Here is a 263275-nt window from a genome sequence, read left to right as displayed (position 1 = left end):
AGGTACCCTAATATCCTAAAACTATATCCTGCAGCCTACAAGTCTGATGTAGACAAGGTAAAGAAAGAGATGCCCAATACACAGTAGTCTTTAGCATGTAATATTAATCAAAATGAGGAAAGGGGATCTTCCACAAAGCTTAAGATTTGTAATAACCCATTTACAACTGTGGATAAACCAACTACACAGAGAATATGGAGATAACAGAACTTAAATGATAAACTAGAACAGGGGGACTTAACATTTCTAGAAAAAAAAAGATACTTCTAGATCTAACATTTCACCCCAAAACAGCTGAATTTACTTTTTTCAAATGTGCATGAAACTTTTTCAAGGAAAGACCATATGCTAGAACACAAAGTAAATATCAGTAAACCTCTGAAGACTAGAATCATACTAAGTATTTTTTCCTGGTCATAATACATTGGAAATCACCAATAGAAAACCTCATAAAGTGTGAAACATGCAAAGACTCAACAGCATGCTTTTCAGCAACTGCTAAATCAATAAAGAAATTAAAATTTCACAAGGGAATAACTAATTCCCAAAGGCAATGAAAGCAAATATAGAGGGTGTTGATAGAGGGGCAAGGACTGGGTGCTGAACAGAGGTAAAGAGACATGTACTAACAGTATGGTAAATAAACCACAGTCCCTGAAAGGAAGAAAAGAAAAGGAAAAAAAGAAAACAAAAATAGTGCCTGCCATAAGAGGCAAGCTGGGGAGCCAGAAGGAAACTGGGGGACATTGGAGAAGAGAAGTGGACCCTGGTGAAGGGATTGGTGGTGGAACATTGTATGCTTGAAACTCAATCATGGATAACTTTGTAACTCTGTAATTCACAGTGCTTTAATTAAAAAATGTTTTTTTAATTACCTGAAAACAAAAATGATAACACAAGTTATCAGAATCTGTAGGGTACAGCAAAAGCAATACTAAGAGGGAAGCTAATAGTGATGCAGGCCCTCATGGAAAAAAAGAAAACAAAAGAAAAAAGAAGGAAAGGAAAAAAGTAAAGTCACAAACAATTCAAATTTACAGCTTTGGAAAAACAACAAATAAAACCCAAAGCAAGCAGAAAGAAGAAAAATAATAAAAATCAGGACAGAGAGTCAGGGAGATAGATCAAGTGGTAATGAATATGCCTAATATGTGTGAGACCCTGAGTCCCACATCTGGCATTGCAACCCCTCCACTGACAATTCCAACAGGTGAGGCTCACAGCCCTGATGCACTTTTGGGGCAAGCAGCTCTGCATCACTGGACTGAGCCCTAACATCAGTCTCACACTGCAGGGTAAAGCAGCACTCAGTCTGGTCTAGACTCCTGAGGTCTGCTGGGGGCGGAGATTTTTTAAAAAATTAAAAAAAAACATAAATAAATGAAATGAATCAAAAAAGAGAAACATATCAATAAAACTAAGAGCTGGCTTTCTAAAAATATAAATAAAATTAATAAACCTTTAGCTCGGCTTATGGAGAAAAGACAGGCAGAGATAATTCAAGTGGCAGAGCATATATCCAACATATCCAAGGCCCTGAGCTCTATCCCTGGCACCATGTACTTTTCCTAGCACCACTGAGTTCAACCCTTTGGGGGCCACCAAGAATCACCAGGTCTAATCATTGGATAGCCCCTGAAATCCCTTCGCTCTGAGCACTGCGGTGGCACAAGGGGCAGGGGCTGAACTTAGCAAGTTCAAAGCAGCACTTAAACTTATTCTCCTCAGACTTAAAAAAAAAAAAAAAACAAGGGGGGTGGTGGTGAAGGGAATAGAGAGAAATGATTCAATGGACTGAGCTCAGCTTTATATGCAGGAGGTTGGGGTTTGAGTCCTGCACTGCAGAGTCTCTCAGGCACAGCCAGCAGTGACCTACCAACACCAGTCTGGGAGCAGCTACTGAATACTGCCAGATATGGAAAAAAAAAAAAGTTCAAGAAAAATTCAATAAGGAATACTTCCAAATATATTATATAAGATCAACATTACCCTAGAACAAAATTCAGACACAAATCAAAAAAAAAAAGTAACTACAAATACCTCTGAGGAATAGATATGCATTTTTTTCTCAACAAAATATTAGCAAATCAGATTCAATAACTAAAAGGACCATACATGAACCCAGTTTCGGGGATATAAGAATGGTACATTACATTAATAAAAAGAAAATAAAAATCATGAGATAGTAACAGATTTTAAGAAAGTATTTTATAAGATTTAGCACAAATTCATAATAAAGTTTTCAACAAACATAGATTGAAATAATATATCTCAGCATTAAAAAGTCCAAACCCATAGCGAATATCTTACTCAACAGTAAAAAGATAGTTTGTTTGTTTGTTTGTTTGTTTTTGAAAATGGGGCACAACCAGTGATATTTGGGACTATTCCTGGCTTTGCACTCAGCAATAACATCTGGCAGGGTTCAGGAGACCATACAGGGTACCAGGGATCAAACCCAGGTTATTCATGTGCAAGGCAAGTGCCCTATCTCTCTGGCCCTAAAGTTTACTCTTTAAACCCAGGAACAAGTCAAAGCTACCCACTGCTCACAACTCTATTTAATTTAGAGACATTAACTAGAGTCAGACTGCAAAATAATAATAATAATAATAAAGGAATCTAGATTGAAAAGTAAGTTAAATTATGATTATTAATGGACAGTGATCCATGTTTTTAAAAAATCCTAAGGATTCCACTAAAAACTAGCTAGCAATATGGCAGACTTGCCAGTTATAACAAAAGGTACATAAGGAAAGATGTAGGCAGAACTCTTCATGATATGGAAACTAAAGGTATCTTCAAGGATGAAATACTACTGACAAAGCAAATAGAAGCAGATAAACAAATAGGACTACATTAAGAAGGTTCTACACCTGAAAGGAAACAATAACCAGAAAACAAATTCAGTCCACAGAATGAAACAAACTATTTACCCAACACCCATCTGATAAGGGGTTAATATCCAAGATATAGAAGGTACAGGCAGAACTTCATAAGAAAAAATATCCAACCCCCTTTAAAGAAAAAAATTAAGAGAAGAGATGAACAGAAACTTCCTCAAGGGCCTAAAAAGATAGTACAGTGAATAGGGCACTTGCCTTGCATGAAGTGCAAGGTTTGATTCCCAGCATTCCACATGGTCCCAAGTACCACCAGGAGTAATTCCTGAGATCAGAGCCAGAAGTAACCCCTGAGCATCACCAGGTATGGTCCAAAAACAAAAACTTCCTCAAAGACATACAAATGGCCACAAAGCACATGAAGAAATACTTTGTATCACTAATAATAAAGGAGATGCAAATTGAAACAACAATAAGATATATTTTCATACCACAGAGACTGGCACACATCATAAAGAATAAGAGCAACCATTGCTGGTGTGGATGTAGGGAGGAAGGGATTCTCATTCACTGCTGGTAGAAATGTAAACTGGTCCAATCTTTTTGGAAAACAATAATGGTATTTCTAAAAAATCTAGGAATTAAGCTTCCACATGACCCAGCAACCCCACTTTTTGGAAAATATACCCCCAGTGTCCAGATACAAAAAGGGAAGAAATGCATTTGCGCCTTTATGCTCCTTGCAGCATTGTCCACAATAGCTAAAATTGGAAACAACTGAAATATAAAAAAACAGATAACTGAATAAAGAAACCATAGTACATATACACAATGGAATATTACATATACACAATGGAATATAAAAAAACAGATAATTGGATAAAGAAACTATAGTACATATACACAATGGAATATTACTCAGCCATAAGGAAAGATAAAGCCACAAGCATCACGCAGTTTGCTGATACTTGGAGGGACCTGATAAATATCATGCTGAGTGAAGTTAGTCAGAGGGAGAAAGTCTGACGCGGAATGATCTCTCTAATATGTGGGGTACAATGAAACATAATGGGGAAATCAAGAATGCCCCAAAACAGTGGAACAAAGAACCTGAGAATAGGTATTCAGTAAAAAACTTACCACCTAAGGCTCTGGGGAGATAGGACAGAGAGGGGAGAATGACTATGGTGGAGGGAAGTGTTCAACTAGAAGGAGGAGGCAGACTGGTGAAAGGTGGTAAAATGTTATGTATGAATCCCTATTGGCAACAATACTGTAAACCACAATGCAAAAATATTTTTAAAAGTGCCCCTCAGCGGGCTGGAGTGATAGCACAGCGGGTAGGGCATTTGCCTTGCACTCGGCCAACCCGGGTTCAATTTCCAGCATGCCATATGGTCCCCTGAGCACTGTCAGGGGTAGTTCCTGAGTGCAGAGCCAGGAGTAATACCCCTGTGCATCGCTGGGTGTGACCCAAAAAGTTAAAAAAAAAAAAGTGCCCCTCAGAGAGGCAGACTGGTGGGCTGGGAGGCAAATAGGGAAATTGGTGGAGGGAACTGGTAAAGGGATTGGTGGTGAAACAATGTATGCCTCAAATCCAACCATGAATAACTGTGCTCTCACAATGATTAAAAAAAATTAAAAATGAAGAAAAATAAAATCAATAAAAAATTTGCCACAGGGATTGGAGAGATAGTACAAGGGCTAGGAACTTGTCTTACATGCTGTGAACCCCGGTTTGACCCTGGCACCTGAGCATAGTTAGGAATTATAAGCTCTCAGCATCACCAAAACAAAACAGCAACAAAAATATGTTGCTCTCTATATGCAAGTAATGAATGAAAAAATAAAATTAAGAAAGCAAATTCATATTCACAATTACACCTAAAAGAATTCAGTACTTTGCAATAAATTTAACAAAGAAGGTGAAAAACCTTTAGACTGAAAACTAAAGAAGACTGAAAACTAAAAACTTTAGATCAAGACACGTAGAGATGGAAAGACATTCTATGTAGATGAACAGTGAGAGTAGAGTCGAAATGTTCATTTTATCAAAAGCAATAAATGGATTCAATGTAGTTGCAACCAAAATTCCAATGATATTTTCTAAGAAAATAGAACAAAAATACTGTTTATACGGGAATAATTAAAGACTTTGAATAGCTATGGAAATTCTGAGGAAGAAAGACATAGTTATCATGTATGTGACTTCAAACTACAGCAACAGTAAGTAAACTGTCTGATAAAGAAAAGAAAATTGACAGATCAACAATAACCCAGAAATAAAAGGAAAATTTCTTTAGCAAATGATGCTCGGAAAACTAGAGAGTCACATTCAAAAGAATGAAGATGGACTATTCTCAAATCTCATATATATAATAAAACACAATTCAAACCTCTGTAGAGCCATAATGTGCATCAAAGATACATGTGGTATGTGTGATGACTTCAGCTATCATAGATATGATCTACTTGTCAAAGTCTATGATATCAGCATTTAGAGATGTCTTTGGGTATTCAAACTCAATGGCTCCAGCTCAAGAAGTAGAAATAAGATTAACAATTGAGACAATCATAAATTTAAGTGTTTTTCTACAGCAAAAGAAAGCAGAAGCAAAACAAAATGGCTACTGAATAGAAGATACTTGTAATCATTTATCACAGAGTTAATATCAAATAGATATAAAGAACTCATAAAATTTAACAACAACAAAAATTAACAACTCAAAAACTGGACAGAAAATTTGAATAAACATTCTCCAAATACAAGTGGCTGATAGGTATGACAAAAATATTCATCACTGATTATCAGGGAAATGCAAATTAAGATCATAATGAGATATCATCTCATACCTGAGAATAACCTATACCACAAAAGCATCAATAACAAGGGAAGGAATGGAGAAAAAGGGAACTCTCACACACTGTTGGAAGGAATGCTAATTTGTATACCACTTTACAAAACTGATGAAAGTTAACTAAAGAAGCTAAAGGTTTGGGGCTGGAACCATATAATATAGCAGGTAGGGCATTTGCCTGGTACACAACTGATCCGTGTTCAATCCCTGGCACCCCACTGTTTTTCAGGAGTGATCCCTAAGGACCACTGGGGCTGGATGAGGAGGAAGAGGAGGAGAAGAATTATTTACTAGTTTATTTTTAAAAGATGATTTTTGCTATTTTCAGTAAAACAGAAGGGGCTCAGGGGTATTATGCAAAGAAAATGATTAAGAAAGAAAGCACGGGGGCCGGAGCGATAGCACAGCGGGTAGGGCGTTTGCCTTGCACGCGGCCGACCTGGGTTCGATCCCCGGCATCCCATATGGTCCCCCCAGCACCGCCAGGAGTAATTCCTGAGTGCAAAGCCAGGAGTAACCCCTGAGCATCGCTGGGTGTGACCCAAAAAAGCAAAAAAAAAAAAAGAAAGCACAAATATTAGATGATTTCACTCACATGTGCAACGTAAGAAAAAAGAACAGGCAAAATAGCAAAAAAGACAAATTAGTAAGCATGAACAACAAAACTAAGTTTACCTGAAAAGAGAATGGGTGGAGGGAAAAAATAAGGGGAGGGAGCAGTAAAAGAAAAATTAAAAGATGGTGGGTAGAAATAAAAACCCTTAAAGTATAAGTATAACCAAAAATGGTCTAAAGTTGAACCCATAAGAGGTAAAATTGCTTTCCATTTAAGCCTAGATATTTCTCTGTACTAGGCACTGGAAAGAGAAAACTGAGTATGGTTGCAAGGTCCAATTTGAGTACTATTTTGATGTAACTTAAGAATGTTACCTTAGAATAAAAGAGATATGACTAATTAAGGAGAAAGAGAATAATTCAGTGGGCAGGAAATATTAGGCTTGCCCATTTGTGTATCAGATGTATGGTCTATTAGACCTTCAATTCTAAGAGTGAAGACAAGTATAATCACATTATGGTAAGAGTATGGATCATAATACATAAAACACAGAAGTGATTAACTCTACCTGGGCTAAGTAGGATCAGAACAAATTTTACTGAAAAAGTACTTAAGTACTTTAGTGAAATTTACCTCTATGTTTGCTGATTTGCAAACATATAATTGCTCACTCTTCATCTCTAATGTGGAAGTCTACCATGGATCTCTAAGTTAACAACATTTCCTAAGTTCCACCCATTCAAACTTGCTCCATCATGTTCTCAAATATGGCTTTAATGACAATGACATCCATTCAGTTATTCAGGTCAATCTCAGAAAGAGAAATTTCTATTCCACACCCACTATACCATCAGTTATGCTGTGACAGCTTTCACAAACCACTTTCACTATTTCTAATGCTGCCACTCGGATTCAAGCTGCCATTTTCTCACCTGAACATCACTGCGAAAACTCTAAATCGTGTCCCTGCTTCCATCTTCTCTTACACTACCTAGTATCATTTTAAACTTTTTTTTTTTTTTTTTTTTTTTTTTTTTTTGCTTTTTGGGTCACACCCAGCGATGCTCCAGGGTTACTCCTGGCTCTGCATCTCAGGAATTACTCCTGATGGTGCTCAAGGGACCATATGGGATGCTGGGAATCGAACCCGGGTCGGCTGTGTGCAAGGCAAACGCCCTACCCGCTGTGCTATTGATCCAGCCCCTCATTTTAAACTTAAGTATATTCCTGATCACCCCTGCTAAAAACCTTACAGTGGTTTTCTACTTAAGAATAAAATAACTTTTGCACTCTGCAACTTGAAATTTCTCTCTTCCCCAATTCATCATAAGCATCTCTGACCTACACTTCTCTTCCTCTTACTAACCTCCAGTCCCACTGCCCTGTTGACTTGTGTCTGCTGCACAACTTCTATACTTCTATACTTCTTTCGCCTGGCTCAACTTTTCCTTCAACTACACATTTTTCCTCCTCAAGTCTTTGCTCAAATGACACTTTCTGAGAGAACATACCCATGTCAAACTATGTCAAAGTGCACACCTGGCTCCATGTTAGTCTGTATTCTTCATTGATTTGTCAGTGTCTATCATATAATCACATTATTTTCTTATATATTATCCGTTTCTCCCACTACGTAAAAGTTCCATGAGGGCATAAGATTTTGGTCGACTTATTTGCTCACTTATCCTTAATTCTAAAAATGTACCTGACCTTTCCACCTACTGGATAAGCACTTGTGAAGAAATAACTATGAATAAATAAAAGACATTTTCAAGTTAATAAATATTGCTTTATACAGAAGAGCTTTCCTTTTAAAATATTGAGCAGATGATGGGAGATATCAAGTAAATAATGGAATGACAATCTGAGAAATTTCTGCAATGGGGAAGAAGCTGAAGTAGGACTAAGATTCTAAACTTCTAAACATCAAAATAAGCTTTTTAAAAGTAAATCCAAGAAAATCACATGGATCCCATAGATTGCATACAGGTGCACACACAAATACTCCATACAAACAATTGCATCTTCCACACTTGGAAAAAAAAATTCAACCAGAGAAATGAACTAGAGAAACCTAGTTCCAAAAACATCTGTCCAGAAAATGGATTTTCATGTTTATTAGTTAAGAACCCATGAAATGAACTGCCCTCAGTAAATTGGTCCTAATTCCCTAAGGATAAATAGCACCACTTATCCACTATACATACTGCTGCAAGAAGCCAAAGCCAGACCCTTGGACACCTGGGTGATTTAAATGACTAGTGCTCTAGTGGCAGGAACTGTGTCCCAATTATTTCATAGTTCTTTGATCTTAACATCGTAACACCTCTAACTCTCAATTTCCAGATTTATAAAAGTATGGGAAAGTAAGGACATTTCACTGTAGGGAACGACCATATGTGCAATGCTAATATCAGGTCAGCACTCACTAATATTATTTACCAGCACCGATCTGGCCAGCATCTCTGCTATCCCCAAGACAAAAATACTCAGCCCCGCAGACAATTCACCAGAACTGGATTCCTCCTCTAGAAAAATCATGGTTCCAATCTCCTACCGAAATCCTACATGAACCTTAAGATACAGTTCAAGAAATGCTTCGCCTTCTTCCAACACCCCCAGTCGCCATCGTGTGTGTGGTGGTGGGGGGGAGGGAGGGAAGGAGAGAGAGAGAGAGAGAGAGAGAGAGAGAGAGAGAGAGAGAGAGAGAGAGAGAGAGAGAGAGAGAGAGAGAGAGAGAGAGAGAGAGAGAGAGAGAGAGAGAGAGAGAGAGAATCTCCCCCAAGAACATGGGTAAGCAGTCCCTCAAACTCACCCCACAGAAAATTCCGCAGATAATTAGCGATCCTCACGGAGGGCTAGCCACAATTCCAATGGTAAGCAATAGAATGGTTCACACAACAGAAAACTCCCCTCCAGGTGTTGACGTGTCGCCTCGCCCGTCTCACCCAAACGAGCGTCCAAGTCCCAAGCGACCACAGGCAGCAATTTAGACCCACACCAGGGACTCCTTTCAACGCCACAAGTGCACCGGTGCAGGTGCCACAGTTCGGGATGCTGGAAAGGGGAGAAGGCAGAGGGCAGAAGTAGGCGGAACCGCGGGCGCCGGGGCTCCACAGACAGGAAGACCCAGGAGGGCACAGCACCGGCAGGTCGGTGTCTGGAAAGGTACGGAACCTGCCAGACGAGGAGAGTCCATGCCAAGAGTCACGAGACACAGACTTACCGCGGTGTGCGGAGCGGGAGTCACCGCCCAGCTCTGGCAGCTCCAGCGTCGGCGGCGAACAATCACGTTTAAACTCCGCGGCCGTTAGCGGTTACCGCACCAGCCAATGAGGTCCCTGATAAAGCGGCGCAAAGGAGCGCGGTTACCAGGAAGTGCGAGGCGGAAGAGGCGGGACCTGATTGGAGACTTTCTAGTGGGCGTGGTTTGGGAGGCCGGAAAAACTCCGCCCGCTGTCCTGGGGATTCTTGAGAACCCCTGTGCCTTAGTAATCACAAATCGGCTCTTACTGATTTATTTTCTGATCATTGTATTTGTCTTTTCTTAAAGACTTTTTGGAATAAGTAATATAAAGTTGTTATGTGCCTACGTAGGCAGGTTGGGAGGGAAACGGGATATTGGTGAAAGGAAAGTCACACTGGTGGTGGGCGACACTAAATCTTTGAAACAATTGTACAGTGAACAACTTTGTAAATCACGGTGTTTTTAACAAAAATTTGTTTATAAATACCCTTAGTATATCTTGAGTTCTCTTTTCTCACTTGTAAAATGAAAGATAATAGCAACACCCAATATGTTTTGATGATGGTTTTAATCAACAGAACCTTTTGTTCAAATACATTAATATTGCTTCATTCGTGACTCATTTTGCAGCGGTAATTTTTTTTTTTTTCTTTTTGGGTCACACCTGGCTATGCACAGGGGTTACTCCTGGCTCTACACTCAGGAATTATTCCTGGCGGTGCTCAGGGGACCACATGGGATGCTGGGATTTGAACCCGGGTCGGCTGCGAGCAAGGCAAAAGCCCTACCCGCTGTGCTATTGCTCCAGCCCCTGCAGCGGTAATTTTAAAACTAAAACGAAAAAGAAATACAGGATGGTTAGAGGTAGGAGAGCACTCTTTATAAAATGTGCTGATTATTTTATCTTAGGTCAAAAATTTAATGGACCAAGTGCTTTATAAATTGTAAAAAGTTTTTGAAAATGTAAGTTATTGTGCACAACTATTGCAGTTTTCCAGATTTGTTAATGTGTTTTTTGGTTTTGTTTCTGTTTTTGTCAAAGGAAATGTGCCATTGAAACAGCTTCTTTTTCACCAGTTAGATGCCTGCAAGGCTTAACAGTCTCCTGAAGTCTGAGGGAATATTTTTTGTTGGTAACTTTACTGAGGGACTAGCCCCTGGCACATGTCTTAACATTTAGCATCTTTGCATTTCTTTACACCTTCGAATTAAGATGCCAGCAGCATTATTTAGTTTTTCACTAAAAGCTATACCCAATTTTCTTTTGAACTTGGAGGAAAAGGTGACAATGAAATTTCTTCCAAAGCTCTGTATCTCACTGATATGTAAATATTGTATCAATGGTCTATTTTAGCTTAATATATAAGAATAGCATTTCCCTTTATGTATAGTTATATAAAGATACTTATGTTTCAAGGCCATTAATTTAATTTTCTTTCACAAGATTCTTTCCTGGATTTATGCAAAGAATTTGGAAAGACTAAGCAGACAACAAAACTCCCATTAGGTATGTCATTCTGAAAATAAAAGTAGTTTGTTATATCTAAGTTTTGCTGATTGATTATTCAGTGAAATAGTCTATTTCATATTCTTATCAACTTCTTGATTCATTTGAATGCCTAACAACCCGAATCAGACGCTTATGTTTGAATAGACGTGGCTCATTGACGGCAGTTTCTATCTTAGTCATCTACGCAAAACATCCAACTATGATGAAGAAGAAATTGAGAAGTTCTACATGGAGCTGGAGAAGTTCTATAAAGAAGACCACACCTTCTACAAGGTCATTGTCGGTGATTAAAATGCTAAGATAGGACCTAGAAGGTCACCCTAAGAACTCCACATCAGGACCCTTGGCCTAGAATGGAATGAACAGAGTGAGAGACTGTCTGAGTTCACATGTTCACCAAGACCATCCATGGTAACTCACAATTCTAGAAGGCAAAATCTAAATGTTGAACATGGGAGTCTCCAAGTGGACAGTTCTACAATAAAATTGACCACATCATATTCAATGGACAGTTTTACCTGACCCATGTCGCTGTTGTCCCAAAATTCCAAAAGGGATCAGACCACTGTCTCCTTCATGCGAAATTCTACTTTACAGAGCAGGAAGAATGGGCTGCAAAGTTTAAGAAGAGAACTCCCAGAACAACCACCAACTGGGAACACTTTGGCACTATTGCAGCAATATGGGAAGATGCTGTTGTTGACAACTTCGACTAGGAATACAATCAACTGGTTCAGCACCTCTATGATTGTGCGAGGAATGCAGTGAGAGAAAGCCACAAAAAGTTGCCTGTCTTCGGAAAGTCTTGAGCTCATTTGCCAATGTGGTCTGGCGCAAGCCTCAGGCAATCACAAGCTAATGTCTGAGCTCACAAAGCTGTGCAGAGAAGTAACAAAGGAAGACCTCAAAGACAGAAGAGCAGCAGTGTTGGCCAATTTGGCAGAAGCCAGGAAAAGCATTCGCAACACCCGCCTGTCCTTTGCCAACTATAAGACCAAGATGACTGCCCTCTGACATCCTGATGGATCAATCACATCTTCCAGAAGGGCAATGGAAAAGGTTATCCAAGACTTCTACCCGGATCTCTTCAATAGCCACATCCACCTGCCCACATACCAAATTCTGCAGGATGGATATGTCGTTCCCAGCGTTCTCCCTTCTGAAATCTGACACGCCATTTTGTCGGTAAAGACATGTACAGCACCCAGTCCAGACAAGATCAGACCCGAACACCTGAAGAATCTGTCGCCAGTACTCATCAATACACTGGCTTGGCTCTTCACACACTACCTATCTGAAAGCAAGGTTCTGTCCCAATAGAAAACCAGCAGGACCATCCTGTTGTACAAGAGAGACATCCATGACATCAGCAACTATCGCCCAATCTGCTTGTTGTCCGTCATTCACAAGTTATTCACTTGAGTCATCCTGAATAGGATTAGCAGAACACTTGATGAAGGACAACCATGCAGGCAAGCTGGGTTCTGAAAAGGATTCAGCACGATCGACCATATCCACACGGTGACCAAGCTCATTTAGGTTTCATGAGAGTTCAAGATGCCACTCTGTCTAATGTTCATTCATTTAAAGAAGGCCTTTGATTCTGTTGAGACTGAAGTGGTCATCGAAGCCCTAGTCAAACAGGGCATTCGAACTCAATACATCAAGATCCTCTGTGAGCTGTATTACAGATTCACCACCAGGATCTCACCATTGTACAAAGAAGTGGTCATTGACGTAAAGAAAGGGGTTTGGCAGGGCGACACCATTTCACAGAAACTCTTCAGTGCCACCTTCAAGAACATCATGTGACAACTGGAATGGGAATGAATGGGAATGAAGATAGATGGTAGGCAACTATACCACCTCTGCTTCACTGATGACATCGTTCTAATAACACCAAATATCAGCCAAGTGGCACAAATGCTGGCTAACTTCGACCGTGAGTGTGGAAAGGTCAGACTGCAGCTGAATCTCACGAAGACATTGTTTATGAGAAATGGACTAGTCCCTGATGTTCCATTTGCCCTCAATGGAATGAACATCTCCGAATGCAGCAGTTATATGTACCTAGGTCGAGAACTCAGCATGACAAATGACCTGGTACCTGAACTGCGCAGAAGGAAGAGAGCTGCATGGAACACTTTCAAAAGCGTCGAAGAAGTGGTTAAGAGGACAAATAAACTCTAGCTCCGGGCTCATCTTTTCAACTCTACCATTCTTCCTGCACTAACATATGCCTCAGAGATCTGGGCCCTACGAAAACAGGATGAGAACGCTATCCAGGTATCCCAAAGAAGAACCGAAAAAGCTATGCTTGGAGTATCACATTTTCACTCAAGTGAGGGAAGGAATCCGGAGTTCCAACCTCAATCGACGATCAAGAATCAGGAATGCTGTCTCAATTGCCAAGGCATCGAATATCAGATGGGCCAGACACGTAATATGATTTAGAGATGACCATTGGACTAGAGCTGTTACCGATCAAATTCCACAGGACATCAAAAGAATGCATGGCTGTCCACCTACGAGATGGTCAGACTTTCGTCAAGACCCTGAATGAACGGTTTGAGGGTCTTCTCGTTCCTGGAGTGAGCAGATGCCATTGGGCTACACTACCATGCAACAGGGATGAATGGAGACGTTACTGGCACCCACTCGAACAAATTGATGAACAACGGGATGACAAGTGATACAAGTGATCAACTTCTTGTTCTTTTAGGGACATTCAATAAGTGTATCCCCATTTTACCTTACAGAATTTAGACAAATGATACAAAACTTGGTATTAGGTTAGACATTTGAGTGTACTATTTCAAAATAGGTGTCTGAAGAAATCTGACTATGTGAATCCTGTATAAATAGAAAAGAATTTGTTGATTAGTTAGCTGCTCAAATACAACAGAATACAGTAAAAGCATCAGAATTTTTAGAATGCAACATATTGATTACAGAAATTTCTGTTATCTAGGGCTAACTAGTCTACCCAGTCTAATACATTAAATGCTCAATACATATTGTATGTTTTTTCAAATGAGCCATGTCAGAACTCTACCATTTAGTAATTATTTAATCTTGGCAAAGTCACTTAATGTATCTGGACTTCTCTTTTCTTATTTGTAAAATGGAAGTTAATAGCAACACACGATATATCTTTATGATGGTTCCAATTAACAGACACTTTTGTTCAAATACATTAATATTGCTCCATTCCTGATTCATTTTGCTGCTGTCATTTTTAAAACAAAACAAATAGGAAAGGAATACAGAGTAGCTAGAGGTAGGAGAGCACTTCTTTTTATAAAATGTATTGGTTCTTTTATCTTAGATCAAAAAATTTAATGGACCAAGTGCTTTATAAATTGCAAAAAGCTTTTGAAAATCTAACTTACTGTGCACAACTATAAACCTAAGGAGTACTATTAATTGAGTCAAATTTAGCTTGATCTTACTTAACTTGCTTTCTGATCATTTGCTGGCTGGTACAATGAACAGAGACAGGAGTATGGACAAAGCACTTGCACATACAGTCAGATGTATCTGAGCACACTTCAGAAGCATGAACACTTCAGCACTGCCATTTTGGATCCCTGGCACACCACAAGTATGCTCTTAGCGCACCAGACTCAGGGTGTGAGTCCTGTGTATTATTTGTTGCAAGCTGCATTTCTATAACATAAGCCAGCTTAAATGAGTTCATGGTTCTTTTGTGCTACTGTCTTGTACGAGACACTGACTTTTGCTTTTTCCCCCTCCATTTTCCTTTATTCTTGTTTTTCTTGATTTTCTCTACCAAAGGATGGCTCAAGTTCATTAATATTTGATTAACCATGACCCACAATCTTCACAGTAAGAAAGAAGAGAGGGAGAGAGGGAGAAGGCTGTACAATAATGAAAACCCTCCTTAATACGTCAGTACTGACAGAGAGAAAAATCAACCAGGAAAATCAGCCCCTGAAGGTGGGAACCAAAAGACACACTGAAGATCAATGAGAGGGAGAGAGAGAGAGAAAGCGAGAGAGAGAGACAAAAAGACAGAGAGAGACAGAGACAGAGAGACAGAGAGAGATCTATAAGTACTTATTATTTATTAAACCATCTCATCTGATGATATATATCAGTCTGGTAGATTGAATTGCACCAAGGAAAACTAACGTAAGTTGATAAAAGTAAAAAAGCGTTTGAAGGGTTTTACTATATCTCGGAAAGTTTTACCTTATTAGCTTGGAACAGTCAGGGTTCAGGGACAATTGACAGCAGACAAGAACCCAGTCACAGTCATCCACAGCATAATCTATGATGTTGTTGATCCTACACAGGCAGTAGCAGCACTCTGTGTTGTTGTTTGTACCCCCTCACTCTACCACCACCACCACCACCACCACCACCACCACCACCACCACCACCACCACCAGTGTTCCTGCCAAGTCCAGGAAGTGGGCATTTTGTAAGTTCTCCTCTGCTCCTGCTTGGCATCATTAGGGCCTAGGGTTAGTACAACATGTGTGAGGAGTGAAACCTGGGTCATAGGTTGCAAACACTTCCCATTTAATACAAGTATATTATTGTATTTAAAACATTTGCTTCCTTAGGGACTGAGGGTAGCTCAGATGTAAAAGCACCTGCCTTACAAGCATGAGGCTTCAGGTTTAATTTCCGGCATCACTCATGTGTCCTGAGCATGATCCCTTCAGCATTGCCATTTTGGATCCCTGGAACACCACAAAGTATACTCCCAGGGTGTGAGTCCTGCAGCTCAAGTTCAAGCTCCTGACATCACAACAGCAACAACAAAAAAGGGAAGAGGAATAAATGAATTAGGAAAAAGGAAGAGGAGAAGAAATAAATGACCATTTTATAAAACAGACTTTACATTTTAAAAATGCTCATACTCCCTTAAATTTATTAAAACTAAGGCTAGAGACATGAGCCAAAACTTCCCTATTTCATAAACACTTTCTCCTAACATAATAAAAGGAAGGAATTGCTTTTGCCTAAAACTCTCAGTTGACACTACATTGACTACAACAGAAAGTTAAGGCCTTTTAAAGATGATGTTGATCATGAAAAGAACTAAAATTCAGACTGGTTACCTGATGACTTAAGTGTAGAATTTAAGAGGGAAAAGAGAAATATAAGGGATTTCAGACTTTTCTTAAAGGAAAAATTCCTGCAATGAATATGAATAAATGCAAATAATAGGCTCATCAAAGCAAACTTTGTCAGTCAAGGCAGGAATCTCTAAGTATCTGATAGATGATTCTAGAAAATTTGCTATATTTACCACTAAAACAAATATACATAGCTCAAAGATCAGTTCCAGTGCTGCCCCAAAGATCATACAAAGTCAGGAACTGAATCTAGGGGTCCCACATGCAAAGTATGCACTCCAGTCCTCTGAGTTATTTTCACATCCCTAAGTAATTTTCTTTTTGTTTTTGTTGCTATTATTGTTTATTTTGGGGGCAGAGGAGATTTCAGCTGTACTCAGAGCTTACTCCTGGCTTTGTGCTCAGAGAACCATATGTGGTGCCAGGAGTAAAGCAGGGGTTGTCTTAATGCAAAGCAAGCACTTTAACCCTGGTACTATCTTTTTGGACCCTCTCATTTTTTTTCCAAACTCTTTTCTATGGACTTGTACACTTGTCACACAGATTGAAACTGTAATTGTCAAGATCACCAAGAATTTATAGGTTGGTTACCAAATCTAATGGTCTCTTAATTTCTTAGCAACATTTGACACAAATAGGTCCTAATATTGTACTCCTTTCCTCTACCTCTTCCTTGTCTGACCTCTAAACACATCTTTATAAGTAATGGTATTGATAAAGGTAAAGTCAGTACTCCATTCTATTTTCTCTTATTTAACTGTCATTTGCATTAATGTCTCTGTATAGTTCAATGGCTTTAAATGTTTATGCTATCCTGGGGCTGGAGAGATAGTACAGAGGTTGTTCACTTGCCTTGAATGTGGCTGACTGGGGTTTGATCCCCTGCATCCAATATAGTCCCTTGAGAACCCCCAGTAGTGATCCCTGAGCACACAGCCGGGAATACCGCTGGGTGTGAGCTTAAAAAAACAATAACAACAAAATATTGATGTCATCCAAGTTTATTCCTTTAGCACAGAACTTCATTACTGTGTTCCAGATGAATTCCATTGCCATATGATCTCTTTACTTGGAATTCTGTTAAACAAATAGTCTTCATAATCCAAAATGCAGCTTCTGATTTTTGTCACAATTCCCATTTCACTAAATGACATCATTATCCAGTTGCCAACAATCTAGAAGCAATTCTGCATTTTCCCCTTTCTCTTATTTCCCATCCATAACAACCATTAAAATGCAGCTTCCAGATCTCTGATTACTGAAAGTATTGATTCATGGTCTCAGTTGCTGGACTATTTTTGTTTGTTTTGGGGCCATGCGCAGAGGCACTCAGGAATTACTCCTGGTTCTATGCTCAGGACTCACTACTGGGGGTAGGTCATGGAGACCATGCATGGTGCAGACCATGCATGATGCTGAGGATAAAACTCGAATATACAACAGGACAGGCAAGCACCCTACCCATTATATTATCAATCTGGCCCACCAGTTGCTCTGTTTTTATATCTATCACTTTCCTGGCTGCAGTTCTCACAGACTAGGTCCTTCCAGTGACTAAGGCCAGGATGCCAAGGCAGGCTCATTTCTGGAAAGCAGGACTCCACTCATGGGCAACATTGGTTTGAAGACTCCCTACTGACTTTCCAGAAACTTTCTTAGAATTGCAGTTTACTTTCAACTTTCCCTATCCTTCCTTTGCTATCCTCAACAGGAGTTTATCAATATCTAGTTTAAAGCTTTCCATTCCCCTCCAGATCCCTCATTTTTCATTTCCAAGTATCTTCCCCAATAGCTCTTTTGCATGTTTTAATATGACCACACTGTATACTTCTTGGAGAACCTGAAGTGATACATCAAAATTGATCCATAGCAAAATTTTTGTTGCTTCCATTCCCTAAATATATCTTCTTGCATCTACTTACTTCTCTCTTTCTAATCTCCAAGACAGGATACATAAGGTATGCCATTTCTCTTGGGTTACTGCAAGAGCAATCTACTTTCATTTTCTGTCTCTTCAATCTGTTCTCATTTACAGCAGTTAGAGTGACTAAAAAAAAAGTAAATTAATCATTCCACTTCTGCTTAAAACCTTCCAATAGCTTTCCATTACTCCTTTTTTTTTTTTTTTTTATTGAATCACCATGGTAGCTCCAAAAAGCTCCAATGCTTTCTAGTCTAAGTCTCGGTGATACAATGATCAAACACCCATCCCCTCACCAGTGCACACCCTCCACCACCAAGAAACCCAGTATACCCCCATTCCCACCCCGCCCCTTCCCCCGCCTATGTGGCAGATGATTTCCACCTTACTCTCTCTCCACTTTGATCACATTCAATATTTCAACAAAAGATTCACCATTATTATTTTGGAATTTTCTGCCCCAGGGACTCTCTACTTGGTCTTAAAATGTTCTTCATCTACCCCTTCAGCAGGGGACATTGTCTCATCTTGAGTGCTATGATGTCCCTTCCTCAGTGATGCCTTCCCTGCCTGGACCGTTTTCTTCCTATTATTATTATTCTCTGAAACAATTCTGCTTAGTGTCTGTTACTGCCACCTGAACAAGAGCAGGCAAATTATATGGATAATTGGTCAATGGCTGGTCAATTATGTTTGTACAGCCCATGATGGAAGTTGTTTTCCTTTAAAAAAAATTTAGGTTTGAAAAAAAAAGTTAAAGAATATTTTACAGTAAGCAAAGATTACTGTAAAATCTACCTTTCCCCACTCCCTCCACAAAAAGCAAAATTTGAGTTTTAGTGTGTCTAAAAGTAATTACAGTTAAGCATTGCTCAACAACTTATATAAAATATAATTAAGTTACTATATAACTTACATGTGAAGCTGTATGACCCTCATTTGCACAAGGACAACATTGTTCAAAAATTTATTTCTCTGATGTATATCCCATCAGTGGGAGGCATGTTACTATCAAGTTGAAACACTAGGCTAGACATGTACATGAGTGGTAGAAAATATTCCCCACATGTGTGAGACCCTAGGTTCAACCCTCATATTGTAAAAAGAAAAAAAAAAAAAGGAACACCAGCTCCCTCATTTGTTAGCTTTAACACTGAAGCAGCAGAGTTGAGAACTATAAATGGCCTAAAATATATATAGAAGAGGTTTCTGACTGTTCACTAGAATGTGTCATGGGTGAGGGATGGTGGTATCTTCCCATTGCTAATTCTCAAGAAATAAAGGTTGATGGAGCCATAGAGACAGTATGGTGGGAAATGTGCACCTTACTCTTAAATTTTTTAAAAAATTTGAATCACAGTGAAATATAGTTATAAAGTTGTTCATGATTGTGTTTCAGTTATACAATGTTCCAACACCCATCCCTTCACCAGTGCACATTTCCCACCACCAGTGTCCCGTTTTCCTTCTGCTCACCCTCCCCTGCCCAGGCACTTTTGAACACAGCAGTGTGGCCCCCTTTCCCTTCCCCATCTACCTTTCCCCACTCCCTCCACAAAAAGCAAAAGAATTGTAGGGTGAGAGGTGGGGAGACAGATCAATATGATCCAATTTGCTCCTACTCCCAGCCAGCGCCACCAGGGTGGCCCCCTGGGTGTGCCCTAGCAGCACGGAATCGCCTGACTTGGGCAATAGATTAAGATACTGAACCCTGTGACGGGGGAGTGAAAAGATCTATTAATGCTAATTCTTGCCAATTTATTAATTCTTGGTCCCTCCTTTTGTGTAAGAACTGCCTGGGAACTCTGAACTCAGCCCTGGATTGCCGAGTTTCCGCCCAGGTCTCTCTCCTGCGGCCAGAACGTGAGCAGCCCCGAGGGGAGGTGGGGCGGGGCGGGGCGGGGCGTGTCCGAGGCGGGGCCTCCCGCGCGGGCGCAGCCGCTGCCGGGCCGGGCCGCACGGGGGCGCCGCGGGGGCCGCGCCGCGGCACGAGTTGCCGAGCAGCCGAGCAGGCGCTCACTTCCGCGTTGGGCCCGGCGGCGTCCAGCGGCCGCGCCGACGGCCGGGCGGGCCGCAGGTCAGTCGGGGTGGCCGCCTCCCCGATCCCGCCCGTGCCCAGGAGCGGGGCGCGGGGTGCGCCGTGGGTCTGGGGGGCGGGGTCCGGGCCGCGCCGCCAACACCGGCGCCCCTCGGCTGAAGGCTCGGGCTTCCGGCCCTTTCGGCATCCCGGGCCTCGGAGAGACTCCGGGCGGGGCTTTCGGGTGTCTCCGCCCCTCCCCCCGTTTTGTGCTGTTTCCTGGGAGGCGTGTGACTGTCTTTGGCCGCGCCTCAGCCCGGTGGGGTCCCTCAGACGGTCTCCCCACGCCTCCGGGCTCGGTGGCGGGGCCCGGGAATCTGCATTCACAGCGGGCTTCTACCCCTTCCTTCCCCCCACCTCCCAACCTCCCGGATTAATGTGGACGTGGGTGGGTCCAGGCCCGCACCGTGGAGACACGTTCCCCGAGCCCGACCGCTCCCGACGCGGCAGGGAGGCTCAGTGGGTGCATTTGTTTGCGGGGGGAGGAGGGGGCCCAGGGGCCGGCCTGGACATGGTGGCCCTGGGGCCTCTCCTGTGGGGGAGTCCCTCAATCCTGGCTCTCTAGAGCGGGAGCCTTGAGCTTGCCGGGTGACTGCTGGGTGAGTGGCGGGGCTAGGAGCTTGGAGGTGAGGTGGTGTAGGGTGCAGCGGGCAGAACTTGAACTCGGTCCCGCTGGCCCGGTTTTGGTTTTGCGCGGACTCCACTTCCTAGCAGGACAGTGCTCTGGAGTCCTCACACCCCTCGCCTCTTCCCGGAGTCCTCTTGTCAGTAGGGACGGGGACGCCGCCCAGTCGGGCTGTGAGTGTGGCAGGCCTGGTTCCCAGGGCCGTCCACGTGAGAGCATCCCGTGGGTTCGACAGAGTGATGCCAGCCTTGCTTTCTCGGGCTTGAGAGCCCCCGGGATCGGGGATTCAACACGTGAGATGAGATGTGGTGAGCAGAGGTACAAACCGTAGAGACCTGTGTCACGGCTCTCGGAGGGAGTGTACCCGGGAAGGCCATGCAGGTCATGAAGTGTACCCCACCCTGTGAGGAATACATGGGATGCGGGAACCAGTTCCAGTCGGTGACTCAGAGGTGTGCTCTCAGGCTGGCATTGGGTGCTGTACCCAGGATATCTGGGCAGCTCCACAGGTGACATCCATAGATGATTTTTTGAAAGTTGGATCTTTGACTCAGTGAGTTTTGTCCCCTGCTCATATTTGACCCAGATGATCTTCCTAACGCCCCATTCCCTGTCACTGGGGCTGCCTTAAATGGAAGCCTTTCCAGACAGCTCCTGATCCAATGTGTATTTGGAGTGGTTTGCTGTGTGTGGATACTGTAGTTGAGCAGCTACAGCCATTTTGCAGTTGCTAGGAAGTGTGTAGACCCAGGGCTGTCCATTATTGGAGTGCCTTCTAAGTCATTGAGCTAGATTTGATTCAGAGAAAGGTCATGAATAATTGCTCCGTCTCCAGAGTGGATTAGGTATTAGAGCCAACTTTCCCTAAAGCTTTAGCCATCTTGAGAGTGAAGAAACCAGAGGGTGATTTCGAAATACTTGTTGTCTTTAGACCAGACCAGCTACAGTTATTTATGTGGGTTTGATCCAGCTGATAAATTATATAGCCCCTGGCTTCTTAAGAATCACATTTCCTGCTAATTTCAGCTCTTTTGTTTCCTTAAATCTCCAGATCAGAGCCTTCAGTTATAAACTTTATAGTAAAGTGTATATAATTTTGCATCATATTTGTCATTTATTAAATACTTAATCGGAGACAGACTGTGCCACATACATTGTATATTTGTTAATTATTCCTCTGGTAGTTTTTCGAGGCAGGCACAGTTACTACCTGCATTTTATAGTTACGGAAAACAGGCAGAGAAGCATTGATCGAAGCTTGTAAGTGCTAAAGCAAGGCAGACTCATTCCATGCTCCATCTGCAGTCTAGAGCCTCCTCAGACTTTAAAAAGCGAAGTCCCTATTACAGATCATAAATACACCTCACATCTGCTTTTTGTGTGTCAGACTACGCATTATCTTGTTTAATTCTTTCAACAGTGCAGCAGCAGCTATAATTTGGTTGTAATACTTAATTATCTTTTAAAAATCCCCTGAGCCAAAGTTTTTCCAGCTGCTCATTGTATCTCAGACTCCTTTTTAAGAAGTGTGTTTGTTTTACTATCTGTTTAGAGCAGTGTTGGAAAGAACCATCGTAGTGATTGTCTTTTGTTCTTACAGACGGAAACCGGACCGAAGTCATTTCGTAATTACAAAAATTTTCAAGGCGAAAAGTAAGATGTCTGGGGAAACAATGGAAGGTCAGAAGGCAGAAGAAGAAGTATTAGAAGTCCTTCGATTGAATGTGGGTGGCTGCATTTACACGGCGAGACGTGAGTCCTTGTGCCGCTTCAAGGACTCAATGTTAGCATCCATGTTTAGTGGTCGTTTTCCTCTGAAAACAGATGAATCAGGTAAATATCGACAGTTTCTAAGTATGAGTATGAATACTAATTCAAATCTGAGCCTAGTCTGTATTCCTTTTGATTTTCCTAATGACAGCAGAATGTATTAGTATATTAATTACTTAGATGGAGGTACAAGATTTATCATAAAGTACATAGGGAAATTAAATAGATGTTTTTAGAATCTGTAATAGTATCAGAGTTGACACAAGTGAGAGGTAAGTTGGCATAAAGGCAACAGTGACCTCATGATGGCATTTAATTATGTTTTGAAAGTTGTTAACATGCCCACAATGCCTTGGGCAAAGGGGGTGGGGCTGATTAAATATGTTTTTTATGTCTGTGATCTTGGAGAGAAATGAAGGTTGCTTTCTAGCCCCTCCTCTGGAGAAAGCAGTCATTCTCCTAATAGGGCAGTCACTGTCAGTGTGGACATCGTATTGAGCACCCCACCTTGTCTGGTCTTGTTGCCTTGCATGAACTGAGGTGGAGGGCTACCAAAATAGGATAAGACCATTTATCACCCCTGGCAGGAACTGAATGCTGGTGTTTCAGAAGAACTGCAGTTTGGGGTTTTGAGGATGAGCTCTCTTCTCTGAGGGCTCTGGGATTCACACCTATTACTGGTTGTAAAGAAACTTCAGTAATGCAAGTGAGGTTTTTTTCACATCTTAATTGATACTAGGACTTTGTGAACCCACTCTTGTTTTTGTATTAGAAGAAAGGGGGGGCTGGAGCAATAGCACAGCGGGTAAGGTGTTTGCCTTGCACGCGGCCAACCTGGGTTCGATTCCCAGCATCCCATATGGTCCCCTGAGCACCACCAGGAGTGATTCCTGAGCGCAGAGCCAGGAGTAACTCCTGTTCATTGCCAGGTGTGCCCCCCCCCCCAAAAAAAAAGAAGGGATTATGGAGTCTTGAGACATTGCTTTACCACCTGAGTGGCAGTTGGAAGAAAAAGTCAGCAATGGCTGGTTGTTTAGGCCTTTGATGCCTCTCTGGACAAAAAGGTTGCTGGTGAATACTCAGCCCTATGATAGGGACCTGCTTTATGCCAGCTGTTCTTGGCGGTAGGGATGGGGCATCATATGTACTGGGGATTAAAACTCAGGGCCTTACAAGAAACAAGGCATGCACTCCACTTCTTGTAGCTAACTCCATACCCCTAAGTTTTACCTTTTAAAAATCTCTTCTTTTTCTAAACAAGTCAAAGGAGAAAGGGCATTATCAAGAAACTTCACAAAGAAATATTTTACTGTAATTTTGTGAAATTGTCTTAAGAAAAAGCTTTTTATCAAAAAGATACCAGCACAACATTTTTCTTTTGAAATTGAGGATCTCTGAGGTGCAATGTAGTAAGTCCTAACATATGGCCTGGCTGGAGTTAGGAAGCCAGTGCCAGTGTTTGTATGTCGGTGACACAGCATTGTAACAAGCACCAGTATGCCCTCATTTGATTCTTTCCTGGCTCAGCTGGGTGATGACTAAGGGTAAGCTTCCTATTCTAACAGCAGTTAGTCCCAGAATTCCATTGTTTTGTAGTGGCGATAGTTGAAATATGGTCACTGTATTCAAAGTTCCAAATAGGGTACTGGAGAGATACTACAGAAGATAGGGCGCTTGCTTTGCACTCATCCTACCTAACTTTGATCCCTGGCACACCATATGATCCCAAGCCTAACCAAGAATGATCCCTGAACACAGAGCAAGTAGTAAGTTCTGAGCAATTCTGGGTTTGACCCCCCCACAAAACTGAAAATGCAAAACAAGCCCACAATGTTTCATGTTGCTCAGAATACATTTTCTCTGTGGTAGATGAGAATACAGGGGATTACCAGATTTCACTTAACCTATTTGAACAAAAGATGTTAACTGTTGTGTGAGAAAGAAGCATTCCTTGGTTTTTTTTTTTTTTTTTTTTTTTTTTTTTTTTTTTTTTGGGTTTTGGAGTCATACCCAGTGATGTTTAGGGGTTACTTCTGACTCTTCACTCAGGAATCACTCCTGGCAGTGCTCAGAGGACCGTATGGGATGCGAGGGATTGAACTCGGTTCGGTCACGTGCAAGGCAAACGCCCTACCCACTGTACAATCACTCTGGCCTCCAAAGAAGCATTTCTAATTACCAAGTCCCTTGGTCTGATTTTTATCCGACGTGTTGAAATTTTATTGAGTTTCATTAAGTGTGTGTGTGTGCAATCATTTTTGAACTTAATATTTTCTAGGGGCTTGTGTTATTGACCGTGATGGACAGCTATTTAAGTACCTTTTGGATTATCTTCATGGAGAAGTTCACATTCCCACAGATGAGCAGACTCGAGTTGCTTTACAGGAAGAGGCTGATTACTTTGGCATTCCTTATCCATACTGCCTGTCTGATCACTTGGCCAATGAAATGGAGACATATTCTTTAAGGTCAAATATAGAACTTAAAAAGGTCTTGGCATTTTCTTAAGTTTTAATATATGTATGTGTATATATCTATATACATTTATTTATTGCATTTATATGTACAAAGCAGTGTGTATTATTTTTCATAGCCTGTCTTTTTCACATAAACCTTCGATGAGCTAACCTTTTAAAATAAATTTTTAAGACACATTTCTTACTACTCATTTTTTTCAAGGCCAAAATGCTCTTCAAGAAAAGTATTTTATATTGCCACTCCAAGGCTTATGGGGTGTTTATTACTCACTTGAAGATTTTACACATTCTGATGGTATTTTTGTAGAATTATTTTGCTCTTCAAATTTTTTTAAAATTAAGAATGTGAGGGCATAATGTATTACTTTGTTAACTGTAATCAGTTTTCTAAAGAATGGTTATGATATCATTGGGTAAAATATCTTACAGTGACAGCTTATATCTTATTTAGTGAGTGGAACAGTTTGTTACTGTTAAAGTATCAGTCACGAGTAGTTCACTTTGAGATAAATCCATCTCTTTATGGAGTACTTTTCATATTTGTGTGGCCTTCTATGCAAGGAGCCAGGCTGAGTTTTCTGTATATCCAGTTTACCTATGTGTGCTGCTGAAGTAAAAAAAATTTTCTTTGATCAGTAGCGAGGCTTCATTGCTTTATCTATCAATACGATTATATTTTTAGTAATTACTCCTTTGAACAAGCAAGGTTTTTTTACTCCCAGATAACTGTTAATGGTGAAATCTGATTTGGATTGATTTCAATGCTTTGAATTAGATGTTGATGTTTAGTAGAGCAAGCTGGAGCCTGGTTATTAAGAGTGCAGCTTTGATGAGATTAGTGACTTGATTGCAGTCAGGCTGGAGTTTGCCTGACTCCGTGGGTTTTGCTGCTCAAGTTATAAATTGAGTTGTCTGTCAGACAATCTTACGGTGCTGTTTGCACATCTGCAGAAGCTGTCCCAAATGCCTGATCAGAACATGGCAGTGGATTGACATTCATCTTCTGAAGTCCCTGCGCTATTCCTGGTTTATATTCAAAAGGGACACTGCACATTCATTCTGTCAGCCAGTACACATTTATGTCAAGTGTTTGTGGTATAGAGCACTGTACTAGAGAGTGTGGGACATAAAAAAAAATACAACATACTTTGTCCTTGGACAGTGTAATATAGTTGGGCATTCTCAGAGATGTGCAAGTAAAGTTAATAGCCAGCACAGGAGTTCACTGAAATGAAGCGAAGATGCAGGACTGGTTAGGGCCCTGTTTTTGCTCACTGAGTCAGGAAATGTTAAGCTTCTCCTTAGTATCAGGCACTTCTTCAGTTACTGGGAATGCTGCAGTGAATAAAACAGACAAGTGTGCTTGTCCTTGGGATTGTGACATGCCAGTGCCATTTTCCTCAGGGAAGCCCCATCCTTGAGTATTCCCTTCCCCAGTGCCCAGGAACCCCTCCTGCTGTTTCCCTGATCACCTAGTCATTCCACCAGGTAGCACTTCATACCTTGTGCACTGATGGCTTGTCACTGTCTTCTTCATTAGCTATAAGCTTTAGAAGAATTCTTGTTCCTTTATATCTCCAGACCTAAGCGCACATTAGGTACTTAATATTCCAGTGAGCAAACAAATGCCTAATGAGTACAGACAGTGAGTTCATATGTCCTTATTTTTTAAAAAAATGTTAATCTAGTTAATCTGTAATTTGATTTGACGTTAGAACTATCAACCGTAGGGCTAGTTAGTAGAAGGTGAAAGGAAGAGTAAGTCAAATGAGAAATTGGGGCAAGGAGGAGGAAAAGCTCTAGTGTTTAATTACTCTTCTAGGAAGTTTTAAAAGTAAAAGTGTTGTTGGTGAGGCTGAGAGAAAGAAATAGACTGTAATTCAATGTGGAAAGGATTCTTTAGATTTTTCCATGTAGAAAAATTCTGGTATTATTCTTTGGGTGACATTCTCCCCTTAACTCCCAGTCCACTTCAACAATGTATGATGAGTTTTTAAGGGCATATAGACTTGTCTGAAATTTATAATCTTTTTATTTCCCTTTTGACCAAAATAAAAGTGAATCTTTTTTTAAAATAGTAGTGCAAATTCATTTTACTGTACTCCAGGCTTAAACTCTAATTTTATATATATTTTCTGCTTTAGGCTTTAACAGACTTCTGTGATTCATATGGTTTAGTTTGCAATAAACCAACAGTTTGGGTCCTCCACTATCTTAACACATCCGGTGCAAGCTGTGAGAGTAGAATTATTGGTGTCTATGCCACCAGAACGGATGGAACAGATGCTATTGATAAGCAGCTGGGAGGACGAATTCACAGTAAAAGCATTTTTAAAAGGTATGTCCATATTTAAATAAGAAAAAGAACAAAAAGTGTTGATCTCTTTAATGAGATGTTAGCAAATGGATTTTATGTTTGACTGGAAAAAAAAACATCAACATCTCTCAGCAGATGGAATGAGCCGTGATAGCTGGAGATAGGCCTGCTTCACAAAGAACTTAAAATTTATTTCTTATATATAAAACCTGAGGTCTGGAGCTATGGATATAGCTCAAAAGGTGAGGGCACATGCCTTACATACGTGGGGCTCAATCTCTAGCACCACTCCCCGCCTCCTGCTCATCCATCTCTCCCCACTGGATCCAGTCCAAGGAGGTGGCCCTAGTGGCTGCTAAGTAGCACCCCACTTCGGGGGTGTTAGTGCAGCAAGAGGTCCCTCCCCAAATACCCCAAGGTCTAGGGCAGTAGTTCTCCAGCAGGGGTGGACTTGAGGATCTACTGTTCGCAAAAAGGGAAGAGGATAAGACTGGCAAAATGCCACACCTCGGTTCCTTGCTAAGACTAGAGTCTGGGGTGTGTACCAGTGATCCAGGAGTATAGGAGTGTATTTGAGTGGCCCAGGACTCTCCTGCTGGCCTGTTGTGAGTAACCTGTCTCGTGAGAACCGAGGAAAGGCTTCCCTTTCCCAGCTTTCAAGTTCAATGACTTGAACATTAAAGAAAATTCTTATAATAGTGGGAGTTAATTCACTTTTCTTTTTCTTAATTTCCTGGGCTATTGAATTGGGCCACATCTCAGTGAGTTATGCGTAAACTTGCGCTTTCAGTAATTAAATGTGTCTTCTGCTTCTCAGTTCCTTGTCAATCAAAATGTTTCTAAGTGAGATATGTTAAGTCCTTGGCAAACCATTAGGAAAGTTTTAGAAATAATTAAGTGTTTTCTAATTTTACTAGAGTTAGTGGATTTTTTTGAAAATAAAATTTAATTTTAAGTACTTAGTGATTTGTCTGTATGGTCTATATTGTGGACTGGAGCGATAGCACAGCAGATAGGGTGTTTGCCTTGCACGTAGCCGACCCGGGTTCGATTCCTCTGCCCCTCTTGGAGAGCCCAGCAAGCTACCGAGAGTATCCCGCCTGCATGGCAGAACCTGACAAGCTCCTTGTGGCATATTCGATATGCCAAAAATAGTAACAAGTCTCCTAATGGAGACATTACTGGTGTCCACTCAGGCAAATCGATGAACAACGGGACGACAGTGCTGCAGTGCTACAGGTCTATATTGTGAAGTTAATAAATACTTTATTACATTTAAAATGCCAGTTGTGAGGCCAGAGCAGGTAGGGTGTTTGCCTGGCATACACTCACCTGGGTTTGATTCCTGGCATTCCATAATGGTCCTCCCAAGCTCCACCAGGAGAATTCTTGAGTGCAGAGCCAGGAGTAACCTCTGAGCATCACTGGGAGTGACCTACAAAATAAAACAAAACAAAAAATAAAGCTAGATTAGTATATAACTATAGTGTATTATTGATATACTTTTGTATCTACTCATATATTTATGCTTAAAAATCACAGAACTATTCTATGCCTATATATTTTTTGATTAACAAGCATTTGTTGTTTACGCATTATAACATATATACATTGTCTAGATGACATAATGATATAATGTGTATATTTACACTGTCACTGTCATCCCATTGCTCATCAATTTGTTCGAGCGGGCACCAGTAACGTCTCTCATTGAGAGACTTATTGTTACTGTTTTTGGCATATGCAATACGCATGAGTAGCTTACCAGGCTCTGGCGTGCGGGCTCAATACTCTCGGTAGCTAGCTGGGTTCTCTGAGAGAGGGGCAGAGGAATCGAACCCGGGTCAGCCGTGTGAAAGGCGAACGCCCAACCGCTGTGCTATATTCATACCTGGGTAGTACATTTTTTAAATTTTTTTGCACTATTTCTAGAGAGGCGGGAAATAATGTGCAGTACATTTGGAGCTATTATTCAGTAGCAGAGTTGAAGAAAATGATGGATGCTTTTGATGCCTGGGAAGGAAAAGGTACAGTACATTTCTTTTATTTCATGACAGCACATAGACTTTTCTTTAGTAAGATAAGGTAAACTTAAATACTGCATTTCTTTGTTTAACAGTGATTTTTTTGTGAGGGTCAAGGAATTTGTCAGCTCATACTAAGTTGAGATTCACTTAGAATTAAGTCTCAGGTGTTGTAATAGTTTATAATCAGTAACTTGTTTGTTTGCTTATTTTGCTTATTGGGTCAATTAAAGAGGTTTACTCATCATGTACAATGTCACTGTCACTGTCACTGTCATCTCGTTGCTCATCGATTTGCTCGAGTGGGCATCTGTACCGTCTCCATTGTGAGACTTATTGTTACTGTTTTTGGCATATCGAATACGCCACGGGTAGCTTGCCAGGGTCTGCCATGCAGGTGAGGAGATATGCTTTTAGACTAGGCATAAAACATATAATTTATAAAAAATAATGCTGAGAATTCTGGCTTAGTTTTTTTGGGTTTTTTTTTTTTGCCTTTTTTTGGGGGTCATACCCAGCGATGCACATGGGTTACTCTTGGCTCATGCACTCAGGAATTAACTCCTGGTAGTGCTGAGGGGATCATATGGGATGCTGGGAATTGAACCCGGGTCCGCCACGTGCAAGGGAAACGCCCTACTCGCTGTACTATCACTCCAGCCCTGAGAATTCTGTTTTAAGATCCCTTATACATTAGTTAAAATTGCCTTAAATGCAATTTGAAATTTGACTATCTTTTACCAAACTGCTATGTAAGCATTGATAATAATGGTTTAATATTCAGTGTGATAAGAGGTTTATATTCACATTTCTTGTTCATGAAACTTGTATGTATTTGCCGTTTTATTGATAAGGAAACTGAGCCTCAGAGAGGGCAAGCCCATTGCTTCAGGATCACGGAGGTTAGCTGTTAACAAGCATACTTTTGAGTATCTGTTAGTTTCAGGCACTATAGTAAGACCTAAATTTTGGACTGAAGGAAAGTATGACATCTCAGATCATTTTTAAACTTGGTAGAGGTGGATGCTACAAATCACATAGGATTATAATGTGATTCTTTGTTACGTTTCCCCCTCTCCGCTACAATATCTCTCAGGCAGATGGGATGACATATAATGAAAGAAATATTACTCTTTTTGAATTTCTTGTTTTAGATTTATTTGATGTGCACTTAGGTTGAAGTACAAAACGGGTGTTATTCTGTGTGTCTCATTTCATGCTCCTGGAATCGCAGGATGCCTGTAGGCTTGGAGCCAGGGAGATATGTTGGCTAGGTTGTTTGACCAAGTGACTCAGGAAGCTAGAGCAGAGAGCTGGCATCTGCTGGCATTGTTTAAAACATTGTAACTTTTTAAAAAAGTATGTGGTTGATCATCATTGTTACTTCACAAAGTTTTGGAGGGCCTGTGGAGAACTACAAGGTAGGAAATAGAAGTGAACAAAAGAACTCTTGGAAGGACCAACGATTTGCAGATTACCAATGATAAATTACTTACAAATTATAGGGGGAAATCCCATTCATGATAGCTATAAACAAAAGATAAACAGGACTGCCCTGCCAAGAAATGCTTTATTTTCTTAGAAGAATGCTGCTATCCATCCATTTTTCCATTCATCCATTAAGAAAAAGTAGGGGTAAAGATTATTATGGTGTAGCATACTAATATCCTGAGTGGGAAATTTGAATATTCTAGTATTGAGTTCTTAGATGAAATTACAGATTTAACACAGTACTTATCAAAATACCAATGGAATCCTGTGGGAATCTTGAAATTATCTTTAAAAAAAAAAATAAAAAACCTTTTGAGGATATATGAACACTCATGTTCATTGCAGTGCTTAATACAACAGCCAAGATATGGAAATGCAAATGCCCGCTATGGATGAATGGATCAAGAAGTTGTGATGAATACTATGCAGGTGTAAGAAAGGATAAAATCATGTTATTTGCTTTAACTTAGATGGTACTAGAGGGTATCATACTGAGTAAAGTCATTCGAAGGAAAGAGATAAATAATAATCTGCTATATGTGGTATTTAAAGTTACACAGTAAGGGAACAACAAAGGGCCAAAGGCAACGGAATTGGAGAGTTGAACCACAGATCTGAGTTTGCAGGGTAGAATGTGAGGAGTTGAAAGGGAGAGGCTTATGGAACCTTGGTGGAGGGAAGGGGGCACTCTGGTGATGGGTGTTTTTTGAAATAATGTTTTCATAAAACTAGTACTAACAGTGTTGTACCTCAATAAAGATTAAGTAAAACAAAAAGTGAAAAATCCGTGAAGGAATAATCAGTTAATAGTCAAGAACGTGTCAAGAGGAGAAGTCATTAGAACAGAAACTCTATCAACCTAAGAAATATAGTCTAATTCTATTTGACAATAAAAAAAGAAAAAAATGGTGGCTGAATATATATTGCAGGATAGAGGATGCTTGCTTTGCACATACCTGACAAGTCAGATCCCCAGCACCAAATAAGGTTCCCCATGTATAGTCAGTAGTGATCTTTGAGCACAGATCAAGGATTGATCCATGAACACTGTAGTGTGTATCCCAACCTGGGGTTCAATCCCTAGCATCCCATATGGTTCCCTAGCCCACTAAGAGTGATTACTGAGTGCAGATCCAGGAGTAATTTATGAGCACCATAGAGTGTGGCCCCTCCAAAAAAGAAATCCCCAAGTCTTAGATATATATGATATAATATTTAATACTTAGTTAATAATTTATCATTTCAGTTACTACTATTACTGAATTACGAATATTTAAACATTAATTTTTAAACAAAAAGTCAAGAGACTAAATATGTATGCTATATGTTGATTATCTGAAAAAATATTCTCAATAGATTTATTGCGTTTTTAGAAAACCAGTTCAGTCCTTAGTATCAATGAATGTGTACAACATGACTATAAAATTTCCACAAAAAGAGATAACATGTGGCATGAGACTCAAATTTCTCCGTGAAATATACATTACATGGAAACTTTTTTCTATATGCCAGTTAGTAAAGATTTCACATTCTTGGATTCTTGGAAAGAATAAAAGTATTAGATTTTTAAGAAATAACTTATCAAACATCAATATATGAAATTATTCACCTTCTTTGATTCAGTGATTCTATTTCTAGGATACTCCTTAAGGTATTACCAAAGATTTATGGACAATGATGTCCAATGTGGTATGATTCAAAATAGTTTGAAAGAAAATAAGTGTCTGTAATAGAAGGTTAAATACATTTTTGTACACCCATGGGATAATACAGTGATTAAAATGTTTTGAATTAGTTTTCATACAGGTGAATAAAAGGAAACAAAATTAATTGTAAAGATTTTTTTTAATTAGGTACACATAATAGGACTAGAAAAGACTGTGTAATGAAGTATACAAAAATGTGATTCCTAGTTTTAGAGATTTTGATGTTTCTGTATGTGCTTTTCTCTGTTCTCTAATATTGTACAATGTGAATTATTTATTTTTGGAGAAGATAAGCCTTACAAACAGTCTTCTGGTTACTCTCAGTGGTACTTGGAAATCCCAAGGTGCCAGAGGAGATTAAATCCGAGGTTTACATATATCAAACATGACCTCCATTTCTTTGAGCCATCTCCCCAGCTTCTGAATTAACTTTTATAGTAAGGAAAAGAAATTTTTTAAACAAATAGCATTGTATCTATACAATGGTATATTCACTGTATCACTGCCATCCCATTGCTATCAGTTTGCTTGAGCAGGTGCCAGTAACGTCTCATTTGTCCCTGTCGCATTCAGGGTCAGAGGAATGAGGCCCATTATTGTTTCTGTTTTTGGCATATTGAATACGCCATGGGTAGCTTGCCAGCCTCTGCCGTGCAAGATTCTGCATATTGGTATATGACTCAGCAATAAGTACATGGTCATTGATGTGGGTTAAACTTCAAAGCATCAGACTAAAGAAGCCAGGTACAAAAGGCTAGATCTTATTTGATTTCATTATAACGTAGGAAAGGCAAGACTTGGAAATGTCAGGAACTTTTAAGGGGATAGGAATGTTCTGTTATCTCCTTGATTATGATTTTGATCACAGGGCTATACTTATCAAAGTTCATGGAACTTATATATTTAAAATAGGTAAATACTTATTAGGTTTAAGTATTGAACTTAAATACTTAAAATAGGTGAATTTTAGGGTTGAGGTTTATAACTCAGTGATACAGCACTTGCTTTTCATGTGTGAGGCCCTGTATTCTCTCTTGAGCACCTATTTAATTACAAAATGGGTGGTAAAAGTATGGTAACTGTGTACATCAAATTGTAAATGTTAATAATATTGTAAACATAATGACTAAACTACAATTAAAAATTAATTTTAAAGGTTAAATTTTATTGTATGCAAGTTTGATCCCATAAACTTGATTTTAAACAAACCTAATAGATGAAATATGGTAATGCTTTTTAATACTACCAATAGGTTTGTGAGCATTATCTGGCAGTTCTGGAAGTTTTGTTAAATTAAATTCATAGCATTCTTTGATTACTAGCTGTGTATCTGTAATATTTATTATTTATATTTTTATGCTGGGGCTGGAACGATAGCACAGCGGGGAGGGTGTTTGCCTTTCACTCGGCTGACCCAAGTTTGATTCCTCCGCCCCTCTCAGAGAGCCTGGCAAGCTACCGAGGGTATCGAGCCCTAGAGGCAGAGCCTGGCAAGCTACCCGTGCGTATTGGATATGCCAAAAACAGTAACAATAAGTCTTTTATGCTGGCTTAGTGTTATTGTCAGAACTTTAATGATAAAAAAAGAAGATACATACTAAGTCCATTCTTGGAACTTAAAGATGACTAGTTTTTAATGTCAATTTATATTTATTCTTTTATTCAGTATTATAAGATGGATAAAATTTATAAGTTGAATGTAAGTCTCTTGGTGCCTATAATCTTGGGGCTTTTTAAAAAAATTGAAGTAAAACACAGAGTTTGTACAATCAAAGTACATATACACTGTCAAATTAAAAACATTTCTATTATCTACCAATAAAACCCAGTACTCATTAAGAAATTATCTCCCACTAGCTCCTGGCAGTCACTAATCTGCTTTCTGTTTCCTTGGATCTGCTGATTCCAGATATTTCATATAATTGGAATCATATGACCTTTTGTGTCTGACTTTCACTTAGCCTAACGTCGTCAAGATTCATAAAAATATGTTTTTAGGTTTCCTTCAGGAACCAGATATTAAAAATTAAGATAAACATGAGTGAACATCATTTGCCCTTTCATATTAATTCAGATGAAACCTAGTGAGAGATGGGAAGACATACTAACCCTCCTGTCAAATGCATACACCACCACAACATGACGACCTGTATGCAAGGCACTTAGCATCTCTTCAGCGTTTAGTCTCTGCCATGCCTTATAAATAAACATTTTGCTTTCATCACTTAGTTAAAGAACAACAATTCTGTGTTGTCATCGTTTTACAGTTGAGGAAATTTTGGCTTGGGTAAGTTTGGTAAATTTCTCTCCATCCCATGATTATGAGTGACCCAGATGCGAGTCAGACCAGGCAGGCCTGAGTATAGAGTCTGAGCCTCTCACCAGCTCACACATAGCTGCCCAGTTCCCAGGCAAGACCTGCCAAGTGTCCTCAACTGCTCAGTGGCAAGATTGGGTATGGCATCCAGCTCTTAGACAGGGTCACAAGCTGTGCCTCTGCTACCCTGGCTCTTCATGGGAGCACTTTGTGTTGGTGATGTGTGTACCACTCTGAGTCACAAGGGAAATATTAACCTTACATTGTTTCTGATTATTTCTTTTTTTTTTTTTTTTGGTTTTTGGGTCACACCCGGTGATGCACAGGGGTTACTCCTGGCTCTTCACTCAGGAATTACCCCTGGCGGTGCTCTGAGGACCATATGGGATGCTGGGATTAGAACCCAGGTCGGCCGTGTGCAAGGCAAACGCCCTACCCGCTGTGCTATCGCTGCAGCCCCAATTATTCTTTTTTTTTTGTGGGGGGGGGTCACACCTGGTGATGCACAGGGGTTACTCCTGGTTTTGCACTCAGGAATTGTTCCTGGCGGTGCTCAGGGGATCATATGGGATGCTGGGAATCGAACCCAGGTTGGCCGCATGCAAGGCTAATGCCCTACCCACTGTACTGTCATTCCAGCCCCTGTTTCTGATTATTCTTGTTGTACAGTGTAGTGGTGGACAGTGACTCTCTCCATTGTGTCTTTTTTCCTTCCAGGTATTAGTTACTGGCGGGTGCCTCATGAGTTGATAGAGTGTTGGACTTTGGAGGAGCGACCATTACTTGGAAGCCTGCGTCACATGGCCCCAGTTCGGAAGAGGTTATTTGTGCTGTTGATGAATTTTACTCCATTTTACTCCTTTCTAAAGGGAGAGTACATAATGGTTTCTGACTGTACTATACTTCTTACCTTCTAGATGAATGTTCTGTCTTACCATCAGATGTAAATCTTAAGTGAGAAGTATCAAAATGATGTAAAAATTCTTATTCTCTAAAGTTGATTATATAGCATATTCTTTTGGGAGAAGTGTGTGATTTTCAAAGTACTGGTGGAATCTGGGATGTAGCTTAGTGGTAGAGCATGACTTGTATTGTGTGAGGCCCAGGGTTCTGGCACTTCCAAAAAAAATTTTTTTTTTTTCTGGATGAGGGGCCAGAGAGCAGAGAGACAGTAGACAGTACAGGGGATAAGAAAGTGCAAACCCTGAATTGGTCTCTGACACCGCTTGGTCCCTCCAGCATAAATGGGTGCAGCACTCAACGTGTCCTAGCACTGCTGGGGTGGCCTGGGTATCCCAGACATTGCAGAGCCCAAGTAACACTGCATCATGGGGCTCTTGCGTTGAACTGCTGGCCTCCTTGGCAAGAACTGCTGGGAGGGAGCCTCAGACCTGAACACCACCCCAGGAACTTACCCCCAACTCACACAATACTGGCAAGCTCCCCGTGGTGTATTCATATTTCAAATACAAGTAACAGATATATACATACCCCTCAGAGAGCCTGGCAAGCTACCAAGAGTATCCCACCCGCACGGCAGAGCCTGGTAAGCTACCCGTGGTGAATTTGATATGCCAAAAACAGTAACGATAGGTCTCCTTTCCCTGACCCTGAAAGAGCCTCCAATCGTTGGGAAAGATTGTCTCCTTACTCCTCTGAGTAAGGAGAGGCTGCTAAAATCTCAGGACTGAGTGTAATAGATATGTTACTGGTGCTCACTCAAGTAAAGCAACGAACAACGTGAAGACAGTGATATAGTGATTTTGGTTTTGGACCACACCCAGGGGGCCTCAGTCTTTACTCCTGACTCTGCACTCAGGAATCACTCTAGCAGGGCTGTGGAACCATACTGGGTTCCAGGGATTGAACTTAGGTCAGCTGTGTGCAAGGCATGTGACTAACCCTCTGTGCTATTTCTCTAGTCCCCTTATTAATTCAACTTTTAAAACAATTTTTTAAATTGAATATCCATGAGATAGATCATTACAAGCTGTACATGACTGGGTTTCAGTCATACAATGATCCAACACATATTACTCCACCAGTTACATTTCCCACTACCAATGTCCCTCAATTCCCTCCTACAATTCCCTAATACCCCAGCTTGTCTCTCTCATTCCTTTTGTGCATAATGGTTTGCAGTACAGGTACTAAGAGGTCATTGTGTTTGTTCAGGGCGTTCACTATTTTTATTGGAAAGGTATGGCTGGAGTAACTTTTTTTAAGTGGGTGGAAGCTTGGGGTGTGGATACGACTGCTGAGGCTTCTGGAAGTACAGGGAGGTCAGGGGAGGTAGCCAATCTTAACCCTGAGAAAGCCTGGAGATTTCAGTCACAAAACCCACAAACCTGACTTTCCAGCATATTATATCTCTCTGAGGTCCGTCCCGAGATGGTGGAGTCTGGCTGGGAGCCTGGCAGCAATTTTGGATTGTGGGAGCAAGCAGCTGCCAGAGGCTCTGCTTGGGTAGGCACCAGGCTGATTTGTGCCCCTCTGACTTGTTCTTGTCTGTTCAGCCTTGCTCGGGTCCAAGATTAACTGTGGCTTTTGATCTCTTTTTAGATTTATTTATGGGTCACTGAAGCAAGGCTGATAAATGAGCTTGTATAGCTGAGCCAGAGGTGGTTTGTGGATGTGGCTCCCACATATCTAACTTTTGGCTGTTTAATTTCTCAGAAAGTTGGTCCCAAGTTGTTGGGGTCTGGCCAAAGTCACAGCGGCAATTTTAGGTATCAGGAATCCTGAAGGCACCATCAGGCTGCTTATGTGCTCGCCCCATAGGTGCAGGTTGATCTGCTGGCAGCACTGCACCCCCTTAATTAAACTTCAATGTTTTAAATTTCCTGTGATTTATTCTGAATTCTTTTTTTTACAGATTGCCACACACACTACTTTTATTATATGGTGCTTTCTAAATTATTCTCCACACCTGTGCCTTTTAGATTTAAATACATTTAAACTTGTATTTCTTCAAATTCATTTAAAAAAATACTTCTTAGTATTTGGGTACTATTTGTGGCTTACAGATGTTCTAATTTTTTTTTTTTTTTTTTTTTTTTTTTTTTTTTTTTGCTTTTTTGGGTCACACCTGGCGATGCACAGGGGTTACTCCTGGCTCTGCACTCAGGAATTACCCCTGGCTGTGCTCAGGGGACCATATGGGATGCTGGGATTTGAACCCGGGTCGGCCGCGTGCAAGGCAAACGCCCTACCCGCTGTGCTATCTCTCCAGCCCCAGATGTTCTAATTTTTTAATCACCCATTTTAGAGTTTGATTCATTGGTCCTCTGGAATTGCAGAATACTTTCTTACATTTGCTCTCAGGATTCTTCAGAGAGAAATAGAGAAATATGTTCCATTTTTAGTAGTTAATCATCCCTTATTAAAACCAATCTTTTATGCTTAAGGGCCCTTGTTTTATTATCATCATTTATTTTGCCTCTGGAACCCACAGTTAGAAAATATTATTTGGATCTAGAGCCATGGCTTTCAACTAGAGGCGGGTAAGTTTGTGCCCCCAGGGGATGGAATATTTGACAATATTAGGAGACAGTTTTGGTTGCAGCTCTGTGGAACTAGAGATGCTACTGCCAGGGATAGTTCTCAACATACAGGGCAGCTGAGAGAATAATCTGAGCCCCTATGGCAGTGGTGCCAAGGTCAGGACACTCTTGCCTACCATCTGGTGGATGAAGAGGCTAGAAAGCAAAGCAGACAGAAATGGTTTTATGGAGATTGTGCTCTTGTCATTGTTTTTCCTCTCGGATTTTATAAAACATCATTTTGATGCTCAATAGTTATCTTCATGATTTTGGACCACTTACATGGTCCTGCAAAGCCCTCTGACCGATCTGAGAAAACTGAATTGTGCTCAGGAGAGTGTTAGGGTGAGTGATAGTCACGTGCTTTTCTACATATGGTGGTATTCAAATCACCATGATATTATGAGTCCAAGATCAGAGTTCATTATGGGAAACTCACCCTCTGTTTTGTGGGAGGGAGAAGACATGGAGGAGATGGTCTTCATGAAGTGAAGCTCATGGAAGCTGGGGAAGGTACAAGCAAGCCTTTGATAGTGGTGGTTAATGGTTTCAAGATCATTTAAAACAATGGGCTCCCTTTAGACTTCTTGTGTTGAATAGTAGACTCAGTGAAGGAATCTTTGGAGATTTGTCCAGTACTTCTCAAATTCCATCTGGACCATGGATTTGACTGTCCCAGCAGTTCCCCTGGAAAACTAGTTTTATGAAGCTCTCATTGCAGAATGACTGGGAAATATGAATGTAACAAAATTAAACTTTTATCCTTATTGCAGGTCTTCTCAAAAGCATTCATTTTTTAATGCAGATTTTCAAATCTCAACAGGACAATAATATATGTAGCAGTATTTCTCTTGCAACTCACATGAGGATTCCTGGGGACAGAGTGGTGTCGTGAAATTCTCATGAAACACTCCAACATGTAACTTGTTGGTCATAAAATTACGATTTTAGAAGAGTTTATATTTTAGCCAAATTCACCTTCTGTAAACTTGCTTACTTATGCTTTTGCTTGGAGATGAGAGATGAGGTAGATTGATTCTTGTAAGCCCTGTATTCATGCTCTTGATGAAAGCTTTTTTGCTCATCCTGCAGCCAATCTTCAGAAAGTTTTCATTAGGGACTGGACCTGTAGTGCTGACAGTTATGTCCTTTTGTATTTACAGGCGCCTGGTTGCCCTCAATGAAGAGGAAGAAGATGTGAACTGTAAGATTGGTCCTAAGCCAGTCAGGTTTATGGGCCCTTCTACCAGCACCCAAATCAAAGTCAAGAACTCAGCTTCGGTCAAGGTGTGTCCAGTCATTGCAAGCCCATCTCCAAGTGCCAAGGCAGCTCAGAGTTCTGCCCTTTTGAAAGTGGGCACTGGGTCACCTAGGTCTGGTGGTGCTGAAAATGGAGCCGCACACCCACCTCCAGCCAAGGTCATGCTCTCAGACAAGGCCACCCCACACCGAGTCATTAAACTGAAGCGGACTCCACTGTGTGCTGCCGGGCCTTCCTTACCTTCCTGCACTGCCAGGAGGCCATTTGCCCCAGAGCCGACCCCTGAAGACCCCAGTGCTTTGGGCCTACAGACTGAGAATGGGCAGGGCCAGACTGATTGACAGAAATGGATTTCCAGATGGGTTTTTGCCTCTTGCTGCTTCCCATCGATGCGATGATAAGTGACAGTGTTTGTTGTTAGTGGTGGAAACAAGTTTCTGTGTAGGATGATTAGGTGGAGAACTAATTGTGTAAAGTAGGAGGGAGTTTTAAAAGTGGTTGGGTCACTATTTATTTCTTATTTCCCCAGCTTTTAAATGATTATCTATGGACAGTGAATTCAGGTTTAAAAAAAATTTTTTTTTAAATGGTTAATTGGCATTATGACAACAAAGCATTCCTGCAAAATCATCACTTAGAGAAGTGTTCTTTGTTGCTGAAATAATTTACAGACCCAAGGTACTTTAACTTTTACTGCAACCTAGGACAGGGGGAGTTTGGGCTTAGATATTATTGTCTGGTAATGTTACTGCTTCCTGGTGCTATCTCACAGCTGCTGGAAATTTGAGAGAAAATGTAGATCAAGGTGAAATGCCTACAGGATACACTCGGGCTGCAAAGGCATTATGAAAAGAAATGATGGGCAGGAGAAAAAGGAAGGCAATACTTTATTACACTTTGATGCTCACTTAATTGAACTGTTTTCTTAATTTTTTCCATTAGTCAGTTTATTTGTACATCATAAGATTTCTTGGAGTAAGCACTATATGACATGTTTTGGACTGAATTGTTCCAAGTATTTTATTCTAATGTCATTAGTGAAATTTGGGAAGTACTTTAAAAAAAGAAGTTAAAAGTTAACTTTTTAACTAAAGTTAGTATTTGATTTTCAGAAGTGACCATTGAAGAGTCATTCTAGTTATATATTATTTTTATGCATAAAATTCCATGTAACTAGAAATTAATATTTTTAAACAGAATATTTTGATTAATCCTCTATTTTTTCACAACTGTTTAGTTGTGCATGTTTACGCTTACATGTTATGTTTTATAATTCAATCACACATTTCTATCTTCAATGAGCAGTAGGCCTTCACTGTTTTAAAAATAAGTTCATAAAGCGGGGTATTTTTTACTCAGTGCTTCTCATTGTAGTTGCATTGTTCAAATATATACTCAAAATATTACTTTTTACAAAATAAAGTAAGACTTTGCCATAAGTAGTGCCTATACTTATTTTTAAACCAAAGCCTTTTAACAGTTTGAGAGAGTATTTGTTTAAGTTATTATACTTTTGCTTACAAAGTTGTACCCCTCTCTAGGTATCATATTAAGTAACCAAATCAATATTAGATAACCATTCATGTAGGTGGTTTATTTGACAAGACTTGCTCACTCCTAGGAGAGATGGGAGGAGGTTTCTTGCTCCACAAGCAGTAGAATCAACTAATAAACTCACGAACCTGGGCACTGAGGCTAAGGGTGAGTCTGAGGTATCCCCTGTCCCTCACTGACTTAACACAAACTGTTCACAAAGAGACAAAGGAGAGTCATGCATCAGTGGACAAAGGAATGAGAAGTACTTCGGGAAATGCACTGAAAGTGGGTTTTGTCATATTACCTGGATCCCCAGAGATGAGAGATAGGAGTAGTGTGCCAAATACAAATTTAGGTACTCTCCTACCCCGAAGTTTCAGCACATTCTTGATAGTGCTGTACTCTCCTGTGCCCTCTCCTCTACCTTACTGACACTGTAACTGAATACAAAATTCCAATTCTACAGAAGCTAGGAAAGACCAGGAAAAAAAAAAAATCCAAGTAAAATAAAACTTATGATATCACCATCTTTTGGAAAAGTTAAAAAAAAGTTAAATAAAAGTTAAGATTAATGAAATAAATAACAGTAATTTAGAGTATTAAAATGTGCTGACCAGAAACATACACATATCAACCAGAGACCTCAAGGATATTATAACATCACAAGGAGAAAACAATGGCATGAGATTATAGATAGAGGTAAGATTGATACAGTAAATTAAAAAAGATGTAGAAGAAAACTCAGAAGGGTAGTTCAGGGTGATAAAGAAAAGATAATCAGAGAATTACAGCAAAGCCACAATAAAATTAGTGAGTTTAGAAGTAAAATTGGCAAGAAGAGGGTAGAAATTAATGTTGTAAACAAGAAATAGTCTCTTCAGAATATGAAGAGCTCAATGACAGACCAAAAGTTTTAGAGCATGCTACAGAGATAGAATAGACCAAATGAGGAACCATATCAGTACCTTGAAGTACTATAGGCACGAATGATGCATTTTGAAGAAGAAATGATGTAAACAAATCTGAAAAAAATTCTATTAGGGAATTCTCTAACTGCTTGAGGAAAGGCAGCATAAGACTAATAGGTATCTTAGTAGGGGAAAAAGAGAGGGGCAGAGAGATACATAGTACAGCAGGTAGGGGCTCACTTTGCATACAGCCAGCTTGGGTTTGAGCCCCAGAGCACTGCCAGGAGTAATATTTGAGTGCAGAGCTGAAAACCCTGAGTAGACCCTCAGTGTAAGCCATGAGCATTGCTGTGTGTGGCCCCCAAACCAAAAAATGGGGGTGGAGAAGAGAATGGAAGAGAGAAGCTTGTTAAGAGTAATTATAGAACCCTCTCCGAATCTGTAGAGATGAAACTAGTCAAGCCCACGAAGGCAAAGGAGTAGTTGGCTACTTATTTGTTTCGCTTTTGGGTTATACTCAGCTATCTTCTGGGGCTACTTCCAGCTCTATGCTGGGTGTCCTAATAGTCCTTGGGGAGCCATGTGGTACAGAGGATTGAGCTTGGGCGGCTCCATGCAAAATATATGGTCTACTGAGCCACCTCCCCCTAAGTACTTGGTGTTTAAATGCAAAGAGACCTACACCAAGACACATACTAATAAAATTATCAAGATTTTAAGATAGGCCAGAGATAGCTTAAAGGGCTGGGGTACACGCTTTGCATGGAAGAGTCCTAATTTTGATCCCTGGCACCACCTGGTCCCTCAAGAACTTGGAGTGGTCCCCAAAATATAGAAACTTAGTCAATGGAAAACTTAGGAACTACTATACTTACATCAGACAAAAAAATTGACATCTAACCAAAAGAAATAGCAGCAAACAAAAAATGCATGTTATATAAGGACATTGTTTAATGAGAAAAGAACTAATATAACAGGAAAACAAAATTATTAATGCCCAACATAATAGATTTGTGGTCACTGTCACTGTTACCGTCATCCTGTTGCTCATCGATTCGCTCAAGCAGGTACCAGTAACATCTCCATTGTGAGACTTGTTTGTTACTGTTTTTGGCATGTTGAATACGCCATGGGTAGCTCGCCAGGCTCTGCCATGGGGACGACATACTCTCAGTAGCTTGCCAGGCTCTCTGAGAGGGCAGAGGAATCAACCCAGGTCGTCTGTGTGCAAGACAAACGTCCTACTGCAGTGCTATCACTCCAGCCAAGATTTGTGGTATATATTAACAGATCAAAAGGAGACACAAAGCACAATGAATAGGGGATTTTGACATTCCAACTTGCAGCAATTAATTTATAGACCAGACAGAAAGTTACCAAGGAAACAGGCAATCAACAATGACAAGCTAGATGGATAAAGAGCATTCCACAGTAAAACATCAGAATGCGCATTCTTTCCAAGTGCTCACAAATCATCATTACAGATAAGGCATATGTTGGGACACAAGACAAGACTGAGTACATTTATGAAGTTTGTAAAAGCAATCATCTTTACAGATTACAATGGCATTAAACTAGATCTCTTCAAAAAGAGGGGGTGGGGGAATGGAAAATTTGGAAAATAAATAATTTGATTCTGAATAACTATTGGCTCAGTGAAGGAATCAAAGATGATATTAACAAACCTGGAGATGAATGAAAATGAAAACATGATATATTAGAATTTATAGGATGCAACAAGAGCAGTACTGAGTCTGTACAGTTAACCCCTTGGAATAAACAATGCTATATATATATATATATATATATATATATACATTTTTTTTTGCTTTTGGGGACCATTTGGGATGCTGGGGATCGAACCCAGGTTGGTCACGTGCAAGGCAAATGCCCTACCCACTTTACCAACACTCCGGCCCCCAACTTGCTTATATATATTTTTTTATAATTTATTTATTTTTAATTAGAGAATCACTGTGAGGGTACAGTTACAGATTTATACACTTTTGTGCTTATACTTCCCTCATACAAAGTTCGGGAACCCATCCCTTCACCAGTGCCCATTCTCCACCACCCGTAAACCCAGCGTCCCTCCCACCCTCCCCAATCCCATCTCCCCCCCACCCCACCCTGCCACTGTGGCAGGGCATTCCCTTCTGTTCTCTCTCTCTAATTAGCTGTTGTGGTTTGCAATAAAGGTCCAACTTGCTTATATTTTAAAGAAAGTTTTTATTTCAATATTGCCTTACATTACAGTTAATAAAGTATTTTCATTTACTGTGTTCATTTGCTTTCATTTTCAGGATAATATGAAGAGAGTCTAAAAGAAAAATGAGAGAGGAAAGTGTCTGTCATTTTATGAAAGAAGTAGGCTGTGCAGGTGGGACAGGGGGAAGGAGGCAGGAAGGAAACAGGGAAACTGGACATTGGTGGTGGCAAATGTGCACTGGGAAAGGGATGGGTGTTGGAACATTGTATGACTGAAATTCAGTCATGAACAACTTTGTAACTGTATATCTCACTGATTCAATGAAACAAGAGTCTTTCTCAACTCTTAATCAAGAAACTCATGCTGTATGGTAATTACAACCACCAAACATTTCAGTTTTGTAGTTTGAATTTGCAGAATGACATAGCATCTCTATGATCCCAAGGGAAATGCTAGGAAAAGGAAATAGATTAAAAGCATGTATTTGCTTATTTAAATGACTTGAGCAACCAGATATTAATGTACAATTATTCTTCACTTTTCAAAAGTTCAACTCAACACTTTCTCTTTTTTCCTTAAAAAAAAATTATTATAACATGATTTGCCAAGTTGTTGACAATACAGTTGTTTCAGTCATTGAATGTTCCAATGCCAATCCCATCACCACTGTGACCTTCCATCACCCCATCCTGTCCCCTTAGTAGGCACAAATTTACTTCATATTGTTTGTTACAACACAAAGGCAAATGGAATTATCAAAACGTAGGGCAATAAAAGTCAATTTGTGATCATTGTTCTATCTCACAATTGTGTTACTGAAATTATTGAGGATTTACTGGGTTTGGTTGGTGCTAGTTAAGCCTTTTATATTACTGTTTTTGCTCAGTGATCTTGATGGGCTTCTATGCAACTGTCCTACCAAATTTGCTGTGATTCTAGTGTTGTTGCTGTGCCATCATAGAGCCAACACACTGTCCATCAGAGAGTGGCCCTACCATGCTTCTTCCCCAGAAAATTACACAGGCCATGCTTTCATCATATCATTCCTCCTTTACTCTACGCTAGAGCTAATTTAGGTCTTATCTGTTATTTAGTGTACTATGGTAGTTTATTTGACCGGGAGCTCAAAAATGTTCATGGTAATGATTATGACTTTCAATTTAGGCTATTTTGGCTGATAATTGATGGAAAATATTTACTTTTAGATAGCGGGGAAACATTGAGGTTACATGTCTATCTCTTATTCAAGAGGAATGCCCTTCACCCCTGAGTATATATTATGTAGAGACATTCAGTGTTTTTATAAACAGCTGGGGACAACCCCTGGCCTCTAATTCTTTTGGAAAATGTATCTGAGAGCTACATTCAGGCAGATGCAGAAATTAATTTTTACTCTTGCAGACTTTATTCTGTTAAGGGGGTTCTTGTTTGGATCTTTAGTGTGGTGTTATTGCCACAAACCACAGTTACTACCAGTATTGATCATAAGAGTCATACACTACCTTGAGTTGTTTCAAATATCTCAGAGACACAGCACAAGATCTTAGGTCGATGGTAGATCCATATTCACCAGAGAAAGACAAAAAAGCAATTTGGTTTCTTCCTGCTTTCCTGCTAGAATTGCTGATGCAATTTCTTTCTCTTTCATAGATGGAATCTGATTGCTTCCTTAGCAGATGCTAACGTGGGAAAATATATTGACTTAATTCTAGTTTAAGGTTAGGTACAGTGAAACTGTTATACAGCTGCACCTTGATTTTTTTTCCAGACAGAATTAACATACACGTATTTCTGACTTTACGTGAGAAATTGTTCAGAAAAAATTATTGATTTAATTAGCATTTTGAATGTACACAGAGACTTGTGACAGCTAAACTGTTTCATAAGGTGAAGAATGCTAACAATTATATGAATATGAGTTTGCCTTAGAAAGGATTACCTACAATTTCTCTGAATAGCTAAAAGAGACATTTTGGTAGGAGGTTGGTAAGACACTAAGTAGGAAGCATGAAATTGAAAAAGGAAGTGGAAGAGCTTCTATTTAGCAAATCAAATGTATTTTCAAATGATTTACCTATGTGAATTTCTTAGTTAACATTTTAATTATGGAAAATACTGTCAGTTTTCCCTAGGCTACAACTCTTCCATAAAAACTTTTGAACATTTCTCAGTGAGTGTAGGGTGGGTAAGTGACTCTTTTTCACAGGCTGCAGTTAGGAGGCAGGAGTGCAAGCATGCAGTACAGTCCCAAGGGAAACATCATGGATAGCTAACAGAAAGAAGTTTGAAGTTTGTTTCCAATAGTTTCAGAATTTCCTGTTTCCAGAATTCAGTTGTTGGTACACTTCCAAGGGACCTTTTCCACTTGTGGTTCCATCAGCCTCATGTCCCACTTGGCTGGCTTCCAGCCTTCCAGAAAAGTTCATTTTTTTTTGTCCACATGGTTGTCTGAGACAACCTCTACATTTCCCATTTGTTAGCTAGGTTGATTCCTGATGTAGACTGTGGTGAAGCTGAGCAGAATTTTACAATTCTGTAAAATGTTACAATTTTACAGAAATTGTCAGGATTTTGCCCTACTAGTTAAACAACTTACAATATTGCTTTTCATACTTTTCTTTTTTCTTGTTCCAAAGCCCTCATTACATTAGTAATATCCTCTTCAACTATAGGTGTGAATTTGGGGGCCTGAGGCTTAAATGTTGTCTTACACAGAGTATATATTATGTACAGGAAAAACATTGTCTATTTGCTGGAGTTGAGGGAAAATGGCAAATATTACTTTCTTTGCAAGGTTTCTTAAAATTTTGTAAGTTCTGATTCAGCTCTTTCAAGAACTTTCAAGAATATGTTCTTGAATTTTTGGTTTGGAAGACATGGGAGCTTAATTTCTGATTTATTTTTATATGAATCACTGTCTACTGCAAAAACCAAGCTCCCGCAAGACAGCAATGCAGAGTCTCTTGCCCCCACTCCTGGCTGTCTTCACTGGTGCCCCTCGGAGGGGACGGGTTGTATTTCCCTCCCCACCCCGAGCAGAGCCTTGACAGTTGAAGACCTCCGGAACCCAGCCACAGCCATGCTCAAGGCCACTCTCCACACTTTCATACGAGCCTCACGCATGAAGGAACTGGCAGAGGAACCTAATGCGGCTGCGGAATATCTAATAGCCTAGTTCTTCCTCTTGGAGAACCTGACAAGCTACCGAGAGTCTATTGCCTGCATAGGAGAGCCTGGCACGCTTCCTGTGGCGTATTCATATCTCAAATACAGTAAAAGATACATACATACCTCTTGGAGAGCCTGGCAAGCTACCAAGAGTATTCCACCCACACGGCAGAGCCTGGCAAGCTACCTGTGGCGTATTCGATATGCCAAAAATAGTAACGATAGGTCTCATTCCCCTTACCCTGAAAGAGCCTCCAATCGTTGGGAAAGATGAGTAAAGGAGGCTGCTAAGATCTCAGGGCTGAGTGTAATAGAGACGTTACTGGTGCCTGCTCGAGTAAATCGACGAACAATGAACAACGGGATGACAGTGATACAGTGATACAGTGATGAATAATTGTGAGGTACAGTTATAGACTTACAAACTTTCGTGCTTACGTTTTAGTCATACAATGATCGAGTACCTATCCCTCCACCAGTTCCCATTCTCCAGTATCCCTCCCACCATCCCCACCTCTTCCTCCTCACCCCACACTGCATCTATGGCAGGGCATTCCTTTTTGCTCTCCTTTGGAGTGTTGTTTTCAATATAGGTATTGAGTGGACATCATGTTCAGTCTATAGTCTACTTTCAGCTCACATCTCCCATCCTGAGCGGGCCCTCCAAGCACCCTTTACTTGGTGGTCCCTTTATCTGAGCTGCCTTTTCCCCCAGCATATAAGGCCGACTTCCAAGCCATGGAGCAATCCTCCTGGTACACATCTCTACTATTCTTGAGTGTAAGTCTCACATTCTGTTACTTTATATTCCACAAATAAGTGCAATCTTTCTATGTCTGTCACTCTCTTTCAGACTCATTTCACTTAACATGGTATTCTCCATGTTGATCCACTTATATGCAAATTTCATGACTTCATTCTTTCTAACAGCTGCATAGTATTCCATTGTGTAGATGTACCAAAGGTTTTTAACTAGTCGTCTGTTCTCGGGCACTTGGTTCTTTTCCAGATTCTGGCTATTATAAACAGTGGGGAGCTTAATTTCTATGTATATGTATAGACCATAAACAGCAGAAATCACATATTTAGAAACTGGCAGGGGCAAACAACCCAGATTTGGTAACCGAGATTGAGACAAGAACCCAGGATATCTGGGAAACAGAACCACCTGTACTTGCTTGTCACGGTTCCCTTTATCCAAATCCCTCACCTCCAGAGGATGGGCTGTGCTAAGATAGTAAGCACAAACCAGCCCAAATGTGCGCTGTTTGCATGTGGGTTTCACTGAGCTAACCTGAGTTGAGGCCCTACAGGTTTCAGCAGAAACTGTTTCCCACACCTTTGACTTCTAGAAGAATGAAAGCAGTGGCTGTTGTTCAGATTGAGGAACATCTCCAGAAATAACCCTTTTATGAGAAAAAAAACAAGCTATATGGTGGGGCAAACATCTAGTTACAGAGCATCTGATTATCGTCTCCCAGGTCACTGTCCTTTCTCCTTGTAGTGACAGGCACCCTCTGCCGTTTCTTAGTGTAAAACAAAAACACTTATTTGTCCTATTTACTTTAGAACTTGGAACTATGCACACTCAAATTGTGGTGTTCAGTATGCTCTTGTTCTCCTACTAATCTGATGTTTGTCTGATTTCTTGTTTGTTTTTGTTTTGGGGCCACACCAGGTTGTGCTGGGGGCTTCCTCCTGGCTCTGTACTCAGGGCTCAGTCTTTTTTTTTTTTTAATTTTTAAATTTATTTATTTTTAATTAGAGAATCACCGTGAGGGTACAGTTACAGATTTATACACTTTTGTGCTTATACTTCCCTCATACAAAGTTCGGGAACCCATCCCTTCACCGGTGCCCATTCTCCACCACCCGTAAACCCAGCGTCCCTCCCACCCTCCCCAATCCCATCTCCCCCCCACCCCACCCTGCCACTGTGGCAAGGCATTCCCTTCTGTTCTCTCTCTCTAATTAGCTGTTGTGGTTTGCAATAAAGGTGTTGAGTGGCCGCTGTGCTCAGTCTCTAGCCCTCATTCAGCCCGCAACTCCCTTCCCCCACATGGCCTTCGACTACAATGTAGTTGGTGATCGCTTCTCTGAGTTGACCTTTCCCCGGAACGTGAGGCCAGCCTCGAAGCCATGGAGTCAACCTCCTGGTACTTATTTCTACAGTTCTTGGGTGTTAGTCTCCCACTCTGTTATTCTATATGCCATAGATGAGAGCAATCTTTCTATGTCTGTCTCTCTCTTTCTGACTCATTTCACTCAGCATGAAACTTTTCATGCCCATCCACTTTACTACAAAATTCTTGACCTCCTTTTTTCTAACAGCTGCATAGTATTCCATTGTATAGATGTACCAAAGTTTCCTCAACCAGTCATCCGTTCTGGAGCATTCGGGTTTTTTCCAGATTCTGGCAATTGTAAACAGTGCTGCGATGAACATACATGTGCAGATGTTGTTTCGATTGTACTTTTTTGCCTCTCTGGGATATATTCCCAGCAGTGGTATTGCTGGGTCAAATGGGAGCTCAACCTCTAGTTTTCTGAGAATCGTCCATACTGTTTTCCAAAAGGGCTGAACTAGCCGGCATTCCCACCAGCAGTGTAGAAGGGTTCAGGGCTCACTCTTGGTGGGTTAGGGGCCACATATGGGGTGCCAGGAATTGAACCCAGGTAAACTGTATGCAATTCAAGTGCCTTACTCACTGTACTATCTCTCCAGCCCTTAGTCTGATTTCTTGACAGAGAGGAACTCAGATGGGGAGGAAAATTTCCTCTTCAGTAGGGAAGACTTTATCCGCAGTGAAAAATCTGTGGTGCTGATGTGAGTGTGTGTGTATGTGTGTGTGTGAGTGTGTGTGATGGTCCCATGTACTGTACAATGTTGAGGAGGAGCTCTGGCCTGTACCCCCTCCTCAAGTGCCATCAACATGTCTCTAGTCTTTGCCATATGTCCCCTTGGAGTGAGGGTTGGCACCAAATTTGTTGCCCCTGGTTAAGAACCACTGCTTTAGTTGGGAGTGGGAACCTCATTTCAACAAAGCCAGTTCCTCACTGAGATCTGTGGATGGGGGAGAGAATGTTGCAGCTGTGTCACAGGCAGGGGTGTGCTCTGGGAACTGAGGGGCCGCAAGCTGACAAAGGCAGGAGATCTGGGCATGTCAATGGAGGCATCTCTCCTCTGTGTTCACACTTACCTTTCTGGGCCAGATTTGGTACTGGGAACATTTGTGTTTGCTGTTCTGACCAAGCCACTTCCTCATTGCAACTAAGATGTGCTCTTTTAAGACCTTCAGGTCTGAGTCTGCATCTCTTGAGTACCCCAACCCTTTGATGCAGCTACCTCAGAAGCCTCATTTCACAAGCACGGGTGTTGGTAAGTCCCTCACCATTCCCAGTGACGGTCTTTGAAGTGCCATGTAAGGTTTCTCTGATGCCTTCCAGTGTCTTTGAAGGTGTGCAGTGATTGGCCGCCAAAGGCTGCTTTCTCATGGAAGCTTCTCAGCCCTATGCAGTCCTATAACTGGTTCTGTCAGCTTGTGGTGGGAGGGTTTTTTTCTGGGCTTTCTCTTGCTCACCGGGCCACCCCCTGGCTCTGCACCTGTGATGTTGCATTGGACTACGCACTATATCACCCCTTATCAAGTCTCCAGGCTGATCTAGGCTGATTTCTGTGGCAGCTTTCAGTTTAGGGAGTCTCCACATTGGTCCCTAAGCAATTCAATGGAAACCCTCTCTGCAGACTGCCTCCTGGGGAGCTTAGCTGATGCTCTGGAGAGCTCAATGGCACCCCTGGGGTAGGACCCCCTGGAGAGGGAGAGGGAGCCAGCTCCACTGAAGGAAGGAAGCTCCACACGTTCCCAGGGCCCCTGTGAGTGGGCACTTGCTTACCAGTATGTTTCTGTCCCTCCAATGAGTTACAGCCACACCCTCCCTAACAAGGGCTAGATCTCTCTTTTGGGAGTGAGGTATGAGAGTTTGTGTGATGGGATGGGGTGGTGGGACAAAGCTGTCCCTTCCTTGATTCCATTGCTTCTGTTCTAGAACTAACTGCTCCTTTCTTCTCTCTCTCTCCATGCTCTCTCTCTCTCTCTCTCTCTCTCTCTCTCTCTCTCTCTCTCTCCCCCCCTCCCCCGTGCACCCACGTCTACCTCTCCATTCATTATTCTGTGGTTAACTGCCTATGGAATCTGACTCATACAAAGTGCCAGAGGAATTTGTAAATATTAGCCTTGTTCCGTTCTTATCGTAAGCCTTGGTTAGAATTACTAGCCTCATTTACACACAAGTAATGACTATTTAGAAATAAATAGCTTACAACTACTCAAATGTGGGGCACTGGGGTTGGGAAGGCAAATCCAGACGGGTGCCACCTGGTGGGAATTTGAGCTCCTGAGATCTTCCTGTCTCCTCTAGAATTGACTTCCTGGGTTATTTTGCACAAACCATTTGGAGGCAACAATTTTATAGGCTTGGTCATTCACATCTGCTCTTAGTATTAAATGCCTACTGTGCATCAGGTCTTGGCAGATGATGATGTTTGATTTGGCCTGGTACATAAAAATGATCACTTACGGAAAGCGTGTGCTTCCACAGAAGGCTAGAATTAGATTAGTCTAGTTCAACAGAAGTATCTGGAGATGAAAAAATGGTCTCTTTCTTTTCTTTATAATAAGTGCTTTTTACACTTTTCTATGAAAGTTCTCAGTTGTTGTAATGTGTATATATGTATATATATGTGTATATGTACACACATATGTATATGTGTTTGTATATCATCATCATCCTATTGATCATCGAATTTCTTGAGTAGTCTCAGTAAGTATATATGGCACTTGGCTTTCTGACACTAAGAATAAACAGAAAAATTCCTTAGGATTTATAGAGTCTTGTTGGAAAAAACAAAAATATGAAAAAAAATTCCTAATAGCATGTAAGGGATTGCAGTGGTGCTTCATTCCAAGGTAATGGATTACCTGGGATTTAGATTTTTTTCTCAGCAACTTAGAGAAGTTAAGTTGTTCTAAGACTTTCAGAAAAATATTGGAGAAACATGTTAGACTATCAAGTTAATGTTGACTGTTGTCTTTTGCTATTTTACAGTTTGCTAAGAAATGTGGGAGCAAATGACTGGCATTCTTTTGTTTGTTTATTGGTACTTGGGGGTAATCTGGAGTCTTTGATCGCCTCTGCCTGAAGTTTTGGTATGATCTCTGAAGCAAGTGTGGTTAAATAAAACAGAAAAAGCACCATGCCTTATTTTATAGGAACTGTCACCATTTATCTGCGGAGCAAGGAAACACTCAGCTTCTTTGACCACAAGAGGGCGCCTTCAACAGGCAGTGTGAGATATAGGAGGCAGTTCTTGGTCAAAGGTGCTGAACAATTTTGGGACTGTGTAATCCCATCAACGGCCAACATCCATAGACTATAAAACCAAGCTCCCGGAAGCTCATGCGATCTCTTATAGCCTAGTTCTCCCTCTCGGAGAACCTGGCAAGCTACCAAGAGTTTCCTGCCCGCATGGCAGAGCCTGGCAAGCTCTCTGTGGCGTATTCATATGCCAAAAAACAGTAACAATGATGGGTCTCATTCCCCTGACCCTGAAAGAGCCTCCAATGCAGCACCATTGGGAAGGACGAGTAAAGAGAGGCTTCTAAAATCTTAGGGCTAGGATGAATGGAGATGTTATGAGACCGCTTGAGAAAATTGACGATCAACGGGATGATGATGATGATGATGATGATGATGATGATGATGATGATGATATCTCATGGTGATTCAATTTAAAAAATAAACTAATCAAAAAAAGAGGAAAAAATCAAAGTGTAGCAATATCACAATTATAGCAATATCACAATGTCAAAATAAATATGACAATGGATACAAAGCTATCCCTAAAGATAATAAATATAAACTAGAAAAATGGGGAAAATAAATCGGAACACATTTTCTTAAAAACAAAAACAAAAAGCTAAGTTGCTGTTTAATTCAGGCTTCTCCCTAACCATTTGCTGACTAGGCACACTGAACTCCACAAATAACAATATACCCCCTCCCCTCCAGAAGAACTGCTTCTGTCCTAAACACCCTCTTTACAAGGTTAAATGGCGATTGCAATTTAAAGATAGGTTTTCAGACAGTCAGAATCCCCAAATCTCTTACTTCGGCAAAATCCCTGCAGGTTGCTTTTAGGTCTGGCAACATTTTCCATTAAGCTCATTTAGTGTCCCTAAGAAAATTTAACTAGAATGTCTGAAGATAGCAGAATTGAACCTCTTGTGAGGTGAGTTTTAAATTGCATATGGTGTACTTCTAGGTATTCTTTCCCCCCAGACACAGGTAAGGCCTTATTAGGGGTAAATTTGAAACTGATTTGTGCTTAACTGTCTGAGCCCTGCTGTATTCAGCATCTGTAGGACAGGCTCAACAGGACAGAGATGGGTTTATAGAGATTCTCTCAAATGAAACAGAAATTTGGAATGTAACTGGGAGCCCAACAGGGAGGTTTGAATCTTGCACAGATGGAGTCTTCATAAAATGTAGGCGAATTTTAAAGTTTTTCAATTTTCATGGGCATTTAAATGTTTTAGACTTTACTAAAGAATTCCTTAAGGGAGAAAATCTATTCTTTAGCTATTGTGCATTAGACAACGATGATAAAGCTCTCAGAGTATGTGATTTTTTAAAAGGAGTTTAAAACATTTCAAAAGAACTGCATTCCACCCAGCTCTCAAGTTTCACACCAATGGTTCCACAAGAACAGAGGAATATATGTAATGTAGTGACTGAATGGTCTGACCCTGGCACCAAAATATTGAAATTCCAAAAATACAAGTTAGTAAATGCTCACATGCCTAGGATATACAAAAAGGGAAAAATCAAGGGAGAAAATGTAAGCAGTTCTAAATATTTTTTAGCATTAAAAAAACCCCAAACTTTCCAATGACCTGGAAACATTTGCTATGTGCTGAGGAATGCCTTTGAGCTTTCTTATCCCACAATGCAATGTGAGTGAGTCAAGGTTGAAGCTAGCACGGGCCAACCCCGACAAAAGGCAGCTGTGCTTCTGACCCAGCCAAGCTGCTGTTTTTTCTTTTTTTTTTTTTTGCTGCAAGAATTATTTGACTCATCTTTAAAACGGTCACATACCCAATGACATTTTTCAGTGATGAGCCAAATCTTGCTACATAAGATTTGTGCAAAGTCCTTCTGCCTAGTAGAATATAAAATTCTGGGTCTCAGATGGAGTACACGAGGATGATAGTCCTGAACATTTATCTTTCTTATTTGAACCAACAACTCTTCCTTCCTTCTCAGAATGTGACTTAACATTTAAAACTCCTATTAAATCTTTGGGTACACTGAGGGACCTCAGAAAGCTCTAGAGTGTGAGCAAACATCCTCTTGCCCTTGGCAAAAGAAATTTATGCTTAGGTGGCCAGCAGGCTCAGCTGCTCAGAGAACCAATGAACCTGGGTGGTCAAAAAAAGTCTTAATATTGAGCTGAATATAAGCACTTGTCTTTTAAGAGGCCCAACCACCTGTAGGACACACAGAAGTTCGATGGGAGCAAGTGCCCCCATTAGCTGCCTTGCAAAGGAGAATTGTTTGGGGGCTATTTGAGGTTTTGCCTCCTTAGTTTGCACAGAGGCAACAGCATTCTGTGTTCTGTGCTGCTGGCCACATCTTAACTCCCAGGTTGAACGCTGACTGGTCTGTGTACTTAACACATCTCAGCTGCTGCTCCTTTCCCACTTAGATGACTGGTTTAGTGACAAGCCTAGTGGAAACCAGAACTCGGGACCAATGACATGCAACAGCTTTGCTCGGATCCCCCAGGAAGCCCCTTTCTCCATGTGGTGCTGCCTAGAGAGATGCTTCTTCCAGACATGGTGGAGGATGGGCTTTAACCTTAAAGTGGCCATATGCCACCATTCTGAGTATAACATCATCCTTAAGGAGGGAAAACTAAGCGAATCTGGGGAAAAGAGCAATAGTCTTGATCAAATTGGACTGAAGGCATCTTTGGATGCTGGATTTTTCTATCACTGAACTATTCCATTCTCTTCATTGTTTTAAGCAAGGCTGAGCTGATGTGTATGTGAGTAGAACCCAAGCTTCTTAAAGATTACATGGAGTTTAGCAAGATTAGGGTGTGTATTCCTTTGTATGTGGGTAATGGTCTGGAACTTACTTTTTCTGAAAGAAAATTTGTCCCAGGAGAAGCAGTACTCTATGCAAATCTCTCGAGTCTAACAGTACCTGCAAAGACTGCAAGGACCACTCAAGAGTAAGTTGAACATCAATAAAAGAAACAAGCCAAGTGTCAAATGCAGCATATTTTAATTTGTTTCAAATAAAGCAATATATGTATATATATATTTTTCCAGAAAAACACCAGATGTTAAGTTCTACAAAAGCGCATGTGTCTTCGGCAGATCATGTTTGTCTGATCAATAAGAATTACTTTTTTTCAACATTAACTCTCTAAAGACAATCAATGGACTGACAGCACTGCTACAACATAGGCTACTACTGAGCCTCTGATCTTTAGCCACATCTTGATTTTACCTAACAAATGAGTAAATATTGCCTGGCTAAAATGCTGCAACATCTTGATGAGAAAAAGCATCAACAGATCAAGCAAAGCCATGGAAGTTATGAAGCAAGCTAGAGCTGATTATTAGAATTAGTAAAAATGATTAAGAGAGGATGACACAACCAGACAGGGTTTGGATATTCGGATTGACTCTCTTTTGGCAGCGAATTGGGTCAGCACCTTGGGCAGGGAACCAAAACCGAGTGAAAACTACTTTTTCTTCCTTTTCTCCCCTAGCTTAGGCCACCAACGTCACAGCTGGGACAGAGAGAACCGTGGCCTCTGTGGAAACTTCTATTCTTGTGGGGCAGAGATTGCACTGGGAAACCCTGGCCATGTTGCCCCGGAAAGGCCTTGCTTCTGAGTTGTCTGCAGCATGCTGTCTGCGCCGCTGTGGCTTCTCTGAATGGGCCAGTGCCTCAGGGGTCTTGGTTCCCAATGATGCCTCTTGATTTTTGGCACTGCCTTTGTTTTTGGGCCGGAAGCCGTTGTGGGGTGGTCTTCTATGTTCATGGCGGTTGTTGGTCTTTGCCATTGGATCAGCTTCATTACCACCACCTTGGGGCTTGGCGGACCCATTTATCCTGTTGTTGTGGTACTGTGAATTAAATCTTCTTCTTTGGCTGGAAGATCCATTCTATCAAAAAAAAAAAAGAAAGGACAGAGAGGTGTGAGAAAAGGCCAATATAACACTGATGAAGCCAAAAGACTTTAGGGAAGTTAGATCACTAAGCTGCTGGTATATTATTTTAACCCAGAAGAGTATGACGAGTGCTATGGAGGTGAAGCTGATAAAATCCTCAATCTCAAAAGAGAAGCAGACTGTCTTGTAAATGGAACACCAAGAAAATTATTGATGCTGAAAGAGAAGTGTAAGACAATTCAACAACCAGGCTAAATAAAACCCCAAAGTATGAGTAAAACATATCAGAATGAAAGGCAACATAGAGGCAGGTAATGATGATTCTCCATCATGAAAATTTTGGTGATATTCTGAGTAAACTATGCACATGAATTCTAATTACATACAGGAAGAAAAAAGTAGAATCCTGTAATTTTTCTTTCCTAAAGCAGTTTTACTATTTTATTTAAGAACAATTATCTTATGGTTCAGAAATATCTTAGGAAGATATTTCAAACACAGGGATGAGGTGTATCTGATAGATCTTGGTGAGACAGAATTGACCTTCATTTTCTTAGAGGTATTTCTTCCCCTGATTTTTGGCAGTTTTTTAGTCAATGCATTTTAAAGCATTATACTAGGAAACATTTCTTCAACAAATCTGCAACCAATAAATGGTGAGTAGGAAAAATGCTGAGGATTAGCTTGTCTGTCTCCACACAAAGCCAAGATTTTGGAGTGCCATACGGTCAACAGTGACCAATGTTTATTACTCAGTGACAGTGGTGAGCAGTGTATTTACCAGGTGTCATTTCACTGATCAGCATAGCCATCCTTTAACAGAGCTGCTACTAACTGTTCTCTCTTATGGATGAAGATAATGAGTTTAAGACACTTGCCCAAGATCTCTAATTAGAAAATGGTAGAGCCATACACACTTCACATGTTGTTTCAAGATTCCTAAGGAGGTTGCTATATGAACACGAACAACTTTTTGAATTTCTTAACTTGTGCACTGGTACCAGATGGTATAGGTTTACGGCAGACTTGTCCTAGTAATTCAGGGCATGGGTCAAGGGTACAATGCAGGCACACATTTGGGAACAGAATTCCAAAATTTTAAGTTTTTGGAGCATTTTCCAGAAAGAAAGAGTTTAGGCTCTGAGCAGTCCCATTTCCTTGGTCTTGCTTATAGGAAGCGTCATGTCTGGGAAAGGATTAGACTCTGACCAGTGCTTATCAAGCTTTTTCTGACCATGGCCTCCTTCCAACCTTGTTTCCTTCTGTGTCCCCCACCCCTGCTTGTTGCCTCCTGAGTCTTATGCTCTGGCCCCTCCATATACATGGTTATCAGCTGTGGCCTCCTTGGAATAACCCAGGTGGGAAACGCTGCTTTTTTTTTCCTGCTATTTGGGTCATACTTAGTAATGCACACGGGTTACTCCTGGCTCATGCACTCAGGAATTACTCCTGGAGGTGCTCAGGGGACCATATGGGATGCTGGGAATCGAACCTGAGTTGGCCGTGTGCAAGAGAAATGCCCTACCCGCTGTGCTATCGCTCCAGCCCTGCTGCTCTAAAACACGGAGTGCACACACATGTCCTTTTTGACTGGGTCTACAGTTTCTTAGATATATAAATCAACTTACACATGCTCTGCTCCATTGAGCTGCTAAAATATATAAAGTATATGAGGCCTGACATATTGGCCTTTTTTGTTTTTACGGAAATCAAAGGGGACACTCAGACTGAATTTCAGATACTATTATATAGTATTTAATAAAGAACAAAGGACAAAAGCTGTGAAGATATGTCCAGATATGATTATGACTTTATGACATGTTGCCCATGAATATATGAAATGTTCCTGGTTTAAGTACTTTTTAGAAGTTCATGAAGACATTCGGGATCAGGAAAATACCTGTCAGCATCATTCGTAATAAAACTTCTCATGGACCAACACCAAAATATCCAACAGAGAACTTGACAGAAAAATAATACTTTGGGATGCTTTCATTTTTATATTTGGGTCACATCCGTGCATGTGTAGGGCTTACTTCTGGCCTTGTGCACAGGGACCACTCCTGGCAGTACAAGGCAAGTGTCCACCATTGTACTATCTGTCCTGCCCTGTCCCTCTTCTCAGAGTCCCTTCACTCAAATTAGCTTGCTAAGAGATCACGGAAAGGTATTTTTACAGCCAATACTACTTCTGCATCATTGAATCCTGCTCTTGTTCATTCTCTAACTACGGAAGGGGAAATCCTTTCCTAAGGCTGCAGTGGAGAAGCAGTTGCAGAAGAGGTGACTTGGAAGCTCCTGTTATTAGGGGTCAGAATAGAGAGGAATTGGCAATATCATTAAAAGATGTCGTTTCCTTACTGAAAGATCAGGGAAAGAAGTTTAAATTTCTGGTCTCTAAGCTAAACATAAATGGGAATTAAATGACCTTAAAAAATAAATGCCAGGGCTGTGGAGATAGCTCCAAGGGAGAGAGCACATGCCTTGCATGTATGAGGCGATTCCTGGCACATGGCCTCCTCTCCCAGGACTACTAGGTGTGACCTTGGTGGTCCTGGCACAGCCCTACAAGACCCGGGTGGATTATCACGGGGAGTAGTTGGGGGGCCACTGAGAACCCCCACTTAGTGTTACATTTCCTCTCAATACCAGTATTAATTGTCAGGCTCTGAATCTTATTCTCAAGTCCACATGACAAGCAGGACTGAGGGTGGAGGTGGCCCTCAAGGGCATGAGAAGTGCAGGGTCTTTGCGTGGACTCAAGATGGTATACAAAGGTCACTTCCTCCACTGGAGGGGGCTGGAGGAGCCTCTGAGGTGTGGCTTCCCAGGGCTCCTGGGAGCAGCCGGGTGATGCGGCTGACAGTGAAAGGCTCTGTGGGACGCTCAGGAACTCTGGGCTAAGATGGTTGTTTTCATCCCCTGTAAACAAGTAGTTTCTCTTCTCTGGCACAGGCTCAGGTGCCTCCTGGACGGGCTTACCTGCTTGTTTGCCTGCCCGGCCTGGTGAGCCGTGTCGGTGCTGGTGGGTGGGCTGCTCACCATCTTGGGGTTGGTTGCTTTCCCCTCGGAGGCCTTGTTGTGGCTGGTTGATTTCCGGGTAAAGTTACTCTGCTTCCCAGAGGCTGCTGGGTGGGTGTTCAGCAGAGGCTGCAGGGAGCTGCAGGGAGTTCTTGAGGAATAGTTGTTCTTTGGGTGAGTAACTACAACCAGAGAGCAAAGGCATTAGGGGCAGTGCCATGCACACCAGTGCCTTGGTAATCCACTAGGAGAGGCAGAAACTGGCAGAAGCTTTATAAAAAAAAAATTAAGAAAAGTTACTTTCTCTTGAAAGATGTCATTTGAAAGGGCACTTTGGTGCTTAGAAGTCCCCTCAAATTTCCGCTGTGAGAATCACTGAACTGTGATTACGGGGTAATCATCCAACGGTGGGAGGCATTTGTACAAAGTAAGACATATAGAAGCAACTTTAATATCGCCCTTTAGGTCAAGAAGACATATAAAAGAATTCCCCATCTTTGTCCAAAATGCACAGTCTCCTGCATGCTCCATCGCCAAACCCTTTTTGAAGGTCCTGAAGACCCAGTCAATTTTTTTTTTTTTTGGTTGGGGGCCACACACAACAGTGCTCAGGGGTTACTCATATAGCACTGTCACTGTAGCATTGTCATCCCGTTAATCATTGATTTACTCGAGCAGGCGCCAGTAGTGTCTCCATTTGCCCCAGCCCTGAGATTTTAGTAAACTTATATATATATATATATCCTGTCACTGTCATCCCGTTGCTCATCAATTTGTTCGAGTGGGCACCAGTAACATCTCTCATTGAGAGACTTATTGTTACTGTTTTTGGCATATCCAATATTTAAATCATATATATATATATTTTAAATCAATCGCCGTGAGATATAGTACAGACTTACAAATTTTCATGATTATGTTTCAGTCATACAATATCAAGTACCATCCCTCCACTAGTGCCCATTCTCCATCTACAATGTTCCCAGTATCCCTCCCACCACCCTCACCCCACCCCCACTTGTCTCTATGGCAGGCATATTCCCTTTTACTCTCTCTCTCCCTTTGGGTGTTGTGATTTGCAATATAGGTAGTAATGGTCCATCATGTTTGGTCTACAGTCTACTTTCAGCATGCATCTCCCATCCCGAGTGAGCCCTCCAAGCATCATTTCACTTAGTGTTCCCTTCTCTGTCCCAGCTGCCATTTTCCCCAGCATGTGAGGCTGGCTTCCAAGCCATGGAGCAACCCTTCTGGCCCTTATCTCTATTATTCTTATGTGTTAATCTCCTATTCTTTTACGTTATATTCCACAAATGAGTGCAGTCATTCTATGTCTGTCTCAGGGGTAATACTCTTGGCTCTGCATTCATGAATCATTCCTGGTTGGTGCTCAGGGGACATGTGGGATGCCGGGGTTGAATCTGGATTGACCACATGCAAGGCAAACCCCCTACCCACTGTACTATCTCTCCAGCCCCAAACCAAGCTGGTTCTTACTGCAGAGTAGCAGGGAGACTGTGGGTGCAGGGACACTGGCCTGTCAGCACTGTGACGCTCTTCAAACCCAGGACTGGGGTTTTATCGCCCCAGGTCACGAACTGTCTCTGACCGAACCAGAGGCCTAGACCTACTAGCCTTGAAAGCATCTTTTCTATTCCTTTAGAGTTACATTATCTGCCCTTTTATCAACCTTATTTTTTCATGGTCGTGCTGCAGATCTACACCAATCCCAATGCTAAAGTCATCGCCAGCTAATCAGACTAGTCCCCAGTGGGCCCAGGCAGGCCTGTTCAATGTTTATTATCCCCAATTCCTGCTGGTTTTGAAAGGGGTGGGTTTTGATGGGATGATTTCTGTGTGATTGCACTGACTCGGAGCTGGTGAGAATCAATTCAAGGATAAAGTCCTCATTTCCCTCTCGCAGTTCATCAGAATTGCACTGCCAGGCTGGACAGCAAGACCCTTTGAATTTTAAAAGTGTCACCAATTTTTTAAAAGCAATTTTCTCTGCTACCTCTGTTGGATCAGACTTAATCCCAAAGTTCTCCTAGAGGATTAGGCGTGACTAGTCGGGATCACGGAACATTAGAAGGAAAGGACAGGGATGAAGCCCTGGCCCTTTACTTTCCTAGGTAAGGTATGACAGCATCTTGGGGGGTGTTCAAACACCATTGTGGGTGTTCCAGTTGGCTCCTGTGCTCACTAAATTCAGTTTCCTGAGTTTATAGCTTTGTATAGCCCAGAGACCACTATTTCTGTTCTGTAACTGCGGGCTGCCCAGGTGCTCTCAGCAAAGCTGAGCAGGAAGAGTCTTTGGAAAACTACTGTGGCAGACATGTTCAGCCGTGTGATGTGGGGAGGGGGGATTTGATGGCATGTGAAGAGCTTTGGAGGAAAGAGGTGCCAGCCAGTCCTAATCCCCAGCTCCTTCCTCTTCAGAATAGTCACTCTGCATTAGGGTCTCCTCATCTTCTGGCAGGCCAGGAAAGAGTTACATTCCCAAATGGGAGGAAGAGCCACCTGCCTTTTAATCGAAACTTTTTTTTTTGTACCACACCTGGTGGTGCTCAGAGCTTATTCCTGGCTCTGTGCCCGGGGACCCTGCCTGGTAGAGCTCGGGGGACCCTGTGGGTGCCGAGTCAGCCTTGCACAAGGCAAAATGCCCAAGCTGCTGTACTGTATCTCCAGCCTGAACTGCCTGCTTTTTTAAAAAAAGCTACGGGTGGGGGATGGCAAGTTGGTAGATACTTTCACACTAGAGGGAGCACAGAGTGGGGAAAAATAACTAGCAACCAATATAATCTGAAAATCAGATCACTAAGGAGGATCTGTAAACAAGGATGCTCACAGTGTTTTCACCTTCAGTGGTGAAAATGTGGAAGTCACTCAAAGTTTACCAGAAGTGGAGTGGTCATGTCAATTATTACTAAAGGGACACTCACTTAAAATATATCAATGTGGAAACGCATCTCGAAGATACTGTGAGGTGACAGGAGCAAAATGCTATCTATGATAGATGCATGCGAGTCATACTCTGCAGTTCTAATTTCACATGTGATATTTGTATAGCAGATACCATGTGCAGAGTATGTGAAGGCTTCACAAAAGCATGAAATGTGCTATTTAATATTGTTCTCTCAATATTAAATTGATTTAATATTGATTAAACTGATTAAATTGATCTCTGAGATCAAGTTTAGTGTTTTTATTCTCATAAAAACAAAAAGGAACCCAAACCCATGCAGCCAAATTTAGAATTTTTTCGGCAGATGAGGAGGCTGTTCATTCCACATCCTCCCTCTCCCCCAGTCCATTTTTCCTTGGGGAAACATGCTCTAGGCCCCTTCAGGGCTCATTCCCACCTGGTGGGTGGGCTGGAGGAGGGGGAAATATCCAGCAATTTGGTTGCACATTAGCTGCTCTAATTAAGGCTTAATAGGAAAGGAGCCGGAAGCTAATGGCTGGAGTGAAGTCTTTCATTATCTGCAGCCTTCACTCAGGCAGAGGCACACACGCAACAGCCGGGCCCTGCACAACAGCCTATTGTTCCCCATTTATTAAACTGACTTGCTCTCGGGGCAACCGGTCTCTGTCCAACCTGGCTGTCTGAAATCGGAGAGGCAGTTTATCCAGCAGTGCCTAAGAAAACTTTGTAAAAGGTCTACACTAGTTGATCTGTTCTGTTCCGTTTAATAAATCCTGGGGATTTACTGATGGGCAGTGGCATTTGAAGGCTCTAAGTTCAAACCTTGACATTTCAAGTGACTTGTGTCATGACCTTAGATCATTAAATCTCTTTACACCTCACTTTAGTCCCCAGTGGGGGACTGCGCACCTGACATTTCCGTTATCCATTCCAAATAGCATCAAGCTGACTCACACAGAATTATTTAGCAAGTATGCAAAACTCACTTTCTCCGCAGAGCATGATTTGGGCCTTTAGCTGTTCAATGTCACAGGAGAATCGGGCAGCTTTCCCGAGCTCTTCATCATATTTACGCTCGCTGACAAAGTGCTGGAGGGAAGAGAAGGAAAACAGGAATCACACAATTACAGAGCTGGTGGAGGCCCGAGCAGATTCATTCACACTGCCACCGATGCATGGTCCAGCTCCATCGGTGCACCAGGCCTGCTCTCACATGCCAGGAGCAGGGTCACCTTCATGTTCTGGAACGTGTGGAGGCCCTGTTTTCCCCTGGGCTTGCAAAACTGACAAATGTGTGTCTGCACGTCTGCCATGTGTTCTGCGCCCGGCAGCCTCTGTGAGCATTTCACACTCTCTCAGTGGTTTTCTGGGTTGTTACCTTGGACAGTGGTTGTCTAAGGTCATAATCCTTAAGAGAAAAACTTGTCACCCTCTCTAGGCACCTTGCTACCTCAGGGGCCAGCAAATCCAAAAGCTGTTGGGATTCAGAACTTTCTCATGGCTGGTGGAATTTCAAGTGCTGTTAAAGAATGATGAAAGAGAGGTTTTGAGAATTCATTTAAAATAAAGCTCATGTGCAGATGACAGAGCCAGAAATACAGAAATAACTATGACTTAGTTCCTCCATGAGGGGTTTACCATGTGGTGAGGGAAGCAGACACCACTTACCACAGTGCCAGGTAGAACAACATAGGTACAGGTGTAGGTTCAGGTGCACGTATAGGTGTTTTAGGAAAATCAAAGAGGAAGAATTAGTTTCCTACTTGAGGTATGGGGGAAATGTGGTGGGAGAGAAAGCATCTGCACTAGAAAATTAAAAGAAAATTATTAGATTCTTACCAGACAAGGACCCAATTCTTTACAGATAATTTCATCTTCATCTAATCACAGTATTATGAAATCAGTACTATTATTATCTCTATTTCAAAGGGAGAGAACTGAGTGCTGGAAATCTCAGAACTGGGCTGTTCCATCCCACAGCCTGTGCTGTTGACCATTTTATGATGAATCCAATTTTGATATATATAAGTGAAACTAGCAAGACGGGTTAATTTCAACAGACCTGGAAGCTGGTCCCTTCGTATTTCTTACTGGTTGTTCTAAGGAGGACATTATGGGAGCTGGAAAATACATTTACTGGAGTCCAGTGTGAATTTGGTACTGATAGGAAGGATATTCCATGTTGAGGGAAACTAGATCTGCTCTGGGCATTTAATTCCTGTCTCAAGGGAATGACCAAGTTGAAGGAATATGGTGAGAGCAGAAAGAATAGTTAGGAGACTATTGCATTTGACTACATGGAAGGCAACAAAGACTAGGGAAGTGAGAAGGGAAAGACTTCTTGGGACCTTTGAGGAGGGGCTTATCCTGGGGGACCTCCCACTTTTGCCTCATCAGAATGGAGGCAGCTAAAAGTTCACTTGTTTTCTCCAACCTGTTTTATGTCTAGCGAAGTGATGGCCCTACTTATAAAGCTAACAGCAACCGAGACTTCTGCTCAAAGGACAGCTGCTCCACCAGTGTCTGGTAATCAGAGTCACCTACAGTTCCTGGTTTTTTACCTAACTGTAGCCTGGACTTTTGAGATCACTCTCTGCTTTGGGGAGCTCCATGCATACCCTTTTCATTCCAGTCCTTCTTGATATCAACAAAGTCAATTTCTGTTGCTTGCAATGGAATAAGTCAGAAAAATACACATTTGTGTGTGGTATGTACCCCTGAGAACAGAGCAACTGAGCTAGAAAAAGTTGTTGGGAGGAAACATCCACATACCATGCATTCTTCAAAGTCTTAATTGTTACACAATGCTCAGACTTAGTGAGCATTCATATGTGGGTATGTTTACAGACATACACATAAATTACATATAATGAAAGTAGTAACCCTCATCCTGGTATAATTCACGGTTGAAAACATTTTTTTAGATGAGTGACTAAGAAAATGGCCTGTACCTTTCCTCTATAATAATATATCCCTTCAACCACATTATACTTAAATACAGCAATTTGGTGGTTCTTCACCCTTCTGTATCCTCTGTTTCAACCCTGTGAAAGAGAGCTGGCTATATGATGTTAGATCCTCAGAGAGCAACTTTCTGTGGATGTGAAATAAACATAATGGGGCTCAGTGCTTGGGCTGGTGTATTTGAGAACTGACCTTAATTTCTGCCCTGAGTTCGGCCAGCTGCATTTCTGCCATCTGACTGGCTAGGTCAGTAAGTCTCTTTAGTTCTTCTGCTTTCTTCTGACGAGCAGTCAGGATTTCCACTGCCAAATAAGAGGGAATGATGTGTTAGGGTCAGAGATTCAAACATTAAATCGCCGAATTTCCTGGAATCAGTTCTCCTTCCATGGACTGCTTGCTGTGTGGTACCAAAGCAAGATGTGCCCTCGGTGCTGACTACTAGCCACTCCTTTCCTTCCATCCTCATCACCAACCGCTACACCAAATATCAGCCCTACTGATTCACTCTACACCCACAACCTCTCCTTAATTTTCTTTACTGGCATCTGATCTCACTTACTTAATTTAGACTTTTTAATTTATGCATTACTCAGAAGTATTTCCCAAAAAAGATACTGATTCAAATCCTCTCTGAATGATACCACTGAGACAGGGAGTCCACTGAGGAAAACCATCCGCTGGATGGGCCTACTGCTGGCTTCTAAGAGCTTCCTATGTCTGAATGGTTAATACCGACTCAGGGTGACTAGCTGCATTTATGGAATGACACAAGTATCATTCATTGGTTTTTCATAAGCTAACAATGCATCTGCTTTGGAGACTCTGCAGGTATGTTCTCATTTTGCAAGCAGACAGAAATTCCAGACCAGACTATCTTTTCCTTGTTGTAAGTATCCCAAGGGGAAAATCTTCTGCCAGATTCATGCTTTGCTCCTCAGCATCTGTGCACACAGAGGACACCACTTCTCTGGCACCACATTTCACACATCTGAATCAAAAGTTCAAGCAGACACATGAGTTCACATAGTAATTTGTGTTTCTTGAAAGACTGTGGAGTTCAGGAGCCAGAGACACAGTACAGGGGTTAATAAGGGTGTATCCTTTATTAAACCTAGTTGAATCTCCAGCACTATGTGTGCCTGAGTAGGTCTGGCTGCATCCTTAGAAGCCACCAAGCACTCCCAGATGTGACCTAGAGGGCCTCTGGCACTACCAGGTTGTCTTGGTGTCTCTAGCACTGTAGGGCTTGAACAGTACCGCATCCTTGGACCCTCACATTGAACCTCTGGTCTGCTTGGCTGAATTAGGGAGCACTTAGGAAGTTCGCCCCACCCAACTCTACTTCCACAGCCAATCCCTGCACCACAACAAAAGAGAGAGAGAGAGAGAGAGAGAGAGAGAGAGAGAGAGAGAGAGAGAGAGAGAGAGAGAGAGAGAGAGAGAGAGAGAGAGAGAAGACCATGGGGTTTCGAAGCAATGAGCAGAAACACAAAAGGTGACATTATCTTCATTATTGTAACTGCTATGGTGACCACACCTAGCAGTGTTAGGGTGAGGGAACCTTGGTGCCAGGATGGAACCCAGGGCCTCATACAGGCAAACATGTGCTCTACAACTGAGCCACATTTCTGGCTCCATGATTTTCTAAAGGATCCCATTGCACTTCTGTAATCCAAGTCACATATGAATTGCCTTCATTTCGCTTGGACAAGCATTTTGAATTACAATAATAGAGCAGTCCCTCTAAGACCATCTGAATGTCAAATTCTGTTTTTTGACTAGACAAGGGCCAACTTTGACTGGCTTCATAGTAATGTACCCAGTCAAATAATACTACTTCTAACTGCATGAGTTTTCCAAGTTATATATTGTCAAAAAAACCCCACAACACCCCCAAAGCCCCCAAACAAAAAATGACCCCCACCTAGTCACTTAAAAAAAAGGAGCTGAGAATCAATCAAGAGTTGAGATTTCCTGCAAACCATAAATGACTCTTCAGACAGACTGGAAACTTTTTACAATGTAGATACCAATGTGGAGATGACAATCAAACAAGTAATCTATATCTCATAAAGCCTACTCATCTGCCCAAATACGGCAATTAAGCCTTGATTATTTACTGGACTTCCTCTGCTTCCCACTTGCAATGCCATATAGCTGGGCAGAAGCTGATCTGTGCTTAGCAGTCTTTCAGAACACAGAGGAACAAATAAAAAATTTACTGTCCAGATGGGAGAGAAAGGAATTTCTATTTGAACACTGCATGTATAACTGAATGATATCCTAAGTAACCCTGAGGTCATAACATCCTAGGTTAGAACCAGAGGTCATAAAAAGATGACACACAGGGTATGCATTTGTATTTGTTTCATGTACTACAAACAAGCTGCCCATATTGGAAAGTTAGAAACTCCACTTTTTTTTTTAAAGTAGGCCTTTGAACTTCTCTTAAAATAATGAAATTTCTAGCCACAGCTGGCTATTATGAAGACACGATCTTTTAGCCTTGTTTTCAGTTTGCCAGGATCCCCTCCTGGCTGGCCCTGTTCATTAATGCTACCTGCCTGTCTTCCATAAACTCCAGTCTTGGCGGACTACCATATCTATTGAGGATACTGAGAAAGACTTAGGCCTTGTGGGTGGCCAATATGTTTGTGACATGAAGAATTCAAAGAATGAATCAATCTCTGATTTAGAAGGACTATGCAAAGAAGATTGGAATTCCTGTGTTACAGGCAGGGATCAATTCAGAATGTTAAGAATACTCAGATTATTTGCCACTATAATTCAACCTGTGGATGGGAGACTAGTGTCTGGGGTATGAGAAAATGATTCCATGATGATAAAAAGAAGTACTCATTATTGTGAAAAATCAATTCCTGAAGGTTCTCACTTGACAAGAAAGTAGTCAAGGGATGGCAGAACCAGAGTGACTACATAGTTAAATGGATTTCATTTTCTTTAAAGTCTCCTTTTGGGGATTGGTGACAATTAAGGGTAATTGTTCTTTTTTGATTCAAGTAGAACTTGGGCATTCATATGAAACCAAAGTTTTTTAGAAATAGTTATAAATTGGTCCTAAAATAGGAATGCAGGTGCAAGATCACCAATAAATTCTAAGTTTACACTCATTCAAATGTGCATGAAAATGAATACTTTGCATCAGCAAGTGTTGAGATGAGTTTTACATATAGTCTCATTAACATTTCAAAGCTTTTCATTATGAAAAAAGTGAAAAACTCTCAAAACTTGATATAAAGTCAAAATGTATCCTTTGGTGGAAGCCAACATTTTTACCTCAAAACATCAATCATAAAAACAAAAGCTAGAAACAAAACACATTGGATCCTAAGATTCATTGAACCTATAATTTAAAATAGAGTAAGAAGCACGTCTTCAAAGACACATCCTTTCAGAAATCTGTAGATGACAGTTCTATACAGCTTATATTTTCACTGAATTAAGGACTTGATTAATATTATTTATGTACTTTCATAAATAGTATTTGAGATGTTGAGATTCATTTTATCCAAAAGATTTATAAATTTCTTCAAGTTCTTGGAAGCTTACTAATATTGTTCGAAACATGAAATATTTTATAACTTCTCAAATACTCCTACTCAGCAAAGGGTGATCTTGAAATTCTGGGAGTTGAGGGGACTGGGAGTCTGGACAGAAGTAATTCTTCACTCACAAAGTGTCTTTAAAATCCTTCTCATTCCTTAAATTTTTTTCCTGGCAAAGTTAGAATTTTCTTTGCTAATGCATATGTATTCTAGTTAATATAATGTTTCTCCTTATATCATAATAAATCTGACACCCGAAGCACATGGTTAGCTAGGCATTCCATTATTTAGATAGGCAAAGCAAATCTTAGCACTGCAATACTCTTGACTTCCTTGTCTGTGAAATGTAGCAATCATATGTAACTTGAATGTTCTTGTGGAATCATATGAAATAACTTACACAAAATATTTGCCTCATATATTCACAAATACTCATCACAAAGGTTACTAATGAAGTGAAATATAGTGACCTAGAATGTACTTCCTGCGGTAATGTTCACTAGTAGTGAATCTTACTTAACTCACTGCATTGTTTTATTTAAACATTAGGAAATAGTAAATATTTTTTTTTCCTCTTCCAGTATTGTGTTAGGTGCCACGAAGGACATAGGATCCCAGACTAGAATTCAGGAAAAATAGCTTATACCTTGTGTACTAAATAAAAAAAAATGTGAAAAACACTCAAGATATAAAATAAAGCAAGCTCAAGATGATGGCCTCAAAGGCAGTTAATATTCATGGGGAGAAATTCAGCATTCTTGCCCTATCTGTGGAGCCATTCAGGTTGAGAGAGAAGCACAATCCGAAGACAGGCTGCCTGCCCAGCTGATCTCCATTTTCTGACTGTCATGTACACCAACCTCTTCATCAATAAGGGGTTTTCCTCTTTGTACACAGACAGTATCAGGCAGCGTGTTAAATGGCTGGCCTCTATTTTCTCACTGGATCTCTCTAGTAACCATCTGTTGTCAAGACTTTTCCTATACCCCCTTTTCTGAAACAGAAACTTAAGACTTTAAGAAGTTGAAAAAAAAATGGTTCAAAGACAAACAGCTAGTAAACTGGTGAAACCTGGATTGAGATGTTTTTACCAAACACTGTTGTCACTGAAAAGCAGCTTTCCTAAGGTGCTGTGAAGTTCTACAGCCACAACCAATACCAGCAATTATTACAATCAGGTGAGCCAGGTGACCCATGTGGCAGTTTCAGCTAGCCTGACAATGTTTTTAGTTTGTTGTCCCAATTTCTTCACAGTGCTGAGCACCGAGAGGGAGCAGTGAATCTTTACTGACTGGATAACTTTTAAAAATGGAACTGCCTCCTAGTAAGGTGCTCCAAATTCTAAAGGCCTTGGCACTGAATATTATTGTCCCAAGGAGGCACAAAATGTATTAAAAATGGAATTGGGGTGTTTTAAGAATGCTCACTCTTCTAAAAATGAGCACATATGCTCTGTAGGATAACATTGGTTTGTCCTTTCTGCCTTGCCACAGGGAGCTTAGGTTTACTGGGTTACTCCATCATAGTGCTCCCATTGCTCTGTGTTTATTTGTAAACTCTTTCTTTGTGCTCTCTTCCCCATCCGGTCAATCACCTTTATCTCCTAATCAGACTCTGTTAACTTGTAAATATTGCTTTTTTCTTCTAAGTCCTTTGCATGGTTAATCCAGAGGAATGTCCTTTTTTTATAGGCACAGAGAGACAGTTAATGCTATGCTTTTGTGATGTGGGAGTTGACTCCAAATAATATTCACTCCTGGGCATCTGTTTTCTCGACTCAAGCCTCAGTTGCCCTTACTTCCTAGTACCCCAAAAGCAGGGTCTCAATGAGGGACTGGATGGACCCAGGGCAAGCTGTGAGCTACCATGGCATCAAGATGGGGAAGGCCAAAGCGCCATAATACTTAACTATAACTTAAGAGCACGGTCATGGACAAATTCTGTCATGATCCAAAAAGTAACAACTAGATTAGGACCCTGCAAGGTTTAGGAAAAATTAACCTGGCCTGAGCACTGTAGTCTGGGATCTATAGCAAGATATCCCCAGGAGAGTCACCTACAAGCTTAATGTATCTCTTACTGTGTCTATACAAAATAACTAATATTAAGAAGTAGAATTAACATATTAATTAAGATGTTAATTAAGTTACTGGACTAAGGAAAAGAGAAAAACTCTTAGGTGGTATATGCCCTTGAGTCCAATGCAGGTGATCAGGAAGGGCTTTGCTATGTTGATTGTGCTACTGGACCTAGGTGTGGTTGCTACCTCCAACAGTGGGAGAGATGAGAGAGAGACCAAGGCAGCGAGTCAGAGCATGGAGAGACGAGCAAGAGAGACAGGAGGAGAGGGAAATGAGGGGCTTAGTGAGATTGAAAAAGGTGTGTGGGGAGAAAGGAATACATGGTAACTGATCACCAACCAACTTGGCCCTCCTTTCCTCCTTCGTCTGCCCCTGGCATTGGCCGTCCCAGGTGGGGAAGTGGCGCGAGACCACCGAACACAGCGTGAGATAACTAGTTGCTTGGTGACTAAACGGTGCTCTTAAATTTTTATTTTGGTGCTAGTGAAAACATTCTGAGTTAGTGTTGATGATAAGAATTTTTAACAGCAGGACATGAAACTGAAAAATAAAGTGATTTAAATCCTGAGAATGAAGGGAAATCTATGTGGCAATCTCCTTATACTGAAGAAATCAACAAACTTCTAAAGAATAATTTCACAATCAAAGAGACTGTATAACTATCTACTCCACAGCTTAATCCTAGATCACATTTAGTTTCTTTTAGCAGAACTTGCTATCTTTTAGATACTAAAATGTTTACAATCATACATAAATATTGTTTCACAAATATTGATAGCTATTTTTCCAGAAAATGATTAGACTTTGATCAAAGTCTTAGACAAGTAAGATGCAAAGAGAAGAAAGAACTGGGTCACAACCTTCATTCTGGAAAAAGAAAGGCAGGCTAGTCAAGGGTAAAGCAATTTAGCTGAAGCCTGGTTGGAGACACAGGCTGCCACTGATCTACTTCCTGAGATAAAGTTTGGGCAAGGATGAAAAATTTGAAGTGCCTGGGCAATGAGGATTAGAAAACGAAATCCCAGATGGAAAATATGGTTTTAGGATTTCCATTCACATAGTGGACTGATTTCAAAAAGAGAGGGCTCAGCATGCTGGTGTGGCACTGACTCTAACTGAGCAGGGCTCCAGCACGGGGACCTTAGCTTCTGCGAGATGGTAACTCTGCTTAGACCAGCTGCAGAGGAGAGTGAGAAGTTGAGTAGGGATCTGGATAATGTGTCAAGCCCAGAGCACTCATATTCTGGGCCTTTCTATGATCAAGTTAATCTGATTAGGCTCATTATTTAAACATATCTGACAATCACACTTGTGCTTTCAAGTTAAAACAGAGTTTTTCTTTACAGGTGTTAAATTGGCAGTTGTCAACAAGTTGGATTAATTTTAGAAACTGAGGTTTCTAAATAAAAATGGAGTGTTTTGAGAAAACTTCATTTAGTACATCTTTAAGTCTTAATTATTAATATTAGAAATGTTGCTTAAAAGCATTGGAGACTTAGCCCACCAGGTCTGAGAGTTAGACTTCTTAGGTATTTGAAATGTTCCAAAAAACCCCACAGATCTTTAAAACTGATAAATGTAATTCAAAATATTAAGGAGAATTTAAGTTTCAAATGAGATGAATTTTACAGGTTAAATTATTTGTTAAATTTGGTGAGTTGAATCTAAGAAAAAAAAAAAACAAGTGAGAAAAGTGACTGCAGAAGAAATATTGCAAGATCTCCAAGCTGCGATGGCTTGAAAACGTATGGCTAACATTTAATTAATTTGATAAAATTTGTTTTTAATTCAACTGACTATCAAGTTCATCTGTACAAAACTTCCTTTTGATTCACTGTACTCAGTTGACTCCCTCTCCTGTGTCGGTCCTACAAATCCTTCTGCCACATGAATTTACTGAGGTCTCTGGCACTAAGTGAGGGGCCCAAGGTTATAGAACTCATGACCCAGAATTCCAGGAGGAAATTTTAAGACCTCACTAAGAATCTGTATCACTGTCAGTCTGCTCTTTGAATTGGTTTTGATTGGGAGAGTTCTTCCAAACCACCATGTTTATTATTGTTTGTTTTGGGGCCACACCCAGTGGTGCCTAGGGCTTACTCCTAACTCTGCACTCAGGAAGTACTCCATACTCCCAGCAATGCTCGAGGGAGCATAGGGAATGCTGGGATCAAACCCAGGTCAGCAGCTTGCAAGGCAAAATGCCCTTCCTGCTGAATTATCGGTCTGGCCCACCAACATGTTTTTAAATCAAAGAACCAACTTACTGGCTTCTTCTTTCACTTTGTCCATTTCTGCCATTAATGAAACTTCTTTGTCAATGATGCTGGGGGGGAAAAACAAAAGCAAAGAACTCTTTATCAAAGATAAAACTTTTGGTAAGCACCATAAGTACAAAGAAAAATCATTTTCATGAAACAAAACAAAATGACCATAAAGATTTCTGTGTTATAATGCCAGCAGCATACTCTGCCTTTCCCAAAATAAGGCAACATGGAAGGGCCATTCCCAAGTATAACGTGGTGATGTCTGCTAATCAAATCAGTCAGAAAATCTAAAAGAACAAAGGAGTTTGGACTTCCATAACTATTCTGCTTCAAGTTTGAATTTGGGAATATTTTGCTCTATAAATCCCCAAGTTCCAAACCAAAATAATAAGTGCCTATAAAGCTGGCACTCAGGTGATCACAGCCTGCAGTTGAGAAATCTCCACACTCACCCTTGGGATTCTGGCCAGCAGCGGCAACTGTTGATGCAGATAGTTTTGGAACCCACTTTAGACACAGGGTCACCTACCTCTATGCTCTGAAATGGGAGTCAATGCCCAATCCCCTGATAAGCATTTTCAGTTTCAAATGAACTCCCCCACACCACTGTTAATTTCATTTAATTTCTGATTGGCCCTTTGAAAAAGCATTATCTGTACAGGTCATCATCTGTCTGAAAGTTTATCTCTCTCTCATCCCAAATCTTAGTTCTTTTCCCAGAAACAATACTGACATATGTACTGACAAAATACCTTATGTGTCAAAACTAAGGCTAGATGTCAGTTTTTAACTTTTCATTTGGAACCATAAATATATTTTTAAACTATAAATAATGGTTTAAATAATGTCTGTATTTTTTTAATTTTTTTAAATTTTATTGAATCACCATGAGATAGTTACAAGCTTTCATGTTTGGGTTACAATCTCACAATGATCAAACACCCATCCCTCCACCAGTGCACATTCCCCACCACCAATATCCCCGGTATACCTCCCCTTTCCCACCCTCGCCCTGCCTCTGTGGCAGACAATATTCCCCATACTCTTTCTCTACTTTTGGGCAATAATGTATGTATTTAAAAGACAAGACTACTGGGGGGTATAATTAAGCACAGTATTACTACAGTATCTAAAACCATTAACAATTAGTTTAATGTTCCCAGCTATCTATTTAAAGTTCCCCAATTGTTCATGCAGTTTTTCCAATACATCATTTGATCCGGGCTATAATAAAGTCTATTCATTTCAAGTAGTTCAAAAGTCTATTTACAACAAGACTGTGTTGTAAATCTGTTTTTTGATGGGGGCACTCTTGGTGCAGGGGCTACTCCTGGTGCAGTGCTGTGGGAACGTGTAGTCAAACCTGTATGCAATGCAGACATTCTAGCCCTCTATGCCATCTAACACTCATATCTATTTTAAATGAAGGCTTCCTTCCATTTACAATTTATTTGCTGAAGAAAGTAGGTTGGCTACAAGCCTACAGACTTGGCTAGAATATGAATTGTGCTGACAGTATATCTATGGTATTATTTAACCATATCATTTATATTTCTTTTTTTTTTTTTTTTTTTTTTTTGCTTTTTGGGTCACACCCAGCGATGCTCAGGGGTTACTCCTGGCTTTGCACTCAGGAATTACTCCTGGCGGTGCTTGGGGGACCATATGGGATGCCGGGGATCGAACCTGGGTCGGCCACGTGCAAGGCAAATGCCCTACCCGCTGTGCTATCGCTCCGGCCCCTCATTTATATTTCTTATTCATTTGTTACCAGGCATAGAAATTTGGCTAGATTCAGATTTTTTTTTAAATTTCAGGAGGAATACATTGTTTTATGCTTCAACTGGCAGAAACAAAATGAAGCAACTCACAGATTTTCCTCTTGTAAAGAAAAACACAAGTGAGTGTATTCATGTTTCTATACCTAATAACAACTCTGTAAGAAATAAAACATCTATCTCTTTTTCTTTTCTTGATTCCTGGGCCCCACCCGGTTGTGCTCAGAGTTCATCCCTGACTCTGTGCTCAAGGATCAACTCCTAGTGTGCTTGTGGAAAAATATGGGGTGCTGGAAATCAAACCTGGGCCAGCCTTATGCAAGGCAAATGTCCTACCCACTGTATGACTGCTCTGGCCTCACATCTCTTGTCTTCTTGACATCAGCAGCCATTGATGATCACTGTTTAGATAAACAGGGTTTGCAAAATTGGGATAATCATGTTCTATAATTTCCTCTTCATTTATTTATTGGTATTCTTCCAGAAGAATAAATATTCCCTTTTGGTTATCATGCAGAATCATTTGTCTAGATAAAGCAGGATAAATCCTGATCCTTTATTTTTATTTTTACTATTTCTTTCTTTCTTTTTTATTATTCAAGTTTTCAAGATAATACTTGGTTCCTTAGCATCTTCCAATGTAACCAATGACATATTTTGCTTATTTTCATAGTTTCATTATGAACTCAAGTTTCACACACTTCCTTACACTACAATCATCATAACATTACTACCCAGATTGTTCCAGATGTACTCCCCTTGCCCCATCAGAGGTCCTTTTAAAATGTATTGTGTTAAAGGTTTATGCTCTCTTAAGAGGAAATATTTTATGATATTTGTCAGGATAAGAAGTGGCTCCTTGGATATGTCTGAGGGGTTTGGAGACTCCTTAAGCCAAATATTTGGGGAGAAAGGGCTGTGTGCTGAGAAGCTAGATCTTTCCAATCAGGAAACCCTAATGGAAAGAAGTGACGTGTGCACTGGATGGCAAACTCTGTACTACTGGGCTCCAAGCCTAATCCATCAAGTGCGGACAGCAGCGAGCTCCATGACGCATATGGCTGAAGGTCACTACATATGGTCACTTTGGCATAACGAGCATATCAGATGATATGATGCATTATTTATTGACATTACACAGGCATCATGTCAGTGTGTTTTTAAGTAGGGGAAACAAGTGTTACAGAAAGGTATATGGTAAGAAGTGTCTCCTCCATCTCTGTGCTCGCCTTTCTGGCGGTCTCAGACTAATTTCTTCCCTTTCTTCCCAGAGACCACCAATAACATCCATTAGCTGTATGAAATGCTAGGTGAGTCAAGAGGCTCATATCCTTGATTATCACATATCTTCAGCTTCTCTGACAAATTTACAAATAACAGTTTCACTTGAAATAGCCAAGCAAATCTAGGTTTTTAAGAATCTTTTTAGGGCTGTAGTGATAGCACAGTGGTTAGGGCGTTTGCCTTGCACAATGGCTGACCTGGGTTCGAATCCCAGCATGCCATATGGTCCCCTGAGTACCGCCAGGAGTCATTCCTGAGAGCAGAGCCAAGAAAAACCCCTGAGCATCGCTGGCTGTGACTCAAAAAGCTAAAAACAAACAAACAAACAAACAAACAAATAATCTTTTTAGAAAGGGTAGGTTTATGTCAGTTCTGAAAAGCGAGGTGGATGGATAAACTATGAGGGAGATAAGATGCGAATCTGGAGAAAATGTCTGAATGCCCACTTTCCCAGAGAAAGGGAGGAGAAGAAAGAGAAACAGAGAATCAGGAAACAGAGAGCTGGGTAGAAAAGAGCCTGGAGAAATCAGAGCCCAGTGGGCCAAAGAACTTCCCAGAGCCAGAGGCTCTGGGACCTTGTAGGTAACAGCAGAGAACCAAGTCAAGTTGCATGGGGTTAGGATGGATGTGCAGGAATAAGACTCAGAGAGAAGCACTATAAGAGAGAGGTCAATAAAATGTTCATTCATCAATCCTTTGCTGAGTGCCTGATAATTTCCCAGGCAAGAGTGTTTGGGCTGGTGAGGCAGGAGCAATAGTATAGTGGGTAGGGTGGTTGCCTTGCATGTGGAGATCTGGACTTGATACTTAGCACCCTGTATTGTTTCTTAAGCCCACCAGGAGTGATCCCTGAGCACAGAGCTAGGACTAAATAAACCCTGAGCAGCACTGGGTATGGCTCAAAAGCAAAAACAAACAACAAAAACGTTTTGGGGCCAGGGATATAGTCATGGGTTAAAAGAGCATTTTAGGATCCTACTATCTTAACATTCTTTCTGGAAGAGCAAATAGAAAGATGAAGGAATGCATCACCCATCAAACCTACTGTGGAAACAGTGATAAAAGAGGAAGAGAAAAAATGATGAAGGCAAGAAGAAATCGGAAATCGCCCTAGCCTCAGTCAACCAAAAGTTTCCTAAGGAGTGTCTGCAGGTAGTGGGATCATGCATGCTGCACACTGAGGGATGTGCATGCACAGGTAAAGGAAGGCACGAATATCCTCAGATGTCCTTTGGGAAGGTCAGCAGGGGAGAGGGCAGGGTGGATGCTGGGACAGCCCCACATAGGCGTCCCTCAGTCCCCAGACAGGACACAGATCCTGCAAACCGGAGTTCCCTAGCCAGTGTGTGAAAAGAAAGGTCTTTGCTCATTTTACCAGCCAATATGAGACTGAGGTTGTTTCTTTTTTCCAAAAAAAAAAAAAGATTTTGTTGATTAAATTTGTTAGCACAATCATGTGGGCAGAGAATTTACTGGATGGACATGTAGGGGTTGGTAATACATTACCCCAGGTCTAACATATATTAAACAAAGCTGGATATTCACTCTGTGGTTAGTTCAGACCTCTAGGCCAGCAACAGGAGGATGAAGGTTATACACAATAAATTGCTAATCTGCTTAATGCCCACTTGAGGATGTGAAAATGCCGGCGAGGCTGGCATCAAACCAGGCTTCCATTCCCCTAGGTATTTCATCTAAAGATTGTCCTCTAGCGTGTTAGTAATTGAAGCACCACTAAGTATGACTGCTTGCAAAACTCACATGCAGAAAGGCAGGCTGAACCATCCCTGCTGAGTCAGGCCCCTGCTCTCAACTGAGAGGCTGAACCTAAACCCGGATCAGGTGCAAAGAGGAAGCGCCCAAGGAAGCACCCACACTCCCTCTAGAACCCAGCTTCTAATATGTGGGCCACAACCCCACAGAGGGTCACATAAATGTGTGTGTGTGTTTGTGTATGTGTGTGCTTAGGGGGTCACAGAAAATAGCCTTTAAAATAAATTTATGATTTATTATGTGCAAAATGCTTGTTCTGTATAACTGTTTTATATAGCTGGAGTTGCATATAAATTTCTCTGGTGAAAAGTGTTGAGGAGTGGACAAAGCTGAAGAAGCCAGCTTAAGAACCTCAGTTAAGGGGCACCCAAGGTTTCTTGGAAATGTTGCTTTGGAGGTAGTAGCAGAATTGATGAAGGAAAGAACTGGGAGAAGATGTGGAAGAGGAAGTCCATCCTCTGCAGGCGTAGAGGAGCCAGGATTACCCCAGCCAGTACCAGCTCAAAGCAAGGGACCAAGAGGAAAGACCAGGTCCAACCCCTTCCAGCTGCCCCAAGGCCTGCCAATATATATTCATGAAGGATTTTATTAGAGCCACTGAAGGTTGTCCTGCATCTTCTGGGAGGTATGTAAGAGGTACATCTGGAAGAGGTGCCAGCTGAAGGATAGAGGGTGCCAACAAAACCAGATATAGAGCGTAGGAGTGAGGACCTCTGAGAGGAGTGATAACAGACAATATGACTCCCAGGAAGTCCGTGTGCTTCCTTCCAAGGAATACTTGTTTAGACAGGCAGTAGTCCTAAGTTACTTCACAATGAGAGCTGATCGAATCTGAGGTGTGAGCATAACAGGTAGAGCACTGTGCCAGGTCTTCTGCAGATTATGTCCTTGCAGTAGTCCAGCACTCCAGGAGGCTTGAGCTCTGCCTTTTCCTACTGTAGCAGATCTCTTAGTCTGATGGGAGACTCTCGTTCTACACCAACCTGTAACTCTGATCTTGTTACAGGTCCACACAGAACCATCACGTCTCCAGGGAGCTCTGAGTCTATTTCAGAAAATTTCTGCTCAAGCTTATGATCTTACTGTAGGTTGCCTGACAAAAATCACTGAAAGAGTGAAAAATATGAGGGACGAGACATATATCCATTTTTGGAGCAAATAGAAAGATGAAGCAATGCATCACCCATCAAACCTACTGCGGAAATAGTGATAAAAGAGGAAGAGAAAAAAATGTTACTTCTTAATTGGTATTTTGTGCTGCTTGCATGGATGCCACATTTATGCAAAAATTATGAAAATCTTGTCACTGTTGGAATCTAATCATTCGAGATACAAAATTATGGATAAATGCGTAGTAATATCTACCAAATGCACAGAATTTGGTTCAGAATCAAAAGAGGCAGTGAACGACTCTGTCTGCAAACTGGGGTGGTGATCGGTTATGGAGATGTGTACCTCCCACCATGAATCAGCAACAATTCTAGGCAATAGGCACTTTTTATTTTCCATAGTGATCCTCTGCACTTGACAATGCATAATTCTTTACTTGGCTTTTCACTGATCACTAAAAGTTCTCTAAATGGTAAATTAAAGCCCTCCAGAGAGTACCGGATCCTTATAAGACAGCTGGGATCTGTTCTCCGTAAACTGAGCTCACAGATAAAACCCAGGATGACCTCACAGGCTTCAAACATGTCCTTCCTCCTTCCAAAATCACCTCTTCTCATTTTATAGAAACTGCCTGGAGAGTAAAATTTTACTCTGTTGCCATAAAAAAAGCTTTTATTAGCAAAGCAATCAGGTGGAAGGAGAGGAGCTCACCGTGGTGAAGCTTTTCCGATTTATTACATAGTTAATCATCACGCCAAAGCCTCATTTTACAAAAATGTTTCCACTGTCCTGATTCCTTTCTATCAAGGACTAATAATAACAATAAGAAAAGAACTCAGAAAGCACTTTAGGAGGAATAGATCGATCGTTTCCTGCTCTGTGGAAGACTCTTCTTTAAATCTGGAGACTGCGGCGGCTGAGTGACAAAATGCTTCATTTGGAGGCTGGCTGAGCCCGTCAAGCCCAGGGTTCTTCATAAATAAAGATGCTGTGATAGGGAGCGGCCACAGGACTGTCAGTGGGCGATAAGCTGGAGAGCAGGACGGGCTGGTGGATATTGAGGAATGAAAACAGAACTTTCAAAGGGAAGTCAGAGAAATCAATCTGCCACAGCAGCCGGAGAGGGAGATGGCCAAGAGTTAAAACTAGGCCACATTCCGTCTCCCAGGCTTTTGTTTCAGGGAGACTGAGGGGGAGAGAAACTGCTGGGCCCATTCCATTCAGTTGCAGGCAATTTTGGACTCTGCTGGGGATGAAGTGTTTCAATCTGGGGCTGCCTTAACCCCCCCCCCCCCACCCCGGCTGCCAAGCTGAGCAGAAGGAAGCCTCCGGGGAGTCTCAGGAAGAAGAAAGAGGCAGAGCAGGGCGATTGGGAGGGCCTGCTGACGGGGAGCTGCATTCCCTATCCCATGTGGAAGAGAGCGAACATGGAAACTGCTGGGGAGAGAACTCTCAGTGCTGCGGTGAGGCTTTCCTGGTGTCGCCCAAATAGTGCCACGCGCTTAGTGAGTCACAAGCTGTAAAAAGAATCCTTTCTTTCACTAAGGAGTAATTGTGAAAATAAATCTAGTCAGGGTTTCAGCACACCCATCTCTCAAATGGCTGCAGCTTCTGCTCCAGGTTTGACATGCACCAGTGTGGTTGGTTCTCCTGAGCCTCCAGGGCCCTCAAGGGGAGGGCACGGGCCTGCACCTGGTGCCAGGCTGGGCTGCTGAGTCTCTGGGCTTCTGTTTTTTTTATTTTTATTTTTATTTTTTCTGTTCTGCCGCTGAAAGGAGACAGCAGAACAGGCAGCCTGAAACACGGCACTTCAATGTATTATTTTGAGCTATAGGCACTTGAAACACAGCAAATGCAGGGAGTTGATTTCTCTGAATCCTGAAAGGCAGGTCCTCCAAAAACAGAACGTGACAATTGCAAGCCCCCAGCCCCAACCAGGAGTTTCACCAGAGGGCAGACTGTTGGCCACTGGCATGGGAGAGGAGGGTAAAAACCAACCCCACACCCCGCCAAACTAGGACACAAACTATCTGATCTCCCAGCTAGTCTTCAAAGGGGCCTGGCCATATTTCCTTAACATTATTTACTCTCTTCTAAGACATCTACATCTCTGTTAAGGAGGCACTGAATCCTGAATTTCGAATCACCTGCAGAGTTCTTCACTTCCCCTCAGGCTGATTCCATGATTACATTAGGTGCACATATAATCAATGTCTTTTTCCTTGGCCCTCTGCTTTCACTGTAGGGGGGCCAGCCAAGAACACAGAAGGGTAGCAGGGAAGTTAGTTTTTATCCCCCCTTCGTTTCCATTCTGTCCCTACTCTTGAACCCTACCCACTGGACCACCATACTCCAAGTTACTGTGACTTTTCTTCCTTCACTTCTCACACAAGCAAGTCTTCTGTTTAAATATTAGCCCGGCACCCCCACTCCATTGTTGCTGAGTGACCCCTTCGCTCCTCATCAAGGAGCTGCTGCTGTGGACTGACTTATTTTGCTCTTTGCTGGGACTCCTGGGTCCTTCTACTCGGCACATGTTTGCATTTAGGGGGTGGGGGAAGGAATTAATTTATCTGAATGTAGTGGGGGTGACAAATGAATACATGTAAAATTTATTTGCCAAACATACAAAATTGAACCTACTTTTCTATAGCAGGTAGTGAAGGCTTTGGGGGACAGGGTGTGTGTGTGTGTGTGTGTGTGTGTGTGTGTGTGTGTGTGTGTGTGTGTGTGTGTGTATGTGTGTGTGTAGCACAACCCTTTGTAAAGCTGCCTCAAAATGGTGACCACCAGGAAAATTAAATAATGGGAACAATAAATCTGAATTACACTAGACATACAAAGTCAAGTTAAAAAAAAAAACAAAACAAAAAATACCCTAAGACTGTCAGTAAGCGTTGACAACTGCACTAGATTTGCCCATCAGGCCAAGCCTGGTTTCCCTCTATTCCTTTCATCAGAGGTAACATCACTTGTAATGTTAATATCTCTTTGTCTGCCCATTTTACATTGGAACCCTACAATGATTTAGATCACAGTGTATGAATATTTCATCCCACTGTCTGAGGCACATTTCTGGGATAAGATATGTGCCAATTTAGCATATGGATAAACTCTCAATACATAATAATACTGGAGTATCAAAAAGACAAAGCTAATCAATCCCATAAATGGTACAAATTCCTTGCCACCAAATAGTCCAAGAATCTATTTGCCGTGTGTACCTCCACTTAGAATTTTGCATGTGATTTTGGTTAACATAATTTCTTTGCTAATTACAACATTGTTTTGTTGATTGGAAATTGGTTTCTATGGAAATGATGTAATTTACCACCACTCTCTTAAAAAAAAGTCACCAAAAACTAAACTAGAACCATGTCCATGGAAAAGAAAGCAGACCTTATCAGTGGATGCTGATGAGGGTGACATTTAAGGCACTGAGCTAACATTTTTCTTTACATTTTTTGTTTATTTTACATGTGCATTTAAAAAAAAGGAAAGTACAGGCAACGGAGTAGTACCTTAATGATTTAGAATGCCCACTGTGTAAGCCTAAGGTAATTCAATCCCTGGTGCTGCCACATGTGCCAAGTGCTATCCCAGTAGCTCTGCTGTTTGAGCCTGACAGCTCTGCTGTCTGGAATTCCTGGTGTAATAAGGGATTTGGGGCCACACTACAGGTTTGAGCACCCAAAATAAAGGATATCATTCCAGGTGAGCACTGCAACTAAAGAGATATATGACTTTTGGCATCTATTCCCAAATCAAAAACACCACACTCTCAAAAGTACATACATATTCTATGTTCAATGCTGCACTTAGTACAATAACCAAGAGAAACAATCCAAATGGCCAACTAGGGATGAGTGGATCAAGATTTTGTGGTACATTTTGTGGTACAATGGGGTATCATGTGGCTCTAGCAAAGAACAAAATCATGTAATTTGCAGCAACATGGATGGAACTAAAGACTATCATGCTGGGTGAAGTCAGTCAAGAGGAAAGGGACAGAAACAGAATGATTTCACTCATATGTGGGACTTAAAGATATAAAGTAAGATAGCAACTAAGACCCAAAAGCAGCATAATGGGAGAACTGATCCACACAATTGAGTCTAGGGTTGGCAGGGAGGAGAGTTGGGTCCTTGAGAGAAGGAGGGGGACACTGGTGATGTTGGAATTAGGTGCATGAGAAACCATTATTTATGGACTATAAACCATAGAAACTCAGTAAAAAAAAATAAAGAGATGTGTGAGCACCACAGTTGGGAAGTGTAACTCCAAGTGAGCATGTGTTTTTGGCATCACAGAAACCCTAGGTGAGCACTATAACCAAAATATAAGCAAGCACCACCACTAAAGGTAAAGAACACAACCTGAGGTGAGTGAGTATGTGGAGAAGCCCCACTATTTAAGGAGCTCAATCCTCAGCAAGGTCCACAATTGAGTGTATGAGCACCAAAGCCTGATGTGTGACCCTGGTGATCACAACAACAACATCAATAATAATGAATGGAATGGAGGGAATAAAGAACAAGGGAAAATACTGAAAGCAGAATCAAAACAAATGTCAAAAGAAGGCGAGGCAAAGCAAAAATTGCCCTTTGTTATATATGCAAAATAGTTAACTACTCTCAACACTGCAGCAAAACCTCTGTTTGGAAGGGACTGTCTATGCAGGAACCTTCATAATTGTTGTTTCATGAATAACTCAGGAACAGAAACTAGCAGAGGCAGATTTTTTTTTGTTTGCTTTTGGGCCACATCCAGCGATGCTCGGGATTTACTCCTGACTTTGCACTCAGGGATCACTCCTGGTGGTGCTCAGGAGACTATATGGGGCGTTGGGGACTGGACCCAATTTAGCTGCATGCAAGAAAAGCACTCTATCTGCTGTACCATCTCTTCATTCCCAGAAACCTGAAGAGGCTATGTTGCCTAAGAAGTTTCAGAAATGCTGGTCCATACCCAACTAATGGTGCCCATTCTTGCTGGGTACCTCCTGGGAAGGGCCAGACAGAGAGAAATCACTTCTCTCTGAGCCACTGGGCTCTGGCTGCCTCACTGGTGGCCACTCCTTTGCAAGACCCCTCCACTACCCACCCCGCCCCCAGCTAGGGTTTCCCAAGCAGGGGCATGTAAAAATTAAATGACACACTCTTATTCTAAGGGATATGCTGCCTTGGTCGTCAGCATACAGATTCAACGGAGAACACCGCCATAATTCATAAAAACGTTCTCTGGGCTGAGAGGAATGAACTGAAAATTCCCTTGCAATGGATGGAGTGGGTCCTGAGAACACATGCCCTACGGTACCTGCTCGGTGCCTCTGAAAACCCACCCCTCCTGTCTTTTATTTCTCTGGTGGCTGTTTCTGCATGGGATCCACTACATTTCTGCCTGGAAAATTCCCCGTTTTCCTCCAAGAGCCAGCTCAGTGTCCCTGCCACTGTGGACCCTTCTCTAAAGAGGCTGGAGGGCTCGCTTCCCCTTCCACACTCAATGTCTGCTGCCACACTGGCCCAACTGCACACACTAGCCTTGAGTTTTCTTAAATTACACTTTAGGCAACAAGGTTACAATCGTGTTAAAGTTCATGGCTGCACAAAGCTGGTGAACCCCACCTCCACCATCATGCCTAAGATCCTCCACCACTGTCCCAATGTGACCACCAATCCGATCTTTATTCCTTGTCCCTCCCTTTCTGTCCCCACCCCACTGCTTGTTAATCATACTTTTAATCCAAGGATAAGGGTTTGCCATTATTTCATATTGTCTCTTCCCTTATTTTGTCTCTCTGTACCCTACAGATATGATAGCCTCTTCTTATATTTAACCTTCTTCCTCTGATTTTTTATTTAACACGATGGTCCAAGTTGCAGTGAATTGCTTGATTTCATCTCGTTCTACAGCTGCATAGTATGTACCACAGTGTATTTTTCCATCACCTGTCATTGGACATTTGGGTTGTTTCCATATCCTGGCTGCTACGCTATGTGCTGCAATGAACACAGGAGTGCACATCTTTTCGAACTAAAGCTTCAGTGTTTAGGTGTTAGATGCCAAGAAGAAGACTCACTGGGCGGGGGGAAGGGAGACCTTAGGCTTTATGACAAGAGACACTGTCCTTGATCCCTTAGGCTTGGAGACCCCCTGGGGGCCACTATCCTCATTAAATGTGGATTTTTTTGGCCCACCCACACCCAGAATCAGCATCTCTGGGAATAAGGTCCCCAGCATCTCAAAGTTTGTGAAGCACTAGCTGGTCATTGCTGCATCCACCTGTTGGATGGGCACAGGGAGGGAGAGGGCAGGGAAGGTGGGGAGGGCAACATGGTGAGAAGTGGCAAGGAAGTTCCCTCCTCCCCTCTGCCCCTCCCCCATGGCTGGACCCACTGTATGCTCACTAAGGAAAAGGACAGACAAGGGGACTCAGCACAGAAAACAGTATACTAAAACTTACCTGGAAGGGAAGAGGACCACCCCAGACTGCATGTCTAGGATGGGTCAGTTACAGACTTTCAAGGATGGAGGATGACATGAGAAATATGTATCTTGTACAGAGATCTTCATGAAGCCCCTAGAAAATGACAGTAGTGCTCCCTCCACCCCCCACTTTTTGTAGGTGAGAGTAAATTTAGAAACTCAATCACCCTTGGAGCTACACGGAGGTGAGATTTAAACTTGAGTCTAATTTTGCACCCCAGGCCTTCTAATTAAGTGGCTAATAAACCTCGGAAGAGGTGACTTTTGTTAGAATATGGTCTATAAAGAAACAAGCATTACAGACACTGGAAGAAAAAATGCAATACACACATAAATATGAATATATGAGATTCTAGCGCAATTTTAAAATAGGACTTGTGGCTATCTTAGCTGACATACTGCCCAAAATTACCCTATAGCCTTACTCTGTACCAGTCAAATAAAAGAAACAAGCTCCAAGATGAATTCTGAAATTGTGATCAGGTTACTTTAAAAATGATAATGTTTTATATGTTATACTAATGTATAAAATAGCATCATCTTATTTTTCCAGTGAAAAATAGATTATACCGAAGAAAAAAAGTCCTCAAAAAGAATACATCCTTTTCCTCTGGTATTGTGTCGATAAAATAATCTGCTGAGGTTCTTTCTTTAAAATATATATATATTTCTATTTTATCAGGGAAGCTAACAATTCCAATTCAGGAGCATGTCCCCCAGCTGACTGATTGGGTGGCCTTCATTTACTGAAAAGATTCAGAACTCCTTTTAGATTTCATGCTGAAATCAGAATCAACTCCTTGTCCTCCAGCTCTTATTGTGGGTCTATTATTCCGCAGAGAGGGCTGGCGTGAAAGGGCCGCTGACTTCTATGTACGTGTGCCACTGACATAACGGATGGACGTAATCACACACGGCACTTGGAAAGCTATTAATGCAAGGCGCTATTTATGCTGGTTTCCTGGGGACCATAGCCACACAGAAAAGGCCAGTTCTGTACTTTTAGTATTTATCAACCTGCTCTTCCTTCATGTCAACTGATTCACTAAGTCCCTGCAGTGACCCTGGGGAAGCATCTAACATAGAGGAAAACCTTGGGGAGGAAAGCAAATAGGAGGAGAAGCTTTCCTCTCCAAAGAGCGAGCCTACCTATTTAGAATGACACATATTCACAGACGAGGCATGATTTGAAATACATGGTACCACGGGGACCTGCCTTAGTCACAAAGTCGTAGGAACCTTGAATTTCTCCATGCTATATGATATTTACCCTTCTCATAGTTGCAGAATGGATTCTGGAGCTTATGTCTGTTTATTGGATTGGGACAGTGTAAGGAAAGGGAGTCATTTTGGGCAATCTGTCAGGGAGGACAGCAACAAAGCCCATACATATGGCTCTCTTGAGGCATAAATATATTTATTAGCTTCTTTTAGTATTGTCTCTTGGTAGCCTTTGCAAGTGTATCTTTTTTTCCATTCTCTGTGTGTTTTCTTTAAATATGCTAGAATTATCCTGAAATTGGGTCTGGGGAAGAGGAAAGGTTGGTTTAATTTCCGCTGTGTAGTGCTTTGTACATGTCATACCAGGAAGGCACCTGGATGGACCATTTGATAAGAAGAAAGGGACTAGTCAGAAAGTCTTGTGTGCACAGGCTTTTTGTTTGTATTTGTAAGATGACATTCGTTCTTCAGAACAAAAGAATATTGAGGTTTTTTTTTAAAAAATAAATTTTCTTATTAAAAACCACTGTAAAAATATAACCCAAACTCCTGATTTGGTCCTCATTACATGGGTAGAGTCTAATTTAATCAGTTAATATATTGCTGACATTTTAATAGCGATGGAAGGCTTTGTACAATTAGTACGTAATGCTGCTAAGTGGCTGGAACAGTCCCTGAGGTCAGTTTGCCCACTGGCCGTCCCATTATGAACGTGCTTGTTGAATGGCTCTAGAGGGAAAAGCACCATTTTATTGCTGCACTACACACTACTCAGGCTGGGACCGCGCTCCTGTCTCTGCCATATGGTTCTAAAATGGAACTTCTTCTCTATCTAAACTCTGTGACTGAACTCAAATGTCAAATCTGAAACATCTTTCCTCTACTTACCTATCAAGGTTGTTTGTTACACAGCCACAATTCCAATGGGTCTTACCAGTGAGAGAGTAATGAAACACTCAACAAATATTTATTCAGGCACTGATGCACCATATGAAATGCAGAAAAGGCCTTCTGTTTTCACTCTGTTTAAAGAGCAAAGGCTGGCACCCCTGAGAATGTCACTGGCACAACAATAGCTGGATACATGCCCTGTGCGCCCAGGAATACCAAGTAATATTACTGTCTGACTGGAGCCAAAGAAAAATTATGATCTCCTAAATAGACACTTAACGGAACAATTCCCCACTGTCTTTATCTTCACATGCCTCAGATCTTCATCCTAATCCTGGTCCCCACTGAGATATTTGGTTTTATTGCAAAATGAGAGAAAGACTGAGGGTGAGACAGCATGGGTAATGAAAGCAATGGCCACTGGCTGCAAGCTCAGTTCTTAATGCTTCCACTTTCTCCTAAGGGCTGAATTGAATGCTACAAAGAAAAATCGACAAAGAAGCAAAGCCCTTCATTTCCCAGTCTTCCACCTAATTGTTTGTCTGGTCTTAAGGAGACACAAATGTAATGTGACCTTTAAAATGTGTAGCTGGAAGGTTTATGTTTCAAGTTGGCAACTGCACTGGTATGAAGAGTTGCTATTGGGGTTTGTAAATAATTGGGGAAAAAATTTCCTCTTTTGTGTCTTCAAAGGTGGATTAGGAGGGCAGGTGGTGGGTGGGTGGGTGTGGGCAGAGGCACTCCGGGGTGCAGAGGGAGAGGAGGAATCTTCCTTTCAGTCAAGGAGCTTCTACAGCACATGTAGGGAGGACTTCTTACCCGAGTCTCTGCAGCGCCACTGACTGCTAGAGATCATTCTTTGTTACAGGTCAGGTGTGAGACAGCTGACTATGCATCTGAGAATATTTAGCGGCATACCTGGTCTCGACCTACCCAGTTCCTGATAAGCGGCAGGCCTATCCTCCTTTTGCAAGACTCTCAACTAGGGGTTTTAAAACTACAGATGCACAAAAATAAACGACCAGGAAAAAAGAAAAAAAGAAAAAAGATTCACCAAGAGTTCTTTCAAACAATAAACAACAACAACAAGGCATCTAATTTCTGGACCACTTCAGATCGATGACATCAACATTTCTGGGGGTGGTATCACAAACCTCTGAGAGTTTTAAATCATAGTGTATACATATATATTTTGGTATGGGGAAAGTAAATATTAATTTAAAAGTATCTTCTTTCAGTCAACTTGGTCACAAAAAGAATAAATAAAAGAAACTTAAGAGCTCAGAAACACTGTTAAGTAAAAAGCCAGGTATTTTGCAAAAGTGGCTAGAAGTTTAGAAAATTGGAAGGAAGAAAGCCAGCCACAAAGAAGAAAAGAGTCCGCTATGTGATTAACACACAGCACAAGAAAAGAGGTCCTATTTGGACTCCAGGCAAAGCAGTCACACAGATGCCACAGTTTCACATTATTTGTGCCTCACAGGGAGTGGGGGAGGCTGAACACAGGCTGCTCTTCAGTGCGGCAGCCCTCCTGGAAATTTCCCCATGAGCTGCTGCTCAAGCTCTCATCCTGCCCAGAAAAAGGACCCAGAATGGAAAATGCCTCAGGGGTACCTGCTGTGCAACGTGGGCTCACCAGGTTGACCGCCCTGTGTCTTGTGAATGCTGTGGCTAAGTGACCCATGGGGCTTCTGTTGCAGATGAGGTCCTGCTGGCAGAGGAATCTGAGATGGGCAAAGGGAAATCTGATCTCAAAGTCACCTCGTCTTTAGCCCGAAAGTCTCCCTTGGAGGGTTAGTCTTTGGGCTGAGGAAGCCTCAGTAGTTAGCATTTGTCAGCAAGTACCTGTGTTCCTCTGGGAGGGAGGACACACACTTTTGAAGGGGTGAGGTTATGTGGGAGAAAACAATGAATTTCAATGGTTGAAAGAACAGCAAGAAAAGGGAGAGGAGGAGCCCATAAGCTTCACTCTTACAGTGGACATTTTGGGGAGCAGCGCTTGGCTGGTGGTGGTGGGGGGCAGCAGGAGGTTCCTTTAGTCCAAGATGGTGAGAAAGACAGCAGAGGAAGGGGAAGTGGGCAGGGCTAAGACTCCTGAGCTACATCCACTTTCCTGGTGCTGTTTCAGAAAGACAAGATGTGTGGTGCAGGAATATTTCTGGCCTTTCCCTACAGAACAAAGAGTTGGATTTCCCATTCCTGTTGTAAACAGAGCCGCCCCTAATATTTTGGCCCTTCTCATTCCTGTTCTCTGGGCGCCCATTTTCCTATTCCCTGAGCACACACACACACACACCATACCCTTTGGTTCATTTTCATTTTCCTTTTTTTTTTAAGAAATGTTTTTAATTGAATGCTAAATTGAAAAAAGCATCATCTAACAACCTTTACTATTTTGAACTATCTTCTCCCCCAACATATGGCAGAAATATAAAGTACTACTATCCTTCCTCAATGCTTTTTGATTTCAATGTTTTATTGCTCATTTTAAACCTTCACCATCACCTTGGACATGCACACACAGAAATTTGTGATGAGAAGCTACAGTCGCATGCACACAAAGCAATAAGTCTGGCAGCAGTGATTCCAAAGGATGAATATTTTCCAGCTGTGGTAGGGGGCCAATCATATAGGAGAGCAACCAGCTGTTTCATGTTAGCTCCTGACATGACATTTCACACAGATGCTCATGCTGCAAAATTTTTCTTCTGTGAGACTCATTTTGAGAATGTGGTGTCATCGTTATTTCCCTCTCAATCCCCAATTCTTCCTGGGAAAACGAGAGCGATCTACATGATGGTCATGTAGCCCTATGTACCTGATTAAATGCCATCTTTGACACTGTCATTGACAACATGATGATGTTCTTGATGAATGGTACTAGACAAAGCACTTCATTTGTTCATATTTGGAAATTTGGAAATACACTGAACTTGTTCATTTGTCTCAGATATGTCCTCTGCTGGTCCCGAGTATTGATGAACCAGTGCCTTAACCCAGCCTCACCAAACCAATATTCCTCAGCATTTCAGCCATATTGGGGGCAGGGGAGGGAGATTTAGTCTGGCAAGTTTAGTTTGGCAAGTTTCATTTCCTCAAATTGCCTCTTTCGATAGTAAAAGGTTTAGAGCTTTTTTTCCCTTTTTTTTTTTTTTTAAATCTTTGGAGTTTCTGCTTTTTTCTTAGAATGAAATGTCTATTGAGGGTTTGGGTGAGAAAATGAGGAGGTAAGAGAACTAGGAAGTGACATGTGATGGCCTCCATGCTGCTGGGACACTTCTGTGTGTGTATCTTTCTCAAAACCAGTGCTCTTAGAATTTCTCAGAGCACTTAACCCACATCATTCAAATCTGGATATATTTTATAGCACATCCTGAGGTTTTGAATGTATGAATAAATGGTGCTAGTTCAAAAATTCTCTCAAATGTGTTGGGTTAGTTATTTTGCCACCAACACAAAGACTCAAATAAAAATAAATTAAGCTGCCTTGTAAGGATTTTAAGAGCTGCTATTTTTCCAAGATCACCACAACCCCTTAAATGCTGCCATATCGTGCCCCACAGAAAATGTGAGGAAATTTTATTCAAGTCTATCATTATTAGCTGGCTGCAGTCTTAGGATAGAGGCAGTTTTTCTGGTTGACGAAAATGCATGTAAATGACTGATGAAAACATATTTTGGTTTTAGTTTGAAGCCAATGCTTATGCAATTCTTTAGGGGATCATTTCTTGCCTTTTTTTTGTTTTTTGTTCTTTGGGTCACACCCGGCGATGCACAGGGGTTACTCCTGGCTCATGCACTCAGGAATTATTCCTGGCAGTGCTCAGGGAACCATATGGAATGCTGAGAATTGAACTCAGGTTGGCCTTATGCAAGGCAAATGCCCTACCGACGGTGCTACTGCACCAGTCCTAGGGGATCATTTCTAGTAGGGTTCGATCAGAAAACCAGTGTTGGCGTTTACTCCTTTTTTCATCACTTAAAAGGAAATAGTGCAGTTTTTATGTAGTGAGTGACTTTTAAACAGCAGCTCTGAATGGCAGAGCTCGTTCACAAGTAATCCTTTCCGTCAGTTAAAAACCTAACATGAATCACAAGCAGAGAAAAAAAGACACAACTCTCCATAGCGCTGACTTTCCTGGCTCCATACTCTCAGCTCTCGAGGGAGTAAGACTCTCAAAGAAGCTGTTCTAAATCTCCAGATGTCTCATGACCCATGTGATATTCATTTTGCTAAGGAAATAAAATAAAAATCTAAAAGTACTCAGAGCAGCTGGAGGAGAGAGGTAATCTGAGGTCATCGCTACACTTTGTCAATTAGCATGTGAGTCACTTGGATGGAAGGTATCATCCATGAGACTCAGATGAAGCATTTATTCTAAGATGCCATATGAAAGCTAAGATAGCATCAGGCCTCTCCGAACAGCTCATGGATGTTGCTAGATGGAGGCTGGTGAACTATAAGGCCTGGGAGCCAAATCTGGCTTCTGCCTGGTGCCATGCCATCCTGGCTACTTCTATGCCACAACAGCACAGTTAACAACTGCACACAGGCTTTGCACCAGTAAAACTGAAGATGTTTACCAACTGGCTAGATCTTTATGATGAAGTTCACTAACTTGGCCTTTATTTTGTTGATTTTTGAGCCATACCCAGGAATGCTTGGGGACTACTGCTGGCTCTGTGCTCAACGTACCATGTGGTGCCTGGTGGTACCAAAACTGGGCCTCTTGAATGCAAAATATGCTCTCACTCTGCTGTGCTCTCTCCTGATTCTTGTGACTCTGGCTTTAGGCATGTAAGTTGATTAAGCTTAAATATACACAATACCAAAACTTAAGGATAGATCACAGATGTCATAAAATTGAAAAACTATAAACTGGAAAAAAAAATCATAGTAATAATAATAAAGATACCACCTTTCATTTACCCTCCCCTTTCAGCCATATTCCTTGGAGTTTGTTTTGAAAAATAAGATTATTATCTGATAAAACAGAAAATCTCTCTATGACCAAGGGCCAGGACTTGGTGGAGGCTAAATAATTTCTCACTGAATGATAAACTAAAGAAGAGATTACCTGAAGGTTTATATGTAGCAAGTAATTTAAAATTCAAGATTTTAGATTAGTTTGGTGTTAGGCATAATCCCTAGTTTTACGCAACTTTGCAATCAGCTGAGAAGCATGCAGTGTCAAAGCAAGATCTTAAAAGAAAAATATGCAGAAGTTGTGATCAAAGTCTTGAATCACGGAGAGGTCAATGAAGTAGAGGGAACATGTTATGCAATTCTGGGCTTCGTGACTGTATCTTATTTGCCCTATATTTTTTCTCTTTAACTCTGATTTTCCTCTTGGGAACCATAGCTCCTCAGCTTTCACTCCATGAGCTTTAGGTGGGACTCAGCCCATCAGTAACTCAGACTCTAGCCTGGATATTGGAAACATGGTCCTTCAAGTCATCGTGACTATTAAAGTCCTAACTCAGTCCTTGGAATTTGGTTGGAACTGTAGGAGACAAAGCCTGTCTCAGATCACAGGGACTAAAGACTTTGAAAGCCTGGAGTTACCAGAGTGTCATCTTTGCTGCTACATGGAAAGACTAAGAATGAGGCCAAGAACACACATTACCAGGAGATCATTGTGACTTTGAGAGAAATGGAGGGAGGGAAGGAATGAGGGTGGTGGGAATGCAACAGAAAGCAATAAAAGCAGGGGAGAAACTGAATCCTGTATAGAGGCTTGGAACTAAATTTAAAGGAAGTTTCTGGAAATTTCATGTACACCTTTGGGGCCAGAGCAAGTATAGAGGGCAAGATGCTTGCCTTGCATGGAGCTGACCTGAACTTGATCCGGGGCACCCAATATAGTCCTCTGAGTACTGTCAGGAGTGATCCCTAAGTGCAGAGCTAGTAGTAAGCCCTGAGAACTGCAGGATGTGCTTCTCCAAGTCCCCCCAAATTCTCTTTTGTCTTTAGTGTGAGTTGGTCTCCTGTCACTAAAAATGAGGATATTTTTCTACTGATAGTAACCTCTGCTAATAGTTATTCCATCCCCACTGTGGATTTGAGCAAATGAACAGGCTCAAAGAAACATCTTCCACTAGAGTCAGCTGCAGGACAGGGCTGGATGCAAACCATGTCAGTGTCCCACTGCTTTGATTTTTTTTTTCACTGACTAGATAAGACATTTCTCTGAGTTTTTTAAAGGATTTTTTCTTATTTTATAATGATAAAGCAGAAAAAATATTTTTCTTAGTAGCTAGCATTCATGACATTAGCCCTCCAGGGGTTTGGTGAAAACATCATTTGTTGAGGTTTTGATTTTTGTCGAGAGTATGCTCTACATCATTCATACATTTTTGGGTGAACTTCAAACACCAATGAATTATGTGTTTCTTATTAATCAGACACTTTATTCTTCTTCTTCTTTTTCATTCCCAAGATATATGCCTTTGCCTGTGGGCTTAAAAAAAATCTGCTGAAGAATCATTCACTGATGTTTGGGTATTAAATAAACAGCAATTTCCATCTGATGCTTTTACCTATAGGAACTGCTCCAGAGCCACAAATTTATCGTTTCTAAGTGGAATCACTCACCAGTTGTGTAATTCAGCAAAGGCAGCTTTGATCTTCTTCACAGAGCTGTCCACTTCTTCCTTGATCATGACGCGGTATCTCGTTAGAGATACAGTGCAGCGCTGCAAATCCTTCACTGATTTCTCAATATTTGGGCCTAAAATTAATGTCAAGGGGAAACAAAGTTAAATTGAACACTTTATCTTTTTATTTGTGAGCTAAACTACAATAGGAATAAAAGCAACTCATTTATTCCATGTCCACAAAGACAGGAAGATTTGTCTTTCATTTCTCAATTGTAAAAGAAAAATTCTGTCAAGATGATATTTATAACCCAATTTCAAAAATTAAGGGTGGGTAGTGGGATAGTTCCTGAGGTGGCTCTGATTTCATCAGTGGGTTCTCTGGTTGGGCCATTTCGGGCATATACAGTTTCTTCTGCTCTTTGAAAAGAAGCTCATTATGTTCTAGCACAAACTGCAGTTTCTTAGACTCTGATATAGCCAAAGACCATTTGTGCTGCTGGTTCTCTCTATGAACACCCCTCTCCATGGTTAAAAGCCAACAGGGGTTTTGGAAGAGGAAAACATTGAAACTGGGAGAGGTACAAATGAGCTGGATGTGGAAGTAGCTCTGGTGCCAGGCATACTGGCTTTGGCCCCATCAGTCCAGAGCCAGGCCTATAATTATAGCAGCAGCACTTAGAGCCACTCGATGGCGCCGATCTTGCCTGCTTTCCGGAAACCTTCACCAGACTTTACAGACAGTACAGACTAACTAGGGAAACTGTACTTATCCCAATCAGGGCACGTTTCATAGAAGAAAAGAAATATCCCTCAAAAAAAAAAAAAGTGAGAAAGTATATCAAGCCCAGCGCAAGGAAATTGGATACAATTGAGGGTAAATGAGAAGAATATTATTTAATCTGGGAATCAGAAAGAAAGTGATTTAGTACTTTTCATTTTTTAAATGCCAGTTATGTGTGAAGTGTGTCCAAGCTCAAAAAAAAAACAACAATAAAATTAGTATGTAAAATATAAAACCCACAACCAGTGTTCTACTATCTGAAAGTTCCAACACAGGAACAAAATCCACATGAGGAAGATCATACCTGAAGAGAACATACCAGCCTCTGGATTCATCTGACCTCATTCACCTTTGTAAAGAAGCTTCTGCATAACCTTTGCTATCAGGGTAGAGGGGACTTGTGCAAACATACCCATGTCTACAAAGGGAAGAGTGGACACAGAGAGGTAGACAGAGGGGATGTAATTTCACTTTAACTTCAAAATTTGGGGTAACAAGGGCAGAATCCCATCTGCCTTTCCACATGTGTGGAAATAAGAAAAATGAATTTCACATGTATTTCTCATCACTAAGCAGCATCTTTTGGATAGTTCTATCATCTGGCACTGCTCAGTGTGCAAAATATGTTGAATCATTTGTGCAAAAGAAATCACTTTACCTCTTTTCTTTGCCAACTCATCTGGCTTTATTTCAAGATGAGCTGCAGGGGCATTGGATTTAACAGGAGATGTTTTTGCCTTAGGCTTGCTGGGGTTACAAGGCTGCTCAGCTGACCACTGTAGGCCATCTGACCTCTCTGGTATTCCATGTAAAGCTTTGGGGTTCCCATCTAAGGACAGTTTCTGTTGCAGTAGTCTGTTGCTTTCTGTAAGAAAACACCAAATCATGACTGTGAAGTGATAAACTAAAAACACTGATGATAAAGGGATGGAGGATGCCAAGACTTTTGTTTTTGTTTATATGTTGGCAGTGATGTTTGCTTTGCAAATGATCAAGAAACTGCTTTAACTAAATCCTCTGAAGATCAGAGGATCTCCTAGAAAGAGCCTTGTTCTTGGGAGTCATACGGCATGGATCTTTGGGCTCTGGGAATTATTTGCAGATTGACCCTGGCAAGCCACTTATTTTCTCTCCGCTTTAGTTCCTTCACCCATCCAGGAAGGTTTTAAGCAGACCTCCATGAGATGAGCGGGGTTTCTCCACACTCCCTTCTCCGCCTCATTCAGTAAAGGCTTAGGTATCTATAAAGACAACTTCATATTGAGCTATCAATATGTGGTCTGTCTATCTCCAAGTGCCACATAAGTGTCTTGTAGTATTTTATCTGGAATTAATGAAGGCAGAAGCATGACTGGAGAGAGGGCAAGAATGAAGTGACAACAGGTACTATAGTCATTGCATTTAATTTATGGTGTGATTAAATTAGGAAACACCATCATACTACTTCTACTATATTTAACATCCAGTAAGGCAGATTCTCTCTAGAGCTTCAATAGATGAGGCAATAAATTATCAGCATGTTGCTCTTGGCATCTTTAAAGCTAGGTTCCTATTTAGTTATAGCAGGAGTGAATTAAACGGCACCTTAGTGGCCTCACTAAGGAAATGTATCACAATCAGAGTAAGCTGTAGGTGTGAAAAATAGGAAGTTCAGGTTCTTGGAAAAAGCTAGGGAGATGGAAAGAGGGCAGGTTCAAGCCCCAGGCTCTCATCTTCCCCATGACCTTGTACAAATGACCTTATTTCTCTGGCGTCTGTGGCTTTCACTGCAGTAGAACACAGTGTCATCTCCATGGAACCAAACACTTTTTCAGAGTCACCCTGCCTCACTTTTTTCTGCTTCCACAGTGACTCATAAAAATTTAGTGTATTATATTTTCACACAAGGCTAGAATGTCTGTCCTGCCTTCTGCCATGCCATCATACTCCTTGAAGGCAGATACTAAAATTTGATTCAGCTTTGCAGCCTCTTGTACATGTGTCTGGCTCAAATGCTATCTGTAGAATCATGATTGAGTTAAGGTATGATTTAAAATGATTTCACTAAAAAAACAAAGCAAAACAAAACAAAGAATACGTTTCCTGACTTATGTTGCAAATGTTTTGGAGACTCTATTTAGACAATTCAAATGAATGTGATCTGGGTCCTAGTTGATTTAATTTTAGACATTAGACCATGGAGGATAAGCATAAATTTGACTTTCGTTGAATCTATCATTGATAATACATCAAGAAAGCACAACAGAACGCTTTATGGGCCGTACAAAGAGTGATTAAGGAAATTTTAAAATGAACTTAGAGGGAAATGATGATACATAATAAAATGTTAAGCAAAGAGAGTAGACAAAGTGAAAAGGCATTGAGAGCAGCATTTCCTTCAGTAATGAAACAGATTCAAGTAGTCATATGCAATTTATCTTTGTTACACTGAAGTGGAACTTCACTGTAGGGTAGTGGTTGTCAAGCTTTCCTGAGTGTGAGCGCTCTCTTGGTATTTATTACAAATGCAAATTCCCAGACACTTCTCTAGGAATCCAGTGGGGCCTGGATTCTTCTACCAAGTGATTTTGCTAGAGTGCAGAGAGGTGGCATTACCTACCTTGAGAAACTACTGTAGAAGAGGAAAAACTAATTTTTGATGAATCTATATATGTTTTGTTAAAACAGTGATTAAGTGTGGGCTTGTTCCAACTCATTTTGTCTCTAAATTACAGTTGAGAGGCAGCCTTGCTGAAATATAAATTACCAATATAAAATACAGCTCATTGTGTGTGGTGTAGTAAATTGGTTCTATTCTTGAAAATAAAAGATTTACATTTGTAGCTTAATGGAAATAACCTTAGAACAGAGGGAAAAATTTATTTTGTTGAATGTAAAAGAATTTTAAATGTAAGACAAGCAAGCAAATGAATATGGGTTCATTAAACTAGAGCTGAAAATATTTCATGTATTTGAGAAGTCTCCTTTTCGGGTGGAGCGATAGCACAGCGGGTAGGGCATTTGCCTTGCACACGGACGACCCAGGTTTGATTCCTTTGTCCCTCTTGGAGAGCCCGGCAAGCTACCAAGAGTATCCTGCCCGCAAGGCAGAGTCTGACAAGCTACCTGTGGTGTATTTGATATGCCAAAAACAGTAACAAGTCTCACAATGGAGATGTTACTGGCACCCGCTTGAGCAAATAGATAAACAAATGGGATGACAGTGATACAGTAATACAGTGATAGAGAGGTGGGCTACAGTTCATTAATCACTTAATGAGAAATTTGAGTAGCCATACTTTTTGAGGTCCTAGAAAAAGCTGTCTTATTGGCAGGGTCCAAAAAGATCTGAAATTCTCAAAGACCACTTGAATATATCTGCACACTGGCTATACCAATTTCTCTCCAAATATAATAAAACTGGCATTTTAAAATAACAGTTGGTAGTGAGTTAAACAGTTATAGCAATAGGGGTTATCTTGACTAGAAACTCTCATAAGTTCTAGCAAGAAAATAATGGGAATTTATTCCTGGAGAGTGTTTTTCTATAAAAAATAACACTAGTTCTCTCTCTTCCTGAAACCCACTTAAAAGCTACAAAATTCTCAAAATTGACTCATATTATTGTCCAATATGGCAATCACTAGTCACATAAGGCTGGTGAACTCTCAAAATATGGCTTATCTGAACCGAGATATTTTGTAACTGTAAAATGAACAGTGAAATTTGAATATTTATTACAAAATATTTCTTTGATAATTAAAAATACTGATTAAATGTGACAATGATAATATTTTGGCTGATTGTATTAGATAAAATAGTTTCTAACTTAACTCACCTATTTATTTTTATTTCTTTTCTAATTGTATGTGTGAGTTATAACTCATAGTGCCTTTACACATTAGGTTTAAAAGACTCACGGCTTGTGTTTTAATATTGCACTTCTTAAACCTAGCTATGACATCATCTTTCTGTTTTTTTAAGGGGGTTAGTACAATACTTAATTTTATGTACCTAATGTTATATTTACATCGTATAACACTACTAAACCAAAAGGCACACCAGGTTCGTGGTCCACAATCTGTAATCCCTACTCATTTATATTGTGGATTAAAAATACTGATTTTAGTTAAAACTTAAAACATCTTTTGTAATTTCTACATGAAAAAAGTAGTGACAGTGATATATGTCTTGTTTATCATTATATACTGGACTCCTAGTAGATATATAATGAATACTGAACGGATGAAAAACGCTCTTCCAATTATATGTCTTTATCTAATATCCATCAAATGCTAGAATTCAAAGTAGCCACATATTGGAAAGTTATCTCTGGAAACATCCAAAAGACGCATATTTCAATAAAAATGTGTATTTTAACTCGACATTTTCCATCAATCTAAAAAATGGCCCCAAGACCCATATTTTTAAATTTAACCAGAACCTGAATTCCCCTTGTATTAAAAATATTCATCAAACCCAACATAGATGTTAACTTCCTGAGTTTCTGATTCAGTTTGACTCAAGATATGTGTATGGAGCACTCATTATGTGTTTTAGGTCCTCATTTTTTATCGGAGATAAATGACACATCATTTCTTTGCCCTTAATAATTAGTATGTAAAATGTGAGAAAGAATTTAAGAATTTAAAGAAAGAAGAATTTAATTTAATCTAAGCATAGTGAATCTGAACTGACCTCCCTATTGAATTGCACCTTTGTTGGAAACTAAAAAATTTTAGTTGAATGTGTATTTGCTTGGATCTATTTCTAGACTCTTTCATTTCACGAATCTAGTTATTCCTCAGCTAATACCATGCTTAGTTAAGTTTTATATCACGTATTCCTAGTATTCAGATATTCATGTTCTCCAATCTTACCCATCTTTTCAGACTGTTTGAGCTCTCTTAGGTCATTTGTATATTAACATTAATTTAAAAATCAGCTTGCCTATTTCTAAAAAATATTGACAGTACTTTGATTTGGTAATAAATTGGTTGGTATCCTAGCAAAATTATTTTGTTTGATCCATGAACCTGCTAGTCCCTCAATTTATCTGGGTTTTATTTGTTTTATAGTACTTTGCATCTTTAGTTAAAATTTAGTCCTATAAACTTTAGAATTTTGATATCATTTTAATATTAAAATATTTTTCAATTGTTTATACCTAGAATGTAGGAATAAAACATATTTTTTTTATTGTTTTTGGACCATACTCGGGATCACTCCTGATAGGCTTGGGAGACCAAATGAAATGCTGGGGATCTAACCTGGGGCAGACATATGAAGGGTGAGTACTTGACATGCTGTATTAGCTCTCCAGGCCAGAAATAAAGCAGATTTAAAAATATAATTAACTTGTTCCTATAGATTTTGCACTTTTTGTTTCTTATTTGCCTTTTTGTGTGTGAGTATAATACTTAGTATTTCTACATAATCAAAAATGACATCTGTAAGTGAAGTTTAACTTTTTCTTTTCCAATATTTTGTCAGGTTGGCATCCTAGTGCAATGAATAATGTTTCCAATCATAGGGAAAAGGTATATTGATATTTTGCTGTTACAATATTAAGCTATAGATTTTTTTTAAACTGCCCATATCACACTCAAGAAATTCTCTTCAAATTATTTCCTGAGAGTTTTTATTTTGTCCAGTGGTTTGTTTTTTCATCTAATGAAATCACTATTTTGTTTTCTTTCATTTTGTTAAACTAGTTATTTACTATGACTGGTTTTCAAATGTTACACTAATGCTGCATTTTTGAGATGATATCCGGCCATTGAATAGTGTATATATATATGTACATATATATGTATATGTATATATATAGCGGAAGAATCTCCTACCCCCACGCCAGGCTGTCTTCAATGGGGCTCCCTTAAAGGGGGCGGGTTGAGTTTCCCTCCCTGCCCCAAGCATAGCCCCAGCAGCCAAAAACCTCCAGAACCCAGTCACAGCCAGCTCAAGGCCACACTCCATACACTCAGACAAGCCTCACCCATGAAGAACTGACAGAGAAACCCAGGTATGAGGGACCCGTGGCTGAGCTCTCCAAGCTTGCTCAGATAGGGACTGGGCCTCCTACACCCAGATCCCCCATTTTCCAGTAGCTTGGCACACAAAAACTGCCACCAGCACCATGTCCAGAGACTATAAGACAAAGTTCCCAGAAGATAGCAACGTAATTTTCTTGGAGTACAAGGCTGCACAACCCCTTTATTTATTTTTTATTTTTTGTTCCACACGGCAGAGTCTGGCTAGCTACCTGTGACATATTTGATATGCCAAAAACAGTAACAACACACTCTTCATGTTCCTGGAGCAAGCAGATGCCATCGGGCTACACTAGCACACGACAGGGACAAATGAAGATGTTACTGGCATCCGCTTGAGCAAATCTATGAACAATGACAGTGATACAGTGATATATATAGTACTGCACTGTAGCACCGTTGTCCCGTTGTTCATCGATTTGCTCGAGCGGGCACCAATAACGTCTCCATTGTGAGACCTGTTTTTGAGAAACTTGTTTTTGGCATATCAAATATGCTACGGGTAGCTTGTCAGGCTCTGTCGTGTGGGCGGGATACTCTCAGTAGCTTGCCAGACACTTGGAGAGAGACAGAGGAATTGAATCCGGGTCAGCCACGTGCAAGGCAAGCGCCCTACCCACAGTGCTATGGCTTCAGTCCATATATATATATATATATATATATATACACATATATGTATAAATATATGTATATATACATATATATAATGCTTACTTCAATTTCTCAATACTGTTGAGGATTTTACTTCTATATTCATGAGTAATGCTGCTCTGTAACTTTCCTTATAATAATAGTCAAATTTTGTAATCTATGTTGTTTTTTCATAATATAAGTTGACAAACGTTCCTGTTTTTTCTATTTTCTGAACAGTTACTCAAGATTGCTTTGCCTCTTTATTTATTTATGTATTTATTTATTTATTATTTTTAAAATTTTATTGAATCACCGTGAGACAGTTACAAGCTTTCATGTTTGGGTTACAATCTCACAATGATCAAACACCCATCCCTCCACCAGTGCACATTCCCACCACCAATATCCCGGGTATACCCTCCCTTTCCCACCTTCCCCCTGCCTCCATCGCAGACAATATTCCCCATACTCTCTCTCTCCTTTTGGGCATTATGGCCTGCAACACAGAAACTGAGAGGTCATCATGTTTGGTGCATTATCTACTTTCGGCATGCATCTCCCATCCCAACTGGTTCCTCCAGCCATCATTTTCTTAGTGATACCTTCTCTATTCCATCTGCCTTCTCCCTTCTGCTTATGAAGCAGTCTCCCAGCTATGGGGCAAATCCCCTGGCCCTTGTGTCTACCGTCCTTAGGTGTCAGCCTCATGTGATGCTACCCTACACTCCACAAATGAGTAAAGTCCCTCTATGTCTGTTCCTTTATTTCTGACTCATTTCACTTAGCATGATACTCTCCATGTTTATCCATTTATAAGCAAATTTCATGACTTCATCTCTCCTAAAAGCTGCATAGTATTCCATTGTGTAGAGGTACCAAAGTTTCTTTAACCAGTCATCTGTTTTAGGGCACTCGGGTTGTTTCCAGATTTTGGCTACTGTGAACAGTGCTGCAATGAATATATAGGTACAGATGTCATTTCTACTGTACTCTTTTGCATCCTTGGGATATATTCCCAGAAGTGGTATTGCAGGGTCATATGGAAGCTCTTATTACCTCTTTAAATGTTAGAGTTCACCAGTTAGTCATTTGAGCCTGGAGATTTTAATTATGAATTTGTTTTATAGGTAGCACTGTTCAGTTTTTATAGCTTTTTCAATATACATTTGAAAAGCCTTCTTTCTCAAAAAACTTATTCATCAAACTTGTACATTTAATATAATCTATTACTTCATTTCTTAGCATAAAGTTACTAACATTACTCTTTGTTAAAATGCGTGAAGAATTAGATAAAGTGCTGAGTAGTATAATTGCATTTTCATTATTATGCAGTTCACTTTTTTTTTTTGCTTTTAGGGTCACACCCGGCAATGCATAGGGGTTACTCCTGGCTCTGCACTCAGGAATTACTCCTGGCGGTGCTCAGAGGACCATATGAGATGCTGGGAATCGAACCTGGGTTGACCGTGTGCAAGGCAAACGCCTTACCCGTTATGCTATTGCTCTAGCCCCTGCAGTTCACATTTTTAAATAATATTTCTTGTGAAGTTTTCCTTGGAGCACTAACATTTCGAAGGTATCATTGTATCACTGTCATCCTGTTGTTCATCAATTTGCTTGAGTGGGCGCCAGTAATGTCTCTATTTGTCCCAGCCTGAGATTTTAGCAGCCTCTCCTTACTCATCCTTCCGAATGGTGCTGTATTGGAGACTCTTTCAAGGTCAGGGGAATGAGACCCATTATTGTTAGTTTTTGGCACATCGAATATGCCATGGGGAGCTTGCAGGCTCTGCCATGTGGGCAGAATACTCTTGGTACCTTGCCGGGCTCTCTGAGAGGGATGACAATGTATATAAGAGAATATAAGCAAGTATGTTAAAACCAAACACATGTGTGCTGCTTTAGGTACATCAGTGGGCTAGACTATAAGATCCTCCTTCTAGGAGCTTTGTTTTATAGTCTCTGGATCTTGGCCGTTGATGAAATTACATGGCACTGAGGGCAGTTTATGGGTGTGACTGACAAGCTACTGGAAAATGGGGAATCTGGGTGGAGGAGGCCGAGTTCCTATCTGAGCAAGCTTGGAAAGCTCAGCCATGGGTTCCGTATACCTGGGTTCCTCTGTTGGTTCTTTCATGGGTGAGGCTCATCCAAGTGTGTGGAGAGTGGCCTTGAGCTGGTTGTGGCTGGGTTCTGGAGGTTTTCAACTGCCATGGCTCTGCTTGGGGCAGGGAGGGAAACTACCTGTTTCCCTCCAAGGGAATCAGCTTGGCACAGGGGCAGGAGATTCTGTGTCGTTGCTCTGTTTCAGGAGCTCTGTTTTATAGTCTCTGGATCTTGGCTGTTGATGGGATTATATGGCACTGGGGGCAATTTGTGGGTATGACTGCCAAGCTACTGGAAAAAGGGAAATTTGGGTGGAGGAGGCCCAGTCCCTATCTGAGCAGATTTGGAGATCTCAGCCACGGGTCCCCCATACCTAGGTTTTTCTGCCAGTTCCTTCATGCGAGCCTCACGCATGTAGGAATTTTGAAGGTACAATAATTAATTTAAAATATTTTTGAATATTCTACTGTAATGTTAATTCTTGAAACATATTTTATGGCTCAGTAAGAGGTTTATTTTGGTGTAAATGCCATTTTCTTTTGAAATTACTTGGTATAGTGTCCTAAATTAGATAAAATTCATTGACAGTATTGTTCAAATCTTTTACATTCTTGCTGATTTTAATGTTTTTTTCTGTCAATTGTTTAAAAACGATGATAAAATCTAAAACTATGTGGATTTGTCTTTCTTTCTTGTTCTTAAGAACTGGAATACCTGGGGCTGGAGCGATAGCACAGCGGGTAGGGCATTTGCCTTGCACGCAGCTGACCCGGGTTCAATTCCCAGCATTCCATATGGTCCCCTGAGCACCACTAGGAGTAATTCCTGAGTGCAGAGCCAGGAATAACCCCTGTGCATCCCCAGGTGTGACCCAAAAAGAAAAAAAAAGAATAGGAATATCTATTTATATTTCAGGTTTTTGAATCATAGCCAGCTATGGCAGGGGCTTACTTTTAGCTTGTTCTCAAGGAAAATCCCTGGCAATATTCAGGCGACCATATTTGGTACTGGGGATTGAGACCAGGTCAGCTGCATGCAAGGCAAGTCCCCTACTTGCTGTGCTATCTCTCTGTTTTGTACTTCTCTTTAGTTCTATCACTTATTACTTCATGAATTTTGAAGCTAAGTTATTTGGTGCACATTATTTTAGGATTACTATGTTTTATGGGCAAAGTTTATTATTATGAAATGCTCATTAATTCTAATAATAGTCCTTGTTCTGAAATATTGGTCTGATTTTAATATAGCAACACTGACTTTTTTACGTTACTGTTTGCATAGTATACCCTTTAATGTCTGACTTGTCTCTATCCTAATATCTTACTTTGAAAATTTTTCTCTTGACAATTTACAAAGAAGTCAAAAGCATAGAGGAAAGCAACTCTTCAACTACGAAAACTAAAATGTCAGATTTAAAAATAATAAAATTAGACCACTATCCCAAACCATGCACAAAATTTAACTTAAAATGAACTAAAGCTTGGGTGTTAGACTGGAAACCATAAAATACACCGAAGATAACATTAAAAAACCCACACAGGACAGTGATTTCAGTAGTCTCATTGGAAACTTGATTTCAGGAGTAAGTAAAATAATAGCAAAAATAGACAAATGGGATGACATAAAACTAAAAGGCTTCTGCACTATAAAAAAAACAACCCCCCACCTCTACCCCCCACCCCAGTGAATGAGTTTCTGTTACAATTTTGAGGTGTGTCATCTCATTGCTTTTCTGAACTGGTTTTTAAGTAATTGCAGGAGCTGCATAGATAATACAGGGTAAAGCTCTTGCTTTGCACACGGCTGAGCCTGTATAGGGTCCCCTGAGCACACCCAACTTGCTCCAGTATGGCCAGGTACTGTCCAAGTACTGTTCCCGCCAAAGTAATTTTCTTTTGGTGACATCTTTTTATTCTATGTTTTAGCTTAATGTATACATCCTAAGTTTATCACATTGTCCTTTATTAGTACACTACTGCCTTATGCGTGTCATAATAATACAACAGCTTCATTCCATTTACCTAGTCCTATAAATTATATGCTTATTTCATATATTTCACATATTTCATTTTACAATGTCATATCTATATTTCACTATATACTTTTGCCAGTTTGTTTAATGGTCAATTGTCCTTTAAAAAATTAAGGGAGAAATATTTTCTTTTTTAATCCGTGTATTTAACATCTTCAGTGTTTAAAATTTCTTTTAGCAGGTACAAATTTTAGTCAGTATTATTACTTTCAACCTCAAGAATTTTACTTAGTTTGTGGTGTGGAGTAATCTCAACTTTGTGTACCAAAAACATCTTACTTTACCTTCATCTTCTAGAGGGTTATCTTTTCTAGACATATAAATCTATAGTGGCAGCCCCTCTCCAATTATATTTTAAACTTGACTGTTTCCTCATCTTGTTTCTCATGAGACGTCAACATTAACTCTGAAAATTGCTCCCCTCTTATGCCCAAAAGTAGAGAGAGAGAGTATGGGGAATATTGTCTGCCATGGAGGCAGGGGGAGGGTGAGAAAGGGGGGGGAATACCCGGGACATCGGTGGTGGGGAATGTGCACTGGTGGAGGGGTGGGTGTTTGATCATTGTGAGATTGTAACCCAAACATGAAAGCTTGTAACTATTTCACAGTGATTCAATAAAATAAAATTAAAAAAAAATTTGCTCCCCTCTAGTGTCTTCCCCATCCCACCCTCTGTTCCTGCCTCTGAGCCAGGAATTGCCCGCCCTTTAACACTGCCAGATGTAGCTCCAAAACAAAACAAAAAAGAAATATGACAAATTTTAAAAGGATAAAATGTAGTCATTAAAATTGTTTTTAAGGAATATATAATATGAAATGGTGTTCGCAATATCATGTTAAGTAAAGTAAAAAATGCACATATGGGAGCTAGAGAGATAGTATAGCGGGTAAGACACTTGTCTTACATGTGGCCAACCCTGGTTAGATTTCTGAGTGCTGCAGGTATGGCACAAAGCTTTCCCCACCAAAAAAAAATAATCCACATATGGTCTAATTCTTGTGAAAAATATCCCATATATCTGTGCATTTAGATAATTCTAATATAAAACTTATTAGTGATTGATTCTGGGAGGTAAAATATTTCCGCCCTTAAACCTTAACAAGAAAATCTTCAAATTTCTTCAACTAGTAAGGCCTTAAAATAGTAAGTCCTATTGAACCCAGAAACACAAAATTCATAAACACTCTTACAAAGGTAATATAGCAACTTAATTTTTAACAATTAACCTACATTTCTCCAAGTATTTTTATCACTAATTATTCAAATAGAGACCATGATAAAGGCCCGTATGAGTGCTGCAAAATTACAAACTGCAGGATTACAACTTTAATAATTGTTATGAACAAAAGTACATAGTATTCAGAATCTATAAATAGCATAATTTATCTACGGATATCAAAAAGGAATTTTCCAAAGAAGTAACAAGTAAGCTCCCCTGAAATGACATAAGTTAATCATATGAAGAGGCAGGAACATTCACGGCAAGCAGAGAGAACGTTTAAGTGAGGAGGCAGCACTGAGTGCCAATTATCCATCTTTTGGCTCTAAATCCACCTTTATTTGGGGTCTACTTTGTGATACTGGAAATGTTTCTGTAAACAATTCTCTTTTGCAGGCAAGCAGAATGCTAGCAATGCCAGTAGGGGCAATAAAGTGACCCTGCAAGGAGATAAGGACAGGATCAATACCCTTCTCTCCTAGGTCCTGATCCTTCATTATTGATCGAGGAACTTTGCAGGGAAGCTCCAGATGCTCTCAAGTCATATACCCTGCCTGTCCCCGCCTCCACCCCTCCCAAAGGGAGTGCCTTTGAATAGGTCCGTTAAAGCTGAATCCTACAGCAATGATAATCTGTCTTCTACAGAACTGCCTATTAAATGCACTGCAATGAGTTTGTTCTCTCTTTCTGTCTCCTACCACAAAACTGCACATTCCTGATAGCTACACGATCTTCAGAACTGTATAAAAGGGCCTGCCCAGTCTTGGTTCTTTTATAGTCCAACCTTCTGAGAGGTAGAAGTTACCCTAACTAAGTCAGTAAAGCCCACTTAGTAATTCCTCCCCACCTACTGTTTCAGTTAGCAAATATTAATGCTAAACTCAGTTCATTCAAACATCCAATGTGGTTTCTGTTCCTGTCTTGAGCCTGACCAATAGGCAGGCTGGACTGAGGAACCAGAATAGAAAGAACAGAACAGGTATATCATACAATAGGCAGGAGTAGGATACAGGGATCAGACTATGCTGGACCTGGAGGTCAAGGTAAGATTTTTGGTCTTTATTTTAAGAATTTGGGATGGAGCGATAGCACAGTGGGTAGGGTATTTGCTTTGCATGTGGCGGACCCGGGTTCGATTCCTCCATCTCTCTTGGAGAGCCCAGCAAGCTAACGAGAGTATCCCGCCCACACAGCAGAGCCTGGCAAGCTCTCCGTGGAGTATTCGATATGCCAAAGGTAGTAACAATAAGTCTCACAATGGAGATGTTACTGGTGCCCGCTTGAGCAAATCAATGAACAACGGGATGTCAGTGATTCAGTGATTTTAAGAATTCAGAGTTGTGTTTAGAAAAGATTGCAGGGCAGAGAATAATTCAGAGGGGAAAGAGAGTATATGCTAGATATAGTCCACTAGTGAGTGGATGAATTACTGTGACAGCACAGGTAAAAGAGAAAGGTGATTTTGGTGGAAAGACAGTGAGAAGCAGATGGATTATACAAGCAACTAGAAGTGAAAACCTGGAGGACTTAGTGACATATTCAAATGAGACTGACCAGAAAGGAAGAATATCATGGCTGAAGCCTACATTTCTGCTTGCACAAAAGAGTAGATGGTATAGTAAGATCAGGAACACTAAAGAAAGCTAAGACCAGGAAGTGAGATCATGAGTTTGTTTTGAGCATGTGGTTGAAATACTTTGAAATGTCAAAGTAAAAATGTCTAAATAGCCTGGATGGGAAAGATGAATTTGTGAGTCAGCTTACATAATTAAAGCTAGCGTATGGTTGAAATGATCTGAAAGGAAAGTATAACTATATAAGAAAGAACTCAGAATTAACCAAGCCTCTAGGAGATTCAACAACTAACAGCTTAGGTAGAGAAGAACAACCTTGAAATAAACAGAGAAACAATGAAGACTGAGGAGAAAAATGTAGAGGGTGTGGTTGTCATAGAAACCAAAAGGAAATACAGGAATATTAAGGATATAGTGGGTCAATGGTGTTAAATATTGCTGAAAGGAAAAAGCAAAATAAAGACCAAAAATTTCTCTAGATTCAACATTGGTAAATGAAAAGGGGGGAGAAACTTATTTGAAGAGATGAGATTGTAAACTACAATGAGCTGTTTGATAAATAGGAAATGAAAAAATAAGGACAGTAGTAAAGATAACTCTTTTCTTGTTTTGTTTTTGGGCCACACCTAGTGGTGCTCAGGGCTTACTCCTGGCTCTGTGCTCAGGGATCACTTCTGATTAGAGTGATGTCTGAGTGCCACGTCAGGGTTGTGCAAGTCAAGCACTCTACTCGCTGTACTATCACTCTGGCCAAGAAAATTCTTAAGATGTGACAGAATAATGGTCTGGTAATGAGGTCCCAAGGAAATGCTTATCACATTACAATTATTGTCCACCTTGATTTGCAAGTTTCATATTCTTTCTATCTCTATATGACAGGGTAATTAACAGATACTCAGAGGAACCAATTACTTTGGAACAGATCAAAACACATTTTATGTGAATCAGTCTTGTCTTGTAATAACTTATCAAATACCTTATTTCATTCAAATCTTATGAAAATTCATCAGAGGGTAAAAAACTGAAAACAAATCTAGTTTTCCTATATTGTCCTTACCAGGTTTTCCTTTGTAAGGTATGTCATTAAAATCATTAAAATCGTTTCAGGTTTATTTATAACAATTATTATACATAATAATTATAGTAACAAAATTAACAGATTATGTTGTCAACGATATTAGATGTAACCTGTTTTGAATTGTTTCACTGAATCTCCAAAGTAGGCTCAATTCTCATTGCACTTTATGGTTACTTAAGAACTATTCAAAATCTTTAAACTTCTTTTGGATAGCATCTTGTTCTCTGTAATCTGAGCAATCCATCAAATTAAGTACCTGAGATCTTGTAACTGAAATCTAGTCAACAGGTATGAGTGGAAAAGAAAGCATCAGTTATTCAAAACTCAATTGTTTAGTGCTTTTGCTTTAGGCTTGCAGTGAGTGGTTTGGAATAAAAATACCTGTATGTTTTGTATTCCTTCCCCTCATGCCATGACCTGTTGTGCCTGGCTCTTTCTCTTTTACCTTTGCCATACAGAGAAAGGAAACAAAGCAGTCATGGAAAATCCCACCTAAGGCCTCCGTAATGTTACCTGACACCGTGATGCTGGAAGTGGAGATGAGAGTTATGTCCAAGTATTTTGATGTTGAAATAATAATTAAGGAGTGACAATAATGATAAGTTGTACCCTGTATGCTTTAAACTAGGAATTTCAAGATGCGTGTTCATATAATAGTTCATATAAAAGTCTGTTGTCTATATTAATAAAGTATTATATCTTAAAAAAGTAAATACATATGGTTATAATTTTATAATAGTCTCAAATAAAGTCCTTAATTAAAGTTTAAATAAAATTTGTTGTTTAGACCGATATAATCTTATGGGCTTGAATAACCATGATCTCCTCTGAGACCTTTATAACATTTATTATATTCTCTATCTCAGAAACTAAGTTGTATTCTGGTTTATTATGTCCATCTCTTCCACTCCAGTCTCCCGCCACCTCCAAAAAGAATGTAAACTCCAGAGTGGCAATTGTTTTTATTTTTTTTTGTGGCAATTGTTTTTGTGCTGTTTCTTCTTCAAGAATTTGTGACACAAGTCAGATGCTTAAAAATTTCTTACTAGCTAGAAAAACAAATGATTTGAGGGTTTTCTCTGAGATGCTGTGTTAATCTCTTTATGGACCTCTCTGCTCACCATGATCTTACAGAGTGGAGATTAATTTTCTGTTTTGCAGGTGGGGATGCTGAGATATAGAGGTTGATTTGTCCCAGGTCACACACCTAGGAAGTGACAAAGCCAAGATTTTGATCCAAACAAATCTAATGCTAAAGCCTTTGTTCTTAGCCCCGATATTACATGGCTTTCTTTCATTAGCTAGCTGGCTCCACTGAGATCTTGGAAAGTATCCATTTGGCTTTACTATGTAAGTTCTAGGCAAGCTGCTTTCTTCTTATTGATCTTTTCTAATCTTGTGGGCCAGTATGGAGTTTAGAGAAGCAAGGGATATAATCTTGAGGTCAGTGCCAACAGCAATCTCAAATAGCCTGCTTAGAAATCTTATAGAGAGACATACACCATGAAATTACTGTCAGACATTCTGGTGAGTTGTTTTTATGCCTTAAAAAAAACCAAAATCCAAGAGGACATAAGAGGAATAGGACCCTTTCTCCCCCACTTGCTCTCCTTCACTCTGAGATTGACAAAGTGGTTCTGTGCCCAGCGGGCATGCCAAAATGGAGAATGTGCTCCTGCTCTCTGGTGCGGGGCAGAACAGTCCGGGTTGAGAAGGGCACTGAGAGCAGCAGGAAGCCTTCTGTTTAAGACAAGGAATAAGTGACAGTAAAGCTGGCCTCCTAGGATGTTCTATAAGAGGATAGGACAGAAAGGAAGTCTGCTGAAGTTGGAAAGAGAAGCTGAAGCCAAGGAGAAACCTGCCTCTAAGTTTATCTCAGTGAAGCTGGTGAGTGACCCAAATTCTGCTTCTTTCCTATTCATTGGGAAGTTAGATCTAATGGGAGATAGCAAAAGGAATTGTGCTGGTGGGAGAAAGATAATATAAGAATTTGAATTTCTATTCTGGCCCATCTGGTGATCAGCTGCTAGACATAAGCAATCTACTTAAGCGAGAGCAGTGGCCAGAGAGATAGTACAGGAGTTGTACTTCCACAAGGCCAATCCCAGTTTAATCCTGGGTACTACATAAGGTTTCCCCTGAGTACTGCTAGGAGTGATCCCTGAGCACAGAGCCAGGAGTATATCTTGAGCACAGCTGGATGTGGTCTCCAAATCTAGACAGTTAGTTGAGGCCTCAGGCATAGAGGCATTTTGGGCATTATTTTTTGGTAAAACTCAATTCTGATCTACTTCTTGCCTAACTTTCTAGTTGGACCAATGACGAAAAAACCTGATTATATTATGTAAAAAGTCTAATTTAAGTAATTACTTAAAATTCTGAAATATAAGAAAAAATACTCCAAGGCATAAAAAAAGTAATTTTTGCACTAAGTTTTAACAAACTCCTAAACTTCTAATCTATATGCTGACATGCAGCATTGTCCCACTCGGCCGTGCTATATTTACTGCCTGAAATGACGATGATTTGGGTGGTTATTTTTCATGTAGGAAGTCACACTAACACCCCTGAACCACCTGCATATATCTCAAAAGCTAACTTTTCCATTACCAGAAAATGATTATGTTTCAAATTTTCAAAAAGAGAGATCTTGAATGTCAAGGTGTTACATAAAGATAAAACAGGCGTTCCACATGTGCACAGCCTGCTGCCCAGCTGGGCATTCAGGGCTGACTTTCTTAAATCAGTTCGTTATTAGAAAGCTTGATAAATGCTCATGACTAGCAGACTGGAGATTTCTTTTAGGCTCTTACTTTGAACCAGCAGAAATACAGACTATTATTATCTGGCATTGTTATGATTACTTCCCCCCTAAATTTTCAATCACATATGTATTTTTAGAAGTTATGGAGTCCTTCCAACATATGCATAAAATTATAAGGATTTGAGGCAGGGTTTTTTCAAAGAGAGTTACCCCAAGGTGTGGGTTGTTTCCTCAGCTTCTCGATCTTGAGGGACCTTGGTTTCCACCTCTAAAAAATGGGGCAGTAAGAGTAAAGGATCATTCATATTCTTTTAGTTCCAAGAGACAACTCAAGTGGAGTGCAGAATGTACAAGACCTCAATACTTGACCATGAGCTACCTACGTAGAGGCCTCAGAATTTACAAGGGACTGTACAAACATTTTAAAGTTATTTGATACAAAAAGGGGATACTGACTACTTGATGAACCTATACTGTCTTTGAGAGCCTGTTTAAAGGTTCTAGCTGGGAGCGCAGCTACTTACATCCCTCAACTGAAGAACGGCCGACCTCTATTCGCTAGCACGCAGCTTCAGGAGGGACACACATGGAAAGGAGGAAGGGGACACCTGCCTAATCAGCAAGATCAGCTGAATCAACCCTGGCGATCAATGGAGTAACATATGTCACAGCTAGATCACCCTTACATCTGAACCTTCAGTATCTTTGGGAAGGAAAAACAAAACTGTTATAAACTGTGGATTAGAACTATGAGTTGCTAATAAAATTAATAACTAACTTTAAGAGGAGGATTCCTTTGACTTTGCAGAAACATCTAATTCTTTCCATTACCATAATTTATTCCTTAACAGAAATTTTCATGAAGCATAGATCTGGCATGAAGCAGTGACAAATAATAATGAAATGCCTCAGTTTCTTCATGCTCAGCTTACAAAATCGAGGAGGTACTAGGTTGGTTCTATGTGACAAAGGACAATACATGGAAAGCTCCATGTTAAGGTTTATAGAAGTCAAGTCCCCTACTACAGAGAATGCACGGATGGGCACTTAACTTTCAAGGCAGCCATCCACTATAAAGTAAAGCATTTTGGTATTGCATTGCTCTTATGTCAACACTTGATAGTTACCCAAATTATTTCAGGAAGAAGGTATAAATTATAAGTAAATATATATGCTAGGCTTTTAGTCTATGATTGATATCAAAAGAACAACTTGAGTAATTACATTTTGAAAGTAATTCATGTGAAAGCAATAACAAGTAAAGTTGGGAATCTGCCACTCAGTTATTTAATTTCTTTTTCCTGTCCTAGTTATAAATCAAAACATTCTCAAAATTCTGGGTATAGTAAAAATTGGTTTTAAATATTCCTGAAAAATTCAGATTCTAAACATAAATTGGTTATATTTTGTTGCTTTTTTGTTTTTAAGATATCATTGTGTGATAAGAATTATCTGAATTACAGCCTTCAGTTATAAAGGAGTATTAGGTAAAACATTTATGGAAGAAAATTAGTGCTTTATGAACCATTTAACAATTTACTAATGTGTTTTCAAAGTGAAGTACAAGATGTCACATTAATGAAAATTATTTAGTGTTTCCTCCACTGCTTCCTCACTGATATTTTGCTTTCCATGTCTTCCATGAGACTGAGTTCTCCCAAGGCAGGGTGCTTATTGCTTACTGTAGAACTTCAGGTGAGCACTGCATGGAGAGAGCTGACAGGCAAAGCCAAGTTCTCCCAGCTCTGGTCTACTCACCAAGTCCTTTCCAGAGTCGCTACTGTGTGGGCCCATCTCCACCACTGTTCCCATGGTGCCTCCCTGGGTCATTGAAATGATGGGGCAACTCTTTGCCTATTATTCAAAGGGGTAAGAGTGTGATTCCCCCGCAGCCATGACAACCCACAGACTTGGGATCTACTGTGTTTTAATTGTGCAGTGCTCTGTATGTAAGAAAAGTTTTACAAGTCACTAACTCTATAAACTCCGGATTTTATAACTAGAAGAAATTTGGGAATCCTCTGGTACTGTGCTCTCACAGAGGGATGCCTCATAGGAGCAGGTGTTTTGAAACTAATGGGATGTTTAAAATGTATCAAAATGATTGTGTGTTTTGGGGCAGGGTGGGGGAAGTAGTGGATTGCAGGATGTTGAATGACTTACAATCAGAGGAATCCTGCACAACAAAGGATTACTTGTATGCTGAACTATCTCTTGTCCTCTTCATCAACTTAGACATAAACACAGAGTACCCTTGTGTACAGTTCACCTATGGATTTCTAAGATTTATGTAGAATCTAAAGTCAAACTACTGCATAAATTAAAAAGTGCACTTCATGGCACTCAGAACTCTACCAAGAGTTTTCCACCATGTGGAAAAACCACATGGCAGCCTCACCAGCAGTCACGATATGTGAGTTGACAACCATCAACTGTGACAGTCTGCATTGTGGCAGCTGGATTTACAGTGATTTTGCGCCCATAAAAATATACTTATTTAGCTCTGACATCACTTGCTAAATTTAAAGAAACAGTGACCACAAAAATCCAGTGGACTACTGTGTTCTTTCTTTTAAGTACAAAGTGATTCATTGTAAGTGGGTGTGAACATCTGACTCCTTTATCAGGCTGTCTATTTCAGCTGTTCCTGAATTTCTTATATTTTCACTTTCTGGTGATTGCTTCTAGGTGTATCATCTTTTCAGATTTGTTATAAAAGTGAAACACTGGGTCAGAGAATATTGAAGATCATTGATCTAGATTCTATTAGTTTCCTGGTTTGATGGAAACGCAATGGGAAACTAAGGATGAAATGATATATCCAAGACCATGCAGTAGTCTCCTGTAGATTAATTAATAGTTAAGGAAAAATAATAAACACCCTTAATTCAAATATCCTGGAAGGTTATGTTCTGTCACATAAAATACCAGGACTTAATTTGGTCTACCTATAATAACATATTTTTTGGGGGGTATGGTCTCTATCCGGCAGTGCTCAGAGCTTACTCCTGGCTCTACACTCTGGGATCATCACTCTTGGTGAGACTCAAGGGACCATACTGGATGCCAGGGATCAAACCCAGGCCAGCCACCTGCATGGCAAGTGTCCTACCCACAGTATTATCATACTGGTCCCTAACATTTTTTCTTATTATCAATTATTCCTCTCTTCTCCCAGCAAAGCTATCTAGAAAGAAAATCTCTTAAAATTGGAATTTCAATCTTCTTAATAATCCTGATACATCTTAGAACATGATTTTTAAGGAAGGAAGGAAGGAAAAAAAAAACAACCTCTTCTGACTGAACATCTGTTTCCTGGCACTGTGACATTCCTTCTGGACCCCACACTCTGCAGGAAGACTGAATCCATGTACACTGGAGAAGAACAACCTTTCACTTCCAACAATCTCTTCAGGCACTGTGACCGCCCTAAGGGTTCCCTCTGCTCTGATGTCTTCCTAAATAATTTAGGAACTACCGACCTGTGACACCAAGGAGAGCCTTGGAAGGTTCCTCAAGTATTGAGATCTTTTTCTCACGGGAGATAAGGGTTGGCTTCTCACTGGCAGAGTCAGTGGATGAGCTGTCCTTCTCACAGCCATTCATGTGGCCATTCTGTATCTGTGGTGGTGCTGGGTGCAGGGACCCGGCTTCCGGTCGCTCTGTCTTGTCTTTAGCATCTTTGTTACTCTGATGCTGCTTGGACTTGCTTCTTTTTCTCTTATTGTTCTAGAATGGGAAGCAAATGGGAAGTTGGTATTATTCACCTTGACATGGAAGGTGAATCTGAAAGATCAAAATGAGGTATGTCATCATGGTTCTTTTCCCAATATTGTAAGGGAAGGGGTAAAAACATAAACGTCTTTATTAACTGCTCAATTACTGCACATATCTTCTCATTAAACTTGCATAAACAACTGTTACCTCACTAACATACTCATCAAAAAGGTTTTTTGAAAAAAATTACAAAGAAATATCTTAAACAACTGAGACAGTATTTGAGTGAACTGAGGTAATCCACACGATGAACAATATAGTAATGTCTTGTTCTGAAAGCATCTGGATTCTGTTATCCTGTCACTGGAGAAGAGCATGCACTTCTGGTTGGGAAGCAGGGAAAGAAGGAGGCAAGAGCACAACGAATGCTCTGATAGCCTGGGGAGGAAGAGACACGGGGGGGGGGCAGGAGTGGGGATTGATATGGGAAAGGCAGGCAATTTCCTAGCCAAATAAGGTAGTAGAAGGCAGATCCCCAAATTTCAAGGTGGGACTCTATCAAAAAGGTGTCAACCAGCCGGGTAATTCCTGGGATTGCTGCCACTTTCTAGGAAGTCCCAGCCAGCCACAGGACTCATAATCAGATCTATGAATATTTAAGCAGGACTAAAAACAGCTGAGGTACCATGCCAGCCATATCTGGGGCCACCTCGACCTGAACTGCATGGCCGGCCTCTGAACTGAACAGCTGTAACTGAACAGCATTACAAGACATCAATTTATTGGCACCAAAACAAATGCACAAACTTGCATTTTTGCAAGTGAAATTTCTTAGGCCTCAATGTTCATAACTGAATAGGGTTTCACTGCCTCTCTCCATTGCCTGAATGATCAATATTTAGTGACAGTAGAAAATTAAGATGCTGTCTCTATAGCATGAATGTTAACTTGGGTTTTGAACTGAGGGATATAGTCAATGCACTTTAAACAAGCCCTTACTGTGCAGGCCTTAATCACAACAGGTAACTGGACAGACCTGGTCCTGCCTGCTATACAGGGGAGTACCAGTTGAGCTTACTTCTTCAAAGGAAGTTGAATAACAAAACAAAACTATTTCTTTTTTCTTAATTCTTCCTGTTTCCCTTCTCTCCCTTTGAAACCACAATCATGTCTGAGTAAAGGCTCCCCCTTTAGGTGAGACAGGAGCTGTTACTGGGTGAGTAACATCCCTCCAGATTCCCCCCCTACCGTGCCCCTTAACCTTCCCACCCCCTTTCCCAGTTACTGGGCTGGAGAAACCATGTTCCCACTGAACCTCTAACAGGGAGGTTCAGTGATGAGTCAGTTGCTTCTGCTCTTTATTTCACATAGAAAAAAATTAAGATCCAAACCACACATCTAAAAAAATTTTCCATGTAAGAGTAAATACTGCTTTTCAATCACTTACAAATGGTGTTCATCTCAAACAGAAGTTTGGGAAACTATGATTAAAGATAAGCAGAGACTGTTAAAGATGGTGGCATTCAAAAGTTAAACAAACTCCAAAGTCTACATGAAACTCAGAGGAGAAAAACAAAAGGAGGGGGTAATGGATAGTTTCAATGATTTCAGTAATCTCGAGGTTTTATGAAAAAATATACACTGCTATTGTTTTGTTTAAAAACTATTCTCAGGCCTGAGACCTTTCCTCTAGGGGAAGTTCAGACTGGCCAGACTGGCATATGATATCCTGGGAGACCCCAAAGTTGGCCTTGCAGGGAAACAGTGGGGTAGGCTGGGCACTGGAAAGAGAAGCTGCTCAACTTTTTTTTTTTTTTTTTTTGTGAGAGTCACAAAACAGATTACAGGCCCAGAGCAAGAGAGCTGTTCCTTAACATGCTGATGAGCACATTCGTAGACCAGGAAGGCGTGTGAAGGCAGCAAAAGGCCCGTGTGGGTTGGAAGTGGACTGAGCAGACAGAAAACACAGTCATCTGAATGGGGCTGAGTCAGTTCTCCTTCCCCCTCTCTGGGAGCCGACTGCCAGGCCTCTCAAGCAGGGAGATCAGGGCCTTCCCTTCCTTACTAGGTTTTTTTTTTTAACCCCTTCCCCCCACCTTCCTTACTAGGTTTTGAGGGCATTTTCTTTCCTTCTCTGATTAAAGCTATAGCTCAGAACTCAGGATGACCTTGGACAGATGCCTGAAGTTGAAAAAAGCATGTGGCAAATATATTGAGCTTTTCAAGCATCTTTAGAACACTCCCCCCCACTTTTTTTTTCTTTTGTGCTAAAGGATATGTTCAGGCAAGTCAATGTTTTAAATCCTCTGAATTCTCTGGCTCATCTCCCTTAATACTTAAAAAGAAATACTCTGGAACTTCCTAGGCACACCTGGTAGTTAAAAATGCTGAACAGAAAACAAAGGCATCAGAGTGGAGGGCCAGTCATTTCAGAGGGCCGTGAACCTGGCAGCTTTCTGGGTGTGCATATTAACATCAGTGGAAGCAACATAAAGTGTGGGCAGCCTTTTTATAATGACAACATCATGGAAATTTTGATTGAAGATGTAATTTTCAATCAATATTAATCTTACCTTCTTTTTTCCTGTCATATTCCATTCTTTTAGAACTTGAATTGCACTGCCTAGATAAAGATAAAAAATATTCAACATATAGTCACAGAATAAACTACCACATAAAATTCAGCTCCATTTTTTATCTTGGTAGCAATTTTGGGGGGATGTTTCCATGTTTTGATACATCCTACCTTAATAAAATGTCAGTATCACTTTTTTATTTTCAGATTTTCACCTAATTCACTGCATGATCTCAGTTTCATCAAAATATTAAGCCTCATTCCATGGAGCTCTTTTTCTTTTATCATTATGTTGTCTTGGAGAAAAAGGGATATATCTGGAGAATTTTCTGATAGCGCCATTGTCACAGGTAGAATTAAAACTGTTCTGTTTGCTATATGAATTAAAACACCTATAATCTTCCAGACCAAAGTTGGGATTTTGAATATTATTAATTGTGTGAATCATAGCTTTATTGGGGGTTATTCCTGCTCTTTTTCTGCCTCTGCTTTTATGTTCACAATTTGCAGGGTGTAAGAAAGGCAGATTATAATATGTTGGTTTTACTCTTGTCAATGTGGATAGGGATGTGATGTGGTCTTTGCAAGGCTTCCACTTTGAAACAGGAGAAGTTCCTTAAATGACAAGTTGAGCCTCAGGTTATGTCAATGTCATTCACATATATTTGTGGAACTGCAGGGATCAGAGGAAAAGCCTGATCTGATTAAGTTATGAAATTATGCAAAAGAAAAGTTTTACCACCAGTCAGCTAAAAATAGCCATTTCCACATAGCCTAACAAAGATCTTCACTCAGTCCAACTAGGTTGAAGGTAATTTCAACAATAAGTTATTGGTAATGAAAACTAAGTTGTTTTTATATAGAAATAGGTACTTCTAAATGAGTATTTCTCAAATGTATTATTTTTAAACATTTTTAAGCATTTTATTTCACACCTTATAGGAATAGCTCTTAACAAAGAATATGTTGGCTAAACAGAGATGAGTTTCAGGCTGATCTTTACACAAAAAATTTAAAATCAGTAGGATACAAATTATTGAGTCTGCTGTAATTGATAGAAAAGCAGGCCATAAAGCTTAGACTGATGTTTAAATAGGTTAATTATCCCTATCTGTTCGAAGTTTCCAATTCGCTCTTTTTAGGCTTGAGTTGTATATACTTGAAATAATAAGTCTGTACTTAAGAGTAAGCTATAATTCAGATTTTTTATTAACTGGGCTGGTCTTTCTCTAATTTTCCCAGTGAATTAATGTTCACAGAATTTTTCTTTTGAAGAACTCCAGGAAACAATTTTCATTAGGTTTTTTAGTAAGTCACTCGAGTGGCTAATAATCTTTAGGGTACTTCTTACTTATAGAAAAACTTGTTTTCTAAATAAAATCACATTAAAAAATGTTAAATACTCTTCTTTTTAATCAGAGGAAGGAGACAAGTTGCTTACTGCTCTCAACTGCAATATTCAATTATTCTTCTAATTTTCATGTTTTGACATAAATTCTAGTTGCAATTTAGACAATGAGCTTTTAGAGAGTAATTCTGAAGAACTACCATGTTTATAGAGGATTTTTGAAACTGCTATTATTAAATTTTAATTATACTGAAATTACTTGGGAGATTTTTTAAAGCTGCATAGATACAGTGCTTTTAATGTGCCTCCTAAGTAACTCCTAACAGATATTTGTGATTCTCAGTGGTTGTTAAGGACATTTCCTATTGGAAACTAAATGAGATTAGGTTTCATGGCAATGAATACATTTTTTAAAATAAAAAGTCTTATAGCTGGCAAGGAGAAAATACTAGGAATGTTGAATTCAATAGTCAATATGATGTTGAGTAATGTACTGTATGCATTTGAGATGTAAAGATAACCCCCTGAAATTCTCTAATGCTGTAAATCAAAGATACCGAAAAAATACAAAAAAAGACAAAAAGTGGGGGCTGGAGCGATACCACAGCAGGTAGGGCGTTTGCCTTGCACGTGGCCGACCCAGGTTCGATTCCCAGCATCCCACATGGTCCCCTGAGTACCGCCAGGAGTGATTCCTGAGTGTAGAGCCAGGAGTAACCCCTGAGCATCACTGGGTGTGACCCAAAAAGCAAAAAATAAATAAACAAATAAAATAAAATAAAATGAAAGACAAGAAGAAATACAAAAGATCTGATGATATCTACTAGTTTCTGAGCATCTGTGCATTTCATCAAAGTCACTCTGTAACAGAAACTTTCTTCAGGGGACAGTCAGTGGGGAACTTAATTCAAGTGAAGGAAGTTTCCAGAGTATATATCCTCTTCTCCTGGCTAACACTTTTTCCTTGCAAGTGATAATGGCAAGTGGAACCTAAAAAGGCAGTTTAACTAAGCCAAGATGTGCATATTTCTTTCCCCCAATTAGTTTTTTATGATTTTTTATGATTTTGAGACAAACTGTAAGCACATGCTGCACAATCACATTAATATTAAATTCTCTCCTATTTGTTCTTATGACTAAAGGTTATCTGCTGGAATGTATGGCAGGGGAAAAAGTCAGAAACTTGTGTACTCTCTACCTGCAGGTCTAATTTGAATGATAATCATTTTGAACCTAATTAGGATACCTTACACCTTGATCAAGGAGTTCAAAATGCTAACATACTGCTTGATGCCAAGACCTTGCTGAAATAAAATTACACGTGTCAAAAATTAGGAAGATTATTCTACTTCAAGGACAATAAATAAATCAAACCATTCTTAACTAATCAAGTATCAGTAGGGTAAAACAGAGAATGTGTTGAGAGATTTTCCCTGGTGGTTTCAGATTAGTCCTTCAGTTCCATATTTACAAAACAAACTGATACCTGGACAGAAGATAAATGATAATAAAAGACAGAAATGAGCTTTATGTTTATAAATGAAACTTTAATTTCATTAGGAAAGGATAATTAAAATTTACAGGATAAACATATTCCTGTGACATTAGATTTCATGATATCATTAACAATGAGCTGTTGAAAAACTTGCCTTTTGTTTTTCAAGAAAGCAAGAAAGTTCTAGAGGGAGAGAAAAATGAACTGATATTCTGCCTAATTAGGTAATTTCAAAATCATAACAATATAAACTGAAGAACAAACCCTCTTAGATGGCACAAGTATAACGTTCAATGACTCTAATCACAAGGACAAGTAGTTTTACCCTGGCTGAAGCACTGAGAAAACTTTCCACACAAGGATGAAATGCATTATCCTTCATTCACAAGGACACCTGACACCATCAAATAAAGGACAATTCTAATAGCTACCAGTAGGCAATGGCATTAATAGTATTATAATATATACCCTTTAAAAACTAGGTACAGTTTGTCTTTTTTGTTTGTTTGTTTTTGGGTCACTTACGTTGATTTTCAGAGCTTACTCCTGATTCTGTACTCAGGGATCACTCCTGGCAGGGACTGGGGGACCATATGGGGTACCAGGGATCGAACCTGGGTCAGCTGTGTGCAAGGCAAGTTCCCCACCTGCTGTACTATTTCTCTGACCCCTGCCTTAAAATTTTTATTTGTTTAGGTGATAATTAAAAACAATTATTATTATTTTTGTTTATAATACTATAAATGGGCTGGAGTGATAGCACAGCGGGTAGGGCGTTCGCCTTTCACACAGCCAACCCGTGTTTTATTCCTCCGCCCCTCTCGGAAAGCCCGGCAAGCTACTGAGAGTATAGCGCCCACACGGCAGAGCCTGGCAAGCTACTTGTGGCATACTGGATATGCCAAAAACAGTAACAAATGAGTCTCACAAATGAGAGACGTTACTGGTGCCTGCTCGAACAAATCGATGAGCAACGGGATGACAGTGACAGTGACAGTGGTAATACTATAATAATGGTTTCTCTTGAACGTAATTCCAAAACCACGTCCATCATCAGTGTACCCTTTTCTCTCCCTCAAGGAACTCAGCCCTCCTTGGGTTCAAGGAACCTAATCTCCCTCTCACCTTTCCCCTACCTCCCCCACTTCAAAACTCAATTTTGTGGGTCAGTTCCCCCATTATGCTGCCTTTGGACTTTTGTTGCTACCTTGCTGTGTAACTTCCAATCTCACATATGATGAGGCAGATCATTCTTTATCTGTCCCTTTCATTCTGACTTCATTCAGTATTATGCCCTCTCGTTTCTACATTTTGCTGCAAAATGCACGATTTTGTTCTTAGAGCTGCACAGTATTCAACTGAGTATATATACCACAACTTTTTGATTCACTAACCTGTAGTTGGGCATTTGGATTGTTTTAATATTGGATACTGTACTGAGTACAGAGATGAACATAGGTGTGCATATATCCTTTTGAATGAATGTTTTTGTATTTGGGTGATAGATGCCAAGAAGTGGTATTGCTGAATCATACGGGAATTCTATTTCTATTTTTTGGGGAAAATCTTCATATTTCTTTCCTTGAAGGTTGAACCAGATGACATTTCCACCAATAGTGGATGAAGGTTCCTTTTTCACCACTACCCTACTAACACTATCAAAAAATTTCCACATTTTTTAGTATGTACTATTCTCGTGGTATGAGATGGTATCTCATTCTTGTTTTGGTTTGCATTTCTCTAATTATGACTGATGATGAGCATTTTTTTATATGCTTGTTGACCATCCATATGTTATCTTTAGAAAAATAACATCTGTTCATCTTCTCACTCAACTTATGAATGGGGTCACTGGATTGTTTGTTACTAAGTTTAGTGATCAGAAGTATCTTTAATCAGAAGTATCATATGCAAAAAAATACATATATTATGTGTATATATGGTTTTAAAGTCATGTATATTTTTATGAGAAGTAAATATTTGTAAAGAATTGGTATTCAATGCACTGTAGCACTGTTGTCCCATTGTTAATCGATTTGCTCGAGTGGGCACCAGTAATGTTTCCATTGTGAGACTTGTTGTTACTGTTTTGTCATATTGAATACGCCACAGGTAGCTTCCCAGGCTCTGCTGTTCGGGCGGGATACTATCGGTAGCTTGCCGGGCTCTCTGAGAAGGATGGAGGATATGTTAAAAAAAAAAACATAATGCAAAGAATATTTAGCTCTAACATCTTCAGGTTCAGGGCACATGAATACTTACCATCTACGAAGGCTTGTACTGCTTTATCTACATTAAAATCAAATTGTTGTAGCACCAGAACTATTTCATTATTGCTTTTGTTAGGAACAACTGATCGAACTGCGTATATCTGTAAAGAAAGAGAAAAGTAAATTAATGTTGTTTATCTATGAATCACTCATTAGAGAGAATTATAACTATGAGAAAGGCATTTGAAAAGCCAACTAATCTTTTTTCTTGCTCTCAACCACACTCAGGGCATTTCAGACCAGTACAAAGACATCCTGGTCATCCCCTTGACACCTTTTAATTTGTGTACACATTTCTACAAAGATCTACTTGTTAGGAGTATAAGTAGCGAGTGTGAAAAGCGAGCTCTGGTCTTGCCTTTCACTCTCCCCTGAGATGACTGACACCTACAAGATGTGAGCTCAGTGGGGACACAGTCTGCTCTAGCTCGGGCTCTCCTCACCTCTAGCTCAAGAGGTGTCTGTGGAAAACTTACAGAACAGCCTCATGCTTCAATTCCTCTTGTCTGCACAAAAGAGACACTTCAAGGTTCACAGAAGTATGCTGGGAAACTCCCTGACCAGAGAGGAAAATGCAACCAATTGTATTTTTGAAATGGCCATCAGTCATGATATGGAAAATATTTCTAAACACGTTTCTGAAAATCAAACTTTTAAAACATAGCAAGAGTAAATAAATAAATAAGAGCTAATATTTATTTCAAGAGTTTAGGATAAGAATCAATTTTTAATAATCTATGTGTATTTCTTAGTTAAACTGAGCATGTATTTCCTTCTTGCCTAATAAAATCACTTACCTTCTCACAGAACTTAATACTGTTACAGAATATTCTACATATTTGAACAAAACCTGGCTTACTACAATTTCTATCAAGTGTTATCTATTTGTTTATATATGACTTGAAATTCTTCCCCCAACTCCCCACATTTTATACTTTTTAGTTCCCATATTAAAAAAGTTAACTTGCGATGTAAGTTCTTTCTTGATTTTACAGTAAAAAGTGTTCTTAATGTCTATTGTGTTATAAGGCACAAAAGTTCCAGAAACATAATAATTAGAGGAGGAACAATACATTGGTCAGATGATCACATCAAGAAATACATAGGCATTGTGATAAATGCTATAAAATCATTTGGCAGGGAGACTTCACCTTAGGTAAGCATGCTGAAGAACAGTGAGCAGACATGTATGGAAGAGTAGGTAAAGAAAACTACACGAGGGGGGCGTTCCCGGCACGCCTTCCGCTCAGAGATGAACCGGGAGCCGAGGCACGAGAAGCAGACCCTCCGCGCCTATTGACTGTGATCCTGAGGTCTCCTAACCCATTTTGGCACCAGAGTGGATCCTTGCAGCCATCCATTTTGACTGTGAACTGAGCTAAAATATTAGAAACCCAAAACCGCGCGGCCGCTATCGTGGCCGCGCGGACTTAAAGTCTTCACTCTTAGCAATCAAGAGAAATTATTAGATGATGCCTATACAGCAGGCCTGATTGTTGGGGAAAATTTCCAATCAATAATAGTGAGTTCTGTATGGAAATATGGAATGTACTCAATATATATAGAGAATAATGGGAATATCATTAGCTACTTGGATGGGGGTGGGGTGGGAGGGGGGTGTATTGGGGTTCTTGGTGGTGGAATGGGTGCACTGGTGAAGGGATGGTGGTTTAATCAGTATTTGACTGTGACTTAAACCTGAAAGCTTTGTATTTTTTCCCTTTTTTTCACGGTGGTTCAATAAAATATTTCTTAAAAAAAAAAAGAAAACTACACGAATAAATAACAAGGCACAGGGCCAAAGAGATAGCTCAAGGGACTAGTGTGCATGCTATGCATGTGTGAGCCCTAGGTTGGAGTCTCAGGACCTCATGATCCTTTGAGTACTGTCAGGAGCAACCTTTGAGCACGAATAAGGGGATATCTTCAGGTGAAGAAGGATGTTGCATAGGGTGGAGTTTTTAGAGTATAAGAAGAGGCCAGAGTGGGCAGGAACCAAATGGTGCAGGGCCTATAAGGTCACCCCAAATAGGTCTTAGGACCAACACCCAAGGACATTAGAGACAAGGGCCAGGAAGACTGCTCCACAGTTGGAAGCTTGCCTTATGAACTGGGTGAGAAGGCAGCTGAGACAGAGAAGGGATCACTAAGTTGATGATGGTTGGAGGGATTACTCGAGATGGGAGATGTGTGTTGAAAGTATATAAAGGACCAAACATGATGGCCTCTCAGTATCTGTATTGCAAACCATAATGCCCCAAAGTAGAGAGTAAGAGGGAAATTGCCATAGAGGTAGGGAGAGGGGTCGGATGGCAGGGCGGGGGAGGGATACTAGGACACTGGTGGTGGAAAATGTACACTGGTGGAGGGATGGGTATTCAATCATTGTATGACTGAAACTTAAACATGAACGCTTTAACTGTAGCTCACCATGACTCAGTAAAAAGCAAAGCAAACAAATAAAAAGCCCCAAATAGGTCTTAGGATTTATTTAGTTTTTAAGGTTCTGAAAATTCAGTCTTCATTGTAAGAGTGTTATTCTTGTTTTGCATGTTATTGTTTTCATGTTATTGTAGAGCAAACTTACAGAAGAGGAACACATAGCAGTCCAAGGATATCACATAAGCTTTTGGGGGAAAATCACTGCTATTTGGATTAAAACACAATGTGGCAGAAGCAGTAAATAAGTGTATATTTCTTGATTTTCTGTAATTCTCAGCTACTAGTTGGGATGTCCCATAATAGTGTCAGAATATAGGCAGGTGATGAAAACCAGTTCTCTGAATTCAGTGAAACCAGAAAAACATGATCTTTCAATAGAGTGTTTGGTCTGCATATGGTGGCCTTGGGCTCAATCCTGAGTACCATCTGGTCCCCAAGCAATGCCGGTAGTGACCTTCAAACACAGATTCCAAGTGTCCCCAAGCAATGCAGGTGATGACCCCAAACACAAGACTCCAAGTAAGTGCCCCTCCCCCATGACTTAAATCCTGAGAACACTTTGGCATGACCTTGTAGGCGTAGCATTGATTCCTGCTCACCCTGACCTATACCTATTCTTGTGCTCAGAAACTTCACCCTCTGTACCCTTCTTACTAAATCCTAAATTCACTCTTTTTGAAGTTGTCATTAATTGGGCTAGACTCTCAATCTCTCTCTCTCTCTCTCTCTCTCTCTCTCTCTCTCTCTCTCTCTCTCTCTCTTCTTCACTCACTTTTTTCTCTATCTCCCTACTGTCCCCAAACTCAAGTCTTTGTTTCTTTTAAACTGATTTTTATTAAAAACACTGTGATTTACAAAGTTGTTCATTATATAATTGTATCAAGCATTTAGTGTTCCAAAACCATCAGTGTGACCTTCCCTTCATTGATATCTCCAGTTTCCTTGCAATTCCAACCTACCCCCTTTGGCACATAATTTACTTTATATTGCTTATTCCAGCAAAACTTTAAAAACTTGCAAATAGAATGATCAGAATTAGTAAGAGCCAATTAGTGATTACTATATGATTTTAACCTATGTAAATAAGAAAATTAGAACCATTTAGCACAAAATAAAAACATGCCTATTATCACTTACATATACATGTTTTTAACTGTGGAATCTAAAATTTACTATATTAAATTTTATTTTATACTTGGATTTTGTTATGGTAATAATCATGTCTCACCTGTCATTAATAACACCTTTAAGCAAATTCTGTGTTAATATATTTTGGAGTTTACATGGAATAGGTAAGGCCCACATATGTAAATTTCCTCCTTACAACCTCAGTCTTTCTTCACTACAGAAGTGAAGGTACACAATGGCTTAACAAGGTAGATTTATGTATTGCAAAGTGATGACCAACTAACTATTGAGTTGTTGTAGAAAAAGTTGCATCAGGGCTAAAGCTGTTAGCACTAGCCCAGGAATCGACTCTTGATTTTGCGTTAGAGACAAACTTGAGAACAAGTCAGAGAAATAAAGTGCCAAAGACAGCTTATTGAAGTATATACCCAAGATGAAGGAGCAGGCCATAACCTAAAGAGAGCATCACTGTAAGTCAGACAAGCTGTGCATTAAAGGCAAGATACACACTCAGAGGGTAAGAGTACGTGTATGCTCTAGCTGGAGGAGCACTGTTTCTATGTGCTACCAAGGTATAGAAATGGGATGAATTAATAAGGAAAGGAAGATGAAAGCATTTTAGAGAAGAGTAGATTTTTGGGGTGGTGATTTATTGAAGTCAAAGTACCACTCATTTTCACCATATTTGATTACTTTCTCGGGTTTGTGGAGCAAGTGGTTGTGGTTTTTCATAATTTGAAAGTACTCTAACAAAGTTGGAGCTATAATGAAGTTGGGGTTAGTTATTGTCATGTAGTGCTTTCATCTCCTAACTGGTTTTAGGCCTTATTGGCTTCACTCTGTGGGGCCCAGTATTTTAACTCATTAACTCTTGACAAAAGTATACCTGAGGCTTCTTGGCTTTGTATTTGGGCTTGCAAGAAAAAACTGGTCAAATATGGAACTGGTCAAAAATGGAAAGGGTGGGGTGAGCGATGTTGACATGTTAAAGGCCAGCCTATAATAGTTACTAGTCCTTGGATAAGCAAGTAGATGACTAAGAGAATGTGGTAGTTTCTCTTCGCACTGTCTACATAGGGAGTATTTCTCCATGGAAACAAAGTTTTTGGACCCCCTTCTCCATCTAGGTGTGCATGACGTTTACACTGGCTATTCTTCTGTGTCAACAACATTAGCCCTCACTCCATCTCATCACATAGCTACCATTTCATTTTTGTGGGGGTGATACTGAAGATATACTCTCAACAAGCTTCAAGTATGTACATACTACAGAATCATTACCTGCTATACCATAAATGAATACTGCAGAACTTGCTCCTCTTATAACTAAATATTTTCACACTTTCATCTGTATCTTGCATTCTCCCTCTGCCCATTTTTAAAGAGAAATCAACAGGAAACAAACTAAAAGCTTACAAAACATAACAAATAAACAAAATACCTGACTCCAATCCAGGAAAGTCATTTAATGTGTGACTAATTCTATTGATCTAGTAGTTACCAGAGCACTAGAGTTTGGAAAACAAGTGGCTTATTACCCTTCCAATGGAATTCTTTAAATTCTAGTGTTTCAAGCCACTAGTTGGTTAGTATTATTTAAAATTTCTTAATAATTATCATTATCATATCAGGCATGCTCTTCTAAGTAATACAGTGCTTATTCCTTATACTTCGTACTTATAGTTACATTAGACCGAAGTTTTTAATCCATTAGCATAGTTGACTGATCAGTAAAGACCCAGAATTGTGAAAAAACAAAAACAAAAACAAAAAACCTTCTTCCTACCTCTCCTCCTCCACAAAAGATGGTCATTATGTTAAAGCAAAACATAATATAAACCACTGCTCTAAGTGTCACTTCCTTTTTAGATGTTTATAGTACCCTTACCTTTCTCTCTTTAAAAAGAAAAACACAAACACCATGGGCAAACACAGAAATCACCTATCCTTGCCATTTTATATATGCAAGCTCTGAATAAGCCATAATGTCCTAATAAATAGGTCTGAGAGAAAATAGAACTATGAATATTGCACACATTTCTCAGAGGAAAACTCTTAAGACAGGAGTCCCAAGTTTTAAGAAATCAAAAAAAAAATTCTGTCTGTTCTTAGAGACTCTATAGTAAAGCTAATTTTCTAGATAATGCTGTATCAAGCTTTGGCTAATGTGAAGAGAGAATATTGTTTCCTCACCTTTTTTAATTTATAAATTCATTATTTAGATTCCATGTAAATACCTTTGAGAAAGGTGGATAGACAGTGCAGACTTCTTGTATGAGCATAAATATCCAGGAGTCTCACCAGGTAATTTGAGGAGGTCCAGGCATTTAAATTTTAAACAAACAAAACCCAACTCTCCCCCCCCCCCGCCCCCCATTATGAAGTGATTTTAAAATATAAGGAGTGGATGGCAAAGGCAGTGTTCAAGAGAGGTTGTATCTAAAAGGTTGTCTTTTCGTTTGGAAATGAAGCTCTGGGAGGAATGGATCAATCAATGCGTGGCTAATGGTAGTTTGCACATGGGGAACTCATAAAATTCACGCCTGTGGTGGCTGCTCTGTAGAGGCTGTTTCTGGCGCTGCTTCAGACACAGGCGGCCTCTACTTCACTGCCACAGTACAAGCCAGACAGCCTGCTGCTGCAGCATCACACCCAAGCCCAGTTGCAGGCTGCACTTGACTGCATCCCACAGGGGTTCTCACGCCATAAACAGAGTGGTTGTGGGATGGGCTGGGGGGGGGCAGGGAGGGGGCAAGGGCAGGCAGAGAGTGGGCAGACTAGGCAGCAGCCCAGGCTTCTGGGTGACAATCAGGGATCATTAGTAGTTAGCGGTTCATTTAGCAACTGCTTTATCTTTGCTAAATCACATTCCCCTCTTCTGCTTCTACACACTTCATTCCTCGCTTTGGCAAATTTAAATTGCTACTGAGAAACCCACCTTTGCACCTCAAAAGTTGTTTTGATTTTCATACCTTCAGCATTTTGACTTCCCCTTCTCACCTGTCTCTGGGGCTTTCCTATCTGGTTCCAGCTGGCTTTGTGGGCTTTGCCCAGTCGGCCCCAAGCCCGCCCTGCTGGCATCGCGCCTGCACTAAACAGTGCAGAGTGTAGCTTTCCCAGATGCTGTTTGATTTCTGCTTCCCACGTGAGCCTGCCCGCCCTGTACCTGAGCTGTCTGGTTTAAGAGCTGTTAGCAGAGTTCCCCATTCACACTATGCATGTTTTGAGCTTATCTGTGACAACTGCTTAGAAATTCTGGGCTCACGGATGAGTCACTTAGACTATGCCTGAGCTTCAAAAATGGTTCTGACCAAAGTTTTCAATCCACCCACATAGCTGTGTGATCAGTAAAGACCTGGGATTATCAAATAAACATAAAATAATTGTGTCTTCTGCTTCCAGCAGTTCACCTACAACTGCATTCTGAGGCTGTAACCTGACTGTTCTCCACAAAACGTCATCAGGACCCTGTTTAAGCCCTCTCTTGAGAATAAAGTGAAATCTCTCCAGCTTAGCCACTCAGAGCCATTAACCATGACCCCCAATCTGCATTTCCAAATGCCTTGCACCTTGCTTCTCCCTTTATAACTGTAAGCCCAGTGTTGGCCTTCCGCCTCTATCTCTAGTATCTATGTCCTGGATCTGAGATGGGTCTGCTTGTCCAACTCTTACATTCCAGATGAAATGCCACTAATACCAGAAAGTCCTCGACTGTCGTTTCTGGAAGTGCTCCCAGCCTCCTTGAGCTTCCAGAACCCTTTCTGGTAGGTCTCTTATCAAACTTCTACTATCTAGGCTAAGTGTTTGTGTATATACTGTTTCTAAGAAATGGTAGTGTGTGGGCAGAATCCTCCTCACATAATTAACAGCCTGCCTCTGACTGATTAATATGATACATGGTGTATGCAGGTATTTAATAACTATGTGGAACACAAGACAGTGCCTACTTGTCTATGGACCAGACTATGTTCTGAGTTGAAGTACCATTTTACCAGGACGTTGGGATCATTTCCTTATTCTGCATTTACCCACCATAATATCAGGAAGTGGTGTTGGCTACTATGTGACCTCATCACTGTAAAGGTAGAGAGAATGAACACCAGTCTTTAAATTTCTACAAATTTGCTACAAAATAGATGGGAAGGATATTTTTGAGACAATAACTTACACAGTTTCAGTCATTTTACTTTCTTTATAAAAGGGTAATCATGGTGAGTACCAAGAGAAAGAAGATATGAGAGGTGCTTTATGGAGTTTAAAAAACAGAAAGGGCATAGTCACCACCTATCCTTCCAATGGTCAGAAAAGTGCTGGTTGAGTCTCCACTAAGTGACTGAGACTGACACCAAGGGCGGGGACGGACACATCTAGCTCCTGCTTTAAGGGGGCCAAACAGTTTAGCCCAGAAGTCCGAACCATCTGCACCTCTGAGTATAACCCGAGCTGAGCTGTCTTATGAACAAGATACCTGGGTAACCCAGAGAAGAGTGTGATTTAGCTTTCCCACAGAGGGGAGACTACTCTATAGACGAGGTCAAAGTGTCATGGAAGGGGCTCTGGAATAAAAGAGCCCTACCTACTAATTGTGGTTCTGCTGCAGGTCAGCGACATTGAGGGGACTACTGACATGACTGAAACTTGGCTCTGTTGGTGTACAATGAGGATATTACATGCTAGGATTTCTGTTAAAACAGGTGATGCATGTAAAATGTGCGATTCAATATTTGGTACACATTACTTCCAATGTAATGAGTTCAACAAAGAAGGATGGAGTCTGACAGATAGCTCAGGTGGAAAAGAGACTGCCTTGTAAGTGTGAGACCACTAGTTTGATCTCCATCCTTCCCACATGTGCTGAGTATGGTCCTAGTACCTCTACTGTCTGGGAGCCCAGAGCCACAATGCAGCAAAGAACTGTGTGAGCAATGCAACTAAACATATACAAGCATCATGGCCTAGGGCAAGTATGGGAGGCAAAGCCCAGTGAGGACTGCAACAGGATGTGCATCAGCAGCACAACGTAATGAGAGTGACCCCGGCAATCATAGGTGCAAGCACTACAAATGAAGGGTGCAACTTCCCCAGCAAGTGCAAGAGCAGTAGTCAGCAAGTGTGTAACCTTGACCATTGCAATACTGACAGCAAAGGGAGGGAAGCATGGGAGCATTTATATGAAGCCACAAAGAAGAGAGGCTTCTCTAGGTTAGGCAGGGAGGCCCTTTGACAATTTTATGAAGCCACAGAAACAAAGTATGATCGAAAAGGGAGTTACTCAGTTGGTAGCTCAAGAAGCCCAAAGCGGAAGGTTAGAACCTTCTTGAAGTTGAACCAGCAGGTACAAAAACCTTGAGAAGACCAAAGAAGACCTCCAGACTTAGAAGTCCTCTTCTTTGACAGTGTCCCAGCAATAACTGATATTATGCAGAGAGCTTAAGCCAAGGTGACTTGAGAAAATTTACCCGCAAAGCTCTTTCAGGCTCTCTGCTCTCTGGAGGAGTCCTTGTTCTCCCTTGCTTATGTTTCTTTTTCTTTCTTTTTTGATAATATTTCCCTACTTCAGTCTTTTGTCTTCTCATGGAATTCCTCCTTAGAGAATAAACAAAGAATCCACAACTTGGGTAGAGATGGGGACTGACTTCTCTCTCTCTCTTTTTTCCCCAGCAGAGAGCCTACCTTCACTTCAGTTGCAGAAGCAGGGCTCCTAGAAATTGAGGGTGGTTGGGACCAGCTCCCACAGCACACACAAGTGTGTCTCAGGTGCAGCTTGACGGCTGCTTTAGCGGGGCTGGCAGGACCTGAGAGTGAGTGTTGACCTCCCTGGCAGTAGCTCCTATAGATTTTCATCAGTCTTGACCTCCCTGGACGGCACTTGCTTCATGGGTGCCAGTGTGGCAGGCTAGGCAGGAGCAAGGTAGCATTCTTGCTCCAGAGACTTCCCTTTGCATTCAGTAGCAACAGTAGGTGGAACGGTTGAAATTCAAATTCAAAGAATTACTGTGCCTAGTGTGCTAGGAGCCAAGCCTTCTCTGCAGGGTAGGCGTATGCCTTGTATACCTTCATTGCTTTCTGGGGGGCGTGGGGACTATTGCTATTGTGTTGGTGCTCATGTTGAGAGGTTAGAGTCACAGCAAGATGGTGTGGGGTGCCGGGGGATGAGCACATCCCTGGCCTTATTTTCCTGTCTTCTTAAGAACCTAACTCTCTAGTCTTGCTGAGTTGTCAGTGGACCCAGGGTTCTCCTCCAGCTTCTCCTGCTCTGAAAGCTGACTGTGCTGTAAGAAAGCTCTTCTCCAGATGGTTAACCAGGTACTGTTTTCCTTCTCTTGTTCTTTCACATGCTTATTCACTAAATCATTATGATCAGGCACTATCTTAGTTGCTAGATATAGCTATAACAGAACAGATATGCTTGCTACCAAACTTAGGAAAACATGCAGACCTGCAAATTAAATAAATATATATATATATATATATATATATATTTATGCTGCTCAATACAAGGGGTGAAAACTGAGTGGAGATAAAGCAGAGTGTTTTGTTTTGTTTTGGCACTGCCCCACTTCCTGCCTTTTCAGCTGTCTTAACTTTCCCACCATTACAATAACCTCTTTTATTCAGGCTCTACTTTGGGAGAATTTCATTTTCTAGAAGGAGCAGTGAGTGCCTAGAGGCAACATTAGCCACTAGGGCTGAAAACAAAACCAACAAAGGCAAATAATCTAGTTGGCACTGGGGAGATGAAAGATAAATCCAGTGACAATGGGGATGACAGATTAGAAAGGCCCACAGCTGGCTCACATGCCTCTTCTAGCATTCATGTGCCATTAATTATTTACTTATGTGGCCACTGCACATAGGCACGTGAGCTCCTGGGTGACAGGGACAAAACCGTTGCATCCACAGGGCCTGGAACAATGGGTGGTATTCAGTAGATGAGTCATAAATATTGATTGAATAGTGAATAAATGACTGAAGAAACCAAGGAAGTAGGGAGTAGAACGGTCATTAAAATATTTCTATTTTGTTTATCCTATTTTTGTTCCAGTACATCCCCAGAATTCAGCAGTAAATTTGACACAGTGTTTAAAGGTATTCAGGTCCAAATGCATAGACCTCCAGGTTGCAGGCACTGTCTATGGCTGGTCCTAGCCTTAAGGAGCTTGTCATCTCAGAGATGAACTTGATCTTCTCCCCTAAAATAAGGACAGCAATCAGTCAGCCACCTCCTTTTGACACCACTGTGAGCCAGAGTTATTTATGGGTTTGCCATTCCTGCAACTTTGAAAGAAATTTTATAATCAGTTTTGGTCACATTTCTCAAAGCTAAGCATTTTGGAGATGCCTGAAAAACACCTCCTTTGTGGGCATTTTGCCTCAGTTGCAGGGCCACTAGTATTATCTACACACTAATGAAGGCAGCTCTCCTATGAATCTTTGCGGGGAAGAAAATACTCTTTGCAGACCAGTACCTTTGCATCACAGATAATTCTATAATTTAATTGCCTGTTCGAACATCTACTTCCTGCCAGGGGGAAAAATATGCATGAGGTGTTGTCATGTTCTACTTGGCTGATTTTTTTTGGGACTTAACACCAGGAGTACAAATCAAAATTAACTCTCTTTTGGCAGGAAACCAGGATTAGAATTAATAATAAAGATTTGAAGGTGGAAGGGGAAAATGCAGTTTTCATAATATTGTGGGAAGTTTAAAATGGAAAGGATCTCACTGCTAGACTAGTCATGGCATCTCAAACTTTCTCGCACACTACAGTTGCCTGGGGATCTGAGTGGATGCTGGCTCTAACACAGAGGCTGCACTTCCAATAAGCTCCCAGGTGATGGGGCTGCTGGCGGAGTCTAGGAACATGCCTGGTTACATGGCAAATTCAAGTTGCAGATGGAATTAAGGTTGTTGATCGGTTGACCATGAGATGGAGGGATGAACCCATATTATCTCTTTGGGGCGCAGGGGCTGGGAAGCTCATAGAAGTGGCTGATCACATCTCTCCTGTTGGAGAGGATGCCCAACATTCCATCCTTGCTGCACTGAGAGTAGCACTGCTGGCTCCTGAGCAACACCTGGCAAAGCACTGCACACACCTGAAGATACAGTGCTCTTAGTCACGATATGTGTGCTTACTGTTACAGCAAATCCAATTTGTTATGGTTCTGGGAAACTGAGACAGCAGACCACTTGTGTTTTGTTTGTTTTGGGGTTTGGGGGGGAGGCCATTCTCGGCCATGCTCCAAGTTACTCCTGGCATTACTCTCAGGGATCACTCCTGACAGTGCTCAGGGGACCGTATGGGATGCTGGGAATTGAATCTGGGTCAGCTGCGTGCAGGGCAAGCACCTAACCCACTGTATTATCTCTTGGGCCCCAGTCTGCCACTTGTTTGGGGGAGTAGTGTTATTTCATTCTTCCTCTGAATGGGGATTTCTACCAAATATATATGTGAAATAAGACTTCCAAAGGGAAGCTGCCCAGATCACACATCTGCACATTTTGGGGGGTTTCCTGAGCATGCTAGTTTGTAGTTTGTAGTTCCCTTACAAACTAGACTTTGTAAGGGAACGTGAGAATGTGATATTTCCCACCCTAAAGAAGCTGACAGAAAAGTAGAAAAATAAAGCACAGTCATAAATAACTTGGGTCATTCTGACAATTAAACCTTTCTGAATCTCACCTGTTTTCTATTCTTCCTTTCACTACCCTGGACACATTCCCTTTGCCTTTCACCTGGATTCAGGTTCTAATTGGATTCTCTGGTTTGGTTTCTCTCTACTCCAATCCATCTTCAAACAATCATGGCCTAATTAATCTTCCCACAGTGTCTGTATGTGTGCAGTGATCGAGGAAAGGAGCTGGTAATGAGAATGAATTTGAAAAGAGGAAATACAGGAGGTAAATTATGAAGCTAAGTCCCAAAGGAAATGAAAGAAATGGAAACAAAATCTATGTGAAAAAGCAAAGTGTGGAAAGAAGTTTTTTTTTGTCTCATGAGTTTTTTTGGGAGGGAGGGGTTTGGGTTACACCTAATGATGCTTGGAAATCACTCCTGGCTCTGTTTTTAGAGGAACCATGAAGTGCCTCTGTACTGGGAGAGTACATGCAATGCAAATGCCTTAACACCTTTATTATCTCTCTGACCCTCCATTAGGATATTAGGATTCTGATGAGGGAGGAAAGAAGAGAAGAAAGAATAAAGATATGCCAAAAACACTTTAAACCATGAACAGGAAAATTTAAGAAAACTATTTCCTCTTAATATCTTAGAGTTTATGTGAGGAAAAAATGAGAAAGAGGCTTAGAGTCTTTTGGGATTCTAAAAAATGGGACTGTAATGGAAAATAGCCTTAGGTGAATAAAGTTGAGAAGGACTGACGATCCACTAATGCTGGAAGGCCCAGGTCACTCATGAAGCCAAACGGCACAGCTATCCATGACAATTCTCTATAAGCCAGAAGCAGGAGCTGATTAACTCAAGGTGACAAAGTCTAAGAAACATAATGACAGACCTAGACTTCAGAAATAGGAATCATTAAAGATCAAGACATCTGTGGTCTATAAGGGGAGGGGAAGGTGGGAGATTAAAGAGAAGCACAGGGAAGAGAAGAGATGCTGGGAACAGATACAGAGACCATGAGAGTGAGGGAAGTCAGTGATAAGGATGTGGCAAGACAGAGGGTGCTGGATATAACCAGTCCTTGGTTCTGCTTCTATCTTTTGGTTCAGCTTGTCACTTTTTCAAAGGAACTAAAGTTTCCCAGAATTCCTTCTTTATGGAGTAAGCGTAAATTCTACAACACTTTTTTCATAAGCTGTGTATCCTCAGATTTTTACCACCCTGCTCCAGCTTCCCTGAGTGCTTCATGTTGAAATAAGGTTCTAAAATGAAGACATTTCCAGCAGCGGTTGGATCTGAGCAGAGGATGTGCTGCCTGTTCCTGTCTTGCTTGGGCTTCATTTATCCATTAAAGAAGTCTAAGATGGGGTAGCATTTTTCAGAGTGACATCGGTTTTTCACTGTGATATATTTACTTTGCTATTAACGTATCCTGAAAAACTTCTGAGGCAAGTGATCCCTGTTCTACAGTTGTGTGGGGACTAGAATGCATGGTTAGAGAATTGCATTATCTTTGTTAAATTTTAGTCTGTAAGTTCTGTCCTATTGTACTGGCCAGTGAGTTCAGAAACTTGCCTTTTGCTGAAACAGAGAATGCATGAGCTATTTATCCCAATTTTGCATCCATTAAAAAAATTGGTTGCCAATTTCTCTTTTTTGAGGTAATGTCATCTTAAGCGTGTTTTTCTAAAGGCCACATCAGTGAAGTTCAGGGCTCTTTCCTGGTGGCTCAGTGCTTAGGGATTGCTCTTGACAGTATTTGGGGGACCATATGTGGTGCTGGGGATAGAACCTGGATTGGCTAAAACTCTGTGCAAGGCAAATGCCCTATCCATTATACTATCTAACTAGGTCCCATCTTCTATGTCTTTTCCAATTTTTTATTTTAATTTTGAGAGACAAGTACAGAGATCTTGCTTTAGAGGTGATACTGATTTCTAAATTCATGTTCATTAGCTTACATATTCAGTTAATCACAATGTTCAAATTATGTCTGAATAAAGAACTACAAAGTGACAGGTATATTCCCGCACACTAAAGGCTCATGGTCTAGGAAGGTGAATACCTGACGGGTGTTAGGAAGGGAAGTAACAAAGTCCTGGGTTCCTGTTAACAGGGATGGATCCTATCAGGGAAGCCCCCTCTGAGGACTGAAGTTATGTTTAAGCTGAGGATTAAGGATACTTAAAACTAAGACAAAATGTGGAAGGGAGAAGAGATGGAGTGATCCAGGAAGAGTCTGCAACATCTACTAATGTACAAGATGTAAAGACCAGGAATGCATCAAAGAAATGATGCTCAGGCATGTGGGAGCATTAAATGTTAAAAGAAAAATATTTTCAGAAGAAGCTGGGTCAAAAAGACTTAAGAAAGAGGATACAAGCCTTCTCGCGCCATCTTATAATTTAGAGTATTATCCTAAGGGCAAAGAGTTTGGGGTCAGAGGATGGGGAGGGGTAGTATATGATAACTGTGTATTTAAGATGGTCATTGTGGTTTCTACGTGGATGAGCTGGGTAGATCAAAGGATACTATGCAGGGGTGCAGGATGCAGTTCAGTGGTAGAGCACTTGCCTTGCATGTGTGAGTCCCTGGCTTCAGTCTCCAACACTACAATGGATGCTAGTTAGGATTCTAGCACAGCACTCAGAATGAGAAATTGGACCAAGATGAGGCAGTGGAGAAAAGGACTCACAAATGAGATGGAGGTGAATGATTTAACTGGACACAAGGATTCTGAGTGACCTCTAGGTTTCTGATTTGAATGTTTCTGAGGAGAGCTGTGTCTTTTCTTGAGAAAAGATGCCCTATGCTGTGAGACGGCCAAGCACTTATTCAGAAAGAATTTGAACCTGCAATTCCAAGGAAGAACTTGGAATTGAGCTGGGACACAGATCTGGGTGTTGTCAGTATTAATCAACTCTTAGCTTTTACTGCAGAGTGGAATCAATTGCTTGGTGAGTTTTAAAAAATGCTTTCCCCTGGGTTCCACCTAGAACAATTAACCATATTTCACTGTATAATCGACGCACTGTTTTTTAGTTCAAAACTTGGTTTAAAACATTTCATTACATAACTGTCATAGACATGATTCTGCTCATCATACAGTTTAAAATGTAAACAGAGCAGCAATGTATTCATCAGTGACATATGGATGCACTTTTTTTTTTGTCCTCCCAAACTGGCATTAAAATCTGTGACAGTTATATGGTAAAATACAGGAAAGTTTGGGCCTGGACAATGATAATTAATTTGTCTATTTACTTACTGGTTTTGGGGCCATATTCAGTAGAGCTCAAGATCTTCTCCTGACTCTATGTTTGGCGGTTGTTCCTGGTGGCTGCTTGAAGGACCATGAAGTTTAAATTTTGGTCCTGGTGTATACAAAGCCTGCGCCCCTGACTGCTGAGAAATTTCCTCTGCTTGGTCCTACTGTTCTTGGATAATATATCTACCTCAAAGGGCTGAAAGTCACCACGAGAGTCCTTTCTACCAATATTTTATTAAATCACTGGACTCTGAGAGACTAAAAACAAAATTAATTAAAATTTTTAAAAAATTGGTGTGATTGGGGTTCACACCTTGTGATACTCAGGGGTTATTCCTGGCTCTACACTCAGGAATTATGAGAATGCTGGGGATAAAACACAGATCTGTCATGCACAAGTGCTCTACTCATTGTACTATCTCTCTGGCCCAAAGCAAATTAATTTAGCTATTGTTATAATGCTAAATTTAATTTTAGTGTTTAGGTTAACTGTAACTTCCTTAATTCCTGAAACTAAGACCAATAAAACGAGAATAAGAGATAATCAAGTGGAATTTTTTCCTAACAAAGAGAACTATAAAATATTAAAAGTCAGCTTTGTGTCTTAAAACTTTCCATTTGGAGTGAAGAATTCTGGCCGTCGGGCTTCACAACGCCAGAGAATGCTCCAGACCCCAGACTGAGCCAATAACACCGGGGTGCCCCATATGGAGCAGGTGCAGTCTTCCCACCTTCTCCAGATGGAATCCCGGCGACTATGAGCTTCTACAAACATGGCTTCGGTGTGTAGGGACCAGGACTATTTCTCCAAACCTTATATACAAAAAAACGCTCAGTAACGGCTCCTCCGCCCCTGAACGGCCATGATCCCAGGATCATACAAACCAATCTCAGAAAGCAGCAGCTGCTAGCAGAAATGCTCCTGGACTGTGAACTAAGCTATGGCCCCATGCCACTCTGGGAGGGGAAGGACTTTTGTCCCTCTGCTTTTCCCCTTTGTGCCAGCATAGCGACTGCCACCTTTTAGAGCCAATTGGACAGAGAGGTAGGAGCTTGCAGTGATGGGGCACGTGGGAGATCTCACAATAGGGTGGAGGAGCGGAACCCGCCCTGCTCCCAGCCCAAACGAGACTCTGAGGGCCACCCACTAATGGCTCTTCTGTTCCTGAATGGCCATGATCCCAGAGGCACACAAACCAATCTCTGAATGCAGCGGCTGCTAGTAGAAATACCTATGGACTTAATTACTAAAATACCAGAATCCCAAAACCGTGCGACCACTGTTGCAGCAGTGCGACATCCTATGCTCTTCATTATCAGCAACAGAAAACAAATTACCTAATGATGCCTTTTCCGCAGGTTCAATTGTTGGGAGAAAATTCCAAACAATAATAGTGGGTTTTCTGTTGAAAATTGGAAGTAATCAAAATAAAGTGAGAGTAAAGTGAAAATCATCTGCCACACAGACAGGGTGAGGGGTGTGTGTGGGGGCACACTTGGGTTCTTGGTGGTGGAACATGTGCACTGGTGAAGGTATGACTGTTTGATCATTGTATGACTGAGACTTAAACCTGAAAGCTTTGTAACTGTTCTCACAGTGATTCAATTAAAAAAAAAAAAAGATCTTTCCATTCAGTTTCTGACAAATTTCTCATATAAGATTTTGGACCTTCAATGTGACATCTGTATGTTTAAATATATAAACATATATTAAACTATTCAATGGTTGCTATTAGAAACAGCCGCCCTTCTGGTTTGTGGGCTTTCTCTACCTTTCACTCATCACTGAGCTAGCATGTATTCAGAGCGCAACTGCATGCTTTAGATAATTGTGCTTGATTCTTCTTCCTCATATTTTCTCCAAATTACCAGTTAGGCTAGCACATAATTTAGAGTGTGGTGAGCTATAGAACCCATCAGAAGTCAGTTTTCAGCCAGCTTGTTACACCTACACAGCATAGGATTCAGGTAAGTATTTGGGCTGGCTATTTTCTCTAAGAAATTTCATATTCAATTTATTAGTGAAAACAATAGAGACTGTTACTTGTAAAAGGTCTTTTGGTTAAGATATTTTAATCAGGATAAAAAAATCTTTTTATCTTCTACTTCCCACATGGAATTTTCAGTAAAAGTCTGTCCTCTTTTCTTTTGGAATTTAAGGTCTCTGCTCTGGGGGGGAGGTTGTTAATTATTGACAGTCATTCTTCCTGTTCATTCATGGGACTTTTCAGATAAGGAGTACCTCAATGTATAAGTATTCCACTATTAACCTTTAATTAAGACCAGATAAAGGTGTTAATTAATTACCCTTAAGTTAATTCCAGAATAAAAGAGTTAAGTTAATCTCTAAATTACATCAACTTTGGGTATATCTTACTGTGGTGTGAAGGAAGGAGATCGAACACCATGGAAACAAGGAACATGCTCTCTCTTTGGGGGAAGTTAATTGCTTACCCACACACATTTATATTTTTAGCAGGTTTGACCAATGTAACACAGGCAAACTGGCATAAATATCAGTAAAAATTATTATCCAAAGGACCAGCTCTTGTCACCCCAATGATGTGTTCTTAGTTAAAACCAGTTTGTGTATTTGGCCCAGTCAAAGAACGAAAGTTACAACTTGAGCCCTGAGAAACAAACATTAACAACTGCCTGTGGAGAGGTGAATCGATAAATAAATGTAGTATAATCATATCATGTAATATTATTTAGCCTTTGGGAAGAAAAAAGGAAAACCTATGACAATACGGTAGTGCTTGGTGGACATTTGCTAAATTACTGAAGGATAAATTGTGCATGATTCCATTTATGTGAGGAATTTAAAACAAGCTTATAGAAGCAGAGGATAAGAACAGGGTTTGTTGCCAGGGCTTGAGGAAAGGAAGTAGGTATTTGCTTTTGACTGGGGACAAAATTTCACCCATGCAAGATGATTAAGTTCTAGAGATATATAGCACGATGCCTGATGTGGATGACACTCTATTGTGTACGTAGATCTTAATATTTTAATATGTACTTTCACTGATATTTCAAGTTAAAAAAAATCAGGCCTCTTAAGAATCCCCATACAGGATAGCATCAGAAATGCTGTATCAATGAACAACAACAAAAAATTGTTTTAGAGATGTTTTAATCCAATTCTTTCATCTCACAAGAAACCAAGAGAGGATGTGTACTATATTCTGGTGAAGATAGGTGATTCCTTTAAGGATGAAGGCTGTCTCTAGGTCCTTACACTTGAGGCATAGTCTCCTTTTTATTGTCTTGTAAGATGTCAATTAGGCATGACAGACCATCTATTTCTCAGACTTTTTGAGCTGGAAGGAATCTGAATACCTACCACATAAACTCTACAATAACATGAACTTTAGTTTCCTTTAAAATGGTTAGAAATAAAGTAGCACTGTAGGTCTGTAGCACTGTTATCCCATTGTTCATCGATTTGCTTGAGCAGGCACAAGTAACGTCTCCATTGTGAGGCTTGTTGTTACTGTTTTTGGCATATGGAATACACCACAGGTAGCTTGCCAGGCTCTGCGGTGTGGGCGGGATACTCTTGGTAGCTTGCTGGGCTCTCTGAGAGGGACGGAGGAATCAAACCCGGGTCAGCCGCGTGCAAGGCAAACACCCAACCTGCTGTGCTATCACTCCACTCCAAAAATAAAGTATGCATTTTTTTCTTTACATTTCAAACTTATTTTCTGGCCACATCCAGCAGTACAAGGTGGACAACTTGGTGTAAACTTGGAGAATATAACTGGCACTCCAGCCATTTGTGAAACCTCCCCAGCCTTAAAGTTATATTTTAAAAGCAAATTAAGCTTACTACATAATCATCATTGGCTCTAAAAGCTGAAAAGACTTCCTATATCTGTCATAGGATAGCTCAGTTTGCTAAGGGAAGAGCAATTCTAAAGTTTGAATTTTGATTTAATAATCACCTCTGAACAGTCGTTCTCAAACTTCTTTTGCTTCTTTTTACTTCTTTTAAATAAGCACATATATCTTTTGCACTTATACTACAGAATTCAAAAATAGGTATTTCACCCAAGAATAGTAGAAATAAGTACTAGGAGGTTGACTCCATGGCTTGGAGGCTGGTCTCTCATTCTGGGCAACTCAGAGAAGGGAGCATCAAGTAAAATGTGGTCGGAGGTCATGCGGGGGTGGAGTGACGCGTGCCGAATGTAGACTAGAGACTGAACACAATGGCCGCTCAACACCTTTATTGCAAACCACAACACCTAATCAGAGAGAGAGAGAACGAAAGGGCAGTTTGGGGTGGGGGGAGACGGGACTGGGGAGGGTGGGAGGGACCCTGGGTTTACTGGTGGTGGAGAATGGGCACTGGTGAAGGGATGGGTTATCGAACTTTGTATGGGGGAAACATGAGCACAGTAATCTGTAACTGTACCCTCACGTTGAATCACTAGTTAAAAATAAACTATTAAAAATTTTTAAAAAATAGGCATTTCAATGGACTTAATTTTTTAAGAAAATTGTTATTAAGACATCATGATTTAAAAAGTTATTCATAGTTGAGTTTACACACACTATGTTCCAGCACCAGTCCTACTACCACCGTCAACTTCCCTCCACCAGTGTTCCCAGATCTCCCTCAGTCTCCCCCTTAGCCTGCCTCCTTGACAAGTACATTTTCAAGTTTGGTTGTTGTTGTTTGTATCTCTGGCTTTCAATGACTCTGTGTTTTGGACCTATAGCGTACCACTCCTCTATACCCTAGACATACTCTGGTCCTCGACCCCTGCCCCATACCCCCAATTACTTCCCGCCAGGTTCTTCTTGCTACCCCTCCCTCCTATTTCTTTCCCTCTCTTTCTCATTCCTATATCCTAGGATCAAAAGATGATCAAGTTATCTCCTTTAATATCCATCTCAGTTATTATTGTATTTTCATCCAGTTATTCTCTATACTACTGACAGTGAGATCATTTTGAGTTTATCCTTCTACTTTTGGCTTATTTCACTTAACATGATATGCTCCTGTTCCATCCAAGTTCCAACAAATTGTGTGATTCCATCATTACTTGCAACTGTGTAGCTGACCACATCTTCACAGTTCATTCATCTGTCCTTGGGCACCTATGTTGATTCCATGTCTTAGCTATTGTAAGCAGTGCTGCAATGAATAATGGTGTACATATCCTTTTGAATGACTAGGGCTTTTTCTTTTACTAATTTTATCTTCTGGAGTAAATACTCAGAAGTGGACCTGCAGGTCAGTTGGAAACTCAATTATTACTTTACTTAGAAATCTCCATATTAGAGATGAAGTCATGAAATTTGCTTATAAATGGATAAACATGGAGAGTATCATGCTAAGTGAAATGAGTCAGAAAGAGAGGAACAGACATAGAGGGACTGCACTCATTTGTGGATGTGGGGTAGCATCACATGAGGCTTACACCCAAGGACGGTAGATACAATGGCGAGGGGGATTGCCCCATAGCTGGAAGACTGCTTCATGAGCAGAGGGAGAAGGCAGATGGAATAGAGAAGGGATCACTAAGAAAATTATGGCTGGAGGAACCAGTTGGGATGGGAGATGCACGCTGAAAGTAGATAATAGACCAAACATGATGACTTCTCAGTGTCTGTGTTGCAAGCTATAATGCCCAAAAGTAGAGAGAGAGTATGGGGAATACTGTCTGCCTTAGAGGCAGGGGGAGGGTGGGAAAGGGGGGGTATATGGGGGATATTGGTGGGGGGGAATGTGCACTGGTGGAGGGATGGGTGTTTGATCATTGTGAGATTGTAACCCAAACATGAAAGCTTGTAATTATCTCACGGTGATTCAATAAAATTTAAAAAATTTAAAAAATAGATAAAACAGATAAAACTCTTGTTATTGATGGCATGATGTTGTGTTAAAGATGAACATTACATAGGTCTAGGCTGAAAAAAAAAGAAATCTCCATATTATTTCCTCCACCAGTCATTCTCCCCCTTTCTCTTCTTCCTCTCTTTCCGGTATTCCTATAATTTGGAGATTAATCATCTTGCTGTTATCAACCAAGAATATTATATTTGTTTCTATTCTTTTACTTCTCTTTTCTTTTGTTACTTAATTATTGTTTTTGTCTTGTATTTGGGCCTCAACACTGCTGATATAGTTGTCTGCATACAGAATTCTATTGTGGCTTGCTACTGTATTCTTTAACTGCTTCATTTCCATTTGGACCTTATATCACTTGTAGTCCTGTTGATCTTCGATTTGCTCGTGCGGGCACCAGTAATGTCTCCATTTGTCCCTGTCACGTGCTAGTGCAGCCCAATGATATCTGCTTGCTACAGGAACAGAAAGAGCCTCAAGTCGTTCATTCAGGGATTTGACGAAGAAATCTGACCATCTAGTTGGTGGGTGGCCACGAGGTCTTCTGACGTCCCATGGAATCCAGTCGGTAACAATTCTAGTCCAGCAGTCGTCTCTGAATTGCATTACATGACCAGCCCATCTGATTTTTGATGCCTTGGCAAACGAGACAGTGTCCCTGATTTTTGACCCTCGACAGAGGTCAGAACTCCTGATTCATTGTCTCACTTGAGTGAGACATGATATTCCTAGCATAGCTCTTTCGATTCCTCTTTGGGATACCCTAATAGCATTCTCAGTCTGTTTGTGTAGGGCCCAGGTCTCTGAGGCATATGTTAGTGCAGGAAGAATGGTGGAATCGAAAAGATGTGCCCGGAGTCGGAGGTTCTTCGTTCTCTTAACCACTTCTTCGACGCTCTTGAAGGCATTCCACGCTGCTCTCTTCCTCCTGTGCAGTTTTGGTGTCAAGTTGTTCCTCATGTCAAGTTCTCGACCCAGGTACACATAGCTGCTGCATTTGGAGATGTTCATTCCATTGAGAGCAAATGGAGCTTCAGGGACCAGTTCGTTTTTCATGAACATCGTCTTGTTGAGATTCAGCTGCAATCCGACCTTTCCACAATCGTGGTCGAAGTTGGCCAGCATTTGTGCCACTTGGCTAATGTTTGGTGTTATGAGAACGATGTCATCAGCGAAGTGGAGGTGGTGTAATTGCCGACCGTCTATCTTCACTCCCATTCCTTACCATTCTAGTTGTTGCATGATGTTCTCGAGAGCGGCACTGAAGAGTTTCGGTGAAATGGTATCACCCTGCCACACCCCTCTCTTTACATCAGAGATCACTTTCTTGTAGAATGGTGAGATCCTGGTGGTGAATCCACAATATAGCTCACGGAGGATTTTGATACACTGAGTTTGAACGCCCCGGTTGGCCAGGGCTTCGATGACCGCCTCAGTCTCAACAGAATCGAAAGCCTTCTTTAAGTGAATGAACATTAGACAACATTAGACTCGTGCGAAATTCTACTTCACAGAGTGGGGAGAAAAGTCTGCAAAATTTAAGTCTAAGAAGGCAACTCCCACAATGACCACCAACTGGGAGCTCTTTGGCACTACTGCAGCAACGTGGGAAGATGCCATCCTTGACAACATCGACGAGGAATAAGATAGAATGGTTCAGCACCTCTATGTCTGTGCAAAGAATGCCGAGAGTGAGAAAGCCACAAACAGATGCCTGTCTTCGGAAACTCTCGAGCTCATTCGTCAACATGATTTGGCACGAGCCTCAGGCAACCACAAGCTAACGTCCAAGCTCACAAAGCTGTGCAGAGATTCAATAAAGGAAGACCTCAAAGAGAGAAGAGCAGCAGTATTGGCCAGTGCAGCAGAAGCAGGGAAAAGTATTCGCAATGCTCGCCTGTCCTTCGCCAACTACAAGACCAAGATGACTGCCCTCCGACGTCCCAATGGATCTATCACATCTTCCAGAAGGGCAATGGAGAGGATTATTCACGACTTCTACTCGGATCTCTTTGACAGCATGTCCACCTGCCCACATACCAAATTCCACAGGATGAATATGTTGTTCCCAATGTTCTCCCTTCTGAAATCCGAAACGTCATTTCGTTGGTAAAGAAGGGTACAGCACCTGGTCCGGACAAGGTCAGACCCGAACACCTGAAGAATCTGCCACCAGTATTCATCAATACACTGGCCCGACTCTTCACACACTACCTATCTGAATGCAAGGTTCCATCCCAGTGGAAAACTAGTAGGACCGTTCTGTTGTACAAGAAGGGAGACATCCACAACATCGGCAACTATCACCCAATCTGCCTGCTGTCTGTCGTCTACAAGTTGTTCACTCGTGTCATTCTGAATAGAATAGGCAGAACACTAGATGAAGGACAACCATGTGAGCAAGCCGGGTTCTGAAGGGGATTCAGCACAATAGACCATATCCACACAGTGACCGGACCTTATATACCTTGGATTAATTAGTTAGTCCTTGAGCTGACTGAATTTCTCTCTAGTGATTGCTTTATTTCCATTGTCATTGTATGGAGTGTAGATTTGAATTCCTCTTCAAGGAGGTTCAAGAATTTTGTTGAGCTGGAGGATTTGCTAGGACTTCTCTGCCTGTCTGCCAATACAGGTGAATTCCTTTGTTTCCTCTCTGCCCTTGGAGTTTTGTGGGTGGGTGCTGGCAGTTAAACTTTAAACTCCCATTTACCTGAGAACTAACCTGATTCTTAATACTAAAGAACTACTGCTTATATATTATTCTAATTATTTCTGTGCCCATGAGATGGTATTTCAGTGGTCAGGAAAGTGAAGATCTGGTTACTCCTATTTACATGCTAAGGTTATTATGGAGATTTCCAGGGTACCAACCTTCAGAGTTAGTGAGATTAGAGGAGTAGATGACATAATAGCATCCACAGGGCTCTGGGTATTAGAGTGGCCTCTGGTGCCCCTTGGAACAACTGGCTGGGTTCACACGTGATGTTTAGGGCTTTGTGGGATGGAATGGGTGAAGTTCAAAGACTCATGATGATCACACCTGAATTAATTTGGAATCAGAGGGCCTCAGTTTCTTTGAGGCAGGGAGATCCTGGGGCTGAGGGCAGGGCAGCGACAGTTTCCTCTAGTCTGGAGCCTGGGGAAAGGGCTCAAGACTTTTTAAATATAAAATGTTGTTGTTCTTTTGAACACTGCAGTAGCTATGCAAATCTCTAAGAAATAACCTTTCTTCCAGACCCATCAACTGGTAGGCTCCAGTTGGCAACTCAAGTCACTGAGGAGGTGGGGGCCTAGTGAAAGTTCATTTGTTGAGTGACACAGGGTCGCCAATCAAGCAACTTTGGTCAGATGACTCTCCACTAGCCTGAGGAAACTTCCTTAGAGGCATGCAACAAGTTGACTCTTCCTTCCCCTTTTTCCACTCTACTCCCTCTTCTTTCAAAGGATGTCTGTAGACTTCCTGTCTGCTTATGCTACTTTTTATCTTTCTTCTCTACCTTCTGCAAGCATCACTCCTGATCCAAAGAAATATCTTGCTCACATAATTCAATCTTGATATCTTCTTCAAAAACTCCGAAAACAAAACACAGACATACTTTTTCTAGTTACTCCCATCTCTGCCCCACTGATACTCTAATGTTTATTCTAACTTAGTGAGGCAAGTTTCCTGCCTTCTCCCTTCTTCCTAGTAGCTAAGAATTGCCATTATAGACTTGGCTCAACTGTTTAACAAAACAGTCATCAAGTTATTTGGAAGACACAAATATATGGCATTACTTCTATAGGAGTAGTGAAGATACTGAGTACATAAATATATTAAAAGTCCAATTGGACATATAAGGAGCCTATCATTGAATTATGGAGAAATAACATACAGAGCAAAAGTATTTTTGAAAATAATAAAAGCAGTATATTTCTAGGTACTGAATCTTTTACCCATTCCTCTCCATCTACCATCTTAAACCCTTATCTAATTTGAGCATAAAGATTTTTTCACTCTCAAGCTCAGAAGAAACCACTGCAACCATGTCATTTTGTTAATCTATTGGATAACTTAATAAAAATAATAATTTTGAGAAGTAACCAGTGTATACTAGAATAACCATATATTTTAAGCATTTGCAAACTCTTTTATGCCATCAAAGGTTTTATTTTTGATATGCTGTTTTCTCTGGCATTAATAATCATCTATCTTGTACATATTTCTTAGTCACACAGCAAAAGATGCTCTGGTGAAAGGCTGGAGGAAGAAGTGGCAGGAGAAGCAGAACAGAAACAATGAATTCCAATCATGTAGCTTGGAAGAAGCAATGTGATGCTAATCCTGCAATAGTAAATTTCTTCTTATCCCCTGAAACTGATGCTGACATTTCCATTTATTCATTCAGTTCCCTTAGACTCCTTGTCAAACCTCTTCTAGTTGCCAAGCAACAATAACAGCAATTCTGTACATAAGCATTAGGCAGTAACTACTGTCAATGTTCCTCCTTTTTTTAAAAGGGAAATTTAATGACCCTTGCCTATGAGAAAATGATAACAAGAACCTGCAGTGTAGTGAAACCTGAAAGCTATGTGTGTGATTTGTGTTCTTAGTGTTTGAACCCAAGGATTGGACTAAAATGACTTAAATACTCCTATGAAACTATGGAATGAACATTTGCCTCAAAGCTTGTATGGTCTGGTTTTCAAAAACAACTTTATATCATTAAAATATCTAAATTCCACTAATGTGGTTCTCGACTGAGTAAAGTTATTGTTTTAATGATGCACAATGATGGGTTTCTTTGGTATTTTTCTGTGATCCTGCTAACATCTCTCCCATCAGATGTTTGGGTTTTTCTCACCAAACTCTGTCCTATATAAAGTGTTGAACTACTTTTAAGTTCTTTGTAAAACATAGGTCGAGTCATTGACAGGAAAGGTCATAAAGCAGCTCCACTTTTGTGGCTGCACTACATCTCATACTATTCATAAAAAGGAATACAAAATAAATTATTTAGCATTTGCCTGTGGGGCAGGCTTGAGTGGTGGTGGGAAAATTTGAAATAATGGTGGTGGAAGGTGTAATGGTGGTGGGATTGGTGTTGAAATATTGAATGTAATCAATTATTGTGAACAACTTTATGAAAATAAAATTGAAAAATAAGAAATTGCAGTTCCACATTCATTAAAGTTTTATGTTTTGTTTAATATATTTTATTGTCATGTCTGACTTACAGATTAGGAAACCAAGGCTCAGAAAAGTAAAATGACTTGCTGCTCAAGTAAAAATTGTGGAATTAATTAATCTCTGCATCTGTCACCAAGGTCCATATTCTTTCATGACCTGGCTTCACTGGATCATGTCTCAACCACACTGCACTGGCTTAGGAATCACTATTGAATGAGTTCAGTCATACCAGAAACTCAGCAGTATTAATTCATTTTACAAATGAGGCTCCATACCAGATTTTATTGTTAAATTTTCTTCTTATACTTATTTACAATTGTGAATAAGTTTTCTGACAAAAATGTTATTTTGTGAATGACAGCTCTAATATTTCTTTTTTCCTTTTTTTTGTGGGGGGGGAGAGGTGGGGCCACAATCGGCAGTGCTCAGGGATTACTCTTAGCTCTGTGCTCAGGAATCACTCATGGCGGGGCTTGGACTATATGGGCTGCTAGGGATCAAAACTGGACAATCCTGTGCAAGGCAAACGCACTATCTGCTGTACTAGTGCTCTGGATCTAATAATCCTTTGTGATTTGTTTGAGAATTATACCCATGATTTTATAATCTATTTACCCTGGTACCCTAGCATTTTACATAAGATACAATGAAATTGTTATTACTGAGTCTTATTCTGACATCATCTTTGAGATCTCAGTATTGAGTTTCTACAAAGGAGCTGTAAAAAGTGAGCATGCTGCAACTGTAAAAATTCTGATTAATCTGGAGATTTTGTTCTGCTGTATCTCCTCTGTAATTGACACATGGGAATAACCTCCTGTTTGATTTTGGCACAGTGGGTAATGACTTAGCAAAAGATAGCATTTATTTTTGCAAATCCTACTGGTCACCACCTGTATTTGACAACCATCTCAAAGACGCTGCTTTTCTGGAGAGTCATGAGTAGTCAACTAACCTTAGCAACTGTTTATAAAAGCAATTTAAACCTTGTTTTAATAGCAAAGAGAATACTAACATGAGATGACATTTTCATTAACCAACATTCCAGTTTTCAAGGAAGCCAGAGATTTTTCAAAATATTGTGAAAGGGAAATGTAGTTTCTCAAGAGCCAAACTATCCAAACAGGCAAACTCCTTCATGTATTAGCTGTAAGTGCATCTAACCCTAATTGAGACCATTTTGACAGACCATTTAGTCAGTCAAACAAGAACATACAGCTGAGAGAACCTGCCGAAAAGAGCAGGGCACCTCTCTAGGGAGAGAGAGATGAGCAATCACAGTACTAGTAATAACTACTGTAGCACCAAAGAGAGACCTCATGGAAGCTCCAAGCAGAACAGAGGAAGAGCAGAACATTCAGGTGGGGCAGGAGGAAGAAGAAAGGAGATACAGAGCAGGGTTATTACAAAGGATGTCCTCTGGGAAGAATGCCCTCAGAGCAGAAGGGTGTCTGCAAAGGCATAAAGGCAGAGACACCTGAAGAGGGTCGCATGAAGGGCTGTATGAGGAGAAGCAGCAGGGAAAGTGGGAAAGTGCCAGGGGCAGATCCCATGGAAGAAGCACATCGTTCAGCCGATGGCACTTTGATTTCCAACTCAGATCTTTACTGTTATAAACCAACAAATAAAAAAGATTTCAAAATAGAGTGACAATTGTAGAGTCAGCTGTCTCGGATTTTTCTTTTTCTGTTTTTCGTGGGAGGCTGGGCTACATCCAGAAGTGCTCAGGGGCTATACCTGGTTCTGTGCTCAGGGGTTATGTCTGGCAGTGTTCAGGAACCATATTTGGTGCCTGAGATTGAGCCAGGGTTTACAGGTGAGTTAACCAACTGTACTGTCTTCCTGGGCCTGGAATTTTCAACCGTAAGTTATTAATTCTTCCTCTGATGTAATAAAGATCCTTGATGACATAATTTCCACACTAAAGCACCTAGAGCAGTCCCCCGTCATCTGCGAGGGCTACGTTCTAGGACCCCCAGTAGATGCCTAGAAACATGGATACTATGACTCCTATTTAATCATTAAAATTAACATAGTTTACAGGAGTGTAAGTATTTATGATTTACCACATCATTCACTGTATCACTGTCGTCCCATTGCTCATCGATTTGCTCAAGAGGGCACCAGTAACATCTCCATTCATCCCTGTCACGTTCAGGGTCAGGGAAATGAGATCCATTATTGTTACTGTTTTTGGCATAGCAAATACGCCACAGGTAGGTTGCTAGACTCTGCCGTGCGATATTCTGCATTATTCTCTTCCAAGAGCTTTGTTTTATAGTCTCTGGATCCTGGCCATTGATGAGATTACATGGTGCCAGGGTCGGTTTATGGGTGTGGATGTCAAGCTAATGGAAAACAGGGGATCCGGGTGGATGTGGCCCAGTCTTGATCTGAGCAGGCTTGGAGATCTCAGTCATGGGTCCCACATACCTGAGTTCCTCTATTGGTTCCTTCATGCATAAGGTCCAAGTGTGTGGAGAGTGACTTTGAGCATGGTTGCAGCTGGGTTCTGTAGGTTTTCAGCTGCCGGGGCTCTGCTTGGGGCAGGGAGGGAAACTCAACACGCCCCCCCCTCCCAGGGGGCCTCAGTGAAGACAGCCTGGTGCTGGAGCAGGAGATTCCACATTATACGCCCCTATAAAATGCCAATATCCCTCCACTGCTGTTTGTAGGACCCCTTCTGTCCACCCTCATATCCCAGTAACCTCAATTCTATCCTTAGAATCTAAGGGTTTGTTTTCAATAGATTGTCATCTAGCCCTTTTGTTTCTTTATATGCCACATATGAGAGAGACATGAGCTGGAATTGGTCTTTCTCTTTCTGACTTCACCTAACACCCTCTGGCTCCATCTATCTTGGAGCATAATGCAAGACTTCACCTTTTCTTATAGTTGAATAGTATTCCATTTAATATATAAAATTTCTTTATTCATTCATCTGTTGTATTGACCTCTACCTAGACTATGATTTTTCAAATGCAGCACAACATATCTGTGATGAAATGCAACTTATGCGGGCTGGAGAGAAAGCTCAATAAGCCAAGCACATGCTAAGTTGAGTCCCAGGTACCACTTAACCCCCCAGAACTGCTCCAGGGAGTATCCCGAGCACTGACGGGTGTGACTTAAAATACAAAGAAGTAAAACTTTAATTTATAAATGGCATAATAAGAGATTAACAAGTTATAACAAAATAGAACAATTAGAACAATATACTGCAATAAAGCATGTCAATGTGGTCTCTTATTGTATCACTTGTATCACTGATCATCCCATTGCTCATTGATTTGGGTGCCAGGAACGTCTTCATTTGTCCCTATCCCCTACAAGTGTAGCTCAATGGCACCTGTTCGTTCCAGGAACACAAAGAGTATCAAACCATTCATTCAGGGTCTTGATGAAGAAGTTGGACTATCTCATAGGTGGGAGGCCATGCATTCTTTTGATGTCCTGTGGAATCCAGTCGGTAACAACTCTAGTCCAACAGTTGTCTCCAAAATGCATTACATGTCCGGCCCATATGACTTTCAACGCCTTGACAAATGAGGCAGCATCCCTGATTCTCGATCATCTTTCGACGTTGGAATTCCAAATTCCTTCTCTCACTTGAGTGAAACGTGCTACTCCAAGCACAGCTCTTTCGACTCCTCTTTGGGAGACCCGAATAGTGTTCTCATCCTGTTTTTGTAGGGCCCAGTTCTGAGGCGTATGTTAGTGCAGGAAGAAGGGTGGAGTCAAAAAGATGTGTCCAGAGCCGGAGGTTCTTCGTCCTCTTAACAACTTCTTTGATGCTCTTGAAGGCATTCCATGCTGCTCTCTTCCTCCTACACAGTTCTGGTATCAAGTTGTCCCTCATGTCAAGTTCTCGACCTAGGAACACATAGCTGCTGCATTTGGAGATGTTTGTTCCGTTGAGAGCAAATGGAACATCAGGAACTAGTCTGTTTCTCATGAATATTGTCTTCATGAGATTCAGCTGCAATCCGAACTTTCCACACTCACGGTTGAAGTCGGCTAGCATTTGTGCTGCTTGGCTAATGTTTGGTGTTATTAGAATGATGTCATCAGCGAAGCCGAGGTGGTATAGTTGCGGACTGTCTATCTTCACTCCCATTCCTTCCCATTCCGGTCATCGAATGACATTCTCTAGGGTGGCACTGAAGAGTTTCAGTGAAATGGTATCACCCTGCAGAACCCCTCTCTTTATGTCAATGATCACTTCCTTGTAGAATGGTGACATCCTGGTGGTGAATCCATAATACAGCTCACAGAGGATCCTGATGTACTGAGTTTGAATGCTCTGTTTGGCTAGGGCTTCGATGACTGCTTCAGTCTCAACAGAATCAAAGGCCTTCTTTAAATCAATGAATATTAGACAGAGTGGTTTCTGAACTCTTGCAAAACATCAATGAGCTTGGTCACTGTGTGGATATGGTCGATCATGCTGAATCCTTTTCGGAACCCGGCTTGCTTGCATGGTTGTCCTTCATCTAGTGTTCTGCCTATTCTATTCAGGATGATTCGAGTGAACAACTTATAGATGACGAACCATAGGCAGATCGGGCAGTAGTTGCTGATATCATAGATGTCTCCCTTCCTATACAACAGAAAGGTCCTGCTGGTTTTCCATTGGGACGGAACATTGCATTCAGACAGGTAGCGTGAAAAAAGCTGATGCAGTGTATTGATGAGTTCTGGTGTCAGATTCTTCAGGTGTTCGGGTCTGACCTTGTCCAGACCGGGTGCTGTACACTTCTTTACTGACAAAATGGCGTGTTGGATTTCAGAAGGGAGAACACTGGGAACAACATATCCATCCTGTGGAATTTGGTATTTGGGCAGGTGGATGTGGCTATCCAAGAGATCTGAGTAGAAGGTGTGATAACCTTTTCCATTGCCCTTCTGGAAGATGTGATAGATCCATCAGGACATCAGAGAGCAGTCATCTTGGTCTTATAGTTTGCAAAGGACAGGTGGGCATTGGGAATACTTTTCCTGGCTTCTGCTGCACTGGCCAACACTGCTGCTTTTTCTCTTTGAGGTCTTTCTTTATCGCTTCTCTGCACAGCTTTGCAAGCTTGGATGTATGCTTGTGATTGCCTGAGGCTTGCACCAAACCAGGTCGGCGAATGAGCTTGAGAGTTTCTGAAGACAGGCATTTTTTTGTGGCTTTTCTCTCTCGGTGTTCCTCAAATAATCGTGGAGGTGCTGAACCAGTCGACCGTATTTCTTGTCAATGTTGTCAACGACGGCGTCTTCCCATATTGCTGTAATAGTGCTAAAGAGCTCTCAGTTGGTGGTCGTTCTGGGAGTTCTCTTCTTAAACTTTGCAGCCTTTTCTACCTGCTCAGTGAAGTAGAATTTCGCATGAAAGAGACAGTGGTCTGATCCCATTTGAAATTTTGGGACAACAGCGACATTGGTAAGGCAAAACCGGTGAATAAATATAACGTGGTCAGTTTCATTGGGGAATTGTGATTGCTGTCCACCGGGAGACTTCCATGTCCAACATTTAGATTTGGCCTTCTGGAACTGCGAGTTACCATGGATGGTCCTGGTCGATATGATGAACTCAGACAGTCTCTTACCCTGTTTGTTCCGAAATTCTAGGCCCTGGGTCCCAATGTGGAGTTCTTTGGGCGATCTTCTCAGTCCTATCTTGGCGTTAAAATCACCAATGAGGACCTTATAGAAGGTGTGGTCATCTTTATAGAACTTCTCCAGCCCTATGTAGAACTTCTCAATTTCTTCTTCGTCATAGTTGAATGTTGGTGCATAGACGACGAAGATAGAAACTGCCAGGAATGAGCCACATCTATTCAAACGTTAAGCGTCCGATTTGGGTTGTTAGGCATTCAAACGAATCAATGCTCATGGCCAAGTTCGTGTTGACAAGGACACCGACACCACCAATGCCTCTGCTGTCCCATGTTCCGAGGAACAGTTCTTTTCCAGTGTTGAAAACGGCGTGATGTGATCAGTGCCTTCTTGTCTCAGTCAATTCAATGACGTCATACCTGATTTTCTGCGCTTGCACCATCAGGTCCTCAATGGATGCTTCCAATGCCAGTGTACGTGCATTAAAAGTGCAGTCATTTTAATCCTTCTTCGTTTTGGCAGCCTAGTTCAGCCCTGAGATTTTAGCAGCTTCTCCTTGCTCATCCTTCTCAATGCTGCCATATTAAGGGCTCTTCCAGTGTCAGGGGAACGAGTCCCATTATTGTTACTGTTTTTGGCATATCGAATACGCCATGGGTAGCTTGCCAGGCTCTGCTGTGCTGGGCTCTCCGAGAGGGACGGAGGCTTTTGGGGTGGCCTCTAATCCCCCTTACAGGTGCTCCCAGTCTACAGAATGTAAGCTTTAGGTCAACTGGCATGTTGCAACAATCTGCACACTGAAAAAACATGCCACACACCTTGTGCATGGACGTGCTGCTCATGTACAGAAAGTACTGGCCAGATCGACACAGTCGATGCAAGGAGTCCAGCTCTGCACCGGCCTGTATCTTTGGCAGCACTTGTTGGTTCGCTCTTCGCTTGCTGGCACCATTGCCACCCCCTTGCCACGATGAGGTGGTTGGCATCGTTGCCATCCCCTTGCCACAATGAGGTGGTGAACCAAAAAGGGGGGAGTCTCTCATTGTAGGATAACTTATTTAAGGATCACTCCTGGTAAGGCTCAGAGGACCATATGGGATGTTGGATATTGAACCCAGGTCTGATGCACAGAAGGCACATACCCACTGACTATCTCTCCGACCCTTAAAATGAATATTTCTCAGCGGCTGGAATGATAGCACAGTGGGTAGGGCATTTGCCTTGCACATGGCTGACCCGGGTTCGATTCCCAGCATCCCATATGGTCCCCTGACCACTGCCAGGAGTAATTACTGAGTGCAGAGCCAGGAGAGACCCCTGTGCATTGCTGGGTATGATCCAAAGAGCAAAAAAATAAATGAATATTTCTCAGTCATATTGAACTATGGGTAATTAAAAGAGCAGAAAGAGAACCCACAGATTTGAGGGCTCCTGTACAATCAGTTCATCTAACAGAGGACCCCCAAGAGGCAAGAGGTGAACTCATTTCCTCACAAAACTTTTTTTTATCAATTATTCAATTTCTTATGATCTTGTCCAGACATTGCATAAGAACACTGCATATATCTGGTGTCAGATCTCCAAAAGCTTGTACTTTAAGATATAATAGTCATTACTATTCTTAATTTTCAGAATTAAAATGCCACTGCCATATGACAGACTGAGAAACTAATCATAAAAAGGACATGAAAGCTATTAAGTAAAGGAAATACATGTACTAAAATAAATTAATATAAAATTATAAATGCTCATCTTTTCCGTTGTTTATTAAGAGTTATTTTATTGAATTGAGAAATCTATTAACCTTTTGACTCAGGAAGATGGTAATAACTCATTGAGTAAGAGTTCTACTTGCATTGTCATGTAAATTCATAATATTTGTAACTTACACATTACCCTCTTTCAAAACAATGCCAGCATTTTGATAAGCTGCTGAAGTGTGATGGCAAACACAACATCTCCTGCTAATCTTCCTATGTGGATGTGACATTGATTGTGATGAGTGGGTAGAAGCGCTGCCTAAGAGGAAGCAGGCAGTGTTTGGTGCACCTCTGTGGTCTGTGGAGAATAGCCTCCTTCTCTTACCCTTAAGGAAAGGGTACTTTAGCACCCCTGTTTTCAGTAACACCCAGCTCCTCAGAGGCCTGCTCCTACCAATGACCTGTCAATAACTGTGGTCCTTCCATGCTAAGGGGAAGCAGTAAGGTGGTGGAAAGAGCACAGGTTCTTTTTTGAACCAGGTTCCTCTGCATATCCCAAGAGTCTGACTTTAACTAGTCACTTTACCTCGTGCTCAGTGGGTAAAGTGTTTTACAGGAGGGTTTGTAAGACATAAGCACAATAGCTGACACAGCTAGGGCAAACTTTAAAAAATATCACACCAAGCCACGCTCCTGCTTTGAACCTTCAACAGCTTACTTTTGTCCTTTGAATAAAGCTCTATATGACCCCTAGTCTCTACATTTTTCAGGGCCCTTTGGTAGCCTGGTCATGATTTGTGCATGGTAGGGGAAGGTGGGGCTGTGGGGTGGTGATCCTTTTTAGAATAATGTTTTAATATTCACAAACTAAAATACAAAGAATTACAAAGAAACCATTCAGACTGAAATAAAGTTGAAAGAATAATAAAAAACAAATTTAGGCTTTAGTCATCTTTTTGCTTCTATACCAACATCAAATAACACAATATACGGCAGGCTCAATAAACTACAGTAATTTTAAAGTAGTGATAAAAGAAACCATTTCAGTCCATTTACAATAAATGTAATTTGATATGAAGGTAACTGTGATTTATTTCTACTTTTGAAAGTAACAGGTACTCTTGCTAGTACTGTGGGTATTTTTCTCCTTCTGCCTACACTCCAAATAGAAGGAAACTCTAGATTTCATTTGGTGAAGAAGAAAATTTATTTATTCCCATCTAAGCTCATGAAGCCCAGGAATCCACCTAGGTTTCTGCCAGAAGCCAGAAATAATGAGAAGAGATGATATTCTAATCACATGGCTCTTCAAATACTTTGGCTTAGTCCACCTCAGAACCTGGCTCCTGCTTTTCTATCACAAGGATGATGTTTCTTTCCTGCTGTCCTCATCTCCTCAAATCTTACCTCCTCCCAGTGTATGTGTTGCAAGCCATACTGCCCCAAAGTAGAAAGAGAGTATGGGGAATATTGTTTGCCATGGAGGCAGGGGGAGGGTGGAAAAGGGGGAATATACCAGGGATATTGGTGGTGGAGAATGTGCACTGGTAGAGGGATGGATGTTTGATCATTGCGTGATTGTAACACAAACATGAAAGCTTGTAACTATCTCACAGTGATTCAGTAAAATTTAAAAAACTCTCATCTCCTCCCATAGGGCTGGGCTGACCAAGCCCCTCCCCATTACAGTTGTTCCCTCACTGCGGCCCTCATAAGCAGAAACCACTGGGTTCTGTTACCTACTCTGGGGTTCACTCTCTGGGTCTGACCCAAAAGTAAATCCCATGGCAGCAAGCACATCCTGCACATGTTCCAAACCATATCTCCAGCACCTGCAGCCATGCTGGAATAAAGCAGGGGTCAACATCTCTTTGCTAAATCAAAAGAAAACAGACAAATGCCTCCATGAACGTGACTCTTCTCATGCCTCACTCTGAATTTTTAGTGCTGTGAGGACACAAAGAGTAGAGACAAACTGGCACCCTCGGGTTAGTGGACAGCCTGGTGGAGTCTGGAACTGGCCTGGAGGCATGCGGGGAAAGTTCCAGTGTAGCTCTGCCACTCTACTGTGGGGTCACCAAGGGTGCAAATGAATGGGGTAGACAAAATGCACCTTCATGGGCTCACATAACTGATCACCTATTTTCATTTATTTGTAAATAATAAAAAGTCACCTACAGTGGTGCATGGGGTGTGAGGTGGGTACTCCTGCTAATGGTTGGCCTAACACTTTGGGCCTGATGGTATAATGCTGGCACCCAGCATGACTTGAGGGCACCAGGAGCAAACCCCAGGGTTTCAGGTGAACCTGCAGTATTGGAAACTGAACTCAAGGCTTCATACATGCTAGATATGTGCTCTTGCACTAGCGCTATTGTCCTGGCCTCTGATTGATGGTTCACGGTCACTGAAGTACAAGTTAGTCTTGTGGCAGGCGAGGAATTGTGATTCTAATTAGAGGTTACCTCACAGGGTAGGACAGAGACTTGGATGGGTCTGGAACATAATCAGTCTCCAATAAGTAATGAGGAGGGGGACTTAGGGAGTCAAACATTTTTAGTGTTGAAAGATACTGAAGGTTACCAGGCCTGGTCATTAGGTGAAGTGCTGGTTTCTTCTTTCTGAGGCCATTTCTAAAGAAAGATACAAAGCTTGCTCTTTGGCACTACCAGCAGAGTGGTGAAGAGTGCGAACAGCAGAATGGCACTCCAGGAATTCATTAGCCCAGCTCTGCTATATACATATAGGCAAGTTACTTAACTTCTCCATATCTCAATCTGCTCCTCTATAAAGAATAACGATTATAATAATCCTAAGAGGTCAAATTGAAGATTAAATGAGAAATTGAATATAATATGCTTAGCACACCTCTAATACACACTACTTATGATCCTGTTAAATAATTTTTTTAGGGATGTGGCTGAGTGGCAGAGTATCTGGCTTTAGTGCAGGAGACTGTGAGTTTGACACTCAGCACAGCTCCACAGTGCCCAGTTCTATATTGTGTAAGTGCCCATTTACCACTAATACAACAGAAGCACAAGCCCTCTCCCCAACACCATCACAGTCAACTGTGTATTGTGTGTGGTGTTGCAAAAAATGTGCAAACCCTGGCCAGCAACACAACCAAATGTGTGACCCCCAGACATCATTAACAGTGAAGAAAAGAAAGAGGGTGAAAAAAAAACCAAATAGTGTTTGCCGGCACATATGCTGCCTGAGCCTATGTACTGCTTGCGCCCATGTGGCTAAACACAGGTGGTGCCCGAGCACATGTGCTGCCTTCATCTTCCCTTTTGAATTGTATATAAGTATAAAAGTACTTTTATACTTTCATGTGTAATGCTGGGATGTATTGTAGGGTATCTCTCTCTGCCTTTGGAGAAGTCTGTGTTCTCTTGAGTATGTGTTACTCTCCATTCTTTCCCACTTTCTCTTCCCCCTTTCCTTCAAAATAAAATCTGTTTTATTTCACATACACACACAAAAATAGTGTTTGCCATTTATGCCCCAACTAAGCTGAAAAAAAAGTTAAAAGATATGAAATTTTTAGTGTATGAAGTTTAACATGTAAAGCACAATCCATTTTTTCCCCTTATTTTATTGCAATGGAGTTTTTACTAGAGACAATGTTAACCAATTTATAGTTTCTACAGGCTAATATATAGCTTTATCTTACCTTTTCCTTGACATTTACATGAGCATTGAGTTCAGCCATCTTACTTCTAGTGGGGTAAACTCTATAAGAAGAGGGAAAAAGGAATGCATTTTTAAAATTGATTTTTAACTTATTTTTTGTTTCTTTCAACTGAATAAACAATTCTATTTGGACACAATCATAAATGCCATTTTCAGAATGAAAAAATATGCTTAAGCTAAATATTTTTCTCAGATATGTTCTAAAAGGATGTTATAATAATACCAGAAAACATTGTAAAATCTTTTATTCATACGGTATTGACACAAAAACTAACAATGACATATGGGTATGCACCAAACTACTGTTCCTTCTCCTAATGTAAAAGAAAGATGGTCAGAAATAGTGGAAAGAGGGAGAGAGTATCTGTTTTAATTAACTATTGCCATTATGATCTCAAAGATTTTTATCAACTTCTAGTTAATAAGTACTGGAGCAAAAGCACAGCGGGTAGGACGTTTGCCTTGTACGTGGCCAATCTGGGTTCAATTCCTTCGTCCCTCTCGGAGAGCCTGGCAAGCTAACGAGAGTATCCCGCCCGCATGGCAGAGCCTGGGCAAGCTACCCGTGGCATATTCAATATGCCAAAAACAGTAACAAGGGGCTGAAGTAGGTAGGGCATTTGCCTTGCACACAGCCAACCCGGGTTCAATTCCCAGCGTCCCATATGGTCCCTGAGCATCACCAGGAGTGATTCCTGAGTGCAGAGCCAGGAGTGACCCCTGTGTATTGCCAAGTGTGACCCAAAAAGCAAAAAAAAAAAAAAAAAACCCAACCCAAAAAACAGTAATAAGAAAGTCTCACAATGGAGATGTTACTGGTGCCCGCTCGAAAAAATCAATGAACAACGGGATGACAGTGCTACAGTGACAGTGCTACAGCGCTAGTTAATAAAATAAATATTTGTGCATGCTTGCATGTATCTAAGTATACCAAGAACTCCTGGAAGAAGCAGATAAATGGTTTCAGATTCAAACATAAGAAACACTGTAGACAACAACCTTTAAAATATTTCTTTTCACTTGTCAGGATATCATGAACAATCTTCCAGATCAGTATGTATCTAACATCACCATATTTTATTTTTTGTTGTTATTGCTGTTTTCATGACGAAATATTATCATTTTATTTCAGACCACTGAAAGTTCAATAGAAAAGGCTACTACAATTTCAACCAACCCATTCCAAATTTTATCAGAATCTATTTTGTTTGTCTTAAAAAATATAAAGGCCAAGTTACAAATCTGTAAGTGCAGATTAGTGTCTATAATTATTAATACTGTGCATTAAGGCTGCTAAGAGATTAGATAGCAACAAGATGTATTATGATGGAGATTTTGCAGTATATAAAAATATTAATTTGCCATATATATTTGGGGGAGGGTGCCTCATAAGCTATGCTCTGGCACCCCCTACAAGCAGTTAATGGTCTGGTAGGCTGCAGTTTAGAGAGGGAACCCAAATATACAGTATAGCTTGGGTCCTATAGAATAAGGGATTACCTGGGCACCCAGGAAGTGCTTGGGGAATCACTGGGGCCATACCCAGAGATGCTCAGGAAATCATGTGGTGCCAGGGATTGAGCCCTGGTTGACCACAGGGAAGGCCTTAAGAAAAGGCCTTAAGCCCTTTACTCGCTTTCTGGCCCTGATTCACTATAGTTTAATAACCATAAATTAATGATCACCAGTTTCAAATGGACCATTAAACTTATGTGTGGTTCTTTGTTTCTCTAAATTCTTTAGATTTTTCTGACTTTTGGAGTTTAGGCTTCTTTGTGATGTGGCCTGCACTAAGAAGAACTATGTTCTTTTTGTGGTGTGTGTGTGTGTGTGTGTGTGTGTGTGTGTGTGTGTGTGTGTGAGGGATCACACCCAGTGAAGTTCAGGGGCTACTTTCAGTATCTTAGGGTCACTTTTGGTGGTGTTTTGGGACTCTGTATTGCTGTGTATTGAACCCAGAGCTCCTGCAACCAGAGCCTTGCACTCCCACCTACTGAACTACGTTCTAAGTTGAAGGATCTATACTCTTAATGTGGAACTGTGGTTTCCATTTTCTTCTTATTTGGCCGAAACCTTTCACTGTTATTATGGAAGATAGCTCTCCTATCTTTAATAGTTTCAATCTCTTTTTGAAATAGGACATAAATGTCTTAAAACAGATTGATTCAGAAATTTGCAGCTAGACAGGCCAAGGTATGAATATAATACCTATTTGCATGTTCAAGGCTCTTTGTTAATCAAGAACTAGGGTAATATCTTTATTCTTTTTGACTTTTGCTATAAATTGTCACATCTAGGGTTGATGCGTTTTAGAAATACCTTGCCAAAACTCTCTGATTTCTTCCCATCATTTTCTTTTAAACCTCGGTCATAAATGAAACATTTGGATCTACTACTTTTGTTAATTTTACAATGAAAGTTTGGTAATATGGAATCTTCATTCAGATACTTTTCAAGTAGAATGCCACACGACCACATTATGATATACCATCAAATGTTAGAAATAGTAATAATTTTATAAATTTACACATGATAGGGCCTGACAAATGCGTTTGGGCATATTCACTGAGGAGACCCTACATACTCAATCCCTAGCCAGGCAGCTCCTTCCCGTGTACCATCTAGAGATTTCCTAGGGTTCAATTCCTACCCCAGAAAATACTGGTTATCAGCCTGTAGCATCATCATGCTGCCCTCAGCCTTGCTAATCTTTCAGTTGGGCACCCCCCAATGGACCAGGTGCCCAGTGTGGGCAGCCTGGAGCTGGAAGGGGTATCAAGACCTGAGCCTAAGACCCCCAGCCAAATCCCCATGACAGAGAAGTCCTAGATGTCAGTGCCTGCCTTCACTATTATTCTCTCCGTCCCCAACACTGCCAAAAAGCCTAAAAGGGAATGAATGTAACCCTGATGTCACCCTTCACTGCTTGAATTTAATAACCCTATAGAAGTATACAATCTTATTCTCAGAATAAACCCTACTGATTTAGAGGCCGAATCAGTAAGAGTATCCTCACAAATATGAAGTATGAAAATACACCCCAAAGAACTGCAGACACAGTGGGGAATCTCAATAAAGCTCAGCCAATCCAAAAGACTGAAGATAATAGCTTAGAAGACTCTTCGAGCACCACTCAGCTCTGTAGTTTCACAGATAAAGACTTCAGGACACACTGATGCAGTTTAATGAGCTCAAGGTAACAATGGTATGGGCACAAGAAAGCATGAGAACAGAAATAAGAAACTAAAATCAGAAGTGACAGAACTGAAGAGTATGGTAAATTAAATAAAACAAAAATAAACAAAACAAAACAAAACAAAACAAAAAACCTCAATGGAAGGAGTCAACAGCAGTGGCAACAGCTGAGGAAGAAACTGATGAGTTCCATGATGGAATGCAGGAAACCTCTATAAACTAACAGAAGATGGAAAAAAGATTGAAAAGAAATAAACAGCATATTAACGAACTAGGGAATAAGTCCAAGAAGAGCAATAGAAATCACTGAAGTCTCAAAGGAAAAGGAAGAAGAAAACAATGAAGAACCAGCAGCCCAAGAAATCATAGTAAAAAACTTCCCAGAGCTGAGGAGTACGTGCACCCAGATCAAAGAGGTCTGAAGGGTCCCAGTTAAGTGAATTCAATTTTTAAAAAATCTAAGATAAATTGTAATAAAATTACAAAAGCTAAAGACAGAGACAGAATATTGCAAGCAGCGAGTTCAAAAAAGGAACTCACATACAAAGGAAACCCCCTAAGATTCAAGCAGATTAATCAAATGAGGCCCTCTGGGCCAGGAAAGAATGGGAGATAGAGTAAAAACAGCTAAATGAAATGAAAGCTTCACCAAGAAAACTTTGTGCAGCTAGATAATCATTTCGATTAAAATAAATGACACAAAATTTCATAGACAGGCAGCAGTGTAAGACCTTCACAGCCTTAAAACTAGTTCTGCAAGAAGCACTCAGGATTTTCTTCTTTATACGGCAAGACAAACCCCACAATCACATATAACTCCTACAAAATGACAGCAATAAATCCCTCCATATCAATAATTTCACTCAATGTCAATGAGCTGAACTCACCAATCAAAAGACACAAAGACACAGTAAGGCAGGACGGATCAGAAAACTGAACTTAACATTTGATGCCTACAAAAGACATGCCTGAATGAAAAACAATCTTTTTTTTTTTTTGCTTTTTTTGGGGTCACACCCGGCGATGCACAGGGGTTACTCCTGGTTCTACACTCAGGAATTATTCCTGGCGGTGCTCAGGGGACCATATGGGATGCTGGGATTCAAACCCAGGTTGGCTGCATGCAAGGCAAACACCCTACCCACTGTGCTATCGCTCCAGTCCTGAAAAACAATCTTTCAGGCAAACAATACCTTTAAAAAGGCTGAAGTGTCCATATTTATATCAAATAACACAGAATTCAAATTTAAAAGGTTATCAGGGATAAGGATAGCCATTTACTAATGATTAAGGGATCACACATCAATGACTCACAACCTTAACATATAGGTTGCCAATGATGGTCCATCAAAGTATCTAAACAGCTGCTAATAAGAATGAAAGAAGTTACTGATAGTACCAATAATTTTAGGAAACTTTAACACTCCTTTTTGACAATGGATAGATGATCTAGGCAAAAATTCAACAAGGAAACACTGGCTCTAAAGGAAGAAATAGAAGACTTGGACCTAAAAGAAATATATATGACACTTGACCCTCAGAAAGTGGAGTACATGTTTCAGTGTACATAAGACATTCTCCAAGAGAAAACACATAATGGGGCACAAAACGTATTTCGATAAAATCAAGAAGATAGAAATTTTATAAAATATTCTCTCAGATCATGAGGCTCTGAAAATGGAAATCAATCAGAAACAGAAATGAGGGTAAAACTGAAACACTTGTGGAAATGAAACAACTCATAACTGAACAACCAGTGGGTCAAAGAGGAAACCAGAGAGAAAAATCAAAAGATTCCTGGAAACAAACAAGAATGAAGATCCAAATTATCAGATGATATGGGACACAGCAAAAGTGGTGTTAAGAGGAAAGCTCATAGCAATGCAAGAATTCATTAGAAAGCATTCTATATACATAAATAACCTCAGAGCACAGTTGAAGCAGAGCAGCTATAAAGACCAACAAAAGCAACCTCAAAGTGGAAAAAGGTAGGAAAAATTTAAAACTTTGAGAAATATCAGTGAAATGAAAAATAAAAAAAAGTTCAAAAGATCAATGAAACCAAGAGCTGATTCTATTAAAGAATAAACAAGATCAACAAACCATCAGCAAGACTCACAAATAGAGAGAGAAAAATTCTATTAAACTGAATCAGAAATGAATGGGAAGATGTAACATGTATCACAGAAGTTTAAAGGATCATCAGGGATTACTTTAAAACTCTTTATGCCATAAAGGGGCTGGAGCAATAGTACAGCAGGTAGGGTGTTTGCCTTGCACTCGGCCGACCTGGGTTCGACTCCTAGCATCGCATACGGTTCCCCAAGCATCGCCAGGTATGGCCCCTAAAGCCCCCACCCCTGCCCATGCACAAACACAAAAACTCAACCAAAAGCAGACAGAGACATTACACAGAGAAGAAAACTGTAGATCTGTATCACCAATGAATACTTATGCAGATTTCCTCAACAAAACATTAGCAAACCAAGTCCAACAATACATCAAAAATACCATATACCAATGGGATACATGATCCAATGGGATACACTCCAGGGCTGCAAGGATGGTTAACATACCAGTCTATTAACACAATACACCATACCAATATAAGAAAAATAAAAACCATATGATCATTTTAATACACATAGAGAAAGCATTTGATAATACCCAACACCCATTCATGATAAAAACCCAATAAAATGGAGGTTGAAGGAACTTTCCTCAACATAGATAAAGCCATAGACCACAAGCCCACAGCAATAATCATATTCAGTGGTTAAAAAACTAAAAGCATCTAAGATCAGACAAAAGACAACATTGCCCACTCTCACTACTACCACTCAATATAGCACTGAAAGTCCTGACCATAGCAATTAGGCAAGAAAGAGATAGTAAGGGCACCCAGATGCAAAAAGGAATACTCAAACCCTCACTTTTTTGAAGATGACATTAAACCTAGAAAACCGTAAATATTATTTTTTAAAAGGTCATAAAAACAATAGACATATATAAAAAAGTGGCAGACTATAAAATCAATGCACAGAAACCCATAGCCTTTCTACATATAATAATAAAGCTAAAAGGAGAAAATCATAAAATAATTATCATTAACAACTGTCAAAAAGAGAAAAAAAAGTAAAAGAACAGGTGAAAGGCCTATACAAAAAGAAAACCACAAATCACTGCTACAATAAAAAAAGACAGGAGGAAATGTAAACATATCCCATTAATGTACTGAAAGAATCCACACTGTCAAAATGACAACCACTCTCAACTCATTATATAGATTCAATGTAGTTTCAATAAAAATATCCACAATATTTTTAAACACGTAGATCAAACACTGTTGAAATTTATACAGAATAATAAAACCCTCAGAATAGCCAAAGCAATCCTAGAGAAGAAGATGGGAGGCCTCTTCTTCCCAATTTTAAATTATACTACAAAGCTGTAGTAATGAAAACTGTGTGATAATGGGATACGGACAAACTCTCAGACCAATGGAATAGAATTGAAAGTCCAGAGACAGATACACAGATAAATGGGAAGTTAATTTTCGACAAAAGAACAAAAAGTATGAAGTACAGCAAGGGAAGCCTCTTCAACAAATGGTGCTGGGAAAACTGGGAAATGGTGCTGGGAAAGCCTCTTCAACAAATGGTGCTGGTCACATGGAATAAAGGAACTCAGATCCCTTTCTAACTCTATTCCTAAAATTCAAATCAAAATGCATTTAAAACCTTGATATCAGACCAGAATTCATAAATTAAATTGTGGAAAAACCTAGGCAGAACCCTTCTTGATATTGAATCTTGAGTTATCTTCGCTGATTCAATGCCGCTGGCCAAGCAAATGGAAACAAAGACAAAACAAACAGAACTATATAAGACTAAGAAGATTCTGCTCTACAGAAGAAATGATGACTAGAATAAGAAAGATGACCAGAGACTGGGAGAAAATATTTGCCCATCATTCATCTGACAAAAAGTTAATATCCAAGATATATAAGGCAGTAGCCGATTTTTACAAGAAAAAAATCAAAATATGGAAGCAGATGAACAGAAACCTCCTCAAAGAGGTACAGATGATCAAAAGACACATAATAAAGTGCCCAATATTGGTTATCATCAAGGAAATGCAAATCAAAATGACAAAGAAGTATCACCTCACACCTTTCACAAAGATTAAAAACAACCAGTATTGGTAGGGATGTGTGATAAAAAGTACCCTCATTCACTGTTGGTGGGAATGCTGACTGATTCAATCTTTTTGGAAAATAATACGGCCACTTCTCAATACACTAGGAATTGACCTCCCATATGATCCAGCAATTCTACTTCTTGGCATTTACCCCAACGGTACAAAAACACACTTAAGAGAAGACAGTGCTTCTCTGTTCATTGCAGCACTATTCACAAAAGTCCAGACCTGTAAACAGTCCAAGTGTCCAAGAACAGATCACTGGATAAAGAATCTGTGATATGTAGATACCGTGGAGTATTACTCCACTATAAGAAAGGATGAAATCATGGAATTGAGGCCACATGGCTAGATCTGGAACATCACATGCTGAACGGATTAGTCAGAAGGAGAGGGACATGTATAGTCTCTCTTATACATGGTATACAAAAATAACAACAACAAAAATATACTCAAAGGTAACAGAAACTGAGAATTGGTCTTTGATAGGAAGCATATCACTGTTGGGGGCTGAAACAGGGAGGAGCCCTGGGACATCGTGGAGGGAAGCTAACACTTCCTTCTACTGACACTGTAGGAGGGTGGTATTGGAATTTTTCTTTATTATGAAACCCCTGCCATCAGTACTGCAAAGCAGAGAGCCTAAAATAAAATTTTAAAAGAAAATAAAGGGTGCCTACTGTGTTGCATTAATCTATTTAATTTTTAAATTACAAAAAAATTTAGCCAAGCAAAACAGCTCTTGTTGAGAGAAATTTAGAGAGATGTGAGGGGAGAGAAAGAGTTATGTGTTCAAGAGAGGACATGGAATTCTCCAGAGTGAAAAAATACCCATATCCTATTTAAATAATTCTTACAAATGGCAAGTTCTATATCTTGCCAACTGGCTTATGGGAGAAAATAAATAATATTAGCTGGCAAATAATATCTGAATTGTGTCTCACTTATGTCTGTCCAAATAACTGGTAAAAAAAACCACAGGATTATTTTCTATAACAGTGAATAGAGATGGTATGTGAGGTATAAGGACAATTAATCAGGTATTCTTGTTTATAAGCCATAGGGGAGAAATGAAAACTTTGATCACTCATCCTAGCACCTGCAAGACAATCTACAGTCATGGAATTTGAAGACATTGAGAAGGCTGGTTTTCTTATTCACATCGAAGCTTTTGTATTTCTAAATACATACTGAATAGAATGTACCTTTTTTTTACTTTTTGGATCACACAGTGATGCACAGGGGTTAGTCCTGGCTCATGCACACAGGTATTACTCCTGGAGGTGTTTGGGGAACCATATGGAATGCTGGGAATCGAACTCAGGGAGACCGCATGCAAGGCAAACGCCCTACCCACTGTGCTATCATTCAAGCCCCAAGAATATACTTTTGTGTGTAGAACAGTTTGTTTTTTAAATGTGTATGAGAGAATCAGGAGAAGGTGGAAGGGTGAGTAGGACTGGAAGAGGAAAGGAATGGGGAGGAGGGGAAAGATAAAGGTTATACTTACAGAACAGAAGGATTGAAGGTGACAGCTTGAGTTGGCGTTACTTGTTAGGATGGATTTGAGTCACAATTCCTTTCATTAAGACTCAATTGGCTAAATCTTGTGGACACATTTAATCTTGCCATTACAGATGTGTGAAATCGATTTTTAAAAAGTTGTTTTTGTTTTGCTTTGAGGTTTAAGATTTGGATGTGCAGCATTGTCTAAAGCTCAGGTGTTACAATCCCCAGAGGAACTGTAATTCCTGGAATCAGGGAGGAATGCCATTGAGCAGAAAACACTGCTGAGCTCTGAAAACATGACAACACTGAATGGCAAGCTGTACCCCTCAGATGAAATAGGTAGATAGATTTCCTTGGCCAATTCCCTTTCTCTTTAACCTCAAAGTCTAAGCCAAAGAAACCTCTACTTCGGGAGTGACGCCAGTAAATTACTACAGTGTGCTCTGTGTGTGTGTGTGTGTGTATGTGTGTGTGTGTGTGTGTGTGTGTGTGTGTGTGTGTCTAAGAAAATACTGCTGGCTATAGATAAAGAATAAGGCTATTACAACTTTCTCAAATGAGAAGTTAAAAATAATTATAAGGGAAAATTACTAACTGTAAGGGCCATTCTTGTCCATTTTATTCCTTTTTTTTTTAAAGTGAAGATAGTTTTTATTAAAATTTACTTAGAAAGATGTGAGGGAAGAGGAAGAGACAAAGTTCATATACGAGAGAACACAGGCTTCTCTAGAGTGAAAAAAAGCAAGCAAAGAGACATAGGGACAAGCAAGCAGTGAGATACGTGTTTAAGGGAGAACACAGCTTGATGAGCAAGCCTGCTCATTTCACTCTCAAATATTTTTCTGATGCCAGGGGCTGCCTCGAGAAATTCTCCCTCCCAGATGAATTCCAATGTCTTCTCTGCAGTAAAGCTTTCTGCTAGTTGATGTGTAAAAGAAAAACTGAGAAATCAGTCACAGGTCCCGCTATGCAAACTCTATGGGGGATTTTATCTAAAGAGAACCTCAATTTGCTCTGCCCTAGTTGTGAGCTTGAGTGGCTCCAGACCAGGTTCTACAGATAGGGAAATGCTAGGTGAGCTATGAAAAGCTGAGGTTCATATTCTGAGTGCCCACAGATCCTCACTGAAGGTCTGACCTGGGATTGGCACTAGCTGCTCTAGGATATTCAGCAGGATCACTGCCTGGTCTGCGCTAACTCTTTCACCCTGGTGAAAATAAAGCTCTGCTATGCCTTCACTCTTCAGGGATTGTTTTCTACTATGAACAATAGCCAAATAGTCAGATCAACTAAATCTGAATCTTAATTCCTTAACTTAAATAATTTAGGGAACTTTCCCTCCAGGAAACATACTATAAATTCCCAAATAAAAGGCCGAGAGTTCTGCAGCATGAAACCCTGGCCCATAGACTGAAGGCCCCTGCATGAAGTGAAGGGTTAACCTGAGAACCTTCTAGTAAGTGAAAGGGTGAGTGAAAGTGTTTTGGGGGCCCACAGGCTTCATTACCTTCACATCACACTTTGTCACCACACTTGGTGATAACGTATTGCACTGGACACAACAAATGCCTGCATCATAACAGCTTGAAATCCACAAGAAAGGTACATAGATCTCTGATTTCCTGGGGGAACACCAGGTCTCTTATTTTATTTTTCACTTTTATTTTTAAAGAACTTTTTAATTGATTTTCTGTGATTCATAATACTGCTAATGATGGTTTCTCGTGCACATAATTCCAACACCACACCCATCACCAGTATACTTAGAAGGTAGAAGTTTAGAAATCCACCGCCCCCCCCAGGATTCCCATCCTAGAAGTGTGGGTTATTTTTGAAATTTTATTTTATGCACTGCGGTTTATAATACTGTTAATAACAGTGTTCTGTGCATAGTACATGTCTTCATCACAGCCTCTACCAGTGTCCACTTCCCCCTACTATTGTCTCATTCACCCCCTACCCCCCAATAAGCTTCATACTAATGACCAGTTCTCAGTTTCTGTTGCCTTTGGGCATTTGTTATACCCCTACTTTGTTTTTTTATATCCCATTTATGAGGGGGATCATTCTGTGTCTGTACCCCAGTTCAGAATAACTTCACTCAACATGATACTCTCCAGATCCATCCACATAGCAGAAAACTGTATGATTTAATTTTTTTCTTTTTGTCTTTTTTTCAGGGAGGAGGAGCCACTCCCAGCTGTCCTCAGGGCTTACTCTAGCTCTTCACTCAGGGGTCACTCCTGGCTGACTTAGGGGACCATATAGGGTGCCATTCTCGACAGACCTGTGCAAGGAAGTGCTTGACCCGCTGTATTATCTCTCTGGCCATGATTTCACCTTTTCTTAAAGCTGAGTTCTATTCCATTGTGAATATATCCCACAGTTTCTTTATCCAGTAATCTGTTTTGTATCACTGCTTTTATTGATGACTAATTACTGAGACCTGACTACTGAGCTCTACTAATACATGTTTCAATTAATCAGTACAAATTAAGATAATTAGAAATAAAAGTCCTGATACTGAGGCAATATTCTGCCAGCTTTGGTATTGTTTAAATTTTTTCCTTTAATACATTTTAGCTTCTAGCAATAAATACATGTATATCTCCAAAGCATTATAGGTAACCTGGAGGAAAAATGAAGATAAAAATTGCTGAATAAAATATTATTTATAAAGTAACAGTAATCTCACTGATTATTTATTTATTATTGGGCTGGAGCGATAGTACAGCAGGTAGGTCATTTGCCTTGCAGGTGGCCGACCCGGGTTGGATTCCTCCACCCCTCTTGGAGAGCCCGACAAGCTTCAGAGTATCTCGCCGGCATGGCAGTGCCTGGTAAGCTACCTGTGGCGATATGACAAAAACAGTAACAAGTCTCAAAATGGAGATGTTACTGATGCCCGCTTGAGCAAATTGATGAGCAATGGGATGACAGTGATACAGTGATTTTTTATTATTTATTTATCATTTATTTTTTAAATAAAAATTTATCAGGTAAATAGTAACACTTTCAAAGAAAAGAATTACCACTAATTCTTTTATTATTAGTGTTGGTATTGGCAATAATTACCACTTACTACCAACTATCTACCGCTCCAGTATGAAATGAATGAACTGGAAGTATGGCTAACACCATTTCATATGCAAAAGTTTGTATCAAACTGAACTACTCATTATACAAACATATTATTTAACATGCAATAATGCTAAAAATCTATAGTTTTTAAGAAAAATAAATATCCCTTCTGAAAACTAAACTTGTATGGTACATATTTGGGCATATATGTTCATTTCAAGCATTTCTAATTAATGCACTTCAGTGAAGTTTAATATATAGGACAATCTCATCAACTCCCAAACTCTGAGTTTAAAATCTACATATCATACAATCATATAAAAAGACAAAAAGTTAAAGCAGGATATTGAAATACCAAGTTGCTTGCTGACTTAATCTCTAGTTTGTTTTTTTTTTCTAATTTTAGTTTGGGGATCATATTTGGTGCTTCTCAAGAGTTACTCCTGGCTCTGAGCTCAGGGAATCAAATCTGGTGTTTTCAGGGGACCATACTGGGATGATGGGGACAGAGCCAAGGTCGGCTGGGTGCAAGGTAAGTGCCCTGTCCACAGTGTACTATGGCTGCAGTCCAACCACATGTTTTCCTGAATAGGCAGTAATAAAGTTTCACTTTTGTTTCTCTGAAACCCATTACTGCTCTTAGATTCACTTTCCTGTTCTCAGGCATTTTCTGACTGGATTTAGGGAACCAAAGGCTAGAGAGAAGGAAAATATAAGGATTTTAATGAATTTTCAAGATGATGTATGCCAAGTTCCTCTATGATTTATAAAATCATGAAATCATACTGCATAATTATGATTGCTGGTAAGAGTATATCATGAATGATCTGAAGAGGGGGCAGAGAAGCATCTGACATTCCTGACATCGAAAAATGAGCACCTCAGGAAAGTCTGGGAATTAACCTGACTTCCTAGCTGGCAGAATCCACTGGGGAACTTTTAGATAGAATTTTGGGACCACCAATGACAACAGGCAGAGGGGTAGTAGCTGGGATATTAACTAGACAAAAACTTCCCAGGTTATTGCCAGGTAAACTCACTCCTGAACATGGCTATTCTAAACTTGGATTGAGATTATAAACCAATATGCCAAGTTATAAAGACTTGGTACAAAAAAAGCAATGTTAAATTGCCTCTGTATTTTTTCCCCATTGATGATGTGTTGTAAGGTTGCACCTGGCATTGTGAGGTAAATAAATTATAACATTACAATTAATTTCACCCATTTTTTGGTGCTTTCTCCATGCATCTACTAGCGAAGGTTATACTGCCTTTAGGACTTTTTCTTGGATCTCTGCTGGAAATTGCTGTTCAGAGTAATGCTTCTTCCAACAAAATTCCCAGAGCAGTCTTTCAGCATCACCAGGAACTTAGTAATGTAGTACCTCTGCTCCCACCCTTCACTACCAAAGGTGTGGTAATGAAGTGCATTCACATTTTCCTGTTTATTTGTTCTTTTGAGGGGGTGGTCACACCCAGAGGTGCTCAAGGGTCTCTCCTGGCTCTGCACTCAGGGATCACTCCTGGTGGTACTTGGGGTGATCACATGGGGTGTGAGGGTTGATCAAATGAACTGTTATCAAGGTAAGTGCCTGGCCCATTGTACTATTTACCTCTCTGGCCTCCAGCACTGGCATTTTAACTAGCACTGCAGGGTGTTCAAACACTCACAAATGAAGCTTTTGAGAATGCCTAGTCTTCAACTTGATGATTTTAAGAAATAATCTCTTGGGGACAGAGAGATGGCTCAAAGGGCTGATGTGCACGCTATGCATGTGGGAACTCCTGGTCTGATCCCTCATCCCACATGGTCCCCAGCAATACTGGGAGTAGCTCCTGAGTACTGCAAGATGCGTGTCCCTGACAAGGCTTTGGACCCAATCCTAGTCACTTCCCACAACAAAGAGATCATCTAAGAAGTCTAGAGATAAATTGAGGACTGTTCTCTATAACACTGCTGCTGAGGCAAGAATTTCTCACCAACTGTTATTATTAACACTCAGCACACTTACAAAATGTGCCAGGCACTCTGCTGTAAGCTCAACACACATGGTTTTTCAGTTGTCCTTCAGAACTTAAGATGAAATGCCTATTCCTGACTCAGCAACTGAACCAGAGGTCCCCAGCAAGTAGGTTGAAGACTCAAACCCTGGCCATGGACACTGGAGGTCACGGTCACTTCAGGACCCTCCTAAACAAATTACAGGGTTCTCTCTGTAGAGGAACTGTTATCACGCTGCTGAGGCTGGGAGGGGATGAATTGGGACGGAGTCCAGTGGGCATGCACAGGAAGACCACTGACATCACACAGCAAGGGCCAGCACACACTGCTTAGCCGCTCTTTCTCTGCAGCCTCTTAACTCAGGAAAGTGAACAAACAAGCTGCTCAGTGGGCCTGGCCCATGTTGCCTAGGGGTTCCAGGACATCCCAGAGCTAATGTTTAACTGCTTCTTTCTAAGTGAAAAGCAGGAGAGGGCCCCAGGGGTCTGATTTGGGTGCAATCCCCCCAAGTCTGTGAACACCTAGACATAGTCTCATGTCAGCCTCCCAGAGAAATGCCTGAGACCTGGCCTGTGGGCAGAATTCTGGGCTACCGGGTGATGGGAGAAGCAGCAAAAAGTCTCTCAGTCAAAACATCACCCAACAGTCTCCCAGAGCATGATGCCCTGGTAAAGGTAGGAGATGCCCTTGGAAAAATGGGAACTGTCAGAAAGGCCTTAGTACTCAGGAAGACATTTCACCTGAATGGAGAAAGGAAAGTAAGTGATCTTTAGAGGTGACAAAAAGTTGTGTGTGTGTGTGGGGGGGGGGATGACAGCTGGGATCTGGGTGTGGAGTCCTCTCCAGACTCTTCTGTAGTGTGAGTCGGTCTTCACGGCTTGGGAAAACTCCTGGGGAGGGCATCTGTGTCATTAGTGTTCCTTGAGGAGGATTTCTCTTTGGGCAGCTAAGAAAAAGTTCAAAGGAAGTCTCTTCCTGCCTGTCAATTTTTCAAGTGCCTACAGCTCACATTAATCAAAATGCCTAAACAGCATATTTTGGAAGAAGCATATCCTGAACTCTGACAGTCACACTTTGGGGTGGCATATTATCTGTCTTCGGAGTACATAGCTCTGGGATTCTTGGTGGCGTTCAGGTGTTCTCAAAGAGCCCGAGGAACAAGAGAGAGTTGGTGGAAAGCTGCTTTAAGAAAGCTTTGAAACTAGACATGGGTGCTGTCTCTGATGTCCCTGGCTATTTCCCCACCAAGATCACCTTTACTCTGGTCAAGGACTAATTGTCCAATCTCCAAAGCACAATCAGGGGGGACTTGCATGTTGTCAGAAAGGAAAATGGTGTTCCTCTATAAAAATGGGACAATGTCTAAATTTAACATTATGTAGGTTTTCTATTGCTTCATATTTTCCATTGCCTAATCTTTCTTCCATTTTGTGACTCTTCCTTTTCCCTCAGTCCTTTGCTCTGCCTTATCTAGAGGCCTGGTAATTACTGAGATCTCTTATATTCAAGTGCGGTAGCTGTTTCTGCTGTGGTTTAATTCCCACAGTTTAATGAAAGTTCCTGTGAACTGCTTTGTTCCTTAGAGGAAAGGAGCTTTAATTATTAGGAATGAGGACACATAAACAGTGAAAGAGAGCATGATGATTGAAACATGAATTTTCATATGAAAATACTTACCTACACTTTTCTGTTTAATTTGGAGAGAAAAAAATCAAGTTCGCAATTTTATTCAAAGACACTTCAATGTTCTAAACCCACTGTTAGAACAATTTCACTGAAAAGCATTTTAAGGGCAAATGTCAGAAAAAAAATTTCACATTTAAAAGCTTTGGCTCTGCCTCTTATGAAAAGCAGGGTTAGCCTTTGGTTTATAAATGTCACTGCCTACTAAGTCCTTTGTGGGGGGAAGAAAGAAAATTGAATGTTTTATTTAAACAGGTCATTAACAGTCAATACTTATTTGAAAAGGCCTGCTTCCAGAGGCAGATAAAAGCCTCCAATCACTTAGAATATCACTTGAGCACAACTAGGGCAAGATGTGCTGATGCAAGTTTCAAGACCTTTGTGGGGGAGCATATTCACTCAACAGACCCAATGCTGGTGGGGGAAGCTGAACCCCCGAATGGGATGCCTGGGAATGCCCGCATGCACACAGACATGGGGCAGGGCATACTCAATGCACACCCTGCTTTGAGCTTTCCATTTTAGCACTGGCAAATGTGGATGAATGAAGATGAACCATTTTTGCATAAAGTGCCAAACCATCTCCCAGCAGCAGCAGAATGCAAATGGGAGCAAAAGAGCAAAGTACAGCGAAAATAACCGCAGCAGATCCCCGGCTCTGTGCCCACAGGGGGAGGGCGCATGGCACGCTTTATTAGCATTCATCTACAGCGTGATTTGTCTACTTAATTTGAAATTATTTCATTTTATAGGTCTCTGACGGCTGGAGAATATAAATAAATCCTTTTTTCAAAAAGTGACCCAATGCTGGCTCCTGGAAGATGCTGCTTCGCATTACTGGGCTTTAAAAGCAGACATGTGTTTCCATAGAGATGTGGGTGACCCGGGCCTGGTACAAGTACCCACTTGTATCAGCAATTCAATTACGCTCAGTTCTTTTCAGATGTGATGATGTCAGCTCAAGTCCTTTAAAACATGTCCATCCTCAGAGATGCCTCAGGAAGGGTGAAGTGGCTGGTGTTATGAGGTTCCGGAGAACAGATCCCTCTCTTTCCAAAACACCATAATAGACTCTCTGGGTGGACCACACTGGCTGGGGATTCGGGGAGCAAACCCAAATCCCACAGAAGTTTAGAGAAAAGATCACTCATTCTCTACACCACTAAACTCCAACCCAAAAGTGGACAAAGAAATCCCACACATTAACCTTGCTTGCTTGCTTTTTTTTTTTTTTTTTTGCTTTTTGGGTCACACCCAGCAATGCTCAGGGGTTACTCCTGGCACTGCACTCAAGAATTACTCCTGGCAGTGCTTGGGGAACCATATGGGGTGCTAGAAATCGAACCTTGGCTGGCCACATGCAAGGCAAATGCCCTACCTGCTGTGCTATTGCTCCAGCCCCTGCTTGCCTGCTTTTCCCACAACCCTTTTGCTGTAGGTGATGTCCCTCAAACAAGAAATATATTTTTCTATAACTTACCCAACAATTAACTAAACACTTACACTATGCTAGACTCTATGTGGAAGGCTGGTGCTGTTATACAATAACACATACTGAATGTCTACTATATATCAGCATGGTTATTAGGATTTGCCATGCAGTAAGTCATTTAATCCCCATAATAACCCTAGGGAGTGTGCACTGGCATTATTCCCAACTACATTTTATAGAAAAAAAAAAAGCCACAGAGACACAAGCTACTTAGTCAAGTCACACAGCAAAGAATAAACTGAGCTGCGGCTTGATCTCAGACATCCTTGCGTCATAGATTTTACCCTTTAAGAAGCTTTCATTGATGGGTGGAGACAGCTATGTACACAAAACCACAGAGAAAAGTCAGATTGGGAGGTCAGGGAGGAAACAAGAGCAGAAATTGAACTGGCTTGAGTCTCTTACCAGTGCAATGCTGAGGCTGTAATTTGCCCAGATTTGCACATCAGAGACCAGAGAGGACAGCACATGGTGGCTCACTGGAATTGAGTTTCTAAAAAGTTGATATATTGAGAATGACTCATGGATAAAAGCACCTATCTTGCAAGCACAAAGCCATGAGTTTGATCACCTGGACCAACCAGGTATGGTTGTCCCTGTGGCTGAGACTCCTGATGCTGTAATAGTGTGTGAGATCTATGGTACACAGCCAGGTAAATGCTTGCTGTATTTCCACAGAGATGTGGGTGACTCGGGCCTGGTACAAGTACTCACTTGTATCAATAATCAATGATGCTCAGTTCATCAGAAGTGATGATGTCAGCTCAAGTCCTTTAAAACATGTCCATTTTCAGAGATGCCTCAGGCAAGGTGAAATGGCTGGTGTGTTACATGATTCAGAAGAATAGATCCCACTTTGCCCAAGATACCATAATAAGCTCCCCTACAGACATGTACCAGGTATGTGTGACCCTGGTGAACACCCAAATTAAAGATGCGTGAGTACCTCAGCTAAAAGTGCAATCCCTGGCCATCACGCATGTGAACTCCATGGTAACCCCCAGTGAATACTAAAAGTGGAATGTGCACAAGTTCCACAACCAAATGGCTGAGACCTCTGGTGAGCATGAATGAAAAACCCTAGTGTGTGATCCCTGCCAAGCACCACAGCTGAGCGCAAGCAACACAATACAGTATGTGTGAAGTATGGTCACCACAACAATACCAGCAACTTAGGGAAGGGAGGGGAAAAACACTTTATATAGTATTTATTTAAAAGAAAACACTACCTGATTGCATTTTTGGTTCTGCAATGTAACTCTAGGCTGGCAAAGAGAAACCTAAGCTTGATTCTGGACAAGCGTGCTCCCTCCCATGGAGTGACCGGCAAAGGATACCATCACCACTGCAGAGCATTTCTGCTCTTGGTATCTGTTTCAGTAAGTTCGTTAAGTAAAATTCAATGATTTTCTCAAAACAGCAGAGAAAAGTCAGGTTCTCCCGGCTTCTTTGAACCCCACTGGTGCTGCCTTAATGAAAACAGGAAGCAAAGTTCTACTGTCAATGCAGAGGGGTTATGGAAAACAAAATATTCACATACCCAAGCAGTGCCTCCCCACCCAATACAAGAGAACTCCCAGGCAACCAGCCTGTTCCTTGAGTTTCTTGTCTCCCACCCATTTCCATTCTTCCTAAAGTTTTCCAAGAAAATTAACCTCAACTCACTTTCAAAGGGTTCCTGCAGATCCAAATCAGGGTTCTGAGCGCCGCGTACAATCTATTAGCTTTCTTTATAAGGCAGGTAAACTCTGTGCTCCTTTATCAACTTGCTTTTACAGCAACCTGTAAGTCATCTCAGTAGTGACGCAGGTAGAGCCAGAAACTTAGGTAGGTGACAGGATCCTGGGTGTGGCCAAATAACCAGCTGTGGACAAGTGGCCTCAGCTACCTGAGACTCAGAAAGACTGGACTTCTATGAAACTGCCTGTCCCCCTTTTTGTAAAACTGCTCTGGTGTTTTTGCTTTCAAGTTCCTGTTAGTGAATGCCTAATTTTTCATTCTTCTTATCCTGGGGAAAGCCTGGTAATAAGACTACACTTGCAACCTTTACACCAACTGCCCTGGAGGGCTAAGAGACAGTACTGGAAGGAATTGCAGTCATCATTCCAAAGGTCACTTTCTGAGTGTGGTAGTTTGCTAAGGGCTTCTAATCTTCCACCAGTACAGGCCTATCAATCCATTAGCAAACATTCTGAGCACTGCACCCAGCGGCTCTCTCTCTCCCTCCAGGCCTTCTAAAACCAGTTCCTGATTCTAGACCTCACTGAAAGAACCTATTGGCTAAGTTTTCACTAAATGAATAATTTATTGCCATTTTCTAGTGGGGCAAAGGCCTCATGTGGGGTCATGTTCTCACCCAAAGGAAGTTCCCCTGGAAGATGATTCTTCTGTATCAGTGAAAATATAGTGTGAGAATTAATTGGGGTGGGGTTAATTGTTAGGGGGCAGGATGGAGAAGACCTTCATACTGCTAAGTCTGCTTTTCTCTTTTACCTTTCTCTGTTGTTTTGAGTGTTTTTGAACTGACACATAATTCAATAGATTTCATGTGTTGGAAAAGCACTCCTTCTCTTTAGGGTGCGGTCTCTTGTGGTCCCCACCTTCAGAGCCCACTCACAGGTAGGAGGATGCCAGGAAGCACCAGTGAGCCACAAATTGGTCAAGGCCACGTGACTGTGTCAGGGTGTCTCTGTCAAAAGCCATATTATCTTGAGTCCTGAAATGACTGCAAAGAAGAAACAGTGGCTATTTTCCATTATTCAGGTTCTTCCTTAGGAGACCGAGAACAAGGAATTAAAATTTACTAAACTTTAGATTCCAACTTGCTTCTTACTAGTTTGGGAATTTCTGTGAGTTATAGGGCGTCTCTAATTCTATTCTCTCATCAGTAAAATGAGGATAGGAAAGGCAGGTTGACGTTAGGATGAAATAAACTGTAAAGTAAACAAATCAATGTATGGAAAATGGCCAGTGTATGAAAAAACTATAAACAGATAAGTCATCTTAGATTCCTCCACATCCTGTGTGTTTGCTTCCTCCCTACTCTCATTTCAAGGGGGAGAAACTGAGTCGTAGAGGTTAAGGTTGTGCTTGTGGTCAGGGATATAGCTGGCCTTGAAACTCAACATTCTGACAACAAATTGCCCTTTGGTGGCTACACTGCTCCCTCCCCACTCTCTTTCCCCCTTAGGGGAGGAGATTATAGGTGTTGGGGGAAGGAGCCACTCTAGACTAATCTGAATGGCAGCCTAAGACTTGGCTGGTCTGCAGCACTGCTCAGAGGGATATAAACTCCAGGGTTCTGTGTTCATATATCCATTCTCCACGTTAAAACTTTAGCACAAGCAAAAGTAAACCCCAAACTGCAATGCCCTTCCCTGCTCTAATACACATACAATCTATGGCAAGTCACCAGCTTTTGCCTACATGCTGAAGATGGCATCAATGCCCCACTGACCAAATTCATAGCTAAGGAAGGTGCTCTTTACAGAATAATAAGCAGTTCCAACACAGAAAGAGCCAAGTTCAAATAAAATTGTAGAACTAGAGACCAAGCTAAAATCTACCAAAACTTCATTCACATACTGATTTCAGGTAATTATATCAAGATGGATAAAAGAGAGAATTAATAAGCTAATAATACTCTTCAGTTTATTCTTATCTAATCATAGATAATAAAAACTCACTTTGACCAATTTATGCTATACATTCAAAATTCCGAGGTCTTATCTAATGTCTTAGTGGATTTCTTTTATTTTTTAACTGTAGCAAAGTATTAAAACATACTGCCTGACAGATGCTATGGTTGGAAAATTAATAAAGTGTTTCAAATATGTATGGTATTAACATATTTAATAAATTGTAGAAAGAACAACTTCCCTTTAAAAAACACTCTGCCCCTCAAAAAATTCACTTTTTTCCCCATTTCTAAAGTGCCTAGTAGAATGTCTCTGCTAGATGAACAAATATCCTCTCATTTCACTTTTCCTTCCATGGCTTGAATGAATTTTAAGTAATTTATTTCACAGTTTCTAACATCTGGTACTGAATTATCACCATCATTAAACACAGCACTGTTTAATGCTAATCTAGCCACATTACACTACACACTCCACCCTCTTCTCCACCCATGCTTCCATTCCTGGAAATTTCAGTCACCTGGAGTCACGGTTTGGTTATGGGCACCAGAGCCTTTCACATCTTCCTGTATTTGATCCTATACCTCCTACCTTTTTAACCCGGTAACTTCCAAACATCTATTTAGATTATTTCTTCATAAAGAAGTGCTTTATAGCGCTCTTGCTTTTCTCCATCAAGGCAAGATGGAAACTTTACATTTTCTATAGAAAGTGAAAAATTGGTTTCCACCCAACTTAAACACATTTAAACACTAACCTCACTATTACATACCCTGCCCACAGATAGGGGTTCTTGCTGTTGACACCCATATGCCCTCAATAGTTTCCTAGTTTATCCCTCCAAAGGCCTGAGGGCAGACACCACCACCTCTTTCTTGCCCTGGGCTCCCTCCTGTCCTGTGGCTCAACTCACTTTGTGGAAAGTTTGGAAAGTAACAGATATTTTTGATGTTTTACAAGTCTTAGCAATATATAGTTTAATCTCTTCAAATAAGTTTTCTAAAGATTGAATCAAAACCTTTTTGTACAGTGGCTCAAACATAGTATTAGCCTATTAAAAAACAGAATACTATCTACTATTTGGAAAACTTTGTTAGTCATGACTTAATGCTTAGTCTTTAGAGGTACATACTATAATATATGAGGAAGGGGGTCAGAGCCAAAAAAAATAAAAATAGAGAAATGATTGTAAGCTATGTTTGCAAAACAGGCTTCTAGAGGAGTGAGATGGAGTTGGTTTAGGTAGGACAAGCCAGAGAGAGGTTTAGGTAGGACAAGCCAGAGAGCTTCTGTGAGGAGTTGCTTTTGTATCTGGTATTGAAGGCATACTGGCTGTGATGGAAGAGGAAGAGTAGAACAGAAACTTCTTGGTAGAAGTCAAGAAAGAAAACCTACTTATGTAGAGCACAGAAGTGAGTGAGTCACTACTTATTAAAAGTATACATAGGTCTTGGCTATATGCAATGTTTCACAAACTGCAATGCAGTATAATTTTAAGACTGGCTTTAAAGGAAGGTAAGAAGCAATAAGCAATCAGATAACATCAGAAGGTAGTATTCAAGAAGGTGTTATATGATGTGGTCTCAATTATATGCTTGTCCTGTTCATAATGTAGCAGAGAGATAACATCCTTGTTTCGTTTTCCTTAAAGCATGTAAGACAGCGGTTTCTCATTCATACCTCTCATTCATACTTTCTGTTTCCTCCACTCCCACTGTTATGTTGGGTTTCAATGATCTAAAACTAAACTTCAGTTTCTCTGTTATTTTTGAAATGTTGCATCAACCACTAGATTTATTAAAACACCATTCTAATTTGATGTAACTCAATTCTTTATCCTTTTAGCTTTAAATATATAAACTTTAATCTAATTAATATTAAAGATTACCGAGCAAAGAAAAGTTACGTAGCTGAATTTCACTTAGCTCTAGGAAAACAACTCAAACTATGCAAATATTTCACTTTTTTTATTTATCTTGTTTTATAATCTGGGAGATGACCAACAGCTAATATATAACAAACTCAGTTTTGAAAAAGAGATAACCAGGTACTAAAAAAATATTCTTGCCTGTTTGGCTTTTTTGGGGTGGGTCTTAGGGGCCACACCTGGATATACTCAGATGCTCAGGGATTACTTCTGGCTCTTCACTCAAGGAATTACTTCTGGCAATGCTCAGAGGACCATATGAAATGCCAGGGATCAAACTTGGGTCTGCTGCACACAAGGCAAGCACGCTATCTGCTTTTCTATCTTTTCAGCCCTCTTGTTTGTTATACTAAATGTTTTTCTGAAAAAAAAAATGAGCTAGTATTAAGACAAAATTTGGTTTTGTTTTTCATATTAAGTCTTCAAGCAACCTATTACTAGAGAGAATGAGAACACTCTGGATACCTGATAGAAAACCCAGGGTAAGGAATGAGGAAAGAAATATAAAGACTCTATTACAGTTACAGCTTTAGTTTAGTGTTTTTTGTTTGTTTGTTTGTTTGTTTGTTTGTTTGTTTTTAAGCAGTGTGCTTAAAGAACTAGAAATCGTGTTGAATGTTGGGAAAAAACACATAATGATAAAGCATTTTTAAAATTTTCTAACTAACCTCTGTCTCCTGACTCAAGAAATTTCATGCCTGATAAGACTGCTGTTTATTTAGTTAGAGCTGAATGAATTCATTCGTTCAATAATACTGAGAACCTTCTCCTTGCCAAACACTCTCTAAGGTGCTGGGACTATAATGGGGAAAAAATAATCTCTATTCCCACCCCAGACATCACTTACGATGATTTTTATGTCTCTGGGCCTATTTCACTGAATCCTCAAAATGTTCCTACAATGTTACTATTATTTTCATCTCATAGATGAGGAACCTAAGCGTATAGAAGTTAAGGCCAGTATTCCAAGCCAGTCAACAGTGGCCTGAATCTGTAAAACTGACTTTAAGTCTGTGTTTGGGTTGATGCAAACAAAGGGAATCATCTAAAATGTATTAGTGAGCTCATCCCAATTGAGAATCTTGGTAGTCACAAGAATTAGAATTAAAAATACTAAGTTATATTGGTTAAAAAAATTTTAAGACAAATGTGGAAGGAAAATTAATGGGAAGAATAATGTTTTCTCAGGGTTTTACATGTTTGCCTCTATTTCTCAGTGAGGAAAATTCATTATGAAATAAGCTTTCATAGACTATTTCTCCACCTTTTGTTTACCATGTCCTATGCTTGTTACTTTCATATGCTCTCTTCCCTTGCTTCTTGTTCCTTCTTGAGTTTTAGAATCACAGGAGAAACAGGCTTAGCAGATACTCCATCTCATATCACAGATTGTCTGAGTCTTAACAAAAACTTAGTTCCTGAAGATAATGGACCTCAGTACATCGTAACTCCAGGGCTCCAAAACGGTTCATGGGTTTTGTCGTTTCCCCTGTATTTCCTCAAAGTTTTTATGAAGCCTGTAGAACTTCTTTCTGTCTTAGTCATTTATTGTCTGATAGCTTGAAATGAAAACCGAAACTTAGATAGAATTCACTGATAACAGTCATACTCCCAGAAGTAAATTATTTCCTTTGGGTTTCTTGTGCCCAGGAACTGAGATATTCAAATCTGCCTGCTTGAAGGGTCACTAAATACACTTCAAGGGTGTGCTGTTGGAAAATAACTTGAAATTTTCTATAGAGAAAAATCTAAAGAAAATGTCATTAGAAAACAACAAATATGCTCGTTGTGTATGATTTGGTTCATAACTGCTCTTACTCTCATGGAAAATATCTTCATATATGTATTTATGCACAGTTCTACAAGCTGGTGTACCTTCAAAATAATATTCTTCCCTCACTACTTGCTTCAAAGAGCAGAGTCAAGTGATTATCTAGTCTTTGAGAATATTAAAGTCAATATTCAAAAACTCTCAAATATCAAAAAGCCTCCCATCTTCCTGATCTGGAATCAGAACCTCAACTCACACCTTCCTCTCCAACATCTTCAAGAGGTGGCCATTTTCAGGTTCTGCCCAAATTCCAAGATGAATGTTCAATGCTCAGAGCTTCTTCTGCAGAAGCTTAAATATGAATAAATTCTTCAAGAAGAGCTATATAAACTGCATTTCCATAAGTTATATAAGTCTGCATGCGCCTTCACTGTCCACAACTTTGACCACACTTCCCAAACTATTAGATCTGTCTTAAGTAGGTTTATCCATTCTAGTACAGAATCTTTCACAGACTCGTAGAATAGAACCAGACAGGATTTAATAGGTTCCTGCTACTTTGTGGGTATGTTTTAGTGTTATATCTTTAGACTTTATTTTTGAGAGTACAATTATTCCTCATGTGATTCATGCATTGAGTCTTCTCATATCTGTATATGATATAGATCAGTGGTCTTCCACCACTAATCCTTGGTGCAGTGTCAGTCTGCATGTGTAGAACGCTTGAAAATCATTGATCTACTGCCTTGATCATTATTTTTGATCCATGGATCAGTGTACAGACAGGTGGCAGTCCACAGGCATAAAAAGGCTGAAGAACATTGATAAGATATCATATATTAAGACATTATCATAAATTAACATAGCACTGTCGCACTGTCAACCCATTGTTCATCTATTTGCTCGAGCAGCACCAGTAATGTCTCCATTGTGAGACTTGTTGTTACTATTTTTGGCATAGCAAATACGCCACAGGTAGCTTACTAGGCTCTGCCGTGTGGGCGGAATACTCTTGGTAGCTTGCCGGGTTCTCTGAGAGGGACGAAGGTATCAAACCCGGGTCAGCTGCTTGCAAGGCAAAAGCCCTACCTGCTATGCTATTGCTCCAGCCCATAAATTAACATAATCTGTAATAAACAGTGTAAGACTATATGTAGATATTTATGTAATTTTATACATTTGTTCATTTTTATATATTTATTTATATATATTTATTCATTTTTCATGCAAATATTACATTTATTAAATCATATCATTGACCATAACAAACCTATAGGTAAACAAAAACTACCAACTCTTTCTCATTTGATATATTAGTAAATTTCATTTCTTAAACTTCATCATTGCAGCTGATATTTTTTGGAACTTATGTTAATTTGGGCATTTTTTTTCAATTAGAGTTCTCTTAGACACCAAACCTATAACTTTCCATCTTACAGATTATCACAAATCAAAAGATATGGTTTATGTGACTTAGGTTATTAAGTAAACAGTTTGCTGTGGAATCTCAGCCCAAACACTCAAGAACTGTATGATCTTCACTAAGAAAATGATGGCTGGAGGAACCAGTTAGGATGGGAGATGCCTGCCGAAAGTAGATAATGGACCAAACATGATGACCTCTGTGTTGCAAGTCATAAGGCCCAAAGGTAGAGAGAGAGAGAGTATGGGGAATATTGTCTGCCATGGAGGCGGGGGGGGGGTCAAGGGCGGGATATCGGTGGTGGGGAATGTGCACTGGTGGAGGGATGGGTGTTTGATCATTGTGAGACTATAACCCAAACATGAAAGCTTGTAACTATCTCACGGTGATTCAATAAAATTTAAAAAAAAAAAAGAACTGTATGATCTTGAGAAAGTTACTAAAACTCTGTGTTACACTTTACTCATTATCAAGTACAACAGAAAACATCAGCCTCACAGGTTTTTTGAAGGATTTAATGAACTAATAATATAGAATAAACACAATTTAAATATAGTCTGACACAGAGTTCAATAGATGACTGATATTTTTACTATTTCCAACAAACATATCAATCATCCTTCATCTTTAGAGATCTAAAGTAAAACATAAGTAGGTACCTTCACTCTCTGCAATTACATTATCCCATTCTTAATCAAAATTTTAAAATGTGGTCCTAAGTTCACAGTTAAGAATTGAGATAGTGTGTAAACGTCCTTGATGGGGTTCGTATACAACGCACTATCACATTTCTTTATCTTGCATTCCAGTTATGCTACTGAACAGGAAAAATCATTTACTCCTGTTTGACTTCTTTTTGAAGATGTTCCTTTTTAAGTGTTCTCAAAAGTTTCCTAATAAATTCTAGAATCTCATTGGGAATTTATGTTTTATACTTTTGTCAAGTTCTAGGCTTTGGGGCTTTCTCAGCTGGGTGAAACTCCTCCCAAGGAGACTGATGAGAGAGGGATTATGACAAGTGTATGTGTTCTCAGACCCTTGGATACAATCAAGGCAGGAGATCCCAATCATGAATGAAGGGCTAAAGATCTAGGATAATGTGGCTGAGGAGATTATTTTCCTTTCATCCACATTTTGTGATCCTTACCAGGTGGAAAATCATGATCCTCGATCATAGCAAGAATATAAAGATACAAATAATCCTGTGTTTCTCATCAGAGATCTTGCCCCTTTTCTTTTTTCTATAAAAAAACTAATTCTAGAATAAAAGGTTAATAAAAATAGCATTCCTGCCTTGACAGAAATTATATCTATGTCATTATAAAAAATGGGCCCAACACATTTGACCTCACAAGCATTCCAGTTTTCTATGCCTGGCTTACTTTTGACATCTTCATTTTCTGTAGGATTATTCCTTGCCAGTTTTTAAAGTCTTTTCTGTTGTTTTTAGGATTTTTCACATACTTCAGTACACTCTGGACACAGTTCTAATGGGATTATCTCTCTTTGGTATTTGTTCTTGGTTATTTGCGTCTCCTTGCATTCTTCCTTAAGAGGGCTTTCATATTGTGAGTTAATGTCAGCATGCCTTGGCTGTTACAGTCCTCTCTCTTCCTCATTTTTCAGAATTTTCAAATCTCTCATTCTAATGACTACAAAAATCATGGTCTGCTTGATGTGTATGTGTGTGTGTGTGTGTGTGTGTGTGTGTGTGTGCGTGTGAGTATGTGCTCATTATCTTTGATAATTTGTAAAAATATTTATGGACATGTCAGAATGCCACTGTTTATTGATCAATTCACTATTCTATAATAATCTATATGTGGGAGTATATTTTATTGGATACCAATGATGTGATCAATACTGTCCTACTTTTCTGAACACAATAACAACATATAGTCCTGCCTTCTTGAAGTTTAGTTTCTCAATAAATAGAGATGAAGAGTAGAAGGGCAGTTATGATCCAGCATCATACTGAATATGAGAAGGTGATCTGAGGCGTTTTGGGAACACATAAAGTCCTAATCTGAAATCAGGGTTAGGTTTCACATCTATTTAATCATCTTTGACATTGATACCTGATTATAGTCATCAACTGCCCCTTAGTTGATACAAAGACTAGAATGTTGCAATTTTTTCAAGTGCTTGGCACACAGCAGATACTCAGTAAGATTCACTGAAAACTTGGATAAAAAAAACCAAACAAACATCGAGCTGCTGAGTCCTCCAAGGTAAATGGGTCTCTACGGTGAGAGTTCTGGGCCTTCTCAGAATGGGAAGAGGGGGTGCAGATTCACCTCCCTACTTGAAGGCAAAGCAGCCCCCGCCAACATCGAACATCCTCCATCAGAAAAATGGTCCAACTCCAAAACTGAACTTTATCAATCTGCCAATGCACCAAATCAACCCAGTTCCATAGTTCATGAAATGCACGACCTCACAGATACCGCCAAACTTCATAGTACTGACAGCCTAGTTAGGGGCACTGCAAATTGATAGGAATGCTGTGTAGAAGTCCACGATGCTCAATGAGCAAAAACAGTAACACAGAAGACTCAACAGCACCAACCAGCTCAGGAAAAACTCAATGAGTTTAGTAGTACCACTGTGAGACAGAACAATGATCACAAATTCGTCTATTGATATATTTTTGATAATTCCGTTTGCCACTTTGTTGCAATAAGCCATATTAGTTTAAATGTGTTTGTGTCTGCTAAAGGGGCAGACTTGGGGGGGGGTGTGGCACACTTGGGATTTTGGTGGAGGGAAGGTCACACTGAAGGTGGGATTGTAATATTGAATGCTTGAAACAACTGTATTAGGAACAACGTTGTAAATCAGTGTTTAAATTTAAAAACAGAAATTAAAAAAAAATAAAAACTGGACACAAGAACCTTCCAATTTATTTTCCTAATCTCTTTCTAATTAAAATCAGGTATCTGAGACCTTATTTCCATTTAAACATGAATAATACTTCTAATAGATCCCCAAAGAGTTTAAGTCTCTTGTCCTCTCTATTTATTCCCTTTGTATCATTTTGTACGCCCAGTCAGAAGTAAATATCAATGCCTGACATGGTTGGGTAGTTGAAGTTTATTTAGTCACTCCAAACTATGAACTGAGTGCCTATTCTGTTCAAAAAACTGCTCTGGGCATGTGTTTGAATTCCCTCCTTTCATCTCACCCACTCGCCCACAATACCTAACTGCTCTTCAGTCTGGTCTCGATACCCATACTCCTACCTCTCCAAAAATACCTGGATTCTTGCTCCTTGGGAAGAATTCTTTTTCTTTTTCCTTATCACAAATTCTGTGAGAAAACTGCATATCAGTTCAAGTATGATTTCTCAATCTTTTGAAGATGAAAATTGTAAATTTTCTTATAGTGATTCAATATAGTAATTTAAAATATCAGAGCTATAAGACAAAATACTACATTGTTTTTTGTAGGTAACACTACCTTGCCACCTACCATTAAAAATCACTGATCTTAATAACATAAATAATTATTATTTTAAAGAACTGGAGCCAAATATATAGTACTACTCAATCAATCACTGACATGACCAATTACTTTCAATATTTAAACTATTACATATATCCAGAAGATCCCAGAGACAGTACAAGAAGGGATTAACTTTTAATATGATATGTAAATGAGTGTTAATTTTTAAATTTATTTAATATATTTTTTTGCAAAGTGGTTTACCTATTGCCAAATGTAAAAATAAACCAAGAATAAATTTTTCATTTTCCAGGTGAAATAAAATATATTCTCAGTTCCCTACAAAGTGTCGATTTTCATGCAGGTGTCTGTATCAAATATTTGAGTCATCAAATTATTTTTATTGACTGTGATTTGGACTCAGAGTAATTTGTCAGTACAGAAACAACAAATCCATTTGTCTTTGGTGTTTTCCTGTCTGTTGCTAACAGATTGTGCTTTGTCCACTGGAGGTCATGGTCACCTGATCTGGAAGTGGGCTTTGCTGCATCAGGAGGTCAAAGATTGTGAAGGACTGCTAAATAAGCAACAATACAAGAAGGAAGAAAAAAAAATCCTTAACTAAATAGCCTACAAGCCAGGCTAAATACTATTTTTTCCCAAAGATCAAAGAAATTCTGCATTTAGCAAGAAAATACTCAATCATAACAAATAAATTGTTGTGTTTTGTCCTACCAAATATATCATTTCAATTATATGGATCAAGACTTTTTATTAAGATTTTATCTGAAGACATTTCTGAAAAAAATTTCAGTCACTTTCAAGTTGAGTTAGTCGCAATTACCAGGAAATGTAAATATCATTTTACAAAAATGTAACCTACAGAAATTCACAGTGAACCTCAATAGTAACCTCAGACCATTAGTACAATGTATTATATAAAATATATAAGCATTGTATTTATAAGTAAAGTACTTGAACTATAGTAAAATTTTGTATGAGACTAAACATAAGCAATATGGAAGGTAGTAACCCTCAAATCATGCAAATTCAGATATAATCTTGTAGCTTGAAATGTATTCTTACACAAGTGTTAGCCTCGTGGACATCATGTGTGAGTGATTGCAATGGTTTGCTTTTAGCATACACACTTTTACAGTTAGCTTGCTTGCACTTCTCTTTTTCCAATCAAGTGTTTCACAACTAATATGCATCATATTTTTTATAACTCAAGTCCAAGGATTATTCAGCAAAATTTGTAGATATAAAAAGTTTACAGTTGCTCTTCTTATCTGATAGTTTACTTAATTATCTTTACTTGAAATTTTTGGTACAGCAAAAGACTTCCTTCACTCCCTTTACGTAAAAACTAATAAACATAACAAAATGGTGAACTTAAACAGAATTTTCTTAGGTTCAAGAATCCTTTCAGATGTGCCAATCAGTTAAGAGGGACTCCTGCAGAGAATATGCTACTGGATCAAGTATAGAAATATTAAATCAAGAATAGGCATGAATTTACTGTTCACAATAGCCAGAATCTGGAAAAAATCTAAGTGTCTGAGAACAGACAACTGGTTAAAGAAACTTTGGTACATCTACACAATGGAATACTGTGCAGCTAGTTAGGAGAGATGAAGTCATGAAATCTGCTTAAAGTGGATGGTCATGGAAAGTATCATGCTAAGTGAGATAAGTCAGAAAGAGAGGGACAGACATAGAATGACTGCACTCATTTGTGAAATACAGCATTGTTGATCATCGTTTTGCTCAAGCAGGCACCAGTAATGTCTCCATTGTGAGACTTGCTGTTACTGTTTTTGGCATATCGAATACGACACAGGTAGCTTGCCAGGCTCTGCCGTGCAGGCGGGACACTCTCGGTAGCTTGCTGGGCTCTCCGAGAGAGGCAGAGGAATCAAACCTGAGTAGGCCGCATGCAAGGCAAACACCCTACCCGCTCCAGCCCAGTGTGGAATATAAAATAACATAACATGAGACTGACACCCAAGGACAGTAGACACAAGAGCCAGGAACATTGCTCCATAGTGGGATCTGCCAACGGCTAGGGGCAAAGGCAGTTGGGACACAGAAGGGATCACTAAGAGAATAATGGTTGGAGGAATCGTTTGGGATGGTACAGGTGTGCTGAAAGTAGATAAAAGAACAAGTGTGATAGCCTCTCAGTATCTGTATTGCAAACTAGAATGCCCAAAACTAGAGAGAAAGTATGGGGGAAATTATCTGCCATAGAGGCAGGGGGATGGTTGGAAAGAGGGAGTTACTGGGAACATTGGTAATGGAAAATGTGCACTGGTGGAGGGATAGGTGTTCGATCATTGTGTGTACGACTGAAATTCAAACATTAAAGCTTTGTAACTGCATCTCACGGTGATTCAATTAAAAAAAGAAAAGAAAAAGAACAAGCACGAATTTGTTCATCATCAATGTGTATAAATGAACACAGTGCATTCATAAGTACGTGTGCAAGATGTTAAGTTTGGCAATTCCCCAAACTTAACATCTATAACATACAAATTGTTGATTTATGGTTTCTGGGTGGTTAATAAGTTGTATTAGAATTCCAGTATGTTCATGTTTTTAAAAAGCTTCATATTATCTCAATGAGATTTCTCTTTCTATTACTGATGAAACTAAGGCCATAGCACATTTACAAAAAACTCAATAAAAGTCACACAACTAGAACACTGCAGGGACAGGACATGCAGACTTGTGTCAAGTACTAGGGAGTATAGAGAATGAAATATGGGTTCTTGCCTCAGAGAGTTTTGCTTCTGGTGAAGGTACTAGAGACATAAATAAGGCACAATATAACACAAGTGACTATAAAGAAGTACAAGGTTTTATGAAAACACTCTGAGTTGGGGAGGCAGGGTGTGCAAACTACACGGAGGGCTTCCCAGTGGATGCTGGATCTTAGATGTTGATAGAAATTCAGTGGGCCCTGATTTGGCATTGATTTGGACTACTGTCCCCTTTTCAGAAAAAGTGTCGCCCTGGATACCTACCTTTTTTTAAGCAAACAGAAAGCGCTGCTCCCTACCCCCACCCCCATTATACACATAGCTACTACTGCTCCCCTGTAGGATAACACTGGGTTTGTCCTTTTAGCCTTGCCGCAGGGAACTTCCTTTATCTTAGAGCAATGACCTTTCTGTATGGACACAGGAAGAGAAGACAGTTAATATTACGCTTTGTAAGTTGGGAGCCAATTGACTCCAATAATATTTACTCCTGGGCATCTGTCTCTCAACTCAGTTGCCCTTAGTTCCTAGCACCCCAAAAGCAGGGTCCCAACGAGGGACAGGGACGGAATGGACCCAGGTCAAGCTGTGAGCTACCCTGGCATTGAAATGGCATTGAAATGAAAAGCACCACAATACTCAACTATAAGTTGAGAGCATGGTCATAGACAAATGCTGTCATGATCCAAAGATAACAAAATAATAGGACCCTGATGGGGTTAGGAAGACTAACCTGATCTGAGTACTGTGGTCTAGAAAATATAGTGAGATGTTCTCAGAAAGAACCAAACTTTAAGTTTGATACACCTCTTACTGTGCTCATACAGAATGACATTGCTAGAAATATTTGAAGTAAATTTACTACAACTATTTAAGTGGATTACTAGCTGAGGAAGGAAGAAAGGGACACACCCTGACACACCCTGGTTTGGACCCCACCCTTGAGTGGATGTCCTAGTAATCTGGAGTAATCTCTTTAGATGAGATTTTTGTTAATCTCCTGGAGGAGTGGTTTTACCCATCTTTGTTGATTTGTTAATGTCAATCCGCCTTTGTGTCACTGCCTTATGTGATTGCTATATAAACTAAGACTGTTGGGGGAAAAGAAAGAGACAGCAGAGACAGAAGAGGAGATAGCAGAAACAGAAGTAGAGGCAGCAGGACACCGACAGAGGCAGCAGGACACAGAAGAAGACACAGCAAGGAGAAGCAGAGGTAAGACAGAAGCAAGGGGAAGATACAGAAGCGGGGAGAAGATACAGAAGACACAGAAGAAACAGCAGAGAGGACAGAAGCAAGAGAGAATTAGACACAGAAGCAGAGACAGAGAGCGGTCGGAAGAGACCAGAGGAGAGACTACAGAGACAGAGATAGAGAGACAGACAGAAGAGAGCACTGCGGCACACACAGAAGCAAAGCACAAGGAGGAGCCATCCCCATCTGGTCCATACACAGTAGCTCCAGAGCATCGAATGTGAGTGTCGTGCACGAGCAAGCAAGAGAGAACTGCCCAGAAAGCCTGCGCATAACACAACACAACACACATCTCATCTCCCCCTCCCGCGCGCTTGTCTTTAAATTTTTTACACTCCCCCTCTATCTTTTCTTTCCCTTTCTTTTCTTTTTTTGGTGGGGGAAGAGTTTGGCCCATACCTAGCAGTATGCATGGAGCTACTCGGCTCTGGGCTTGAGAATCACTTCCAGTGCTGTTCAGGTGACCATGTGGTGTAGATAAAACCAGGGTCTGCCACATGCAACACAAGTGCTTTAATCCATGTATTATCTCTCAAGCCTGCCCCCAGTATTTTCCAGTGCCCACTAGAAGGTCACCCTCTTTGGGAAACACCTAACTCCTGCTAGATCAATGCAGAAAGGATGAGATGGTGCAGAGGGAAGGATAAGAGAAAAACAAAGGAACTGGAATATACCACTTCCATCAAAATTCAGGCCCTGAGTTTCAAGAACTGAATTCCTAGAACTGAAGTGAGCGAGGCCTGTGGCTCTGGTGTTGGAGCCTCCATATAATCCTGAGAGCAAGATGCTGTTCTTGAAGGGTCGGAAATAAGAGAGTGAATAGCACTAGGGATACATTTCAGAAAGAGCGTTGGGCAACACAGGTGACACACAGGATAAGAGGAGTGTCCATGCCCTTGGCATCCCAGTTCCCAGGATGAAAAAAAAAAATATCCCAACAACAATGGCATTTGCCTTCAGGGTAATCCACCATCCATATTAAAACTTCAAAAGTCCACCAGTGAAGAGTCTCTGCACTCAGATAAAGTCCAAAGTATAGATCCTTAAATTGAAACCTAGCTTTGAAATAAGCACGAGTTCTAATGAAAGGTCCTACCCCACTGTCGATATTCCTCCACCATCACCTGCCCCCCAACACAGACACATAGCAACAGCCCCAGACAGATACCCCACTGTTATCCCAGACAAATTTGGACAGCGGTTACCTCCTTCGACTATTGCTGAAAACGGGGTAACAATATCTACTTCTTTATTTCACAGTAATGCTGTGCGGGTGCTTTTCCATTCTGTAGCAGGAAATGAGAGTAATAATATCTATTTCACAGTGGAGTCTTGTGGATTAAAAGATAACATATGTAAACACACATAGTTTTAGCACTTGGGTAGTAGAAATTCAGTTCTGTTGGTTGCTTTTCCTGTGATAATGCAAAAGCTCTTTTCTGTGAAAATAACTGATTCAACAGAGATAGAGAAAAAAAACCTGGCCTTTACTTCATTTATATCAACCAGACTCTCCCCAACTGACCTAATGAAATAAACCAGATAAAGTTATAAGTGTGTCTCATTTTCAGTGAGATTTTCCAGTCATTAACACACACACACATATACACATGCATGCATATATACACCTTAGATTAAAATAAAGAAATAATAATATAGCCTAAATCATTCTTTCAGCCCAAAGCATGCCTCTCTGGGCTCTCTCTGGAATGGCAGCCCCACTGGAGTGTGTCCTTATCTCCTACTGTTGGACATTTTCCATCCCACCCCACCCCTATTTCTGTACAGACCCCAGCGAGGCTGAAGGCATTTCTTCGAACAGGCAAAGCAGAAAGAAAAGAGGAGAGAGGTGGTATTGCTCTGAGAAAGAACCTATGAGCTGGTGGGTCATGAAGGCGTGAAAAGGAACTTTCTACAGTTGAAAACAAAATCAATAAAAAATGAATCTCAGGAGAAAAATACAAAGTTCCTTCAAGTGACAGGGACAAGATAAAACTTGAATCTTGTCACAGAAGATTCATAAAGAAGCCCATTAGAGAAATACAAATGGGCAGAGGGCACTCAGAGCAACCACTCTGGCAAGTTCAGGTTCCATCAATGTTGCTTACGCTGAGAACTCATAGCTTATTTCACTTAATGCTACAACAAACCTAAGGCATGGAGCATTCTATTCTCCTTGAGCAGAAGAAAAAAACTGAAAGGATTTGTTTCTGTCCCTAAAACAAATGTGAAGGGTTCCAACAACAGAGATTTACAGTTCTTCAAGTCAGAAGTCCAACAGAGCTCTCAGTGGGCTAAAGATAAGGTGTTAGCAGGGCTGTGATCCTTTCTAGAAGGTTCCTGAGGGTCTACTTCCTTGCCTTTTCTGGGTTCTGGTGCCTAGCCACATTTCTTTGCTTCTATCCCCATCCCTCCATTTACAAAAGTGTATTGTACAATCTCACTGACCTGTCTTCCATAGTCACAGCCCCTTTTCCCTCCCACTTAAGTTTTTTCAATCCTGAAAAACCAAATTTCCACTCTTGAGGAATGCAACTGGCCTTCTTTTGCTATATATAAGACTGGAAAGAACTGGTTTGAGACTAGAGCATGACCCAATAAAATGGTGCAGGGAAGGTACTTAGTGGGCACTCAATAAATGAAGGTTTTCGTATTATTATATTTTATTTCTACAATAGGATAGTAACATATCAAATAAAGGATCAGCTGCAAAATACATTTTAAGGAAATTTTATAACATCCCATATGTATTTCATTAATAAAATATTTAAATAGAAGTGTACATTGCTTTTTTCTTTTGTTTCTGGTTAAAAGAATGGATGGAGGTGGTTTAATTCATGTTTGTCTGGGATTTTTTTAAATTACTTTTCTCAATTACAAAACCCAGGGGAAAAAATCAGATTTTGCTTCTAGTGATATAAACAGATAAAAATCAGCATGACTGACACAACCCAGGTTGGGCTCATCAAGTTGAAACGAAAAACAGGGTTACCCTCAAAAAAGATGAATGCAACACTAACATAAAAAAGTGCTGGTTAATCAAGTAAACAAATAGGATGTACAAGTCCCAGACAAATTTGTGAAGGTGAAGAATATAGAGCCCTGTAATCAGAGATGTCTTTTTATGGTTATGATTTTAGAACTTTCAAAGTAATGAAGACCTGACAATGGAGTGATAGCAGTAGTACAGTTTTTAACTTAAAATGTTCAATTATGTGCACCGAAGCGGTCTTTTTATCATGATCACGCCTCATAGAGTCATTGTTGCTATTTGGCCAGAAGTGCAGCAATCTTAGACTAAAAGGATGTTCTAATAATGGGGTGCTAGGGCGGTGTGACTTCTGAGGCCCCAAACTGGAGCAACCCAGCAAAGTGGCAGTTTCTGTTTTCTTAGAGCATATTTGGGCTTTGGAAATGTCATCTAAATGATAAAGTTGAACTCACTTTCCACTTTAAGCCAGTTGTTCAGTAGTTAGTAAAAGACAGTCTAAACTTCAAGTCCTCTTCCAGGAGCAATAGAGATATATCTTCTCAATAAATCCTGGCTGGACATCCATGCTTGGTCTAGGCTTCTCTCATTTTTTGTTTGTTTTTGGCTTTTGGACCACACCCAGTGTTCAGGGCTTATTCCAGGCTCTACACTCAGGGATCATACCTGGTGGTGCTCAGGGGACCATATCAGGTGCTGGAGATCTAATCCAGGTCAGCTACTACAAGGCAAGTGCCCTACTTACTATACTATCTCCCTGGCCAATACAGGCCTATCTTGCAGAGAGTTTTTTCCTTTTCTTTAGATATTTTTACACTATGTACAAGTTCCCTAAGGGAATTCACAGTCAAAAATGTTTCTTTGGCTAGATTTACCAATTCAAAGACCGCTCTCTGTTGGGCTCCAATAACGAAACTTGCTTTCATTTAATAACAGAATCTTGAAGTTCTATAAGGACTCATGGTCATCCAACTAAAGGCCAGAGTTTCCAGTGCCTCTGCAGCTCAGTATATTCATGTAGGTAACTTCAGAGATATTACTGGAAGTGATATGCCCAACTTCTTGCTAAAGAAGTACTCTTTGCTATCTTGCCAGCCAAAGTGTGACAGTATCTTAGAATGAAAGACATTAATGAGGAAGGAGATAAGAAGCTCCATAGTGGGGCTGGAGTGATAGCACAGCGGGTAGGGCATTTGCCTTGTACATGGCCAACCCGGGTTCAATTCCCAGCATCCCATATGGTCCCCTGAGCACCACCAGAAGTAATTCCTGGGTGTCTGAGCCAGGAGTAACCCCTGTGCATTGCTGGGTGTGACCCAAAAACCAAAAAATAAAAAAAAAAAAGAAGCTCCACAGCCATGAAGCTTCCCTACCAGCCTGGATACATTCTCTAAAAGGAAGAAACTGGCCTTTACATGTTTATGCCATGTTGCATGGCATTTATCACAGCAGCCAAATCAGAATTCTAATGAATACCTATCTATCTACCTATCTATCTATCTATCTATCCATCCATCTATCTATCATTTTTTTTGTACTGATCTTCCTGAAATTTTCAACGTTTATATATTTGGATCAAGAAGGCCTTCTGTTTTGGAGGCCATGCCCAGGGTGCTCAGGGACTATTCCTGGCTCTGTGTTCAAGAATGATACCAAGTATACCTTGGAAACCATATGTAGTGCCAGATATGGAACTAGGATCAGCTGTATGCAAGGCAAGTGCCATATCCCTGGTACTATGTTCTAGTCCCATAGATCAAGAATGTTTTGAAGGTGCTGAGAGATAGCTCAAATGCTAGAGCACAACCTAGTGTGTTCAAGACCTACCATTCAGTCCTTGGCATTCCTACACTCCACACCAGCACTGATGGATGTGGCCCTGTTTCACTACTTGGCCCAAGCCCTCCAGGTCAGTCAAGAGGAGGGATTAAAAAGAAAGTATAAATGTCCTAATTTCATGAGAGAGAGAGAAAGATAAAGATAGAGAGTGTGAGAAAGAGAGAGAGATAATGGACAGGCAAAAAGCTGACTTTGAATACCATTATAGTGTTGCTTTGTTTTTTAAGCTGAACACTTAAGTTAAACACATGGAAGCACCTGGAAGACATCATATAGTCCTATTATTTAAACTGGATGCAGAAAACTGATGAGAATGCAGAGATGGACCACAGAGAGGACTCAAGGTCAAAAATAAGGGAGTCAGAATGATAGCACAGGAAGTAGGGTGTTTGCCTTGCATGAGGCTCACCCAGGTTTCATCTCCAGCATTCCACATGGTCCCCTGACCCCACAAGGAGTAATCCCAGAGCACAGAGTCAGGAGTAAACCCTGAACACTGCCAGATGTGGTCCCCAAACGAAACAAAAACAAGGTAAAAAAATGATGATATAGGATTGGCTAATCAGTTGACAATGTTGGTTTCTTTTGCTGCCACAGAATAACACTAAACCATTTTACACTTACAAGCAATGAGAAGCAGCAAGCTTTTGTTTTTCTAGTTGTTTCTTATGACCACATGCTTGAGTTGTGTTTTATATCCATAGTGTGCCAGAGACTGCAAAAATTAATGATAAGAACAGTATGTGTGCAGAGGTGCAAGGAGGGAAAGAATAAAGGAAGAGCTAGGAAAGGACTTTTACAATGTATGAGATTACGTTATTTTTAGAGTTTTACACACACACACACACACACACCCTGTCTATTCTATCACAGCACTGAGAACTCAGATTATGAACTCTGGGGCAGGGTCTTGTAAAGGCATCAAGCCCCCAGGCACAGGTAAAATATATCTCTAGGGCTTTAAGTACACATTTCAAAACCCAGTTGGCAGGTTTTTCTGTGTTTTGTTTACTCTTTTTGCATGAAGAAAAAAGAAAAGTGTTTGTTTTCAGGGAGATGCATTTGAAACAACAAAAACTTTTCTTTTCTTGGTTAGGCAGAGAGTTTTGGGGAAGGTCTGGCCCATAAACAGAGGCATAAGGAGGTAGAAAAGGGTCCTTGTTCCACCCACTGCCTATGACTGCCTGCTTACTCAGGGGTGCAGTATTAGCAACCATCTGTCCCTGCAGGGAAACCCTCCCCCTCTCCTACCATCCCTCCCCTTTTCTTTCTCTTTTTATTCTGGAGCCACACTCAGTGGTGCTCAGGGCTTAATCCTATCTCTGAGCTCAGAGATCACACCTGGTGGTCTTGGGGGACCATATGGGGTGCCATGCAAGGCAAGCACCCTACCGGTTTACCATCTCTCCGCCCCATGTAGCAAGCAGTAAAGCTGACATTCTGATCTCCTCTTGCCTGATTCCCCTCTCTCAACACAACTTGGCAACAATGTAGGGGCTGAAAGTAATTTTTCAATGAGTGATGAATGGATGCTGTTAGGTCATTTTGCTGATCCCCTAAAATCACGATGAAATTTGATCTTAATATGAGGGTCTATAATGTTTATTTGCTCATTAAATACATCAGTAATATGAACAAATAATATATGCATGGATCCCCAATATAAGTACATTACTTATTTACAAACATTAATACATACACTTTTGTATTAACATTGTACATACTTTATAAAAAATTCTCAAATAGAAATTTAAAAATTCATGGGAAGAATGAATATTATTCTTCCTATACCACACTAGTCTGCATCTCAGTTACCACAATGTTCAGGAGAAAATGAGGTAGAGATCTGAAATAGTCCCAACAGGCTCAGGCTGTATAAAAGAATTCTGTTTTACACTTTTACTCCTCAGCACACACTGTAAATGACTTTCAATTTAACCAAAGTTCTCAGTATGTATACAGTAAATTGAACTGGAAAGAGTAGGTGAGGACTGAGTCTACAGTGGCTGAATAGGTGTTTAGTGAGTTAGAAGGGAAAAGGAATGAGATTTGCAAGTAAGACAGACTAGAATACCATATTTCATGAAAAGATATCACAAATGTGAATAGATGTTGCCTCTCATCAGAAAATGACATGAGCACCAATTTGAGATTACTTTGGACATTAAAGGCAGAGAAGCATGGATCTGGTTGGCTATAGAACAAAATATTAATCCATGATATGCTTTAAAATATCATGGTTTTTTTCCAATTTTTATTTAGGCACCATGATTTATAATACAATCAGTAACAGCATTTTAGGTATGCAACGTTCCAATACTATACTCACCACCAGTATGACAGTGGACTTCCACCAATGCCTCAGTGTCCCCTCCATCCAACCCTTACCCAACTTCCTTGAAAAACTCATTTCTGTAAACCACCTTTCAGGATTTATTAATACTTGCCATTTGTTACTCATTGATTATGCTGACTATATTCCCCAGAGAAGAAAGATAATTTTGTATTTATCCCTCTCCCTCTGACTAACTTCACTTAGTATGGGTACCAATATTTTATGAAGACTAAATTGGGCTAGGGACATATGGGATGTATAAATATTTGGATTTGGTTTAGAGGAGCTCGGGAAAGTCTAATGTAACCATGAATGCTTCATTGGAGTAATGAAGGAGGTGATAGAGAAGACACGATGAAATGAAAGTTTGTGAGAAGGGATAGGATCCAAACCTTGGTAACCAAAGTAAGAGTAAGAAACTAAAATCCCTAGAGATTATCCCACCATTTGGAAAATGAACCATTTTTTTAAAAAACTCCCATCTTGATAACCCTAGTGTGAGTTGATGCTTCTTTCCTTCTATTTGAAATCTTAGAATTCACCACACAAGCCAAGAAAATAAAATGTTATTATGTGGTGGTGCTGCTGAGAATCATACCCAGAATGCCAGGGACTCACACAGCATATGCTCTAAGACTGAACTACATCACCAAAGTAAAACTGTTTAGACCAAAGTAAAATTGTGAAACATGGAAGACAGAATAAATCTTCATGAATCCAGGGTCTTATTCAGTTTGCTGGAAGTCACAATTTAGGAATGACACTCTGTCCTAAAAAAATAAAAAGAAACATCTTGTTCGTGTGTATGCAATTGACATTTCTTGGTTTTCTGCATGCAAGTGAACAATCTAGTAAACCCCAAGATGAAGACAAGCAGTGAGTTCATGCAGTTTTTCAGGCACATTTGCCCAAATCTGAACTCCATGGCACTTATGTTATTGAGTTTAGCTCAGGGGAAAGTTAGTTTGCTGAATAAATAATAAAACAGATATGATAGAAAAGAAAGTTATAACAGTTCTGGAAGATAAAGAAACCCAAGCATTTTCATCCAATAGCTACATTCAATGGACAGGTTATATGATGTGCCAGTGACTGTGCAATTCCATTTTTGAAGCCAATGTGATGCATCTCCTAGTGATTTATACTTGGAAACTGGTCTCCTAAGATGGTAAGAAATGACCAAAAATTACATAAACCTCACTTTCCAAATAAAGCTCTGTAGAAAATACAGTTGCCATCTGGACTTTGGGTTAATTTCACTTCTTTCCTTTTAGGCACATATAATCTAGACCACACAGTTTGTTCATCTAGTTGGTTCCTTGTGAAAATTTCAAAACATCAATCTGTAGCAGGAATGCTTGGACAGTGACAGAACATTAGTTGACTGATATCAGGGCCGTATTCTTGTCTCAGTGCTTAAGCAAGTCACTCTCTGGCTCTGTGTGGCTTGAGTGTCTTCAGGTATGAAGTCAAACAGGTTATCCTTGTCATCTCTCAAAGGCAGTGTTTGTCATTCACCTTGGAACAGGTAGACAGATACTGCTCTTATACATGTGTCCCCCCCGCCCCCCGCCCCCACACGTGCACAAACACTGACTCTGTACAATAAACTATGTGGACTTGAAAACCCAGTGCTAGTTCACAGTTAATAGTACAAGGTTACTTTGAAGTAAAATGGTCTAATCCAAGTCACTACACACAAAAAATGGGAATATATTTTCTCCACTGGCCTTCTATAAAACACAAATAGTAATTTAAAATTTTAGCCATGGAGAAACTTGAGAGAGAGCACAAAGGAAAGATGCCTGCCTTGCATGCAGCTTATCCTGGTTTAACACTTAGCACTGCAGGAGTGACCCCTGAACACAGAGCCAGAAGTAAGCCCTTAACACTGCCAGTGTGGACTAACCACTCCTCCTCTGTCTCCTCAAATGAAAATTTAACCATGGTGTTTAAAGTATGGGAAAAGGTAATTTGGACTGAGTTGGGTTTACAAATACTGTTTAATCTAAGGGAAGAGACATTCAATTACAAAAATCATATTGGTTGTATGGTTACTTTTCTTGCTTTCTAGGTTTTGCAAAAAAGGAGAAACTGCTGTTTTCTTAAACTGCCACCGCTCTGCAAAGAAAGAGGTTATTGGTGGTTCATATAGCCAGCAACAAACAAGGCGAAAGCAGAACCCAAGCATTGTCTTTGTCACCACAATCAGGAATAGTAGTAACCGATCCTATTGTGTCAGATTAGAAGAGGAAAGAAACCATATGCCAAAGAAAACAACATGGCTACAAAATACAAAGGACCTCTGAATACATGATGTTAGCTTTTTAAAAGGTAATCCAGATAGAATCTGACTCAATTCAAATCATAAACAAGATTTTAGGCAAAAATACTTCTGTGACCCTTAAGGTTTTACTGGGTATTTTTCAAGCTTTTTTCAGATTTTCATTTCCTGTTAAATCTAATTAACAACAATTGTTTGTTTGCCCAATTTTATTTCTTTCACTGTTTCTCATTCAGAGTATAATGTCATGGAGTAAAAGAAGAAAAACTGTTTCTGTATTTTGGGAGGAAAATCAGCAATGTTTGTGATAACCCTTTCCCCCGCCCCTCTTTCTAAGCTAAACACTTAAGAGTTCTTAACACATGACTGTTTTGGAACTGTTTTCCTTCTGGCTTTATGTAAAATGTGAGAATTTTCTCTTTCACAAAATGGCACTAGTTCATTTCTTATGAAGTTCTCAATTGTATGTTCACTACCAGTGAGACAATCTGTTTAGAGCCATCAAGTACTATTATACTATAAATAGATCCCTATAATGTGCTCTAATGCATGCAGTTTTAGAATTCCGTTATTTACAAATTGATCAGAAGGTTTGAACTTGGACTTCTGATACAGAATTCAAATATACTTTGCAGATATAAAAGATACTAAGAGTGGATTGACTTGCTGTTGTAACTCAAAATCACGTATGTAAATATACTATTAGTTCTGGAATTATATATGTAAACAGAAAATTTAATTCATGTTTTATTAATAAATTTTATTAATCAATCATTACAAATACATTTTTTTAGTGAAGTGTAAAATCTTAACCTTTAAGGGTTTTGTTTGGTTTTTGGGCCACATCCAAGATACTCACTCAGGACTGACTTACTCCTGGCTGGCTCAATGGTTGTATTATGGTTCCAGCTCCCAACTTTTGAGTTAAGTCTGTTTTCTAAGTACACTCAGTACTATAAATCTCCAAGACTTAAAAAAAGACCCAAATCATCTCATTTCTTCTAGGTATAAAGATTTCATGAAATAGCAGAAAACTGAGGTTAGTAAGGTTTATGATAATCCAAACTATAGTTTGCTAGTCATCTACAAGTATGTCTGATTTCACTATTTTAATTTATTTGATTTCAGGACACACCCAGAGATGTTAAAAGGCTAATCCTGGCCTTATGTTCAGGATAACCCCTAGTAGTACTTGGGAGACCACATAGGATATTGGGGATTTAAACTGGAGTCAGCAGGACACAAGACAAGGGTTTAAACCTTGTACTCTCTTCAGCCTCTGCTTCCCTACCTTAAAAAGGCAAATATATAAACATGTGTATGTCAACAAACACAAGTATAAAAATATTCATGGACTAGGCAGCTGGAGCAATAGCACAGCCAGTAGGGCATTTGCCTTGCACACGGCTGACCTGGGTTCAATTCCCAGCATCCCATATGGTTACCTGAGCACCACCAGGGGTAATTCCTGAGTGCAGCGCCAGGAGTAACCCCTATGCATCGCCAGGTGTGACCCAAAAAGAAAAAAAAAATTCATCAACTAAGGAATGGAAGAACTCAATTCAGAATTCTAGCCCTGCTTCCAGAACACCTCAGTGTATCAAATCTCCTTTGTCCTTTATTTTCACCATCTGCAAAGCAGCTGTGTGTGAACAAATGTGTGTGTGGCCCTTTTTTGTAAACAGGGAGATATAAACACACATGCTAGTTCTGTTCGTGTGTGTGGTCATTGTAACTTGGCCTAATCCACAGAATATAAAAATGAATGAATGCTGTTTACCTCACCTCTCTTACAAACATCCAGATCTTCTAAAAAAAATTATAAGGCCAAATAAATAAAAGTAAACAAAATGAAGCAGAATCATACCATATTAGAGAAAATTTGATGTCTATCTAGTCGAATTAAGGAGCTATCTTTGGGGCCAGGCCCAAAGTGCCTAAAGTACCCAGCTCTTCCTGAAAGAGTAAAAGAGTCAAGGCTTCCCAAGGGAGAGGGGGTGGGGAGGGAGTGAGCAAAAAGGAGAAATGAAAGGGATCCTGAAAAGGAAGAGGTGGAGAAAGGGCAGCCTTTTATGTCTACCAGAAACTTGTTTGTCTAGTTCTTGTAAGTCCGGGTTTGTATGTATATCTAACCATACTTTACTACAATTTTTTAAAAAGTCATTCACAGTTGACATTTCCTAAATGTCATGTTTAGCTATGAAACACAAACCCTGGCAAGATGTGAAAGGTACTGCCTTTGTTGCTAAAATCTGGTTTGTTTAGTTACAGCAAATAACAAACTCATGGCTATTTTCTCTTAAATTGAAAAGCATTTTGTTTTATATCCTAGAAAGCGTTTTAAAATATAGCCACAGGCTGTTAAAAGACACTTGTATTCTTTACAAATGACCCCCCCAAAAGTGGGAAGAGAAGGTTTCAGTAAGACAATAACTTGGCAATAACTAGGACTCCATGTTGGTGAAAGACATCATCGGCATGAGACTGAAGCAGGTGGGTGAGATGAAGGCGGACCACATGCCTCTTCACCCAAAGAAGTTATGCTGAAGTTACATCAACGGGGTCACAGTGCTGAAGCCACAGCCGAAGCCACCTGACCTGATCCTAACAGTGAGGGAGGCCAGCATCTTTCCCTATCAAGAACAAAAAGCCTTCACCCAGATCCATGGCCCTGACCAATCCATCTTTTCCTTGGGGAAATAAAAGAGAGGGTCTGAGTTAATGATTCACATAGTTGAAATTATGGACATAGGCAAATAATTATTCATGGTTACCTAAGCTTAGGTTTGCTCCAACATGCCTTTCAGAAGTGACTCCTCTCAAAAGCAAACTCACTCAGCAAATGTTTAACTTCCTTAAGCCTGCACTGACATCAAGAGGGCACATTTCCAGTGGATGCAGCCACATGAAATGGGGATGGGGAAGTCTTAACTAAAGGTCTACTTTGATATTTGTGTGCTATTTGGAAGCTCTCTTCCCATTAAAGAGAGCACCAGTGTTGGGGCAAGAAAGCAGAAAATCAGTTTCCTACAATAGTGTGGTAAACTTGTATTTTATTTATTTATAATAAATTATAATGCTATAATAAAATACATTGTAATACATAATATATTACAAATACATCATAATAAATTATAGCAGAGGACTTGTAAAAAGTTATTGCTTCAATATGGATTATGTGTTTATTTCTCAAGACCCATGTGTCTGAGAGGCAAACACCTTCAGAGTCATTTTTTTAGGAATAAGCTACACAAAGTCTGTGTGTGTGTGTGTGTGTGTGTGTGTGTGTGTGTGTGTGTGTGTAAGAAGGAATGTGGCAAGGCAGGATGTTTATATTTAAAGCCTAAAAATCTGGGGGTATGACAGTGATTGAGAGTGAAGTAGAGAGGGTTGGGAGAGGGTGAAGAGATCCGGGACCACATCCAGGCACTCTCATTTTCTGCTCTGGGGATAGTGTCTTTCTTTTGAAAAAATAAGAAGTTTATTTTCATAACAGGCAGGGAGGAATAGCTAGGCAGATGTGTGTGGGTTGGTTCTGGCCCTTGATTAGCATACAGGAATGATACTGCCTTTACGTTTCACCAAATATATCTGTTGAAACACATACCAGAGACCTCCACTTGAGTTGCACAATCAAGATCCCCAATTTCAATGCAGGGATCATGCTGTTCTAAGAAAGTTTCAATAGGGGCAAATTTCCATTTGCAGAATGATTCTCAGAAACGGTTAACAAATTCCATGAGCTTTTTTCATCCCTTCTTCTTTGTTCCTTTAGGTTGAAAAAGACTGAAATCAGGGTATTCTGATTTTTTTTTTTAGCTGTGTCTTGATCAAGGAGGTACAAATACCTGACAGAGGCCAGATGAAATTTTTCTGGCATAGCAGAAAATATGACCAAAAAACCCTGCTCTTCTGATGAAGAACGCTCCAACCTTTTGAAGGCTTCTCATACTGGGTACAACATGTAGATGGTCTATCAAAGTAGCTTCACTCTTTGACAGCTAAAATTAGAATGTGGCTTTGAGCACACATTGTAAAGTTCACTGTGCACCAGTGTTTGTGTGTCAATGTGGGTGTTCCCCCCCACCCCCTCCCTGATCCACTTTTTTAGCCTTTTTCTCCCAGAAGCAGGCTTTTGTACAGTTAATCCTCTTGGAATGTAGTTCTTATCACCACCTAGAGGAATTCATTACCCTTTTGCCCTCACTGCTCCCCAGGCCCATGAGGTTCGGGAACAAGAGAGTAATTGTCTGGGGGCTGCCTCTGTATTCAGGTGTGCTGGCAGAGAGTTTCAGGGTACCCAATTTTGCCTATAATCAAAGTGAGAAAAAAAATAATAATAATTTTTCTGTCTTCGAGGGGCAGTGGGAGAAAAAAAAACCTTTAGGAACAGAGGCTGAGGTCCCCTGCCATTAACTCCAACTATTCTAAAGCCAAGGGCTTAAAAAAGGTAAAAGCAGAAGGTCTTAAAGAGTCTTCCACACAAGGCCAGAGCAACTGATCAATACAGTAGGGGGAAAATTAGTCAAGTCAGTTACTTGGTATGTTTAAAAAAAAGAAACATTGCATTCATTTTAAATTTTTAAAATCTTTGCTGTTATATACAGACTCCCCAGACAAAATGTTTGGTGTTTCACAGAGAGCCTGCAAAACTCATTTTATGCTTTTAAATGTATGCCCTTTTCTCTCATCCTTAAATCATCAGTTTTGCTCACACAAAAAAACAAACTCAGAATATAAATGCAGCAGGCACTTCTCTTCCTTGTAAACCATGGGACATTGTCACATTCTGAAGGCATTAACCAAAAACAAGAGGTGAGACGCAGAAACACATCTTTTCAGCACACAGACTGAGATGGACTTGACTATGGGAGACCACGAAGACGGGCAAGGAAGCAGCATAGAGAAAAGACAAAGATGTTTAGAATCCATTCAAAGGCAAGAGAAAACAATCATCAATTGAACACTAATCTAGATCTTAAAGAGCTTTATCAAGGAGCTGAGGACTTGAAACAAAACTCTGCAAGTATTTCTAGAATCAAATTCTTCCTGAAAGAGGTCCATGAAACCACCTCATGCTAAAGTCTACATTACTGTTAGCTACGTTTTCCAAAAGCTGAACTAGTTGTATCATGAAGTAATTGAATAGAAACTCAATTTATAATCCCTACTGGAGAGAATGAAGGGGTGGGCGGGGAGGAGACATGGGATATGGCAGTGGGGGTGAATGTTAATTTCTCCTCCTTCAGTTCAAGGTCATGCAAATCAGTCATCAATTCCGAGTACAATATTAGTGAATCCCTTTGGTAACAGTTATACCTGTCAGAACATCAGGAATAATGTGGTAGTAACCAAAATACATCAGGTGTTGGAGAAAAGTTACTGACAGGCTAATATAGTTATGTTTTTAATGAAAAAAAAAAAAGTTTGGGACAAAAAAAAGTTTGTCCTTAGCAAAATTAAGTGGTGCCTTTCATTCATTTAATTCCCTAGAATTCTGAGATGTGTCTTGCCTTCCAATGACTACTGCAAACATGCTGCTATAGTCACAAAATCCTATTCTACCCTACATTAAATACATTCACTTATTATATATGTATTTCTTTACGTTCCCAGTCTGCACACACTCGGAGGAAAGTTTTCCATTGCTGATGGGTGCATCTAAAAACACAAACACCCTCAAAGATATCTGGCACTTCCTCTTAGAGCTCATCTACTGAAGAAATAACAAATCTGCCTCTCCTCTGCATTCTCATTGATTTCTATTCAAATGATGGATTTCAGAAGGTCACATTTCATTCTCAGAATACTTGGATAAGAATATTATGCATAGGATATACTGTGGTTCATTTTTGGTGACAACACAAAATGCGAGGAGATTCAGTGGGAAGGTTCCTGGCAGTGACTGCACATGTGGTTTGGTCTTCACTGAAGTTCTCTCCTCAAATAACAGAAATGAGATTTCCTTAACCTCATCTCTGTCCTGATGAAGCCAGGGTACCTGATATTCAAAAAGCAACCAAATTGAGCTGAGCCCTAGTCAGTCATTAGCCACTGGCCTTTAGATCCACACAGTACATCACATCAAGGGATGGAATACTGAACACAAATAACCCCTCAGTTCCTGTTCTTCACTGCCCCAGCCACACAAACAACTTGGATGTTAGATATACTAATCTCTACTCCTTATCAACTCTACTGGGATGGTGAGAAAGTAAGCGAATGGACAAGAAGTGGGAGGCAGGAACAGTTAAGGCATGAAAGATGTGTGGAAGATGGCAAGTGAAGAAGGTAGTGATAAGTTACTCAGGAGAGACATCTGTGACCTGATGCTTCATTATAGATAAGATACAAAGGAAAACAGAGACATGCCAGGTATGTGAATCCTCAAAGGAACATAGAAACCATGGAGACTGTGGCTGGGGAGGCCCTCGAACCAGGCTACACTGAGCATCGCCTGAGTGGCCCCTACGTCCCCTACAGCACTGCTATGTGTGGTCCCTATTTTTAAGGAAAGGATGCAAGGAAAAAGCCTCCAAAGAACCTTCAGTAGCTCCACCTTACTCAGAGAAGCCAAGCAACTACTCTTCCAGCCACATGAGACTACGGTGATTCGTTCTCTAGCAAAACTGAACCCTAGAGTTTAAAAAATTAAGACTTCAGGACATGAGACACGTAGGCTGAAGAAGGAAGTCTGGGGTGTAAATAGGGCAGTCTATAGCCCTTTTCCCATTTAACAGCTTATATTTCACCCAGGCTATCCAGGCTCTCAGGCAGGAGCTGTTGACTGCATTCACAGCAAAGGGAATGGGAGTTGTCACAACAGGGAAGACCTGCAGATTCTGACATGGGGTGGGGGACAGGGACAGAAGGGGGGCAGGGGAAGGGCAGGAAGGAGTTTGGCTTCTCACCAGTAAAATTTGCTAAAATGAATGAATTCTCATGCTTTCAGCAGTTGGAACTAGCAATTAACAGAAAACCAGGTTTTAAGGTCAACCTAGCAACATAATGGCTACTACTCATTACTTCCTTGGACCTGGCCATCAGGAACACTGAGTTTACTCCTACTTGTATCAACTTTTCATGTAGCTTTGGATTCACATTTTTTTTCTATGACTCAGGTTTCTCATCTTTAAAACAAAGGGTTACAGTCCTCAGGGTCTGTGAACTAAGATGCCAAAACAGTTCCCAGCAGGACTGAAAGGACAGACAGAGAAATGTTAAGGGTTTGTGACACAGTGCTGTAGGGGGCTCCAAGAGGGGGCTCCACAGGCTTCTTGGCCTCCTTGTTACTCTTAAAGCAGAGGGTGCTATTCTTAGATGTGATGCAACAATACCACACTTTCCTATCCAGACAGCTTTCAAACAGTTTGTACCCATAGTACAGGACAGGACTCGAGAAACCATAAGGCAAACCATCTCTCCAGGTGCCAGAGACTCAGTAGGTAGGGCAATTGTCTTGGAATCAATAGACCCAGGTTTGATCCCTACAGTCTCCCAAGTTCCAACAGGAGTGAATCCTCAGTGCAGAACTACGAGTATGCCTTGAGCACTGCAAGGTATGATCCAAAGTATTTAAAAAAAAAAAAAAACCTCCCCATTTTTCTGTATAACAAAGCAAAATCATGTGGAGCCAGCCCAAACACGACTGTTTTACTCTCACTTTCTGTGTGTGTTATTGTTGTTCTTTTCTTGCTTTAATAAAACCCAAGATAAAAGAAAAGAATGAAAAACACAATACTTTCCCAGGGTCTACTCTGAAAACAGAATAGTTATATTCACTGAGCAATTAGGAGAGGTTAGAAGTTCTAGTCTAAAAGGTTCACAAGCCCTATTCTCATCAGTCTCTATTGTGTTCCTTTTATAAATGAGGAAATCAGGGTTCAGAAAGTTGAGAGAAGAACTGGTACATGTGGAGGGGCCAGGGTTGAACCTAGGTCCCACTCAACCTGAGCAACCCAAATTCTCCTGCATTCCCACATCCCTGCTTCACCCTCATGCTATTTATCCTATCATCAGCTCATACAGCCAGGCTCCAGTCACCAAAGGAAAGCTTCCAGCAGTCCACTGCCCAGTGACTTTTCCTGTGACATCAAAAGATTGACAATATTGGTCCTTGTGCTGAAAATCTAGATGGCATTCTGAAAAATCAATACTGGCTTCTACAAGAAGCAGATTTGCCTGGAGCAAATTGAAAGGCATCAGAACATTTTTAGAATGGTAGCCATCATCATCTGTCTTGTTGCTTACCATGTCCCAACATGCAACTGCAGTAAATCATTGCAAAATCACTTCCATATGCTTACTCATACTACAGAGAAGGCTACTACTACTATTACTACACACAAACACACATACACACATTTACACACATATGTCACTGCTCCTTCTTCTAAATCCAGAGCACTGGGATTGTGGTTACCTAACAGGCAGCTTGCTGACTTTACTATTTTAAAGCACTATTTTGTCTGGGTTCATTACAAGTAGCTTTACATTTCATATGACCCTTGTTTGCTATGCAACCTTATGTTTGAAATAATGTCCTTTGGTGCAGTAACAAGTCATAATAAAAATATAGTTGCTTAGGGTTTAAAAAACAATCAGGGGAATGAGTGGGGGCCAAATTTTGATTCTACACTTTTAGATGGTAATGAAAATGGACAGCTGCAGCAAAATATTACTCTAGCAAACTCAAAGATCTATATTTTGATATTTAATCTGGATGGTGTGGTCTTGAGACTCCATTTTCATTTACCATTAATGTACCTGATGACCACTCTTCATTGCATCTATACAAATCAAATGATCAGTACTAAAGATTATGACAACTCAAGGAGGAAACTGGAAAACTTGGTCAGGTTATTTGCAATCTGATCATCTTGTCTCCATTCCCACTGCTCCTGGCCACTAAAGTTCTATTTTCCTTTGGAGAACAGGAACACTGCCTCCAATATGGTCTGTGGAGGGGTATTTGGCCCAAAATAAACCCATTAGCACAGAACTCTAAGTCTTAGTGATGGATTTGGTGCACCCCCAAATAAGCATTCAGGCCAAATAAAAGCAACTCTTAGGCTTGTTTGAACTGTTAAGTTAGACTTTCTACTTTCCAGGCCTCATTAAAGAAAACAGCCAGACTTAAATCACTTCAGCCTCCTGAAATTTGAGCTGCAAACTAGAAAAGCCGTCAATTTAATGGAACATGGAAATAGAAGAGTCAAGGAATATGAAGCTTGGTCAACTCCTACTGGACAGACTTCCTGAGAACCCAATCAAGTGAATTCTGTGTTGGCTACTTGCTTCAAGGGAACTGCATACTCCTAAATGGTGTGCTCAAAGGAAGAAGAAAGGATGGTTGCTCGGTGGGCAATTCATAGTTGTTTCTGTGACCTGTTTGGGTTGTATTCTCTGTGCTTACTCCAGGAATCAAAGATTCTATACAAGTAAAGGAAGCTTTATGTATTTCAGAGTTTGAAAATTAGAGATCAAGTTAAAATACCCGAGCATTTGATATATAAAATCTTTTATTAGGGTTAACCTGATCTTCCCTTTACAGCACATCCATTTGAGATTTAGGCTCAAATTTAAAATATACTACATATGGTTAAAATGCAGGATGTGTAAACATTTGCAAGCAGTCCAATTTCACATGCTCAATGTATACATATAATGCTGGCAAATATGCTACATATCTTAAATTCTTCTTAAATTATATGAATAAATAATATTAAGTATTTATGAGACCTCTGTACCCAGGCAAGATATTTTGTTTTCTGTTTCAAATTATGCCTTAGACTTCTATAGGTTAGAAATGACAGCAAATGGAGAAAACTGCATTGACACTTAGTTCTCAGGGGATAGCTTTTAAAACTGGAGAATAATGGAAGTGGCTGCTTTCAAGAATTTTTTTCACTAGTCACAGAGACACATCATACATTAGAGGATACAGAGAATGCCAAAATGAAGTTCTCTGTAAAATTATTGAGTATGTCGTGAGAAAAGGAAGATAAACAAGAAAACAAATGATCATCGGAACAAGACAGATAAAGAGGCAGGGGAAATCACAGGGATTGTCAACAGTAGCTCTGCTTTCAATCCTGAATTATATAGACAACAGTACCTGACCTTTGTAGATCATATTCATAAAATTTCAGAGCTGAAACAAACCCCACACAGAATTCCATCCTCACGTTTTACAGAGCAGAAAACCTGGACCTAAAATGCCTGTGTCACTTCTCTAATATTCTACAAGTTCATGACAGAGCTGGGATTAAAACACAGGTGTCCAAACACACAAAGCAGTATTCTTTCTACTAACTTCCATTTAGAAGATGCAGAGTCAGAAAGTCTGCCAGATGTGCCTGTCCTTTATCTCTATATTTATTGAGCACTGATTGTGAACAATGCTTTAGTGCATGTGTGGTGGGGGGCCATACCCAGAGATGCTGGGGGAGGAAGAGAGAGCATGGGGGTTCCTGAAGATCAAACTCAGGGCTCTGTATATTCATAGCATGTGCTCTACCAATTGAGCTACATTCTCTGACTCCTGATTTATATATTTCAAATGTAGGACAAAATTGACGACAATATCATTGCATTTGCCAAAACTGATGAATAAGGAAAAATATAGGATATCTTGCCTCACTGGCTCTGAACCATGGTCTAGGAAACGCAGAGGCCTCCATGAAAGCCAGGGTATGATTTCAAAGGGAATCAGAAGTTGTCAGAATTTAACAGCTGGTGGGGAACAGAAGTGAATTCTTTGTGACTCCCTACTGTTTCCCACCATCTGCTGAAACCAGCCCTGAAATGCTCCTATTCTATTCTGTGAGTCTCACCATAAATTCTTCCTGAAAATTTGAAGTTCAGGTGGGTAATCAACAAGTGATGAAATAACTAGACCTTTGTATGGCCTCTCTTCAGAGAAGCAGAAGACAGATATTAAGGAAAATCTGAGTGAGTGAATGTGACACAAATAAAACAAATCCTAATTATCAATAATACTTTTTTTTCTTTTTGGGTCACACCTAGCGATGCACAGGGGTTACTCCTAGCTCTGCACTCAGGAATTACCCCTGGCGGTGCTCAGGGGACCATATGGGATGCTGGGATTCAAACCCAGGTTGGCCGCATGCAAGGCAAACGCCCTACCCGCTGTGCTATCGCTCCAGCCCCCTATCAATAATACTTTTATCACTTGGCAAATTATAAATTAAAAAAAAAGACAGGGAATCCCTCACTCAGCAATTTTTCTGAATATACTTTGTGTAGACCTGGGATCTGAGAATAGGAAGAGATCCCAGAGATGACATAATAGGTCAAGATCCTTTATTCTGTATAGATTTGGACAGAGACTAATAATCTCTGCTAAATTAGGTACATGAAAAAGCAATTACTATTCATAATCCTGGTACCATTCACATGTCCTACTGAAACATGTTTACAATATATGCAACTGAAATGCATCAAATGAGGTCTCTCAGTTATATAGAAGCCATCATTTTCATATGGTTGGGTTCATATAGTTTCTTTTTCAATTGAAAATAAAATTTATTGTTTTTTTCTTCTTATGAGGGCAGTACATGTTCAGAATAGGGGAAGTAAGGAGACGTATTTTTAATTCATTTTCTAAGAATATATTTACACATGAACAAATATGGGATAGCACTATGCATTTTCATAACATTTTATCCTTTAAGAAAATATAATGGACATTTTTTGTTTGTTTGTTTTTTGACCATACCTAGTAATGTGAGGGGTTACTTCTGGTTCTGCACTCAGAAATTACTGCTGATGGTGCATGGGTGACCATATGGAATGCCTTTGGGGACTGAAACAGGGAGGCCACGTGCAAGGCAAGAACCCTTCCACTGTACTATCTCTTCAGCCTATATAACTGGCATCTTTTAATGATCAATCTGATCCACATCATCTATAGTAGCTAAATGGCAATTCACTATATAATTAACATATTAAATCAGTCACATGAACATTTAAACAATTTCCTATTTACTCTTTATAAAAATGACCTGATGAATGTCTTGACTTCCAAAACTTTTACACAGATTTATGAAGAATTACAAGAAAATTTCTGGGAAAAATAGTAAGCACATTTTAAATAATTTAAAAACTACGCATTGCCAACTGCCTCCTATAGTGTCATTTACTTGATCTGCACACATATCAAGTGCTTTGATCAATTCAGTCCTTCATGAGAAGAAATTCATTAGGCAGTGCTAGAGTAATACAGCACATCAGGTAGAGCACCTGCTTTACACAAAGCCAACCTGGGTTCGATCCCCCGAATCCCAAATGGTCCCCCAAGCACCGCCAGGCAGGTTACTTTATCTGAAATTATGTCATGTGTTAACTATAGTTATGTGGTTTTTATACTAGAAACTCCCTATTTATATTCCTCAAGCTATGACTGAATTTCATATTTCATTTTGACTTCTGGGGGTATCTGATGCCTCTATTAGGTCTTGCTTTTTGGTACTCTTCTTGTATGCTTATTCATGTTCTGAAAATGATTCTAGATAGCTAACCCCTGGTAACATTCTTGTAGTGCTCTGATTAGATGTGTCAGCTAGAAAATCTACAGTACAAGTTATGCTCCCAATTAGATGTCAGAACCAGTTTGTAGTCTGACATTTTAATGAAATGATAGAAATGACATCTGAAGTTCAGATAAAATCAACAAGTACCTGTAAGACAGAAAAACAGAGGAATAGAATGTGCTATAAGACCACACATTTTATTTTACATTTGTATTTACTCATTTTTTATTCCACCTGTCTCCAAAAAGGACATAGAGGAGCTTTTCTTTTTAAATGTTTTCTAACTAAACAGTTTCACATCATTAAGAATACCAACTTCTTTCCTAATAATAAGGATATTCTTCTAACATAAGCCCTTGCTATATTTGGAGACTGAGGGGGAAGGATATTGTTCTTGTCCAGAAAAGAGGTAAAAAAAAAAACAAAACCTGAGTATAATCACAGATCCTGCCTGGAAGACCCCTACCCTGTCCTAAAAGAAATACCTGCCCCATAAAGAAAATCAGCAAGAATTCAATGTCAAGCATGCTGAACAGCTGTAAGAACCACAAAAAGTCAGGTCTTTGGACTTATCACTTTCTCCAAGGGACTGCAAGAACTCAGGTCTCAGGCCCTAAGAGTCATAGGAGCCAGAGAGCAGAGAAAGCAGACAGCAGCAGAGAAAGGAAGGCTACTACTATCTCCCCTAGACCTGCAACAAGGAAACAACTCTCTTCCATTTGGTTTTTTCTACTCCGTCTCCATTTTTCCTTCCCTGTTCTCTTAACCTTCCAGCCCAGGCACCCCTCACTGTGGTCTGGTTCTGATCTCCCAACCCACATTTTGAAGTGAGTTTTTTGTTTTTGTTTTGTTCTTTTGCAGTCCCTGGCCTGTCCCTGGATGTACTATCCACCTCATACATGGGCCTAAATCTGATCTGAGAGCCCTGTGGGCTGGCCTCGAGGCAAGATCCCAGGTCCAGGATTACACCTCAAAGAACACTTCGTAATAAGTCTGGTATGTGAGGAAAATTGATTTTAAGGAAATTAATTTTGTGTGATTTAGTAAAAAAGGAAAAAAGAGCAGTAGACATTAAATACTACATTAATGGGTTCTATGGGGATAGGTGTCATCAAACTTCCTTGGCATATCAAGTACTGAGTTTTGCTTTTCTTTGTGAAAACCAAAGTTTTCTAAAATTGCTATTAAGGCACACATTGTTTTCATCTGAGCCAGCAGTATATCCTAGGACCAAATACCCCACTGACAAAACCCATCTAGTAACAAATGACCTATCAATAGACACACTTAAACCTGATGTTTCAGCACTTCATAACCTCCTCAGTCTCTTTGAAGAACTATTTCATTTGATCTTCATCACAAGGTAGTAAAGGTAAGAGTGTATCAGAGAAGAAGACACTTAGCCTCCCAGAGGTACACATCACCCTCACACTACTCAGGTGGTTGAGCTCAGTGGGTACTGAAGCAGACAGCCCAGGTTCAAGTTCAGGTCCTGCTGCTTATGGTTAACTGTGTAAATATGGGCAACTAACCTCACTGTGCCTCCATGTCTGTAAAACACCGGCAAATAACACTAATACCCACACCTTTGTGGACTCTAGTGTGTTGATATGTGAAAGCAGTCACAGAATTAGGAAGGCCCTGAGCTAGTGCCTGGCACAAAAAGCAGTTCAGGAATGTTCTCAAGACTCAGTTCCCAAAGCCAAGTGTTTTTAGGCCATGCAAGGTCTCCTTATCTTTTAACAATTATATTGCTCCTATGATTCATAATTTTATCAATGCAGAAATTATCTGTTTCTCACAAAAGGAAAATTCATGATAAAAGGAAATCTTAAATTGGATATAATGACTCTAAAAAGAAGGGACAAAAGTTCAAGTCTGACTTCTTACAAGGACCCCATTTATTTTTGTTTCCAGCAAAATACTGTGCACAATTTAGGTATTTTCAGTCTTTTCAGAGCACAAGGAAAGGTCAAGATAAATGAAAGTAAAATTTGTGTAGTCCATGGTGACTGGCAGGGGTCTGTTTCCCATGGCCTAGGCTTTGATAGGGATAATGAAGCACTCTACTGGGTGAGCCCCAATTCAAGGGCTGTGCTTCCCCCGCCCTCCCTGTTGCCCTTGCACCCACTCCAGGTGAGCTTTCTGTGTAGAGGAAAACAAAGATCCAGCTGGCAACTTGGGGTTCCTGAAAAAGAGCAATTTCACCCAGGGAAGAGGCCAGCAGAAAATTGGTGAAGGGATGTTACCAGGATGTATTTTCTTGTTTCTAATTTCTTGTAGCAAGTATGAGGGGAGAGTGAGGGTGGAGAGGGTGGTGGCTGGGATGCCAGGAAGAACAGGGAGACCAACCAAGACCAGGTATTGACACACACACGAAAATACAGATGGCCAGAATAATGATGTGAAAGGGACCAGCTTGCAGAAGCTCTTTAGGCAGGAAGTGAGGTTGAGACCAAGAGTAAAGAAGAGTGTCATGGACAAAGGTTCTGTAAACACAGGTATGTCAGACGACTAGGTAGGAGTAATTTCTCAATCGTTTTGGTCACTGTGGGGCTCTGAGCTGTCTTCTACAGCTTTCACTAGTGAAAGGAGCCAAAGGGCTCTTCTGAAGGCATTGCATGCAGAGGCACAAGAGTGAATAGAGGATTCAATAAGGAAAATGCAAGTGTGACAGAGCCCGATTTAGGAACTTGGGATATCTCTTCACAAAGTTACATATGACAGGAAATCTCTATTCCAAACCATAAGCATATTAAACATTAAAACACAAAAGTATATACAGTCCACAAGTTTCAATGCCACCAGCATAAAAATAACCTAATGGGGCCAGGGAGATAATTCAGCGGGTGGGGCACTTGCCTTACACAGAGATAACCCAGGTTCAATCCCTGGCATCCAATATGGTTCCCCAAGCCTGCTAGGAGTAGTTCCTGGGTGGAGAGCCAGGAGTAACCCCAGAGTATTTCTAGGTGTGGCCCCCAAACCAAAAATAAGCAAATAATATCACGATGACATTTGTATAGCACTTTCAAGTATACCAAAATAAGTTTCTGAAAGGAATATTATCTGCCCTCCCCCAAGTATGTTTTTCAGATCCCCATATTATAAGAATTTTTAGAGTCAAGTGTATGTAACTTTAAACATTTTTTAAATCTATATAAACACTACTCATAGAATTTTATCTATAAATTCCATACATAAGGCAAGACAGTGGGTTTTAAGTTTTATCTATTAAAAAAATATCTAATATCTTTTACAGTGACTAATTATATATAATTTAATTAGTAAACTAGGTGTAAACATTGCCAAAACTCTGCACAGATCACTATACACCATTAATAAATGCTCTTATTTCCAAATCTGCAGAAATTCTGGAGGGCAGGGTGTGGGGACACTATAGATGAATAATTATTTTTTAAAAGAATAATGTAGAATGAATTAAAGGATATCCCTCAGGGGTATTTAAAAACATTTTTTTTAAAACGCATACACAGAAAGCATGCTATAAGGTTTAAGAAATGGTAGAATAAAAATGATTGTGTCTTATTTCCATAAAGCATCACAGAAGAAAAGTCAAAATTCCTTCCAGCTTGCTGAGTTAACAAGAACTGTTGGTCTTACTCTTTGCCCAATGTACAATAATAATGTGCTTTTCAAAATCAAGAATTCACATTAGTCTTTTTTTTTTTTAATTTAGGGAAAGGGGACACTGTGAACCTTAAGGAATGGTATTCCAATTGAAATTGTACAGCATGCCTAGAGGGTGATGTACACTTTGTACCCAGATCTTTACTAAATGTCCTGTCCTTGAGATACAAGATTAACACTGACCCACAGTCAGTAGACTATGTGCTTTGAGATTCTTTCCTTCTCCCATTCTTTCAGCTCTGTGAAAAGTTTGTGCTGATGTAGCACCTTTTGGTCATCTGGTTTCCTCTATGACTGACAGCATACATTTGTAAAACACTGCCTCGCTCTGGGAGAAAGCTGAAGTCTGTAGAAAGAAAGTGAAGCTGAGAGCTCACCCTTGCCCTTGGCCATTGGTGCTAAGCAACTGATGTTTTAAAAGCAAAATGCTAAAAAAAAAATAGTGTCAGTATGGTAAGAACCCTAGAAGCCTACCTGCACAAAGAAAAATGTGAGATAAACCAAACCTTCTCATAAGACATATTAACTTCTGAAATAAGATAAATGAACTTAAGGTTTTATCAATGCATTTGATATCACTGTATTTTTAGGTCTTTCTAAATTTGGGTGTCTTTCTACAAGTTCTTGGTCCCTCTTATGACACTCTGTTTATGTCTTTTGTGACTCCTGATACTGCTATAATTATTATGTGTATTCAATCAGTTATTTCTTCATTGTCTGGCTTTCCCACTAGAATATTAGCCCTATGTATTGGAAGATCCCACAGAACTAACATTGGGCACTAAGTCCTTGATCAGAGAGAGTCAAGCCTACAATATATCTGGCCCAATATATAATTCAAAAATATATAGATCAAAGAAAGAGTGTTGATTACATTCCTTCATTGAATAAATATTAATTGAACATCTCCTATGTACCAAGAAATAAACATAGCATTGGATATACTGTGAATAGAAGTGACAGTCGACAGTCGGTAGTCTATCATAGGGCTAGCTGAACACATCACGTACTAACTTGCTAAGTCTTTAAGCAGGACACAGGGAAAGAAGAAAAAGCAGGACACAGAGAAAGAAAAGCAGGACACAGGGAAAGAAGAAAAAGGAAAGAAAAAAAAAGACACACTACCCAGAAAAAAAGCTTAGAGCACAAAGCCATGTCTCTCCTTACTGTGATTTCATCTCCCTGACTCTGTTGCTATAGGTAAGTAACACAGGCCTCTTATTTGGTTGCCAGAGCCATTTTCAAGCTCTCTGTTAAAAAGCTTTGCAAAAGCCTTATAAACAATCTTCCTCATCCAGAAAATGTTAATGCTCAAGGTATCGTTTTGAAAGAAAGGGAAAATTCCTTTGAGATTTCTTTTTCTCCCTAACAAGGAATGTAATTAGGCTTTTACTTGGCACTTGGTCAGTTTCCATAGCCAAGAAATCTCAAAGTTAGGAGAACAAAGCTACCAAGATGCTTTTGCTATTGACTATGGCTGGCTAAAAGTTCAAGGGTTAAAACCTAAGAACATTTTCCCCCTTTACTTTAATTTCCCATGTAAATAGCTTCCAAATACCAAAGCTTAGAGGGCTCAGAATGAAAAATCCTTTCCATTACTTTATTGAAAAATCATATATGCTGTGATTTATTGCTAATGCTTGTTCTTTCAAAGCATTAGCCAGGACACCTGCAAACCTTTGGACAACAGCTGCCAATACAAGTCTAACATTTCATGGGTCAGCACTTAAAATCTGACGAATAATAAATCATCCCTAAAACCAGTGCAAGGCACAACTTGGATGATAATGTATTGAGAGGTGGTTAAAATGTATAAACGATAGATTACATTATAACTTACCACTTTGGAAATGAAGGCTAAGTAAAATAATATTTATTTCCACAGATTTTTTGTTTGTTTTTGTTTTAGGGCCACACCCAGCAATGCTCAGTGGTTGTTCCTGGCTCTGCACTCAGGAATGACTCCTGGCGATGCCTGGGGGACCATATGGGAGAACCTGGGTCCATCACGTGCAGGATAAACACCCTACCTACTGTACTATCTCTCCAGCCCCCTACTGCCACATTTCTTTCTTCAGGATCTTTTCTCTGAGAAATACATTTCTTTCTTAAGAAAGAGAAAGTTCACTGTGTATTAAAATATATATATATATATATATATATGTGTGTCATCACTGTCATCCCGTTGCTCATCGATTTACTCAGTGAGACGGGCACCAGTAACGTCTCTATTCCTCCCAGCCCTGAGATTTTAGCAGCCTCTCCTTACTTGTCTTTCCCAACAATTGGAGGTTCTTTCAGGGTCAGGGGAATTTTACATGATCATACATGCTAGAAAAACAAAGCATTTCTGCACTTTTTATAGTCTTATAGTGATTATTCAAAGGAGACAATATTCAACTTAGGACTTGTTAAGGCAATATTTGAAAGCAATATTTTACTAAGTTTTGAAAGATATTCATCAATATTTCAGGCATATAGACATTTCATCATTTCCATTCTGGAAATACTACAATTAATTGCTTGAGTCATAACAAATTCTATGTATTAGATATCTGTTTGGTGTAGAAATGGTTTTATATATAGTCTTTTTGAGATTGGCTGTGATTTATTTACATATACTACAGTTAGTTCACAAGAAGAAAAATAAGGCCCTTTAATATAGAAGGACAAGTTGACCATAACATACAAACTCAGTACATCTCTCTATTGTCTTTCCACCTTGCATAAAATTTAGGGTAAATCAGACTATCAGTAAAGAATATGGTAGGAATATTTGAAGAGTATGGTAGGAATATTTGATTTAATATTTCCTTTCTAGTACAGCTAAAGGTAAAAGTGAATTCAAACCTTAGAGCAACTATCTAAGGATGGTCCTTGCAATCTACAGAGAATTCTTAGCATTTAATGAAAGTGAGTTCAAGCCCATAATATACCTATAGAACATGAGACAACTAGGATCAATTAGATGTGTTGACATTTATTGAAGAAAAAAAACTCAGTACTTATAATTCTTTGATTTTTTTTTCAATGAAAATGCCTTAGGAAAAGATGAATCAGTAAGGATAAAAACACTGATACCAGTTGTGGGCAGAAACTCACAGGAATCACTGAGGTGGTGCAGGTACATGGAGCTAAGAACAAGCAGGAATCCTGTCTGTGCTCTGTGGCCATCTCATTTCACCAGAGCTTGATGCCTCAGAGGGTGGTCATTCCCTTTAGTTGACTAGATGATTTTATTAGAAGTCACACAGATGGCACAGGGACACACAAAAAGTGTTTAGCAGCACTTTATTATTAGAGAAATGCACATCAGAGCCCACCTTTGAGAAAGAGCTCTATGAGAAAGAAAGATACATCAAGTGCTGAAGAGAGACAGAGAAAAGAAATCTGAGACTAATGAAAGAAACCGGAAAGGAGTAATAACAAATTATGCTGGATAGCATCAGCAAGGAACGAAGAGAGCACCAAAGAGCTGGTCAATCCAGAGAGCTCTCTGGTAGTGGATGAACGCAGGAGACTCACTGACAATTGGCAACAGGCAGAACGGAGAAGCAGCACAGAATCACACCATGCTCAATGAGAGAAGACAGCAGCCCTGAACACTCAACCCATACCAACCAGATACATAACCTCTCAGACAAGGACTTTAAAGTAGATATGTGGAGAATGGTTATGAGTTCAAAGGAACAATGACATCCAAAAACACAAGAGGATATGAGAGCAGAAGTGAAAAAACTATAACAGAAATGAAAACATATAAATATAAATAATATGCATTTTATTATATTGTAGTAAATGGTTTTAATTTTCTTATTTACATAGGTCAAAATCATATAGCAATCACAAATTGGCTCTTTAACTGATTTAGTCTGATTAAAAAATTTGACATTTGACACTTTTTAAAATTTTGTTGGAATAAGCAATATAAAGTAAATTTGTTATGTGCTTAAGGCAGCTTGGAGTTGGGAGGGGAACTGGATATATTGGTGGGGGAAGGTCACACTGGTGGTATTGGAACACTAAATGCTTGAAACAACTGTATAATGAGCAACTTCGTAAATCACAGTGTTTTTAATAAAAACTTAAATTTAAAAAATAAAGAAAAAAAATCAATGAAATAAATAGCAGAAGATGGAAAAAACTCAAATGAACAATAAACAAGAGAACTCTAGGATAAATTTGATCAAAACAATGTAAGAATCACAGGAGTTCAGAGACCAAACAGAGCAATTTCGATGAAGAAGCATCAGTTAAAGAAATCATCAATAAGAAATTTCCAGAGTTGAAGAGCACATGCAACCAGATGCAAGAGGCCCAAAGGGTACAAGCTAAAAGACTCAAATTAAAAGACTCTAAGACATCTCCTAATTAGAATGACAAAAACCATAAATAGAGATAGAACACTGAAAGCAGCAAGATCAACAAAGGAAATTATATACAAAGAAGCATCCTTAGGATTGGCAGCAGATTTATCAAATGGACCCTGCAGGCCCGAAGACAATGGTGGGATATAATCTGAAAAATAATCAATGAAATGAATGCTCATGGGAATATTTTACCCAGCCAGACTCTGGTTAAGATTTAAAGGATGGGCTGGAGAGATAGCACAGTGGGTAGGGTGTTTGCCTTGCACGCGGCCGACCCGGGTTCAAATCCCAGCATCCCATATGGTCCCCTGAGCACAGCCAGGGGTAATTCCTGAGTACAAAGCCAGGAGTAACCCCTGTGCATCGCCAGGTGTGACCTAAAAAGCAAAAAAAAAAAAAAAAAAAAAAAAAGATTTAAAAGACACACAACTTTATGGAAGTATATAAAGCTCAGAAACATCATAGAGCCAACTTTACAAGAAAAACTGAAGGAGCTATTTTAAGATAAGACAAATTTCACGGGCATGCCAAACTTCTACAGAAACATGGCAGAAACTCCATGATAATATCACTCAATGTCAGTCAATGGCCTAAATTCACCAATTAAGAAACATAGAGTTGCAGGATGGATTGGAAAGTTGAACTCAACCTTCTGCTGCCTACAAGAAACACATTTGAACAGTAAGGTCAAACAGAGACCCAAAGACCAAGGTTGGCAGATAATATTTCAAGCAAACAACCTCTACTAAAAGGCCAGGGTGGCCAGATTGATATCAGACAGCATCAACTTCAGGATTTATAACAGAAAATTTGTGAAATTATTATATTCCACAATGGTGTTCTTAAAGTCAATGAGGATTTACCGAGCCATTTGTTGCTAGTTGAGCTGTCTGTGCTATTGCTTTTATTATTGATCTTAGTGGGCTTTGAGCTCCTATTGGGCTATAAGTATTGTGGAATTTAGAAGTGCTGTATGGCTATGTATATGACCACATGCTCCAGGAGCTCCAGAATCTTCTTTATGGACACTTTTTGTCCAGCCCCACTTCCAAGGAGGCTCCAGTGTTTTCAGCCCAAAGATCGGTACCATTTTGTCATATCAAGCAATATAAAATAACTTATTTTGTACCTGCTAAAGATCGAGGAATGGGTGGGCAACTGGGGACAATGGTGAAAAATGGTCACAATGGTGGTGGGATTGGTGTTGGAATAGTGAATACCTGAAACAACTATATTATGAACAACTTTGTAAATCATGGTGTTTAAATAGAGGGAAAAGTGATTAGAGACAGAGAGGGTCATTACTTAATAATCAAGAGATACGCTGATTCCCGAGGTACTTGATTTTCTGGGGCACGATTGGGAATGGGATTGCTTTTTTCATGTACCTTTCCTCTGACTCACTGTTTGCATATAGGAAAGCCATAAATTTTGGGGTACTGATTTTATAGCCTGCGACTTTACTGTGCAAGCCTATTGTTTCTAAGAGTTTCTTAGTAGAGGTTTTAGGATTCTCTAGATATATTATCATATCATCTGCGAATAGTAAGAATTTGATTTCCTCCTTTCCTATCTGGATGCCCTTAATGTCTTTTTCTTCCCTAACAGCTATTGCAAGTACTTCTAGTACTATGTTGAATAGAAGTGGTGAGAGTGGGCATCCTTGTCTTGTCCCTAATCTTAGAGGAAAGGCCCTTAGTTTTTCCCCGTTGAGGATGATGTTTGCCGTGGGTTTGTGGTAGATGGTTTTGACTATCTTGAGGAAAGTTCCTCCAAAACCCATTTTGGTGAGAGTTTTTATCATGAACAGATGTTGGATCTTGTCAAATACTTTCTCTGCATCTATTGATGCGATCATATGGTTTTTATCTTTATTTTTGTTGATATGATGGATTATGTTGATTGATTTCCGAATGTTAAACCATCCTTGCATCTCCGGGATGAATCCCACTTGGTCATGGTGTATCTTTTTAATGAGTCATTGGATTCTATTTGCTAATATCTTGTTGAGGATCTTCGCATCAGTGTTCATCAGGGATATCGGTCTGTAATTTTCTTTGTTAGTGGTGTCTTTGTTTGCTTTTGGTATTAGGGAGATGTGTGCCTCATAGAAAAGGAACTCTTCAAAGAAAACTATAAAACGCTACTCCATGAAATAAAAGAGGACATGAGGAAATGGAAACATATCCCCTGCTCATGGATAGGGAGAATCAACATTGTCAAAATGGCAATATTCCCCAAAGCACTATACAGATTCAATGCGATCCCTATAAAGATACCCATGAAATTCTTCAAAGAAATGGATCAAGCTATCCTGAAATTCATATGGAACAACAAACGCCCACAGATAGCTAAAACAATTCTCGGGAAAACGACGATGGGAGGCATCACCCTCCCCAATCTTAAACTTTACTACAAAGCAGTAACAATTAAAACAGCATGGCACTGGAATAAAGGCAGAGATGCAGACCAATGGAACAGGGTGGAATATCCCTACAAATAACCCCAAATGTATGATCATCTAATCTTTGATAAGGGGGCAAGAAATGTGAAGTGGAGCAAGGAAAGCCTCTTTAACAAATGGTGCTGGCACAACTGGGCAACCACACGCAAAATCATGGGCTTAGATCTCGACCTGATACTATGCACAAAAGTCAGATCAAAATGGATTAAAGACCTCAACATCAGACCACAATCCATAAGGTACATTGAAGACAAAGTCAGCAAAACCCTCCACGATATTGAAGCTAACGGTATCTTCAAAGATGACATGCAACTGATCAACCAAATGGAAACAGAGATAAACAAATGGGACTATATTAAACTAAGAAGCTTCTGCACTGCAAAAGATAAAGTGACCAGAATACAAAGACAATCTACAGAATGGGAAAGGATATTCACCCAATACCCCTCCAATAAGGGGTTGATATCAAGGGTACATAAATCACTGGTTGAACTTTACAAGAAAAAAAGATCCAACCCAATCAGAAAATGGGGTGAAGAAATGAGCAGAAACCTTTCCAAAGAAGAGATACGAATGGCCAAAAGGCACATGGAAAAAATGCTCCGCATCACTAATCATAAGGGAAATGCAAATCAAAACAACTAGGAGATACCACCTCAAACCACAGAGAATGGCACACATCCAAAAGAACAAAAGCAACAGCTGTTGGAGGGTATGTGGGGAGAAAGGGACCCTTCTACACTGTTGGTGGGAATGCCGACTTGTTCAGCCCTTCTGGAAAACAATATGGACGCTTCTCAAAAAATTAGAAATTGAGCTCCCATTCGACCCAGCAATACCACTTCTGGGAATATATCCCGGAGAAACAAAAAAGTATAGTCGAAATGACATCTGCATTTATATGTTCATCGCAGCACTGTTTACAATAGCCAGGACCTGGAAAAAACCCGAGTGCCTGAGAACAGATGACTGGTTAAAGAAACTTTGGTACATCTACACAATGGAATACTATGCAGCTGTTAGAAAAGATGAAGTCATGAATTTTGCATATAAGTGGATCAACATGGAAAGTATCATGCTAAGCGAAATGAGTCAGAAAGAGAGAGACAGACATAGAAAGATTGCACTCATCTGTGTAATATAAAATAACAGAGTAGGAGACTAACACCCAAGAATAGTAGAAATAAGTACCAGGAGGTTGGCTCCATGGCTTGGAAGCTGGCCTCACATGCTGGGGGAAAAGGCAATTCAGACAGAGAAGGGAACATAAAGTAAGCTCTGGTTGGGAGACCCGCTCAGGAGGGGAGATGTGTGCTGAAAGTAGACTATAGATTGAACATGATGGCCACTCAATACCCCTATTGCAAACCACAACACCCAAAAGGAGAGAGAGAACAAAAGGGTATGCCCTGCCACAGAGGCAGGGGGGCTGGGGGGATGGGATTGTGAGGTGGGAGGGATACTGCGTTCACTGGTGGTGGAGAATGGACACTGGTAGAGGAAGAGGTGCTCGAACATTGTTTGAGGGAAACACAAGTATGAAAATATGTAAATCTGTTACTGTACCCTCATGGTGACTAATTAATAAAAAAAATTAAAAAAATAATCAAGGGATATGTACATCAGGAAGAACTCACACTCCTAAACATATATGCACTTCATGAGATAGCACGATACTTAAAACAACTGTTAATAGGCTTGAAGGAAAACATCAACACCAACACAATGATAGTTGGAGACTTTAGCACTGTTCTATTACCACTTGGTAGATAAACCAAACTAAATTTCAGTAAGAAAATACTTAGAAAGAAGAAAGAGATAGAAGGGGCTTAGGGAATATTATAGAGAGATTTTAATTCCTAAAAAGCAGAATTCATACTCTTCTCCAGTGCACAAAGACATTCTCCATGGTAGACCACATTCTGGGCATGAAACATACCTTTATAAAGTCAAGAGGATAGAAATTGTATCAACTATCTTCTCAGACCATGGTGCACTGAAAATAGAAGTTAACCACAGAAAAGGAGAAATAACTCAAATACCTGGAAATTAAGCCACTCACTACTGAACCTGTGAGTCAAAGATGAAACCAGAGAGGAAACCAAAAGATTCCTGGAAACAAACTGGAATGAGGACATAAGCTACCAGTACTTGCAGGATACAGCAAAGCAGTATTAAGAGGAAAGTTCATAGTAAGGTGAGCATTCATCAGAAAGGAAGAATGGGCCCAAATAAATAACCTAATTGCACAGCTTAAGAAACTGGAATGACCAACAAAAGGAGTCCAAAGCAAGCAGGAGGAAGGAAATAATAAAACTTAGAGTGTAAATTAATGAACTGGAATTCAAGAAGTTTTTAAGGACATCAGCACGTTAGAGAAACTTGCTTTTTGTTAAAGGAGATGCATGAATACCATAATTCCTTTGGTATGTAGAAAAGCATATTTTACACACGATTTCAGATGGGACCTCTACAAGGTGTGAGAATGGTTGCTATTATAATCCTTAACATAAGAAAAAATGCAATGAGGCTAAGAGAAGGTACTGTGGCTGGACTGCTAGAAAGTGGGAGAACTAAGGAAGGTAATTCAAATGCATCTCTTGGAAATTTTTATACTGCATACAGCCATGAGACATCTCATTAAAGTATTAGATCTGTCTTCCCTAGATTTCTACTCCTTTATTAAATTTTACTATGAAATTAGTTTGCAAAATTTGAGTGAATTTAATGATGGCCAGTATAATATCTACAGAGGGAACAAAATATTCATTCAAATTTTAAAGAAATTTTCAGCAAAAGGTTTCAATATAAATTTCATACTGATCAACCATAGAAAGCCAAAGATGTTAATTCTGCAGTCAAATTTGCAGTCAAATAAAAATTATTAATTCTTATGTTAGAATCTCCACTATTTTATTACCACCCTATGTATTCTCTACATGGAATGCAAAAATGAAAAATAACTTAGTTGACAATACTGCAGCATCAGTGAAATTTATTCAATAGTGTCCTGCTGTCTTACTGATAAGAGCACATCATAACTAACATTTAATATTACAATACTGCACCAGACACTCAACCCTGTGAGGCAGTACTATTACTAATAGTATTTACATTTTACAAAATAAAACAAATTACAGAGAAAGTAAAGTTAGTTGACTAATACCCTGTAGGACTACAAACATTAGCGAATCCAAACTACACTTCCCAATGCCTCCGTTTAAGCTCTACCATACCTCCAGGCAACAAGTTAGTTTTGTTGCTTTGTATGGCCTCCACTGTAATTATTTTGATAATGACAAGAATAGTTCTTTAAGGCCAGGCCAAAATGTGTGAGTCACAGAGGACAAAACACTATACAGATTGGTTTTAACTTAGGAAAATCTTGTGAAAATGATTGTAACTAAGCAACTCTCTAATAATTCTGGGAGAACTAATTAAGAAATGAATTAAGGGATTCTGTGGATACCCAAATTAGTCATTAGGGCCCTAAGATCTGGAGTTCTGGTATAAATCCAGCTTTGGCACTTGCATCCAAAATAAACATGACCAGATAAGTACCAAAGCTCACAATTAAAATTGATTTATATGACCTATGTGTCCACATGAAAGAGGTCTCTTCCTAATTGAATTCGGACACCTCTTCAGTTATTGTGGGTTTCATTTGCCATCTCTCTACTCTTTTGTAGTTACTGGCATTAGGATAATGCTGAGGGGGAAATCACCTTAATCAGTGATGCCTGCAGGAGGAGCATAAAAAGATAAAAGCAAAGCTTCTGAATTGTAATTAGAAAATTCCTTATGTCTGTTCGTAGGACATATGTTTGCATCTGCTATCAACTGGCAAGATGAATTACCGAATGGACCTCCTATGTCCACTTGGGATAAACAGCCAATATAAGTAGTGTTCCAATATGTGATTAGAGTAATATTTTGCATGCCAAAACATTCTTGCTTTCTACCTCTAATATGATTAGTGGCAGACAGCTGGAGGCATCTCATTCTCCTCACAAAAGTATGATCAAAATTGTTTTCAATTGGTACATCTTCCCATCAAGCTGTTTGTTGCCTTCCAGCAGAATAATCAGAGTTTCTGATTATTTGGTATGTTCCAAGAAAACAGGAATTGATTGTGCTTTTGCTTGCCTGATGGGGAGAGGGCTGCCAGATCTACATAGTAACTTTTCAATTGCTAACCAAAAGAAAAATTGATAAGCAGTGTACAGAAGACTGAGAAAGCAAGAGCGAGTGCTTGTGTATGTGTGCATGTGAGACGGGGGGGGGGGGGGGAGAGAGAAAGAGAGAGACAGAGAGAGAGAGAATCAATCTGAAATTTTCATAATAATTTACTTTGAACAACTACAAAAAAAGCATTCTCATAATTCAGATTTCAGATATGAGGAAGTAAAATATTCTACTCCACTCAGAGAAAACCAACTCCCACCAATATTAATGGCTCTTTTAACAAATCTTTTAAATATTTGCAGTACTCACTACTGACTGAAATTTCAGATTTATAAAAATATACTCGTTTAAATTGAAAGTGATGAAAATACTCAGGTATAAAAAGATCATCTCTTTGGATCATCTCCATTTGGAATTTAAGATCATTTGACAGAGCCTGGAGAAGAGATGTTTTTTCACATTGAATCACCAGGAAATTAACTTAAATAAGCAAGACTGCTGAGGGGAAAAGTAAAATATTTCAGTGTGAGTAGGATGAACTTCAAACACATGCTTTCTAGCCAACAAACACTTTTTTTAAAAAAAAGAAAAAAAGTATTTTCTATATTTATCACACAATCCCAGACATGCAGTTTATTTATAAATAAACACTACAAGTTACCAACAGGATGGATGCAAATTGACTGTATTCCCTATATATCTAACTTCTCTAAGTTAACACTAAAATAACCTTTGGTCTCTGTCCCAGAAATCAAACTTTCTGTAAAGAAATTGAGTTAAAGTTCAAGTGGTTAATCTTTAATAAAATACGGACATAAAATAGGATGTGTACACCTTTTCCAACAAACACTTTTGATAAAACCATTCATATACATTAATGGAATACATTAACAGTTACCTATTCAGGAATGTTAATTTACATAGTTCACTTTACACTCATAAACAGGAAATTTTACAACTCTGTAAAATGATTATAATTTTCCCATCTTAGAGAGGAGGCAGTGGAGGTTCAGAGAAGCAGGTGACATGCAAATATTGCACAATTCATAGGAAGCAAAAGCAGAATGCAAAATCCAGGTTGTCTGGTTCAAAGGCCTGTTTCCTCCACTCTAGCACTAGCACCAAGTGAGCACTGAACATCTCAAGTCAGACTTCTGGACTCATTTGAGCAGGTGCTTCTAAAATGGCAACAATGGGGGCCAGAATGATAGTGCAGCTGCTAGGGTGTTTGCCTTGTATGTAAACAACTGAGGTTCTGTCTCTGGCACCCCATATGGACCCCCAAGTACCCACAAGCGTGACTCCTGAATGCAGAGCCAGGAATAATCCCTGAGCACTGCTGGGTGCGGCCCCAAAACAAAAAAAAAATACATTAAAATATAAAATGCAACAATAGCATAGATCACTTTAAGAGAGCCCGCTGTGAAGAAAGCAAGTCAGGCAGGGTGGCTCCAGAGTCCACCACTCTTAATCACAATTCTTTTAAATATCACAAGTACAGCTTGTGATCAAGAAATAGATAAGATAGTATCTTGAAGTAATTTACATGCATCAAGCAACCCCAACGACACTCATAGAACTGCTGACGTAAGTGAAGCAGATATATGGGGTAAGACTTGCTCACATCAGCTCATATCATACTTGCTCATATCAGGATACCCCCTGTATCCCCCTTACCCCATCACCAGTGACTTCAGTCTTCTTACCTACAAACAAAAACTCAGCTGTTGGAATGCTGAGAAGCCAAGAAAGGCTCTATGAAGAGACCTCTGTGAAGAGACCTCTGTGAGAGAGGGACAGTTTGTCTTTTGGACAGGAGGATAATAGGGGGAAGAAAGAAACCATCTCTGCTTACCTGGGAATGCAGGAAGATATTCCTGAAAACAGCCTGGGTTCTGGAATGTTCTAGGAAAAAAAGGAAATTGGGAGGTCAATTCACATGTAGCAGCCACCCCACCATTTCCATCACACCTACATTCAAGCACATAATGCTATGTCAGAAGACATAGAATTAGACCTTTCCTGTGTCTTAATAGATGTGGAGGTGAAATAAATGCAAGATGCCTCAGTTTGTCAAACTAAAATGTGGCAAACAAGATAAAATATGTTCATCTCAGACATAGAAAGATTGCACTCATCTATGGTATATAGAATAACAGAGTGGGAGACTAACACCCAAGAACTGTAGAAATAAGTACCAGGAGGTTGACTCCATGGCTTCGAGGCTGGCCTCACGTTCCGGGGAAAGGTCAACTCAGAGAAGCGATCACCAACTACATTGTAGTCGAAGGCCATGTGGGGGAAGGGAGTTGCGGGCTGAATGAGGGCTAGAGACTGAGCACAGCGGCCACTCAACACCTTTATTGCAAACCACAACAGCTAATTAGAGAGAGAAAACAGAAGGGAATGCCTTGCCACAGTGGCAGGGTGGGGTGGGGGGGAGATGGGATTGGGGAGGGTGGGAGGGACACTGGGTTTACGGGTGGTGGAGAATGGGCACTGGTGAAGGGATGGGTTCCCAAACTTTGTATGAGGGAAGTATAAGCACAAAAGTGTATAAATCTGTAACTGTACCCTCACGGTGATTCTCTAATTAAAAATAAATAAATTTTAAAAAAAATAAAAAATAAAAAATAAAATAAAATATGTTCATCATAGAATCATGAGAATACTTGAAAATATAAAATGAACCAATAATAACAGCAAAATATACTGTTTATTCAGAAAGTATATATCATTGTTCTAGGGTTTCAAAATGGACTAATTCTTCAATTCTCTGGGCTAGAGACTATTATTTTTAGTCTGCACATATATAGAAAACGAGGTATTAAAAATCTTATCACCTGTCTCATAAAAATATATAGGGCAGGTGGGTATTGCTGAACTTTTAGACTATCAGCCCCTTGAGACTTAATTCTACCACAATGATAGCTACCTAAATAAGTGGTCACTATTACTCTTGCAGTTATGTCCTCCTCTCTGAGAAACTGTGATATTCACACAACCCCAAGGAACTCACCATCCGACAAGATCCACTTAGGCATTAAGATGGGTGCCAGGTCTTATGTCAAACAACCACATACTCAATGGCAACCATGGCTTTAAGTGTTCCTTAAGAATCCCTATGTATTCAATGCTCTGGGGATTTAAATACTCTGGCCTAGATCAACCTGCCTGAAACAGCCGGGGAATGACAACTAGGAAGTGGGCAAGACAGAACAGGTCAGAACCTTGTCTCTTGGGGTGACCTCCAGGCCTGCAAGTGGATTTCATCTGTACAGGAGACTGTGGACCTAAAGGTTCTTAAACCCTGTAATCTACAATTCTACTCTGTCTTCGAATTAAATCAATCTTCCCCACAGCAGTCCATTGTGAGAGAAAAAAATCAGAACTCTTTATTTATCTGACATATGTTGACTGACCACAATGCAAGACACTTTAAAGAGTGTCCAGGATATCCACACAAGACTAGCCCTATACTTTGCTAGGAGTGCTAGTACACTTTACAATCAGTTCTGCAACCATGAGGAAGTGTTAATTTAGCAAAACCAGAGTAGAGTGCAAGGCTGAGATAAGTGGGCCTTTTTTGTCGGCCCCAACCAAGGAGTTCAGGTGTGATGTCAAAGAATTTAGTTCTTGCAAGGCCCTTAGCAAGGCCCAGGGTTCCAGTGTCCCAAAACTCAGCAGTTTGGGCTTCCAGAGCCAGGCTAAGCTGATAGAACAGAAGGTGTAAATCAGACATCCAGTGTACAAGTTTAGATTAACAGCTAGTTCTGTTTCTAAAAATAACAATTTTACTGGTTATATAATAAACCAGAGAGAAGAATTCAACTACTTATTTGGATTTCTTGACTTCAATAAGGTCCATGAAATGGACATTTTGATGAGTCTTTTCTTCCGTGTGTGTGTGTGTGTGTGTGTGTGTGTGTGTGTGTGCATGTGCGAGTGCGCGCGCATGTGTATGTGCGTGTATGCACATACAGGCTTCTCCAAGAAACATTTACTTTGACATAGACACTACAGATTTTCTTTAAAGATCAGTTCATCACACAGATATATTTGCTTTCACTAAAACTCCTTGGAGGGGAATAATTCAGTGACTATACATTTCCATTAAAAAGTCATTGATTTTAAAATATGTTTTTCAAACTTTTGACAAAATAATTTTCTTATTTTCTTTATAAACCACAAAAGGAAAATGTTGTGTTGGCAATGCAATAAATAATATGCATTGTCAAATAAAATATTAAACATTTATAGATTTAATTTTTAATACAGACTTTTAAAACATACCCCAAAATTTCCATTAATCCTTGACATAAGAGGAAGTACCATTTTGGTAAACTTCATCTCTTGCAACAACATAAATAAATAGAAGATACTTATGATTCTTAAAAAGAGAAATAATGGTTTCTTTATAGGATGATTAAATACAATGTACAGTTTTAGAAGACACAAAATATAGAATATATAATATTATTTTTATATATATACTGGTAAGAGATAAACTATCTATGCTTTATTTCTACCAATGTAACCTGTACATATACAGGTGTCTAGAGATTTAATTCCTAAATTGAATCTGAAAGGGATTTCAAACAGATAATGGCAACATTGTTGGCATGCCTGCATAAACTTCAAAGATGACAAGAACAATATGTAAATAACTTTCTGAAGCCTGAAGAGAAAAAAATAACATTTTAGCAGTAGTCATTGCTGAGTGAAGAATTATGATTTCCTCTATTTTCTTCGTAATTTTATCTCCCTTCTGAACTTCCTACGATATGTTTTGTTAATCCCATGATATATTATGAAAAAATCACTTGGTATAAAAAGTGAAAAGATGATGGAGTCAGATAAACTTGGATTCAAAACATTTTCTACCCTTACTACCCTTATCAGCATTCAAGTCACACACAACATGAAAATAACCAATGCCTTAAAGTATCCTTAAAGCCTGTTGAAGGTGAGATATTCTAAGTGCTTGTTGGCACACAGTAGGAGCCCCATAAATGATCATCACTCTTCTACTAATAGTATACTGGAAAGGTTTTGGGGGGTTCTAAGTTGGTACTCTGGGCCATTTGTATATGGAATCACTGACTTTTCAACAGATTACATGCAGAAATTTTCTAACAGTCAAGGCTCAGAAAAAGAGTTAAGCAAGAGTAGGTTACTACCACACTGCCCTTTCCATTACAATCATTAGATTCCTCTGGTATGGTGTAGGCTCTCGGATTCACTTTTATCTGTCACTATGAAGAAAAGGTTCCAAGAAGCATTAAAGCAGCCCCACTGGAGAGGAAAGAACCCTCAGCTCCCACCACTGAGAAGCATCCCATGATATCACTCATTAGGATGCAAGTAAGCAAAGGAAATTATTCACTGAGGGGTGTGGGAAAAGATGATAGATTTCCTGAGTTTTCTTCCTTTCCTTTTCTTAATGTAACTATGTTGATATTACCAATTTATTCATCTGAATGTAGCTCAGTTAGAGGTTTATGATAAATAAATATATATATATATGTATATATATTCAACAGAATGTAATTGTTGGGATGGGTTGCCCTTGGAAATGTGTTGTTGTACCTGACTACAGGAGAAATACTGATTTAACTGGCTTCAAAAACAAAGTTAGATGTTTGCTGACGTGAAAATGAAAAATATCAAAACCACGAAAAGCCTGATATATAGGTCAAATCCCATTTTAGCTCACTCCACAGAGCTACCCAAAGTTGTCTGCTATATTGAAATTGTGTTTTAATTATGTGTTCTTGAATAACAAACAGTAATTTTCATTATATGGGGATATGCTACATAAATGAATACTGGAATAGATTTTTGTGCAGAACAATTTATATTGAAATGAAAGAAAGAAAGAAAAAAAGAAAGAAAGAAAGAAAGAAAGAAAGAAAGAAAGAAAGAAAGAAAGAAAGAAAGAAAGAAAGAAAGAAAGAAAGAAAGAAAGAAAGAAAGGGGAGGGAGAGAGAGGGAGGGAAGAAGGAAGAAAGAGAAAGAGAAGAAAGGCAGGCAGGCAAAAAGGAAGGAAGGAAGGAAGGAAGAAGAAGAAGAAGAAGAAGAAGAAGAAGAAGAAGAAGAAGAAGAAGAAGAAGAAGAAGAAGAAGAAGAAGAAGAAGAAAGAAAAAGAAAGTGAGAGAAAGAAAGGGAAAGAAAATTATTATATACTTAATCCATTCTTCCAATATGGCAAGCATACCTTGCTTTATACCAACGTATTTAATGTTTCATCTTTTTTCAATTTGATTACTCTGTTCCTCTCACAGTGCCTAGTACACATATGTTAAGAAATAGCTGATGCCATAGTTGGAAGCTTGTCTCATGAGCTGGGGTGGAAGGCAGCTGGAATAAAGAAGGGATCACTAAGACAATGATGGTTGGAAAAATCCTTCAGGATAGGAGATACGTACTAAAAGTAGATAAAGGACCAAACATGATAACCTCTCAGTATCTGTACTGCAAACCATAATGCCCAAAAGTAGAGAGAGAGAATGGAGGAAATTGTCTACCATGGAGGCAGGGAGAGGGTTGGAAAGGGGGTGGGGCATACTGGGAACACTGGTAGTAGAGAATGTGCACTATTGGAGGGATGGGTGTTTGATCATTGTATGACTGAAACTCAAACATGAAAGCTTGTAACTGTATCTCACGGTGATTCAATTTAAAAAAGAGAGAATGAAAATATAGAAATTTCTCAAAATAAGTGGAGCAAGGTTTTACCACTCCAGGTGGTGTGCATGAGGAGTCTGGGTAGCCAAGGGCTCCCGCTGCTAAGTGATCAAGGAGTCTTATCTAAAGTGTTCAGCACTTGACTCTCATTCCTCATCCCTGGAGATTACAGCAGACATATTTAAATCATTAATTCCTGAAGCACCTTAAAAACAGGTCCCTGAGAACCACCCAAGCCAGAGAGGCCCCCCAGCTACTCTGTGAGGAAGGTATATCACACCTGCTGATAAGCGATAAAAGCCAGAAAGATTTGCACACATAACTCCAGGGAAATCGATGAAGTATGCTCCCAGGATTCAAGCTCACTCTCTTGAAGCCAGACTCAGAAATAGTCTCTGAGTTCTTACCAACATAACCAGGTCTGGGGAAAACCAATGGCACGTCCATGAACATGACTCAAGGTCAAAATCCTGAAATCCTTGTTCACTTTCCTTCTCCCCTCCAGTAACATGATTGCTTTAATATTCAATGTTTACAATGCAGTCTTGTTATATATTTCTACTAACTTTCTTGGAGAGTCTTTAAAAATAGTCACACCTCAGTGATGACAGGTTGGAAGGTGGGGGGGCATAGTCTGCAGAGCCATGATTGGATTGAAATCTGGGGCTAGAACATGACATGTCTGCAATGTGCTCTACTTCTTAAGCTTTCTCTAGTTCAGAGCCTTTTACCCCCCCAAAAGTCGACAAAAGGCACCAAGTATAAAATACAATTCTCAATTCTACCTTCTATCTTGGAACAGCAGACTAACATGCCTACTTTCATAGAGGCTTATCATATTCAGAACAACCTACTGAACCCAGGGGTATCCTTTCTTTTCAGAAGAACATTCCACAAAAATCAGCGCAAAACTGAGATTCCATGCCAGGCATCAGGGAAACTTTCCAGGTCAGAGAAAGGGCATGCTGTTGTATTTTATTGGGGAACATCTCAGTAAAAAGTTAGTATTGTCTAATGAGGCTGGCCTCAGTAGTGGTACACTTTTTTTTACATATATTTAACAAATATTCTCATATACAAATACTTAAAAAATTTACTTTCATGTAGATAAAATACAACTGTTGATACAATTCTAGAACTAAAACTGATTATATAACAAAGTTCCAATATTAAAATCAGTAAGTATAAAAAATGATTTATGTGAAAATTGTTATATTTGATCACAGAGATGTAAGTGCTTGTCTAAGATTTTATTAAGCTGTTGCAAGTTGAGCCATTTGTGTTATTGTTTTTATTTGTTGAGTTTAGTTGGTTTCTACAGTACTCTCCCATCTAATTTGGTGTGCTCCTACTGCAGTTTCAGTGTTAAGGAATTAGGAAGTGTGGTGTGGCCACATAAGCAATTCAACGGTACAGAGACTTCAGGATCTATGGCCCAGGCCAATAAGTCAACATGGCAGTGGCTTTGGGAGGTGAGCCTGGCTGCTGGAACTTCTGGAAGTATAAAAGGCTGAGAGGAGGTTACCCACCCCGAGTACAAAAACCGCCAGTTCTCAGCTTGAATACCAGGTACCTGAAGCTATTTAGTCTGTTGTCTCTGCAGAGAATAATGATGAAGCAGTGTTGAGCCCTTGGCGTGGCTGCACTAGTCGGGAGTGGGTGAGGTTGCAGGAGTTTCGGATGGGTGGGTATTTGGCCCTCCCACCTCCCAAGGGTACCCAGGAGTTTTCAACTGCGGGTATCAGTATTTCCATGTAATAGGTCAACCGGTTGCTTGGCATGCATCTCTGGGGAGATTTAGAATGGTAGAGCAGAGGTGAGTCAACATGGTGGTGAGTATGGGAGGTGGGAGTGGCTGCGGAAGGTGGTGTGATTGTCGGGGTTTCCAGAAGTATGAGGCATTGAGGGGAAGCTACCCACTCAACTCCAGAAAACAGAGTTCTCAGCCTGGGCATTGGTACCTAACATATGCAAATACTTTTAAGTAGCAAATCAGCTCCTCCATTGGATGGCTTGTGGCCATGAAATACTACTTGGAAACTCACCCAAAAAGCACTTTGAGTAACCAATGGTTTATTCAATAAATGTAATTCTCCAAATGGCCTTTAACTACTCACTGGTCACACTATCACCATATGAGAGCTGAAGTTCAGTAACAATAAAGCACTGGACCCAGGGTTATCCTGAATATATCTGGAACTTTCATATCCAATTCTCAGCTTACAGTTCTAATTAATGACTAGTTTAACAGGGATACCAAATTTAACTTATTGGGCCCTTTCTACCTTCAATTTCCCTGTCAGTGAGTAGGTTGTAAATAGGCCAAGTTGGTAGTCCTATTCCATGACAACGTAAAATCTTAAATTACTGGACTAGGGATTATACTGCTTCTCCCTTAAAGAACTAAGCTAAAATGATTGAAGAAAACTGAAACAATTCTAGGGCAAGATGTATAGGGACAGGGATTATAAAAATACAAGAATTCAAAAACAGAAGATGGCTATCTGAACTAGATAAGAGTTAAACCTTTTAGATATGAAGTACTAGTAGTGATTTCTTTTTCTTTTTATAAAGAACCAAAACCTACAAAATGAAAAATCAGGATTACCCTTAGATGACAACTCCAGTTGTTTCTTTGTTCTAAGAAACAGTGCCTTATGTACTGACTGGCAATACCCATACCCTGATCTTTATATTAATTATGCCTTTTTTTCCCTGACAAAATTGACTGCCACTATACACTGTTAAGTCAGATTTGAGAGCTGCCAAGATAAATGTTCCAAATGGCTGACTTTTTAAATAAAAGACGACCTGTCAGTTCACCAAATAATTCTTTGGGGGTTAATCCCAAGATACTTTATATCTTCCCTACACCTACATATACTCATGTTTATATGATGATTACAGCTTTCTCCTGTGTATTACTGTTTACAGATCAAGACAAAGGTCTTTTTCTATTGAGTTCTTGATATATATACATAGAATGATTACAGGCATCATCATTTTTCTTCGGCTTTTATTACTGTTTAATTCTTATACAGATTCATGGGAAAAATTCTGATTCTAGTCAGATTAAGTAATCTTGGCAAACTCCATACAAGTAAACAAAGAAGACTTTTGTAATATTGTCTAAACGTTTTTTCTCTGAGGTTTTCTTTCATCAAATAATCATATCAATGTTTTATTTCCCGTAGCTAACACCTTATTTAAATGAGACTCAATTCCAAAGCATATAAGAACATACGCACATAAAACGTACTGTAGTGAGTAGGCCAAAAGTTCCAGCCAAGTGTGCTATCTTTTACGTAGCACCAAGTGACATTTTGTAAAAGTACAATGGTAACTATTCATTCTGTCAGCCTCTGAAAAGATAGGCATGAACTGCATGCCAGAATGGAAAATCTTAAGCTTCGAAATCAGACAGCTCTTGGCATAACCTCTCTACCATCACTCTCTCTGTGACCTTGGGGAACTACGTATCTCTCCACAGAGCTTTTTCATCTGAAAAATGGGAGTAACAAATTTACCTCAAAGAGGCTGCAGAAGAGTTAAATGAGAATTTTGCTATGAAAGACAGCATATAATCTGACACATTACTAGACACTAAAGAACTGTTAGTTTCTTTTTGCTTCTGCATAAAATGCCAGTAGTGATGTATTCTGAATCTGTTGTCTATACAAAAAAACAATGTAAGGATGTATTAACTGCAATGTCTTCATGTCAGTAAAGAATTAAAATAGTCTAAGTACAAGGAAATGATTGCAAAAGGTATATTCTAAATTGTGAAATGCATGCCATCATTTCAAACAGTTTTAAAAAATATTTTATGAAAAAAGAAATTATTGCCTTAGAATTTAAGTGAAGAAAGTAAAAAAGAAAATGTGTATTATAACAGTTAATATTTACAGAGTATTGACCATGCATTTTACATGTTTACAATTACAAAAAACCTACTAGGTGCTATATTTATTATTCTCATTTTAATAGAAGCAAAGACGGTAGTTTAAGTAGCTTACAGTAACTATAAAAAATAGAATCTCAAAGTGTCTCATTCCAAGGCTCATTTAACTACTAAGTCTTCAGTAAAAATCTCTTAGATCCACTATAGTGATAGCCTAAACACATAGACATCACAACAAAAATAAATGTATGCACATCTGCACTCCACAATCACACATACATGCATATCTGGGCGAAAACAGAACAGATGCTAGTGGTAACAAAAATCTCTAGGTGGTAAAATTTTAGCTAATTTTATTTTGGGGGCAGGGTGGGGGCCAAGCCACACCTGTACTGCTCAGAGCTTACTTTTGCTGTCATGCTCAGGAATCACTCCTTGAGGTAGCTGTGAACAATATGTGCTGTCCGGGATCAGCCTCATGCAAGGTAAATGCCTTAATCCCTGGGCTTTCTTTCTGGCCCTAAATTTTAAATGATTTTTAAAAAATCTATCTGAATATCTTTTAAAACTCAATGAACATTACTGTTTTGAAAAATGTGACTCCCTTATAAAAGGTAAGGTGCCATACAAATAATAATTTTTATTTCATTTTTCAGGTGCCAGGAATTAAACACCGGGTTTACAATGCAAAGCATGTGCTCTACCATAAGAAAAAATTAATATCTTTATGAAATGATGGTTAATTCCTTGACATTAATTTGGGTTCATTTTTTTCTTTCCATCTAGTCATGAAAAAAAAATTCCGTACATGAATACAAAGCAATCATACTTAAATTTGATGATATTTGATGTTAATATGAAAAGTCAAAGAATTATGTGAGAGAAAACTCTCTGTTCAAATAATACAGTATTTTCCACTTACAGACAAGCATATCCATAGGTGACATGATGCCATCAGCACCTTTTCTGCCATGGTTGTTAGTGACACTGCCATGCACTCATTTATGTAGACACTGGGACACTGTTTGGACATGCCTCAGTCTGATTACTGTCTATCCCAAGAGATGTGAATATAATGATGCGTTGGAGTGACACCTAAAGAGTGACTTCCTGTCACCCCACCAGTTTATTTTCAGAGCAATGATTCCATAAAGAGAACTGAGGATGCACTAAAAAGCAATTCCTCTGTATCAAACTAGTTCATATGAGTTGAAATTATTGGTGACATGAGTCTAGTTTATGAATTATTATTTTATCTAAAATTAAAAGTGGGTTATTTAAGTATGACTTTTAGTCAAAATTTCAAAAAGAAAAGCTACTGCAATCTACTGGTATAAATTAATCTCATTTCATTTCAGAGCTTCTTTACCTTTGGTTTTACAGCCATACCCTAGCGAGTTCAGGGACTGCTTCCAGTGTCCATGTGCTTAAGGATCACTCCTGGTGCTGTTTGGAGAATGAAGTGGTGAAGTGGAGTGGAGGATGAAACCTTCCTTGGTCTCCTGCATGCAAAGCACATACTCCAGCCTGCTGTACTATTTCTCTGGCCCTACATGTTCTAAGATTCCCAGTAAGTGTATCAACAGTGTACACTACCTGGGCATCTATTTCTGACTGTATCTTCTTAGATAGCTTGGGAATAAAAAGTAAATACAAGTGAGACATTACCAAGCCAGTAATTTTTTCTAGTAAGCTGACACAATCCACATATTGAGGTCAGGATGACTCTTGCATAGAGCAGACACAGCCCTCCTCCCACTGGGCCTGTCTTGGCTGCATCCACAACAAAGAAAGTGCCATTCTTTAATGCAGTTGACAAGCAAATGTCATGTCACCAATATATCGAAGTTTTAAAAAAAAGAATTACCATTCAAAATGTCTCTATGGAGAAGAAAATGATTCATTAAAAAGAAAAAAATTAACAAGGATAAATGTAAGATCCTATACACAGGTTCACAGACTTGGTTTTGAAGCAGTTATTAAGAAAATATGACTTGGAAATTATATTTGACTTCGAATGCAAACTAACAATGTGCTGCCCCTGATTTGAAACAGAGGCCAACACAATATTTGACTGGATTAATAAAACCTAGTCAGGGTGGCGGGAACAAGGGAATTGACAGCAGCAGTGTTGTTCTATTGCTCAGAGATCTCAGGAGCATGGTGCTGATGTTTAAAATGGCATAGGCAGAGTGGCGAGTGGCATGGGAAACACTGGCTAAAAATGGCTAGAACCACATAAACCAAAAAAAAGAGAATTTTAGAGACATAAACACAATGGCTGTGGTCAAACATTTGAAGAACTACCGCACAGAACAAGCTTATCAATTCCGTGGTACTTCAAGAAAGGCTGTACAAGACCAACAGGGAAGCTGTCGAGTCAGATTTAAGCACATTACAGTGAGGAAGAGGTTTTGAAAATTATTTTCAAAATGTGTGCTTGAGAATGACTACTGGGTCCAATTACAAACAAGACAAGGACCAGTTAGGGGCAGTGGGGGATGGGGACAACCAGGAGCAGTGCAGACTACTGTCAGCAGAATTACTCAGTGACACACATTTGTGAACTCCCCATTCTTGACAGGATACAGAGGCAGCTGGCTGACAGCAATAGTGAAGAAGGCTTATTTGCTTGAAGGAATCAGGATATGAAGACCATAACCTCCTCCCTTTCTGATACCCCCAGTTTATACACCTGTGTCATGTCAGTGGCAGGTATGAGGACACTTTCTGTACATCTAACTAAACAACATCTAAATGTGCCTCTTCCTAATAAGTGGGAAATAATTATAAATTTAAATGCAATCCTGAAGAGTTCAGAAGGTGAAATTCTACCAAAGTTTGAAGATTATAAATTAATGTTGTCATAGCAACCTTAGTTGATATCATCCATTGCAGCTGAAACAGTTCTTGCTCTGGGACTACCCAAATAATAAATGAGTTTTTATATTCAGGGCCAGAACCAGTACTAAAAATGCTTTTACTTGTAATGCTTTTATTTTTAATTTTTGAGGCAGTGAATTCACATTTTCTCCTTGAGTGTTCACAATTTTAATCTGACACCAACCTGAGGGGATGGTATTCCGCTGGTATTAACAGGTGCATAAAGAGTCCAAGATATCATGAGCAGACAGTACTGTGTATGTACTGAATACAATCCATAGCCCAGATTTTCAAGGGGAAATTAATAAGAGAGGACAAAGACTTTGCAGATCAAAACATTAGCTGCAGCCAGCATTAACACCTTTTGCCTCCCAAATGTTATGGGATTTCCTATATTTCTGTAATAATCACTGAGCGATCAGAAGGGGCAACATGTTGGATGAGACTGCCTCACTGCTGTTTACAGCACAACAAATGTTTTTTCTTGGTTGTGTATTAACAATCATTATAGGATATGAAATTCAGCCCACATGGAGAACAATATTGTTCCCAATCAAAGCCACTTTTTTCCCTAGTACAAGAAAGCTTTCCCTCCCTTCCTGTAAGCCACAAAAGCCACAACAAAAGAACTTCCCAAACACCCACAGCTGAGGAAAGAACGGCTCCAATAAATACATAAATTCCAGCCCTGGTGTCTAATTTGTGTACAAATTTTTCTTTCTAGCATTATTTAGGTGGTTTTCATTATTTGTAGTTTATCAATGAAGCATAGAAATGCAAGGTTATTTTGATGGCAATGCACCTGACTACTCAGAGATCCAAAAACATACTTTGTTTATTTCTGTATTACCCTGGCAGAGGAGGTAAACATGCTTTTTATCCATGGGTTCATGCTGTACTCATAACCCAGATGAATATTTTCATAAATGCAAACCATTAAGCAGGACTGGCCTTAAGCGAAATGTGAAGGCAATTTTCTTCTGTCTTCTTCATTCCTGAATGGGTAAAATCTGGGTTCTGTGACCCAGATTTCTCTCTTCTCAGTCTCAGAGATGGGGCTATAAAATTATTCAACCTTCTTAACATGGGTCTAGTAAGTTTAAATTACCACTTCCATGGCATTTGCATTTTAGGCCCTGGTGCAGGGTCCTTTAGCTCATTTTAGATTAGTCATAACAAAATCATTACGAACCAGTAAGGTTCTATTAATTTCACTTTCTACATAGGAAAACTGAGGTTCAGGTAGATTAAATAATTTGCTTAAGTTCACAAAGCCAACCAATTACATGAGTCAAAATCAGGACTCCATGCACCAAAATGCATTCCTTTTAAACCATGCTGATCTTAGGAAGTCCTAAGGGAACAGTTCTCATAATGTATGCTTTCACATATTTGAGAGCAGAGAAACTGTTGATTCTTGAAGTGGCCTTTGAGTAGTATAGATTCTGAACTCCCCACCTTTCTCATCTACATGTAAGACCAGGCTTCTACTGAAGACAAAGAAAGGAACACCTCAGAACTGAAGAAAAATCAGCTCTATTCTTGCCTTCTCTATCTTATCTCAAGATGTATATATGGCACAAAGGGGGGAGACCCAGAGATCAGTGGGGCAGTCAATTAGCAAGCACTTTTTTGGTGTCTGGAGCCCTAAGGAGGGAACAAGTAAGTATGCGTGCGAAGTATTCAATTCCACAAAACCCTATTTTAATTAACCAAATTTATTGCCATTTGCCAGAAGCTATCAGAAATAAGACAGAAGGGAGTAGCAAAGACTCACCTTAGAGCTTGTAGCTGAGTAAAGTCTACAGTCCAGGGAGATTTAGAGATGTATGATGGGACCCTTAGCAAAGACAAACTGAGATTCCTATATCAGTACTCAATGCAGAACTTGGAAATGTGGGAGACAAAGGGGAAAGTATGTTAACCAAGAACGGAAAGAAGCTGACTTAGAACTTCTGGGATAAAATGCTTTGAACAAAGCAAAATTAAGCCAATTCAATGATGCACGGTGTAGGCAGAGACACAAAGGAGCTGTACCCCAGCCCTAAACAGTTGCCTAAGCCCATCACATGCCCTGCAAAAAAAGATGAAGTGGTCACAACTCTTCACAGGCCACTTTTGGTGGATATCAGACTTTAAAACTTTAAGTTTAACTCATTAACTTTCCCCCTTAACACAACTACATACAAATGACTAACTGGTAAAGCAAAAACTGCTTAGGGCTCAGGGGAGTCTTCTCAAAACCAAAGGGTCAACAAAACACTGCACACAAACTACCAGGAAAACTGTACTTAATCACATGACCTCTGGGGGTGGGGGGTGTCTGACCAGGGGTATCTGACCCTGCTGAACTCTCTGAGAGTCATGGTTTCTTCCCTCATTGACAGGTTTCTCCTTCCTGCTCCAACCTGAGAAGTCTGATTTCCTCTCCCATTCTGCGTTCCTACAAAGAAAACATGAGGTTCTGTGTATCTCTGAGAACAAAACAGTACCTTCTGAGTCTTCTGACAGACTACATACCCTTCTCTTAGAGCTTTTTAGGCAGATGCTCCCAAGACTGCTGCTTTTAGTATATAAAAACAGAGACAGCTAACTTCAGTAGAGCCTGACTGGGCACACAGCATGTCATTGTGTTTGATGTACCATGACAATGTATCACACATATTATTGAGGTTCAAAAAGTGGTGACTGATTATCTTGGTAAGGACCCTGGAGCTAGACATTGGGAGAGCTGGGACTGGATCCACTGGAATGGATCAGTGGCAAGATGAGGAGCTTGAAGAGCTAGGCATGGCTCCTCCTGCTGCATCACAAGCAAGAGGCTTTCACTTGTCCTTCCCTTGTTTCTGTTATCTCCCTGTCCTGCACAGGCATCGTTGCTTCCCAGGTCTGAGATGACTGATTAGGCTAAGGAAGACACAGGCTTTAGCTGTGCTTTCTGCACTGTGTATATTGCATGGATGACTCCAGGCTGTAGCTTTTATAATCTGTGTCTCTCCAGTTCTGAGTCTTAGCTCAAGCACTTTATACCTCTGGATTTAAGATGCTGAGCAACTGCTGCTTCTTCATACCTACATGGCTAATTTAATTCTCCAAAAAGATCAGAGGCTTGGCCATACAAGATGCACTCCTAGGAACCAGGATATGTCCTATACCAATGCTGACCATTAATAATGTATTTTTTTAACCCACTATATCCAAAATATTACTAATTCAATATATAATCAGTATCAAAATTTGTTTATCAACTTTTTTCCCCAAAACAAACTTTCATTATCCAGGTCTATTCCACTGTTAAAGCAAATATCTCCTGGGATCAGCTATTATCACAATGCTCAAAATCTACCTGCAACTAGTGGTTCCTATTCTGGACAGCAGAGTTCTATAATCTCTTCTATCCTCCCATCCACCTCCCAGTTCTTTCCTGGAGCACTTCATCTCTGTAGTAGGGGTGCAAAGGACAGGGGTAGATAGTAAGACCAAGATCATTAGAGACAACTTTGAGATAGACCTAAACGGAGAGCCCAGGTCATAAAGGAGCTTTTGTGCTATGCATGGGAGCTTACATTTGATCCTGGAGCAGTGACTCTGCTAGAGGATTTCAAGCAGTACTGTGATCAAATTTGCCTTCTGGAAAGGTAGCAGCTTGGAGGATTGGAGGAGGTAGGCCAGGCAAGAGAGACCAGTTACAGGCGCTGCAGTAATCCTCTAGAGAACTGATGAGGGCCTGAACCAAGCTAGTAATATCAAGGGCAGATTCAAAAGGGTCTGAGAAGTTATAATCTACAAGGCTTAGAGATCAAAGAAATGCAGTGGTGGAGGAAAATAAATAACTCCAGATAATAATTTCTAGATTTTACATTGAAGATACTTTCTAAACTGATATAAGAGAACACAAAAGGATTACACTGGTTGTGGAAGGGGTTTTGAATGGAATGAACTGAATGAACTACATCAGATGACAGAATGGAATTCAAAGATTCAGGAAACAAGGAAAGATAGGTGGATGAGCTGCCCCAGGGCAAACATGAAGGGTGACAGAGGGTAAGCACTACAAGACAGTAAGGACTTGGAAAGGGGTAGGAAAGCCTACAAGAAGTTGAATATAGAGCAGCTGGGCAAAAAGGAGGGGAATCAAGAAAGAAGAATAAAAATAAGTGGGCAAAGGTTTCCAGGTGCAGAGAAGGAGCAATAACACCAAATGGCATACCCAGCGAAAAGTTAGATGAGAATCCCAACCAAATAAATCTAGTAACTGAAAGGACAAATAAGCATGATACCAAATAATCTGGGAGGAAGAATAGGTTTGGAGGTGTGATTTATGTATAAGGACTAGCCCTTCAATTTGCTGCTTTCAAAGTTCAGGAATGAATTGGAACCTAATCAGATTGAGGGAGAAGGGGCCAAAAGAGCTATCTGTCTCCAGTCCACTCATCATACAGGTTGAGGAAGATATGCATTTTCATGTACTTAGGAGGTCAGCTGAGCCCCTAACGAGGAGAGAAATTGAGGATCAAGCTCCTGGGGGAAGCGGAGAGGCAATCAACCACAACGATGAGGCTCAGACTAGAAGCGGATAAAAGAAAGTGTGGAAAGGAGATGCTGAGATTTATAAGGAAGATGTAACTTTACCACTGCGCAACAATTTTTCTTTATTCAGTATATAACTATACAGAGATTTTTCTTTAATATGACTACATGTAGTGTATAAGGAGTTGCTAGTTATGTGGACAGATCAGCAAGCTTGTAAATTACCAACTTTTTCACACACCTTTGGAGTTGACCTAAACATCACCAGGGTGACAGCCATCATCTTGAGAGGCACAGTGGTTGCTGACAGCTAGTGCCTCTCTTGATTTGCTGGGTGTATATGCTCTACTGATAGGTAAATATTTTCACTATAACTGTTCGTTATATAACTGCTCCTACAGAGTAAGAATTAAAAAGTCAGGGCTTTAGGGCACACCCCCCTGCCAATAGATTTATCATCCACTTATCAGTTCTACATATTCATTCAAGTTTTATCTAGTCTACAACCAAAGCACTGTGATGTTTACTGAGATGACTAGTAAGTACAACTATCAGGATGATTTTCATATTCACCTGACTCTGAATTTCTAATAATTTTCTAGTAATTTTGTATTCAGCTGGCTCTGAATTTCTCAGGTTGCTGCTGATAATCAGTGCTTTGTAACAATTAGCATCTTGATCTCTAAAAAGGATCAATCAATCTCAGTGTTAGGAAGGGTCTTAAAAGTCCTCCTGGAAATCGATGTCTGTGTCCTTTCATCATGCAGTACACATTCCTTGTCTGCTTTCAAACTTCTGGATTTGACACCTGCTGTTAACCTGTTATTCAGTATTTCTAGGCTTCAGTATTGCTGGTCAGTAAAATGGTAATGAACTTCACAGCACTTTTTGGAGAAAGTTAATGCACTTATCTAATTTAGACATTTTCTTTTCTCCCTCGCATTTGAATGCATTTAGTTATGGAGAGATTACCACCTCATTAAAAATAGCACAGTCCACCTTCTACACTGCTGGTGGGAATGCCGGCTAGTTTGGCCCTTTTGGAAAACAATATGGACGATTCTCAAAAAACTAGAGGTTGAGCTCCCATTTGACCCAGCAATACCACTCCTGGGAATATATCCCAGAAAAGCCAAAAAGTATAGTCGAAATGACATCTGCACTTATATGTTCATCACAGCACTGTTTACAATAGCCAGAATCTGGAAAAAACCCGAGTGTCCTAGAACAGATGACTGGTTGAATAAACTCTGGTACATCTATACAATGGAATACTATGCAGCTGTTAGAAAGAATGAGGTCATGACGTTTGCATATAAGTGGATCAGCATGGAAAGTATTATGCTAAGTGAAATGAGTCAGAAAGAGAGAGACAGACATAGAAAGATTGCACTCATCTGTGGAATATAGAATAATAGACTATAAGACTAACACCCAAGAATAGTAGAAATAAGTACCAGGAGGCTGTCTCCATGGCTTGGAGGCTGGTCTCTCATTCTGGGCAACTCAGAGAAGGGAACACCAAGTAAAATGTGGTTGGAGGTCATGTGGGGGAAAGATGATGCGGGCCGAATATAGACTAGAGACTGAACACAATGGCCACTCAACACCTTTATTGCAAACCACAACACCTAATCAGAGAGAGAGAACAAAAGGGAATACCCTGCCATAGTGGCAGTGTGGGGTGGTGGGAGACGGGACTGGGGAGGGGGGAGGGATGTTGGGTTTACTGGTGGTGGAGAATGGGCACTGGTGAAGGGATGGGTTATCAAACTTTGTAAGGGAGAAACATGAGCACAAAAATGTATAAATCTGTAACTGTAAAAAAATAAATAAAATAAAAAAAAATAGCACAGTCCATTGTAGGACCCCTTTATTCACATGAACCCAGATCTATCTCCCTGAAATTAATAACCATCTGCCTTTGTTCAACAGATCAAAAAACATTTCTATAGAACTAGAAGCTGGGTTCTAGATTAACAGTATGTTTGCCTATTTGCTGAGCCTATTTAGGTACACTGGGAAATGTCCTTCAGAAGACTGGCAATCCAGACAATTCCTCCTCCTATGACCATTTTAACCTTCACTGATATTTCCTGATGCAGATGCCTTTTCAAGCATTCAAAGCAAGCTGGTTGCTACCTAGGAACACACCAGTTATATTGCTTTACAAGATTTATTTTGTGCTTTATATCATGGACAGTTCAGAATTTGGCACCAAAAGTAATTATTGCAGGTATCAGTATACCCTTTTAAGTTCCATTACTGAACACTGTAGACCCCAATGTCCAGGACAGCCTTATCAGGGATTCATATTAAGAATACCCTATGGGGAGTATGTAACATACACAGTGTACTACACAATGGTAATATAATAGAGCACTAATGTCAGGATCTAAAATGATTGAAAAGATTGCCCCAAACTCCCCATGTGCCCATGCTTCTTCACCCCTGTATTTTCAACAATAGTTACTGAAATCTTACCCAAATTCTTTCAATGACCATTTCAAACAACTATCACTTTAGGAATGCCCCAGACTCCCCACCACCAGGAGGAAATGAGTTTGCTTAGACCTGTGTTTCTGAGACCCTGTGTTATTTCTCCTGCTGCACTATAAACTTCCCATCAAAAACAGGGTATTGAACAAAATCATTAAAAGTTGAAAGATAGAATTTTGTCTTAAAAAAATGTGACAGGAAGGCAAATTCTTCCCTGCCTCATTGCTCACCCCCAGATAGGGCACCCAAGATATTTCTCACTGATTTTTCAAAAAAGCTTTTAAGTGAAACAGTTGGGCAGTCCTGATGTTGTATGAGGGTTTAAGGCCAAGTAGCTAAACTTTTATATAATGAATAAATAACTCTAGCCTAATTGTTTTATGTATAAGAAATGAGCATAAGGCCTAAATGCTTTTATTTTTGCCCATGACTGGAACCTACCACTCCAACTTAAAGTAATGACAGGCTCCCTAATTCCAACTCACAACTGCCAGGCTCCATCACTATGTCAATTCTGGAAAATGCCAAAACCTCACAGCATGATGAACGAAGAGGCTGATTATAACCAGTGAAGAAAAATACAGGGAAAACCTCCTTCACAGATGCCTCCTTCAAATGCCTCTCTCTTTTATCGAAATCCAATACTAATTTTTATGTTAACAAATACTGATGAGGTCATGACTAAATGTCATGTTGCAAGTTAGTTTCTAGAGACACAATGGTGAACAATATGCAAGCAAAAACAAGACTCATCACTAAGAACTAAACAAAAATAAAACTGCCCTTCTAGTTTTTACTTGGTAAGACTGCAGTATACAAGTATACTCATCAAGCACTTTCTATGCCCAAGGGTTCAGAGATGGCTTCCTGATAACAACCAAGGTATACCAATGTCCTAAATCAAGCCGGGAAAGGAAGAATTCAGGACATAATAATGTAAAAGAGTACTTGAAGGCCTAAAGTGTCATATCGACAAAAAGGCAGAAACTAATGAGTAACATGATCAGGGCATGTGAACCTGAATCTCAAGACTAAGATTAGGTCACAGGGAAAATGAAGACATTCTAATAAGCATAGTATGAACAAAAGGGTGCACATCATTTTAGAAAAGCTATAAGATCTGATTATTAGGAATAGAGAAGCAGGTTAGAAAGAAGAAAACAAATTGGTGAGTTAAAATTGGGCAAGACTAGGAGGGGTATTAAAACCAAGGTAAAAATTTTTACAAAAATTTTTTAAAAATCAATAAAACCAGGGTAAGAGCTTGAATCCTATGTCCAAGACAATGGGAGTAGGGGCAGGGTTGAGAGGGTTTCTGTCATGGAAAGTTTTTGAACCAGAGCAAAGAGCACTGGCTTGAGAGTCAGATAAATCTGAGTTCCTGTTACACAATCCTAGGAGTTCCAAGAATAATCTTATGAAGACTGCCACAGTGGGAGTGTGTAGATAGAGGGAAACTCAACTGCAGAGAGGCCATGAGGAGTGTAAACATCCTAGAACACAGTGATGTCTAATGGGTTGGACTGTCAGTAGAAAGCTGAAGAATGAAAAGAAAATGTGGGAACTAGTTACAAAGAAAGATGCTGCTACAAAAGAAGCTAACAGATCTGTTTCCAGTTTTACGGGTAAGGAATGGCTCTAGGTCCCCAGTTTGGTAATAAAGATAAGCCTGGATTATCATAAAAGGGAAGAAATTTTTATTGTGAAAAGCGTTAGCAGGGAATATGAAGTGTCATGTGGCCTTTAGCCTGATAGGAAGACATCCACCAGCTGCATAAATGGGAATGGAGTAGAGATAGGAGTAGAGATAAAGACTGACACATTAGAAGGGAGAAAATACCTTCACATTTAAGAACTTTTTTTATTAGAAAATTAAAATGTTAGGTATTAGCAAAAATAATGTAACTGATAATAAAACAGCAGAGAGAAACACACCTTTACAGATTATTTTACTTAGCAATGGGATTCAGGGGATCCTATCCATTATAACACAGAATGAATAAACTTCTGTAGAAATTCAACATATGGCCTATTTACATAACAAGCATCACAACTCCAAATTAGCCATTTTGATATGTCAAGGAAATAACACCTTCATAGCAGACTACTTAAAAAAAAAAAAGACAAGAAAAAAGAAAGGTTTGTTTTTCACCTATAATTATGTTTACTGGGATTTTAACTGTTTGTGTCATGAAAATTATGTTTTAATTGTGTAATCCCACTCAAAGGCAGAGTAGTGACTGGATGAATGAATTAAATTACGCACAACCATTTGAGGATCGATACACAGACTCCATCACTTAAATCTGTTCAAATCATCTATCTGCCTGGTGTCTTGTGCCATTCTTGGAAAAGAAACTGTTCTGTGTACAAAAACTACAATGACTATATAATTCAGTCATCATAAGTAACAGTAAAACATCTACAGAAAATGACTAGGAAAAAGGAGCTATGAGTAAGCAGTATTTGTCTAAGGCAGACAAAACCCACTCTCCTCTTCCCATATGGTAAGACAGGAGGTTGCAGCTTAGATCTTACGAAGAGCAAACTCAAATTCTTCCATTTTATCAAAACTGTAACCAGAAGTTCCTGTTCTAGTTCATCTCATAAGATGCAGATAAGAACTGTGTAAAGACCGTAAAATAAAAGACTACCTCCTAGGGATTTTCTCTTTTAGGGGTGTGGGGGCAAACCTAGGTATTGCCTATGGACCTGGTAGGCTATTCCTCTTAGCAGTGCTGTGGGAACCACTGATGCCCAGGATCCATAGAATAAGGACCACCTCCTAGGGATTTTCTTTTTTTTTTGGGGGGGGTCAAACCTGCTGGTTTTGGGATGGGGGTGGGGGGCTATTCCTCCCTGCAATGCTGGGGGAACCATGTGGTACCCAGGGTCCAATCCAGGCTGTGTGGTGTGTCCCCACTTTGGCATTTGTCAATACATGACCATCACTGAATGTTCATGGTTAATGACAGTACAATTCTATCAACACACTAAGAAATACATAAACATCAGAACCCAAAATGAGGCTTTCCTAAAGTTTAACTTTTGATGGACACCATTTCCGTTCAGAGGGCGAGTAATTAGGATACGTGGCCAACAGGCAGCCCTTCAAGGCCTGTAACAGTATGGCCTGAGCATTTTCCTCTCCTGATCATTACCGAGGTGGCAGAGCAGCAGCAGATGGCCACAGACACCTTTCCCACTTGAAAGAAAATCAGTGCCACAGAAAATAACAACTGAAGACTTTCACAAAGGGCTCCCTAAAACAAACGAAACAGAAAAGGTGTCTAGATAATTTTGCCTATCTACATAAGTGCAATAAACAAAGTTGATGTCTATGAAATCAAATTTAATATTCTTGGAGACAGCTTTTAAGGGGGAAATTGGTAATTATTATACTCCTTTCCCAGATGTTGAGTTTTTACTGTCCTCTTAAATATTCTCTGTGTTCAATGATTACATTTTATGCAAATTATCCTTTGGGACTAGTCTAGTTTGTGCGTTAAAGCCATACAGATACAGATTTTGACTTATTTTTTTGTTCTGCTGCTCCATAAAATAGGTTTGAACAAAGCTTGAGTTTAATCCAAAACTCGTAATTAGAGACTGAAGCATTATTTGCCTTGTCAAATAGAAAATCATCCAATGTTGATTTTTTTCCCTAGTTAGAGATCCAACTAATATTGTCACCAAAGATATTTTTAAACACTACAGTTAATCTGCCTTCATCCACACAACACATCACTGCTTTCTGGTTAAGTGACAATTTTATATAGGTCTCTGAATTACTTGATCCAGATGGTAATCTTAATCTGTATTGCCAGAGAATCCTTCAAAATAACCAGTTTTATTATTTGAGTTTTATTTCTTTCCTTCCACAACGAGGCGATTTCAGACTCCCCGTCCCTTTCCCCTGCCATTCCACACACCTACTTAACCTCTGGAAAACCCAATTCATCAGAGAGGTAATGACCAGCTAAGACATGTCATATAGGTGACACGACCTTACTCTTCCAAATGCCGGCATAAAATCTCTGCAAAAGTTCTAAAAATCCAGCTGCCTGCTCCTGACTTGAGAGGGGACTGACAAAAGTTTAACGCAACATTAAAAAAAAAAATGTTTAAATGCAGTGAGAAATATACCACATATCCCCCATCCCCCCTCCCCCACACCCCTCAACACCACCACCACCACCAAAGACAGCGGCGGTTTGAACTTCAAGGTTATTATTCTCTAGCTCTCAAGTTAGACTCTTCCGATGTTCAACGAGAAATGCCGTACAGAAAGCCGCTTCCCAGGGCAAAAAGCCCTGACATCCACGAAAGCCACCCCGGGCTGCAGCGAAGCGAAAGCTCAAGAAGTTGACCAACACACCAACCGCCCCCTCCCCCACCCCGCCACTAGAAATGACCCCGTTGCGAAGGCCCGGGAGGGCTCCGGCCGCATCTCGGTGCAGGTGACCAAGTCCCAGCCCGGCACCTCTTAGTTCGGCGGTGAACAACCGAGCCGAGGGCGATCGAGCGGACCAGCGAGCGCGTCAGCCAGCAGGAGGTGCCGAGCCGCGGAAAAGTCGAGTGTGCGAGGGGACGAGCGGCAAGAACCCTCCCGCCGCCTCCCCAACCACCTCTGTCCGGGGCTTCAGGCCGGGGCCGGCGGACCCCCACCCCGGTCCGTCTGCCCTGAGGCGACCGGGGGCGCAGGGTGGCTACTCCCGTTGCCCCGGCCGGTGATCTCCGCGGCCGGCGCGACCGCCGCAGCCCCCCGCTCCCTCCGGGCGCCGAGGGGCGCGGGTTTCTCGGGACCTGCAGCCACCCCACCCCCCGCTGCCCTCCGCTGCCCCCCGCCTCCCCACACCCACCCACCCCGAGCCGGGCGGCGATGGAGTGCGGGGTGGTCCCGGCTCAGGCGGAGCCAGAGGGCGGCGGGGGGGCTCTGGGTCTCCCACGGCTTTGGGAAGGGGCCGCGGGCGCTCCCGCCGAGGAGAGGGCGAGCGACCGGGGTCCGCGGCCGAGTGCGAACCCGGGCGAGCGGGCGGGTCCACGTCGGAGCGCGGCGGTCTCTCTCTCTCATACACACACAACACACAAGCGCGCGCGTACACACCACATACACACACAACACACAACTGTACACACACACGCTTGCACCCCCGGGCGCGCAAAAGAGCGCCGGACTTCGCTCCTCCGCCCGCCCGCCCGCTCGCGCGGACCGCAGAAAGGAAGGACCGCGACCTCAGCGTCCGGTTCGCGCCGCGCCGCCGGCCGGCGTCGGCGCCGAGCGGGGGCCACACCCAGCGCCCCCGGGAGGCGGCGGGGGGTGGGGGGGGGGGTTGGGCGGCCCAGGCTGCGGAACGCGAGGCCGGGGCCGAGCCGCCTCCGTCCCGGCCGCGCAGGCCCCGTCTCGTCCGCCCGAGCCCCGCGTCCCATTCCGGCGACCGGGGCTGGGAAGGCGGGGGTGGGGGTGGGGTGGGGGTGCCGTTCTCGGGGACCGGCGGCTGGAGCGGGGACGCCGGGGTGGGGGGATGGGAGGGGGGGTCCCGGGCTTACCTCTGCGCCGAGCTCCGGCCGCTCTGTCCCGAGCCGGGCGGCGCGGGAGGGGGGCGCGGTCGCCGCGAGAGGCTCGGCGGCGGTGGCGGCCCCTGCGGCGCGGAGGGCGGGACGAGCGGGAGCCGCTGCCGGGGCCGCGCGCCGTCCGGAGCTCGCTCCGCGCAGCCGGCGCTCGCGGCGGAGGGCGCAGCCCGCTCGGCCCCCGGACAGGATTCCTTCACTGACACAACTCGGGCTCGGATCAGCCACACGCAGGGCCACTCCCGCCCCTCGTCCGCTGCCCCCGCCCGCCCGGCCAGCCCGCCCCTCGGTGTCACTCACCCGAGCCGGCGCCCCTCGCTCCTGCTCGCACACACAGGCGCTGCCCGCGCCTCTCCTGGCTTTTTGTATCGGCTCACACGCACGTTCTGACAGAGACCCCTTCCTTCCACACGCCCTCCCTCAGTTCCTCTCCCACCCCACTTCCCAGAAGAATCCCCGTGCAGCTTTCCGCACTTTGGTCGCCCCACGCCAATCTCCTCGACTTCTCCCAAACCCCTACCTCCAGAAATGTTTGGTCCTTGTTATTCTGAGATTTTTTTTTTTTTTGGTTGTTGTTGTTGTCTCAGCTCACACGTGTTGCAGGAGCGTCTTTCTCCTGTCCCCTGAAAAATGAACTTTGCCCTCGCCCCCTCGCCAGGCCCTCCCCCCTCCCCCGTCCCAGCTCCTCCTCCCAAGCTCCCCCACTCCCAACACACACACACACACACACACACACACACACACACACACACACACACACACACACACACACACCAGCTCTTGTCTGCAGAGGAAAGGTGCTTCCTGGGGCTGAGCCAAGCTCACCCTGGAAGAGAGTCAATTCCCAAATGATCTGCAAAGCTGGGCGCGGAGAAAGTACTGGGGCGCGGGGCTGGCCTTAGCCTCCCTCTCGCAGCCGTGCGCGCGGGGCTCCTGCAGGATGGTTTGTTTCGAAACGTGTGTGATAACCGACTTCCAGAGAGACACCCTGGGCAGCAGCCCAGGGGTTCTTGCCGGAGAGGGGAGTACAGCCGTGGGGAGAGGAAAGGCAGTTTCCTATTCGTGATGGAAGCACTTTGGATAACACACCTCTTCCAGAGGCAGTCGAGTGAAATGCAGGCAGTTATCCAATTCGGTTGTTGTGTTTTAGAGGGTGATTTCCTAGCCTCCCTTTTTTTCCATTTCTTTAACTCTCCGTGGCTCGCTGGGTATCACAACCTTTTGCAAGTATCAGACCAGAGCTGTGGGTGCCTCTCACACTCCAAACTCGCAAACAGCCCCCACCCCAACCCAGTGCACAGCAGAATGGTACATCACCCGTTGTTCAGCAATTTATAATTTGAAATAAAATACAAAACCTTGGGTAAAGTTCAAATCGGTTAACATAGTGTGTCTCTGTTGACAAAGAAGGTATAGCCATAATAAGAAATTGAGCTAAAAGTAAAGGAACTAATTCTCTGGCTTATGTGACTTGTGGTGATGCTTCTTACTGGAGGGGTATATGGGTCATGTGATTATTTAACAGATAGTTGTAAGTACTTTGTAAATACTTGTTTAATCTTTCAAGCAATTCTACTAGAAAGGTGTTTTATTTTTAACAAATAAACCGAAACACAGAGAAATTAAATACCTTACCTAAATTATTTAGATAACACTAGAGGGAAGATGTGAACCCATACACTTCAACGGTATCTATGTAACAAGAAATGTTGCTTCTGGAAATCATATTAAGTAAAAATATAAGGAATACTGTCCGCACTGCTTGTTAAATTTAAATAGAAAAGGTGAATTGTAAATCATTAAACTGGGAACTTTGATGTACCTTTCAAATCCTTTGGCAAAATACTTAAGTTGGGTGGGAGGTCTCCCTCTAACTAGAATTTCAAAATGAATAATGGCTTGCCTAAGAAGAGCTTTGAAATTAACATTGAATTCAGTCTTCCTTTCCTTCTTCTACCACCTTATAATCTTCCCAGGACTCCAGATCTGACAAAGAAAAATGCTTTCAAGAACTGAATACAACCAGAGGGAAGAAATCATTTTCAGACACAGGTACCAGCCTTTTACATTTGAGGGCTAATTCTCACCAAGTAAGTAGTAGCCATAAGAATAACTCTGATGTATGTTGAGAGCAAAAATGTTAAGGCATTTAATTAATAAAAAAAAAATAAATGGAGACTAACAGTACAGTAGTAGCCACTGTACCTCAAACTAGACTAAAATATTCTCTACTGGGAATGGAGACCTAACCCATGAAAATGAGACTATAAAGCAACTCGAAAAATAATTATAGCTTCCAAAAGTTCACTAAGGGAAATTTTAAAAAATCAGACTTTAGAAAATTTTATGGACTGTGAATATTAAGTCAAGCTTAAACCTTTTGCTATTCAAATTAATTTATTGGGTGGGGAGGGAAGGAAATTTATGTTTGGGGAAGAGAGGGTTTAACATGCTATTTAAAATTATGTTAAGGGTCAGAATGATAGTATAGTGGGTAGGGCATATGGTCTTATATGTGGCTAACTCAGGTTTGATACCCAGTACCCTATATATACCCGGAGTTCACCGGGAGTGCAAAGCAAGGAGTAATCTCAGCACCACCAGGTATGGCCAAAAATAATCAAACAAAAAATGTTAAAACCACCAAGCTCTAGCCTGTTATTGAGAGATGCTAGAAACATTATCATTAGAGATCCTTAACTTTGACTATATGCAATGACTGAGTAGAACATGGGTATCTCACCTGGGAAGGAGATGAATGTGTTCTCTGTATGGTGTTCATGAGTTGTTCACAAATACTCCAGTCTGCTTGTAAACACATGTTAAGTTTGCGCTCTATAACCCCTCTAAAGCACAGTGTAACCTTTGACTTGCTTCGTCTTAGGGAAGGTGGATGGAAGTGATGAATATCAGTTTTGGACAGAAGCTGAGTTCTCACATTCAGTATCTCATTCTCCTTTCTTCCTTGAACTATAACCAGCAAGGATCCTGGTGGCAGTTGCTCCATCAATGAGAGTAAATGACAATGACAATGATGATGTACTGAGTAAGTAACATGAGTGAGAAAGAAACTGTGTTGTTCTAAGCTAGTAAGGTTTGGGGGTTGTTTGTTTCCACATTACAGTCTAGTCTAATTTTAATTTAAAATAGAGAGGAAGAAACAAATTGCAGGGTATGCTATGATAGATGACAGAGAATGGTTAATAATTCCACCAATGTTTTCTTTCCCTCCTGGGTGCACAGCAAATTCACATTTGCTGACTTTCTCTGTAGTTAGGTGAGCCATTCAACCAAATTCTAACTGACATTGATGAAAATTTCAAACACCACTTACATGCCCCACCCATGGAAAATTCCCTGTATGCTCCCTCTTTTCCTCCTACCAGGTGCAAACTAAGGACTCTGAACTGATGAAGTTACTGACTCTTAAAACAGAATTCAGCAAACTTTATCTGTAAAGGATCTTATAATAGAATATTTTAGGTTTTTTGTCTTACCTGGTCTCTCTCACAATTACCCGTTCTACTGTTTTGCAGGAAAGCAGTCCAGAAATTAAATAGACATAGCTCTGTTCCTATTAAGTAGGCAGTGAATGGCTATGGATTGTGGATAGTCATTGGCTGACTTCTTACCTAGAGGAGGATAGAACTCAAGCTAGAAGGAATTTGTCTCTGGGTCACTCTATGGTGTTAAGTTGCTAAATACTCACATTGAAATATTACTTGAGGTTTTATTTTTTTAAACCAAGTTATGTATAACTAACATACTATATTTTTTAAAAATCCAGGTGTACTATAATAATCTACAAAAAGGAACTATAAAAGATTACTCCTGCAATATCTGCTACCTGTATAATAATAGTAAAGAAATGTCATGACAGAAGTTATACAGAAAATATTAGACATATTTAACTACATAAAACTACTCTTTATGTACAGGGGAAGGTGCCATAAGTAATATTACCTAATGGAAGAAAATATACACAACGATTTAAATAAATGAAAATATAGGCAACACAAATACATAACAGGAAAGAACCATTGTACAAAATTACAGATAGTTTCTAAAAATAAGAAAATAGGCACAGAAGATGAAAAAGTGGTTCTCAAAATCAGGAATATGTGCTAATAATAACTTTGGTCACGCATTTCCATTATAAGTAATCTATACTACAGAAATACTGACTGGAACGATAGCACAGCAGGTAAGGCATTGCCTTGCATGCGGCAGACCAGGGTTCAATTTCTCTGCCTCTCTCAGAGAGCCTGGCAAGCTACCGAGAATATCCTGCCCGCATGGCATAGCCTGGCAAGCTACCCATGGCATATTCGATATGCCAAAAACAGTAAGAACAAGTCTCACAATGGAGACATTACTGGTGCCCGCTCAAGCAAATTGATGAACAATGGGACAACAGTGCTACAGTGCATGAAAAAAAATTACATGTATAACTATTATAGTATTTTTAGGCACCAAAAGAAATTGAATCACATAAATATTGGAATGGTGAAGTTTATGAGTTCATAAACACTATGGAATAATAAATATCCTGTTTTAAAATGAGGGAAGTAGTTATACAGCATCTGAACAAGTGTTTTTGATATTTTTTGAATAATAAAGTAGAATATTCTTTTTTAAATTTTTTTTTGGGGGGTCACTCCTGGCTTTGCACTCAGAAATTTCTCCTGGTGGTGCTCAGGGACCTGATGGGATTCAGAGAATTGAACACAGGTCTGGCACGTGCAAGGCAAGCACCTTACCCACTGGACTACCTTTACAGCTCCAATATATTATTTAGAATGATAAAACATCATGTGCTTTAAAGGGGTGGAAGGGAATGGGGAGCAAGATCCATGTATCTGGAAGAACGGGCCCACTCTTGACTCTGGTGACCCTTAGCGTGAGGAACTTCCAGTTTAAACTTTGTACACTACCTTTTTTCTCCTCCAGATACTGTTTTTATTTTCACAACTTTTTTAAAATGTATGAGGACAGGGTAAAGAGAGCCTAGAAGAACCTGTAGTAGACACTAGTTATTGCTCAGGGCTTGAGGATGGACAGAAGAACAAAGGCTAGTTAAAGACTTGCTGAGACCAATCCAAAGCAGTGAGTCATACCCTTGGTGTTCTGGTGTAGCAGATCAAGCTGTTGTGACCTGGGACCAGTGTTCTGTTTGGAAATTTTCCAGGAAGTAGATGACTTGGGGAGAGAAGGATAACCTTGCTGACCTGAGGGTAAAACATGTTGGAAACAAACAAAAAAACCTTCACTGTCCCTTGGCTGAACTTGCTTAATTCACTTGCCCTGGGGCTCAGTGTTAGGTTAACTTTTCACTGTTG

General features: G+C 40.3%; 3 protein-coding genes and 1 non-coding gene across 10 annotated transcripts; 1 reads left to right on the top strand and 3 right to left on the bottom strand.

Moving 5' to 3' along the window:
- Positions 1 to 20023: 20023 nt before the first annotated feature.
- On the top strand, positions 20024 to 43872 carry KCTD18 (potassium channel tetramerization domain containing 18). 2 transcript variants are annotated; one of them, XM_055123221.1, is made up of 7 exons: positions 20024 to 20123; positions 22349 to 22581; positions 24797 to 25008; positions 27140 to 27333; positions 29245 to 29339; positions 35568 to 35670; positions 39556 to 43872. In XM_055123221.1, exons 2-7 carry the CDS (start codon positions 22407 to 22409, stop codon positions 39992 to 39994), a joined length of 1218 nt encoding a protein of 405 aa, XP_054979196.1. In that variant the 5' UTR covers positions 20024 to 20123; positions 22349 to 22406; the 3' UTR covers positions 39995 to 43872. The 2 variants fall into 2 exon arrangements, with proteins under 2 accessions (XP_054979196.1, XP_054979197.1); XM_055123222.1 differs by lacking the exons at positions 20024 to 20123; positions 22349 to 22581 and having other exon boundaries at positions 24854 to 24986.
- Positions 43873 to 55806: 11934 nt separating this feature from the next.
- SPATS2L (spermatogenesis associated serine rich 2 like) lies at positions 55807 to 258780 on the bottom strand. Of its 6 annotated transcripts, none has more exons than XM_055122610.1 (13): positions 258762 to 258780; positions 233721 to 233770; positions 161791 to 161851; positions 124308 to 124416; positions 119201 to 119250; positions 116393 to 116639; positions 96130 to 96336; positions 94686 to 94821; positions 73548 to 73606; positions 65826 to 65935; positions 63656 to 63758; positions 59705 to 59925; positions 55807 to 56716 (listed from the first exon to the last, which is right to left on the bottom strand). In XM_055122610.1, the coding sequence occupies exons 3-13, from the start codon at positions 161827 to 161829 to the stop codon at positions 56318 to 56320; spliced, it is 1680 nt and encodes a 559-aa protein (XP_054978585.1). In that variant the 5' UTR covers positions 161830 to 161851; positions 233721 to 233770; positions 258762 to 258780; the 3' UTR covers positions 55807 to 56317. The 6 variants fall into 6 exon arrangements, with proteins under 6 accessions (XP_054978585.1, XP_054978582.1, XP_054978583.1 ...); XM_055122607.1 differs by lacking the exon at positions 258762 to 258780 and adding an exon at positions 258457 to 258587; XM_055122608.1 differs by lacking the exon at positions 258762 to 258780 and adding an exon at positions 258237 to 258317.
- On the bottom strand, positions 99312 to 99452 carry LOC129400167 (small Cajal body-specific RNA 1). Its single transcript, XR_008627497.1, has one exon. It is a non-coding gene; the product is annotated as a small Cajal body-specific RNA 1 (non-coding RNA).
- LOC129399871 (myelin-associated oligodendrocyte basic protein-like) lies at positions 256907 to 260943 on the bottom strand. The gene is made up of 3 exons (XM_055121260.1): positions 260680 to 260943; positions 257916 to 258130; positions 256907 to 257048 (listed from the first exon to the last, which is right to left on the bottom strand). The coding sequence occupies exons 1-3, from the start codon at positions 260941 to 260943 to the stop codon at positions 256907 to 256909; spliced, it is 621 nt and encodes a 206-aa protein (XP_054977235.1).
- Positions 260944 to 263275: the final 2332 nt, after the last annotated feature.

Source organism: Sorex araneus, chromosome X (assembly GCF_027595985.1).
Source record: "Sorex araneus isolate mSorAra2 chromosome X, mSorAra2.pri, whole genome shotgun sequence".
NCBI classification, from domain to species: Eukaryota; Metazoa; Chordata; class Mammalia; order Eulipotyphla; family Soricidae; genus Sorex; species Sorex araneus.
The sequence above is the reverse complement of the archived record's forward strand: the minus strand, read 5'-3'. Positions and strand labels throughout refer to the sequence as shown.

What these genes read in the sequence shown, in the direction of transcription:
- SPATS2L (XM_055122610.1), bottom strand. Translation starts at nt 161,829, where the DNA reads ATGGCTGAACTCAATGCTCATGTAAATGTCAAGGAAAAG. An exon ending in CAAAGTGAAAGAAGAAGCCA is followed by an intron (nt 65,936 to 73,547) that starts GTAAGTTGGTTC and finishes CTTATTTGGCAG; the next exon opens with TGGAAATCCTGACTGCTCGT. An exon ending in AATCATGCTCTGCGGAGAAA is followed by an intron (nt 59,926 to 63,655) that starts GTGAGTTTTGCA and finishes CTCTGGTTGTAG; the next exon opens with TTACTCACCCAAAGAACAAC.
- LOC129399871 (XM_055121260.1), bottom strand. Translation starts at nt 260,943, where the DNA reads ATGGAGCAACTGCCACCAGGATCCTTGCTGGTTATAGTTCAAGGAAGA. An exon ending in CACATTCATCTCCTTCCCAG is followed by an intron (nt 258,131 to 260,679) that starts GTGAGATACCCA and finishes GTGTCAGTGAAG; the next exon opens with GAATCCTGTCCGGGGGCCGA. An exon ending in GGCCGGAGCTCGGCGCAGAG is followed by an intron (nt 257,049 to 257,915) that starts GTAAGCCCGGGA and finishes CGGTCGCCTCAG; the next exon opens with GGCAGACGGACCGGGGTGGG.
- KCTD18 (XM_055123221.1), top strand. Translation starts at nt 22,407, where the DNA reads ATGTCTGGGGAAACAATGGAAGGTCAGAAGGCAGAAGAAGAAGTATTA. An exon ending in CAAATATAGAACTTAAAAAG is followed by an intron (nt 25,009 to 27,139) that starts GTCTTGGCATTT and finishes TTTCTGCTTTAG; the next exon opens with GCTTTAACAGACTTCTGTGA. An exon ending in TGATGCCTGGGAAGGAAAAG is followed by an intron (nt 29,340 to 35,567) that starts GTACAGTACATT and finishes TTTTCCTTCCAG; the next exon opens with GTATTAGTTACTGGCGGGTG.